This window comes from Leptodactylus fuscus, chromosome 3, assembly GCF_031893055.1.
Source record: "Leptodactylus fuscus isolate aLepFus1 chromosome 3, aLepFus1.hap2, whole genome shotgun sequence".
In the NCBI taxonomy this organism is placed as follows: domain Eukaryota; kingdom Metazoa; phylum Chordata; class Amphibia; order Anura; family Leptodactylidae; genus Leptodactylus; species Leptodactylus fuscus.
The window spans coordinates 173,259,919-173,548,276 of NC_134267.1; positions in this window are offsets into that span (position 1 = coordinate 173,259,919).

Consider the following 288,358-nt stretch of genomic DNA (forward strand, 5'->3'; position numbering starts at 1 on the left):
GGGTTTTTTTTCACCATTGTGTTTTTCAAAACATATAAATGGCTCCCTTTTTTTCGAAGATGTTGCCAGCTTCAGATTTAGCGGGAACTGTTTGAATTTAGGATGGATGATGTTCTTAATCCATTTTTATGGTCCTTCGCACAACAAGAAGGACAGATTAGAAAATATGGAGAGATCTGTCTAATAACAGATAACAATGGATCCTGAGAGACCTCATTGACTTAAGGGCACAGCTGTAGTTGGAGGGGCCCCAAAGATCCCCCAGCCACATAAAATATACCACTATTCTATATAGCACAAGATAGGTAGGGAACCCCATTACAAATTTTGCACTGGCTCAGGAGCTTCATAAAAGTTCCATCAGGTATCTGTTGTTTTTGAAGTCCTATTGCCTGACAAAAGGTCATCCTGCACTTTTAAGAATGAAAGTGTTTGCCTGCACAACAACAATTCCAACCATGTTCTGTACAGGGAACTGCAACACAACCCCATTCAACTAACTAGGGCTGCACTAGCATTCCCCGCACGTAGGGTACATGTAGTCAGACTCCACTGAACTAGAAATGAAGGTTTATCCTAACAATGTGGTGGGAAAACCCCTTTAAAACTTTTCTTTTAATCTAGGATTCGATAAACTGAAATTATGATAATCCAACGCTTGCTTGCATCATTTAACTGCTGCCAGATTAATTTTATGTGGATAATAAATAACAGCTGTAGAATACAGGGAATTGTCAATGAGAAAATGACGTAGGCTCCATATACAATATTCTGCAAGGTATACAATTGATGCATATTTTTTCTTTCCTCCTACTACCGTAGTAATACATTATTACTATGTTATGTAACTGTACCTTGGCAAAAAGCTGCCAATAATAACATAAGACATGCTCTGATAGTAGGGGACAGATATATAAGACCAGTTAATAAGAACATAATAATAGGGTATTTGGGGTTTTAGGAGGGGTTAGGTTTGCTTCACAAGGCCATAATTAACAAAATTCTGGTTCTAGGTTACTATTTTAAAGCTTAACTATTATTTTAAGCTAGTGTTAAAGCTCCCACTAATATACTGTATGTACATTGCTTGTAAACAAAATCTTTGCCTGTTAAAAGGGAGTCTACCAGATCCTCTAGGTATTTTCAGATGCTACCTTGACTTATGTTACTTATATATATGTAACTTTTGTAAGAAAAAAACAAGAACTTTGAACTGATATTCAAATGAGTCAGTTGGCGCACTGAGGGTTGGGCCTCCAACTGTGTGAGCATTACACCTGACACTCAAGAGGGATCAACCCCCCCTGCACAGGGTATTGCAGGCAGAAGATGGCTGGGGTATGAGGGGCAAGAGTAGTGCTCCAGTGAATGATGCCAGAATACTAAATATTTTAGATCCTTTGTATCAGATCAATATGGTCAACACCTGACACCACGAATGGTCATCTTCTTGAAGAGACGAAGTCTGTGATGTTCAAATGAGTGCTATAGTTTTTTCACTGCATATCAACCACAACACCATACATTATATAAATCACTGACGGGTATTTACTCAACTAGGAGAGGAATCACTGAAGCAGTAAATAAAAAATATTAATAAAACAGACAACATCGATATTAGTCCCCAAAAGAAAGGAATAAAATGTGGGGTGACGAGTTATGTTTGTTACCCTCTCGTTATAATGAATATATTTAGTCACCCCACATTTTATTCCTTTTTTTTTTTTTTTGGGGGGGGGGGAGGGAATAAAAACGATGCTGTCCGTTTTATTGATATTTATTAAAAGTTTTACTTACAACACCATACATTGTATAGTGGCTACAACTAGTACTGCAGCCTATATAATTAAAGGCGTTGTCTATGATAAGCACTTTTTTTTTTATTATGAGGCCTGGAAAGATGGGGGAAGAAAAAAAAACAAAAAACGGTCCTGGTGTTCCAGTGTTTTCTGCCAATGGAAGTCCGGGCTATTCTTTTGTTAGACGAAAACACTAGAGCAGCAGAAACGGACTGCACTGGGAGACACTGGAGCACCTGGGACAGAGGAGTATGTTTTTTTTATTTATTTTTTCATTTTCCCTGACCTCATATTAAAAAGAGTGGTTATCCTGGACAATCCCTTTAAAGTCAAACTGTCACATGGAGGAGGAGCTTTCCAGATTGACACAATTTGGTGGGGAAAGATTAAATATAATTCTTTATGCTTCCATTAAAATCTCTGCTCCTTTGTAACGTCAAGGATCTCCTCTTCATAAATATGAGATGGCAGTCAGTCACTGATAGGATTTCTCAGCATAGAGCAGAGATTACAATGAATAAATGAAAATTTATATTGAATCTTTTCCTACAAACCTATACATCACGCTGCTGAACGCTACTTGCTCTATATCATGCTAAGGGCCCCTTCATACAGAGTTTACGCTCCGCTGATTCAGATACGTATACACGAGCGCTTCAAAACACATCCCATTCACTTCAATGAGAGCGCGCGTAAACTCCGTGTGAAGGGGCCCTATCTACAGATTGTACTGCATTTTTCATTTGACAGGTTTCCTTTTAAATGGGACTAAAAACTGCAAAAAGCTCATATCGGCCATAAGTGTGACATCAGTGGCCGGAGAAGTGAAAGCTGAACGCTGCAACCTCTTCAAACAATCACCAATAGGGTTGGTGATCAATAGCATGGTCCTGGAAAACTCCTTTTAAACATTTAGTTAATCATAAAATCGGATCTCCTTGGACCTTTTTGTGTGAAGAGTACTTCCTGTAAATAAGCTGATCACTAGGTGTTCTGCTACTGTACCCTCGCAATCAGATGTAATCTCTAGGCAACCTAGGTGAAAGTATTCAATTCCATGCAGCACCACCAGAGGGTTAATGAAGTATTACACGATGCCTATTAAAAACATGAGATCTCCAAGTCATTTACAGAAATACCAAGTCCTCTAGAAAGATGAACCCAGAATATTCTATTATAGTAGCTGAAAATAGGTTTTCATACACCAGGGAACCCCTTTAAGGTGTCCATGTATAAATAAATTTGATGTTGAAATAAGAAAGTGATCATGTTGTATCTTAAAACACCCAATCCTGTGTTCCCATGGCTCTGACAGCAACTTATTCTTCTCTCCCTTTGGTTCAAGGGGACTACCTGTCAGCCAAACAAACGTTCATCCAACAGTTACCTAAAGTGTATGGCCAGCATTACAATGTCCTCATTTTTTCTAGTTCATCAATTTATGAACAGAAAATACATACTGTTTGTTTTTGTGGTTTAAAGGAGTTGCTTGGGATATACAGTTTTTGGCAAGGAGGCAGAGGAAGGTGAAAAAAAGAAAAAAACATACTCACCTGTCCCAGTGCTCCAGTGTCTCCCAGGGTCTACACTTGGTCAGTATAGTTCATACTTTGCAATGGGACTTTATTTCCATATGTGCCTATCTTAAGTGAATTTTGCACGATCTTTGGATATTTGGGTACATGTATGGTTTACTATGAAACTGATATGAGTACACACTCTTAGTCCTTCTTTATTATTGTCATTCATCATATAATTATTATTCATTCTTACGATAAGAGGGCTCCATATAATTGTAGGTGGTGATCATTTTATCATATTAGTATCCTTTATTTTGCATGTTGTTAATATACTGCAGTATGATTGCACATATTCATGTTTGGATGCATATAAATGGTTACACGCCTTTTTGTGACTTGGATTCTAGGCTATTCTTTTTTCTATTTGTGTAATTTTATAATTAATAAAACTAATACTTGCCTCTTCTCACTTTCCCTGCTGCTTTGTCTGAAGTTTCGGAGGCTTCAGGGAGCTGAAGGTGTGATGTGAGTGATATCATCACATTGCGCGTAAAGCTCCTGGACCACACAGGAGAGGAATGGTGAAGGATGCAGAAGAGTTGAAGCCGGGAAATATCTCCCTTACTGAGACAGCGGGACAAGACATAAAACCCAGAACTGTCCGCTAAATCTGGAACGGTTGGGAGGAATGCTGGTCCATGTATGTATATTGTCTCCTCCTGTTGTCCACATTATAATGAATCAAATACAGTAAATAATATAAACCTTGCCCTGTTTCCCTGCTATCTACTTCTCTCTCTGCACTAGATTGTGCCTATTGCACTCAAGACCCTGGGTGCAGAGACGGGGGCCGAATGGTAAAGCAGAAAACGGAATATTCACTGCTCCACCATTGTAGTTGTTTGGCACTGTCTGGAAGTATACTATAGTTCTTAGTGAAATAGTATAATATCAATACAACCTTAACCCCTTCGCGGCATATGTTATAGTATTATGGCAGATATCCGGTATTTAAATATGGCGGCCATTCAGTAGCTGAGCAGCCACCATAGTCACCAGGCTTGTCTGGCATTATGTTCTATTACAGTATGCAATAGAACTTCCAGTATATTGCAAGGCATTAGAAACCCATAAGAAAGTCGCATATAGGCAGTTTTTCTCCAATACCATCCCATTCCAATTTCTTTTTCCAGCTTTCCACTACATTGGACAGAATATTAAATAGTACCGTTATGAAGTGAAATTTGTCCCGCAAACATTAAGGCCTCATATGGCCCTGTGAAGAGAAAATTAAAAAAAAAAAAAAAAAAGTTTTGGGATTTGGAAGGCAAGGACTCAAAAACAAATGTTATCTATACATGTGTATTTTTATACTTGGGTATATTGGAAGAGGAGACTTATAATCGCAGTAGAGATCGTTCCTTCCTCGGTACAGTTTGCATCAGAGAGTTTAAAGGCCAATACAAATGAGCACCATTGATGTGTTATATTATTGATCGGCGCTCATCTCACCTTAGCAGTGGCCCATGTAACGTTGTCTTAACAGATCTATAGGTGTGTGGTTACTCATACCATAGCAATGACTTGCTAATGGAATCTAACAACAAGGTATGAAGTCTAACCCTTTTGTACACTACAATCCAATAAGGAAACTGTCACATAAATAGGAGATAATCCTGTGAACAGTTGAGACTTTTGCTGTAAATTGCATTAAAGATGTTTGTTTACTGAGGTTCATTACCTTGGCAACTCTGTATGGCCATATGTTGGTTGGATCCACACCCAGACTGTACAGGGATCAAAAGCCACAGGGATGTTATCATACCTGAAGCAATAAAGGAAACAGTAGGGTTCTTGTGGCAGCCAAACATCTGTACAGCCCTGGAATTTGCAGCCTCTAATCCTATTGTGACCTTTACAGATGATAACTTTTATACAGGTCAGACTTGGAGTAAAGACAAAAATAATGCCTTTGTTTTTTTAAGTTATCACATTTCTACTTACCATATGATATTACTTGGAAACATATGACATGAAAACAAAAATGTTTACTTGCCCTCTACTTATTGGTCATAGGTCGATTTTTTTTTTTTTTTAAACTAAAAACATGCAAAAGTACTTCCCTATTTAACCAGTTCATATTAGTTTACAATATATCAGTTAAATGGGTTATCTCAGCACAGACATCCCCTGTCATACTGCAGCTATGGATCCAACTTCTGACACCCCTGGCAATGAGCTGATTTTGCAATAAAAAGAAACACAGCCAATCAAAATGGTATCTTTACATGCTGGTTATTCAGATATATATGGATTAGAAGATGCTGAAGATGGGCACCACTTACTATGTACAGACTTTATATTTCAATGCTCCAGATAAAAAGGTACCTGATGAAGGTGAGGTTTTGGCCATACATTGCCACATGATCAGCCCACATGGAGCTATAGTAACAGTCATTTTCTTTGTAATCTTTATTGGCAGTACATAACGTGAAGATTTTGACATAACATTATTTAGTCAAATACTCTATTGTTGCTATGTTTGTGTAGATTTTATTAATACATATTGACAGAGGTGGAGTCCAACTGCAAATTTGAAACGGGCCCTCCTCTTGATGTACGCTTGTGTTATCAAACTTAGACAAAGCTAAAACAACAAAAACCATAATGAAACTATCTCTACTAATGATAGGGTGTAGTTTGCGACTTATAGAAGAGGTTTATAAGCTTTGGGGAATATGATACATTTGGCACATCTTTAGATGCCTTTTGTCTAACTTTATGCCACTACTTGTTTGGTTCACTTAAGACAATACAAAACCAAAAAACCAAACCAAGATTTCAGCACAATTTTCTAAGGGCTCGTTCACACGGGGGTTGTGTGGGTGGGAGCTGCGTCACTCTCGGGTCAAAACCCGCCTGCCACAACCATTGCAGTCGCGGTTTTCCCCTCCATAGCCGGGTCAAATGAATGAGCTGAAACCGGAGGGTGCTGCCGCTAGCCCACCGCGGCTTCCGCCTGAAGAAAGGGCAGCTCGCTTCTTTTTTCGCCTAGCGTTAAGAAACGCTAGCGAAAAAAAAAGAGCTAGCCCTCTACATAGACTAGCATTATATCAAGGCGGATTATGACGTGGATTCCGCTGTCAAAATCCGCCTCCATGTCCCCGTGTGAACTAGCCCTAAATCTTACAGTGCTTCTCCTTCCAGGTATGCCACAACCTCTCCTTAAATGAGTGCACAACTTAACTAAACATCTTTATAAATGTGGCATATGAATAATGTGCATTAAATTGAGCAAGAATTTTGGAGCTTTCAAATAGCAAATTTTTACCATTGTTCCAAAACCACAAATATCATACATCTACATGCTAATCATATTATCAAGTAGTCTCTTTTGTGACCAGTCCTACCTTCTTCATTTGGACAGTGTCCCCAAATATGTTACAGGGTACATTGATGATATTGTTATTTTGAATTAGGGCTTAGATAATGCACAATGCAGTGATGTCACAGTACAGGGATAATGCGCACAGTGATGTTACAGTACAGGGATAATGCGCACAGTGATGTCACAGTACAGGGATGATGCGCACAGTGATGTCACAGTACAGGGATGATGCGCACAGTGATGTCACAGTACAGGGATAATGCGCATAGTGATGTCACAGTACAGGGATAATGCGCACAGTGATGTCACAGTACAGGGATAATGCGCACAGTGATGTCACAGTACAGGGATAATGCGCACAGTGATGTCACAGTACAGGGATAATATACACAGTGATGTCACAGTACAGGGATGATGCGCACAGTGATGTCACAGTACAGGGATAATGCGCACAGTGATGTCACAGTACAGGGATAATGCGCACAGTTATTTCACTGTACTGGGATAATGCGCACAGAGATGTCACAGTATCAGGATTAATTATATGATAGTATATGGATAAGAAACACTGTGATGTCAAAGTGCTAAGGTAATGTCCACTATGACATCATAGCACAGGGATAACACACAAATATCACATTGTAGCATATGATGAAAGTAATTAGAATAATGCCACTTGCAGGCGTTTCTCTCTGATGATTTTCAGCGTATTTTGCGGCGGAGTCTCCAATGAAGACTCCGACGCAGATGTGAACCTAGCCTAATTCTCAGGAAAAATGGGTCTCCTTAGTTGCTGGGTCCCATAGCAGCTGCTAGATGCTGATGTTAAAATTATAGCCATTCACATATCACTTACTAAAGGTTGTCATATACATTAGATAAATGACTGTCTTACCATCTAATGTGTATGACAAATCCTGATTTGTGGGGGTGGGGGACCTAGAGCATGTCCAGTCAAGTTTTTTGCATGTTTGGCCCCTTAAACATTTGTTTTATATGCAAAATATGGGACTAGTACAGGCATGATGGTGCCTTGTGTGAATTCAGCTCTAGTTGTATAGCCAAGGTGATTATATGCAAAGTCTAATTGTTTAGTTTATACATTTCTTAACTAGATACGAGTCCCATAATAGTTACTTATTTTGTAAAATTGGATCAGATCCTGTTAGTAAATAGCAAATGTTTTATCAAGTCACTTGGAGAGTACTGTACTTAGAGATGATACAGACAAATGTACTGACACAATGACAGATAAGCTTTCTAGTAAAAGGTCTTTAATAATGCAAATGTCACATGGCTTTTAATTGAGTAACTGCCTTCAGTCTCTTGTAAATCCCCTTGTCTTTGTAACTGTATTTGTCTTTGTTTTATATCACTGCACATTTACATTTGTTCACAGACCTTCCATTGAATAGACAAGTGTTGTAATACAACTGTCCAGTAAAGGTGCGGAGGAGCTGAGCCAATTACAAAGATTCGTAGACATGCCTTGACAAGATGACTCAAGTGCTCGGTAATCTGAGCTCTCCGCTGTCTTGACAGGAGAAATTCAACTTTGTGCCAGATACTTTGAATAACAAATGATTAATGCATAGTCATACACTTCCTGCCTATCTGGACAGGTACAGTCTACGTAATATATTATGGGATGGAGTCGGGCGATCTAATTGTGTTGACATATCTTGTGTGCTCTGGATTCAGAATAGCCAACACAGCAAATAGACCTCCTTTAGCAAAGAGTAGAAGCACTGATTCATTTAACCTGTATCCAGCCCTACCTGTTAGTTATTCCCAGGACCTATAGTCGTGGATGGACTAAGACATATGACAATCCATACAGGATGGTAGGTTAAAGGGGTTGTCCATTGTTTTTTCATGATGATGACCTAACCATAAAAATGTAATCAATAAATGGTACTATTCCGTTATCGGGCCAGCAGCAGCGCAGTTCAGCAGCAGCTTTCGGGACAGCAGTTCAGCAGCGGGAATTACAATGACATCCGAGGACTGCTGGCCCGATGCTTGTGCCCAGTAACCAGTACATCGATGACCCCCCTCCCCCATCCTTCTCCTCCTGCCAGTGCTGCCCCCCAGCTCTCCTTACATCTTCCCCGTACCCTCTCCCCGCCACACGACTAGGCCTCACCTCAGCGCTAGTACCGAGACCGAAAGGAAAGACACCGGGGCTCAATCCAGGCCCTGACAAGAAACACGCCGACTATAGGAACGGTGAGCTACAGCGAGCCGGAGGGACAAACTTTCTGCAGCGTCCGGCGGCTATCTAGTAGCATTCATTGCTCAAGATTTACGGTGAGGCCTATTACAGGGAGAGGGTACGGGGCAGATGTAAGAAGAGCTGGGGGGCAGCACTGGAAGGAAGAGGAGGATGAGGGCATCGATCGATGTACTGCCTACTACACACAAGCACGGCCTCTATCATCGGGCCAGCATCGGCTTAGTCATGTGGCGGGGAGAGGGTACGGGGTAGATGTAAGGAGAGCTGGGGGGCAGCACTGGAAGGAGGAGGAGATGGAGGGGGGGTCATTGATGTACTGGCTACTGGGCACAAGCATCGGGCCAGCAGTCCTCGGATGTCATTGTAATTCCCGCTGCTGAACTGAACTGCTGTCCCGAAAGCTGGTGCTGAAATGCGCTGCTGCTGGCCCGATAACGGAATAGTACCCAATAAATTAATATACTGTATAAAGGTAATATAAAAAGTTATGTAATCAGAAACACAAAACCCCCCCATAAAATCATAGATCATAAAAAACATACACCTGGTATATCCACATGTCTTATTGTATGTAACTGGTAATCCAAGCACAGTGCAATTGGTAATCCGACAGGTGCAATTAAAAAAAGAGCGCCTTAGTATACTGCATAAATAAATGCATGTTTGCATACATAATTGGAGTTTTGATACTTTACAGTATACTAGGGGCTCTGTTTTTAATTGCACCTCTTCTATTTATTCCACATTGTCTCTATTAGGGAGGGTAAGGTTCCAGTCAGGGACACCTGCTACATAGGGTGGTGGCCCTGAGTTGGGCTAATAAGTTGTCATTAGGTCTTTGCACATTAATAGGGTCATAGTAGGGCAAGCATTGTTTATTGTGTGTATTGAGTCTATCTGTTATGTCAGTCCAGGTAGCTGCAACGGGGCTAAGGGATAGCAGTAGGAAATCTCGCCCTGCGCTACTCCCACTAGCTAACCCGGTCCCTGCCTCACGGGTGTAGGTCGGCTGTTCTCAGGCTAAGCCTGACCCCGACAGCTCCTCTCTCACTGACACCGTAGGCCTAGAGGGAAGTGGGAGAAGGAATGCCCTATAAGATCTCTAGGGACTGGAGACTAAAGGGGGTCACCCCTAACGAACAAGTGAAGCTGCTACTGACAGGGACTGACAAGGGTGTGCGCTGACTAACAACACAAGCAGCACACAGGAAACATGTAGGAAAGAATTCCCCAAACCAATATGGGAAGGAACCATACACTAGGAAACAAACACAGGGAAACTGAGTAGAAATCAAAGGATAAGGCAATTCACTCACACAGTCAATTATACACAGAGGGAGGATTGGTGAACACAGAAGGGAAAACACACACACCAACTTGTTCACCCAAAACCTCCCAAAAACCAACCAAGGAACTTCCTCTATCCAAGATAACCACCTACTCCTCCTGCTAAGGCCTAGCTCTGTAAAAGCGACACTCAGCACAGAACCATGGGAGGCATGGGTTTAAATACAGAGTAGAGACCACTCCTCCCAGGTGCAAATGGGAAGACAGACTAATTAACCAGGAAATCAAGCTGCCTACCAACAGTGCTTGCGAGCAAGTCAGAAGGTGTGCACCAATACCCACGACACAAAATACTCCTAACAGGATCCTCCCCTCAAGGAGAAGACTCCGGATTCTCTAGGAGCATCCTTCTTCGGGAACTCCTTGTGGAATTTCTCCACGAGTCTGGGGGCTGACATATCCGACTCCAGAACCCAAGAATTATCTTCAGGACCGTATCCCTTCCATGCCACCAGATACCGTAGCTTCCCCCGAACATATTTGCTATCCAGAACTCGGGATATCTCATACTCCCCGGACTCAGAAACTGGTGGAACTTTAACTGGAGACGTTCCCTTCTTGGCCTTCTTTAACAAGGAGACATGGAACACCCGGTTTATCTTCCACCTTTTAGGTAGTTGCAGCTGCGCCGCCACTTCATTTACCATCTTGATGATCTTAAAAGGACCCACAAACCTGGGACTCAGCTTCTTGCTAGGAACCTTCAACCTGATATTCTTGGTGGACAACCAAACCATCTCACCAGGGAAGAACTGCAACTCTCCTCTCCTCCTATCCGCCTGGACCTTAGCCTGGTGCGACGCCCGCACCAGATTCTCTCGGATACGGGACCATACCCCTTGCAGCTTTTTAGAAAATAGCTCCTCCTCCGGAACTGGGGACGAAATGGAAGAAAATACTCCGAAAACAGGATGTCTACCACTGGAGCAAAAAAAAGGTGTGGTACCTGTGGCGTTGGAATCATGGTTGTTTAAGGAAAATTCTGCCAGAGGAAGAAAGTCAGCCCAATTATTCTGATTCTCTCGAACAAAACACCTCAAAAACTGTTCCACATCCTGATTCTTCCTCTCTGTTTGCCCGTTAGACTCCGGGTGAAACCCGGAGGAAAACGACAGTGTAACTCCCAACCTGCTGCAAAAAGCCCGCCAGAATTTAGCCACAAATTGCGGACCCCTGTCCGAAACGATCTCCTCAGGAAGACCATGCAACCTTACAATTTCTTTAATAAATGCCCCTGATAGTGTCTTGGCACATGGCAGCCTGGAAAACGGGATCAAATGGCACATTTTCGTGAAGCGGTCAACGACTACCCAAATGACCGTGAAACCCTTAGACACTGGAAGGCCCGTGATGAAATCCATAGACAGATGAGTCCAAGGTGCCTTAGGAGGTTCTAACGGATGTAGAAGACCGTGGGGACGGGTATGCGACGCCTTGGCTCTTGCACAGACCGAACAATTTTGAACAAACTGCAAGACATCCTTACTCCACCCTGGCCACCAAAAATTCCTAGACACCAATCTCATGGTCTCTGAAACCCCCGGGTGACCAGCAAGAACCGACTCGTGACACTCCCTCAGGAGACTTTGTCGGAGAGTAGTTGGGACAAACAGCTTGTTTCTAGGTATCTTGGAAGGTGCAGCGTGTTGCGCTTCGATCAAGGCCTTCTCCAATTTCGTGCCCAATACTGCTACCACCACTCCATCCCCAAGAATAGTGGCAGGCGCCTCTCGTTCCTCCTCGGTCGACATATACCGGGATAAAGCATCAGCCTTAACATTCTTTGAACCCGGCACATAAGTCACGGTAAAATGGAACCGCGCAAAAAATAGAGCCCATCTGGCCTGCCGTGCATTTAATCTCTTCGCCGACCCAAGATAAACCAAATTCTTGTGATCGGTAAATACCTGGACTGGCCTTCTGGCCCCCTCCAGGAAATGACGCCAATGTTCGAACGCTAGTTTTATTGCCAGTAGTTCCCTATCTCCGATGTCATAATTCCGTTCAGAGGCAGAGAATTTCTTAGAAAAGAAGGCACAGGGATGCGTACCCTCCTCGAACTCCTGAGAAAGTACTGCACCCACCCCCACCGAGGAGGCATCCACCTCCACTCGGAAGGCCAACCTCTCATCCGGCTGTCTCAAAATGGGAGTGGAGGAGAATCGCTTCTTCAATTCTTCAAACGCGGCTAGCGCCTCTGGCGACCACTTAGCACAGTCAGCCCCCTTCTTAGTCAAGTCCGAGATAGGTTTCACAACCTCAGAAAATCCCTTAATAAACTGGCGATAATAGTTGGAGAATCCCAAGAACCGTTGGACCGCCTTTAGGTTCTCAGGTCGCGGCCACTCCAAGACTGCCCTGACCTTCTCAGGGTCCATCTCGAACCCCTTGTCCGATAGGATATAGCCAAGGAAACATAATTTATTGACCGCGAACACACATTTCTCCAGCTTAGCACTTAATTGGTTAACCCTCAGGAGATTTAAAACCTCTCTCACTCTCTCCCAATGAGTCTCCAAATCCGGGGTGTAAATGAGTATATCGTCCAGATAGACCACAACCCCCCTCCCTATGACGGCACTTAGTACATCATTAATAAAATTCTGAAAAAACGCGGGCGCATTGGTTAGACCGAAAGGCATCACCAGATTCTCAAAGTGTCCTAGGGGTGTGTTAAACGCTGTTTTCCACTCATCCCCCTTCTTGATTCTCAGCAAGTTATACGCCCCACGTAAATCTATTTTACTAAACCAGCGAGCTCCCGTAATCTGGCTGAAAAGATCCGAGATCAACGGGATGGGATAGGGATTCCGCACCGTGATTTTATTAATCTCCCTAAAATCCAAACAAGGGCGCAACCCTCCATCTTTCTTCTTTACAAAGAAAAACCCCACTGCTACTGGGGACTTAGATGGGCGAATATGCCCCACCTCTAGACTCCCCTCAATATACTCTTTGAGCGCCTCCCTCTCCGGAATAGTGAGATTGTACAACCTTGTCTTGGGTAACACTGCATTTGGTATAAATTTAATTGAGCAATCATAGGTGCGATGTGGTGGTAATGTCTTGGCTGCCCTTTCCTCAAAGACCTCCCTGAACTCACATATTTCTTGAGGCAAATTGTCTATAGACAAAGACATAACGGATATGGGCAGACATCGACCATTACACCCATGCCCCCAAGAAACTACTGTCTCGGTCTCCCAGTTGATAATAGGGTTATGCTGCTTCAGCCAGGGCCACCCCAACACTACTTGTGCTGGTAATTTAGATAACAAGAACAAGTCAATCTCTTCCCTGTGGCCACCCACAATAAATTCCAGACCCTCCACCTGTTTGGAGATGACAGATTGCTGTAGAGGGGTCTTATCAATAGCCCACACCGGTATCTGAGACTTCAAGACCAAAGGACTTACCCTTAGTTGCTCGCAAAACTCTGAGTCAATAAGGTTGACTGCCGAACCACAATCAACCAAAATCCGGCACTTCTGCCCATTTACCCATCCATCAAGGGTCAACCCGGCAGTCTGAGTACAGGAAATATGCACACCTCCCTCCTTAGTAGGTTTTCTCCCTTTACTCTCAATAGACCTGGGGTTATTACCCTCCTTGGCGAACCATTCTCTGGAGGGGCATACCCTAGCTAAATGTCCCATTCCTCCACACACAAAACAGCGTACTGTGCGGGACCCTTCACTCTTGGGTCTAGCACTTCGCACAGTGGCCCCAATCTGCATGGGTTGGTCCCCCGGGTCCTCTCCAAAAACAGAGAATTGAGGAGGGCTAACCCCCCCAGGACTCTTGTCTCCACGCTCCCGGAGGCGCCGTCCAACTCTAATTGCCAGCTGCATGGCCTCATCTAGATCTCCCGGAACAGGGTGAGAAACTAGATGGTCTTTAACCTGGCCTGAGAGCCCTGTCTCAAACTGACTAAGTAGAGCGGGGTCATTCCAGTGTACTTCTGCTGCCCACCTACGAAACTCTGTGCAATACTTCTCTATAGCGTGATCCCCTTGCACCAAACGTCGTAGGTTATACTCAGCCGTGCGTACCCTGTCTGGGTCGTCATACAGTAACCCCATTGTGGAGAAAAACGCCTCTACAGTTAATAAGCAAGCTGAGTCGGCTGGTAACGAATGTGCTCAGATGAGGGGATCATCTCTCAATAAAGTAATAATAATCCCAACTCTCTGTACCTCAGAACCGGAGGAAAACGGCCGTAGCCGGAAATACAAAAGACAGTCCTTTTGAAATCGGAAAAAATCTGACCTCTTACCTCGGAAGGGTTCAGGTAAGCTGACTTTTGGCTCCAGAGGCCGACCCACAGGGGCGCTACTCACCTGCCTCTGTATGCCCTCCACCTGAGAGGCTGTGTGTTGAGCCAACTGCTGTACTTGAGATACGCCAGAAGCTTGGATGGCATCCATTCGTAGCTTGATCCCCTCCATCTCAGTGGAGATCTGCTGCACCGCCTGGTACAACTGTTTCAGGTCCGTCATAATGCAAACGAACCTTTCCTTTTTTTTTTTTTTTTTTTTTCTTAACCGGCTGAGTGTACTGTTATGTCAGTCCAGGTAGCTGCAACGGGGCTAAGGGATAGCAGTAGGAAATCTCGCCCTGCACTACTCCCACTAGCTAACCCGGTCCCTGCCTCACGGGTGTAGGTCGGCTGTTCTCAGGCTAAGCCTGACCCCGACAGCTCCTCTCTCACTGACACCGTAGGCCTAGAGGGAAGTGGGAGAAGGAATGCCCTATAAGATCTCTAGGGACTGGAGACTAAAGGGGGTCACCCCTAACGAACAAGTGAAGCTGCTACTGACAGGGACTGACAAGGGTGTGCGCTGACTAACAACACAAGCAGCACACAGGAAACATGTAGGAAAGAATTCCCCAAACCAATATGGGAAGGAACCTTACACTAGGAAACAAACACAGGGAAACTGAGTAGAAATCAAAGGATAAGGCAATTCACTCACACAGTCAATTATACACAGAGGGAGGATTGGTGAACACAGAAGGGAAAACACACACACCAACTTGTTCACCCAAAACCTCCCAAAAACCAACCAAGGAACTTCCTCTATCCAAGATAACCACCTACTCCTCCTGCTAAGGCCTAGCTCTGTAAAAGCGACACTCAGCACAGAACCATGGGAGGCATGGGTTTAAATACAGAGTAGAGACCACTCCTCCCAGGTGCAAATGGGAAGACAGACTAATTAACCAGGAAATCAAGCTGCCTACCAACAGTGCTTGCGAGCAAGTCAGAAGGTGTGCACCAATACCCACGACACAAAATACTCCTAACACTATCTATGAACTTCTGACCGTCAATTTTACCACCAACCTTTTCTAATTTTGTTATAGGCTGCATAGTGTAGTCTGAATCCCAGCAAGCCCTGATTAACTGTTGATTTCCCCAGGCCACCGTACTTTGGATTACCAGATGGTGTACAATTACATACAATAGGAGATGTGCATATAGCAGGTCTATGTTTTTAGATGATCTAGGATTTGATATATTTTTCATGTATATAATTGCATACATTTTTAAGTGATCTATTAAATGTTATATATTTATTGATTACTTTTTCATTCTTATTTGACTAGATTATCATTTCAAATTACTGCCTTGATTTGGATAATTGTCTTTATTGGCTTCAGTACATTAGTAAGCTGATTTTTGGCAATTCATATTGATGATAACCTATCCACAGAATAGGTCACGACTATGTGATCTATGGGGGTCTGACTTCTGCACCCTGCACAAATCAGCTGTTATGGCAGGGTTTGGGACCTGAAAACTATAGCAATGGGCAGGGAGTGTATGAAGGCTCTAATATTAATCAGAGTACCACTGCGCACCACTGGAACCACCACTGTGCACCAATCCTATTACTTGAATACTTGCACTCACTCACCATTGACTGCAATACTATAGCTACAGACACCAATCACATACTGATGACCTACTTTATGGATAGGTGGATCAGTATGAAAAATTAATTTGCAGCTGGCCAACACTTCAAGATTGCTGCATTTGGAATTCATTCAGCTGTATGGCAACCTAAAGGTGGATATAGCAATGACAGAGACTTCAAACTCCAATAGCAATTTCAATGGTAGATCCTTTATTTATCACCAATCCAGTGATATGTGCAAACAATATACATTCAATTAGAGTAGAGATACGTAAACATTTTTGGCCACAGTGGCCTTCTTCAGACCCTCTGACTCACGAAAAGGGTCAGCAGACTGGACAAAATTAGTTCAAAGTAGCAAGATAGCAGCGGAATTCTACATAAAATGGTTTCTGTTCCGACTATGTATCAGCCTAACAAGATTTAAGAAGCAGTGACCATAACTCTACTAGTACCATAAGCTAACCAAACACATCCTCTTTTCTCAGCTGTATTGCCATCAGCTATGGTCACAGTCTAGAAATCCTATTAGACTGATACATAGCCTTAACAAAAAACACAGTGTTAAACCCCGCTCCTGACTCCACCCTACCCTGACCCCACCGCTTCCCTCCAGTAGCAGAGAACCCTTTAAGAGTAAGTATTCTGACAATTCCTAGACACCCCTTTAATTTTTTTTTAAGTGAAGTTGTACAACATTGATTTTAGCGGTTTCTAAGCATCTATCTATCTATCTACAGTCCTATGAAAAAGTTTGGGCACCCCTATTAATCTTAATCATTTTTAGTTCTAAATATTTTGGTGTTTGCAGCAGCCATTTCAGTTTGATATATCTAAAAACTGATGGACACAGTAAGGGTGCATTCAGACTACGTAACGCCGGGCGTGTATGAGAGCCGTACACGCCGGCATTACGACAGACTGCCGAACACTTCCCATTCACTTCAATGGGAGCGCTCGTAACAGCGGCGTTTACGAGCGCTCCCATTGAAGTGAATGGGAAGTGTTCGGCAGTCTGCCGTAATGCCGGCGTGTACGGCTCTCATACACGCCCGGCGTTACGTAGTCTGAATGCACCCTAATATTTCAGGATTGAAATGAGGTTTATTGTACTAACAGAAAATGTGGAATATGCATTAAACCAAAATTTGACCGGTGCAAAAGTATGGGCACCTCAACAGAAACGTGACATTAATATTTAGTAGATCCTCCTTTTGCAAAGATAACAGCCTCTAGTCGCTTCCTGTAGCTTTTAATCAGTTCCTGGATCCTGGATGAAGGTATTTGGACCATTCCTCTTTACAAAACAATTCAAGTTCAGATAAGTTTGATGGTCGCTGAGCATGGACAGCCCGCTTCAAATCATCCCACAGATGTTCAACGATATTCAGGTCTGGGGACTGGGATGGCCATTCCAGAACATTGTAATTGTTCCTCTGCATGAATGCCTGAGTCGATTTGGAGCGGTGTTTTGGATCATTGTCTTGCTGAAGTATCCATCCCCGGCATAACTTCAACTTCGTCACTGGTTCTTGAACATTATTCTCTAGAATCTGCTGATACTGAGAGGAATCCATGCGAACCTCAACTGTAACAAGATTCCCGGTGCCGGCATTGGCCACACAGTCCCAAAGCATGATGGAACCTCCACCAAATTTTACAGTGGGTAGCCAGTGTTTTTCTTGGAATGCTGTTTTTTTGGATGCCATGCATAACACCTTTTTGTATGACCAAACAACTCAATCTTTGTTTCATCAGTCCACAGGACCTTCTTCCAAAATGAAACTGGCTTGTTCAAATGTGCTTTTGCATACCTCAGGTGACTCTGTTTGTGGCGTGCTTGCAGAAACAGCTTCTTTCTCATCACTCTCCCATACAGCTTCTCCTTGTGCAAAGTGCGCTGTATTGTTGACCGATGCAAAGTGACACCATCTGCAGCAAGATGATGCTGCAGCTCTTTGGAGGTGGTCTGTGGATTGTCCTTGACTGTTCTCACCATTCTTCTTCTCTGCCTTTCTGATATTTTTCTTGGCCTGCCACTTCTGGGCTTAACAAGAACGGTCCCTGTGGTCTTCCATTTCCTTACTATGTTCCTCACAGTGGAAACTGAAAGGTTAAATCTCTGAGACAACTTTTTGTATCCTTCCCCTTAACAACTATGTTGAACAATCTTTGTTTTCAGATCATTTGAGAGCGGGCTGTCCATGCTCGGTGACCATCAAACTTAACTGAACTTGAATTGTTTTGTAAAGAGGAATGGTCCAAAATACCTTCATCCAGGATCCAGGAACTGATTAAAAGCTACAGAAAGTGACTAGAGGCTCTTATCTTTGCAAAAGGAGGAGCTACTAAATATTAATGCCACTTTTCTGTTTAGGTGCCCATACTTTTGCATCGGTCAAATTTTGGTTTAAAGCATATTGCACATTTTCTGTTAGTACAATAAACCTCATTTCAATCCTGAAATATTACTGTGTCCATCAGTTATTAGATATATCAAACTGAAATGGCTGTTGCAAACACCAAAATATTTAGAACTAAAAATGATTAAGATTAATAGGGGTGCCCAAACTTTTTCATAGGACTGTATCTATCTATCCATCTATCTATCTATCTAGACAACTGTTGACATATCCTCTAAGTTTCAATGTATCTCGCATACAGTTGCGACACTTAGAATGACCATTCTTACCATGCAGAACAGATATATATTAGCTGATCAGAGCCTGCATGTGTATGGGCAGTCGGCCAATAATGTGTATGACCAACCTTGGTCTTGGGATTCCTACTGAAGAGAAGGATTTTCCAGGACCTAATACTTAATGATAATTAGGATAGGTCACTAAATGAAGTTTAGTGGGACACCATTTAACAGGGCATTACCTGCTGGATTACTATAGAAGGTAGCAGCCATTATTCACTTATTGATTCCCGCCTATGACTTTCTCTGCTTCCCCTTAGGATGTGATGTGTTGTGCTTAGGTCCTCTTGGGGGCTGAAGGTGAAGCGTTGGAAGCCATGGGCTGGAGTGGAGAAAAGTAAGCAGCGACGGGGAAGGGGATTTTCGCTATAAAGTGTGCAGAGGTAGCATTAACTGCAGGGCCCTGGACTTGGACCTGAATAAAGGTGTTGACTGCCTGATTAATGGACTAAGGTTACTCTATGGGTGGCACTTACTCTATAGAGGCCGGGGGAACCTCATGGGGACCAATAAAGGTATACTGTGTGGAACTAGCAAAGTGGGCAATTGCTGTGTGGAGGCCAGTAAAGGAGGCAGCATACTGGATGGAGATTCATAAGGAGGCAATATACTGTGTGGAGGGTCAGTAAGGGGGCATTATACGGTGTGTGGGCCCAGGAAAGGAGGTGTTATAATGCATGGAGACCAGAAAATGGGGCTTCAAACCAATTGGGGGGCTGTAAAGAGGGCTTTATACCATGTGGCAGGCTGTAAAGTGAATATTTGTGAAAGGAGGACCCGATGGGATAAGCGCAAGAGTTCTTAAAATGTGCGGAGACCAGCTGTGTGGTGTTATTACGCACATGTACAATTTTAGTCTAAAGCTGGGAGTGGTATCTCAACTGTGGAAAACATCTTGTGTGGTACCAGTCCCAAAGAAAACCAACCCGATGGACTTCAACAATTACTGACCTATAGCACTGACATTCCACCTGATGAAGGTTCTAGAGAGACTGGTCCTGACATATCTACGCCCACTAGTGTGTTCTGCTCTGGACTTCCTCCAGTTTGCCAATCGGCTGGGCATGGGGTGGATGATGCCATCATTCACCTTCTTCACAGAGCTCTCTCTCATCTGGAGAAACCAGGGAACAGTGTGAAAATAATGTTCTTTGATTTCTCCAGTGCATTCAACACCATTCAACCGGGGATACTGAGGGACAAGCTGAACCTTGTTGGTATAGACCATCTTTTGTCCAACTGGATACTAGAATATCACATAAACCGCCCTCAGTATGTGAGAGCCCAGGAATGTGTGTCTGACACTGTGATCTGTAGTACGGGAGCACCACAAGGTACAGTTCTTGCCCCATTTCTCTTCACACGGTACACTGCTGACTTTAGGCACAAATCATCTAGCTATTACTTACAGAAGTACTCTGATGACTATGCAATAGTAGGCCTCTTCACTGATGGTGATGATAGGGAATACAGAGACTTAAACCAGGATTTTGTAGGATGGTGCCAGCAGAAACAGCTCAGGATTAATGGTGGTGGGCTTTAGTAAACAGAGAGGTGCTCCGATCCTGGTGGTGATACAAGGGTCATGCATTGAGGTAGTCAAGACCTATAAGTACCTGGGTGGGCACCTCAATAATAAACTGAACTGGGCTGATCACCTGAATACGCTGCACAGAAAGGGTCACAGCAGGCTCTACCTGCTCAGGAGGCTGAGGGCCTTTGGAGTCCAGGGGCCACTTCTTAAGGCCTTTTTCAACTCTGTGGTTGCTTCAGCCGTCTTTTTCGGTGTGGCCTGCTGGGGGAGCAGTATATCAACCAGGGACAGAAATAGACTTGACAGGCTGATCAGAAGGGCCAACTCTGTCATGGGGAGCCCCCTGGACCCAGTACAGGTGGTGGGTAACAGAAAGATACGAGTCTGTGGTGAATTCCATGTGGGAGAATAAATCTCAACCCATGTATGGGACCTTGATGGCACTTGGCAGTACTGTAAGTGACCGACTGCTTCACCCCAAGTGTGAGAAGGAGCGCTATCCTTCCTCCCAACCGCTGGCAAGCTACATAATCTACATCAGACCAAGTGAAGATCACACAGAGAACTAAATGATCCTGTAGTCTTCTTTCTTTCTTTTCTTCCTAGCTGCTATAAATTCCTAGTATTTTTCTCTGCTATGGATTCCTAGTATTTTTCTCAGCTTATGTGTGTCTCCTTCTGTGATATATTACTGTTTATTATCATGTATCTGTATTACTATGCTGCTGTAACACACTGAAATTTCTCCACGGTGGGACTATTAAAAGATTCTCTTATACATGTAGGCATCAGTGAAGGGTGTTTTTTTTTTTTTTTTTACCATGTAGAAGACAGTACAGGAGGCATTATACCATGTCATCACCAATAAAGAGAGTTTTCTGCCATGCAAGGGCTGCAGTGGGTCCAGTCAAAAGTTTTCTATAGGGCCCAATCTTTCCTAGTTACGCCTCTGGTGACAGCAATGCTCCTTGAGCACCTCTTCACAGGCAATGTGACGCAATGCTTATTACTCACATAGCCTATTAGCATCTGAGCTGTGATACCACCAAGAGCAAGTACATCTGCTGAACAAATTTATGGCTCTGTGTTTTGGAGTAGTGGAGATGCTGCAGCACTCACACAAATGCTGCAGCTTCTCGAAATAGCTGTGTAGGGTCCAGGGTGATGGACCTCTGATGATCTCTAATTAATGACATATCTCAGGTCATTAATTATTAAGCCTGGAAAACTCTTTAAGCTGTGGCCCCATGTTGCAGAAAGGCAGTTTTTTTTTTCTGTTGAAGATTTTGAAGCAAAGAGTAGATGTATAAGAGTTTTCTGTATATTTCTTACTCTTTTTGTAGCTTTGGCTCAAAAAACCTCAGCAATATCTGAAACGAAAAAGCTTTGTAAAAAGCTCCGTAACATGGGGTCTCAGCCTTTAAACACTGCACTCAGTTATGTAGAAACAAAAAGAAAATTTGTGCAGGAGTTCACATGAACAGTATTTGCAGACTGTGAATGAAAATCATCCTCGTCCTTGCAGATATCTTCCAATGTGTAGTATATCTTCAATGTAAAAATACTGGAATGCTGAGTCCCCCACCTTTTAACATATACAACAGTAAAGTCATGTGCCATCTAATACGGTCACCATCTATTATCATTCTTACAGAGATTATCCCTCAGTTTGTAACTAATTGAAAAATAAATCTGGTCTATTTAAATTGTACATTGTATAGATAATATGTGAAAAACTTTAATCTCTTTATTATATGTAGCATTCTTCTAATAACAGTGATTCCAGGACCCCTTCACACCCATAACCCCGTCTGCCAGTAATACACTCATTTGCCTTTTTTCAGGTCAGTGTAGACACAGGAATTTGCCCAGGGGAAAAATACTTTCTGCTGAAACTACTGGGAAAGTTACTGGAACAATCTCAAAATATGACTGCATGCAATTAAGTATGTGAAAAGAGTACAAGAGCGTATCTTATAATTACTTGTCATCAGCGCATGGTATGTATAATTTCATTAATCATTACAAAAAAGCAGAACTGAATAGAAAAAATAGAAGTATGAGGAATTAATGTTTAATATATAACAAACTGTAAAACTAAGTTCACATTTAGAGCGGCACAAAGGCCCACCACAACAGCAGTAAAGGTGGCCATACACACTAGTCTAACATTGATGAAATGGGATGTTTTCAAGGAAGACCACTGCTTATTGAGTGCAATTTAACCCTTTCCCGACACCCGTCGTACTGTAAGGCGCATGTTGGGTGTTTAACTATGGCAGCCGCCCGGGAGTCGGACGGCCACCATAGCCGCCGGGTGTCTACTGTGTTACACAGTAGACAGCCAGCGCTAATGCCTCCGATCAGTCCCTGGACCGATTGGAGGCATTAACCCTCCAGCACCTCGGTCAAAGGCGCCGGAGGCGCCATTTTCCTGGTGGCGCATGGGCGCTGCCATTTTGCCAGTGATCGCCAGCGCCTGGAGCAAACTCCAGGACCGACGTCACGTTTCCATGACGGCCGGTCTGCAGTCTTTCTTTTGCAAGCTGGTCTATGCAGCCTGCAAAAGAAATGATGATTTTTTGCAATGCATTGGAATGCATTAGCATTGTAATGCATTGCATTAGTGATCAGACCCCCTGGGGTTCAAGACCCCTAGGGGGTCTAATAAATGCCAAAAAATAAAAATAAAAAAGTAAAAAAAATATATATATATAATTTTTTTTTAAAAGGGATTAAAAATTCAAATCACCCCCCTTTCCCTAGAATACATATAAAAGTAGTTAAATACTGTGAAACACCTACATATTAGGTATCCCTGTGTCCGAAATCATCCGCTCTACAAAGCTATAAAAATATTTTTCCTGTACAGTAAACGCTGTAGCGGGAAAAATAGTCAAAAGTGCCAAATCGCCTTTTTTTCACTGTTTTGATTCTGATAAAAATTAGAATAAAAAGTGATCAAAGCAATAGCATTTCCCGAAAATGGTAGAACTAATAAGTACACCCGGCCCCGCAAAAAAAAAGGTGCCCTATGCATCCCCATACACGGACGTATAAAAAAGTTTTTAAATTTGTAATTTTTAATATGGTGATGCTCAGGGTTGAACTGGCCCACCAAAGTACAAGGGAAACTTGTGGTGGGCCATGTTCTAATATAAAAATCGGCCCCAAAAATCCGGCAGATGGCTTCCCTGTTTGTACTTGCGTTTGGAACTAATTATTTGCCACGACTATCTAACAGAAACCCTTTTAGACCTTATAAATATGTTGGTGCAAATAAAAGGACATGACGTGATCTGTATAGATAAAGGGTAAACACTTGGAGTAATTTACTCTGGTGAACCCATAGAAGCTCAGTCCGAGGCTGCTGATGCTGCTTTCACTTACTACTATTGGCATTCTGTTATGGGATCATGGGATCTGTTCTGATCTGTAATAGAACCATGTACTGAAGTCTTAATTTTACAATAAATATACATTCAAAGCTTAACCAAACTGCCCCATGTGAACATGTCCACATTCATTTCTGACAATTCCAATAGAATAACTGAAGTTTTATAGGTTTTCATTCCATCTTTACAGAATTCACAGCTCACAAGAATCCTTGAGTTTGAGAATATACCGTGAGAACATACCTTCTACACAGAAAAGACCAGATACTGCAGAAATTATTACAAGACTTTTTTCCAGAACAGGTCAGTCAGGTGTGGCTATGAAGTTCTCCTGAAAGAGCTCTGAGCTCTATGATTCATCCTTGTATTTCACTACTGACTCATGAAGAACTGGTTTCTCAGAGGTCACATCATTATTACATTGCATACAATTTTACAAGCTGAAGATGTACATGGAGTAAAGCAGGATGACTAAGAATGACAGATCCATGACACGGCATAGGAGAGCTCAACTCATGAACAGGTTATATAACATAATCACTAATTAATTATTGGACTATCCATCTATCTATCTATCTATCTATCTATCTATCTATCTATCTATCTATGTACCTTCCTACCTTGTCAATTATAAAAATATAAGAAATCTCCACTGTTGTTCAATGACCATAAAAAAGCACAATGTTGAAGTTTAGTAGTATGGAGTCCTATTTAGTACGCATGCATTGCTTGGCCAAGTGTATGTATAGAGGATTCAGGCAAGATAGCTATTCACTGAGCGAGCTTTCAGCTATATCATGTGTATACCTGGCTTTAGACTGTGTCCACACTGCCAGTGCCTCTGTTGGCAATCTCAGCTTATTACAGTGAAAGGACAACCCTGCAAGCAATGTGATGGAAATCAAGATAGAGTCTGAAGGACCCAATTTTGAATTAATGGGGTGGATTGGGCTCCTATGGTATCTGTTGTATGACAGACCATTGTGGATTCCATTATAAATGAAAGCTGCAGTACAGGTTTAAATATAGTAGGGTGTCTACAGAGCCAACAATCCTGCAATAACCAATTGCTCAGCCAACAGCTATTAGTCTTAACTCGCATTTGAACCAGCATGTCATATAAGTATTAGAGAAAGTGGCCGGTGACACCTCTGGTTCAATCTTGGGGGAAATCCACTTGGTGTATATCATGCCAGCTGAACATCAACTAGTAGTCATAGATATTATTGGCAAGATCTATGAATCGAAAGGTCTAATGCCAGTGATGAATGTCAGTAGAAGCCATCAAAAGAAGTAGAATCTGCTGACAGGTATGTATCTAATGTCCATGGCCATCTCCTTTCACAATGGTGGAATTTTACCATTCTTTGCAAAAAACTGGCCATTGACAGATCTCTTAGTAAGTTGATAGAGTTTCATGATTTCATAGATTGTAGGCCCTTGTGGTCAGGGCCCTCCATCCCACTGAGCCAGTTGGTCACTGTTAGCATTGTATTTGTTTTGTATATTTTGTGTAACTTATATAAACCCCCAAATGCACGGCACTATGGAATTAATGGTGCTATATAAATAATAATAATAATAATAATAATAATAATAATAATAATAATAATAATAATAATAATCTGCCTGATTATAAAAGTGAACACAAAATTAGACTCATTCTAACATTGGTTGCCTGCCTTTGTAAATGACAGCTACTTATACAATAGTGGATTTAATGGATATTCTATGCAGATTACTGTATTTCATGTCCTTCGAGCATATCCATTTTAATGAGGAAGAAAACTGGCATACTATGTTAGAGAACAACATCATATGACATGACCTTGAGAGTTTGTAAGACCAACTATAGTTCTTTCTTTATGCATGGATTATGGTATATAGATGACCTTTTTTATTCACAATAGATACTGGTATTGTACATAGAAAATGAGTTTTAATAGTCGCATAGTGAAACTTTCCAGTAACATCACATGACTAGCAGTCACTTTTCATGTGAGACAACGCAAGTGTCAGTAGAAGTGTTATCTAGAGAATGTGTGTAATAAAAATTCTTCAGTGCTCTGTGTTGTAACACGCACTGCTCATTTCTCATATCTTCACAAAAAAACCGAATAACATTATCGGACCTTTAGAACTGAGAATATTTTAGGTTTTTGCATTATAGTAGCTGTGTGATGGGAGAGGTAAAGTAATATGAAATGGAAGTCTTATTTAATTCTTACAAATGTGTCTTTATATAAATGAATAGATGTGTGATCTCAGCGTTATTGACTCTCTTATACTATAAAGTTTATATGAACAAGGCCAAAAATATGGTATTGATACAGCTACATTGCATCTCACTCTACTCCGCTCACTTAGCTTTTAGACACACAGAACCTTGGTGGTGAGATGTTGTCACTTAGCTTCTCATTATAGTAGATATATTCAGCAATGACTTAAACAGACTTGGGCTCATCTTAAATAATATTGGAAACAAATGTAATATGAAATAAACCAAGTAAGATATCCACATAGTGAACCTAGCTATAAAAGTGAAGCTTTGCTATTTTTTATGTGTATGATAGCAGAAATAAGGTGACATTAAAAGAGCATAATAACAAAGCGGCAACACTAAAGAATGTCGCCCAAGTAAACTGGCAATGAACACATTCATCTGTATGTATATTAGTATGCAAACTTATTAGCCAGGTATGATGTAAACAGCGCTTACAACCAGTTTACATGTTCCTTTGCCAGAGGAAACTACTGCCAACTATACATTGACTCATTAGATTTATATATTATGTCACTTCCACTTTCTCATAGGTGTGAAACCCTTTGTTTACTCATCAACATCCTATATTGTGCAATATCCTAAGCTAATATCAGTTTATGTTTTGCTAAAAATGAATATTAACTTTTTTTACAAATTTAAACATTAAAAAAGGTGACACTTGATTCATACTAGCCCTGTCTCTCCGTCGTTCAGGTCTGTCATGATACCGGAACAATGGAGAGGTGAACCACTAAAACAGCGGTTATACATGGAGCTCGGCGGACCCATTGACTATAATGGGGTCTGTCGTTTTTTAGCTGAAACCAAACTCCGTCACAGATGTGAATGTAGCCTAAGGCTGCTATCTCCAAAAATAGATGTAAACCACCTCTATAGTGTTGTAGGGGTCAGTAGTGGCATAATCCGTATAGTTTTTTGAATGCAATCTTGTGGTCGGGAAAATAAAAATGGATTCCAATGCTAATCAGCCGCTCGATGTGCTGAGTTGTGGTTGCACCTACCAGAGTTTTCACCTGTGAGACCTGTCAATCTTAATCTTATGGGTTGGTGCTTAGTGATAACTACAGGAGTGCTCTGGCAGGTAAAATCATGTCCGAGGATCCACCAAACATATATATATATATATATACTGATAAAATACTGATAGGGGTTTGTTATAAATCTCCAAATATAATGGAAGAAGCTGAAAATGTACTAATAAAACAAATAGATGAGGCCACAAAGCAGAATAAAGTCATTATTATGGGGGATTTCAACTACCCAGATATCAACTGGGAGGCAGAAACCTGCAGATCCAACAAAGGGAACAGGTTCTTGTCAGTAATAAAAGACAATTACCTATCGCAACTAGTGCAGGACCCAACAAGAGGCGAGGCACTTTTAGACCTAATTTTAACAAATGAACCTGACACACTATCAAAAGTGGAGGTTGGGGGACATCTGGGTAATAGTGACCATAACATAATAAGTTTTCTTGTACACATTAAGAAGACGTTCATTAGAGGGGCTACAAAAACACTAAACTTCAGGAAGGCAAATTTTAACCAGCTGAGAGAGGAGCTTAGCAGCATAAACTGGGACAATGTCCTCAACGTGACGGGAACACAAACTAAATGGGACATCTTCAAAAATATACTAAATAAGAGCACTAGAAAACACATACCCTATGGGAATAAGCGGGCTAGAAATCATAGAAAACCAATATGGCTAACTAAAACAGTACAGAATGCAATGAGGGATAAAAAGGAAGCATTTAAAGTACTAAAACAAGAGAGTAGCGACACAGCATTAAAAAACTATAAGGAGAAAAATAAATTGTCCAAAAGACAAATAAAGGAGGTGAAGATTGAGGCTGAGAGAAAAATTGCCAAGGAAAGTAAAAGTAATCCAAAATTATTCTTCAATTACATAAATAATAAGAGAATAAAAACTGACAATGTGGGCACTCTCAAAAATAATCTGGGTGTAATGGTGGAGGAGGATGAGGAAAAAGCACAAGTATTAAATGCCTTCTTCTCTACAGTGTTTACAAACGAAAATCCATTGGCCAACAACATGATTAGGGGTAATGTAAACTCTCAATTAAATGTCACCTGCTTAACCCAGGAAGAAGTACAGCGCCGCCTGCAAAACACTAAAATAGAGAAATCGCCCGGTCCAGATGGTATATACCCCTGAGTTCTGAGGGAATTAAGCATGGTCATAGATAGACCCTTGTATCTAATATTTAAGGATTCAGTAATGACTGGGTCTGTTCCACAGGATTGGCGAATAGCAAATGTGGTGCCAATTTTCAAAAAGGGGTGTAAAAGGGAACCTGGAAACTATAGGCCAGTAAGTTTAACTTCTGTGGTGGGAAAGATATTTCAGGGCTTTCTAAGAGATGCTATCCTGGGGTATCTCAATGTAAATAATCCTATAACACCAAATCAGCATGGGTTTATGAGGAATCGGTCCTGTCAGACTAATCTGATCAGCTTCTATGAGGAGGTAAGTTCAAGACTGGACATGGGTAATGCAGTAGACGTGGTGTACCTGGACTTTTCAAAGGCTTTTGATACTGTTCCACATAATCGGTTGGTATGCAAAATGAGATTGTTGGGACTGGGGGAAAACATATGCATTTGGGTTAGCAACTGGCTCACTGATAGGAAACAGAGGGTACTTGTTAATGGTAAATATTCAGACTGGGCCACAGTCACCAGTGGGGTGCCGCAGGGGTCAGTATTAGGTCCTCTCTTGTTTAATATCTTTATTAATGACCTCGTAGAGGGTTTACAAAGCAGGGTGTCTATATTTGCAGATGATACTAAACTTTGTAAGGTAATCAATAATGAGGAGGATAGTAGAATATTACAAGGGGATCTAAGGAAACTGGAAGCATGGGCGGAGACTTGGCAAATGAAGTTTAATGTTGACAAATGTAAAGTAATGCACTTTGGGCGACGTAATAAAATGTATGAGTATGTACTTAATAGTAAATTACTGGGTAAGACTGTCAATGAAAAAGACTTAGGGATTTTGGTGGACAGCAAGCTTACCTTTAATGACCAGTGTCAGGCAGCTGCTGCCAAGGCAAATAAAATTATGGGATGCATCAATAGAGGTCTAGATTTTCATGACAAGGACATAGTTATGCCTCTATACAAATCACTGGTACGGCCACACTTAGAATATTGTGCACAATTTTGGGCCCCGATATACAAGAAAGACATAAGTGAACTTGAAAAAGTGCAAAGACGGGCAACCAAAATTATTAGGGGAATGGGTGGACTGGAGTACAACGATAGATTAACAAACTCGGGGTTATTCAGTTTAGAGAAAAGACGTCTACAGGGAGATCTAATAACAATGTACAAATACATGAAGGGACAATACAAAGAACTTTCTAAGGATATTTTTACTCCTAGGCCAGTGACAGTGACAAGAGGACATCCACTACGTCTGGAGGAGAGAAGGTTTCACCAGAAACATAGAAGGGGATTCTTCACAGTAAGAACAAACAGGCTCTGGAACTCTCTGCCCCAGGAAGTGGTGATGGTGGATTCACTGAACAAGTTCAAAGTGGGCCTGGATGCCTTTCTTGAAGAGAAAAATATAATGGGTTATGGTCTCTAGATTTTAAGGACACGTTGATCCAGGGTTTTATACTGACTGCCAGATTTGGAGTCGGGAAGGAATTTTTTCCCCTGAAATAGGGCAATTGGCATGAGCCTCATGGGGTTTTTTGCCTTCCCCTGGATCAACACTGTAGGGGATTGTAGGGTTACAGGTTGGACTTGATGGACTCATGTCTTTATCCAACCTCATCTACTATGTAACTATGTATCAGTAAGATCAGTTGGTGGGGTAATTAGCTTATGAATTTGCAAAAACGGAAATTTGGGGCACAGTCCTGCAGATGCACTACTCCCAAAGTAATGTACTTGAACTAGGTTCACTTTTAATGGACTGTCTGATTATATATAGAAGGTATATAAAAAATCATCTAAGAGGGATCTAAAAGGTCCTGGGATTTTGTTGGCGACTTTGCATTATTTGTTTGGCTATAAAACCAATCACAGTAAATGGCATATCAGACACCAAAACTAACAGAATGTATTTCTTGGGAACAGTGGGGGCTGGAGATAAAATTCCAAGTGCGCCGGAATCAATGGAGCAAAGCATATTACATGATGTAAAGAGCTGGATTTGTTGGAGTTAGTAAAAGGTCCTCTTTAACAACATAAAATACTTATTTTACACTAATGCACCACATTGTGGAAACACTACTTTTTTGTTGCAGAATTTGCTGTGTTTATTGAGCAAAACCCAGAAGTGGGCACAAAAGGAATGGAAAATACAGTATTTATAAGAAGTATACTTCTCCCTTCTGCTCAATCCACACCTGGTTTTGGCTCAAAAAATGCATCAAAATCTGCAACAAAAAAGCAGCTTTTTCACAACATGAGGCCTTTACCATATCTGGGCACAGGCAGTGTTATATACTGCCAGAAAGCTGACAGTGCGCTGAATTCAGCGCACTGTCGGCTTTCCCGATCCGTGCCCGGTGTAAAGCGCTATCGGTCCCAGTACCGTAGCGCTTTACAGTCAGAAGGGCGTTTCTGACCATTAGCCAGGAACGTCCTTCTGCCTCGCGGCGCCAATCGCGCTGTGCTGTGGAGCAGGGAGGAACACCCCCTCCCTCTCCTGATAATGCTAGTCTACGGACAAGCTGTGTGAGCAGAGGGAGGGGGCGTTCCTCCCCGCTCCACAGCACAGCGCGATAGGCGCCGCGAGGCAGAAGGACGTTCCTGGATAATGGTCAGAAACGCCCTTCTGACCATAGAAGAGCTACGGTACCGGGCCGTAAGCTCTTCACACCGGGCACAGATCGGGAAAGCCGACAGTCCGCTGAATTCAGCGCACTGTCAGCTTTCTGGCAGTATATAGAACTGCCTGTGCCCAAAAGTGGTGAAAGGTCCTCTTTAAACATTTGAGTCCAGCTGGGGGAGCAGGCGAGGAGGGGAGTCAGAGAAGGCGCTTTCCCAGGTGACCCACTGTCCGAAGGGGGATCTATGGCACCAGTCCAACACTTTCTGGAGTATAGATAAAGATCGGCAAGGATCGCGTGTTGCAGCTCTCCCATTTTTTCTCTTCGCTGCCCAGCTCTGATGATTTTGACAGGCCCCTCACCGTCTTTGAGACGGCCTGCTCTGGATCTGGTCTCCTCCGTCACTCCCTGGCGGAGTTCTACGCGATGCTGGTCTCTCCTCCTCCAGGCCACAGACCCACCTTTTTGAGTAAGTGGGAATTGGATCTTGCTCTGTCCTTGTCGGACTCAGATTGTGCCCGGCTCTTCGAGCTTGCTCATAAAAGTTCCATGGCGTGTAGGTTCCAGGAGGTGGGTTACAAGATCCTAACTAGATGGTACCTTGTTCTGTCTCGATTGCACAGGTTCTTTCCGTCTTCCTCTCCACTTTGCTGGCGCTGTGGCTCGAAGGAGGGGACGCTTCTGCATGTATTCTGGAGTTGCTCGGTGCTGAGAGATTTTTGGGATGGTGTCCACCGCCTGATATCTCTTATTTTTCAAACTACCATCCCCAACTCCCCTTCCTTCTTTTTGCTGCACTTGTCAGATACCCCTCTTCGTGCCTACCGTAAGTCGGCAATCCGGCACATGGTTAATGCGGTGAGAGCCTGTATCCCGGCTCTCTGGAAGTCCCCCAACCCACCCTCTCTATATAATTGGCTTCGCAAGGTGGAGGATATTTAATCGATGGAGGACCTTACGGCATCTCTTCGAGATGCCCACGAGGCTTTTGTGAGAACCTGGACTCCCTGGATTCTTTTTCAGGGGTCCCAGCAGTATCGGGACATCATGGGTTAGGGTTTTGCCTGGTCTTGTGGTTTGTTTATGGCCTGACGCCGGGGGGTCCTCTTCCCCTCCCCCCCCTTTTTTTTTCCCTTTCTCTCTTCTCTCTCCCTCTTCCCTGGTTCTCCCTTCCTTAACCCCTTTCCTTCCACCCTTCCTTTCCCCCCCTCCCCCCTTTGATTGTTCAGTAATGGGGCCTCCTCTGGCCTGTTGTTCCCGGAGGGACCCTTTTATGTACTCCTGGTATTGTATTGATGTTGTTGTCTTTTCAGTTGAGCGTTGTTCTGCTCTGGTTCCCTTTTTTTTTTCTTTTTTCCTGTACCGTTTGTGTTTATAAATAAAGAATTTATAAAAAAAAAAAAAGATCGGCAAGGATAAACATGGTGCCAGCTCCCCCCAACAAACAGGAACCCACCCAAACGATCAGAAGAGGCGTCCTTAAACTGCCATGAGACAGAGCGCTCTATCAAGATACCAACTCCTCCCAGACAGGGACTCCGTGCAATAACTGTGATACACGTCAAGGTACCTGGGTGATGAGAAAGTGGGGGCGAGAGATGTGTCACCTGGATGAACACAACAAGGGACTTCTTACCCCACTGTAGCCGGAGCAAAAAAGAAAAAAAAAAAAAAAAAAAAAAATTATCTCTTCTCAGAACAAGGGGAACGAAGAGGGGAAGGAAGGGTAGAAAAAAAAAAAAAAAAAAAGAAGAGACAAGCAAATTCGAAAAGAAAACAAACAATACAAGCCATCCTGATCTAAGCTATTCCCAGAGCGGGTAACACCAAACAGTGGGGGAAAGCTCACTAAAGCAGGTCTCAGGGGTAGGCCGCAGCACACACCCAAAGAGCTGCCAAAGCCCTAACTAATGGGGGGAAGATGGAACTAATACCCTTTGCCACCCTTTCCCTGAGCAGTATCAATAAATAACCTTAAGGGCTAACAAACCCATGAGAGGAGGGGAGGAACAAAGAAAATCAATCCCCTTTAATCTGGAAGCGGCCTGGGTAGGCCAAAACAAGCCTGGGAGCCAGCGCCGCGACCCGCCCCTCGACAGAAAGAAGGGGAGAACTCTCGGAATGGGAGACGGCAAAACCGCCAACCTGAGAGCTGAGGAAGCGAGGTCAAGCCGCGAAGCGCCTCCACAGGTGGGGTCGGGACACACTAACGGAGGACCCTGCAGACTGAGATCCACGGTGACCTCCGCCAGGGTACAAACCTTAAGAAACACAAGCTGATGTCAACAGAATAACATATGACAGGCCTGGCCGGAGCCCAAACAGGTTATGGCAAAACAGAATCCAAAGATCACGACCGAGAAGAAGGATACAGAGTAACAGCCGGAGTCCCACTAGGAGCTTTTCACTGGATGCTGCTGCCGAGGAAGGGATGTAGAGGAGGAACGGCCAGCAGGCTGAGGAGGGGGCAGCAGAAAAGCCAGCCAGTCTGGCAATGACAAATCTGGAAGATCAAGGAACTGGGCCAAGGGTGTCGCTTGGTCAGGAGAACGGAGGAGGAACAATACTCCATTCCTGTGGATCTGCAGGTGAAAAGGATGACTCCATCGATATGTAGCACCAGAGTCCAGAATCAACTGCAGAAGCGGTTTGAGCATCCTCCTCATGGCAAGGGTGCGGCGGGAGACATCTGGGAGAATCAGAATAGAAGAATCAAGATAGGAAAACAAACTTTGCCGCCAGGTGGCCTGGAGAATGTCCTCCTTTTCCCTGAAGAAATGGATCCTGCAAAAGACATCCTGGGGATCCGAGGCAGGACGCTTTGAACCCATGTGCGGAAGACCCTGTCGATATTGATCTCCTTCTTCACAGGACGCGAAAGGACCGTATTGAAGATTGCAGTTACTGTGGAGTGAACTTTGGGGACCCCTCTCAGCTTCACATTATTACGGCAGTCTCTGTTCTCTTGGTCATCCACCTGGAGCAAGACCTGCTGGTTGAAGGCATACTGAGTGGAGATAAATTGTTCGACCTCAGTGAGGCGCTGATCTAGGGCAGCCGACTGTTGCTGCTGGGTGGAAACCTGACCAGCAAGGGATTGGAGTTTTGACTTAAATTCTGCTAGGACGATCTCCTGTTTCTCCTCAAACCTGCGGACAATAGCTTCTAGGTCTGATTTAGTGGGCAGGGTACCCAGGAGGTTCCATATGTCTTCTAGCTTAAGACGTTTAGGACGGTGGGACCTGGACATCTTGCCCTGCATGGAAGAATCGGAAGAATCAGACGGAGGGTGAGCTCGTAGCACCACTGGAGTAGCCGAAAAATCCAGGTCCATGTCAGCAGAGGCAGCAGCATGGGTAGACTGTCCACAGTTCAAGGAGCCTGGGGGCTTTAGCACAGGAGTAATGAGAGCAGGGCAAGTAAGGCCCATAGCAGCAGGAGGCACAAACATGTGAGAGTCCACATTCAAGGAGGGATGGAGCGGTCCCCCATTAGGGTCAGCTGAAGATGTACCTTGAGTCTGTGAGACAGGGTTCAGAGAGGAAGAGGTGGCAGGTGGAGGCATGCAGGTAGAGGAGGACATGGAGGCAAGCTTGGGGCCCCTAGCAGAGTCCAACAGTGAGGGTAGTGCCATTGTGGAGGGCAGCAGTGGTGGCACAGGGGTTAATGAGCCTGCTGCCTGGGGAGACACCAAGGGCAGCCACTCAGCAGCGTCGCGGCCGCCATCTTGTGAAGGCAGGGCAGTGAGGACGGTACCTGGCCGCACTGTGGCATCAATCCTATGTCCGGCGGCGGTAGCAGGAGCGTGGAGGGCCCAGGCTGTGAAGATGTCGGCTGCAGGGAAGGCTGAAAAGCGTCGGGTGGGACGGCAGCAGCAGAGGTGCCGCTGGCGCCATCTTGGAACTGGCCCGCGGCACTGAGGGTTAAGCTGCAGATAGCAGGATCCGGGCTATCTACGAGTTGCCCAGGGAAGAAGGGGTAGGTTTTCTACCCATGTGGCAAACCATCATGACTGGGGGGAACAGGAGAGCTGTAGAACCCCCGGGGAACAGCTGGAATTACTCGGTGTCCAGGAGCTGAGGTAAAAGATGCCTTCACGCGGCCATTGCTTAGACACGCCCCGAATAAAAACAGACTCATACAAAATCTACTGAGGCAATTTACATACAATAGGTATGTGTAGAATAGCCTTTCTAAAGGCTATGCAAGGATGTCATTAGTTAAAAATGTCTTTTTTCAATGATAGAGACCCTTTAAATCAATGTACTGCTAACAGACTCCCTTTAAATTATTATATTAATTATTCATATTACTATCGCTTGCTTATTCCTGTGCAGGAAATGGCAGACTTCAGTCTTGTAAGCTTTGCAATCTAAGATTACACTCCACTAACTTGCAAAATTTCTTCCTCGGTGAATTATATGAATTTTCACTCTCTTATTTACATGCTCATTTGTCTGTTTTTTTTTTAATACTACCATGTCTAACACATAACTGCTCAAATAGTTGATGTTAGCAGGAGGTCTCTAGCTGTGGGGGAGTCCACAGGAAGCAGCATAGCTAAATTAGGGAGCAGCAGGAATTGTCTGGAGGCTGAAAAGAAACCTTTCATGTCCATACATGATTAGCACGTACAGAAGTAAGGGATGCTATGGTCAAAGACAACTGAATGCATTTCCTGTTGACTGAGTTGATCTGCTCTAGATCCGTTGCCTCATTAGCCAAATTATTACTATCTAAACTCTAGGAATATGTGAATATAAGAATGATGTCAAAGTACAGTCTTATTCACATACACTATAATGAAAAGGATGCACAGCATTACTGGTAGGTCTATCGGATCATCCAGGTTCTAGACAACAATTACTATTAACTGGAATAGACAGTGGAATTCATTATAGTGAATCATTCTTTAAGGTGACTCATATTACATGCCCTAATGTGGCTCATAACACTCGTAATCGGTGACAACGCTGTCAGCGCTCATTAACCAGATAAGTTTTATTACTATGGGACTGTAAAATATATTTCGAAACCGTATGTGAAATATTGTAATTTTGTTTTGTCAACGATAATGTATGATAATCTTATTATACACCTGAGACAACTTCTTCTTTCGGGTTGTCTCATTAGCCTAATCCTTGGGACAATATTAAATACAGTACATTCACTTAAGGTATAAAGCAATGCAATTATATTTATGTTACATGTTTCAGATAAGACTTATAAAAGTAAACAACATAATACAATTTTCGAATGGTTTCTTATTTTCAAGGCTGATGCATTTTTGTCATGTGAACAATGAGCATACATTCCAATTATGAGAGGCTGGAAAGTTGAATGGATACTCTCCAGAGATTGCTGAATCGTCATAGCTTATGACCCCAGGCCTTTTCCTGGCATGCTGTGCTGTGTTGAACTGTATTGCAAAAGAATGCAAAACCAACAAATTCACTGCTACATCAGCCGACTAAAGTCATTAAACCAGCCATACCAGGAACCAATGTCTCTAACATTAGAGTCATCATGCGTTCCGATTAGGTTCACACGTTGCTTTTTCAGTGCTCTGGTACTTTATCCTATGGTCTGTGTGTCATCTTAGAAGCATCTTCTTAATAAACAATCCGTATTTTCTGGACTGATAACTTGGTTATTCTTCTGATCTTCGAGTTAATTGCCCCTGGCCTCAGATTCTCGAAAACACCAGATTCTTCTATCCTGCAGTGAATATACTCCAACATAATTCACTAACAGGAGAGAAAATAGATACTAAAGAAAATGCTTAAAAATGTGCACATACATGATATGCAGTGGAGCAAATAAGGCACAGTTTATATAATACATTTATGGCTTGGCCATCTTCATCTATACGGTATATACAGTATATGCTCTTAGTTTACAGTTCACTGTTGCCCATGACACACACAGTGTCCTACTGTGAAGACTCTAGAAGAAATTCAGCATTTATGTAAATTGGTATTAATGGCTGTTTATCCAGTAGTATTAAGGGGATATTGTCACTCCATAATGAGACACCACCATATAGGTGTGTGGAGTCTTATTAAGCCATGAGCGCTCCACTACAAAGGAACATGGGAAGAATATGCAAATCTGACTTCCATGATGTAATTAGGATGTCAGTGCTTCAAGTATGCACACCAATAGAGGGCGCTGACTGAGAATGTGCAAGTCTATCTTCCATGATGTAATTAGGAAGACAGAGTCTCAGTCAAACACCTCTGCCAGATCAGTCCTCTCTACGCCAAGCCGATGAGATGCAAATGCATCGAAACGGCTGTCCTTGGCTGAGAAGACTGTATCTGGTATAATCCCACCATCATTGCAAACAAAGGCCTCTTAGAAGGTCGGCATGATGTTAAAGGGAGCGCCCTCTATAGGTGTGTTTGTCTGAGACTCTGTCTTCCTAATTACATCATGGAAGTTAGACTTGCACATTCTCAGTCAGCGCCCTCTATTGGTGTGCACACTTGAGGCACTGACATCCTAATTACATCATGGAAGTCAGATTTGCATATTCTTCCCATATCCAGTAGTATATGATAAAATTACCTGGGAAATGTAAGCAGGGAAGTCCAACATGTAGAAAAGCATGTTTTTATATTGTTTTCTGTCTCTGATACAAAGAAATGTAATGACAATATATTTGCATGTCTACTACATTCCATAAAAATCCATATTATTTTCCAGAAATAATTGTATAATTAAAGGATTTTTTTTTCAACTACAAACCTTTATGATACACCCATACAGATAATCTTCTGCACATGACAATTGTGGCTGGATCAGTCAACCATCAAAGGGAAGGTTCAAACTACTGTTATTAATGCCCATTGCTCTCATCTGTCATAGGATGAGAGCAACTGACTTTTACAGCAGAAGAGTGACATACATGGTCACTAAATGCAGGACTTTTTCTTCTACTACAAAAGTAAACAAACATGATGGAAGAAAGCTTCTGTCATGTTGTTTACATTAGGGTCAATGGGAATGGACACAGCTGGAAGGGACTCCTTGTTTGTCTGTCACTCTATAATGGTAAAAGTCCATTCAAAACATAATCCTTTTGAGTATAAAGGCCTCCTGACAAATGATATGTGTGTGTGTTTGTGTGTGTGTGTGTGTGTGTGTGGGGGGGGGGGGGGGGGGAGTAGGATTGGGCATGTTGAATTTCAGTGCACAATCTTTGTTTTCCGCAGAGATCACCATTAGAATATTCTTGACTTCCCTTTCCCTTTAGTGCTTGAGTAGACAAATCAATGGGGAAAAATAGGCATTGGAAGTGTTCAGCAAAAGCTAATGAAGCTGTGTGGGCACATAAAATATGCTCAATCCAGACAATTTGCAGAATAATATTAACATTTCCCCGTCCTTCCTCCATTAATCTTCTCATTTTATTTGGTTCTGTTTTGGCTCATGTTACAGTTGAATATATAAATAAAATATATAATGAAATCTTTGTGTCTTAGGAGCTTAGTCATGTTACCCTTCATCTTCCTTGTAGTCATATAATAGGTTGTAATATAATAAGTGACTGCAACAAGACCTCTCTGCTGTTCCCTGTCTGTATTAGGGCAAAATAATTGTTAAGCCCCATCCATTATCTAAGCCCCTTCCCCTAGACTTTCTCTGTTCATAAATGGAAGAGACTAACATTACCAGATTAAAGGAGTTAACCGATTTTGATGGCCTATCTTTAGGTACTGCAGAGCTGCCCCATAGACTTCAATGGGACAGCACTGCAGTACCCACACTCGCCACTACAGTTTGTATGCCGAGTGAGCATTGTGGCTTGTGGAATGTAAACAATACTGCAAACTGCGCTGTCTGGGTACCAGTGATCTGTGGGGGTCCCAGGAGTCGGATCCTGTAGATCTAATATAGATGGCTTGTCCTGAGGAAGGACCTTTGGGGGTCGCAGTATGAGTCCATTCACTAACATGAGTGAAAGAGTCATGGCCAAAGTCACCATGTACTCCTAGCCTAAATCAGACCATACACATAAGATAGTTGTTAAATTAATTGTTTTGCCAATAATGCATGCTCTACTGCAATGAAAAGGGGTAAATGGGTTCCTCTCAGACCCCTTGAGAGTGTGTTCTTTGGTAACAAAAGATAAGGCATATTCAAATCCAGCATGTTTGATCCTACTTTTTCCTGGCCAGGAGGCCACACTTGGCATGAGGTCATTGGCTTTTAGCATCAAAATCATTAGACATGAACTACACTACTCTAATATGTATGGCCACCTGAAGAGCATTAAATATATCCTAATGCACACAGAACAAGTGTGTTCAAGAAAGCATGTACATTCATATCTACATATCATAATAGGGCACACTCCTTCACTATTTACATTGCACAGTATTGGTTTTATAATCATCATGCAATGTTATTAGAGCCTGTTGTAATAGTGCACAGCTGCTATAAAACAGATGGTGTGTGGTGTAAATAGTAAACGGGCCCCACACAGTAAAATATGCTCCACAGTGGCCCCCACACACTATAATGTCCACAGTGCACCCACACAGTATACTATGCTCCACAGAGACCCAACACAATATTATATGCTCCACAGTGGCTCCCAGACAATATTATATGCTCCACAGTGGCACCCAGACAATAATATATGCTCCACAGTGGCCCCCAGACAATATTATATACTCCACAGTGGCCCCCGCTCCCTGTATAATAAGTGGAGGGCCAGAGGAAGTGATTTAAAATAACAAACACATACTCATCTTGTCTTACCTCTCCTGCGTGTCTTTGCTCTGTCTGGCTCTATTCAGCATTTTCTTTGGCCCTCTTCTGCCTGCGGCTGAGGTGATGCGCCCCTGATGTTATGCCTGTGATTGGGCCTCAGCAGTGACATGGGGGATGCGTATATTTGTTATTTTTAGTCACCTCCTCTGAGCAGACCTCCATTGGAAAAGGGCCCAATTAAATGCCGAGCCACTTTCCATTAACAATATGTATAGTGGTCAGGGAACCAGGCTTTCCCAGACCACTATCATGGTGGTCTGGGACCCCGACCATCTCCAGCTGGCTGTGGGCCCCTTACCCCTCCAGTACAGTGTATGACCATCTATGATACTGAAGATGTAGTCAATATCCACTTTTAATCATAAACTACCTTACCTTGTGTGACTATATGTATATCCAGATATTTCTGAATCCCTGGGTACATGTAGCATAGATTGCGTATAGTGTTGACAGGATGACATTCCACCAATTGTAATAGATAGTTTTATCTTTTTTTTTTTTGTTAGTGAAGTCGAAGGCAGTATTTCATCAGTGAATTTATGTCAAATGGAAAAACACATTCTTTGCATTGTCATTTTTGGAGGACATTTTCACACAGTCCTTAACAAAAGTTGTACAATATCCTGTTTTTTCAGGGATTACTTCACCAAGAAGGATATCGTTAAAAGAGACAGTTGAGAGAGGCCAGTATCCTGGAAGTGGCAGAGCTGGCCTTGAGACTCCCTGGAGAGGAGATGTCAGACAACATCAATGGAATCCATTGTCCCAGAGCCTCAGTTGGAGGGGATTTACATGATAATGATATGTGTCTACTGCTGTCTTAACTTTCTGCCATCAATTAGACAGACAGCATTGAGGCTATAAATTATAATCTGCTGTATATAAATATAGAGCTTTTCTATCTGTATACAGTGTATACAGTATTACACAATTATGTAAGTGATATTACTATGACAGATAAAAATTGAACATCTAGTCGAATAGCTATAACATTCTAAAAATCGTTGAAAATTGACCATAAATCAACCACTTTTATAAAATGGATTTTGACTCCTAAGAATGTTAGCATTGTGCATAAATCTGTAAAATATCATTCCTGCTTAAATCTCTTGTATTCTCTATGTCTTGTTTATCTCAGAAGTGTGATGAGGCGTTGAGCATGTACACTTAGGGGGCTTTCACACTTGCGCCGCTGTCCGCCCACCGTGATTCCGCCAAAAATGCAGGAAAAACAGCTTGGGGATGGCTTGCCGGTGGTCAGTTTAAAGCAAACTGCTGGTGTCCGTATGCAGCCTCCCCGCGGGGAAACAGTTTTTTTTTTTTTTTTTGGCTGAACACAATCAGACATACAGGACTTTGTGTACATGCAAAAAATAAAAACGGTTTCATGGTGGACAGGCTGCATACAGATACTAGCGGTTTGCTTTAAAAACCCATTGAAATTAATAGGTTTTAAAACTGACCATCGGCAAGCTATTCCCAAGCAGATTTTCCTGCAACTTCATCGGAATCACAGAGGGCGGAAAGCGGCGCAAGCGTCCAAGCCCCCTTAACCACATGAAAGTGGTCCCAGATCATTGGTCAGAGAAAAGAGAGAAAACATACAAAGCGTACGGTTAAAATATGGGATTTTTGGCTGGAATTTTTGAATGGGTTATTCCAATCTTGATGAATTACTACCAAGATCGGGATAACTGGCCACAAATCCCAACTATCAGAATGGGACTTGCAAAAACTGGACAATGGTGCTGTTCTACCACCCATTTCCATCGAGGTGAATGTGAGCTATGGAAGTATCATAGCATATTTAACTAGGCCGATCTGCAACTGTAGAGCTATGGAGAAAGTGTAGTTCAGCTGGATTATACTGCTTTTGCAGCTCCCGTTAATGTCTATAGGAGTGTAACAGTATAGAGCAGCCCGGCTCCCCTGTTTCTGTAAGTCCCTCACTAGTGGTCGGCACTTACAGTCACGTATTCCTTTACCAGCAATTTGCCAAGAATGGAATATCTCTTTACGTCAACCCAGGTGTATCACGACCATAGTGGTTAGCAATGGACTTCTGACTCTTCATATCTAGTGGCCCAAACTACTTTCAGTCCACGAATGCTACCCAATATCTATTTATTCCTCTTAGTACCCTCACATCATTGTCATAAATTATAGTAAAAGAAATCTCTCACGCTGTGTTTTATCATCTGGTACAGTATAAAGGGCTTTTGGAAGACAACTGCAATTAATGTTAGAACAATGGGGTTTTCCTATTGATCTGCCAGTCATGGCAGGAGCGTGCCTTTTATGAGCAGAATTTGTAAACTGCAGGTAACAGGCGAGTGTGCGTTTTCATTTGGATATCTTGATCTGAGTTATGAAGAGCCTGCATGAGCCATCTGGTTAACAGGAGGCATGAAAGCACAAAATCAATTAGAGCCATATGCAAGAAACAGAAGTGAGATGCAAAATCTGAAATATCTATTCCACTTACAATATGCATTAGAGGCATAACAGGAGAAAATAGTCACTTCATCATCTAAAGGCTAATATATACCTTGAAAGCCAAGCACCTATTAGAGAAAGGATTTGGACAACATGATCCTACAAATATACATATATTATTATAGGTCAGGACATTTAACAAGATTAGATCGCCATTTAGTGATGCTGAGATCAGGGTTGTGACAAGCTACCATTCAATGCTCATGTGAAACAGTGTGGCTCATTTCTAAATTCAGAACAAAATGTTTTGTTTGGTTTTTTTAATTTACAATAAAGACATAGATAATTTCATATGATATTAACCCTTTAAGAATTGTAAGACAGTTACTGATTTACTATAGAACTAAGATGCATTTACAGACTCCTCTGCTACATGTAATGGCTATAAGGTATTATAAATTTTACCTAGGGTCTTCCTTTAAAACTTAACTTCAGTTATAATAAGCTTTTTGTAAATGAATAGTACAGGTTAATATATGAAGCTTTGTGATATATCTTATTAAAGAAATATGTTTTCTTCTCCAGTTTCAGGCTGAGTTACTTTCTACATATTAGTCTATGATGAATAGAGAGGGGATAGAAAACACATTTTATATAATTGCTGCTCCTACATTTGGTACTCTGTACACATTTAACATTGCTATGTTTGTAGATAAGAGGCTGCAAGTACACAGAATCAGGCAATAAATCAAATAACCAGCCTGGCAGCGTCCTCCTACACATCCCCCTCACTGTTCCATAGAGCACTATGTGTCAGCTGAATACTGAAATGGAGAGTGATCTTCTGTAAACAGTCAGATTAAAGATAAGGAGCAGTACAGCTTAAGGAATGGAGAAGGAAACAGATTTCCTTAAGATATTTTACAAAGCTTCTTATTTTCACCTGTATTATTCATTTATGAAAAGTTGTGTAGAACTGAAGGTACACTTTATTGTTAATCCGGCCCTGATTCCAATATAATGCAGAATTTTTTTTAAAGTCATTGGCTTGCAAAATGAACATTTAATATGTCTGAGTGAAGAGGTAACACATGTAATTTACAACAAAGAATAAGACTATAGTAATAGCCAGATATTGTTCTGAATACATGATAAATAATGATTGTGTGCATTATTGTACTTATCATAGACAGGAAGCAGGTGGTGAAGAATATATTTTCTGGGCCATCTTTCATTTCCTCTCTTTGCAGCCACACAACCTGACTCACCGGTCTGATGTGATTCTTTGGTTTTGGTTGATGTGTGCAATCTACAATAAAGCTGGAAGGGTTTTTTGTGCAAAAAGGCAATGTTACCTGTAAAAGAAGACAGTTTCAAGATCCTCACCTTATAGGTAATGTGAAAGGAACTGTTATCTGTTAATAGCAGTTCAGACATATAGAGCAGTGTTACAGACAATAGAAATTTTTCATTAACTTTTATGGAAGAGTTTTCTAGGCATGTTCTTTGACCTGTGCAGTTGTTATTGTGCAGGTAGGAAAAGGTGTGGAGCTGTAACCATCACCTTTGAATGGTGTGATATATATTTAGGCAGGGTTCACACTAGCGTCGGTGTCCGACAGCTAGTGTCCGATGCTAATGTCCGTGCAAAAATCTTGCACGGACATTAGCATCGGACACTAGCTGTATCCGTTACATTTTGCATTGATTTAACTGGGACATCATGCGTGTTCTTTACAGTCCGTGTCTGTCCTTAACTGTCCGTTGACAAAGATGTCCAATTTTTCAAGCGGACAGCTAAATCCTACATGTCGTAAACCGACGCTAGTGTGAACACCCCCTTAGGTATAACCTTGTGATCCTGCCTGTCCTGATAGCTGACAAGTGATCTCTACAGAACAGGAAGTATTAACTTATTGTTAAGCTCACTGGCTGAAGTAAAGCACTATTTGAAATAAGTTTCTTTCTGAATACAGAGAGTTTTTTTTCTAATTCTCAGTTGTCCATGATCTAGTGGCTGGAGACTACCTGTAATGTCCCCAAAAGGTAGTATACAGAGAGATTCTACTTAAGTTTGCTGGATGAAGTATAATTTGATATTCCTGAAAATTAGCAGTCCTTCTTTGAGACCAAGACAAACTTCAGGAGATATTACAGAATGAATGTAAGTTTAGTGGGGAGAAGGGGAAAGGAAATGAGCCAGTGGAGAATGAAGTATTTTTGTTATCTTTTACATAGTTTTTTGACCTTCTATAATAGAATGATAATAAAAGCAATGTGAACACAATAGGAATTGCTATTTAGTGCAGGAAATGCAAATCATTTCCAGATGTCCACATGATCCTTTTGTAGGGTATCACATTGTTTTGTAATTATATCACTACTGTTCATTTTCACCATGGGTGTAGCTATAGGGAATTGCGGTAGCAGCAATTGCTAATATTGGTTCCTGGATCCTGGGAGGACCCAAAAGTTTCCTCTGCTACATAAGATATACCGGTATTCTGGTACAAGCAGGTAGGACTCCATTACAGATTTTGCATTGGAGCCCAAGAACTTTAAAAAGGATATTTTATGTCCTGAGAGACATGGAGTATTATCCATTGTCAACTTTGCCTGGGTGTCAGAGATATCAATGCTGTTAGTTTTGGCATTGATATCCCTCCACTGTCAGAAATACGAGCTTTACACCCTAGTGTAATAGCCATTCTGACAGTACAATGCTATGGAAGAATACTGCTCAGGGGGGCATTCCTCACAGCCTAGCGATGATGCTGAACTGTAAGGTCAGCCTGACAGTGGAAGAATATCTGTGCCAAAACTAACACCGATATCTCCGGCACCCGGGATTATACCAGCAAAGCTGATAGTGCGCTGAATTCATTGGACATCCATAATTCCAAAAATACTCAAACTATAAAAATATTTGTCCCATACAGTAAATGCCACAGCAGGAAAACAAATCAAAATGGCTGAATTCATGGTTTTTTTTCGCCATTTTGCCTCCTTAAAAAAAATTAGAATAAAAGGTGATCATAACATTTTTTTTAAAGTAGATTGTGAGCCCCATATAGGGGATATATATATATATATATATATATATATATATATATATATATATATATATATATATATATATATCACACGTGTCAATAAAAACTACATATTGTCTGACAAAACAGCTCCATACACTGAAATATAGAAAAAGTTACAGGTGTCAGAATATGGTTATTCAGACTTTTTTCTTCAAAATTTATAACTTTTGTAAGATTATTAAAACATGAAAAAAAGTATATAAATGCGGCATCACCATGATCATACTGACCCGGAGAATATAGCGAACATAGAAGCCGTAAATATAAAACCGTAGGAATAGGGTGGTTCTGCATTTTCTGATTAAACCTCTAATCAGCCCGCGCACCGTTATCATATGCTGGGCTGCTGACAACCTGGAGAAATACTGTATAGCCACAGCAGGTGAGCTGTTCCAATTTCTGTACATATTAATCAGCTTTTCACTCCATTGGACGTATTAAATATTTATTAATTATAAGAATCTATTTTATGGATATATAAGGCATAACTAGCTTTTTGCCATTTTCAAAGTCATTCTAGAAAATGACCTCAAACTTCCCAGCACTGACCTTAGTGTGGCCTGGGGACCAGACAGTAATTCTAAACCTTCACTGTGACTTCTGTGATCTTCTGAAATCTGACAACTTAAACCAAAAGAGGAGTGAAGTCATTCCCTAATTTCAGCAAGAGATCTGGTGGACAGACATTTAGGCCAGGGTCCCAAGTTTTACAATATCTGCCCAGGCCCCACATTTTACAGTTCCTGCAAAGTCAGATTGGTATTGATGAGGTTAAATATTGCTTAGATCACTACAGAATACTTTTGGATACTTACAACAATGTATCAATCTTATATGTAATGTTATGAAAAACAAAAGAAAAATGTAACTCTTATTACTGCAAAAAGCTACAAAGTGGCGAATGCCAGCTGCAAGGATTCAGAGGAATAAAAGCATATTAATAATACTGGCCAACTATGTAAGCTATTCTTTTATAATGTTGATTAGGAATGATGTTTATCCACTAGGGGGAGCTCCAATATTATCTTTTCAATGTCTTACAAACATCTGCATTCCTGTATCCTGTGGCTATGACTACAGAGGTAGTGTAGTTATAAGTAGTTATCAGTATATCGCATTCATTCAGGTTGTAAATATTAAAAAAGTAATATATGCGAGCCGGCACATGACTCATACAGGCTGGCCTTACAAGACTATAATTAAAAATGGAAAAGGTTCGGAAATGATGAATTATAGCCTTGTTGCATTGTTATACAACAACACCTATAATGAAGCTGTGCCTGGAAAGTGATTCATTAGTGTTGGCCACAGACATAAGATGTATGATGGTCATCTGTCTGTGCGGTCTATTTCTCAACCCCTAATATCATGCCCATTTGTCTTGGCTGAAGAAGTTTGTAATTTCTATGGGAGTAGTGCGATAAGCGGCTGCCAGACATATCTGGTGCTGCTAATCGCAGGAAAAACAAAGGAACAAAATCTAACCTTTCATATCTATTCCACTCCAGGGTAGACATTGGGTTATCCCCACAGTTATGATATTGTTGGACCATAAATGTGAGGCTTATAAATGAACAGAATACTAGATCTATTTTCCAAGCATGCATCAGATTTGTCAGCCAGGAATGTTGATTTGTGTTAGCCTAGCTGTGCAGATTATTGATATAAATGATCATTACCAGTTATATTTATTGAAATATATGTGAGTCTATGCAGGGATTCACAGTATACACAAAGCTTATTTTCATCCATGGAGATAAATGGCTGTCTTCCAAATGACCCCAGATCACTCAACAAATCCTTAGCTTGTCAAATGGCTCAGCTGATAACATTTTGGATTTTATCAGCATTTTTATCTGCTGTTGCTGTACTTCTGAAGTGTTAGAATCATTTCGGTGGCTGTACAATCTGTAATTGCATGTCTCTCATATTGTAATTGTGTGTCGGACATTCATGAAATCTTTGGCACATGTATTTTAACCCCATCCCACCACAATTATTTTTTATTTCTGGACAGATTGTACTTCTTATAGGTACCATTTAACATTCTGTACATTATACTGGGAAGATGCAAAAAAAAAAAAAAAATCTAAATGGTTGGGATTTAGTAAAAAAAAGTTTCACCGTTTGCTTATGGAATTTATTTTGAGGGCTTTCACACTACAGCAAAAAAGACATCGTACCAATATTCTGCGGGTCATAACAATTGTGGCACTACCAAATTTATATTGTTTCTGCCATATTCTGAACCTGTAACTTTTCTATATTTTCACATAAAGCTTATTTATATTTTGCAAGGCCAGATATTCATATTATTTGTATTATTTTTGGCAATGTCTGACATTTTGATCATTTTTTATTCAAACAGTGAAAAAAAAAAATGCACTTTTTACCTTTTCTTCTAACTGTCGCATTCACCATGTGGGAAAAATATTCTTGTACGTTTATAGACATTTTTGGATGTGGGGATGCATAGTCTTTGTAATAGATGCATTGCCATGACAGACCTGGGAGCATTCACAATACTCTCAGCTTCCATGAAAGTAGGATGGCCCCTGCGATTAAAAATCTAAAATAACAGGAATGACAACACTGAGACTAAGGCACCACGTTGCACATACCTCCCAACTTTTGAAGAACCAAAAGAGGGACAAATTTAGCCCCGCCCACTTTTGTGTTGACTCCGCCCATTCACATTAATTTTTCATGTGCTCGCACACAGTATAATCCTCCTACAGTCACCCGTAAATTATATGTTCCCCCTCTATCTCTCCCCCAGTTTCATATACACCCTTCATCTGCCCCCAGTTTCATGTCCCCCCTCCATCTCTGCCCCCAGTTTCATGTCCTCTCCATCTCTGTCCCCAGATTCATGTCCCCATCTCTGCCCCCAGATTCATGTCCTCTCCATCTCTGCCCCCAGATTCATGTCCCCCCATCTCTGCCCCCAGATTCATGTCCCCTCCATCTCTGCCCCCAGATTCATGTCCCCTCCATCTCTGCCCCCAGATTCATGTCCCCTCCATCTCTGCCCCCAGATTCATGTCCCCCCATCTCTGCCCCCAGATTCATGTCCTCTCCATCTCTGCCCCCAGATTCATGTCCCTCCATCTCTGCCCCCAGATTCATGTTCCCACATCTCTGCCCCCAGATTCATGTCCTCTCCATCTCTGCCCCCAGATTCATGTCCTCTCCATCTCTGCCCCCAGTGTCATGCCATCCTCTCCTTCATCTGCCCCCAGTTTCACGTTCCACCTCCACATTAAACTTCCCTTCTCCTCATTCCCCCACTGCACTCTGCGCGCCTCTCTCTCTCTCACTGGCGCACAGTTGTAGACGCGATGTGACGTCATCACATCGCGTCTACAAGCCAGTAGCCGGCGGCAGTGGCGAAGCGAGGAGCTGACCTGTGTCAGCTCCTTGCTTCAGCCGCGTATGTGTTCAACTCAGATCTGCGTCCTCTGGACACAGATCTGAGTTGAAATCAGGACATACCGGGACCGCGGGACATGTCACCGGAATCGTGAATGTCCCGTGGAAATCGGGACGGTTGGGAGGTATGACGTTGCAGAAATGCAGCTTTTTTTGTTGTCGCAGATTTTGCTGCAGTTTTTTGAGCCAAAACCAAGAATGGATTGAGTAGAAAGTAAAAGTATAAGAACTTCCTATATATTTCCCATTCCTTTTGCAGCCATTTTTGGCTCAAAAAAAAAAAAAAAAAAAATGCAACAAAATCAGCAACAAAAAAAGCTGCATTTCCGCAATGTGGGGCCTTAAGGAGGAAATGGTGAGCATTGGAGTAATAGAAAAAGTTAATAAAGAGTTAGTGTCCACTATCAGAGGAGACTCTGATCATAGACATTACTATTGGTTATATACTGTATAGAACAGCAGAGACCCTGCAGTAATAGTACTACAGATGTTGGCAAATGGTTAAATGTTATATAATTTGCTTACATTTCTTTAGCTTTCCTTCAAAGCCTTCATTGTCAGTTTCTTACATTTTTTGTTTGTCTGTTTAGTCTATCAAAGATGAATAGCATCTGAATCCTACCAATTTTAGCAAGGCCAGCTGATCATTGCCTGATAGCAAATGTGAAAGAGAAACAAGAGTTGGGCATGTTGAAACACAACATGTCTGATCTGTTTGTTTTCATGGCAGAAAGCTGCCACTTGATATGTCTAGCAGCATCTTACTACCCTCTCCCTATAGAGAACACATGCATTTTAGGTTTTGTTAAGTGTCCATATGTATGGGGATTTGGAAGAAATAGCTATTGACCAAAGGAGCAGTCATTTGACAGGTATGAAGTATAGAACCAGATTAAGTGCAAACTTAAAACCTTAACTAATGTGCAGACCTACTGGTTATGGTTCTTTTAAGCTGGATACATTATACTGCTGCTGGATGAACGTTTTGTTGAGTGTGCATGTCTAGTGCAATGAGTGTGGGAAACACTGCTGCAAAACACCTTTAAATCACTGATCTAACTGTGTATTGACATTTTAAATAGTATAGATGTTGCCGGCAATGTATGAAAAGCAGGCATTCTATACAATGCCTAGTAAAATCAGGTTCTGCCTGGTATGCTCTGGATCCAGTAGATGGCGCTGCCTCCTGTGACTGTTAGTATGAAGCACATCTGCTCTATCCACGTCAAACCAGGGAGGATAGGATTGTATATAGGAGGCATAGTTAGCTTAGGGAGCGTTCACACTACCGTAATTGTCCAACAGGCAGTGTCCGCTGCTAATGTCCGTTCAAAATCTTGCACGGACATTAGCAGCGGACACTAGCTGTGTCCGTGACATTTTTCATTCATTTCAATGGAGATCGGGTGCGTTGTTTTGCACTCCGTGCCTGTCCTTAAGTGTCCGTTCCTAAAGATGTCTGACGTTTCAAGCGGACAGAAAAACCCGACGTAGGTTTTTTCTGTCCGCTTGAAAAGTCGGACATCTTTACGAATGGACACTTAAGGACAGGCACGGAGTGCAAAACAACGCACCCGATCTCCATTGAAATGAATGAAAAATGTCACGGACACAGCTAGTGTCCGCTGCTAATGTCCGTGCAAGATTTTGTACGGACATTAGCAGCGGACACTACCTGTCGGACAATAACGGTAGTGTGACCGCCCCCTTACACTTTAACAATGCGACACTTGAAAATGCCAAAATTTCGGGTGTTTTAGTTGTGATGGACTGGCAGGTGGAACCCACTCCCAGAGCCGAGGCTGCACCACCTACTTGATCCACAACACACTTGAGTTAAACCACTCCATTCTAGACTCAACACTCGAGCCATGAACGTTGTGTCAGTTGGAGAGTCACAGTGTTCGTCACATGATACAATTGAGGACCAGATGACTCACAAATACTAAAGGCATAAAGTACCTCCAATGATGATGAGAGCCACATCTACAACTGATGTTACTGAGGTATTTATTAAAAGTACTATACATTTTGTAAGGGTATGTCCACATGAAAAAAATTGTGACTAAAATTTTGCTTTATCATCTGAATGTGTTTTTTCCTGCAGCATGTGTAAAGGAGAATGAATCAGTTGCAGAAATTTCTTAAACTAATCAGAAGAATGTATAGTATACTAGCTGCTACCCGCGACTTCGTCTGCGGTGATTGTAGAAGTGTGTAAATCGAGTCGCGGGTGAAATTTTACAATCGGGTTAACGCTGCGTACACACGACCGTAAACGCGCACCGTAAATAGCACGGCGCAAACGCGACACTCGGCGTAAAAATAAGCACCAAATGAGCGCCACGTTACGCCGTGTGAATGGACCCTTACACGTGTATTTTTAGATGTGTATTTTCAGCAAATACATGGGCGTTTAGTGGGTGTGAAGGAGAGCAGGGGGTGCGCTGAATAATGCAATGCATTGCAATAGTAATGTATTGCAATACATTGCCTAATAGTGTGAGTGTATGCTGGCGTAATGTTTAGTTTAGTTAGTAAAGTGGGGGATTTGGGAGGCGGGGTAATGTGTGTGTTTCACAGTATTTTTTTTTTTTTTTTTTTTTTTTTAATGCTAATGAGGTTTGCAGGCTGCATCCAACAGCTTGCAAAACAATACCGTTGTACACCAGCAGGGGGTGTCCTGAACAATGCAATGCATTGCAATCGTAATGTATTGCTATGTATTGCATAATCGTGCCAGTGCTATTGCAGGCTACGTAGCATAGCCTGCAGCAGCCTGGACACACTGAGCTGTGTGGGAGGTGTGGGAGAGCTAGCGACTGCTATAGGAACCTTGGCGGGGGCAGCCAAGCCCAGTGTAGGGGGCGGGGATGACAGACAGGAGAAGGCGGGACAGCTAAGAGAAGGCGACGGAGGACACAAAGTTGGCAGGAACCGGAGACATGACGGGGGTAGCGCAGTGTATGCGCGATTGTGTAAGGGAAGGTCTATGGCGTACGTGAACTTACCAGTGTCGAGCTGGTGGATGGATCGTGCAGAGGAAACAGCAGGGAGGTGATAGCGGCTTCGGGTACTGTTGCAGGCTGGAGGCAGGATTTTGTGTGCTGCGGCCTAAAGTGGAGGCGCAAAATGGTGGTGTGCTAGTAACACGTTGTTTATGTGTGCAAAGTGCGCATGCTCCTGTGAATATAGTGGAGTAGTGTGGTGGGCGGTGGCGCGAATCCTCCAAGCGGTGGGGGTCGGCAAACATGGCTGGTCCGGAGAGTGACAGAGGTAGGCTCCTGCAGGATGGTGAAGGTGAGGGTGAAAGTGGGAAAGTATATGTGAATGTGAGTGTGTGGGGTTAGGGGCTAGACTGTAGGGGGTAATGTGAAGTTTAGGGGCTTGCTATGGTCCAAAGTGTGTGAGATTGCAGAGATGGTGATGTCAGTTTGTTTTTTGTGGGGTTTGTGTGGTAAACGTATGTGGGTTATTGTGTTCAAAAGTATCCTATTGCGCAATCGGGTGTATTAACTATGTTTGTGGAAAATTTCAGCCAAATTGGTGGAGCGGGTTTTGCGTGATTGACCGCCAAACATCCGAACATCCAAAGTCACAAACCCACAAACTCACAAACATTAATAGGATACCCAAAGAGCTCATTCACACACATTACTTGGCTGCATTTTTCCCAGTGTTTTTTTCCAGTTTTTTCAAGGGGCTACACGCTTTGCCAGATTCTTTTTGGGAGTGAAGATTTATTACGTTTGTAGGCCAGCTCTCTGTATTAGGCATAAAAATTTAAACTTTTTGTGCACTTGGGATTTTGCACAAAATAATTTGATTTTTTTTTTCTGTTTTGCGCTACCCATTCCACTTTCATGAAAACAACTGGTACACGAGTTTTATTATCATCTATGCCAGTGTACTGCTGTAAATGGTACCTCAAATCTAGTGTGACTGCAGCCTTAGGTTGGGTTCACACAGGGTTTTTTGGACCAGATTTGATGCGGGGGCCGCCTCAAAATCCAGTCCAAAAAACAGATAGCCATGACTGGACGCCGGTACATTGCATACAGTGCACCAGCATCCAGTCACGGCATTCAGCTCTAGATTAGGCCCAAATGAATGGGCCTAGTTGAAAGGAAGTGTCATGATGTGGACATCCGCGGCTGAATCAGACTTTTTGAATCAGCCACGGATTCTGCCTCAAGAAAGGGCATGTCACTTTTTTTTCCTGCGAGCTGGAACAAACCACTCGCGGAAAAAGGAACCCATTGAATTCAATGAGAGGTGGATTTTTGAGCCAGATTTTGATGCGGATTTTGCGTCATCCTGCTCATTTTCTAGTGGTGTGCTGTTTGTGTTTTATCCACTTTCTGTGTGGTCCTTGGTTGATCAACTCCTTTTTGCTAAGGGGGCTTTCACACTACAGCCGCTGTCCACCCCGGGGAAACTGGACAAGGGACAGCCTGCCAGTGGTCAGTTTTAAAACCCATTCATTTGAATGGGTTTTTAAAGGTGACCACCGGTGTGCGTATGCGGCCTCTCAATCTGGAAACTGTTATTTTTAGAACAGACACAGTCCTGCATGTAGTTTCCCTGGGGCTTAGGACGGAAACCCTGGGGCGGAGAGCGGTGGTAGTGTGAACCCAGCCTTAAATTCTCTATTTTGTGCTTCTGTGAGTCTGTGAAAAACGTATGAAATGAAGATGCCATCCATTATTTTTTCATGGATCCATAGACTTTCATTGGTATGATGCACCCATAATAACAGAGGTATATTTGGAAATTTTAGAATCACCTCTACAAGGTACTGGAATTAGGTTTATAATGGATTTACTGAGGCTGTGTATTGAACCCACTGAAATATCCCCCACTCAATCTTTTCTCACAAAACCATATAGCAATTTGCTCAGCTCCTTCTGCTCTATAACATGTTGCCTGCAAATATGACTCCAATGTGACCTTTTAACTTATTACAGTAAGGGCTCGTTCACATCTGCGCCCGGTCTCCATTTATACAGGTTTCCGTTTCCAGCCCGAAACTGGGCAAGAGACGGAAACCTGCCGGAACTTTTCAAACCCATTCAAATGAATGGGTTTGAAAAGTATGCGGCCGTGAGCGCCGGTGAGCGTTTTATGCTCTCTGCGGCTGAACTGGTTTTTTTAACCGGACACAGAGTCGGACATGCAGGACTTTGTGCCCGGTTTAACCACTTCCGGAATGCCCATAGACTATAAATGTCCGGGAAGTGGTTGCCTAGTTCTGATTGGACGTACCGGTACGTCCTATCAGAACACAGCAGCTGCACGGAGATAGTGCAACTGCTGAAGCTGGGAACTGGCTGTAACTTCAGCCGGAGCTCCCAGAGAGATGGCAGGGAAGGTTTATTCCCTTTTCTGCCTTCTCGATCGCTGTGTATACAGCGCTCAATGAGCGCTGTATACATGGCTATGGGTGCCGCCATGATGCGGCTGCCCTCTGACCCGGCGGATCACGTGATCCGCTGAGCTCAGTGTCTTACAAGAGCTGCTGGGTCCTACAGGACCCAGATCAGCTCTGTAAGTGTAAAGAACAGTGTGCAGGAGGCTGGATTCCTCCTGCAACTGAGGTTAAATGTAGCAGCCTCAGTTATAGCGAAAATCAGCCTCCCTGACAAAAAAAAAGTGATCAGATGTCCCCAAAGGTCTCTTATGACCTTATGGGGACACAATCTGGAAAAAAAATAAAATAAAATAGAATAAAAAAGTTTAAAAAAAAATTAAAATAAAATAAATAAAATAATATGCTAATAAAACGCCGTTATTAAAGGTTATAGCCCCACCCCCGACAACACCATACAAAATAAAAATTACCATAACAGAGAGGAAAAACTATTTTATAAAGTTTTTCAGTAGCACTTTGTGTTATTAAGCAAAAAAATTATAATAAAGTGAAAACCAGACACAATTTCCCTCCTATCATGTTTCTATTTTCCAGGATATAAAAAAAATTAAAACACATTTGAAAATAAAAACATAAAAATAAAGCCCTATGTGTCCCCTAAAAAAGTCGCAAAAATTAGTTGAATGAGACATACGAGAAAAAAATGTTACAGCCCTCAAAACCGCACATACAAAAAACCCCGAAAATGTGTTTGGTACTGAAGTGGTTAAATAAAACGGTTTCGCCGCAGAGCTCAAAACGCTCACCGGCACTCACTGCCGGACCCGGTCTGACAGGTTTCCATCTTCTGCATGCAGAAGACGGAAACCTCAGAACGGAGATCGAACGCTGGTGTGAACCCAGCATCAACCAAAAGATGTATTATCATACATGAGTGAAGACATGATATAAAACGAAGTAGCTCCAAATAGCTTTTTTTTTTTTTTTTCTTATTGTGAACCCTTCATATTTTTGAAATGTATTTGCACATAAAGTTTCATTTGCTTTGAGATGATATTGGGTAATACCCTTTGAGAATAGTGTCTCTAGTGGTAGAAATGGGAATTATAAAATGTGTAAAAGTTTCCAACGCACTCGAGACAAAACATATATATGGGGTTATGCCTAGAGCAGGGGTCGAGGGCGCGATGTATTGTACAGTGATTCTATTTTTTATTTTCTTTGAATCTTTCTCGCATTGTTCTCCCCGCTCAGGCCCTATGCTAGACATAACACAATGTCTAAGCATCACCCACACTGTTTCTTTCAAAGATAAAGAATAGATCATTCACTCAAAGTTTTCCTATTCTGTAATAAAATGATGGGAGAAAAACCTTTCAAAGTTTTGTGTCAGTGCCCCTTTAAGATTGGCCCTTGGTAAAGCAAAGTTTCCATGGCAACTGAATGACTACAGTGAATGTAAAACGCTTGCCAATCAGTTGCAGCTTGTTTTATTTCAGGCTTACGCCGCGATTAAAAACATACAGTCAAAATGTCAGAACAATAGAAGCGTGGGGCGAGAAAGCAGGAAATAATAAACAATACTGACCTGATCGAAAACACAAATGAGATGTTTACCCGTTTTATTTACCCCAAAACACAAGGGAAATCGTATTCACGGAAAAATAATTTTACGCCACGTAGCGCATGAATGATTCATGTCTGTCAGTTCTCCTAATAAACTGTATGGTCTATGGTTCAGATGTACTCATGCAGCACAGCAAAGCAGAATCTGAGATCCAAATATTTGCTAGTACAAATTGGCAGGTAGGAAATTTGTGCAGACGGCAGGGGTCAGATATATAAGAGTATAATCAAAGTGATGACACATTTCTACAAGAACATGACTCATACCAAATGAGTCAAAAAGGCATTGGCTGGAAGGACTTCTGACAACGTGCGGCAGAAAAAAGGACCAGAAGTTTATGGCTCGGGATCAATGGAGACTTTTTGTAAAGCGCCTTTCCGATTTTAAGTGACATCTGTATTTGACAGGGGTGCACTGAGGAACATCCAAATATGTCTGCGGACAGCAATAAAAATTCTCCACGTAAGGGCTCATGCACACTGGTATATTATGGCACTGCTGTCTCGGTCCATAATATGGCTGCTATAGAGCTTCATGAGTCCTCTATCTGAATGGTTTTATAAAGAAGAATGTGAAGTTTTTTTTTCTAGTTCCGTATGACTCCAGCAGACTAAGAAAAAAAAAAAGCTTTACTAAAATCTAGAAAATAATTTCTGTGACCAGGCATCTGCCTTGTGCACGAGCCATAATATTTTATACAGTCAGGTGCGCTGAACCTGTTAACTTTCTCTATATTATACCTAAGCCATGTATGATGTAGTAAGTTTACCTAAGTAGAAAATCAATGGGAATGTCCAAGTATTATTCAGAATATGAAAAGTTAAATACGGATACATTGGTACAATATATCCATCTATAAGAGGACTAAGGCTGAGTTCACATGGAGTTTTTTGGTCAGGAATTTTGTCAGGAATCTGCCTCAAAATCCTCACCAAAAAACGCCTCACCATACAGTCCTATGTAATCTTTTTTTTTTTCTGCTAGTGGATTTTCCGGTAGCAGAAAAAAATCTGCTAGTAGATTTTCCGCTAGCGGAAAAAAAGAAGCGACATGTCAATTCTTCTACCTTAGGAAATCAATACAAGTCAATGGGAGGCGGAAAAACCAATAGCGGGCTTTTTTTTTTTTTTGGCGCATTTTTTTTTTGCAAAAAAACACCTCAAAAAACACCAGGTGGATTTTCCATCTCCCATTGACTTGCATTGATTTTTTTCAGGCGGAAACGCCTTTTTTTCTGCAACTCCAATGGCGTTGAGCCAAATTAGGTGGTGGCATTGACAGTATTTGTTTGGTGAATCGTCCAGAGGTTTTGTATGGACCAGACACATCTGAAACTAAATTGCTATTATTATACTCAGTGGTCTCTTCAGATCCCAGAGTATAATGAACATACTCTGGGGTCTGAAGAGATAGCTTATGAGTGGTGAAACCTCCAAAATTTTGGGTTCAACTGAAATTTATTGGATAAATAGTAAGGGCCACAATGGGACATTATACTGTGAGTAGGGGCCACTATGCGATACTATACTGTGTGGTGGGACCACTGTGGATCCTTATACTGCATGGAGGCCAGTATGAGACATTATACTGAGTGAAAAGGCCACTATGGGACATTATAATGTGTTAAGGGACCACTATGGGACATTATACTATGTGAAGTGGCCGCTATTCACCTGTCACTGGTGCTCTGATGTTTGCCACTGCAGCTCATTCGGTCGTGCACCTGCCGCAACCCAATTGCGGGAACCAGAGGATCGGAGTAGTGGTAGTGATGGTGAAGTCACAGGTTATTAAAGGGACTCTATCATTTTTAACTAATCACATCCTTGCATAGCCTTTAGAAAGGCTATTCCACACATACCTTTTGTATGTAAATTGCCTTCCATAGACATGTGTTTCTCAGGCATGCATAAATTCACTTACTGTAGATTTCCCAACCACATCTGCTGAAAGTTTGTTCCAAGCCTCAACTACTCTTTCAGTAAAATAATATTTCCTGACAATGCTTCTGACCTAATATCGGATTGTAGCGGGCAGTGGCAGAGCAGACATTTGCATCTTTCCTCCTGTTTTTTTTCCATTTGCAGTGTTTGAAGTTGTGATGATTTCAATAGAATTTCTCAGTGGAGACCGTTCTCCTCCCTAAAATTGCACAAAAGGTCAGCATAGTGAAAAAACGATTTCCTCCCAAAGATGCTGCCTGCTCTGACATGTTTGTATAAGCAAACAACGGTTTAACGCTAGGAAGATCCCACAGGCACTGCCAACAAGATGAAGCTGAACTTTCTATCAGTCCCTGTGGGGTAATAACACAGACAGGTTTACTGGCTGATGGAACAGAAGATAGAGATTTTAAAGACTCTTTAAGCTATTTCCATGTTTCATCTGAAATAGGATATCAATAGTGATGTAAACAGTGCTGCAGATTTATTAGCTAGGAATCACATTGTAGATAAAGGCTTGTTATAGAATAAATACAAGGACCAGCCCCTTAGGAGCAATATCTGATAGGAAATGTCTTCAGTAAACAGGATAATGTGTTCCAGCAGCATAGGTCAGGCTTTTGTGTATGAAATTACATTTTTAATGTACTTGTTGCTTTCATGAGCGGATGCTAACTAAAAATACTACCCAGAAGGCCTTTACACAGGATAGGAGATGAATGTTTGATCGGTAGTCTAGAATCTAGGAGATGATGGAAACAAAGAGTCTGGAGATAAAACAGGTTTTTTTTTTATGTGTCTGTGCTATGGATGCAACACCTCGACCTCCCGCGGGTCATGAGATATGGAGTTGGAGTGTCATAGATGCCATGTGTGCATATTACAGCTACACAAAGCCCTGTCTAGATTTATTATGCCTATCTAGATCTTATAGGGTTTGCCTCAAGAGTACCACTCTTTATGTCACTACTCAAAGCGTTCTCTGCTCCTGCCACTGACGTACACTATGTCAGAGCAAAGTCAGCACAGAGAAGGAGTGCGGAGTCTTAAGAGAGATGAGTAGAGATGAGCGAACAGTGAAATATTCGATATTCGTTTCGAATAGCCCTTCTATATTCGACTATTCGAACAAATATCAAACCCCATTATAGTCTATGGGGAAAAAACTTTCATTTCAGGGGAAACCACTATTCGACTCAGGAGGGTCACCAAGTCCACTATGACACCTCAGCAAATGATGACAACACCTCTGCAATGCAACTGGGACAGCAGGGGAAGCATGTCTGGGGGCATCTAACAAGCCTATGTCACAGTTTTACCCCGCCATCACAGCCTATCAACTACACACTTTCCACACTCAAAAAAACCTGTATGGAAGTGGGAAAATGCCTGGAAACCTTCTTTCCTCCCCAATTGTATGGACAGAAACCAAAATTTTAAGCTAAAGAAACATTACCAAGCACCCCTTTAAATCACGTTGCCCATGACAACCACAGATGGAATAGGCAATGGGAAATCCAACAGTACTCACCCTTAACTGTCATTGTGGATGTGTGTGTGTGTGTGTGTGTGTGTGTGTGTGTGTGTGTGTGTGTGTGTGTGTGTGATGTGGTAAAACCTTCAAAAATTAAATTTTCTGGCCCTTAACGTGAGCCCTTCCAAATTAAGTTAGAGGCCCTTAAGCTGAGCTACCAGCAGAGATTGAGGCCCTTTAACTTAGTTCAGCCTTGCACCAGCAGATTTTTTGCCCTTTGGGTGAGTTGAGCCTTGCACCAGCAGAGTGTTAGCCCCTTTAAAATTGTTAGCCCCTAAAACGGTGGCTCCAAAACCATCACTCATCATCATCATCCTGCTGAGATGGAGCCACTAAAGGAAAGCTTGCCTTCAAAGGCATGTTCTGGAGTTGTGACTGAGACAAATCTAAACACAGAGTCCTTTGGAACTGAACAAAATTCACCAGCAGTGTTTTTGGCCCTTGGGGTGAGTTGAGCCTTGCACCAGCACGTGTCCCGTAACATCAGGCGGGCCCTAAGTTCTACGCTTTGCACAAAGTTCCACTTGACCACCGACATGTGGACAAGTGCATGCGGCCATGAACACTACATCTTAATCACGGCACATTGGCTGAATGTAGTTGAGGCTGGGACCGGGTCGCAAACTGTGGTGGCCTGCCTTGTCTCCCCACCCAATATTCCAGGCAGGAGTGCTGAAACACCACCCTCCTCCTCCACTTTCCTTAAATCGACCCCAGCTATGAGCTAGAAATGCCGCAACACTGGCGTGGGGAGACGTCAGCAGGCCGTGCTGAAGCTCATCAGCTTGGGGGACAGACAGCACACTGCCTCCGAGGTGAGGGATGCCATCCTGGATGAGACGGCAATGTGGTTTTCGCCACTGCACCTGGGCCCAGGCATTTCTTCGTGTGTGATAATGGTCGGAACCTCGTAGTGGCTCTGGACCTTTTCAGCCTCCAACACGGTCCATGCCTGGCCCCCTTTTTAATCTTATTGTTGCAATGGTCTTTAAAAACTTACCACAATGTTCTCGAACTACTGGTGAAAGTGTGGCGCTTATGTTGAGCAGGGTGTGTGAGCAGCAGAGACCTTTGACGGAGTTCCATCTCCAAAACCCAAGAGTTCATCAAAGTCAGCTCCCTCAGTTTCTGCACCATGAGTGCCCATGGGTGGCAAACTTATGTGAAATCCTATCCCATCCTTTCCACCGGACATTTTACAAACTCACTAGAACCTCTATGAAAGTGGATAAATAATTTGAAAATGTCTTTCCTCTACATTAATATGGACAGAAGCATAAAGTTAAACCAAAAGAAACATTAGCATGCGCTCATCACAATTTCTGATTTGACAACTGCGTTAAGCAGGGTGCAGGGTACAACACAGACCAGGCCCGAGCACCAAGAACAGGTATTACAATGGCTAGTGGATAATGCTTCCAGCTGCTTTTCCACCAGCCAATCAGCCACTACCTGCAGTCGTTTTCATACCCAAGAGTCTGCCCCTCCTTCCTCCCAACATGCCCAATCTTCTCAACAGACTCAACCCACCCTTGCCCTCTCCCAGGATCTCTTTTCGGGTCCTTTTACTGTCTCTCCCTCTATTGAACCACTTCCTGAATCCCAGGAGTTACCAGACGACTTTGTGTGTCCTGATGCCCAAATACTGGAGCATCCATTTCCTGCCAAATTTGTGGTTGTGGACCCGCAACCAGCGTTTCTGGGCCTCAGTGATGATGACGAGACACAGTTGCCATCAGAGCAAGCTGTGGTTATGTGTGGTTTGCAGTAAGAGGAGAGTGAGCAATTGGAAGAGAAGTTGGTGGACGACGAGGCCACTGACCCGACATGGACAGGGGTGATGTCTAGCGGGGAAAGCAGTGTAGATGTTGAGGCTGGCGCAGCAGCAAAAAAGGTGGCTAGAGGCAGAGGCATGGGTGATGTCTAGGGGGAAAAGCAGTGTAGATGTGGAGGCAAGCGCAGCAGCAAAAAAGGTGGCTAGAGGCAGAGGCATGTCCAGAGGCACAAGACAGCTGCTTCACAGAAGCCAGGCCTGAGGCAGCAAGGCCCAAGATGTTCCCTCTTCTAGCCACCTGAGAGAAACTCCCCCATCAAGGCCACGTTCCTCGATGGTGTGGAGATTTTTCAATGTATACGCAGAGGACAAAGACGGTTTGCACACTTTGCAAGTCTAAACTGAGTAGGGGCTCTGAAAAGAGCAACCTTACCACCTCTGGCATGTGCCGTCATTTGGAAGGCAAGCCCTGGGCTCAGTGGGAGAGAGAAAATGCAGGACAATCGTCGGCCGGGGTTGCCAACACTGACTCTTCCACAGTTTCCAGTGCTGCAGATGCAGTCCAGACCACCAGCCTGGACACCTCAATATCTGCCTCTGACACTTTTTGGAGTTCACCCTCATCTGCCCCTTTTCCTGCCTCTGCACCATCATGCTCCTCTTCCCAGCAACTTCCCATCTCCCAGGCCTTTCATCGCCGGCAGAAGTACAGTGCAACTCCCCCACATGCCCAAGCCTTCAACGACCTCATATCAAAACTGCTGGCCCTGGAGATGTTGGCGTTCCTGCTAGTGGAGACTTATGCCTTCCGTGACCTGATGGCAGCTGCGGCACCTTGCTATGATGCCCCTAGTCGTCACTACCTCTGTTGGTTTGCCGTCCCCGCCTTGCGCCAGCACGTGTCCCCTAACATTAGTCGGGCCCAGAGTTCCGCGCTTTGCTGTAAGGTGCACTTGACCACCGACGCATGGACAAGCGTCTGCGGTCAGGGACACTGCTTCTCTGTAATGACAGGCTGGATGAATGTAGTTGAGGATGGGCCAAACTGGGGTGGCCTATATCCTCTCCCAGCCCAAAATTCCTGGCAGGGCCTCTCTGAAAGCCTACTCTTCTGCTGCAACCTCGACCACACCTGCGACCTGTAAGTGCTTCAGAACTGGGGTGTGGAGACGTCAGCAGGTCGTGCTGAAGCTCATCAGCTTGGCCGACAGAAAACACACTTTCCCTGAGGTTAGGGATGCCATCCTCGATGCGACGGCAATATCGTTTTCCCCGCTGCACCTGGGCCCAGGCATGTTGGCGTATGTGATAATGGCCAGAACCTGGTAGCAGATCTGGAGCTTGCCAGACTTAAACACGGTCCACACATGCCCCACGTTTTCAACTTGTTGGTGCAAAGGTTCTTTGAAACCTACACCATTGTGCCTGATATACTGGTGAAAGTGCGGCCATTTTCGTAAGTGAAAAGTAGCCTCTGCTAGGCTGAAAACATTCAGAGCACACTCCTGTCATCTTCGCACTGTTGGCTGATGGAGGAAGACGAGGGGGATTAAGTGGCATTTCATGTCACTGTCCCACACGAGGCTTGAGGGGAAGTTCAGTGCATCCCATTGCTTCAGCGCAGATGGTGTGAAGGGGAGTGGAAAATGGAGGAAATGGAGAGTGACCCTTACAGTTGGGGGCAGCGAAGTCATGTCAAGCAACACTCTGGCACACATGGCTGACTTCAGGTTGGGTTGCTTTTCAAGAGTCAAATGCATAGTTCAAACAATACTGGATTTTTTAAATCCTCAACCCCCGGTATAAGAAAAAAAAAAAATCTTGTCCTTCGTTCTGGTAGGGGAGAGGAAAAATTGCATAAATGATTGCCACAAGCAACTGATGCAGAATATGATGGAAATGTTTCCGTAAATCCTCGCTGGTGGTAGAGAGGAAATTTCCTCCAAGAGGCTAACAACTGCCATCCGGTCCACAACCACCAGGGGAACACTCTCCAAGGTCTGGGACACGTTAATGCCCCCCCCCCCCCGGCCAAACTACCGCTACTGTGGAGCCTAGAGGGAAAAGTATAGGCGTACGTTGCGTGAGTACCTGGCCAACCACAGCCCTGTCCTCTCCGATCCCTCTGCGCCTTACACGTATTGGGTGTAGAAGTTGGACCTGTGACCCTCGGGATGAGTGGAGGCTTCCCCCAGCTGAGGTTAGGGTGAGTTTGGCGAGGGGGTGCAAATACGCCCCGCAGTTAGCCTTTTTGGTTACATAGTTACATAGTAGATGAGGTTGGATAAAGACATTAGTCCATGAAGTCCAACCTATAACCCTACAATCCCTACAGTGTTGATCTAGGGCAAGTAAAAAAAAACCCATGAGGCTTATGCCAATTTCTCCATTTCAGGGGAAAAAAATCCTTGCCGACTCCAAATCTGGTAGTCAGTGTAAAAACCCTGGCTCAACGTCTCCTTAAAATCATGGTGGCATAGAGTGTGCACAATGAACCCCAACTGTCACTTACAGAGCCACTCTTCTACTTGTAACTGCATGATAGAACCTGCGTGTGTATGCTCTCTTGATTTAGAGACAGATTGGGGCCCCTGCATTTTAAGTTTATGTCCCATTCTTTTGCTTCAGCCCATAAGCAGAGATGTTATTTTGTGCCCATTAGTGCCAATTCAGCTGTGCCACCCCCAGGATTAATGTTGTCACTTGCCCCAGCAGCGTACACAATGTCAGTCCCACCATTCAGCTTCAGCCCATAATCAGAGATGTTATTTTGTGCTCATTAGTGCCAATTCAGCCGTGCCACCCCCCAGGATTAATTCTTTTACCCCTCTTTTGGAGTTGTCACTTGCCTCAGCAGCGTATACAGTGTCAGGCCCACCATTCAGCTTCAGCCCATAAACAGAGATGTTATTTGTGCCCATTAGTGCCAATTCAGCCATGCCACCCCCTGGATTAATTCTTTTACCCCTCTTTTGGAGTTGTCACTTACCCCAGCAGCGTACACAGTGTCAGTCCCACCATTCAGCTTCAGCCCATAATCAGAGATTTTATTTTGTGCTCATTAGTGCCAATTCAGCCGTGCCACCCCCAGGATTAATTCTTTTACCCCTCTTTTGGAGTTGTCACTTGCCTCAGCAGCGTACACAGTGTCAGGCCCACCATGCAGCTTCAGCCCATAAACAGAGATGTTATTTTGTGCCCATTAGTGCCAATTCAGCCGTGCCACCCCCTGGATTAATTCTTTTACCCCTCTTTTGGAGTTGTCACTTACCCCAGCAGCGTACACAGTGTCAGGCCCACCATTCAGCTTCAGCCCATAAACAAAGATGCTATTTTATATTTAGCTGTATACCACTTTTATTTGGGAGTGGAATACAGCCAGTAAAGCTGGATACAGCGTATATATACTATAGACAGATTTTCTGTATGCCACTTAGGTTTTTGGGGGTACACACCGTGGAAAGCTGAATTGAGTGTATATAGCCTGACAATTGCTGTGTATCCCACTTTGGCGTTTGCGGGTACACACCGTGGATATCTGGATTGAGCATACATCGATTCCTCGCCCTGCAGTATAGCTCTGAAAAGAGCTATTGTTGTTCTTCAGTTTTTTCCTGCCTAGCAGCAGCTAATCCCTCTCTAGCCCTCTGCAGATCTCTGTCCCTATGTCTCCAAGCCGCAAAATGAGACGAAGATGGCACCGACTATTCTTATAAATCCGAGGTCACCTGATTTCGGCAGCCAATGGCTTTTTCAGATTTTTTCTCAATGCCTACGTTGTCGTATTTCCTGTCCCACCTCCCCTACACAGTTATTGGTGCAAAAAAAGTGCCAGGGATGGTGAGAGGGGATACAAATTTTTACTGCGTTTGCTGCGTGGTATTCAATTGGAATTGAATACCTCGAACAGCCTGATATTCGATTGAATACCAATTCGATCGAACGCCGTTCGCTCATCTCTAGAGATGAGTAATAAGAATTGTACTCAGCACTGACTCCATGGACTAGAGGCATAACTCTATGGGATGTAGTGGTAGCAATTACTATGTGGATCCTGAGGGGGCCCCAAAAGTCTACCTTCCATATAAAATATACAAGGGAGGTATGGGCCTCATTACACTTACTGCATTTGGGGCCCAGGAGCTTTAACCCCTTCCCGCCAATGGCATTTTTTGATTTTCGTTTTTCGTTTTTGACTCCCCTCCTTCTAAACCCCATAACTTTTTTATTTCTCCGCTCCCAGAGCCATATGAGGTCTTAATTTTTGCGGAACAAATTTTTCTTCATGATGCCACCATTAATTATTCTGTATAATGTACTGGGAAGCAGGAAAAAAATTCAGAATGGGGTGGATTTGAAGAAAAAATGCATTTCTGCGACTTTCTTACGGGCTTTGATTTTACGGCGTTCACGGTGCAGCCAAAATGACCTGTCCCCTATATTCTGTGTTTCGGTATGGTTCCAGGGATACCAAATTTATATGGTTTTATTTACATTTTGACCCCTTAAAAAAAATCCAAAACTGTTAATTTTTTTTTTTTTTTCTAAAAGTCACCATATTCCGACAGCCGTAACTTTTTTTATACGTCAGTGTACAGGGATGCATAGGGCATCTTTTTTGCGGGGCCGGGTGTACTTTTTAGTTCTACCATTTTTGGGAAATGTTATTGCTTTGATCACTTTTTATTCAAATTTTTATCAGAATCAAAACAGTGAAAAAACGGTGGTTTGGCACTTTTGACTATTTTTCCCGCTACGGTGTTTACCGAACAGGAAAAATATTTGTATAGATTTGTAGAGCGGGTGATTTCGGACGCGAGGATACCTAACATGTATATGTTTCACAGTTTTTAACTACTTTTATATGTGTTCTAGGGAAAGGGGGGCGATTTGAACTTTTATTATTTTTTTTTTTTTTGCATTTAGTAGACTCCCTAGGGGTGTTGAACCCCAGGGGGTCTGATCACTAATGCAATGCATTACAATGCTAATGCATTGCAAAAAATCATCCTCTCTTTGCAGGCTGCATAGACCAGCCTGCAAAAAGAGAGAATTTGCAGACAATCCTGGGAGCCTTGTACAGGCTCCCGGCTGTCATGGCAACATGACGTCGGCCCTGGAGCATGCTCCAGGAGCCGGCGATCCTGGGCAAAATGGCGGCGCCCATGCGCCGCCGGGAAAATGGCGCCTCCGGCGCCTTTGACCGTGGCGTCGGAAGGGTTAATGCCTCCGATCGGTCCAGGGACCGATCGGAGGCATTAGAGCCGGTTGTCTACTGCTTAAAGCAGTAGACACACGGCGGCTATGGCGGCCGCCCGGCTCCCGGGCGGTTGCCATAGTTACAGACCCGACATGCGCCGTACTATTACGGCGCATGTCGGGAAGGGGTTAAAGGCATTCTACCATTAAAATCAAATTTTTTCTCACTAACACAGGAAGTAAGCGGCCATTTTCTTGTGGCCTGTGGGCATGCACAGTCGGCTCTGCCCTAGGCCTAGAAGTTTGACTGCCAGCGTTGGAAGAAGATGCGTGAAGAAGACGTTCCTGAAGATGATGGAGGCGGCACTGGAGAGTTCTTTCACAGCATTGGGGACGCCCCCAGTGCTGCGAGAGAACTCATTTACATACCAACGAAAGCTCGCTTTTCTACCGAACGGCGGCGCAGAGAAGTCATCTAAAGGTAGGAAAGGAATAACCTTTCTTAAGGCTATTCCTACGTGTTAGTGACAAAAAAAATTTGATTTTAATGATAGAATCCCTTTAAGTTACGCCTCTGTCACATGCCCTGCTGGAAACCCCTAAGTGCACATAACTTACTGGTAGAGCTCAGTAACCAGTGAGCTGCTTCTCACCTGTTGAAGGTTATGATAATCATCATTATTCAGGGAACAGTGGCCAGTCAGGGACAGCTAACTGGTGGTTTAACCCTGACATCCCCTTGTATGTGCCCCTGTCTACCAGAGTTAAAAAAAATGCTTGTGAACCTATTACTATCCTGGATAACAGGTCGTTGTTGGTTTGAGGACCTAAAACCTCATACCGTATTCCCTTTAAGCTACAAGAGTATGATGATCTATATTTTCACTGTATTTTTGTAATAAATTACCTTTTTGGGAATTATGGTACATCTTTTTGTGGCATTTTTTCAATAGATTGTACAACAAATTTACAATTTATTTTTTTTTAACACCTAAAAATATATTTTCACACTGCTTTTACTTGATTTACAAGTTAAGTTAATAAATATATGGAAAAATGCATTTACGGGCTTTTCTGCATAAGCAATTCTAGATCCTGCTGAAGTTTCAAGCCAAAGCATGAGTATTCACAGAAGATTTTTGCAATAATTTTTCTCATTTCATCGCTTCATTATGTGAACTGGTCTTACCGTTGATTGAGCTAATAAACTGAGAACACAGCCGAATAACTTCTGTTAATGAAAGTGTTTTGATGCCACCTGCTGGACATTGTTTGATACTTCATTTAGATATAGGAGGTTCCCTGACTTGTCTGTCTAATGCAAAATATAATTAAATATTACAGGAAGGATAAGAACAATTAATATAGAAAAACGGAGTAAATGAATATTAAACTATATATGGAAAGTGTGTAAAGACTCTGTTAGGAATTACTACATCTCAATGATAAGGAAAATGTTTGTTCTCGTACCGTGTTAGCCAGTGGATAGGAAATATATATAAAAAAAAAAACAAAAAAACAAAAAAAAAAAACTTGATAGTCTTCAGTAGTTGATACTTTGTTAATGGCTAACTAATAATGATGACAGATTACAAGGTTTCGGAACTCTGCTCCTTTCTCAAGTAAACTTAAAAACCACTTCTGAAGGATGCATATTTATGTACAAAAGGACATATAGGGATAGAATTCCAGGAGGAAGGGGGGTAGAGGGTTGTTAGTAATTGGTAGAAACAATGTAAACAATTCCAGGTTCTTATCAGTTCTCAGGGTCTCAGGTCAGTGATTTCTGTAAGATACCATAAACCCATGTGACAGATTTAACCCCTTCTCCAGTGTTTGAAGCAGGGTCATAAATTTATACTCATAAATCCGTCGCTCTTTCCTTGATTTAAAATTCCCTCTTAAAACCATAATTTTCATGTGATCGGTGATATTATGTGTAAGACACTGACCTGGATTGGTGACGGCTGGGTGCAAGTCCTGGAACGTGGGCGGAAACAGGTTGGGAAACTTTCCCTATAAGAACCCCTGACTGAACCTGCCTAACGTCAGAGTAACGTCCTTACAAGGGCGCCCCTCACAAGATCCTAAATAGATTCCCTATAATTACCCTACCAGTGGGATGAGATGTAAACAGAGAATTACTAGTAGCGACAGGTAACAGAGAACAATAGCAGTATAGAGTTCAAGCTAGACCAGTAGTAGGTATAGGTGAGAAGTAGAATACTGAAATGAACAGGAAAACTAAACAGGCAAGGAACAGGAAGGGAAAACAAAGATTAAGTGTTTGTAGCAAGTGTACAAGTATACAGAAACTGGCAATACCAAACTATATAGAACCTATAGCAGGCAAATGAAGATGGGCAAGTGGAGTTAAATAGGAACAGGGCTACAACCCCACCCATCACAGATGGGAATGACTGGCCAGACAGCCTGCCAGTCAAACTGACACTAAGGAGGCAACTTAACCCCTTAGTGTACTAAAAACAGCCAGAGGAGTCACTGACACGCCTCCGGGGCATGCGCCGCATAGCAGGAATGCCACGGCGTCCCCGAATCCTGACATTATGATCCTCATTGTAGAACTATTTTGACACGGGAACTGATAAGAACCTGGTATTGTTTACAATGTTTCTCCCAATAACTAATAACCCTCTACCCCCCCTTCCTCCTAGAATCCTATGTGTCCTTTTGTACATAAATATTCATCCTTTAGAAATAGTTATTAAATTTACTTGAGAAAGGAGCCTAGAGTTCCGAAACGTAGTAATCTGTCATCATTATTAGTTAGCCACTGTATATATATATATATATATATATATATATATATATATATATATATATATATATATCTTACAGACTACATATTTCACATTCCTGTTTTCCAATGAAAGCCAGTTAATTTAAACTGACATATTTTGACATGCAGTGATTCATTTTGTATGTCGGATTTCAGATTACTGCTAATTTACTTCCCTCTTACATGGTGATTTCTGCTAAATCCTCTTAAATCACTACATGGTACAAATATATGCGATTATCCGCATGTCTAAAACTGAACAGATCTTCAGCATTTCTCTCCTGTTAGTCCAATTGTAAAGGTGCTAATCTAGACCTTCTGATATTCTCCACGACAATGTATGTGAATATTCTGATGTTGCATCCAGGTGCCTATGTCTCCTATTGAGTTCTATGTGACAGCAGTGTAACATGTAGTGTATGACATGTCCGGCTATTTATACAACAAGCAACATAGCAAAGCTGCTAGTGGTGTGAGACCCCTCCTCACTATTTTGCAGACAGGTAATGAGTGTGGGTAGTCTATACTTTTCAGAGTCCTCTCCATCTATAACTCCAAATATATAGCTGGCTTATTTGTTATTGTAAAAGATGAACTACATTCTGAAACAGATGGATATGCAGGAAGTAAATTCTAAAAATATATATCTGTGTTTATGCAAGTAAACGCCAGAGTAAAATAAAGGATAATTGTCATAGTTGTATTATCCTGATTGATGGGGGATTATCAGTTCTTCTGGTGTATCAAGTCATGCTAAAGTATACACTGTCTTGCAAGCGTGGAAAATCTTCAGTATCTGATCAGTGAGGGACCAACACCCGAGCTCTGCACGATCAGCTGGCCTGCCTGCATCCAGGCTCCTGAAGCTATAGCAATGGACAGAACTGGAAGCATCTCCGGTTCTATTCAGCTAATAGGAGCAGAGCTGTCATCAGTATGAAAAACATCTGTGGGGAGGGGGCCTAAAAACCCCTTTAATAATGGAATACACCTTGTCTTGGCCAGGCTTTTATTATTTTTTGATGGCAAAACTATCACAGCCAACTGCCCATTTGATGCTACCAACAGTGCCGAACTCCAGATGGAAATAATATAACACAGATGGGATTCTGGTCTTGTGAAATGTAAATTCTAATGCAGTAAAATCAAGGCTGAATTATCAAATGTCACATTAAATTCCACATTATCAATAGCCATGTTTTCCAATGGAGTGTAATTGCTTTGTATAATGGCAGGACTATGAGTGATTTGTACTTGTTAAACCATGTATAGATAGATATAAAGTGTGCCAATCTGGTTCTTGATGCCCTCTCTGTGGAGTACCTTCACTCTGCCCTATAGATAATTATTCTGTCACTCGCTCAGTTTGAGGTCTGCACAGCAGGCACAGTAGATGCAACATTGCATTATACGGATTTCAGCAGATTTATGCTTTATCTATATTTATAAGGGCAATGTGAATATTCATGATTAGGCAATAGAATAATTCTACACTCATTTTTAAAATGTAAATTTAGGTTTTGCATGGAAAGTTACCTTCAATCACCCAAGTGATCATCATAGGCACTAACTGATTTGCATCTCAGGGTCCTATAGGCATAGATTGTTTAATGCTTTAGAACCTACAGGGTATTGGTTAAGTATCTGATCATGAGTATGTGGCTGCCCTTAGTGCCCTATACTGTATCATTGAATTGGTGGTGTGCATGCTCAGCCATGGCTCCATTTACTTCCATTGGACTTCCAATATCTGTCAGTTGAATAGAAGTAACAAGAGCAGTCATTGAGCATGTACACTACCACCCCATTCACATGGACAGTAAGGAACCCCCATCCTCATGATCACTGGGGGTCCCATTAGTTGGGCTCTCAGCACAGTTGAACCTAGCCTCACTTCTGCCTGAAGTGAACTATAGAAAGACAACTTCCCCCCTCCCCAAAAAAAGGATACCCATTGGCCTATCTTTGGTTGCATAATGCGGCCCCACTAATTAGGACATGCTCCCCCTTTGGCAGTTAAAAAAACAACCTTATTTGGCTCCCACATAATATAACACCACCTTTTTTTTGGTTCCCACATGATATACAACCCACTTTTTTTTGCTCATCAGAGCAACCTACTTGATGCATATGTTAATGCATGGACTTCTTGTTTTTATTACCCTTTCCCTTAAGCCATTTACTTTTCCCATCCCCTGCTTGAACCTGATGGACTTATGTCTTTTTTCAACTGTACTGACTTTGTAACTTGGTGGAGTGGAACCTTGTGCAGTGATGACTATAAGAATCAGTTTGGACTAATGTGGCTTCTGGCAGGTTAACCAGTGGGTACAAGGATTTGTCATGAATAGCTATTAAAAGGGGTCTGTCTCTGAGGTTTCAATCATGCCCGCAACCTGTGCAAACTGCTTTGCACCTCTCTGTACAGGGTCTGTTGCATGTCCTTGACTTTCCACCCAGAAATAACATATCTTACCATTTCATACTTTTTGTCTACTCAATTCCTCTTGGAGAAAGTTCTTGGTTTGGATAATATCCTTCATTATGTTACAGGACCTGGTAAAGGGTCTGACCTTGACTATAGGGTTGCTACAATAACTTCACTAGGTACTGGCACTTTAGAGACAGCTTTCTTCTGAGTGAGAGTTCTCCTATATATTCTTTTTCCCAGGAAGCATTACCTGACCTATAAGACTTCACACTCTAGCTTTGGCTCTCAGCAAAAAAACAGTGACTCTGCTCCAAAATTTGATTGATATATAATAATTAGAGATGAGCGAACACTAAAATGTTCGAGGTTCGAAATTCGATTCGAACAGCCGCTCACTGTTCGAGTGTTCGAATGGGTTTCGAACCCCATTATAGTCTATGGGGAACATAAACTCGTTAAGGGGGAAACCCAAATTCGTGTCTGGAGGGTCACCAAGTCCACTATGACACCCCAGGAAATGATACCAACACCCTGGAATGACACTGGGACAGCAGGGGAAGCATGTCTGGGGGCATAAAAGTCACTTTATTTCATGGAAATCCCTGTCAGTTTGCGATTTTCGCAAGCTAACTTTTCCCCATAGAAATGCATTGGCCAGTGCTGATTGGCCAGAGTACGGAACTCGACCAATCAGCGCTGGCTCTGCTGGAGGAGGCGGAGTCTAAGATCGCTCCACACCAGTCTCCATTCAGGTCCGACCTTAGACTCCGCCTCCTCCAGCAGAGCCAGCGCTGATTGGCCGAAGGCTGGCCAATGCATTCCTATGCGAATGCAGAGACTTAGCAGTGCTGAGTCAGTTTTGCTCAACTACACATCTGATGCACACTCGGCACTGCTACATCAGATGTAGCAATCTGATGTAGCAGAGCCGAGGGTGCACTAGAACCCCTGTGCAAACTCAGTTCACGCTAATAGAATGCATTGGTAAGCGCTGATTGGCCAATGCATTCTATTAGCCCGATGAAGTAGAGCTGAATGTGTGTGCTAAGCACACACATTCAGCACTGCTTCATCACGCCAATACAATGCATTAGCCAGTGCTGATTGGCCAGAGTACGGAATTCGGCCAATCAGCGCTGGCCAATGCATTCTATTAGCCCGATGAAGTAGAGCTGAATGTGTGTGCTAAGCACACACATTCAGCACTGCTTCATCACGCCAATACAATGCATTAGCCAGTGCTGATTGGCCAGAGTACGGAATTTGGCCAATCAGCGCTGGCTCTGCTGGAGGAGGCGGAGTCTAAGGTCGGACCTGAATGGAGACTGGTGTGGAGCGATCTTAGACTCCGCCTCCTCCAGCAGAGCCAGCGCTGATTGGCCGAATTCCGTACTCTGGCCAATCAGCGCTGGCCAATGCATTCTATTAGCCCGATGAAGTAGAGCTGAATGTGTGTGCTAAGCACACACATTCAGCACTGCTTCATCACGCCAATACAATGCATTAGCCAGTGCTGATTGGCCAGAGTACGGAATTCGGCCAATCAGCGCTGGCCAATGCATTCTATTAGCCCGATGAAGTAGAGCTGAATGTGTGTGCTAAGCACACACATTCAGCACTGCTTCATCACGCCAATACAATGCATTAGCCAGTGCTGATTGGCCAGAGTACGGAATTCGGCCAATCAGCGCTGGCTCTGCTGGAGGAGGCGGAGTCTAAGATCGCTCCACACCAGTCTCCATTCAGGTCCGACCTTAGACTCCGCCTCCTCCAGCAGAGCCAGCGCTGATTGGCCGAATTCCGTACTCTGGCCAATCAGCACTGGCTAATGCATTGTATTGGCGTGATGAAGCAGTGCTGAATGTGTGTGCTTAGCACACACATTCAGCTCTACTTCATCGGGCTAATAGAATGCATTGGCCAGCGCTGATTGGCCGAATTCCGTACTCTGGCCAATCAGCACTGGCTAATGCATTGTATTGGCGTGATGAAGCAGTGCTGAATGTGTGTGCTTAGCACACACATTCAGCTCTACTTCATCGGGCTAATAGAATGCATTGGCCAATCAGCGCTGGCCAATGCATTCTATTAGCGTGAACTGAGTTTGCACAGGGGTTCTAGTGCACCCTCGGCTCTGCTACATCAGATTGCTACATCTGATGTAGCAGTGCCGAGTGTGCATCAGATGTGTAGTTGAGCAAAACTGACTCAGCACTGCTAAGTCTCTGCATTCGCATAGGAATGCATTGGCCAGCCTTCGGCCAATCAGCGCTGGCTCTGCCGGAGGAGGCGGAGTCTAAGGTCGGACCTGAATGGAGACTGGTGTGGAGCGATCTTAGACTCCGCCTCCTCCAGCAGAGCCAGCGCTGATTGGTCGAGTTCCGTACTCTGGCCAATCAGCGCTGGCCAATGCATTCTATTAGCCCGATGAAGTAGAGCTGAATGTGTGTGCTTAGCACACACATTCAGCTCTACTTCATCAGGCTAATAGAATACATTGGCCAATCAGCGCTGGCCAATGCATTCTATTAGCTTGATGAAGCAGAGTGTGCACAAGGGTTCAAGCGCACCCTCGGCTCTGATGTAGCAGAGCTGAGGGTGCACAAGGGTTCAAGTGCACCCTCGGCTCTCCTACATCAGAGCCGAGGGTGCGCTTGAACCCTTGTGCAGCCTCGGCTCTGCTACATCAGAGCCGAGGGTGCGCTTGAACCCTTGTGCACACTCTGCTTCATCAAGCTAATAGAATGCATTGGCCAGCACTGATTGGCCAGAGTACGGAATTCGGCCAATCAGCGCTGGCCAATGCATCCCTATGGGAAAAAGTTTATCTCACAAAAATCACAATTACACACCCGATAGAGCCCCAAAAAGTTATTTTTAATAACATTCCCCCCCTAAATAAAGGTTATCCCTAGCTATCCCTGCCTGTACAGCTATCCCTGTCTCATAGTCACAAAGTTCACATTCTCATATGACCCGGATTTGAAATCCACTATTCGTCTAAAATGGAGGTCACCTGATTTCGGCAGCCAATGACTTTTTCCAATTTTTTTCAATGCCCCCGGTGTCGTAGTTCCTGTCCCACCTCCCCTGCGCTGTTATTGGTGCAAAAAAGGCGCCAGGGAAGGTGGGAGGGGAATCGAATTTTGGCGCACTTTACCACGCGGTGTTCGATTCGATTCGAACATGGCGAACACCCTGATCGATAGAACACTGTTCGCTCATCTCTAATAATAATGCATATCATTTACTTATTATTGGACACGTTTCAGTATATTCATATGCACTTGTACTTTCCAAAAATATTACAATTGTTCTGAAATTAAATCAAGAAGTTGAGCTATGGGACACTTTATAACAGAGTTCACATACTAGAGAGCTGATTTATCTGCTCTAGTGCTCCACCCCTCCTTGCATTTGTAAATCCATTGGCAAATCTAGCCCTCATCAAAACTAATCCAAGAAGCTGTGATATGGGGCACTTTGTAACAGAATCCACACTGGAGATCTGACAGGCAGGGGCGTAACTTGAGGGGTGGAGATGTATCGGAGTCCAGGAACCTTAGGGGGTCCATAAGCACTGGCATCAGTATTGAGATTGCAGCTCCCATCTGGTCCATAAACCACAGATTACCCTAACCACACTAAGGTGGATTAAACTCCTAAGTACCCGTAACCATCACTATCAAGAATTCACTGTAAGGATGAGGTAGGGGGCCCCGGACAAAAGATTGCACCAGGGCCCCCAAGACTTTAGTTACGCCACTGCTGACAGGTCTACTTTAGTGCTCACAGAATGAACAAAGAGGTAACAAGATGATTTGTTCCTCTTTGTTGTGTGAAATGGGTCCCTCTCAGCTTTCTTGGCACCAATAAATGTGGCCCTGCAATCCGACTTGAGGTTTTCAGGTTTTTTTTCAGTCTTTTATATAAAATCTGTTACTATCTGATTTCAAAAAGCATGTATGTAGGGGGCCACACAGTGGCTCAGTGGTTAGCACTGCAGCCTTGCAGCGCTGGAGTCCCGGTGTTCAAATCCCACCATGGGCAAAAAACCATCTGCAAGGAGTTTGTATGTTCTCCCTGTGTTTGCATGGATTTCCATCCCATATTCCAAAAAAAGACATACTGATAGGGAAAAATGTACATTGTGAGCTCTATGTGGGGCTCACAATCTACATTTAAAGAAAAAAAATAAAAATAAAAAAGCATGTACGTACAAACTGCACAGAATATAGTCTGTTATAATATTAGCTCTAGAGGTCATGGAAATGCAGAAATTTCTACCTCAAACTAGGAGTAGCTTTGTCATTGAGAGACTTAGCTATTGGAAGGGAGATTTACTTTGTTCTCATAACATAATTTGTTCCACTGAACCATGTATAGCGTTTCAGAAGAGCAAGGTCTATAGAAACTAATTGTCAAATATACGTTAGATTATACCGCAGATCTACCAGATCTGTTTAGAAATAGACTCTTAGCCCTGGAATCATGCTACGCTCTATTTAATGAATTGGATACACCACCAGGATTCATTGCACAGATCTGTGTTGAGCACGGTGACGAAATTAACATTTTCTGAACATTGCTAGGCAATACTTGCAGATCCCCAGATGGTTTTTCTGTTACTTGGCTGCAATTGCAAAACTTCCAGAGAGAAAATCACAAAACAGCTTATATGATTCCGGCTATATTAATGGAGATTTACATATTAATTATAGTGTATTTGTTAACCAAGTCCTTATATTCTGTGAGCTATTTAAATTAATATGACTCTGAATTCCAACCAGGGCTAGTAACATGTAGATGTAGACAACAGAATAGAATAATATATAGCTCATTGAAAAGATTTCTACAGAAAATATAACTATGTGGTCACCTTTTTTTCATTCTGAAAGCCCACCTAAGAATTGACTGATATGAACTTTTGGGTATACTTATGAGATAAATATGGGCTAAAAATATCAGTTTTGGCAGGGCTGACTGATCATCTGATGTATATGGTAGTGTTTTGACTCTACTGCGACAACTGAAGGATTGGGCATGTTGAATTTTAACATGCTTAATCCTTTGTTCTTACAAGAGATAAGCCACCACCAGAGCTGTTTGGTAGCAGCTCTCTTCTCCTTTTCACATTAGGAACTCATGCATATTTGACTGAAGTGTAGAAGTCCAGAGGAGATGAAAAAAATATTCATGCTCACCTTCTCATACCTTTTTTAGGCTTGCCCACAGTGTCTGGCTCTCCTTAAAATTTGGATGGCTGTGAGTCAGAAGGGGTACTATGTCTTTTTAAAAAGTCATTGCCTGAAAGATGTTGCTTTGTAGCGTACATGGACTTATTGGATCATGCATGCCCTACTTAGAATTCTGGGAAAGAAATATGCAAATAAGTCCTTCTTGGGGAAAAGGAGAAAAAGTACCCCTTCTGACCCACGACTGTGACCTTTCATCCAGTGTTATGATAGAGACTTTGGAGCAAATATCAGAAATTGTAGGAACTGGCTGACAATAGAAAGCAGTAAAACTAGCTGCTTAAATCTTGTACAGCACTGAGAAATAAATCCCAGACACCCAAGCCTGATGGATGTGTTCAGAATTTGGACCCCAGGTTATCACCACAGAAACTGGTAGAAGAAATAAACGCTCCAAAAACTGATGTCAAACCAGAAACCATAATACCTTACAAGGCAGATCAGAACCAGGAGATTAAACCAGGAGAGAGGACATCCAGACCAAGAGTCAATCCATTAGGTAATGACAGAGCCAGAATCAGAAGACAAGCAGAATTCTAATAACAAGCCAAAGGTCAGTTCCAAGAGGTTATATCAGAGCAAAAATCAGAAGACAAGAGGATTTTCAGTAACAAGCCAAAGATCAATTTAGAGCAATCCAGTACACACAATAAGGATATAACAGTCACACTAGATACAACTAAATAGCAGGCACCTGGTTGTGGAGGAAAATGGTTTAAATATGTCTCCTCAGCTGCCAATTAGATACCTTTTCCAGCAAGGAGGACTTATTTGTATATTCCTTTCTTTGGCTTGCTAATAGATATGCTAGTATATATGGCAGACAGGGAGACAATGAGTAGCATGTCACTGGACTCCCTTCAGTAACCAGCAGTATTAAGAAGACTCATAAAGAAAGTTCATTATATAGACTTTGGAGTGCAGCAAACTTAAGAGAAATCATATGAACCTTTTTGATGCTTTTCAGTTTTCAGTAAGTTGCTACAGTTTAGTTTTTGACTTACTAATTGGGACAAGGTTGGCCAGGTTAGTGGGTGCAGATGCACCCCACAAAACTATACATCATTATCATCTTGCTGCTTAATATAATACCAGTAGATTAGATAGCACTTTTATAGTGACTGGTTCCATTTAAGAAGAAATTGCATACATTACTATTGTAAATCATAGAGGAAACATCATATAGCTAGGAGTCACTTACAGTAAGCACAGCAGTGCTTTTCCCATTCCCTTGTAGTCACAGCACTGTCTCAATCATTTTCTGGCTTGTCACGGTGGTGCAGCCCTCCATTTTTCCTAGTAGTCCTGTCTTTTTGACAACAGCATCTCACCCTTCAGCTCAGTACAGTTTCTGCCCTAATCCTAGTCTTCTTACCCTTTTACCCCAGTAGTCGCATCAGGACACTAACCACTAATGTCATTAATCCTAACAGCATCCCTTTCCCTTAACAAGTCAAAGATTTATCTCTTGTATGTACTGACACGACGTTATCCTTTTTGTGACAATGGTCTTCTTTGAGAAAAGTGCTAGTTGCACCTGCTCAGTAATACAAGCTAGAGGTGATATATATATATATATATATATATATATATATATATATATATATATATATACACACACATTGAAGTTCATATTTGCCCTGTTAAACATAGCCAACAAAATGTTTAAGCTAAATCTCTCTATAATTAAAAAAAAGCATTTTATCCAGATGGGACCTATCAGCTGGTTGGTTTGCACGTTACCCCCACCTCTCATTAGTTGTTGATGAAGTGTGATGACACCAGAAATTCTTTCGAGGGGAGAAATTTCTGAAGCTTCTCTTAGACTCATTGCTTATGAACAGCTTTTTGCTTAGCAACAGTAATTTATATATGTGCAAAAGGTGCCAAAGCACCATAACTACACCTTTATTATATCACGGCTAACATGGAAGAAGTTTTCAGGGTGGTGAAATGGAGAACTGATTTCTTATAATGATATACTGTATTTATAAGTAGTACATGTTACATCATTCTTATCTAAAATAGGAAGAAATATTATTCCGGGAAAACCTGTATAATGGAATTACTCACACACATTTGCCATGTTCGAACATATGTAAGGAGGTTTTGACACCACCATTGGAAGGGGATTTTTAATGGGTTTTTGACGGATCTGTTAGTGTCCTTGGACACTAACAAAGGTAGTGTGAATGCCCTTTGGGTGGGAACTCACCTACCCGTAACCATCACTATCAAGAATTCACTGTAAAGATGAGGTAGGGGTCCCCGGACAAAAGATTGCTTGGGGGCCAACAAGACTTTAGCATCATAACTACACCTTTATTATATCACGGCTAACCTGGAAGAAGTTTTCAGGGTGGTGAGATGGAGAACTGCAGGTTATCACCAGTGCTTTACTGCGGTAGTAGTTCACAGCACAGTAGAAGTTAGTAGCAGTTGCTAGGAGGACACAGCACAAGTTAGCAACAGTTGCATAGGTACAGCAAAAGTTTAACAGTTTCACATGATCTAGTGGTTTGCTTAGCAACCCTCTGCAGTGCGAGAGAAGAAGCCCCATACCAACACACAGCAGTCTCTATATTCACACAGGTATCTCACTCAGTTCCCGTTCTCTTTTTATATGCCAAGGTTTGCAATGCTAGCTCACAGGTAAAGCCAAGGCTCAAGACCTGGACTGATACAAACACTCCATACGGACTGGTAGCCAAGATGTTTGGAAATGGAACTCTGGATGAAAGACCTGAAAGGCATAGGAATTATAGGAGACTTTCCTGCCTGGTGTGACTTCAAGGCACCAGGTTGTAGCATGCAAATGCTGTACTTTTAGTAGCCCAAAAACTCTGCATGCTGCACAAGCAATGCACCACATTTTCTTCTACCCATTTGGAAGAAACATTTTGCCACTCTCTTTTCAGAAAATTTGACATCGAAGAAGGCTAAATGACTAAGCAACAAAGCACTTAAAAGTGCAACTGCACAATTCAGTCATATACAGTACAATACCTACCACCTGCAATGTACCAACAAAATACAGTATATGCCCAAAGCATACTTAGCCTATTGTGAGTGAAGATATAATCCATACTTGCCAACATTTGAGAGGCTTCCTCTGAGAAAATGGCGTTTTCAGTATGATGTGAAAATTTTTCGGATGAGGTCGAGTACCCCTTTTATGCATGACCACGCTTCTTTTTGTGATGTGGGCACTAAATATGCAGGTCATGCCCCCTTTTCAGGTCTGAACAGCAAATAAAGTGTCAAAGTCACTCACAAAAGTGACTGATTTCCCTGTAGTGCCGGAAATTTGCTTGCTCCTCAGGTAGTCAGGAGGTCAACCCCCTTTTTTGGGGGGGGCCTCCCAAAGCTCCTGGGAGAGTTGGCAACTATAACCTAATAGTCTCCCACGCAAGGCCATACTTGTGAAATGACAACGTGGGCACTAAAATCAGCTGCAGTTGCTCAGATTCCACCAGCAAGTTATTGTATGTATGACTATGGCTTGAAGATGATGTACAGACTTTAGACCATCATAAATCTGTCTACAGCCTGCTAACGTGTATAGATCTATATGTTTATGGACAAAACTATAGGCATCTCCATGTGGTACCTCTGTGAGGCAACAATATTGTATTGTAGAAGGATGCCACCACACAAAGGCACACCAAGGAAATGTATCCAATATCTTCTAATATTGGAGTATTTTGAGGAAATGCCTTGTGGATGGGACCACAAAGAGTTGGGTATTATAGAGATTGGTATAAATATGTGGTTTATGGAGTAAATTAGATTGCAGATGTTGAGGAATAGTAGTGCATCTGTATCTGTATAATGTGTATACAGGTGTGTGCATGAACTGTATATGGCAAGAATACAAGTAATGATTTATTCTACTGCCTCATCTTCCGCTTTTATTATTTGTGATGTGTTTTCCAGAGAAGTGGACATATTTGTGATCTTATGTGAGGATTTCTACAAATATAGTAAATAACAGCAGAGACATACCCATAAGGCAGGCAGCAGATTTCTGCACTAAGTAATCACTAACAGTTTGTTTCATATTCCTTGCAGCCAAGTAAGGTGTAAAGCTACCAGTGAAATCTGCCATGTTTCTGCCAGTCTTAAATACACAGTACAGCCACATCTAAGGACAAATATACCATATGCATTCAATATGGAAGCAAAGTTACCAACCACCCACATATTCCTGGACAGTCTGAAAATACAGTATATGCTACTTCTTCCAGGCCCCAGCTTTGGCCCCCCTGCATAACTTCCATTTATGACCATCAGGGTTACCATGTGCATTTATTAGAGGGGATATCGTCGCTCCATAAGGAGAGAACCACCATTAAAGTGTGTGGTGTCTTATTAAGCCATGAGCGCTCCACTGTGCAAAGGAACATGGGAAGAATATGCAAATCTGACGTCCATGATGTAATTAGGATGTCAGTGCCTCAAGTATGCACACCAATAGAGGGCGCTTGATGTGATGGATCACGCTTCGCCAAGACCACTTTGGTGTAAAAAACCGTGATCGCCTTCTTATCTATACCGTCCGCTCCCACAAAACCAGGGAGTGGACCGGGCCTTATAGGATAAAACGAGAAGAGCCTTCTAAAGTTTTAAAGTTTTATTAACCCAAGATGGTTGATACTAAGTCAGCCAGAAATACATATAAAGATATACCCTGGCGGTTACAAGCTTATATGGTTACAAAAAGGTATGATACAGGGCAGTAAGGTAAAAAAGATTAAAAGATTAGAAACAGAAACAGTCCTTAGGCACACGGCGCTTCCGCAGCCAGCGCATGATACCCATAAGGCAAGAGAGGACAGTCCATTAGAGTCCATGGTGGGGGCACATGCAGCTCCCCCACATAACATATGGCAATAAAGAGAGTTTTTAGCCATAGCGGTGTAAAAAGTCCATAAAAGTCCATGGTGGTTAAAAGTCCATAATAATCCATGAATCCATTAGGGTTAAGTAGCACATGGCTTTCTTTCAAAGTCCCTCAGCCACATGGCTTTCTGAGTCTCTCAGCACATGGCCTCTTTGCTCCACCCTTCCCCCAGCAAGGGGGGAGGGGGCCACACACACAGAGCCGACTGCTCACATGTGTCCAGATGCAGGGTCAGAGGAGCAGAACCCAGCTCCGCCCCAGGTCAACCTTTATATTGACCCTGGGCTCCACCCTGGAATGACATCATCAGGGCTTAAGACCCACCTTGCATCTTAGCAATCAAATAACTATAAATGGTCATAATTTCTCATCACATGATAATACAGTCAAACCAGGGGCATGATGGGGTTCAGAGCGAGGTCCCCAACACATAGGCATCAAACATTATAACCCAATACCCTTTGAGGAACGAGAACTATGTCTGGGCTCTTCCCAGGCCTCTGAGAAGGTCAGCATGATGTTAAAGGGAGCGCCCTCTATAGGTTTGTTTGACTCTGTCTTCCTAATTACATCATGGAAGATAGACTTGCACATTCTCAGCCAGCGCCCTCCATTGGTGTGCATACTTGAGGCACTGACATCCTAATTACATCATGGAAGTCAGATTTGCATATTCTTCCCATGTTCATGTGCATTTATACATTTTAGCAGCATTTTCATTTCCTTTTCCTTATCTGTGTGGTTCCAGACTTTCATGAAGACTTATTATATGTCTGTGCACATGTGCTGCCCTTTCCCTGTCAGTGCTCCCCACATAGTAATCATATCCCTTTTTGTGCCACAGCCACACACCAGATAATTCCTCCATGACTATATGATGACCAGCTTCTACTTTTTGGATCAAATAATTTTCTCCTTTCTAACACTGAAAGTCTGTGTATCATAAATTTTCCTCTGTCTCTCTCCAGTGCACCAGAGGGTAGGGTTATATCTAGAGATGAGCGAGTAGTATTCGATCGAGTAAGTATTCGATCGAATACTACGGTATTCGAAATATTCATACTCGATCGAATACTATTGACTATTTGCAGTAAATATTCGATTCAGAACCAGCGTTGATTGGCCGAATGCTATACAGTGTATAGCATTCGGCAAATCAGTGCTGGTTCCGCTGCAGCAGGCTCATCCTTGCTAGTCAGGAGAGCTGGCAGCTTGCTGTTATGAGGGAGTTGCCTTTTTCTCATAAGAATGAATTGACCAGCGTTGATTGGACAGTGTACAGCATTCGGCCAATCAACGCTGGTTCTTCTGGAGGCTCGTCTGTGAGGAGGCGGAGTCTAAGATCAGACCACAGCAGTCTCCATTGTGGTCCGAGCTTAAACTCCGCCTCCTCACAGACGAGCCTCCAGCAGAACCAGCGTTGATTGGCCGAATGCTGTTCACTGGCCAATCAATGCTGGTCAATTCATTCCTAAGAGAAAAAGTAAGCTCCCTCGTAACAGCAAGTTGCCAGCTCTCTCCCGACTAGCAAGGACGAGCCTGGTGCAGAACCAGCGATGATTTGCCACATGCTCATCTTTGCTAGTCGGGAGAGCTGGCAGCTTGCGGTTACTAGGGAGCTTACTTTTTATCAGCGCAACTGCAAGCGCTGTGCAGTTAAAGCGTATGGACTCGATAGACTATAATGAGGTCCGTGCGTTTTAACTGCACAGCACTCCTCCTAAACACTCTCCTCCTGCTATTCATGGACTTGGTGGCTCTCCTTTAGTCGAATAGTGGTTTCCCCTGAAACGAGCATTTTTTCTCATAGACTATAATGGGATTCGATATTCGATCGAGTAGTCGAATATTGAGGCTCTACTCGAAACGAATATCGAATGTCGAATATTTCACAGTTCGCTCATCTCTAGTTATATCATGTGGCTGTGATGTCACTGAGATCCTCTTGTAATCAAAGTTTTGCTAGGAGTTGCACAAAAACATGGCAAAAATACTGTGGTATTGATAAGGTCAAAGCCGTATTTATGACTAATTGACCAATAATCGTGGGTAACTGTCATTGTCCTAACTGATATGAGCTAAGGGCTAGCGACGAGGCATTGATACCAGACACAAAATGTTGGTATTAACTCCTCTCTTAGCAGTGAAGAGAGTGCACTGACACACTTTATTAAAACAATGCGGGGTTAAATAGTAGCAGAAAAGGGAGAGCGATAACAATAATGGAAGTTTTCATATTCTTTCCTGATTAGTATGGTACATCTCAATCAATCAGAAAAAGTTTAAGCAGTTCCATATATAGCCAGCTACTCCCTGTCCTGCATGGTAACCTTGGGGAGCTGTCTTCTGGCAGCAAGCCAAGCATTTGTTTTTCTTGCACCCATCCTGGATGCAGGCGCCATCTTATCATATAGCCTCACAGCATGTTTCTTAAGCAGCATATATACATTTTATCAAAGATTATAATGTTTTTGCAATATTACAGCAAACAAAAGGAATGTATGTATTTTCTAACCTTATCAGAAGTGCTGCAGTTTATGTAGACCCACGTGAGAAAAGAATATGTTCAAATTATGCAAAATGGTGCAAATTGCAGAAAAAAAAGACTGGGGTTCCTAAGGTTCACCTATTGGTTTAGGAGCCCACCAGATAATTTACTGACTCCAAGTCCGACCCTGAATTCTAAGTATCTTAATAATTTATTATGTTTTTTTTTTTTTTTTCAGTTTGTCCACAATCAAAATGATAACTGATTTTTAGATAAAATTGTCCAGAAAAAAAGCAACAATCCAGCTTGTAACCCTGCACTGGAATCATACAGCTAACCCCTCATTCACATCAGCGTTTGGATTCCGTCCGGGGGAGTCCGCATGAGGACCTCCCTGAACGGAATACCAAACGCAAGTGCAAGCGCTGGTGCAGTAAAAGCACACGGATCCCATAGACTATAATGGGGTCCATGTACTTGCCGCCAGATCTCCACAGGGATCTTGCAGACAGGAAAGTACTTCACCATCTACTTTTCTGTCCACATGATGCGTGCGGGTAGCGCGCAGCAAGCACACAGACCCCATTATAGTCTATGGGGTCTGTGTGCTTTTACTGCATCAGCGCTTGCACTTGCGTTTGGTATTCCGTTCGGGGGGTCCCCATGCGGACTCCCCTAGATGGAATCCAAACGCTGATGTGAACGAGGGCTAAGTCTGTTTCTCCCAAAAAAAGGTCAGTGATTCTGCACCAACTGCTCCATATAGTAATGGAAATATCCTTAAAGAAAGCTTTTTTCACTGCTTCCTACAAAAGCTTTTACCAGCCTTTCTCTTTTAGACTTTGTGACTTCTTGGGAAGTGAGGAGCATTTCACTCTAGTTAGTACAAAAGCCACTAAATGCCAAGCCTACATTTCAGGTTATTAATCAAACATTGTAATGTAGGAGGCCTGGTCAGGCATTATAATTGGGTGATCAGCATTCTGAAGGGAGGAAGAAGCGGATACAAACTACTGCTCAGTATGCCACAGCAAGCCTGGGTTCCCTTCACAAATGTGAACTTGTTTTAGATGTTAAGAACTTCTCTCATATTGCCTTTATAGTGTACACATTTTACACAATCTTATTATGTTAGCGATGGAACTTAATAACATGACTTTGCTTAACGTTTACAATGTTACTTAAAGATTAGCTTTGGAATTATACAGTATATTGCATTATGTATTAGCTCTGTAACCTATTTTATCCTGATATATTCCATGAAATCATGTCACCGAATACTGAACGTGAGGGTTTGCTCACATGTGGCAGTATTTTCTGCAAACCACAGTATTTAACCTTAGTAGCAAAGTGGATTAGACTTCAACAAATCTCATCCACATGTTAAGAAAAATCTGAGCGAAAAATTGACTTTCTGTGGGGATTTTAAATTTGCAGCCTATCAATTTTTGTGGATTTTCACAGTAGATTTCACACACTCCAATGTGTAAGATAAAATCCACAGGACAATTGGGGAATAAATACAAATAATTTCTCTTGCTATAGAGCACCAACATACACTAGAGCACTTTATAGACGTATTCACTCACAGTCCTGCAGAAGGAAACCCACAGAGCATAGGGAAAGCATACAAGACGCCAATGAAACAGAGGTTATCACCACGTTACAACATGCGCAAAGTTTGCTGTGGATTATCTGTGGATTTTGTTGCAGATTCACAGCAAAATAACTGTCAGAAATTTGTCCATGTTGACTTATTTTTAAGGCTCGATCACGCAGCAGAATTTGGAACTGAATCTGCCTCAAAATCAGCACCAAGTTCTGCCCTCATTCTGCTTCCCATTATATTTACTGTGAGGCAGAGATTAAAGTGGCACACTGAAATAAAAAAAGGGTTCAGTTGGATCTTGCCACAGATTCCGTGGATGATTCAGCCACAGAACCCGCAGAATGAGTCCACCTCAAATTCCTCTTTGATTTCGACATGTTAATATTTCCTTATGTTAGGGTAAGTTCATATAAAATTTGAAGCTGATTTTGAGGCGAATTCTTTCTCAAAATCAGTTCCAAATTCCACTTGAAACCTGCCTCTTAAGAAAGCTTGGTAATCGGAAAGGAAGTTGGTCTTTATCGTATATAATACCAAAACATTACATGTATCTTTTGACTGTATTGCATATGAATAAAACACCCCAAGAGCAAAATAATTTTTATTGAAAGCTGGAATTATTGCACACTATGTGTTTTTATTAAACTGTGAACATAAATTGGAGTCCAGGAGGCGCTTCTTAGGGCCTTTTTCAACTCTGTGGTTGCTTCAGCCATTTTCTTCGGAGTGGCCTGCTGGGGCAGTAGTATACCAGCCAGGAACAGAAATAAACTTGACAGGCTGATTATAAGGGCCAGCTTTCTCCTGGGGAGCCCCCTGGACCCATTACAGGTGGTGCATGACAGAAGGATGTTGTCGTGGTGAGGTCCATGCTGGAGATCGACTCCCATCCCATGTATGAGACAGTGATAGCATTGGGCAATACTGTCAGTGACCGACTGCTTCACCCCAAGTGTGAGGAGGAGCGCTATCAGAAGTATTTCCTCCCTGCTATGGTTAGACTGTACAATCAACACCGGACTAAGTGTAGATCACTCCATACAGAGAACTGAAAGATCCTGAAGTTGTGATATACCTCCTACTGTCTTCTTTACCTTTATCCTTTATCTGTACTTACTGTCACTGTAATGTCTTTTGTATTTGTTTTTTGTATTATTGTATTATCCATGCTGCTGTAACACACCGAATTTCCCCATGGTGGGACTATTAAAGGATTATCTTATTTTATCTTAAATAGGATTTCAGAGAATCAAAACATTGTAACATATGGCTACTGCACCAATTCACAAAATTGCAGGGAATGTGTCACATATGAACCCTACGATATTTTATCTGTCTAACTATCTGCAAGAAATCTTACATAAATGTATGTTGTTGTTATAAGTTATGTATGATAATTTTTAATTATGATTATAATTACTGCATAATATTATACATGAACACTTCTGTAACATATCCCAGAGGTGAAAACACTACAGGACTAGTGTGCAAATGTTCCCTGAGATGCTATAAAGTGACTATAAAAAGACACAAAAGCATTTCTTTTGCTTGACAATAACTAGTATGCTCTTCCAGAAAGTTCCAGAGCATGAAAGATATTGTAAAACTGGTAATTGTGTGAGCATGAATGATGGAAATTCTGAAAAGGATGGACTTAAGAAAGAAGGGTTAGAAAGGGAAGGCATGCTAAAAGGGTATTCAGTCGGGGTTATCTAAGGCTATGTTCACATAGTTTAGTTAAGGTGCAGTATAGGGATAGAATGGGAAGAAGAAATAGAGCACAGAAAATTCATTTTATTTATTTCCTTTTGCTTATTGGCAACACAATTTGCATGGTTGTACAGAGTTAGCCCATTACTCGCATCAGTAAGTCCCTAATAGAGTACACATCTAATCTTTATATTAGTTCTGAAAGGCATAAAAATATGAAAGGGTTCGCAGAATGATGTGGACGCTTAATTCTTCTTTTCACCAAAAATAATTCTTAATTTCATACTAAGGTGTTGGCCTGGTTTACAGTTATTCTTTGTAAGTAACAGAGATGAGCACACTGGCTTGGATAAAAGGTATTTGTCCTGAATATTCCTAAAGTTTCTTGGTTGAACATATTAAGTGGAGGCCCAGAAGAGTTGTAGAAACACGATTAACACTTAGACCAAACTTTCCTCACCTCTCCTGGATAGGGCCAATGGTACAGTTGCACCGGGCATTTTGGTAGTGGGAGCCCCCTTGGGACCTTGGGATAGTTCAGCATTTAGAGTGCTGTCCTACTGTTCCAGGCAGTGGGTCCAGCCCAGTCCAGTGGAGGTGATGGAAGGGCCCACTTATAAAACCTTTACACTGGGTCCACCAATGTTTTAAACGGCTCTGCACTTGGGTGACTTTGTGGCCCCAGAGTCCTCTTCCAGCCTCCTGGTTGACATCACCTCACCCTGGGGAGCAGTTCTCCAGAGCTTACGATATCACCCAGGAGGCCAGAAGAGGACTCTGAGGGAGTCCAAGAGCACTTCTCCTGAGTCTTTACCTATTATACTCTGGTGTATGAAGAGATCCCAGAGTATAATAATAGCACATCCAGATTGGGCTGAACAAGTTTGGCTCAAAATGAAAAAGGTGTATGAATTTTTGCGAAAGGTTAACCCATCTCTATTGTGTAGGTGTCAATGCGTGAAAGTAGTTTTGTAATGTGTTTTGAAGTGGCTGAGCTGTCAGGATGATCTCCTAACATATGCATTTAACAGGTAGTATCCATAATCCATAGGCTACCATTGCATAAACAAAAATTCATGAAGGATATGTTTTATTTTCGTGCATGCTTCTGTATTGGATAGCACAGCAGGCTGCACTATTCCACATAACTGAAGTATACCGACATATACACATATAAGAAAATTACCTTTAACCTACATATTACTCTGCATTAAATATGTCAATACATTTTTATTTAGTAAATGTAAATGTTACTATTTTTAGATTTGTAATTTTAGGACCTTTAAGGCTGTGTTCACACGGGGATTTTTGGACCGGATTTTGACGCGGAGGCTGCCTCAGAATCCGGTCCAAAAAACGGCTAGCCGCAACTGGATGCCGATGCAGTGCACCGGCATTCAGTCACGGCATTCCACTCCGGATTAGGCCACAATGAATGGACCTAGTTGGGAGGAGAGTGTCGCAACGTGCATGCCGTGGCGGATTCAGCTGTGGAATCCACGGCAAGAATCGTCATGTTGCTTCTTTTTCCGCTACTAGGTAGCGGAAAAAAGAAGCGAGCGGTTGCCATTTAAGTCAATTGGAGCCGGTTTTGGCAGCAGATTTTGAAGTGGATTCCGTGGCAAAATCCGCTGCCAAAAAACTCCATGTGAACTTAATAGTGACTTAACTTTCCTCTGTAACAGCTAAGAAGCAGTCTCTTTTACTAGGTATAGTGAATTGGCGATTTGGGGAGCCATGGCGGTTTAGTGTTGTATTCCCTTCATGTTTACCTTGCATATCTGTATGTAACTCTAGGGTACAAAAGAATTTTGCAAAGGTTTACTGCAATTGATCTGCACTGCATTTTTTTCAGAATCCGTCAGCTCTCAGAAATATTTCTTCTGAAATAATTCAGGGACCCTTTTGCAGACAAATCTGTTTTGTGTGGCTGTTTTGTGTTCCTGATTAAAATGTATGACTGAAATGACAACTGGTCAGTACCTTTCCTCTTGTTATGAGGGTATGTCCCTACATTATTTGGGCATCATAAGGGCACAGCTAATTGACAAGGGGAATATTAACACCCAATTGTGAATTTATGTATAGCTTTAGAATGTAGAATAAAGGACAAACAGCTAAATAAAATATGATCTTGAAATGGCAATACAAGTATGTAATAAAATAGAATGGAAGAGAGCTAATGGATCATATGTGAAGGGGTTTTCCAGCTCCAAAATTAATTTTCATACTCATGACATATAAACAGGATATAACATCAATATGCAACACCGGCACACAGACCCAGGAGTGGACCGAGCCTTTCTGCTGCCTGAGGCAAACTATAAAAAGGTACCCCCCCCCCCAAAAAAAAAAAAACAAGATTCCCAACTCAGCTATCTTTGATTGTGAAATGGAGCCCCCATAATTAAAGTTGTAGGACTCGCCCCCCATTTGCAGATCAAAAAAATTGCTATTATTAGTAGACAACCTTTTTTTGACCCCCACATGGTACACAACCACCTTTTTTGGTTCCCCCTTTTTTGTTCCCCCACAGTATATGACCCCATTTTCCCCCTGTATATGGTACCCTTTTTTGCCCCCCCACAGCATGTAACTCCCTTTTTTGTTCCCCCCAGTATAAGATCCCTTTTCTTAGCCCCCACTCAGCATATGACTCCCCTTTTTGCCCCTCAACAGTATTTTCCCTCTTTTTCTGCCTCGACAATATATGTCACCTCCTTTATGACCCCCTACAGTATATGATCCCCCATTTTCCCCTACAATATATGATCCCCTTTTCTTGGGCCCCACATAGTATATAACCCCCTTTTTGCTCTCTCATAATATGACATCCCTTTTTCGCCTCCCCCCCCCATATATGGCACCCCTTTTTTTTGCCCTGCTCCACAATATATGATCTCCTTTTTTTCCCCCTCCCCCACCACACACACAGTAACTGACCTCTCTTTTATGGCTCCCCAACAGTATATGACCCCTATTTTATGCCTCCACACCAAGTATATCACTGGAGGCCAGCATTCTTTTTTCAATCGGCCACTACTTATTATATTATTGCAATGCCCAGTGTGTTCTTCATTGTCAACTACAGTGTACCCTGAGGGCAGCAATGGAGCCAACCTGCACAGGAGCTTGGATGGGTGAGTAAAAACTATTGGCTGTTACCTATTGCCATCACCTCAGGTCACCTCATAGAAGGCGCACCCCTGCCCAGACCCTTCACAGATCATCTGTTCCAGCAGTTTCAGGGTGTTGGAAGCTGCTAGTGGATGGACTGCGCATGCAGTACTGCACCTATTCAAGTAATAGCAGCAGCATGGTAGCCTGATCCACTGCATAGTGGTGGTTCCAGTGAACTACAGCAAAACTCCTATTACCTGAATAGAAATGGCGCTGTACACATCCCTGTCTGCTAGTGGCTTCTGACATCCAGAGGCTTCTCAAACATCCCTGCAGGATCTGAGTGTAGGACCCCAACACATCACATAATATTGGCCTATCCTGTGATTTGTGGCCTGAAAACCCCTTTAATAATGTTTAAAAAAATGTTATATAAATGTGATTATGATGCTTCCAAACAATCATCAGTTTCAATCATGTGAGTTTACATAGGTACAATACCAAGTGGTTTAGCCATAGGTAGCAGTCAGACTAAAGACTCCTCTGTTATGTAAAAAGGACATCACTGTTATATGTAGCATATTAGCATTAATACCTTGTAGTGTTGGAGTCCTGGGTTTAAATCCAGCCAAAGACAACATCCCAAAGGGGTTTGTATGTTCTTCTGCGTGTTTGTGTGGGTTTCCAACCACACTTCAAAGACAATCTGATAGGGAATATAGATGGCGAGCCCTACTTGAGACCTCTCTGTAATGTGATGAGCTAAATAAAACATAATCTATATTAGCAAGTCAATGTTTTAAACTATGGGCATCTGTGTACATGTAGGTAAGGCAAAATGATTTGGGAAAACATGCTTGGTATAGGGGCAGTCCACAAATTTTGGCCAGAATGTAGATTAGAATGTTTAACCTGTCCCTGTGCTGAGTTTAGATGAGAATAGAAACAGTGGTTGAAATTTGTATTCAGGCTTTGTCTATGATAATAATGTTAGGAACTACATTGCCATATGGGGTCCTATTTCCGGTTTATTTAAGAGCAATATTTATTTATGGACACATATCTAATAGCATGCTCTATTTGTGTACTGTAAGGTGATTCTCAATATATATTTTTGTATATCATGATTTCCTCCCACAGATTTACATCACTTTGTCATGCACATTTTAAAGCTGCTAAGAGAATGTTTAAAAAAAGAACATGTAAAATCTGTTCTAACACTTCACGATAGTGTGGAGCATTGTCTGCTATGCTGGGTACAAGCGTGATTAGAAAAGAAATTGCCCATGCTCTAATATTATATTACAATGAAATACAATAATAGCATGAATACACATTTATTTAGGAGAATTTATTTGCAAGTAGGGGGAGCAGTTTTCCTGGATGATTGTGTCCATTTCACATGTCCTGGCCTCCTGTGGCATAGGTTTCTCTTACCATAGCTAAGAACATGTGCAAATGATTTAATTCATCTACGGGCTTGTTCACATCTGCGCCCGGTCTCCATTTTGCAGGCTTCCGTTTCCTGCACAAAACAGAGCAGGAGACAGAAAGCTGCAGGACTCTTTCAAACCTATTCATTTGAATGGGTTTGAAAGATGTCCGGCCGTGAGCACCGGTGAGCGTTTTATGCTCTCCGTGGCGAAACCGTTTTTTTTTTTTAAACGGACACAGAGTCGGCCATGCAGTACTCTGTGTCCGGTTTAAAAAAACGGTTTCGTGGCGGAGAGCATAAAACGATCACCAGCGCTCACGGCTGGACCCAGTCTGACAGCTTTCCGTCTTCTGAGTAGCCCCTGTAATAGTGTATTCCAATGTGTCTTTGCAACATTCTGTCTTAAAAGTCTAGTGTAATGTTAAAGAACAAGTACCTATAAAATAAAAGAAGAAAAACATATTGAATTCTGTTCTCTGAAAAAACACACCAAAATTTTGTTACATTTTTGGTGCTCGGTCGGTGTTGGAGTTGTTCACAAGGGTTAGGCATAGTAAAGAGGACCTTTCACCTCCTGGGGAACATGTGGTTTTACAGTATGCACCACTAGAAAGCCCACAGTGCACTAAATTCAGCACACTATCGGCTTTCCCGTTATGTGCCACAGTGAAGAGCTATCGGTGCCGATACCGTAGCTCTTCACCGTCAGAAGAGCGTTTCTGACAGTCAGTCAGGGCATTCCTCACCGCTCTCACAAAAAAAACAGCTTTTCCACAATGTAGAGCCTTAGCTAGCCTAAGGCCCCACATTGCACAAACGCAGCTTATTTTGCTGCAGTTTTTTTTTTTTTTTTTGCCAAAGCCAGAAGTGGATTGAGCAGAATGTAAAAGTATAAGAGCTTCCTATATATTCCTAACTCCATTTGTAGCCATTCTTTGCTTTGGCTCAAAAAACTGCAGCAAAATCTGCAATGAAAAAAGTTGCATTTCTGCAATGTGGGGTCTCAGCCTAAGGGGGCATTCACACTACGTATACTGAAGCTTATTCTGAACGTGTATGGCTCGGCATGAGCAGAGCTTGCCGTATACGCCGGCACTTCCCATTCACTTCAATGGTGCTCGCAGTGAAAGAAGCAGCCCATTCATTTCTATGGGGAGCACTCGCATGCCGGCTCCCATAGAAGTGAATGGGAAGTGTTCGGCAGCCCTGCTGTAACGCCGGCGTGTACGGCTGTGATACACGCTGGCGTTACGTAGTGTGAATGCCCCCTTAGGGGACCCACGGGCCAGAAACACCGCAATTTTGCTTTCTCTTAGTGCACTTCTTACACCGTCACATTCAGCCCTCAGCTAGCACACTACAACTGGGTACAGCGCTATCAACCTCTGTTGTCCAGAAAGCAGACACTTCTCAATGATTCTTTTTAGACCTGGTCATTACAACTAGCCTTAGTAAGTCTGCTAGCAGAAAAAGGAACCCATTGAAGTCAATAGGAGGCTTTTTTTCAGGGCTGAAATTCCACACCAAATTCCTCACTATTTTCCTCCATGTGAATGGACCCTTTAGCCTGGCTCATTACTAGCTGAGGAATTTGCGCAGAATGTTCCTCTTATTCCAAACACAGTCATCTTTGCTGTGACAGTCATCTTCGATGTTTGCTTCATCTGCCTCTTTTCCTGCTCATTGAGCCTCTTGCTAATTCATACCCAACTGCTTATTTGGGCCCCGATGCTCATTCTGTGTCATTTCTCACTTTTGTCCCATCTGCGGTTGCCACAGTACTGCTTTATCAGCACTTACCGCCGTATGGAGCATGCTATGTGGTATGTCCACACACTCACTCTTGATAGCTGCTCTAGTTTCTATATTCAAACTTTTCTCCTAACATCAACTTTGATATCCATGACGGACTAACACTTTAAACTTCTCCCATTCTGCCCATGCATGTAAAATAAGTGACCGTGTCCATTATTGGTGCCTTATGTGCAGTCCAAAGATGTATTTGATGAAAGATGGCGTTTGTGTATACAATGGAGATGAGCAAGTAGTATTCGAAACAGTATTTTTGCCTGAACGGTAGTTTCGAATAGCACGCTCCCATAGGAATGAATGGGAGCAGCCGGCATGCAGGGGGTTAAGCGGCAGAACGCCGGCCCCAGCTGCGTCCATTCATTCCTATGGGAGAATGCTATTCGAAACTACCGTTTTGAATAGTACTCGCTCATCTCTACTGTACAAGTGATGTTGGGGTGGAGATCAGGGATGACATTGTTTCATCCTGCAATCACAAGACAAGACATTGTATTTATCATCCTGGACAATTCAGGTTACGGATTTACAACAGAAAGCATAAGAGAAGGGGACCTGTCACTGGAAAACAACCTCAGTCATCTTTAGAGTACTCATCTTTCAATGGTAGGTGGAATCAATTCATTTCCCAGCTTTCACAGGATGAGGAAAGGGGAAGGAGGGGACACCTTGACAGTGGATGTATCTTCACAAGCCAGGATCTTAACTTACAAAAAATTAGGAATGCCTTGGAACTTTGTCACACTTTTGGAAGCCAAAAAACAAGCTTGGTGTACTGAACACATCTGTGAGATTCTTCAAGCTCCATGGAAACAAAAGGACAGTTATAAGAATTTGTGTTTTTATTCTCATTTTATTTAAAAACTGTTGCTTGTTTGTCATCATGTTATCTCTGTTTATTGTGAGAACGTGACAGGCAAAGTGCTGGAATCCCGGTATATCAGCCCTAGATTCCTGACCTATGTGTGGTCCAGAGCAGGTCTGGAAAAGTTTCAGTCCCAGGTGGGGGTCATAGGCCCCTTACTGGGCCATAAAAGGTTGCAGAGCCTGCAGTTCAGGGCAGATCCTGGGAGGAAAGGAAGTGGCTGGGTCTGTCCTGAAACTGAAAACCTTGTGATATAGCATAGGTTTTTTTTTTTTTTTTTTTTTTTTTTTTTTTTGGGGGGGGGTTGTTGATTTGCATGGTTGGTAGTAAGCCACATGTACAGTTAGTATTCTCTGTTTAGTTAGTGCTCAGACGAGCAGGATTTTGTTTGACATTATTTTGCCTGAAGTTAAGGCTGTATTTTATTTTGCTCATTTTTGTGCCTGAGGTAAAAGTTTATTTAACTTGCTGTTTTTCTTAAATAAACCACTTTGCTACAAGATTTTAGTCCCTTTCTGACTGGTTGGGTCTGCATCACTGCTTCTACCGAACTACCTTCCCCACATTATATATACTAGCATTGAACCCTGTGAGAATTAAATCATTCAAATTAATGGTACTTTGCGCTTTGAACCCATTACCTTTTTTAAAGTGAGTTTGCGTCTGACTGTTAGAGAGCCGCGTACACATGTGAGTAAGGTTTTACAGAGCCTAGTTCCAATTTAATAGTGGTGACAGTGCATATTTGGGGTGTGTAGACTGTGTTGGGGTGTGATTTACACTCAGTCTGCAGCCCAAGTGAAGGGCGAGTACAAGACTGAGTCAGTGGGGAGAACTGATCCCTGACAGACGCACCCATATCACGTTCTAAGACAATCCCTTTTTTTTTCATCACCTTGCAGGGTACACCTCTTCTTTCACAGAACTACATAGGCATAGGAGTAAATAACATAGACACAATGGTATAGATGATAATCACATTGGACATATTTTGTCTTCATTCTGTACAGGATGTGTTATTTTATGGTCTCCAAATTACAGTGTCTGGCTGGAATGATGTGAACTTGACTCTAGGAATGTTCCTGTCTTGTTTATTTGAAGCCTATATAGTAATGTTTTAGGCTTCTCACTGCTGCAGCCCTACAGGGGTCTTTGAAGAGCAGCTTATCATAACACACAGCAAGCACAAGGTCAGTATAATTGCACAGCAGAGATATAAACAGAAGCGCCCAACAACCACGCACAGGAGGGTCGTATACCATGTCAATAAGGAACGGCGCATAGAACAGCAAATGTTATCAACATGAATTACAAGTATTTTCTTCACAAATCTGATAGATTAAATGAATCACTGCTATTTCAATTGCATCCCTTTGCCACTGGCATCAGCAGTAACCTAGCAAGTGCCAGTAAAAGGAAAAATAAGGAGGTGTAAAAAAGCATATTTATTCATTCTGTGCCAGGTCTGAGATGTGTAATCCTCCCAGGCTAACAATCTGTACCAGATTTAAGAAGCTTGGCTGTCAAACATCCTACATCGACGCAGCTGCAAGCTGAAATCACTGCAATGAGCCACCGAAAACTTATTTGTGTTGACACGTAAAGATCACTGGAATCCTGTTATCTTCATTGCTTTATGAACACAGATAACTGTGGTTAACTCTACCTGCAACATGCACATTGCTTGTCAAGATTAGGATTATGGATCTATAGATGCAGGAATGCCTTGTCTTGTTCCACTTAGAACCTATTGCTGCTTCTAATTGGTATTGATACAGAGCATGAAAAACATGATTGGCCTGAGCTGTTACCATGGTGATTCTGACTGTTCGGAGATTTTTTTATCTTGGTAATTACAAAAAAAAAGTAACATATGCCACATTACTTATTTTTCTGAGCGACAAATTACATAGCATTATACACTTGCTGTACACAGCACTGCGGACCTAACAGCACCACTGTGAGCCATAGGGTGGTGATGTCTGTCTGCAAGGATCACTATTAATGTGCTGTTAAAACATATCTAATTATGAATGCTTTTGTTATAATGACATTTTAGCGCTAAGCAAGTGTACGGAGATTTTTTTTTATAACCTACTTCTCCCAGTTCAGATTAACACTTCTTCTAATTGGGTTATGTAAGACTCAGTTCAATAGACGGTAACACGTTTCCTTAACTATAATTGAAACACTGCGCAATGTCATTTAATTTTAATATGTTGTACACACAGCTCGATTGTATCAAATGCTCCCCTATGGGGCGTATCGTGTCCATGTGTTGGAGACCAGTCACATTTCGGAAATGTTTCAGATGTTAACTTGTTTTTCACAGGAAACAATTTATTATTTCTACCTCTTGGGGTTTGTCTGTTGGATTTTTACCATATGTCCTGAGGTCTGGTGTCTGCGTTTCAAGAAATCATGTTCATTTGATATAATTAGAAGAAGGAAAAGGAAACACCTTCCAGTCTGGTGATCTAGCATTCATTACTCGCCTGCATTCTGGATTCCTGTGGTAATTATTTTGTGAAGAAATGGGTCATTTTCTTTACACTTGCAAATTGTCTCCCGAAGAAAGACAAAAGAGCTGAGGCTGTTTGTCTAATGCTTAGTGATACATTATGCTCTAGAAATAAAAGTCATCTATTGCCAGATAATACACAGATCTTCACAAAAGCTTTCTTAGGTTGAGGTCACGCTTTGCGGAAAAGCTTCTTTTTTTGTTGTGGATTTTTCTGCAGTCATTTGAGCCAAAACCAGGGGTAGATTTAGTAGAAGGGAGAAGTATAAAAGCTTCATTTAAAATTGCTTTCCCTTTTCAAGGTGCTATTGACTTTGGCTGAAAAACACACAGCAAAATCTGAATTAAAAAAGGGTTAATAAGCAAACAGAAGACTCCATCTGCTCCTCCTACTTTGCCACTGCAAGGCTTTGGACCATTGCTCTATAAAGGGTGCACTTTATACAGATCAGTGTGTGAGGCACTTCATACTTACCTGGCCACATACTGCTTTGAATCTCATTGCTCAGGACTCAAATCTCACTGTTGAATCTTGCAATATTACAGGAAACATGTAGAGAATAAAGGCATAATAGGCTTCTAAGTACTGTATATAAAAATGCCATTTTCTCATAGGGATCTAACTACTGCCACAGTGATCCCGTCTGGCTTTGTTTATATATATATATATATATATATATATATATATATATATTATAATATAATGAGCGTGTTGTTGGCATCTGATCCACCTGCTCCAGAATTTCGGCAGCTGTCGAGCTAGCCTGCCGTTGAACTCGTTCCTTGTGCTGTGCCCGTGATTGTTCCAGCATCTCAGCAGCTCGCTTGGATGCCATAAAATGAGTGTGTTGTTGGCGCCGATGATCCCCCTCAGCTCTGCTTTAGGAGAAATCTGTTGACTTCTGGCTGTGTTGATAGCTCTTGATGTTTTAGAATTTAGCAACAAATTAGATTTTCTTTTTCCTGGCATGTTTAAAACTAGCAAACCAATTTGGATTAAAGGTGTTTTCTCATCCAGTGTGTCAGCATGCTGCCTGGAGCAGATCAGATAATATGCAAATGCATGTACACAAAGGACTCAGGGCTATTTGACTGTTTACATAGAGAGATAACAGACCTGGCTTTATCAGCAACTGAGATAAGCTGCTGCCAGGAGCAGTTTAATATAGTATGTGAACATAAATTCATAACAGTCGTGAAGCCATGTCATTTACCAGGATAAAAAGTAACCTATGTATTAATCAAGGCTACAATCCATTTGCTGAATTTCATTCAAATCTGTTCAGCCATTTTGCATGATTAACAACAAACACAGACATATACAAACACACAACGTTTCACATTCATAATATTATAGTAGGATATATATTTATACCTACAGAGGGCGCCACATATTATGTCTCAGATTTCACAACCTAATCTTTTTTAGCACCAGGATGTAATATGTGGTGCCCCCTGGATGTCTAAGCCTAGGTAGCCATGAACAGGAGCAGGGATAGGTAATAAGTATTTAACCCCCTGCACATAGTCAGTATTTCTACAGTGTTTTGTATCAGTGTTTGTATGTCAATACCAGCAGTGGAACCTACAAAAATATAAAATATAATGGAAAGTTTTGCACCTTTTCCATGTTCTGGGACTACTTCTGAAGTATAAGTAAGTGCTTGGTCAGTGTTTTACATCAGTGATTGTAAGCCAAAACCAAAAGCAGGTTGAAAACAAAACAGGCCCAAACCTTTCTTTTTTACCTTGTTTCTGTGTAGTCTCCACTGTAGGTTTTGTCTCAAAATCACTGATGAAAATCACTGACTAAAGCTGGTTGCACACAACCATGTGCTAACCGGCTGCCATGAATGAACGACACGGGTGGTGCACGGGGGACACATGGATTCCACGGTCTCTTTCATTCAATGAATAGGAGCCACAGAAAAGGGCTGCAATATCGGTCAGGAATAGGACCTGTTCCATATTTTACAGCCAAAACTGCTCGCCTGCACACGTATACTGGCCCATAGAAATGAATGATTCAGCGTGCTATCCGGAAAAAACCTGGATAGCACACTGACCATTTATACGGTCGTCTGCAAGTGGGCGAAGACCATTAACGTTGCAGTTTCTAATAAAAAGCTGGAATTTTTTTCTTCCTTCCCTCTCAGAGAGGATTAACGAAATTTAATCAACAAGCTATAGGCATCCCAAAAAGTAGACACCAAAATATCATATCCCTCAGAATACAAACCCTCAAACAGCTACAATGTGTAAAAATAAAAAAATAATATCTCTATGAATTTTGGCAAAAAATTTGTTACTTTTGCAGCTCATTACTCCTGAGCTCAGAACATTTGGCCTGTATGAAAATAATCCAACGATCATCAATCATCACATTAGCACTGTTGGCTTCAACGTGTGACCACCTGTTGACCAGGATAGCAACTCTCTGCTAATAGGTACGTGTCCTATGTACCTTAGTGAAGTAATCAAATAAGAACTGAAAATCGGTATTTAATTTTTCCAAAATTTTAGAATACTGACCTATGGATGAAGAGTGATGAGGAATAACTACTCTATTATTTAGTTTCATGTTATAGATTAGGCTGTAATACATGTTATGCCAGTCGCTTCTCCCATCTGAAGTATAAGTGACAACAGGAGAGGATACCAGGTGCAGATAGTTAGGACATTGCCAAAAAAAAAATTACATTCAATTTAGGTTAATGTCCTCTAGACAGACAGAAAGAAATGAAAATGCCAAACACGGACATCTGTGTGTGTTCTTGAAACATATGCCACAGCAATTGTGGGGTATACTGCCATTAATGTAGAGGGGTAGAGGGCCGGTTACATGGTTAATATGAATAAGTGACTAAACAAGCAAAGTCTGAACTTTGTTGATTATACATAATAGTGGTTTAGGCAAAGGCCCTATGCAAGAAAGCGCTGCAGGAAAAAACATGGAAAAAAGGTATTGCGGTTCTTCCCGCAGCGTTTTGCACAGAAAGTTTGCAGTGGTTTCCTTTGAGGACTTTCTGCTTCAATTATACCTGTAGAGAAACCACCAGAATTTGCGTTGGTATAGTTCACATGCTGTGATTTCCAAAACCGTGACATTTTTGTTAAGCGCAGCAAGTGCCCTCCACATGTTTTACCGCAAAGTGGAGATAAGAATCACTAGAAACCCATCCACTATGCTGTGACTGTAATACGCCGCGTTTTTTTTCCCACAGCGTTTACGCCACGTGGGGCCCTTGCCTTACAGGGGTTTGCTGCTTTACACATTCTTGAATGTTATAAAGCATGAATTTAAACAATTTACTGACATAAATGTATTAGCAGTTCTCCTTATTTACACTTCTTAATGCCACGATCCATTGTTAGAATAGTCTAGTATTTAAATTGAAGTTTCTATCCCGAAAATGGCCAAAGGGACAAGGTGTCCATATTTCTCCATCACAACACATTCTGTTTCTGCACTAGTTTCCTGAATGTCCTGGATCAGATATGACTCTTGTAGCAATGGAGGAGGCTGTGGCCTAGAGTGATTGTGGCCCTGAGTTGTGATTGTGGCCCCCATCTATGTCCATGTCTAGGCAATTACACAATTCCTCCACTACTCCTTTGGCTCATGTCTGTTCTTCTACTTGAACTGTATGGTAATGTTAAGTTGTCTGTCTTTCCTGGTTTGTCTCTGACCGTGTCTCTGACCTCAGCCTTGTTTCTGGATGTTGACTCTGCTCTATTATGACCCTTGAATCGTTCCTCTGGCTCCTGTTTCTACACTTGACTATGCTTCTATCTTGTCCTCTGGCGTGTTGCATCCTGACTCCTCCTTGTTGCTGGCTATGCAGCTTCTGCCTCAGCAGGTACCACAAATCTTGAGAATCCATCTCCATTAAAATCTGTAACTCTCTGGTCACAGTTCAGTATGCAGTATATATTGCATTATGCAATATATATAAGATATAGTCCATAAATCTTACAATATTTAAATATAGCATAAGGGTGTGTTCCAAACTGACAACTTCTCACCTACTCAGGTGGGTACAAGGGACCCCCATTCCAGGAATTTGTGGGGGTTTAACTTCTGGGATCTGAAGACAGTTGATAAGTTGGCACAACGCTTTAAGCAGAAAACTTTTACTGCTATCTATTTTTAATGTAAATTCACTTTCCACATTGTCATTGCACCCACAAAGATCAGATTGAATTCTTACCAACACTCTCAATTACCGTATTTTTCGGACCATAAGATGCACTGGACTATAAGACACACCTAGGTTTTAGAGGAGAAAAATAGGGAAAAAAATGTTTTTATGCAAAAAATGGTAAAATATTTAATGTATGGGCGTTGTAGTTTTGCAACAGCTGCAAGGCCACATTAACAGGTGACCCTGCAGTTGTACTGGGATGCATAAGGCTTTTTTTTGTGGGGCCAGATGTACATTTTAGTTATACCATTTTGGGAAATGTCTATTGCTTAGATCACTTTTTAATTAAATCAGAGGCAAAACGGTGAGAAAAACACAGCGGTTTAGCACTTTTGATTTTGACGTTCACTGTACAGGAAAAATATTAGTAGACCGGGCATTTTTCGGACACATTTTTCTTTTTTTTTACTATTTTATTAGCCCCACCTAGGGGGCTTGAACCTGCAATCATTTGATTGCAAGTCCCATAGATAGCAATAAAAGTGTATTGCCGTCTATGGGAGATTCTGTATATTACTATCGCGACTGGTCATAGACTAGCTGTGATAGTAATATTGCCATGACAGGCCTGGGAGCCTTCATTATGCTCCCGGCTGTCACCGAAACAGTTCGACCTCTCCGCCCAAGAGTCGGCTTCAATTCTAAAGGTATGGGTCGGGTGGGGACCGGCCCTGGGGCTAATTTTAAACTTTTTTTTTTTGGGGGGGACTTTGATGCCTGTGATCTCTGATCACTAGCGCCGTCGTTTCCTTGTTATGGCGACTGCTCTGTAGCATGTAGCAGAGTGGCTGCCATTACTTACAGACCCGGCATCCGCTATAATAGAAAGGCGGATGCCGGGCCCACAGTATTATCATGCTCCTGCCGCTGCAGAAAACCAGCGGTGGCAGGAGCACAGCATCTTCAGACTATAAGATGCACCCTCATTTTCCACTGAAATTTTGGGGAAAAAAAGTGCGTCTAATAGTCTGAAAAATACGGTAATCCCTAACAGAAACAAGACTACTCCACTCTCGATAAAAAGCTAGACTAACTGGTGTAATCTTTGAAGATTATGTTTTTATTACACCAAAATATGCAGGTTATGGTTGGTGTTGCACAAAATTGCACCTATACAATACATTGTGTAGAACTGTATTATTATATTCACTACATACTGTATGTGCATCCAAGAAAAAACTATCAAATCAAAATATGTCATTGTAACAAAAATACATGTATCGCCTTTATTCATTCACATGTGCAAACTTTAATATATTAGTCATTTCGTTCATAATGGAAAGCGCATAGAAGACGGCTAAAAAGCACTGCAAACAACAGTATGAATAACTGTGAACAACATACAGATACTACAAAGGTAAATAAATTATGATATCAAACGGAAAACAAATGTAATGTAACCTGAATCAATTTTCTGGTTTTCTAGGACAAGCACTTTGATGCACCAATGTGATTATTATCAAGAAACACTGTGATCTACCAGGGCTGCCAGAGATGGGACTAGTGTCATGGAACAAAACATAAGGGTAAAGGAAATATGGATTGTACACATTTACACAGTCTGAATTTTTCAGGGTATCATTAAAAATTCAATGTGGTTGTCATGTGGTGACCTGACCCATATGACAAACAATATTAATCAAAGACTAAAGACCGGTTGAATGCTACTGAATAGTACAAAACGATTCTAGTTACTGTGCTCAAAACCCTAGAGGCCACTGACCCACATGGAGTTTCAGTTTTGCTTAAGTGTTTTCTTTAGCCCTAATTTACTCACCTTCCTAAATGTCTTAAATGTCGGTTATTTATTAACTTGTTCATGTTTGGGCTATTGTTTTAGGTAGATTAAAAACAATACAACTGCATGTCAGGAGGGTACTCTGTGAACATTACCTGTAAAGACGGTGGTGGAATTGCATAAGAGCTGTGCACCCAACTCCATCACTTAAACTTTCAAGCTGTGCTCCTTCCAGACCTCTTCTGTCACAGCAGACCCCCATAGTTGCTATTTAATAGTGCAAGGCTTGCTGCATAGTCTTCCAATGGTCTTGTGCACTGTCTATGTCCAGAATACAGATTATCCTCAATAACTTTTCTCGCATAGAGTTTTCAGAAGCTAATTCATCCATATGATTTATATGACCTTTGGAGGATTGACAACCCTAGAGCCCACAGATACTGTGCCACAGATACTCCTATTTCAACCCACACCAAATGCCTAGTCACATAGTCTAATTCTTTGGTAACATCCTGAACTTGCACTCATTCACTGCAGCAGACTACGCACTGGAGATGCTACACCTTACCGTACGACCCCAGCACCACTTCCATGTCATAAAAAACAGCTCCCATTGACTTGAATGGGTCCTGGCATACGAGCGCTACACATTGAAATCAATGGGAGGCTTTTTTCCCTATTGCTTTCAATGTGATATGCACGTATTCAGAATGAGTGGAGCATATACTATGTGTGAAGGCTCCCTAAAAGCTACTAAGCAGCTAACTAGCACTGACTGCGGTTGTGGTGTGGTTGCGGTGTGGCTGCGTTTTTACATTCTGCAGAATGTGGACAATGATTTTATTATTAGCTGCTGTTGATAGATCTTATTATGCTTTTATATTTTTACTATTTAAGACATGTGCAAATGTCTATTGCAGACCTGATCTTTAACACATAAAAGCCTAATATTTCCCAATGTATGATTGATATATAAGTGCCTCATGTCTGCATTGAGTATTCATGTGTTAAAAGTAATGCCTGGAGATTGGTATTAAACCAATCAGACCCAAAGCCCACATTATTACATTATAATGCCTAATAATAGGCGGCATCTAGAAAGTGAATACAGTAAAAGCCCACCAATAAGACATGTATACATATATTTGTATGTGCATTCCTTTCATCTTTGAATGGGGATAGCTTTTTTTGTGATCCAACCTTGTGGTTCAAGCCCTACCACCATCTTAGAAGCAGGACTCTCAGACAGTGGACATCTCTATTGGATTGCAAATTAGGGAATGGTCCGTTAATATCTGTCACCAAACCCTGATAATCATTGAACACTTCTTACCCATTGTCCCAAGAAGGGGTAAAAGCCACAGGACTACAATGTACTCTTGAGGGCACAACATTGCATGCATATCTATATTAAGTCCCTTACAGAATTCATCACCTCCATTATCTTCTTTTGTCCAAATTAACAAAACTGAACATGTTCATGTATGACTTGTGTGTTTGTGGCACATGTGTGATATTGCAGAGTATAAGGAGTACTGTAGTCACTACTACTCACCTTCACAGACAGAACAGATCTGCTACTAAGACATTGTTCTGCTCCAGTCTGAGGCTGTAAGCTCTGCTGCCCACCAAAGAGGAGGTATGTGATGTGTAACATCCAGTACTTCAGGGAGGCCGGAGATAACTATGTGCAGGAGCGTGGTCATGTGACAGCTTGCATGGGCATCCACAGGCAGCATATTATTAACTGATTATTTAATTTATTTAGATTTATGTTTATTTACACAATGCAATCAAATATATTGTTGTAATGCAATTGGTCTACTAGCTGTAGTATCCCAGTTGTGAATCTTTCACCGTGCATTTGTATGATAGAGGAGTGACCCCCTGCACACGTCTAGGACTGCTGCTACTTATTTCACTGTTTCCATAGAGACACTTTTTATTTTAAAGGTTTATTTTTATTATTGCACGTTGTTTAATCTGTTTCCCTCCATTCATCACAGATTTGATTGTGGAATCTTAGCAACTGCTTTGTGCCGTATATTGATTGTATATGTAGTGATGCATATGGCCGTGCTCAACCAACATGGTCCTGCGCACAGCAGATACCATGTCTGCTGGGGAACTAGAACTTTGAATGGATCTGAATATGAATGAAGGGACTTTCTATGATCTGTGACTTGTCAGAAACTCAGCATGATTTGTGTATCAGGTTATCAGGCAAAGACGCAAGAAGATAACCTGGCCACAATAATGTAGCCATGACTATTTTTCTGACGCTAGGTTCACACCAGTGCCTGAACTTCGTTTTCAGGTTTAAAGTTCCTGCATTCATGGTCACACTTGGTAACAGACCGATAAAATAAAATTTATAAAATTATAGCAAATTTTCTTTTAAACCCAAAATAACATTACAATTGTTTTAAATGACATTGTTCCTTATATTGATCACGCTGTTTCACATTAGTCTTATTTTTGCCATTTTCTATTGTGTTACTCTTTAGTGTGCTTTTAGAATATACTAGATACATTTTATGATTTACTCAAGGGGCTGAAGTTCCAGCAGACTGCTGAGTTAACAAATTCAATTCTCTTTCTGTTTATCTACAGAAGATGTGAGCAGCATGGCAGGGAGCAGTGACCCAGCTGATGCTTTTGTTGCATTGGGACCAACAAGCAGCAAATTTCCTTCTGCGGTGACCAAGCAGAGTGGTAATACTTGATGTGACAAGTGACTTGCTAACTGAGGCTTGAAGAAAGCAGAAGAGAGAACCAACAGAGCAGATTGCATCTCAGGGTTCTCTTTTCTGGGAAAACATTACTCTGAAAGCAGCTTTTACTGCGTCTATATCCTTCCCTATAGGTTTTATTTTCTGTCTAACCTAAAATGTTCTATAGATTTAAATCATTATAAAGGGGAAATGTATCATATCTAAGTTAATAATAACTACAAGATTGCAACATTTCAAAACCCTGACTAATATTCTATAGTTGCTTCCTCTTAAAACCCATATCTTAAAAAGAGAATGAGAAACCGGCTGTGGTGGCAATTGTGATTGAGACTAGGAAGTAGGAACAATGATCTGAGTGACTGAGCTGTTGCCTAAAATGGGATACATAATTTACAGTTTATGTCACAGACAGGAGAATATTAGCTAACCTTCTTGATCCTAACAACAAAAAATATATTAAAAGATAACTTTTATTATATTTATTTAAAATAGAACATTCAGACATTAACAATATCTATCAATAACACCACAAGTTTGTGTGTCACATCACTGATCCACTTGATATTAGTGGGATAGCCAACAAACATGCCCAGTATTTCTATGTGCACTCCTATCACAGCAAGGTAGTTGCTAATGTTAGCCAAAATCTCACAAAACATAGTTCTCTCCATCTCTAATTCTATCAATGCGTTTCCCCCTGTAATGTGGATTCATCAGGAGAGTAGGCAGGATAACAGATAGTCAGACATGATGGACCAATCTCATCTCAAGTACCAGCACCTACCATCTGAGTGCCATGAACTGCAGTTATAACTGCAATTTCATCTATAAATATATTAGTGTATCTGTTATCTTGACTACTCTCCTGATGAACCCCACTAGAGAGGGAAACGCGTTGGGAGAATTAGAGACCAGGTGAAATATGGTTTGTCCTGCTGTGTCTCACTGAATATCTCTAGACATGGTGACATTTTCAAGAGTCATTTTTGTTCTTAGCTTTTTCATCAACAACATCATAGTCATATGAGGATTATTATGGGAGAAGTTTTTATTTTAATGAAATATAAGTAATATATTGAAACAACTATTATTAGTAGTAGTGGGGGTAGGAGGAAAAAAAAAATAGTAATTCATCCTTTGTTTTTTGTGGCATGTTTTTACAGAGTTCACCATGCAGTGTAAGTGATGTTAACCTTTTGTAGGTCAGTTTATTAGCATCAGTACCTCAATCTTCTTTTGCACTGTTTGGTTAGTGTTGTTTATGGTGTGTTGCCTAAGTTAGATGTTTATGTTACAACATCACACTATGCTATACCAATGGATGTTTTCTTGGGGTTAATAATTTAGAGCTCATTCACATTTTTGTTTTTAACAAGATACGTGCTGTCTGTGTTGCTCACCGACAGTAGATGGTTCGAGTCAGAGGCATAGGCAGAGGGGTTCAGCACACGGGGGCAAACTCACCCAAGTGGGCTTCAAGATCAAGTCTACCAACATTATCACTGTATGATGACCATATACTGGTAGGTACTGGCTCTACATAGGGCTCTGCAGACTACTTAGGTGAATACAGTACAGTTTCTCATCTTTTTCATCTAAACACCATGACCATTTCGTCCAGCAGAGACTTTCCAGACACCTGATCCACATTATCCTCATTTACATGAAGTTTCCATCCTGCTGCTACCCCCAATTATAAAATATATGATGTATCCCCCCCCCCAGAATTAATTATATCCTGAGTGTGTCTTTAAATTAATAATGTCCTTGTTCACCACTTAAATAGTGCATCTTAATAATACTGCCCCAGGTGTTTCCTATTTAAAGGGTTTTTCTAGGTCATCAACACCCCGGACCACCACAGACGGGCTGTTCGAATGATACTTGTGTAAGCGCTGTGACTAGAGATGAGCGAGTAGTACTCGATTGAGTAGGTATTCGATCGAATACTACAGTATTCGAAATACTCGTACTCGACCGAGTACCACTCGCTGTTCGAATGTAAAAGTTCGATGCAGAACCAGCATTGATTGGCCGAATGCTATACAGTTGGCCAATCAACGCTGGTTCTTCTCCTACCTTTAGAAGTCTTCTCTGTGCAGTTTCCCCGCGGCGTCTTCCGGCTCTTCATTCACTCTGCCAGGCATCGGGCCTGGGCAGTGCCGACTGCGCATGTCCACTTGTAGTGCGGGCATGCGCAGTCGGCTCTGCCCAGGCCCGATGCCTGGCAGAGTTAATTCAGAGCTGGAAGATGCCACAGGGACGCTGCATGGAGAAGACTTCTCTGAGGATCCAGCCCGACCCTCACTCGTGGACTTGGTAAGTATAATTTGATTGAACGTTGCCTACCCCTGAAATGAGAATTTTCCCCCCATATACTATAATAGGGTTCGATATTCGATTCAAGTAGTCGAATATTGAGAGGCTACTCGAAACGAATGTTGAACCTCGAACATTTTACTGTTTACTCATCTCTAGCCGTGACCCCTTCTCTGTTTACATTGTACCGAACAGATAGCGAGATAGAGCCAGACGGACACATTAATGTGTATAGTGGGTTTATATTTCATGATTATTTTACAAAGAGTTTTCAGGAACAAAAATGATTAGGAATCTTGCGTGATATCTGGGAGTTATGTCTCCATTTGGTTTGTTTTCTAATATGCTAAAGAAACCAGGGGAAATTTGCCAATTTTCTCTCTGTATAGAAAATGATAAGCAACAAACCTATTTTTTCCTCCTGATAAAGAGGATATTCCTGGGTCTACATGTTGTCATTTTGTTCCCCTCCTTTGTTCCTTCTGAAGTATTCAATTACATTTCTTATCTTTATTTCCAGACATTATAACTATACTGCAGTGGAAAAAGTGGCTTTTAAAATCTGCTGTCTTGAAAGCTAGATGCCAAGAGAAGCTACTTAAAGAATAGCTTGAAGCAGAACTGAATGAATTGGCTGGCCATATTGAAAATTATTTTAAAGGACAGTAGTGCTGGTGTTGCATAATGCTCTTTTTTTTGCTTTGTTATTTGTTTCCTTAATAGTCTTATACATCTTCCTCAGAGTAAGCCACAGGGCTTCTTTCTATGTGAGTGTTAACTAGTAGAGATGAGCGAACAGTGTTCTATCGAACACATGTTCGATCGGATATCAGGGTGTTCGCTATGTTCGAATCGAATCGAACACCGCGTGGTAAAGTGCGCCAAAATTCGATTCCCCTCCCACCTTCCCTGGCGCCTTTTTTGCACCAATAACAGTGCAGGGGAGGTGGGACAGGAACTACGACATCGGGGGCATTGAAAAAAATTGGAAAAAGTCATTGGCTGCCGAAATCAGGTGACCTCCATTTTAGACGAATAGTGGATTTCAAATCCGGGTCATATGAGAATGTGAACTTTGTGACTATGAGACAGGGATAGCTGTACAGGCAGGGATAGCTAGGGATAACCTTTATTTAGGGGGGAATGTTATTAAAAATAACTTTTTGGGGCTCTATCGGGTGTGTAATTGTGATTTTTGTGAGATAAACTTTTTCCCATAGGGATGCATTGGCCAGCGCTGATTGGCCAGAGTACGGAACTCGACCAATCAGCGCTGGCTCTGCTGGAGGAGGCGGAGTCTAAGATCGCTCCACACCAGTCTCCATTCAGGTCCGACCTTAGACTCCGCCTCCTCCAGCAGAGCCAGCGCTGATTGGCCGAATTCCGTACTCTGGCCAATCAGCACTGGCTAATGCATTGTATTGGCGTGATGAAGCAGTGCTGAATGTGTGTGCTTAGCACACACATTCAGCTCTACTTCATCGGGCTAATAGAATGCATTGGCCAATCAGCGCTGGCCAATGCATTCTATTAGCTTGATGAAGCAGAGTGTGCACAAGGGTTCAAGCGCACCCTCGGCTCTGATGTAGCAGAGCCGAGGCTGCACAAGGGTTCAAGCGCACCCTCGGCTCTGATGTAGCAGAGCCGAGGGTGCACTTGAACCCTTGTGCAGCCTCGGCTCTGCTACATCAGAGCCGAGGGTGCGCTTGAACCCTTGTGCACCCTCGGCTCTGCTACATCAGAGCCGAGGGTGCGCTTGAACCCTTGTGCACACTCTGCTTCATCAAGCTAATAGAATGCATTGGCCAGCGCTGATTGGCCAATGCATTCTATTAGCCCGATGAAGTAGAGCTGAATGTGTGTGCTAAGCACACACATTCAGCACTGCTTCATCACGCCAATACAATGCATTAGCCAGTGCTGATTGGCCAGAGTACGGAATTCGGCCAATCAGCGCTGGCTCTGCTGGAGGAGGCGGAGTCTAAGGTCGGACCTGAATGGAGACTGGTGTGGAGCGATCTTAGACTCCGCCTCCTCCAGCAGAGCCAGCGCTGATTGGTCGAGTTCTGTACTCTGGCCAATCAGCGCTGGCCAATGCATTCTATTAGCCCGATGAAGTAGAGCTGAATGTGTGTGCTTAGCACACACATTCAGCTCTACTTCATCGGGCTAATAGAATGCATTGGCCAATCAGCGCTGGCCAATGCATTCTATTAGCGTGAACTGAGTTTGCACAGGGGTTCTAGTGCACCCTCGGCTCTGCTACATCAGATTGCTACATCTGATGTAGCAGTGCCGAGTGTGCATCAGATGTGTAGTTGAGCAAAACTGACTCAGCACTGCTAAGTCTCTGCATTCGCATAGGAATGCATTGGCCAGCCTTCGGCCAATCAGCGCTGGCTCTGCTGGAGGAGGCGGAGTCTAAGGTCGGACCTGAATGGAGACTGGTGTGGAGCGATCTTAGACTCCGCCTCCTCCAGCAGAGCCAGCGCTGATTGGTCGAGTTCCGTACTCTGGCCAATCAGCACTGGCCAATGCATTTCTATGGGGAAAAGTTAGCTTGCGAAAATCGCAAACTGACAGGGATTTCCATGAAATAAAGTGACTTTTATGCCCCCAGACATGCTTCCCCTGCTGTCCCAGTGTCATTCCAGGGTGTTGGTATCATTTCCTGGGGTGTCATAGTGGACTTGGTGACCCTCCAGACACGAATTTGGGTTTCCCCCTTAACGAGTATATGTACCCCATAGACTATAATGGGGTTCGAAACCCATTCGAACACTCGAACAGTGAGCGGCTGTTCAAATCGAATTTCGAACCTCGAACATTTTAGTGTTCGCTCATCTCTATTAACTAGCCATACTTTATCTGTGATTGAAAGTTAATCCTTGAGATTATTTTAAGTAAACCACATTGATGTGTGAGATACTTCAAGTGCCATTATGTTACAGTATTGTATGACACAGATAGGAATACCCAGCAATGGTGAATTTATATCCATAATAAAGATGGATTTACTGCAATTCAGTTTAGCATTCTGCTAAGGCTAGACAAGTCTATGGCGGAAACTACATTTGCTCATGGGTTTACACACCCAAGGCAGAATTTTTCATAAACTTGAGTGATCAGACAAAATACACATCTGTTATTTTTAATGTGTCTTAGCTCAAGCTTATATACATCATAGAATTGCAAAATCATTAAACAAACTATAGTAATAAAGGTAACATTAAAAGGTTCTTGTTTAAAAGTTTATACCCCCAGTCCTTAACATATATGGACAGATTGATTGAGACTGGCATATCATACTCCAGTCTTAATAAAGGTCCTGACAGACATGAGTTATAATGAATATATAAATGTACAGACTTGCTGCACTATAATAAAGGTCCTCTATCCACAGGTTCAAAAAAGGGCAGAAATAAAACTAAGATCTTCCATGAGGCCTTGCTCTATATATAATATATTGGAGTGAGTTAGAAGAATGTAATCTTCCTGGCCCCACCTTGCTCTGTCTACATTCTCACAGTGTGGCGAATGAGGTTCAGAATGGGGGTTGCGGCATATTTTTTGCATTTATTTATTTAAGGGTCTGCTGCCAAATGTGTGCCACAATATCATCCGTCTATGCCAGAAGCTGTAAACATAGTGTATTGCCTCCTTCTGTATCAGTAATTTATCTTTTATGATAATTATGAATATAATCTTTTGTGTTCTCATTAGATAAAGATGCCCATTACCCTAGGCAGAAAGCCTTCAGATCCTGCTAGGGTATGTTCACACAGCAGAATTTGCTGCAGATTTTAACCGGAATCCGCTTCCCATTGTTTTTAATGGGAGGCAGAGATCGCAGTAGGACGTGAAAAAAGCGTCCTGGTTGATTTTGACGTGGATTCCGTGGCTCCAGACTCCCTGCTGGTTAGGTCCATTCATTAGAGCCTAATCAGTAGAGGGGAGCCATAACAGAATGCCAATGCACTTCATCAGCATCACGTCACAACCAGACTGCGGGCAAAAATAACGTTGGCGGAAAATGGAGAGAATTCATTTTCATTTTCCTCCTTGTGAACATACCTTATGTTGTCAAGCATGACATGCATGTTTACATTTTCCTAAAATTGTGTCAATGTTGATGGGGCTCAGAGAAAGTGATGGCCACTCCAGAATTAACTTAACTTTCTTCTACTGCTGGCACAGTAGGGTTGGCTTTGTCTTATGTCATTTTATAGAGCACAGGAATGTCCCACGCACAGTTCCTGGCTGATGAACATTTTCTACCAATATTTGCAATCATCCTACCATCAATTTTGACTAAATGTTCCGTGCTCCATTAATACTACTACTACTACTACTACTACTACTACAACTACTACTACTACTACTAATAATAATAATAATAATAAACAACTTTATGTATATAGAACAAACATATTCCATAGCACTTTGAACCTGCAAACTTTTGATTGTATGTCCTATAAATTGTCATAGACCAGCCTCTATAGCTATATTTCTATGACAGGCCTCAGAACCTTCATTAGTTTCCCTGATGTCATAGGAATAGGACGGCACCTGCAATCTCACCATGCGGCAACTGTCCTGCACAGTTAAATGTATGGGACCAGTTGGGGTCAGGGGCATTAGCTTTGGGTCTCCTCTCTGCAATAAGGTGGAGACCTGGTGGCTTTGGCAGACGTTCTACTTCTATAAAGAGGACCTTTCATGGGTTTGGGCACATGCGGTGTTATATGCGCTACATGCGCTACTGTGCACACACATTATTACAATAGAATCTACAGATGATGGAGCCGGTGAATAAGCAGCAGGAGGGGGACTTGGAGGCACAAGGAAGAGCGGTGGGCGTCCAGAAGCTATGATGCTAAGGGGTGCATGGAATGACCACCGTGCACAATCAAGCTCATTTGCATATTAATTTCCATGGTAAGAAACAAAAACTGGGGGGGTCTTTTTACAAACTAATAGCAGCACCTGAATAGCCTTTTTAAAGGCTATTCAGGCATATCTTTAGCTCATAACACGTACGGTATATCTAGTGATAGAGCCCCTTTAACATGCTCTAGCCTCTTCAAACAGCTGACCAGCCAAGAGGCTATTTTTCAGACCCCTGCTGATCTTTTATTAATGACCAATTCTAAGAATAAGTCAGTAGCTAAAAACCCTATACATAAATAAGTCCATCTGGCTATGTAAAGGAAATCCAGTGTGTATAGCTGTATACCATATCTTGGCTCCCTTTTGTTCTAGATTTCTTTCTCAGAGCAAAAGCTATTATTTTTGATGTTTCTATTTATTGCATGAATTTTCCCTCCAGTTTGAGAATTTATCAAGCACAACTCTAGGGATAGATACCTTATTTAAGCTCCGATGTTTAGCCTATATAGAGGAGTTGACTAAAAGTTACCTAGCAGCTTGCTAAATGTCACTAAAGCTGGTTTACAAAGGCAAAGGCAGAAATATTAGTCACTCTCGAGAACTGAGCAGATGTAGATTGGAGATGGCAGGATGTTTGAAATAAGTAACTCATACATAGTAAATGCAGAATCACAATGACATTTAAATATATAAAAATAGTTAAGAATTTCACACTTCTAATGCTCCCACAATGTATCATGATCTTTAAATCATTCATTTTCATAAAGTCTTCTAAAAAGGAAATGCTCTAATGCCTATCATTGATGAAACCACTTCCACAGATAAGAAGACAAAAAATGGAAAGAGCACAAATATATTTAGACATTTATGCTTCTTGTGCTGTGCTCAGATCGGCTTTTTGCAAGGAATAAATGAAATTATACTTAATGCAGCAACATTACATGAATAATTTGGGAACACAAATAATAAAAGATCAGTAACCACTAAGCACAAGTACAGGTATTATCTGAAGCTAAATGAAATACCCGTTACAATAATGAAATCCTTTATCTTTTGCAAGACTTCACGTGTATATTAGGGGACTGAATTCAAATATATTCTGGTAAGTGATTTGGCAGGGGTTTGGCCGGCCGGCCATAGCTGCGCTGCTGATATCAGTACTGCTCCTATTTAGGGTAAAACCACATTAGATAGATAGGGCTGATCTGCGAAGTACACAGTAGCATGGGTGCAATTCACAGCAAATCTGCAGCCACGTGTTCATGTTACTTATGTCCATGCCATGAAATCTACATCAGATTTGTGGCCAAAAACTCTGCTGCCTGTAGACCCATGCAAAGATAACAGTTGTGCCAGATATTCATCTCTGTAGTTATAATATGCCAGCAAAAACCATACTTTATATAATCAAACTAGCACCACAGCCTACATAGCAGTCATCTACTAACAAAACTACATCACTTACGTATACTGTATGTGGTGGATAGAGCATACGCCACCAACGTCAAGAGCATCTCCTATAATCCAGATCCTATTGTGCGCCCATAAGGTCAGACTCTTTATGATTACTGCACAATTTCCCAGTGGTTGGTAGATATATGAGTAAGGACCAGGCTTACCCACACTAACAAGTTAACATCTGTGTGCATGTACAGTAACTGTAGAGCGCTTGTGGTGATGGACCGGTCAGTACCTCCGCCTGAGTGAGATGGCAGGGGACTTGATAAGACTCTAGATTATGATAATGGGGGTATATTACATAGGATCCAGAACACATGGGGTTGTTGTAGCTGCAATTTCACATGTGCATTAAAGAAAGTTGGACGAGTAGAACCCAGCTAGAGAAAAGCTAGGACACAGCTCAAGAAACAGGGTGCTGTTTGGTAAAACAGTGGGTGCAGTGCGCAGCAGCAGAAAACAGAATCAGATTGTATGTGTAATGGATGCCAAGCTGGAGAAGTGCAAGAGCCCAGTGGAGTGATAAGTGAGCTCCCACCTTACCCTTCCAGTATATTAGGAAAATGCTCCTTGTTCAGTTTTTAGTAGAATTATATTCTTTATCAGTACTATAAGATTTGCATATTACTGATTTTTTTTTTTAATGCTAAAACTGATTAAGAAAAAAAATGAATGTCTTTTGACAACTGCTCTACCAGGCTCCATATCAGGCCAGTATCACCACTAAAATGGAGTCAGTGAGGTTCAGGAGAATAAGGATGGGCTCATTTTATATAATGTCTATTGCTCTAATCCATTACAGACATTAAACCATAGATGCAGATGGAACCCCCTCCAACTGGTGTCTGTTTGCATTCACCCCCATATAAAAAACAGGAGAGAAGCTTTCTTCAGTCATGTTTTGACTTTTCGGATGGAAGGAAAGCTTGCAGGACTTTTTCTTCTGTTAAAAAGGAAACAAACATAACAGAAGAAAGCGTCCATCATGTTTTATACGTTATAGTCAATAGGAATGGAGACAGATGGAGGTGATTCCATCTTCATCTGTCCCTCTACTACTGTTAATGTTTGTTGCTCTCATCCTATGACAGATGATAGCAACGGACTGTGTAATAACGGTCGTGTGAACATAACCCTATGCAGACAATATTCACAAGGGCTGTAAACTCAATGAAATCAAAGTACATGGATAATAAACAGTGCAGAAATGGTGGACACAGGGATGCCACATTAATACATATTTATAAATAATACATTTTTTTTTATATAGCGGCGACATATTCTGCTATGTAGTATCCTCCTATTACAATCTATTTTTCTAAAACGTGTAATATATATACAAACATAGTGAAAAGAGATGACGGCTTGCAACACTCTTGTAAAATTCAATCTTTTAATTCATTCCATTAAAATATAGAAGAAATCACACAGAAAAAGGTGCAACGAAAAAACAGAAGAGTGCCATAAAACCGCTAACGCGTTTCGGGGTGTACTGACCCCTTAATCATAGCATATAGTACTGAACAAATCCATACTTATTTATACCTCATCCACTTGCGGAATACACTGCTGCTGACTATTACCTTAATTGGTTTGTTCCTTTCGTTGAAATGTCTATGTTAATAAAGTTTAGTTAATAAAAAACAAGAACCAACCTAATCGTTCTGTTTCTAGAAATACTTTAAATATATTATAAAAAAAGATGAAAACATAATTCAAAGCCATATATAAATGCATACTTCCCGCAAAAATATATTTCAATAACCCTGCAAAGCAATATTTAGATATGGGTACAATATAAGATGCCACGTAAACAATATATATGAATAAACACATTTTGAAAACAGGCATATAAGTTACGACAGATGAAAAATTGTCTCATATACATAAGTACATACCGCATGTAGTATCTGCTGCTACAGTGCTATTTCCCAATATGTAGGAGCCAAATGATTTCCATCCTCTCGGTCACATGACCCATTTTAGCCAATAGGCAGAGGACACACCCCTTTAGTTGTGTATTTCCCCAAATATAGACTCTACTTCATTCATTTATTCCTTCCCAACCACGTGATTAGGATAAACAAATCATAATAAAGAGCTCAAACCACTAGGGGGAGCTGCAGCTGCTAATAAGAAAGCCTATTTAGGCAATATGTATAGATGATGACATTTGATGAGAGACATATAGATAGCAAAGTAGCGGCAGATGAACTGACCCATATGAATAAATAAATGAACACATGCATACATACCGCATATCACGTCTACTTCTGAAGTGCTATTTCTCAATACGGGAAAATCACATGGTTTCTATCTTCCCGATCACATGACCAATTCCGGCCAATAAGCAGAGGACACACCCCTTAGTTGTATTTTTCTAAATATAAACCTTGCTCCATTCATATATTTCATTCTAACCACGTGATCCAAACTGACCACTAACAGTAAGGAGCCTGAACCATTGGAGGGAACTACAGCTACACATATACGAAGACCGAGTAGATGTTGTGTATGTATATTCAATAAAGATAAGAGATATCAGTCCTAACATTCATACCTAGGGGTGCGCGACTTTGGAACTTCAAAATGTACCATGCCTCTCTTTTTAGGAGACGGGATTTAAGATCACCTCCTCTCAAGGGTAAAGACACATGTTCTAACGCACAGACTCTCAGTGTCTGAACACTGCCTTGATGATACATAGCAAAGTGTCTGGAAGCACCATATACAAACATGTATTAAAATCAGTTGAAAATCTATATTATGCATCTTCTATGGAGTCTCGTATCTACCATTACACATCTCAGATGAAAGTAATTAGTGGTTCCCTGATGTGCTTTACTGAAAATCTTCACCTAAATGCAATGTTAGTAAATTCCATCACTTACTGTACATTTCAGAACTAAGACATTGATTTTCCACCTAAATAGAATATTATTAAATGACAGCCATTAGACAAAAGTCTTTAGTTCCTTCATACAATTTCAGCACTGCCCTATGATGATAAGTGGATAAGAACTTGTAAAATAATCATGTGCTTGTGTTAAGAGTTATCTATCAGATAGTCAATGCGTAACCACAGGAAGTGACATTTAACAGTCTTATATTCAATAGAATGTCAACCTCTGCATATTAAGGGTCAGTTCACACGTGAAAACCGCCTAGCTTATTTGTGCGAGGTAAAAAACCTCGAGGAGTTTTTTTGACGCTGTTTTTTGCATTCCACGCGGTTTTTGACGAGGTTTTTGACGCGGTTTTCGCTAGCGGTTTTCGCTAGGGTTTTTTTTTCCTATATGTGCTATAGAAACTGCAGGCGAAAACCGCGCGGTTTTCGCCTCCCATTCACTTCTATGCAATTCTTCAGGCGTTTTCCGCCTGAAGAAAGGTCATGTCGCTTCTTCAGGCGGAAAACGCTAGGAGGAAAAAAAAAGCTAGTGGTCTACATAGACCACCATGTTAAAGGAGAGGTTTTTGAAGCGAATTCCGCTGTCAAAAACCTCCCCTTTGCCCACGTGTGAACTAGCCCTAAAGCTGCAGACAAGGCAGCGGGTCTGGACCACAGCTAAATAACTATAGCACAACATTTCTGGATTGATGTCATTCACTCAGGAACAATTGGACATGGAGTCATTGTAGTATAGCTCAAAATAGGTTTCACTGCTTGGGGTTTGGATGTTGTTAAGTAGAGATGAGCGAACACTAAAATGTTCGAGGTTCGAAATTCGAATCGAACAGCCGCTCACTGTTCGTGTGTTCGAACGGGTTTCGAACCCCATTATAGTCTATGGGGAACATATACTCGTTAAGGGGGAAACCCAAATCCGTGTCTGGAGGGTCACCAAGTCCACTATGACACCCCAGGAAATGATGCCAACACCTCTGGAATGACACTGGGACAGCAGGGGAAGCATGTCTGGGGGCATCTAACACACCAAAGACCCTCTATTACCCCAACATCACAGCCTAACAACTACACACTTTACACACTCAATACCACCTCTCTGACAGTAGGAAAACACCTTGAAACATGTGTATTTGGCACTTGCAGTGAGGAGAGCTTGTCACCAGCAGTGAATTTGGCCCTTGTAGTAAGTTGAGGTTGGCACCAACATTTGTTTTGAAAATCAGGGTGGATTGAGCCTCTAACCAGCAGAGTTTGGGCAAATTCATGGTGGAGGGAGCCTCTAAAAACCCCAGTTTGGACCAATTCATGGTGGAGGGAGCCTCTAAAAAACCCAGTTTGGACCAATTCATGGTGGAGGGAGCCGCTAAACAGCCCAGTTTGGACCAATTCATGGTGGAGGGAGCCTCTAAACAGCCCAGTTTGGGCAAATTCATGGTGGAGGGAGCCTCTAACCAGCCCAGTTTGGGCAAATTCATGGTGGAGGGAGCCTCTAAAACCCCCCGTTTGGACCAATTCATGGTGGAGGGAGCCTCTAAACAGCCCAGTTTGGGCAAATTCATGGTGGAGGGAGCCTCTAACCAGCCCAGTTTGGACCAATTCATGGTGGAGGGAGCCTCTAAAAACCCCAGTTTGGACCAATTCATGGTGGAGGGAGCCTCTAAAAACCCCAGTTTGGACCAATTCATGGTGGAGGGAGCCTCTAAAAACCCCAGTTTGGACCAATTCATGCTGGAGGGAGCCTCTAAACAGCCCAGTTTGGGCAAATTCATGGTGGAGGGAGCCTCTAAAAACCCCAGTTTGGACCAATTCATGGTGGAGGGAGCCTCTAAAAACCCCAATTTGGACCAATTCATGGTGGAGGGAGCCTCTAAACAGCCCAGTTTGGGCAAATTCATGGTGGAGGGAGCCTCTAAAAACCCCAGTTTGGACCAATTCATGGTGGAGGGAGCCTCTAAAAACCCCAGTTTGGACCAATTCATGGTGGAGGGAGCCTCTAAAAAACCCAGTTTGGACCAATTCATGGTGGAGGGAGCCTCTAAACAGCCCAGTTTGGGCAAATTCATGGTGGAGGGAGCCTCTAAAAACCCCAGTTTGGACCAATTCATGGTGGAGGGAGCCTCTAAAAACCCCAGTTTGGACCAATTCATGGTGGAGGGAGCCTCTAAAAACCCCAGTTTGGACCAATTCATGGTGGAGGGAGCCTCTAAAAAACCCAGTTTGGACCAATTCATGGTGGAGGGAGCCTCTAACCAGCCCAGTTTGGACCAATTCATGGTGGAGGGAGCCTCTAAAAACCCCAGTTTGGACCAATTCATGGTGGAGGGAGCCTCTAAACAGCCCAGTTTGGACCAATTCATGGTGGAGGGAGCCTCTAAAAACCCCAATTTGGACCAATTCATGGTGGAGGGAGCCTCTAAAAACCCCAGTTTGGACCAATTCATGGTGGAGGGAGCCTCTAAACAGCCCAGTTTGGGCAAATTCATGGTGGAGGGAGCCTCTAAAAACCCCAATTTGGACCAATTCATGGTGGAGGGAGCCTCTAAACAGCCCAGTTTGGGCAAATTCATGGTGGAGGGAGCCTCTAAAAACCCCAGTTTGGACCAATTCATGGTGGAGGGAGCCTCTAAAAACCCCAGTTTGGACCAATTCATGGTGGAGGGAGCCTCTAAAAAACCCAGTTTGGACCAATTCATGGTGGAGGGAGCCTCTAAACAGCCCAGTTTGGGCAAATTCATGGTGGAGGGAGCCTCTAAAAACCCCAGTTTGGACCAATTCATGGTGGAGGGAGCCTCTAAAAACCCCAGTTTGGACCAATTCATGGTGGAGGGAGCCTCTAAAAACCCCAGTTTGGACCAATTCATGGTGGAGGGAGCCTCTAAAAAACCCAGTTTGGACCAATTCATGGTGGAGGGAGCCTCTAACCAGCCCAGTTTGGACCAATTCATGGTGGAGGGAGCCTCTAAACAGCCCAGTTTGGGCAAATTCATGGTGGAGGGAGCCTCTAACCAGCCCAGTTTGGACCAATTCATGGTGGAGGGAGCCTCTAAAAACCCCAGTTTGGACCAATTCATGGTGGAGGGAGCCTCTAAAAAACCCAGTTTGGACCAATTCATGGTGGAGGGAGCCTCTAAAAACCCCAGTTTGGACCAATTCATGCTGGAGGGAGCCTCTAAACAGCCCAGTTTGGGCAAATTCATGGTGGAGGGAGCCTCTAAAAACCCCAGTTTGGACCAATTCATGGTGGAGGGAGCCTCTAAAAACCCCAATTTGGACAAATTCATGGTGGAGGGAGCCTCTAGACAGCCCAGTTTGGGCAAATTCATGGTGGAGGGAGCCTCTAAAAACCCCAGTTTGGACCAATTCATGGTGGAGGGAGCCTCTAAAAAACCCAGTTTGGACCAATTCATGGTGGAGGGAGCCTCTAACCAGCCCAGTTTGGGCAAATTCATGGTGGAGGGAGCCTCTAAAAACCCCAATTTGGACCAATTCATGGTGGAGGGAGCCTCTAAACAGCCCAGTTTTGGCAAATTCATGGTGGAGGGAGCCTCTAAAAACCCCAGTTTGGACCAATTCATGGTGGAGGGAGCCTCTAACCAGCCCAGTTTGGGCAAATTCATGGTGGAGGGAGCCTCTAACCAGCAGAGTTGTGGGAAAGCAGGGTGGAGGGAGCCTCTAACCAGCAGAGTTGGTGGAAATCAGGGTGGAGGGAGCCTCTAACCAGCAGAGTTGGGGGAAATCATGTTGGAGGGAGCCTAGTATTAGCAGAATTGTGCAACGCTTATGGTGGATGAGTATGAGGATGCGGAGGAATTGGAGAGGTTGAGTACAGACATGGAGTTTCATGTTGGGGTGCTTTACACAGGTGGGCACAAAAATGAAGGCTCTATCCAGTGGTGGTTCATTTTTATCAAAGTGAGCCGGTCGGCACTCTCAGCTGACAGACGGTGCGCTTGTCAGTGATGATGCCACCGGCTGCACTGAACACCCTCTCAGATAGGACGCTGGTGGCAGGACAGGACAGCACCTCCAAGGCATATAGGGCAAGTTCAAGCCACAGGTCCAACTTCGACACCCAATACGTGTAGGGCGCAGAGGGGTCGGAGAGGACAGGGCTGTGGTCGGAAAGGTATTCCCGCAACATGCGCCTATACTTCTCACGCCTGGTTACACTAGGACCCTCTGTGGCGGCACTTTGGCGAGGGGGTGCCATCAAGGTGTCCCAGACCTTAGACAGTGTGCCCCTCGTTTGTGTGGACCGGTGAGAACTTGGTCGCCTACTGGAGGAACTGTCCTCCCTGCCGCCAACGTCACATGCTGGAAACATCTCCATCATATTCTGCACCAATTGCCTGTGGCAAGCATTGATGCGATTGGCCCTCCCCTCTACCGGAATAAAAGACGAGATGTTGTTTTTATACCGGGGGTCAAGGATAGCAAAGATCCAGTACTGGTTGTCCTCCATGATTTTGACAATACGCTTGTCGGTTGTAAAGCACCCCAACATGAACTCAGCCATGTCTGCCACAGTGTTAGTTGGCATGACTCCTCTGGCCCCACCGGAAAGTTCAATCTCCATTTCCTCCTCATCCTCCATGTCTACCCATCCGCGCTGCAACAATGGGACGATTCGAAGTTGCCCGGAAGCCTCCTGTATCACCATCACATCATCGGACAACTCTTCTTCCTCCTCCTCCTCCTCCTCCTCCTCCTCCATTAAACGCAATGAAGCGGACAGATGTGTGGACCTACTCTCCAGCTGTGACGGATCGGATGCTATCCCTGACTCCTCTGTGTGATCTGAGTTATCCCTGATGTCAATCAGGGATTCTCTCAGAACACACAAGAGCGGGATTGTAAGGCTCACCATTGCATCCTCAGAGCTCACCCTCCTTGTGGACTCCTCAAACACCCGTAGGATGTCACAAAGGTCTCTCATCCATGGCCACTCATGGATGAGAAACTGAGGCAGCTGACTTTGTGGCACCCTAGGGTTTTGTAGCTGGTATTCCATCAAAGGTCTCTGCTGCTCAACCACTCTATTCAACATCTGAAACGTTGAGTTCCAGCGTGTGGGGACGTCGCACAAAAGCCGGTGTTGTGGCACATGCAGGCGTTGCTGGAGAGATTTTAAGCTAGCAGCGGCTACTGTCGACTTGCGAAAGTGGGCGCACATGCGCCGCACTTTCACCAGTAGCTCTGGAACATTGGGGTAGCTCTTTAGGAAACGTTGCACCACTAGGTTGAAGACGTGGGCCAGGCATGGAACATGTTGGAGTCCGGCAAGCTCCAGAGCTGCTACCAGGTTCCGGCCGTTATCACAAACGACCATGCCTGGGCCCAGGTGCAGCGGCTCAAACCATATTGCCGTCTCATCGAGGAGGGCATCCCTCACCTCGGAGGCAGTGTGCTGTCTGTCCCCCAAGCTGATCAGCTTCAGCACAGCCTGCTGACGTCTACCAACGCCAGTGCTGCAACGTTTCCAACTCGTAGCTGGGGTCAATCTAACAGCGGAGGAGGAGGCGGTGGCGGAGGAGGAGGCGGTGGCGGAGGAGGAGGCGGTAGAGGAGGAGGAGGAGGGGGGTGTTCTTCTCGCGTCCCTGCCAGGAATGTTAGGCGGGGAGACGAGGTACACCGGGCCAGTTTGGGAAGCAGTCCCAGCCTCAACTACATTCACCCAGTGTGCCGTCAGTGAAATGTAGCGTCCCTGTCCGCATGCACTTGTCCACGCGTCGGTGGTCAAGTGGACCTTTGTGCAAAGCGCGGAACTAAGGGCCCGCCTGATGTTGAGTGACACGTGCTGGTGCAAGGCTGGGACGGCACACCGGGAGAAGTAGTGACGGCTAGGGACGGCATAGCGAGGTGCCGCAGTTGCCATCAGGTCCAGGAAGGCGGGAGTTTCAACAAGCCGGAACGCCAACATCTCCTGGGCCAGCAGTTTAGCGATGTTGGCGTTCAAGGCTTGCGCGTGTGGGTGGTTAGCAGTGTATTTCTGCCGCCGCTCCAATGTCTGAGAGATGGTGGGTTGTTGTAAAGAAGCGCCTGATGGTGCCTTTGATGGTGCAGGAGAAGGAGATAAGACAGGAACAGGGGAGGATGAGGGAGAAGTCAACAAAGTGGCGGAGGCAGATGAAGTGGTGTCCTGGCTCGTCCTCTGGAGTGCATCGCCAGCACAGTCAGCAGTGGCAGAGGCAGAGGCAGTGGCAGAGGCAGTGGCAGTGGCGTGAACGGCAGGCGGCCTTTGTCCTGCCGTTGCTGCCTGCCACTGATTCCAGTGCTTGGATTCCAAATGACGGCGCATTGAAGTGGTGGACAGGTTGCTCTTCTCAGAGCCCCTAATCAATTTCGAGAGGCAAATTGTGCAGACAACACTATATCTGTCCTCGGTGCATTCCTTGAAAAAACTCCACACCTTCGAGAAACGTGCCCTCGAGGTGGGAGTTTTTCGGGGCTGGGTACGAACTGGAACATCTTGGGAGATTCCGGGTGTGGCCTGGCTTCGCCTAAGCTGCTGACCTCTGCCTCTGCCTCTAGCTACCCTTTTTGGTGCTGCACTTGCCTCAACATCCACACTACTTTCCCCGCTTGACATCCCCCCTGTCCAGGTCGGGTCAGTGTCCTCATCATCCACCACTTCCTCTTCCAACTCCTGTCTCATCTCCTCCTCCCGCACAATGCGCCGGTCAACTGGATGCCCTGACGGCAACTGCGTCACATCATCGTCGATGAGGGTGGGTTGCTGGTCATCCACCACCAAATCGAACGGAGATGGAGGAGACTCTAGTGTTTGAGCATCTGGACACAGATGCTCCTCTGTTAGGTTCGTGGAATCGTGACGTGGAGAGGCAGGTTGAGGGACAATGAAAGGAGCGGAGAACAGCTCTGGGGAGCAGGGACAGTTGGGGTTATTGTTCTGTGAAGCTTGGGAATTTTGGGAGGAAGGAGGACAAGACTGTTGGGTAATAGGAGGAGAGGAGGCAGAGTCTGACTGGCTGCTGGACAATGTGCTGTAAGCGTTCTCTTGCCATTGCAAGACCTGTTCCTGGTTCTCGGGCCTACTAAGGTTTGTACCCTGCAGTTTAGTTAATGTGGCAAGCAACCCTGGCACTGTGGAGTGGCGCAATGCTTGCTGCCCCACAGGAGTAGGCACGGGACGCCCTGTGGCTTCACTGCTACCTTGCTCCCCAGAACCATTCCCCCGACCTCGCCCACGGCCTCGTCCACATCCCTTTCCGGGAGCCTTGCGCATTTTGAATTCCCAGTTAGAAATTGGCACTATATACCAGTAGCAAAAATTGTGGGTGCACGTAACCCCAATATATTCTTTGAATTCCCAGTCAGACAATGGCACTATATACCAGTAGCAAGAAATGAGGGTATTTATAACCCCAATATATTCTTTGAATTACCAGTCAGAAACTGGCACTATATGGCAGTAGCAAGAAATGAGGGTATTTATAACCCCAATATATTCTTTGAATTCCCAGTCAGACAATGGCACTGTATACCAGTAGTAAAAATTGTGGGTGCACGTAACCCCAATATATTCTTTGAATTACCAGTCAGAAACTGGCACTATATGGCAGTAGCAAGAAATGAGGGTATTTGTAACCCCAATATATTCTTTGAATTCCCAGTCAGAAACTGGCACTGTATACCAGTAGTAAAAATTGTGGGTGCACGTAACCCCAATATATTCTTTGAATTCCCAGTCAGACAATGGCACTATATACCAGTAGCAAGAAATGAGGGTATTTATAACCCCAATATATTCTTTGAATTCCCAGTCAGAAACTGGCACTATATGGCAGTAGCAAGAAATGAGGGTATTTATAACCCCAATATATTCTTTGAATTCCCAGTCAGACAATGGCACTGTATACCAGTAGTAAAAATTGTGGGTGCACGTAACCCCAATATATTCTTTGAATTACCAGTCAGAAACTGGCACTATATGGCAGTAGCAAGAAATGAGGGTATTTGTAACCCCAATATATTCTTTGAATTACCAGTCAGAAACTGGCACTATATGGCAGTAGCAAGAAATGAGGGTATTTGTAACCCCAATATATTCTTTGAATTCCCAGTCAGAAACTGGCACTGTATACCAGTAGTAAAAATTGTGGGTGCACGTAACCCCAATATATTCTTTGAATTCCCAGTCAGACAATGGCACTATATACCAGTAGCAAGAAATGAGGGTATTTATAACCCCAATATATTCATTGAATTCCCAGTCAGACAATGGCACTGTATACCAGTAGTAAAAATTGTGGGTGCACGTAACCCCAATATATTCTTTGAATTCCCAGTCAGAAACTGGCACTATATGGCAGTAGCAAGAAATGAGGGTATTTATAACCCCAATATATTCTTTGAATTCCCAGTCAGACAATGGCACTGTATACCAGTAGTAAAAATTGTGGGTGCACGTAACCCCAATATATTCTTTGAATTACCAGTCAGAAACTGGCACTATATGGCAGTAGCAAGAAATGAGGGTATTTGTAACCCCAATATATTCTTTGAATTCCCAGTCAGAAACTGGCACTGTATACCAGTAGTAAAAATTGTGGGTGCACGTAACCCCAATATATTCTTTGAATTCCCAGTCAGACAATGGCACTATATACCAGTAGCAAGAAATGAGGGTATTTATAACCCCAATATATTCTTTGAATTCCCAGTCAGAAACTGGCACTATATGGCAGTAGCAAGAAATGAGGGTATTTATAACCCCAATATATTCTTTGAATTCCCAGTCAGACAATGGCACTGTATACCAGTAGTAAAAATTGTGGGTGCACGTAACCCCAATATATTCTTTGAATTACCAGTCAGAAACTGGCACTATATGGCAGTAGCAAGAAATGAGGGTATTTGTAACCCCAATATATTCTTTGAATTCCCAGTCAGAAACTGGCACTGTATACCAGTAGTAAAAATTGTGGGTGCACGTAACCCCAATATATTCTTTGAATTCCCAGTCAGACAATGGCACTATATACCAGTAGCAAGAAATGAGGGTATTTATAACCCCAATATATTCTTTGAATTACCAGTCAGAAACTGGCACTATATGGCAGTAGCAAGAAATGAGGGTATTTGTAACCCCAATATATTCTTTGAATTCCCAGTCAGAAACTGGCACTGTATACCAGTAGTAAAAATTGTGGGTGCACGTAACCCCAATATATTCTTTGAATTACCAGTCAGAAACTGGCACTATATGGCAGTAGCAAGAAATGAGGGTATTTGTAACCCCAATATATTCTTTGAATTCCCAGTCAGAAACTGGCACTGTATACCAGTAGTAAAAATTGTGGGTGCACGTAACCCCAATATATTCTTTGAATTCCCAGTCAGACAATGGCACTATATACCAGTAGCAAGAAATGAGGGTATTTATAACCCCAATATATTCTTTGAATTACCAGTCAGAAACTGGCACTATATGGCAGTAGCAAGAAATGAGGGTATTTGTAACCCCAATATATTCTTTGAATTCCCAGTCAGAAACTGGCACTGTATACCAGTAGTAAAAATTGTGGGTGCACGTAACCCCAATATATTCTTTGAATTACCAGTCAGAAACTGGCACTATATGGCAGTAGCAAGAAATGAGGGTATTTGTAACCCCAATATATTCTTTGAATTCCCAGTCAGAAACTGGCACTGTATACCAGTAGTAAAAATTGTGGGTGCACGTAACCCCAATATATTCTTTGAATTCCCAGTCAGACAATGGCACTATATACCAGTAGCAAGAAATGAGGGTATTTATAACCCCAATATATTCTTTGAATTCCCAGTCAGACAATGGCACTGTATACCAGTAGTAAAAATTGTGGGTGCACGTAACCCCAATATATTCTTTGAATTCCCAGTCAGAAACTGGCACTATATGGCAGTAGCAAGAAATGAGGGTATTTATAACCCCAATATATTCTTTGAATTCCCAGTCAGAAACTGGCACTGTATACCAGTAGTAAAAATTGTGGGTGCACGTAACCCCAATATATTCTTTGAATTCCCAGTCAGACAATGGCACTATATACCAGTAGCAAGAAATGAGGGTATTTATAACCCCAATATATTCTTTGAATTACCAGTCAGAAACTGGCACTATATGGCAGTAGCAAGAAATGAGGGTATTTATAACCCCAATATATTCTTTGAATTCCCAGTCAGAAACTGGCACTGTATACCAGTTGTAAAAATTGTGGGTGCACGTAACCCCAATATATTCTTTGAATTCCCAGTCAGACAATGGCACTATATGGCAGTAGCAAAAATAGTGGGTGTATATAGCCCCAATTCTATTGCTAGGGGACTTGCAGGGTATTTCTGGGGTGAAGGTGGGGGGGCACACCGTTGGAACGGGTATCGGGGGTATATATCGGGTATACGGGAATACACTGACAGTGTATTCCATTCAGGATCCTGGGAAAGCTGGGTTGCGGCGATTGAGCCCGTCAGTGCCACGTTACACTGACAAGCTTCTCCCTGGAATTTAGCTCTTATAAGAGCTGTTGGTTGTCTTCTCCTTCCTATCCTAGCCTGTCCCTGCCTACCCAGAATCTAAGCCCTAGCTAGCTGGACGGAAACCTCCGTCCTCGGTGAATTGCAAGCTCAGAATGACGCGAACCTGGGCGGCGCTGTTCTTTTAAATTAGAGGTCACATGTTTTCGGCAGCCAATAGGTTTTGCCTACTTTTCTCAACGTCACCGGTGTCGTAGTTCCTGTCCCAACTACCCTGCGCTGTTATTGGAGCAAAAAACGCGCCATGGAAGGTGGGAGGGGAATCGAGTAATGGCGCACTTTACCACGTGGTGTTCGATTCGATTCGAACATGCCGAACAGCCTAATATCCGATCGAACATGAGTTCGATAGAACACTGTTCGCTCATCTCTATTGTTAAGCATATGATGTTATATAGATGGTTGTTTTAGATATTGATCATGTAAAGTGAGCTATTCCATCTAGATAACGCATATTTTCGCAGAAGACTATCACTATGAGCACACTGCCAGATGTATACAGTGTATGTACTACTGTGAAGTATAAACTAGCTGCTTCTTATGTGTATCATGTGGTATAAGTATGTATTAGCATGTGTCCATGGAGCATTTAGCTGCATCCCTTGTGTAGCAACCACAACTACAACTTCAGCTATATAGCTCATTGATCTCTATGATGTACCTCTAATCTGTTTCTAATATGAGTTGTTTACCTTAAAGATCAATGATCTTAGGGAACGCCTGCTGTATCTACAATGCTTATGTCTTAATGTCAGTTTAACTTGTCTTATATGGAGCTGGACAGTTGACAAGATCTTGTATTCTTATTGCAAGCTTTCTGGTGTTAGTTAAAGTAAATTTGTTGGGTCAAGGTGTCCCCAGTAGGGATGAGTGAACACTAAAATGTTCGGGGTTTGAAATCCGTTTCGCACAGCCGCACACTGTTCGACTGTTCGAACGGGTTTCGAACCCCATTATAGTCTATGGGGGGAAATGCTCATTTCAGGGGTAGGCAACATTCGATCAAATTCTACATACCAAGTCCATGAGTGAGGGTCGGGCTGGATTCTTCTCCCTGCGAAGCGTCCCCGCGTCCTCTTCCGGCCTTGAATTCACTCTGCTAGGCATCGGGCCTGGGCAGAGCCGACTGCGCATGCCCGCACTACAAGCGGACATGCACAGTTGGCTCTGCCCAGGCCCGATGCCTGTCAGAGTGAATTCAGAGCCAGAAGAGGACGCGGGACGCTGCGCAGGGAGAAGACTTCTAAAGGTAAGAGAAGAACCAGTGTTGATTGGCAATGTATAACATTTTGCCAATCAACGCTGGTTCTGCATCGAATCTTAACTTCGAACAGCTAGTAGTACTCGATCGAGTACGAGTATTTCGAATACCGTAGTATTCGGTCGAACACCTACTCGATCGAGTACTACTCGCTCATCTCTAGTCCCCAGGTGTCCCTTGAATGGGAGCTAAAATGCAGTAGTGCAACACACTCAGTAAACAGTGCAAGGAGCTGTCTACTGGCTCCTTAGGCCTGGTTCACATCTGCATTCGTGTTTCTGTTTTGGGAGTACTCTTGGGGACCCCCCCGAATGGAAACCTATCCGCATAAAAAAGCGATTATCTAAGGAAACCCGTGGACCCCTTAGACTATAATGGGTCACATGTGGTTTCTGCTCGGTTTCCGCATGAAAAATGTGGAGAGAAAGGTGTTGCTTGCAGCATCTTTTTCTCTACATATTTCATGCAGATAGGGGAAACGGTATTGTCTGAATGCAGATGTGAACAGGGCCTTACACTGCTGAAAGCAGCTGATCAGTGAGGGTGCTGATGACATTACACTCAGCATTCACCAGATACCAGCAAAGCCAGCTTGCAATGATGTATCCTGGATTGTCAAGTCAGAACCATATAACTCCTCAGTAGACTGGGACTACCCACATGACTTTTCTTAGGTAATTTGCATACAGAGCTCTGTATTATGACTTGTTTCTTTTTCCATATAATGATAAAATAGTCTCTTTTGACAGAGTCATGTTGAGAAAGCTATTCCCCAGCTATATAATGACATGGTTGTGGTTAACTGGCCAGAAATCTAGTGACAGGTTCCTTTAACAGAAAGTGTGTTTATACACGGTAAATTCAAGAAGGGTATGAAAAATTACAAAGAATAATGAGCTAAAAAGATGCTTTAACTCACATGGAAAATAACATGATAGAACACAGCAACTGAGCAATGATGTGTCAAGAAGCATTGACTGTAAAATGAAGACCTCTCGAGTAAGTTATTGTAAGGAACCTATTCACTGAAGTGTGTGAAATTAGAAAAGGCATTATAGAAGCCATACTCTAAAAGCTAGAGTGATCTACTCTCTCTAGCGATGTTGAAATTGCTTTGGATATATTTTCACCCACACAAATAACTTTAGAACACAGATTTCCCAGTGTAGCTGCTCCAAAAAATGGCTAGACTCTCCAGTAGCATTGCTGGTGATGACATTGATAAAGCTGTGAAGGTGACTACCGGAGACCAAATCTACATAAAAGTCATTCTGACCATTCTTATTTCAGATGCTATTGCTGAGTACGTAGCTGCAGAGAGTCACTGTAAAGGGCGCCATTTATATAGTCCAGCTTGATCCATATAAGGGCGCCCGGGGTCTCCGTTCTGCAGGTTTCCATTTCCTGCACGAAACTGGGAACTGGGAAACCTTCAGTCATGTTTCAAATCCATTCATTTGAATGGGTTTGGAAAGTGTCTGGCCATAAGTGCCCATGAGCGTTTTATGCTCTCCTCGGCGAAACCATTTTTTTTTTTAACCGGACGCAAAGTCGGACATGCAGTAGTCTGTGTCCAGTTTAAAAAAAAACAGTTTAGCCGTGGAGAGCATAAAATGCTCACGGCCGGACTCGGTCTGACAGGTTTCCGTCTTCTGCTGGCAGAAGATGGAAACCTGATACGGAGACCCAAACACTGGTGTGAATGCAGCATTAGAAAAATTAAAAACAGTCTTTATCAAAGGGTTATTCTGGTGATTTCAAATTATACCGTATCCATAGGACAGATCATATCTGTCACCAATAACGTCACACCGCTGAGAACTTACTGTTCATAAAAACAGGATCCTATTTGTCCCTTTGTGCACATGAGCTCCTACTCTGTTTCTTCTGATTAGGATTGCTAGCGATAACCAAGCAACAGGGCCATAGAGATGAGTGGAGGGGCATTATACATGTACAAGATGATACTCCATCCCTTTCAGGAACAAGGGATGCTTATTCCTGTGGTTGGTGATTGTTCTGGTTATCAAAATCTCACTGATCAGACAGATATCCCCTATGCTGTGGATAGGTGATATTTTGAAATTACCGGAGTACCCCTTTAAAGAGGACCTGTCACCAAGTGAAACTTCTACATACCATACATCATTTGATTCTCACTGAGCCCCTGAAAAATTTGTTGTTTTTCTTTTTTTTTTTAATCCTTCCAACCATGTAAAAGATATGGCCCCTGGAAGATCATATACTGTGTAACCTAGCTCTGATTCTCCATGTGGAAGGAAGCCTTTTGTATTTCTCTGAGAAACCAAAAAGATTCCGACCCATATGGAAAATCAAATTATGTATGACATTTAGTATTTTATACTTGGTGACAAATCTCCTTTAAAGGGATTCTACCATTTAAAACTTTTTTTTTCTAGTTGACACGTCGGAATAGCTTTAAGAAAGGTTATTCTTCTCCTACCTTTAGATTTCTTCTTCGCCCCCCCCCCCCCCATTTGGTTAAAAATCCATTTTTCTTAGGGAAAGAAATGAGTTCTCTCACAGCGGTAGGGGTGGGCCCCAGCGATTAAACAGCACTGGGGGCATCCCCAATGCTGCGAGAGAACTCTCTCCAGCGCTGCCTCCGTCTTCATCAGCAACAGCTTCTTCATCTTCTTCTTCTGGAACTGGGGGTCACACTGGAACACCTGCACAGTCGGCTCTGCCATCAGGCCGCAGGCAGAGCCGAGTGCACATGCCGGTGGCCATTTTTTTGTGGCCGCTTACGCGAGCATGCGCAGTACACTCCTGTAGTTCTATGGAGAACAGAGCCTACAGTGTTGATCTAGAACAGTCTTTCTCAAAGTGGGCGATAACGCCCCCTTGTGGGCGCTGGAGGCCTATAGGGGGGCAGTAAAGGGCAAAGAGAAGATTGGGGGGCGTTGAAGCGGTTTAGGGGGGCGATGGCTAATTTAAAGGGGTGGTATAACAATGATCCTATCTATATTGCTTGTTAATGTGGATTTAAGACTTTTCCTAAATACACTGCTTCAGCAAAACTGCTTTGTTTGTCCACTATCTTACTTTATTCACTTCATTCTGGACACTAGCACCTGGCCCCCTGCTCATTGCTGAGGGAGCCACATGACGTAGCTCCCTGCTGTGTGGGGGGAGAGAGGGGGGGGGCTGAGTGTATGGAGCCAGCCTGTGTCTGCACCACACATACACATCACCTAGCTCCCTGCTGTGAGATGGGGGGGGGGAATAAGTGCTGCTTTCTTATATGAAGCAGTCTAAATCCTACTGGGCTAAAGGACCTGGTCTCTCTGTTCACTAGGATAAAGCTTTATTATATAGAGCAGGCTGCTAGTGGGCAGAGGAGCCAGGTCCTTTAGGAAACTCCGTACAAGGTAAATCCAAGTCTACAGGACCTTTTGATGACATCACAGGCCCTTCAGTCATCCCATAGGATCATGCTATGTGGTGGGTGGAGCTACACATTAATTTGGGGGCGGGGCTAATTGACGCAAGCAAACAGGAAGAAAGAAGATTTTTAGGCAGCTTAGAAGGCAGATCAAGCTTCATGAGGCTACCCCTTTAAAATTGTTTTTTTGCTTTTAACACAAACTTTACCGCTCCTTTACGCTTAACGCGCGTTTCCTCGTGTAACGCCATCTAGGGGACTAGACAGTAACTATTTCCTGTCCAAAAGTTGTCAAACTGTACCATAGATGGCGGTAAGCTCCAATGCAAAGCGAGAAGTTTCTAGTCCATTCTCGAAAGTACTAGGCCCGCCCGCTGCCTCATATAAAAGCGCATGCGCCATCATGTCACAGCGAGTCATGTCATTCGACGATATTATGAAAACAAGTGAATTTAGTCGCTAAAAAAATTTGGGGGGGCGCTAGAAAATAATTAATTCTCGAAGTGGGCGGTAGACAAAATAAGTTTGAGAACCTCTGATCTAGAAGAAGAAAAATCTGGCAATCAGTTTAAACGCTGAATCAACCTGTCCTTACCAAAAGATAATTCCCAATAAGTCATAATAATTTTTTGTTCAAGAAAGGCATCCAGGCTCTCTTTGAACTGGTTTAATGAATCCACCATCACCACTTCCTGGGGCACAGAGTTCCAGAGCCTCGCTGTTCTTATAGTAAAGAATATCCATCTATGTTGCTAGTTAAAATTTCTCTCCTCCAGACATAGTGGATGTCCCCTTGTCTGTCACTGACCTAGGAGTAAAACGATCCTTAGAAAGTTCTTTGTGCTGTCTCTTCATGTATTTGTACATTGTTATTGGGTCTTCCTGTAGATGTTTTTTTTCTACACTGAATAACCCCAAGTTTGTTAATCTGTCATTGTACTCTAATCCAACCATTTCCATAATAAACTTGGTTGGCCTACTCTGCATTCTCTATAGTTCAATTATGTCCTTCTTGTATACTGGAGCAATAGACTATGCGTGGCCATATTATAGGAGCAGAACCATGAAACCAATGGAAGCGCTTGATTCATTACAAAAAGCATACGAACGATGTCCAGTGGACTTCACTAACTATAAGGGGTTCTTCAGGTTTCTGTTATGTTCTCCTTCATTTTATCAGACAAATATATAGCACCATGTGACATTGTCTCTAGCTTCGTAAGAATGCTTACATCCTCTGATACCGATTGTAGAGGTCTGTCCTAAAGTCATGGTCTTTGACCTTGAGAAAAATATATGATGAAATCTTAAATATGGTAGGGAAAATGACCACCAACGAGATGAACTGTGTGTAAGATTAAATGCAATCTATATGGACTATGGGGATGATAGATGAGAACGCATACATCGTATAATTCAGAGTCTACACTGGTTCCATTTTCGGTGCCTATAAAACTTTGTTATTATGTAAGATGGTGAATTCAGACTCAGCAAGCTCCATGATAATTAGAACAGTTTGCATTATAATGAAACAATGATTACCTCTGGGAAGAATGTAATCTTATAATCCACTTGATTTTGTCACAGCGGTGCTGGGTGTAAAGCCTGTCAGGCACAGTACTACAATCAAGGTAATCACTCTCATTAGGGATCTGGATTACAGGATGTCAGCATTGCCACAAGTCTCTGCACTACAAGTATTTCACTCCCAGTTTTGTGCAACAGAATAGAATGGAATTGTCCATCCTAGTCTAAATCCATCAGCATGGTCCACCAGGTAACCTGGAGATGATGGAGGATAATGATAGTTGACAGGATTCATGGAAGAGCAGCAGATATAGATTTATTGCTCACTCTTTTAAATCATGACCATGCCTATATCTTTATTTTTCCTTCTTACTCTATTGTTGATAAGATATATATATATATATATATATATATATATATATATATATATATATATATATATCATGTTTCTATTTCAGACAGACAGGTTTGTAAAGCAATATTTTTAGGAAAAGTACATTTACCCAAAGACTTACAATTGACCCAGACACTTACAATGACCAATCATTCAATCTTTAATCAAATTTTTGACATTCAGTTCCAGGTTTTATTGTGCACATGAACATTTTTCTATAGAAGGAGATTTGTCAAGTAATGTCCCAGGCAATTGGCAACAGAGACAAAACTCATCATTCCTTCCCTCAGTGAGAAAGATTTAGTCCACTGGTCCAGCCATTTATTTTCAGGACAGTCGCCAAGAAAACATGACTTCCGCTTATCTGGGGTATATAACTCTCCACTTGTCCTTTCTCACTCCCTTGTTCCTCATATATTTCTTACCTTATGTACTTTTAAGCTTTGCTAACTTGGTGATCCCTTACTCTGGTCTTGGAGTTAGCAAAGCAATTTCACACTTAGTTCGATAAAATACATGAATTATAATTTATATGGCATCTGGAAGTTTATAATTTAATTCTAACATTAAATTAGATCTAATGTAGCATTTCCCAAGACTAGAACAGGAAAACTGACCTGAGTTTACAAACTGTAAGGCTTCATACATACGTGTCAGCAATCGGAGAATGTTCCGATGTGCCGTTCCAAAATTTTTATTGCAGGTTCTATTAAGATTCATCAGAAAGGAAAAGGAAATATCAGAATGGAACTAAACATCAGACAATACTCGGATTACATATTGGATTGTGTACATGAAGCCTAAAGCTACATTTACACGATTGAGGTGCAAAACCTCTATAAAAAACGTCAATTTTTCACACGTCTTATATTAGTAGGATCTGTGAAAACAGACAAAAATAGGACCTATAGTTTGTCTGTCCGTTACCACTGACTGTCAAAAATGATGGTCACGTGGATGCCCTCTTTTCCTTTGAATTGAATTTAAAGCTTAAAAATACAGACGCCACATGGCCATTATTCTCTCAAGCAGATGTTGGTGTACCGATCTTATAGGATTTTGTCTATCTGTTCACTACCCATACAAGTGTGTTATATATACGTTTCTATATCTATTCCATGATCAAGAATATTTGATAATCTGGTAGATAGAAATCCCTATCCATATTCCCTAAGAGGGCACTTAGGTACTTGTAATAAGCAGTTGTAACATCTCTGCCTGTTCGGGCCTCTGCGCCACCCTCTGCTCGCATGCTGCGGCGCCAGAGGCGTGTGCAGTTTGACAATTTGCTTAAGGTTTTTAGTTGCACTGTGTGAACACGGCTCTAGTCCTTAATTGGATTTGCACCACACCCATCTTCTGCCAAGGTTGCCTCTGTTGATTAAGTGGTTAATCTGTCTTGCCTGTGATTGACAGCTTTTCTTCCTGTCAGTTTCTGGGCGGGTTCTTCCTTCCCTATTTAGTCTTGGCTCACAGTCACACTGGTGCCGGTTATTGCCCTTGCTTTCTGGTATTGCTTGCTGTTATTTACTTGTATGCTAATCCTTGACCTCTGGCTTTCCTACTGACTATTCTCTTGACTCCGATTTGGCACTGCATCGCTCTCTTGTTACCGAACCCTGGCTACCTGACCTCCCTTTGTTGTTGTACGTCTTGTCTGCATTTTGTGTTTCACGTATTCAGGGAGGGATTGTCCTCGTGGTTGTCGCCTATCACCTAGGATAGGGTCTGGCAATAGGAAGGGAAAGCGGGGGGCTTCAGTTTAGGGCTCACTGTCCCTTGTGCCCCTCCCTCCAGGGTTCACCAGCAGCTTCTGGGGAATTATCATCTGGCTATTCCCTAACAGAATAACCGGCCTAAAACCTACATCCATTGCTTCCCTACAGATAAGCATGGATCCTATCCAGTGCTTTGCAGCCAAGTTGGAGGGATTGACAGGCCTGGTAGCTGAACTTGCTAAACAGGTTCAGACCCTAACTGAGGCTGCTGCACCATCCCCAGCTGTTTTGGCACCTTATAAGGTCAAGATGCTACTCCCAGACCGTTTCTCAGGGGACCGTACAAAATTTGAAACTTTCAGGGAGTCTTGTCGCCTGTACTTCCGTGTGAATCCACATGCTACTCAGGCCCAAATGGTGGGAGTGGTTATATCTCTGCTACAGGGGGACCCACAAGCTTGGGCCCTTAAACTCCCTGCTGAGGCTGAGGAGTGGGTTGATCTGGAAAAATTTTTTAAGTCCCTGGGCTCTATTTATGCTGAACCAGACCACATTGCACTTGCGGAAACTCAACTCCTCACCATGCAGCAGGGCAAACGCTCTGCAGAGGAGTATTGCTCTGAGTTCCGTAAGTACAATGTAACCGCAGGTTGGTGTGAGTCCGCGCTAAAGGCTCACTTTAAGCAAGGCTTGTGTGATCGTGTTAAGGAGCTCTGGGTTGGTCACCCAGATCCCCCTACTCTTGAGAAGGCCATGACTTTGGCGGTCCGTATTGACCGCAAGATCCGAGAAAATTTAAAAGAGAGAGTAGGGTCTGTTGCCTCCAAGTTTTCTGTCTCTTCCTCTCTCTCCTCTGAAAAACCTACCTTTCCTCGCATCACTTCTGGTGAGGAACCCATGCAACTGGGAGCTATGGACGCCAAGACACGACGAGAGCATCGTCTCAGGAATAACCTGTGCCTGTACTGTGGTTCCTCTGGTCATGTCATCCGAGACTGCACTATCAGACCCTTGTCACCTGTGCAAAGACTTCAGTGCCTGAGTGGTAATCGGAAGAACCACTCAGGCAACCAGGTATTTGGTGGAAATAACAATAAAATGATGTTATCTGTGTCTCTGTCCTCTGGGGACAGATCTGTTTCTGGCAAGGCCCTAGTTGACTCTGGGTCTGCAGCAAATTTTATTAAATATTCAGTTGTTGAATCTTTGGGCATTGAGCTTTTGCCACTTGACACACCTATGTCTGTTGCTGGAGCGGATTCTACTCCACTGGCCAGGGGTAAAGTCAGTTTTAAAACCCCCTTGATCTCTTTGCAAGTGGGTTCTTCACATTCAGAGGTCATAAGCCTTTTTGTTATGGAGAATCTCTCTGCTGATGTTATTTTGGGGTTCCCCTGGCTGAAGCTCCATAACCCTATTTTTGATTGGGGTAAAAAGGAGTTGGTAAAGTGGGGAGATCAGTGCTCATCCCACTGTATTGCTTTACAGTCTGTTGATTGTGTCAGTGAGGAGAAGGTCTCAGCTACTAAAAGTTGGGAACGCCCCTCTGGTATTAAAACCTGGTGGTATCAGAAGCGCCAGGTGAATAAAAAATGTTTGCCTGGTTCTCAAGCATCTGTGGTTCAAGCAGAACCAAAATACAAGGCAGGGAAAACTCAGAATCCCTCTAGAACTGGTTTGTCTGGTGAGGGTCCGGTGGCCCCTCATAAAAGGGGGGGTACTGTAACATCTCTGCCTGTTCGGGCCTCTGCGCCACCCTCTGCTCGCATGCTGCGGCGCCGGAGGCGTGTGCAGTTTGACAATTTGCTTAAGGTTTTTAGTTGCACTGTGTGAACACGGCTCTAGTCCTTAATTGGATTTGCACCACACCCGTCTTCTGCCAAGGTTGCCTCTGTTCATTAAGTGGTTAATCTGTCTTGCCTGTGATTGACAGCTTTCCTTCCTATCAGGTTCAGGGCGGGTTCTTCCTTCCCTATTTAGTCTTGGCTCACAGTCACACTGGTGCCGGTTATTGCCCTTGCTTTCTGGTATTGCTTGCTGTTATTTACTTGTATGCTAATCCTTGACCTCTGGCTTTCTTACTGACTATTCTCTTGACTCCGATTTGGCACTGCATCGCTCTCTTGTTACCGAACCCTGGCTACCTGACCTCCCTTTGTTGTTGTACGTCTTGTCTGCGTTTTGTGCTTCACGTATTCAGGGAGGGATTGTCCTCGTGGTTGTCGCCTATCACCTAGGATAGGGTCTGGCAATAGGAAGGGAAAGCGGGGGGCTTCAGTTTAGGGCTCACTGTCCCTTGTGCCCCTCCCTCCAGGGTTCACCAGCAGCTTCTGGGGAATTATCATCTGGCTATTCCCTAACAGCAGTGGCTAACTATGTATTACATTGACAATCACTTACTTAAAGGACTGTATGTACAGTAATACTAGAGCCCCTTAAAGCCTTGGACCTTTACTGTCATACACATTGCTAAATGGATTATTTGCCCACTTGCAATGATGAGGAGAAAGTGCTATTCAATTTCCAATAAAATATACCTGCTCCAGTCAGCATATAGCTACCTTGTAACCAGAAGAGTCTTTCTGAAGGGTCAATGTATTTTAATGCACCCAAATTATACAGTTTTTACAGAATTTGTTAGCATCACTATCAAGAATTCACTTTAGGGATGAGGTAGGGGGCCCTGGACATAAGATTACACTGGGGCCCACAAGACTTTAGTTACGCCACTGGTGGCAGTCTTCTCTCAGCAATGACATCAGTAAGTTTCTTAGTTTGCACTGAACTGTGTAATAAGTCAAAGATCTGGCTGTGTAATACAGACTTTACAGACCAACTATACTTGGTTATTAAATATATGTATATTCAGTACAGGTACATGCATCTTAGGTATAGGAAATCATCATTATTATGTATTTTTCTTTTTGGTGTAAAAAGTATTATTGCTTCATGTACTACTTATGTTCATGCATATTATGGAACTATACACTGTTATTTTAGTCTTCTGGTTACGTCATTCCTCAGATGGAATCACATTTTCCAGTTATCTCATATTTATGTATTCATCATTTTATTTAATATAGTAGACAATATTGCTTTCAGTAAAATATCACTATATCCTTAAATAATTCATCCCACCATATAAATAATATAATTCCCATCATATGCTCCATGTAAATTCCTTATTATGGTGACCATGTGTGTGTCACTGTAGCGAGTCCATTTGTAAATAAATTATGTGCCGTCATCCGTAAATCTGTAGCATATGATCAGTATGGGAATTAGTAAACTAGCATAAGTTAGATGAACTCAGATCACTAGTCAATTACTGCACTTCCCTTATCTGCATAATTACATTTCTGGATTTGGGAATAGAGGAAATGATCCACTATACAGTGTATTTATATTTATATACAGTACAGACCAAAAGTTTGGACACACCTTCTCATTCAATGAGTTTTCTGTATTTTCATGACTATGAAAATTGTAGCTTCACACTGAAGGCATCAAAACTATGAAATAACACATGTGGAATTATATACTTATATAAAAAAAAGTGTGAAACAACTGAAAATATGTCTTATATTCTAGGTTCTTCAAAGTAGCCACCTTTTGCTTTGATTACTGCTTTGCACACTCTTGGCATTCTCTTGATGAGCTTCAAGAGGTAGTCACCGGAAATGGTCTTCCAACAGTCTTGAAGGAGTTCCCAGAGATGATTAGCACTTGTTGGCCCTTTTGCCTTCACTCTGCAGTCCAGCTCACCCCAAACCATCTCAATTGGGTTCAGGTCTGGTGACTGTGGAGGCGAGGTCATCTGGCATAGCACCCCATCACTCTCCTTCTTGGTCAAATCGCCCTTACACAGCCTTGAGGTGTGTTTGGGGTCATTGTTCTGTTGAAAAATAAATGATGGTCCAACTAAACGCAAACCGGATGGAATAGCATGCCACTGCAAGATGCTGTGGTAGCCATGCTGGTTCAGTATGCCTTCAATTTTGAATAAATCCCCAACAGTGTCACCAGCAAAGCACCCCCACACCATCACACCTCCTCCTCCATGCTTCACGGAGGGAACCAGGCATGTAGAGTCCATCTGTTCACCTTTCTGCGTCGCACAAAGACACAGTGGTTGGAACCAAAGATCTTTAAATTTGGACTCATCAGACCAAAGCACAGATTTCTGCTGGTCTAATGTCCATTCCTTGTATTCTTTAGCCCAAAAAAAGTCTCTTCTGCTTGTTGCCTGTCCTAGCAGCTATTTTACCATGAAGGCCTGCTGCACAAAGTCTCCTCTTAACAGTTGTTGTAGAGATGTGTCTGCTGCTAGAACTCTGTGTAGCATTGACCTGGTCTCTAATCTGAGCTGCTGTTAACCTGCGATTTCTGAGGCTGGTGACTCTGATGAACTTATTCTCTGCAGCAGAGGTTACTCTTGGTCTTCCTTTCCTGGGGCAGTCCTCATGTCAGCCAGTTTCTTTGTAGCGCTTGATGGTTTTTGCAACTGCACTTGGGGACACTTTCAAAGTTAATACTAATGAATACTAGAAGATGTTCTGCCAAACCAGTGGTGTAACTAGTAATGGCTGGGCCCCAAGGCGAACATTGCCCCCCTCCTTCAAATTACCACCCTCAAGACTGATACAAGAAATAAATGCTTCACAAAGGGAAATCAAACCAAAACCCATGATACTTTAAAAGCAGATCAGAATCAGGAGGATAAATCAGGAGAGTGAATGTCCAAGCCAAAAGTCAGTCTAAGTGTAAAGAAAGCCACAATCGGGAGACAAGCAGCTTTCCAATAACAAGGCCAAAGTCAATACAAAGAATCAGAATGGAAGCCACACTATGTACAATAAAATAGCAGGCACTTGGATGAGGAGGAAGAGGGTTTAAATATGCCTCCTCATTTGCTAATTAGATAGCCTACGATAACTGAACACTGCAGAAGCTTCTTAAGTCTGCACGGTAACCTTAAAGCAACAGTAGCTAAACTGAGATTTAAGTCAATTCTTTTTAGAAGAGATTGGGAACTAAACTATTGAGCAAAAATCTCAAATATGTCCTTCTTTCCATAAAATTATGGTGCGCCATTGCTCAGCTAAAATGATTATTTGTTGTTAAATTTTACCTAATGAATGTTTATTATAGTGCATTTCCATTCATGTTAGTGTAAGGTTTATGGGCACTTTAAGTTGCTACGTAGTGTCTCATTAAAGGAGCTGTGTGTGTGAAAGACAAGGAAAGACAAGGAATACCTTCAGCACTACCTTACAATAATAGAGGGACATGCAGGCAGTTGTAAATGTGAAAAGCAATCCTAGTAGCATGAAAACAACTGTGCTGCACAGAGTCGGGCTAGATAATGAAACTGTAAAACAACTACCATGCACTTATGCTATGGTGTTAACACTTAATCTGGAAAATCATGCAATCTTTATTGAATGAGCCCAAATCAGAACAAGTGAAGTCTGATGCCTAAGATCTTTTTGGATTTATTTGGTACATCTGGATTTGTGGATTTGAAAAAATGAGTACGTTGTTTTTGCAGTAGATATCTAAGATGCCCCCCAGGTTTTAATAGTGCTGCTTATAGCTCACTGCTGGCATTTTTATGTAATCATTTCAACTGTCAGTTCAGGTCTGCAATTCCATGTGTTTTGACTAGAATTGGCAGCCCAGACATCATGCAAAAATAAAAAATCAATACTGTGGAAATTGTCTGTTCCGTTAAATTAACTCTGCCTGTTTTTCTCTGCCTGACCTGATTTCTAAAGGACCTCTAGCAATGAAATGAAGCATTTGTGGGCGAAACTTAGAGAGTTATATATTACGTCCAAATATATTTGCATGAAGCAGATGAAAGAGTGCAGAGTGGTAGGCTGAGAATTTGATCTCTCATGTAGTTAGGAGACAAAACTCAAGAGGAATATTCTTCTATCAACAACGTCACATTGAAGGTCTTGTGGTGTTTGACTATGGGGTTACATTTTTATGTAAAGTTTGTACACTTACAACAGTGACCAATTTCACTATCTGTTGTTTGACAGTTTTTTTGTTTGATACCTGGATATTGTTCCTGCCTAGAAGAGAAACTGTATAATATACAACTAGAACAAGTATGAGTACTACATAAGTTTTTCTTTTTTAGGTTTCTTTTGATTGAGGTAAGAAAAAACTTAATTGGATACATTTACATCACATAGAGCAAATATATTACATAGAATGAACCATCATATTCTGTTATGTTGCCAATGATAATGTTCACTTAACTGGGAAGACAGTGTTTTAATGGCTCATTTCTCAAAATGTCAAGTGTCCAATGGGTGTACTCTTACATTCTTCCTCAACCACCCCCCATGCATTTAAATATTGGCTTTATCGGCTTTAACACTCAAGTTGGAGCTGAAGAGGGCAGTCAGACGTGAAGAGAGTAGTCAGAGCTGAGGTGGGTAGTCAGAGATGAGGAGGGTGGTCAGAGCTGAGGTGGGTAACCAGAGCTGAGGACAGTAGTCACAGCTGAGGCAGGTAGTCAGAGCTGAGGTAGGTAGCCAGAGCAGAGAAGGGTAGCCAGAGGTGAGGAGAGTAACCAGAGCTGAGGTGGGTAGCCAGAGCAGAGGAAGGTTAGCCAGACCAAAAGAGGATTGCCAGAGCTGGGGAGAATAGCCAGTGATGAGAAGGGTAGTCAGAGCGTAGGTGTGTAACCCGAGCAGATGAAGGTTAGCCAGAGCTGAGGAGGGTAGTCAGAGCTGAGGCAGGTAGCTAGAGATGAGGGGGGTAGCCAGAGGTGAGAAGAGAAGTCAGAGCTGTGGCAGGTAGCCAGAGCAGAGGAAGGTTAGCCATAGCTGAGGAGGATAACCAGAGCTGAGGAGAGGAGCCAGAGCTGTGGAGGGTAGCCTTAGCTGAGGCGAGTTAGCAGATTTGAGGCGGGTACACGGGGTAGGGATTTAAAAAAATAAGAAACAACCTTTTTTTTTTTTTTTTTTTACTGAAGATATATTCGTGCATGCAGGGCTTTATCTTCCATTTGAAAAGTTAACCCACAATATGGAAGATAGTTCATTCTTATTTTTCACATTACAATAAATGACAGATGCAGACAGAATGTGGGTCTTCTGCCTCCATCATTATTTTAGCTGCCATTCAGTTTTTGTTATCCTATGATGTATCAGAACAACAGACTTGAAGGAAGCTGATGTGAACTTAGCCTTATCTGTGAGGCATTATAGACACAACATAGGTATCTTTATACTTGCATTCCTGTCACCTGTCAGTGCTTTTGGGTTGTGAGTCTCAACATTAGCGACTGATGTGGTTTAACATAAACCCATCCATTTTTTAATGGCCCTTTTTAATCACCTATTTCTTTGCTTATTCCCTAAAAGTACGGTATGTTGTTACTAGTATAAATGAATAAATCATTACACAATGTTTTTGTCCTTTATATCCTCAAATTACAGATAATTGGTTCACTGAGAACCCTGAGCCTTGACCATCTTTTACACGCTTAATAGCACACTGACAATAAAAAAAATAGTTAACTGTTTAAAGACTGATATAACAATGTGTTGTTAACATTGATACATGTAAAGGTCTTTGTTGAGACAATATTGCTGCCCCAGTTTATCAGGCTTTCACTATTGTGCTAGACTTCGTGCAAAACTTCATTTATCACTTCCCAAGTCTTTGGCTTCTGTCCCATTTTACATCATAACTCCTATTTATCACTTGTATTCTGTCCACAGGAACATCACTAAGTACAGATGTCATGGTAATATGTGGAATAGACAGATCACTAGGGCTTACTCTTGTCTTCCTGGTCCTCCTGTTTTCATACCTGGTTCCTGCTGCCTGCACCTGTGCCCATACTTGTATATACTGATTTATACCCAATTGCTTTGTGTATTGCCAAGTACTGGCTCGATCTTACCTGGCTACCACATTCTTTTTTCCTGCCCCTACTTCATCCTTGGGACTTGGTCTCTGCTACTACTGCTCAGCTTCTTTGTTGATATTCCATTCTGCTATTTCAGTTGACCTGCTACTAAAACTGTATGACAAATGCCGAACATTTATAATGCACTTTTCTCACTCAAGGGACTCAAAGCACAGGGAGCATTATGGGGTTGGGGAGATAGTGACTACCATACAAGTGCTCAACCCCAACACCCAAAAGGGTCAGTATTTCCTACGGGAAGCCAATTTACCTGTAGGTATAATTTTGGCATATGGTAGGAAATGCATGCAAACCCAAGGAGAACATACAAAGTCCACGCAGAGGTTTTTTTTCATTACATACAATTGTATGCATAGGTTAGTATGCCATTGTATCCTGATTGGTTCTATACAGCTTAGGTGTTGTTGGCTAGGCAAGCATTTAAAATGTATGACCTAAGAACCTATTCACACAATTCCTTGTCCATGTGCTGTCTGTGGTACGTGAAAAAATAGTTTTACTTTTTCACATATAGTACTATCAGTTCTGTTTTCATGGACTCTATTCATCTACTGATGTAAAAGGTTTAGTAAAGAAAAAAAAAAAAGACGTATCCTTCATGGTCTGGGCCTAGTCATGTAAATTGAGTCTTAAGATCACTAAATGACACACGCTTTGCCTTTGTGTTCGCATAGTAATCTCTACAGCTGTCTATGTAACATAGATTTACTCAACATGCAAGTTCAGATTGCCATGCAACTTCAATAGCTTATGGCCAAAAGCTCATTTGGTTGACAACTATTTCTCCAGACTCCCTAATACGTGTTCATTTTGGCCAAACATGCATGTGTTATCTAAGGTAAAAGGTGAATAGCCACTGCCAGATCCACTAGTGCTGTCTTATTTCTTCTGAGAACAAAAGGATCAAACATTGGAATTCAATATATCCAATCTTTCCTTCCCTTGATATCTTTTGTTGGAGTAGAATCAGGAGGCCTCATACACATAAGGCTAGGTTCACACCAGCACCCAGTCTCCGCCACGGGAGTCCATTCGCCATTCCGCTTTAAAAATCTGGAGGAGCAGGACTTTCTCTCTGTATATTTCCACCCTCTTTGGGAAGAAACCGGGTGGAGACCCAGTGGACAACATTATAGCCTATGGGGTCCATGGGTTTCCGAGGGTAGCCACTTTTTTAATTGGATTAGGTTTCCATTCGAGGGTTCCCAACTGCACCCCTGAGTGGAAACCTGAATACAGGTGTGAACCTAGCGTCTTTATTGGCTAGTCCCGATAAAATCAGTGTTTGATTTTTCTCATATCTGGGCTTTGTCTATATGGGGCTTTTATTTTGGATGGATCAGGACTGGTTTTAGATTTGTTTTTATCCACTTTGGTCCTCAAGTTCCCTCGGCTATTCATGTTTCATGATATCCTTTTTTGGTACAGATGATTTTCTTATTAACAATGTGTAACTGTTTATAGAGCTTAAACCTGTTTTGGTTATGTTATGGATAAGATGGGGATACATAATGAACTATGTTGGTCATAAGGGGGTCAGCAGTCTTTGCTTTACATGTCATTGCCCTTCGAGATAGTGTAAATTCTTGAATTGAGTTTAGAATATAAACATGCACATTTTATGTCACTATCTTTTATGTTTAATAGATTCCCAAAGAACTTGGCTTTTAGGGTCATATGAAAAGTTCTACTTTCTCAAAGTCAAAGTTTACAATGAGCGACATTCCTTGTATTCTCCATTCATGTTTTAACAGATTTTAGAACGTGCCTTTTTTGAGTTCGAAACACCTCAGTTAGTTTAAGACCGTCAATAGAAATTCTTATCCTTTGTGATTTCTTAGGTGACAGCTGAAGTTAATATTCCTGTCGTTCCAGAAATATATGAACAAGATTTCTGAGCACAATCTATTTATATTGAATAGGGTTGACTTGTAGAACAATGTAAGGAGGATAACACTTATTCAGATCCCATCTTGATTGTCACAATTCTATCAGCTCTTTGTGAAGCCTAAAACATACATCCTACCCCTTAAAATTCCAACACCCTGTCAGGAGCATCTGTTTCTGAACTTGTCAGTGTTTGTGAGCTTGAGTTGCTTACTATAAATTTTGCAGGGACATTTTTATCAGGCAATCTTACTGAGTCACACAGCTATTTTAATTAGCGCAGGCACATGACCATGTGATGCATTGCTAACATATGGCAGTTTTGATGTTTATTTCTTCATCCAAATGAGCTTTTCTTGCTTAATTCAAGGACATGCTAAGGCAGCTCTAAAAATACATTCAGCTCTTTGTTTTATTTTCACATACTTATATTGCATACATCCAAACTGTAGATATGTATATGATCTGTGTGCAATGCCCTTTAACCAGGAAGTTTGCTAAAATCTGCTCCTGCTGAGGTCAAGTTGAAATATTCTATTACAGTATATTCTCTTAAACACATTTTGTAAAATCATGAGCAAACCAAAGGGTATCCTCAGGTTAGGGCAATTCTAAATTGGTGCGCTCTGACACCTGACACAGCTGTTGGAAGAGGCTGGGGCACTTGAGTCTTCATTGAATACTAAGCCCAGCACCATACATTTCTGCTAGTAGAAAAAGGAACCCATTGAAGTCAATGGGAGGCTTTTTTTCAGCGCTGAAAATCCGCACCAAATTCCTCACCATTTTCCTCCATGTGAATGGACCCTAAAATGGTTCAATTGATTGGGACTGGGTTGCAATCTGTACGTATGGCTCATAAACATGACGTCACAGCCTGTGAAGTGGAAGCAGCACTTGCCCAAACAACACAACTGATCAAACCCCTGATCATCATGGATGCCTAGTGTCAGCCACCAACCGATCTGTGTTGATGGCCTACAATACCATAGGATATCAACTTTAAAATTGCCAAAAATACCTTTAAAGGGAATCTGTAACCAAAAGCTAGCATATCAAATCAGCTTCACTTATAGATAGGTTAGGGTCACCTGAGTCGAATGGTATTTTCCCCTTGTGAATCAGTGCCTATGTTGTTCTTAGGCACAATAAAGGCATTTTCATTAGTCAAAAGAGCTCATTTGCATATTGCCAAAGACAGCGATTTCTTGACAATGGAGGAGGAAACACCGTTTGATTAAGGTGAACCTATTCTATCTGGAGGGTGGGTTGATATGCTGGATTCTGGTGACAGACTCCTGTTAAATTCCAGGGAGGAATATATATGTACAGTAACCCAATGAAAGTTAAAAGTGCATGGGAGTTGTAGTTGTGGCAGTGATGTCACGTTAGGCCTAAAACACTCAACTAGCTCCTCCAGCCTGCCTCCCAGACACAGTTTGAATGGGGCCTATGTTGTACCTGATGGTGTTGGTAGTTTTCCCATGGGACACTTTGGATGGCACTACTCATGAGGCAGTACTGAAATAGAACCAAGATGAACTTTACTGTGGTAACTGGAAACGCCTGCGGATTCCCAAAGGGGATTGTAGTTAGAAATTCCACTCTTGTGGCTAGCTTCAGACTTGGGATGAGGTGTAAAGGTGGTATTATGGTGCCTTTCTCCTCTTCAGTAATATACAGTCTCTGCCTCTCCCACTATGGCTGTGATAATGGCTAGTTGGTTCCACAACCTCAATTTCCTCCAATATGGCACACTTTCTCTTCTCTGACTCAAGGCTATAGTTGGACTACTACTACCCAAAAAGAGGTGAACATAATATAAAAGGAAGCTACAAAACATACAATACAGGGGAAACACATACAAAACAATTTATGCAAACTATATACACAGTGGTACATGATATAATAAAACAGCATAGAAATAATATAAGCAGCGTCCACTGGGATGTTGCATAAGCCACTTCATCCATAGAAGCAATAAAAATATAATAGCAGCATCTAATGTTTCCACCTGTGACCAGGACATAGGACACGCTATTATACATGTTAATGCAAAATGCATGTGGTCAGATGGTGCAGAATTAATCACGGAGAGGGTTTTCAGTGGTTGTGACTAGGTTGGAAGTATTGCAGCTATACAGTCATCATTTGGTGTATAGGAGGAGGTGATTCTGTGGTAAAGGAGAACCCACAATGGCTCAAAATATCAAAAAGCCATGAAAATCTTTGTCAACAGTTGTTAATAATACTGGGTAGGTTGGAAAATGTGAGTAGTAGTACAACTGTTATAGCATAGGTAATTGCTTTAAGTGAAGGGGGCAGTGTAAATTAATGCTGATTTTATAAATGGCCGGGCTCATAATGAACTGGGCCTGATATTATTAAACCATGAAATACATGTTGCGTGTATGGGTGTAAGTGACATGTGTATAGGGGTTGCAACATACATATCCAATGTATGAATAAAATATTCACTTGGAGGGACATATTGTATGTGTGGGATAAGTATATAATGAGTGACAGGTATACACTATGTATGTAAGTGATCGGTGCTGCAAAATCACACATTACAGTCAGTACTTGGCATACACCTCCCACTTATTAAATACTTGCTGCACACATGCCACTTACATATTAGATACACTACTTGCTGCACACGTCTCTTACATATTAGATACACTACTTGCTGCACACGTCTCTTACATATTAGTTATTTGCTGCACACGACTCTTACATATTAGATACTTTCTGCACACGTCTCTTACATATTAGATACTTTCTGCACACGTCTCTTACATATTAGATACTTGCTGCACACGTCTTACATATTAGATACTTGCAGCACACATACCACTTACATATTAGATACTTTTTGCACACGTCTGTTACATATTAGATACTTGCAGCACACATGCCACTTACATCAGGGCCGGCTCCAGGTTTTTATGGGCCCTTGGGCGACAGAGCCTCAGTGGGCCCTCTTGTAAAGGAGGCGGGGGAGTCGAGACACTGTGCGTTGCAGATGAAGCGAGTGACGTCATGCAGGAGTGTGGCGTCACCAACGCCATACCTCCCAATCTTTTAAAGAGTAGAAAGAGGGGCAAAATGTGCGGCGCGCTCTGCGCGCCGTGGCAAATTTAGCTCCGCCCTCTTTTATGTTGATTCCACCCATTCTCATTCATTTATTATGTGCTCCCACACAGTATAATCCTCCTACAGTCACCCGTAAATTATATGCCCCCCTCCATCTCTCCCCCAGTTTCATATACACCCTTCCTCTGCCCCCAGTTTCATGTCTCCCCTCCATCTCTGTCCCCAGTTTCATCACGTTCTCCCCCTTCATCTGCCCACAGTTTAATGTCCCCCGTCTCTGCCCCAGTGTCATGCCGTTCCCCCCCCTCTCCTTCATTTGCCCCTTCAGTTTCATTGGGCCCCCTCCATCTCTGTCCCCAGTTTCATGCCGTTCTCTCCCCACCCCCTTCCCCAGTGTCATGCCGTCCCCCCCCCCCTTCATTTGCCCCCTCAGTTTCATTGGGCCCCCTCCATCTCTGTCCCCAGTGTCATGCTGTTCTCCCCCCCTCCATCTGCCCCAGTGTCATGCTGTTCTCCCCCCCCTCCATCTGCCCCAGTGTCATGCCGTTCCCCCCCCTCCCCTTCATTTGCCCCCCAGTTTCATTGGGCCCCCTCCATCTCTGTCCCCAGTTTCATGCTGTTCTCTCCCCACCCCCTTCATCTTCTCCAGTGTCATGCCGTTCCCCCCCTCCCCTTCATTTGCCCCCCAGTTTCATGGGCCCCCTTCATTATGTTTCACCTTAATATGTAATACAAAACAAACACTTACATCACTCACCTTCCCTCGTTCCCCCGACGCTCCTCTCTCCGCTCTCCCTCCAATCACATACGCGATGCAGGAGCTGTGAGATCAGCTCCTGCTTAGCTCCGGACCGGCTTGCGTGTGTAGGCGTGATGCAATGACATCATCGCGCCTACACACGCAAACCGGGGCCGGGGCCGGAGCTTTAAAGCAGGAGCTGATCTCACAGCTCCTGCATCGCGTATGTATTTCAGCTCATCGGCGGACGGACGCCGATGAGCTGAAATTGTGACAGGCAAGTGCCGGGGGGCCCCCAGAGGCTCTGTGGGCCCCGGCACTTTTCCGACTATGCCGTGCGCTGACGCCGGCCCTGACTTACATATTAGATACTTGCTGCACATACATCACTCAGATGTTATCAACATGTCAAGCACATATCATTCACACAATAGTGTAATGCATCAGAGGCATATGTGCAGCAAGTACCTAATGTTTGAGAGGCGTGTGTGGCAAGCATGTTGCTGTGAGAGGTTTGTGCAAGTATCTAATGCTGTGTATATAGGAGGTATAGAATGTGTGAATGGGATCCTTGTTTAATGGCTAATGTGTTGCATGTGTCAGATGTGTGTACAGAATGTCTCCTATGTGTGCTGTGTCTGATGTGTAATTGACATGTATATAGTATATATTGTGTGTCTTGGTTGCCCTTTTCTTCTGGCACAGTCTCATTTGCTGTCATTGTCCACGATTGTTACACTCACCTAAGTTGCTGATGGCACAATCTGTTCCCTTCAAGCGTGTGGATTCCAGGCCTTCTGTATTTATCTCAAGTGAAAGATCATAAAAATACTATTTTCTGATTACTATAGATCATTTCTGTTTTCCACAGTCACATTGCAAGTAAATGCAGCAAAGTCCGTACATTTTTATAACTCTATTCATGTCATTATTAGAGATGAGCGAACAGTGTTCTATCGAACACATGTTCGATCGGATATCAGGGTGTTCGCCATGTTCGAATCGAATCGAACACCGTGTGGTAAAGTGCGCCAAAATCCGATTCCCCTCCCACCTTCCCTGGCGCCTTTTTTGCACCAATAACAGCGCAGGGGAGGTGGGACAGGAACTACGACACCGGGGGCATTGAAAAAAATTGGAAAAAGTCATTGGCTGCCGAAATCAGGTGACCTCCATTTTAGACGAATAGTGGATTTCAAATCCGGGTCATATGAGAATGTGAACTTTGTGACTAAGAGACAGGGATAGCTGTACAGGCAGGGATAGCTAGGGATAACCTTTATTTAGGGGGGAATGTTATTAAAAATAACTTTTTGGGGCTCTATCGGGTGTGTAATTGTGATTTTTGTGAGATAAACTTTTTCCCATAGGGATGCATTGGCCAGCGCTGATTGGCCGAATTCCGTACTTTGGCCAATCAGCGCTGGCTCTGCTGGAGGAGGCGGAGTCTAAGATCGCTCCACACCAGTCTCCATTCTGGTCCGACCTTAGACTCCGCCTCCTCCAGCAGAGCCAGCGCTGATTGGCCGAATTCCGTACTCTGGCCAATCAGCGCTGGCCAGTGCATTCTATTGGCGTGATGAAGCAGTGCTGAATGTGTGTGTTTAGCTCAACTACTCCACCGGCGTAGTTGAGCTAAACACACACATTCAGCACTGCTTCATCACGCCAATAGAATGCATTGGCCAGTGCTGATTGAAGCAGAGCTGAATCTGTGTGCTTAGCTCAACTACTCCACCGGCGTAGTATATTAATAAATATCCTCGGAAGAGTTTGTTTTTTTTAAATAAGCTAAAAAGTAACTTCAGTTACAGAACCATGAAAACTGCAGCTACCACATGGAAAACAAGACTTGAGATTGTACTGAAAGTCTCTTTATTAAACACCTAAAGAAAACCATCTACTTCTAGTTTGTTCACCAGGCTTGGCACAAATAAGAAATCACATGGATCTAGAACAAAACCCAGACACTTGTAAAAGGTCTTGCAGTTCCTTTGACACAAATAATAATAATAAAAAAATATTAGTATTGGCGGTGCATCACGCCAATAGAATGCATTGGCCAGCACTGATTGGCCGAATTCCGTACTCTGGCCAATCAGCGCTGGCTCTGCTGGAGGAGGCGGAGTCTAAGGTCGGACCAGGTCCGCCTCCTCCAGCAGAGCCAGCGCTGATTGGTCGAGTTCCGTACTCTGGCCAATCAGCGCTGGCCAATGCATTCTATTAGCCCGATGAAGTAGAGCTGAATGTGTGTGCTTAGCACACACATTCAGCTCTACTTCATCGGGCTAATAGAATGCATTGGCCAATCAGCGCTGGCCAATGCATTCTATTAGCGTGAACTGAGTTTGCACAGGGGTTCTAGTGCACCCTCGGCTCTGCTACATCAGATTGCTACATCTGATGTAGCAGTGCCGAGTGTGCATCAGATGTGTAGTTGAGCAGAACTGGCTCAGCACTGCTAAGTCTCTGCATTCGCATAGGAATGCATTGGCCAGCCTTCGGCCAATCAGCGCTGGCTCTGCCGGAGGAGGCGGAGTCTAAGGTCGGACCTGAATGGAGACTGGTGTGGAGCGATCTTAGACTCCGCCTCCTCCAGCAGAGCCAGCGCTGATTGGTCGAGTTCCGTACTCTGTCCAATCAGCACTGGCCAATGCATTTCTATGGGGAAAAGTTAGCTTGCGAAATTCGCAAACTGACAGGGATTTCCATGAAATAAAGTGACTTTTATGCCCCCAGACATGCTTCCCCTGCTGTCCCAGTGTCATTCCAGGGTGTTGGTATCATTTCCTGGGGTGTCATAGTGGACTTGGTGACCCTCCAGACACGGATTTGGGTTTCCCCCTTAACGAGTATATGTTCCCCATAGACTATAATGGGGTTCGAAACCCATTCGAACACTCGAACAGTGAGCGGCTGTTCGAATCGAATTTCGAACCTCGAACATTTTAGTGTTCGCTCATCTCTAGTCATTATGTCTGATATACACTGTATTATAGTGACTTTACTTTGTATAACATATACTAACATATGTGAAGAATCTAATTTTTGAAAACATATTTTTTATTTAAACGCCTTCTGATGTGCATCTTGTACTAAATCTTCACAGTCGGATGACATTCAATAACTAGTAGTACAGAGTTTGCTTGAACTTCTGCAAATGGTTAACCTGCTGCAGTGTGATATGTTATCACAGAAGACAAAACAGTCAGAAATAGAAGGTATGTACAGTATATATTCCATAGTCACAAGTATTCAGCTTGCAAACTGCACACAAGTGTATTAGAGAATTAGACCATATTTATTACTGTTATTTGAGCCATAGTTCTAAATCCTCATAGCACCTCTTCAATGCGTTCAGTGTTTATTTCTTTAGATAAGGAAAGGATTTGGTTTCTTTCAAGTTTTTTTCTCATCCTTAAATGAAATCTTGAGCTTTAATAACATCCTTCTTTTTATCTAAGGACCTTTCAGAATAGCTGACACTAAGATGCTTTGCAGTAAATAGTCTTACTAGCACTGTGTACTGATATATATATTATATAATGATATTGTATATATTCCTTTGTGAGAGGAACTTATGAAAATGTTTCTTGCTATGAAATAAATAAATAAGTGTTACATGAAATAAAGCACAAAAATAGCATCAAGATCAGAGAAGCTAAGATTGATTCTCCAAAGCCCCACAGCCTGGCATTCAGCATCAGACCCTGACAGTTCGCAGTCCCTTCCTGTACCCGGATCCTCTTGGTAATTAGGCCGTGTCTGATATCATTTTATTTTGCGTGTACTTACTTTGGATAAAAGAAATTTCGAGAAAGCTTTGTTTATCTCTTATTAATGCAAAATCCATTCAACTAGCTAGAAATGTTAGTGAAGTCATGGTCAGCCAGTGATGCAAAATTGTGCATTGAATAAAGAAGTCAGGGTAAATGCGAGTTCACTAAATAGATAAAACTGTATTTCTGAACAACGTAAATGCCTGCATACAAACCACTCATATAAAAATGAATCATTAGATATGCTGATTTAGGCCCTGGACCCCATGTTGCATTTTGCAGTGGTGGAAAAGGGTGCATCAAAAAACGCAGTGTATTACAGTACCTGCAAAGTAGATGGGATTCTGACAAATCTCATATACACATCGCAGTGGAAATGCTGTGAATTCAGAAACTGTCACATTTATGTAAATCACAGCAGGTCAATTATATCTACGGAAACATTGGCGCTTTCCATATAGGTATAATAGGGCCAGACAGTCCGCATAGGAAAACTCTGTAGGCTTTCTGTGAAAAGTGAAGCAGAAAAAAAAAAACGTAATTCATTTCTACCGCGTTTTTTTCCACAGTGTTTTTTGGCTGTGGCTTGTTATGTGCGGCCTTATCCTTATAGAAAGAAGTTCAGCTAGTAGCTCATGGGAATATAGAAAATGGGAGTATGATAGTGGGGCTAAAAAACCCTTTATCTTATTCCAAAGACTGTATAGAATAGGAATAAAGATTGTCATAGCTTCCTTCAGACGTATCAAAGTTCTATATTTTCTAGCACACATCACTTTTTTGACCTGAGACTATTTCAGAGGTGTTTGACTATATAACTGTTGTCCTAAATAGATAAAACTTTTAGTCAGCCTTAGGCTGGGTTCACATGGGGATTTTTGGACTGGATTTTGATGCGGAGGCCACCTCAGAATCCAGTCCAAAAAATGGCTAGCCGCAACTGGATGTCAGTGCAGAGCACCCGCATCCTGTCTTGGCATTCTGCTCCAGATTAGGCCCAAATGAATGGGCCTAGTTGAGAGGGAGGTGTCACGCTGCAGACTCTGCAGCAGATTTCGTAGTGGAATCCGCAGCAAGAAAGGGCAGGTCACTTCTTTTTTTCCGCAACCTGCACAAAACCACTAGTGTAAAAAAGAGGTGAATGGCTACCATTGAAGTCAATGGGAGGCGTTTTTTGGACCGGATTCTGAGGCAGATTCTGTCTGAACCCAGCCTTAACTATCCAGTATTGGTAAAATAATGTGACACAATGGGTAACATTTTGGTTGACAGTTTGCTTTATATAAATGGAATTCAAGTAGAGATGAGCGAACAGTGATATAGTCGAGATTCGATATTCGTTTTGAGTAGAGTCTCAATATTCGACTACTCTATCGAATATTGAATCCCATTATAGTCTATGGAAAAAATACTCATTTCAGGGGAAACCACTATTCTACTAAAGGAGAGTCACCAAGTCCACGAGTAGCAGGAGGAGAGTGTTTAGGAGGAGCGCTGTGCAGTTAAAGCGCACAGACTCCATTATAGTCTATGGGGTCCGTGCGCTTTAACTGCACAGCGCTTGCAGTTGCGCTGATAAAAAGTAAGCTCCCTCGTAATAGCAAGCTGCCAGCTCTCCCGACTAGCAAAGACGAGCCTACAGCAAATTAACTCTGCTTCTGCAGCACGCTCGTCCTTGCTAGTCGGGAGAGCTGGCAGCTTGCTCTTACGAGGGAGCTGACTTTTTTGTCATAAGAATGCATTGACCAGCGTTGATTGGCCAGTGTACAGCATTCGGCCAATCAACGCTGGTTCTGCCGGAGGCTCGTCTGTGAGGAGGCGGAGTCTAAGATCAGACCACAATGGAGACTGCTGTGGTCTGATCTTGGCTGAATGCTGTACACTGGCCAATCAACGCTGGTCAATGCATTCTTATGACAAAAAAGTCAGCTCCCTCACATCTTCTTCGACATGTTCTTGACTTCAAAATGGGGTTAATCAAAGGATCCAATAATTCTTAGTGCTGGATCCTCCACTGACCTATTATGATGGTTATCAACATAACATGGCGGTATGCCACTTTAAGAACCCACTCAGGGTATTCTCAGCCCACAAACCTTCTTCTGAGATTGGCCGCTTCCCTCATAAAGTCACTCAAGTGAGTACGATGTCTACGTAAGGTGCCTATTCTCAAAGGTAACTAGTCCAAATTCAAATCCAAAAGATATTATTTGAAAGTTATTGTAATGTCCAATATTTACTGACTACGTAAATTTCTTGTATGTGCACACCAGAAGTCACGAGGCCTGATTCACATCTGTGTTCGGGCCATTGAGCTCCCCCCTCTGCATAAAAAATGTGGTGAGAAGTCCTGCAAGCAGCACTTTTTTCTCTGCATTTTTTGTAAACCACATGGACCCCATTACAGTGTATGGCATCTGTTGGTTTATTTAGGTAACCACTTTTTTATGTGGATTAAATTTCCGTCCAAGTGCACTACCCGAACGGTAACCCATGTGCAGATGTGAACTGGGCCTGACTTTTACTAGCCATCATTACTTCTGAGCCTATTATTATTATAAATATATGTTTGGTAAACTCAGACTATGGCTCTGTTCACAACGTGTTTCATTACAGGTTCCTGACTGCATGCAACGCTATCTGTAATGTCACCTGAAAGCCCCTGGCGGAATCTGACAGACCTCTTAATATATCGGGAGGGTCCGTTGAGTGCAAGCCTTCTCAATGTATCTTGCACAGTATTGTGACTTCCAGATGTGAACAGAGCCTTGCACTTCCTATGTTTGTGTCTGCTCAATCAAATAATATAAACATTTTGTAGAGAAATAAAACAAATGTAAATAATGCATTTACTGTACATGTGAAATGTAATGACGCTTCATGTAATACATGCACTAGAAGGAATAATCTTTTCTGCTGAATAAAGTGGAATTACAAGTGAATGCAGTTCCCACCTTGGATGTGTCCCAGAAATAGGTACACAGATAAATGTTTGTAACTAAGCAAGTGTGACAATTGTGATTTAGCAAATCACAGGTCTGCAGTTAGATGTGAGCCAACTGTTGTCACTTGGGAAGTGGCTGAGCATTCCTTCCTACGGGCAAATTTTACTGCATGTATTAACCAGTATCTGGTGTTGAAAAGACATGAAGTGAATGCTGGGAACTAAAATAGTTTCCATGAAATGCACAATGAATACAACAAATGTCTAAGCGCTGGACCTGTTAATGTGACCTGTGAGCCACGAAAATAAAAGAGACTAAAAAACAAACGTCAGATAGGAACATAAAATTCAGACAGAAAGCAAAGTCTGAATAAGAAATTCTGAATGTTTCCAAAGGTACGTTCACATGCAGTAGATTTATTAAAGAACTTTTAGGGAATGTCCCATACATCTAAATAGAGTTCATAAAAAGGCGTATGCTGCAGAGGCAAAACCTTCCGACCCCAGTCTTCATATCATCTGCAATGGTGGAGGGTGCACCCATTTATAAGTAGGTGCACTCTCCTTCATAACTCACCCTCCACCGGCTTATACGCCTACAGATTATTCTAGCTTGTAATGGGCGTAGATTTAAGTCATAATTCACACCACTAAATGGGAATAAATAATGATAAATGTAGCACATCACCCATGCCACACAAATGGTGCAAATAATAACTGTCTACAACTGCCAGATCGAGTGATTCTTACCTTGTATCATTGCAGGAACTTTTGGTTTTCCAAACCCCGACAGTCTTACTAAGTTGAAATTGTGAGTTTCTATAGGGCTGACCATGCTGTATACTAACAATCCCTAGTGTACCATACATGAAAGCTCTTTGGAGTTGCTTACAGATTAACAGGATATAGTATAAATGGAGTTCTAAAGACTTAATGAAGAAGATATTATTTTTGGGGAGGGGGGATGGGGTATTAGAAGAGATATAGATGGTGGTGATTATGATGCTCCCAGTAGACAGTATTATTTTTATATACAGTATGCTATGGTGCTTGCCTCCATTATGTCTTTTAAAGCACAAGCAGCATAGAAACCCCTTGATCATTATGTATAGCTCACTAGATACGCTAGAAAGTGTATAGGGATATAGCAAAAAAAACCTAGATGCTTCAAATACATTCATAGCAGGAATACTTATGTAAATGATGTAGAAATTCTTATAGAGGAAACAGAAAGTCAGAGTAGTCTTAGCGTGACTAACAGAAGGTGGTCATATGATTAAAGCAGTAATGCTAAAGAAGATATCTACATTTATTATACTGCATATTTTCAAAACACATAGGCATAAATTATTCCGCACAGAGATGCACATTTATTTGCCTCTGTAATTAATACATGAGGGAACTGCCTTGAGCGCGCTGCCTAACACAAGATAGCTCCGGAAGGCTCCAATTTGGAACATTTAAAGAAAGGAGCTGCAAACTACAGAAACCAAAGCAATATTATTAGAAAGCTTAAAGGGAGCCTCCACCTTGTGAATCGCTACTAAACCACTTATATGCTGTTATAGGGGGAGAGAATGACATAGTGAATGTAACTCACTTGTATCAAACTGCAGTCTTGCTGCTGAGATCAGCTTTTAATTTATACAGTACCATGCAAAAATTTTAGGCAGGTGCTGCAAAATAAGAATGCAGTAGAAAGTATTAAAATGCAAAATTAATGGACTTAAAGGGAAATTAAATCAAATCACTATTTGGAGTGACTACCTTTTGGGAGTTCTCGAAGTGATTATATGGCCCCCACATAGCCCTGATCTCTATGCCATCAAGTCTGTCTGGCTGTCATTCCATGTGTTCCATTTGTAGGAGAATAACACAGCCAGATTCAGAATTATTATGTTATACAGAGGACAATTATTTAGTGAAAAGGCATCTATACACAGAAGTCTCCGCATGGGATATGTACACATCTGCAACCCAAAGTCATCGGGGGGAAAAAGGGAGGAGGAGGAGCTGATGAAAATAGAGACAAGGTGATACATACTGATGCAGCTGCAGTACCTATTAAGTGTTTTATCTTACCCCAGTACTGGGTTTACATCTTCTTTGCTCAGTACTGTTTTTTTTTTGTTTTTTTTTAATTACATCACTGCTGTTATGGAAGTGAGATAAATCTACATATGTAGAAAAGTGTAACATTACAGTTAACATTACAGTATATAAACAGTTGCAGCAAACTCTAACTTAACTTTTTTTTCCATCAGTGGCTTTTGTTATGTGATATGGCACGTCAATGTGTTATCAGAGCCCTGTCGAATACTGATATATCTGTAGGAAAGCAGGATTTACTTTTCACTGAGTGCTGTCTATAAGAGACATTATAGCAGCTAATCTCTGTTTACTACTGTAGGGAACACTTCGAATATGAGCCTATAAAAGGGTAAAACTGAAAAGATACAATACATATAATGTTCAGACTTAGTATTATGTGTCATTGCTCTACAGGCAAGAACTATTAAGCCTTTGTGCATGTCTCTGTGCTTTGCGCTGCCATCCTCAAGGCTGTTTAAACCAATGGTAACTGGAATTGATTGAATCGATCCCTGCTATTTCATATTGTCCATAGCTTTACACAGCATAGAAAACATATTATATGTTGTTATGTTTAGTTGTTGTATTGATGTGGCTTTACTTTTAAGTACTTTAACAACCCTTATACAAACAGAGCTACAAACAATGGGCAGAGCTAATAATCCTGTCTAACATTCAGAAAGTGTCAAATGGACAATGCTGGATAATAAATTTAGCGCATATGTAATATTTTGTCTAACTTTATACCATGTATTGTTGGCTTGTTGTAAACATTTTTACCAATTTTTTTATCACATAGATTGGAGCAACAAAACTAAGAGGATAGAGCATATGAACAAAGGGTTAGGTACTTCTGCCATTGGAAGTACCATAAACCACATGATCTTCAATGATACATCCAACTTTATTTGTAAGAACTACATGTATAGAATGTATAGGGAGACTGGGTGGTTGTAAGGCCAAAGCAGAGACAGGAGGAGAGACACAACATTCACATGAAGTCTATATTCATATGACCAAGGTGGCAAATGGGCATCAAAAATAGACAGTTTTAATGGTCGTTTTGCACCCAGTGAGAGCTCTTTTTTTTACAAACCCCTTGAGTGTATTAAGGAATCCATGAAGATGGGTAAAAAAATCTGCTGTAAAATCTTCTTTCTTCCTGGTTTCTTGCATCATTTGGTGGGCGGGGTTTCACATGCAACCTGCCGTTTAGCTCCACCCCAAATTAATGTGTAGTTCTGCCCACTGCATAGCGTGATCCTATGGGGCGGCTGAAAGGCCTGTGATGTCATCAAAGGTCCTTAAACATTATATGCACAATATTGAACTATGAAGTAGAGGCAGGAGCAACTCCATTCTATGTTACATACAGAGACTGCCTGTCTCTGCCATAATGAACACAATTGAATTAGTTAGCCTGATAACTGGGAAATCAGAAGACGTCCAGAAATGAAAGCAGCTCCTCTCCCCTATCTGAGAGCAGCAAGCTAGATCATGTGGTGTAGACACAGGAATAGCTAGAAACACAGGCTCGCTCCCCTGCACTTAGCCCCTCCTCCCTCCCCCCTGAGAGCAGCAGATACACCACTTGACTTTTGAGCAGATAAGTCAAGGTCTGTGTCAACAAAGAATTGAATAAAGTAAGATAGTGGACAAACAAAGCAGTTTTGCTGAAGCAGTGTATTTAGGAAAAGTCTTACATCCACATTAACCAGCAGTATAGATAGGATCCTTGTGATGGGACAACCCCTTTTAAGGCTGATTTGTGATGGCTGTATGGTCGTATGAATACAGGTAAACCAACTGGGATCCTGTTTTACCTTTCCAACCGGTTGTTTGCCATGGACATAATAAACTATAGATCGCAAAATCACTTTACCAGGTTCACATTTCAATGAATGAATGGAGAGGAGAATTCTTAAAGAGGACCTTTCATCAGATTGGGCACAGGCAGTTTTATATACTGCTGGAAAGCTGACAGTGCGCTGAATTCAGCGCACTGTCGGCTTTCCCGATCTGTGCCCCGGGTAAAGCACTATCGGTCCCGGTACCATAGCGCTTTACAGTCAGAAGGGCATTTCTGACACTTAGCCAGGGACGCCCTTCTGCCCAGCAGTGCCTATTGTGCTGTACTGTGGAGCGGGGAGAAACTCCCCCCTCCTTCTCCTGATAATACTCCTCCCCGCTCCACAGTACAGCGCGATAGGCGCTGCTGGGCAGAAGGGCGTCCCTGGCTAAGTGTCAGAAACGCCCTTCTGACTGTAAAGCGCTACGGTACCAGGACCGATAGCTCTTTACACCGGGCACAGATTGGGAAAGCCGATAGTGCGCTGAATTCAGCGCACTGTCAGCTTTCCAGCAGTATATAAAACTGCCTGTGCCCAATCTGATGAAAGGTTCTCTTTAAAGACCTGCCATTGTTTTCTGTGAATGTCATTCCCTATACTCTTATACTACATCGTATTGTAAAACAACAGTCTCTCAATCCCCTGACATGTCATTTGTGAATATTTCTTTAAACTTATAGTGACATTTACAGTTTTTCTCTCTGTTTCCAACATAACTATCCAGCAATCACTCCAAATGTTACAGACCCATCTTCTAATCTTAAAAGAAATATATTCACAGGATTTATTATTAATGGCGTGATGTGAATTCATGAAGGCTTTTAGCTATTACTCTGCAACCAGCTTGTGTGCAATAACTTTCAAACATTAAACTCACATTTCCTTTGTGACATATAGCAATCCGCTTGCCTGTAACTTATTGGTAATAAATCTCTCAATGACTATTTATAGAGTATATATGCCTAGAAATCTGTTGCAGCGCCTCCCTTCCTGCTGTTTTGCTGTATAATTTGCATTAAATAATCATTATTTGTAATTACACAACATTAAAAAAATCAGTCTATAGGATGGGGCGCTTCCTATATGGAATAATGCAACTAAGCCGTAAGTGCCCTTTAACAGACGACAGCCCTGTGCAGCGGGTTGCTCAGATATGTGACTTGAGGAGTAGGTCAGATGGTCAGTCGGCTTCGAGGAAATGTTATGAAGAATGAAATGAAGTAATGCACTGTCAAGTTGTTTCTAGTTTGGTCCTTTGATGCATCTCATAGCTCCAGTGCATTTCATTAGAGCCATTAACAGAGACATCAGTGTGAGTGGAGGGCACGCTGCCAAGACATACGCCATCTTTAAATGTTACAAAATCTGAAATGACTGCAAGCCTCACACAGGGAACAATGAGCTCTAAAGGAAATCATGCCCGGGCTCAGCTACAGCATTATATGTGACTGTGAAAGGATTTGCCTATATCTGCTGCTTGTGAAAGATGAAAAAACACTCTGTAAAAAGCTGACAATTATTTTTTTTATTGAATCGCTTGAGGCTTTCCTTATTTTAGCTCATTGCTGCGGCTCAATGTAATTCCTTGTTAGGGGGCATATCGAATAGAACTGCTTCTACTTTTCATATACATAAGATAGGAGATGTATATAGAGCTCGATATTGGAAAGCCGCCTTGAAACAGTCTAGGAAATTTATACATCTTTTATTATTCATTTCACGACACAATAGGTCAACGTTAAAATAAGGATATTGTTTTAGAATGCAATCTCATTTTCTCACATGTGTTGCTAAAGGGTCACTGAGAGCACTAAAATGGAGAATGAAGAGGATATCATCAGGGTAAAATGCCATGAAATTGTTATTAGTCTCAAATATTCAATTATTTGACCCAAAGGAGGAAGGCGAGAATCGGAGAAGCTCAAATATAAATTGTTACGGTAATGGGTAATGGTCAAGTAATGACTGAACGATGACTGACTGCCGGTGACTGGCGGTAGGAATATATATATATATATATATATATATATATATATATATATATGGAATAATAGTGTGAAATGATAAAAAGAAAAACCCCAGGCTTAGAATAAGACGTATGGTGAAAGTAAAGATTTATCCAGAACAGGCAAAATAAGTGGTGCAGTGTTCTTCTAGAGACCCATGTATAGATTTTTCCCAATAGCAATAATAAAGAGTAAAGATGAGCACAGTTTGCGATAATTTTTTTTGCAAATATTCACAAAGTGTTTAGATTCCAGGATCTCTTTAGATGAAGCCTGTGAATGAACCTCAGTGGTCACATGAGGACATCAGAGAGGCTCGAAGACGCCAGGTGACACAGTAAGGGAGTCCAGTAGAGGTGATGGAAGGTGAGTATCACTGTCTATTATTTTATCACACCTCCCCTGGACCCGCTTATTATACTCCAGAGTACAAAGAGATCCTGAAGTATAATAGTCATCCTTAACGGACCAGGTTTGTTACAAACCGGTTCATGCATTTTCACTGGATTTTATTTCCTGTTGTCTCTCAACACATACAGGAGGTGCCCGGCCAGCCAATCACTGGCTGTATCGCCAATCTAGTCTGATTGGAATCTATAGGTATTGCCTGTGTGTAAAAACACTGGTAAGTAAAGGCCACTGGAGACCAGGCCAATGTCTGAAATGGAGCAGCAGAAAATCAGTGGGTAGTAACTGTTCATTTACTTTTTACTCAATATAATTTTTGTCCCAAGAAAACCCCTTTTGGCTGAGGCCACGCATTGCAGAAAAGCTTATTTCTTTATTGCACATTTTTTTTTAACCTGCCCAAGTTTAGGCATCTTTGCAGTGTTTGGTGGTCTGTCAGTGTCCTCCTCAGGCCTCTTGCCAATCTTCAACTGATGTCACATGCCCTTGGGAATACCTCCCAACTCTAAAAGAACAGAAAGAGGGACAAAATGTGCACTGTGCTAGGCGCACCACGGCAATTTTAGCTTCCCCACTTCTATGTTGACCCCGCTCATTCTCATCCACTTTTCTTTGTGCACACAGTGTAATGCTTCTACAGTAACCCTAACATTATATGCCCCCACATTATAATGTCCCCCTCCAATTTCCCCTCAGTAAGAAGTCCCTGTTCTCATGCCCCAGTTTTAACTGTAGGCAAATAGAGCAGACATTAAACTAGGGCAGCTGTAGGGGGACATTAAAGAGTGAGGGTAGTTGGAGGGGATTAAACTGGGAAGCTGGAAGAGGACATTAAATTGTAGGGGTAGCTGGTGGTTGACATTAAACTGTAGGCGCGATGTGAGTGACGTCATCACATCGTGACTAAAGCAACCCGGGCCGGAGTACCTGAGAGCACAGCAGTGAAGTAGGAGCCGTCTGCAGATAGCTCCTGCTTCATTCATTATTGAAGTCAACTCATCCATGACCTCCGGACACAGATGAGTTGAATCCAGGACATACCTCCCAGCGACTGGGACTGTGGGACATGACCCACAATCCGGGACTGTCCCACAGAATCTGGGACGGTTGGGAGGTATGTCTTGGGTCACTGCTGAGGCTTGTGATTGGGCCTTTGTGGTCACATGGGGTGTATTGCATTACGATGCTGAGACTCAACTTTGTGATGTTGTTGCCAGCCAGAGGATGGAAGAGGCCTGCTGAGGGAATGCTGGATACTCTGGAGAGGTGAGGGAAAGTGAGTATAAGTGTTTATTTCCCTCACCTCCCCTGGGCCTCCACTTATTATACACTGAGGTCTGATGAGACAGCAGAGCGTAAAAGCCAGTGACAAACCCCAAGGTGTTAAGGTGAATCTGAAACTTTTGGAAATTTTGGGTCAAAATTTGGTTCTAAACTAATTGGTTTGTTCATTTCTACTCTATTTATCTATCTATCTATCTATCTATCTATCTATCTATCTATCTATCTATCTCTATTTTAATTCCGCATGATAAAAATGTATTAATTTTGCTTGTGTTCTGAAATATTTATGTTTACTACTATAAAATGGCTGACTAAACCCTTCATTAAAAGCTCCAATTAATGTCACATTGAATTCTATTTCATCGTCATAACACATAAATGTGTGTTGTGGATCTTTATACTCAGGTATTTGTATACTAGGTTTATCAGAGTATGTTGCTGCCTACAAACAATAGATGCACTTGTAGTAATGTATCTTTCATTTCAAGGTTTCATACATTCTTTGGAATTCAGCAAGGTCTTCACATTCCAATCTGCTGTAATACATTACTTTGCTTTGTTTCCTTAGTAAATTATTAATAATCCCATTTTATTCCATGTTTCGGAATATGGAGCTTTTATCTGGTTAAGTTTAATTTTGTGTTGGTGCCAGGAAAATAAGAGATCAGTTTGTTATCTTTCTCATATCGTATCCTATCTTTACAAAAAGATCTGAACAGCAGGAAATGAACCATGTGAATAAAACATTAAGGCTGGAATCGATGGGGTGGAGAAGTTATGAAATAGCTTAGTGCCTGGTCAATAAGATTTCCTCCCAACTAGTGCAATAGAACTTGTCTTTTACTAAGCTGCCGATCAAACATAATGTAACCTTCAGAACATGTCTGATTTAGTTTTTCAAGGTAAAATTTCAGGTTGAACATGCTGTCTGAGCTGTCCATAACATCGGATTGAGCAGGAGAATGTGGGAATAGAGTCAATATAACTTGTATTTCATTACATTTCTGTGCACTTCTGTGTAGTAGGTGGCACTCAGTGGTTAACAGCTGGGTCTTAATGCAAACTTATACAGGGAGGGCTACCAATCACTGTAAGAAACTGCCCACCGGACCCCTAAATCCATAATTAGCAGATTTAAATAACTAACCTACTAGTTCTACTGAATTGTTTTCCACAAAATCATATATCAATATGCGCAGCTCCTCCTGCTCTATAGCATGCTACTGGCAGATAAGTCAGTATTCTCACTGTAACAGTTTTACATTCAAATCTTACATGTGTAGCCAAATGACAAGGTCCATAGTCCTTGCATATTATATATTTATTATAGTGCTGTAGGCACCATATTTACTGTTGTAGGTTACATTAATGTGCAGCATCCCAGTGGACACCACTAAATGTTTTGTTTTGCTGTGTTAATTACCGCTGTACTCTAATGTATGAATATAGTTTTGGAACTTCTTTGTGTATTTTACCCTTTTAGAGAGCATTTCCCTGTAGGAATGGTACCTCCCTCCTTTTGGTAGAGCTTGGTCCAGCCCAACTAATAGTTGGCTCGGGTAATGGAAGTAGACTGAGTCCTGCTAGAGTATTATCCCATCGTCACTATTGCTGCAGCCCTGAGACAGAAAAAGAACCCAATGTTAGTCCACCAAGAGAAGGGAAAGGCAGTTTGGAGAATAGGTTGAGGTGTGCCAGAACAGCATTACAGGCTGGGAAAGCAGAAGTATCTTTTTTTTTTTTTTTTTTTTTTTTTTTTTTTTTTTGAGTTGAAATATAAGGCACTGCATAACTTCCAATTCTGGGCATCCCCTTGCTATAAAACCATTTTCAGTACCATCTTCTACAGTTGAACGCTTGTTGCACTACTACACCCATCTGGAAGCTGAATCTCTTACTATTACCTTAATAAACTTATATCATTTTGTGCAATTGCAGTCTCCTGAATTATTCCTGTACTTACCATCAAGGAAACTTCCCACCACTGTCACCTACCTTAGTTAGAGTAGAAGACTCCTACAACTGGAAGTGCCATGGAAGAACTACCACCACCATCATATACACCGCACGCCCCATCAACACTTCTCTTACTCAGGAGGTGGGTTGGAAGAGTCAAATGAATGCTGTTGGCCACTGTTGACAACCCTAACTACGACTACCATCTTCCTGTTCCCTTCAGTGGGTTGCAGCACTTGTAATACTACATTCTTTGCAAAATGCAATGAGGGAATTTGCTATTTCATCTATGTCAGAAATCTGGTGTAGATGTGGTACAAATTTTGTACATAGGCCTAATTTGAGCGGAGTAGCCTGATTTGTTGTTTCTGCACTGCAGTTTCTGCTAAGACCATGGGCAGAATGGGGCAGGGATGGCAGAAAACAGGTATAAGTTATATCTGACTATGCAAGTTCCTGATTGACATGTATTTCAATTCTGGTCCATAGTGTGATGTTGTTATAAGTATGTTCTGTATGTTCTGTTCTGCTTACTTATTCTGCTTTGTCTGCCCAGCAACAGTGAGGTAGTAATGGAGGAGGAGCTGAGCTTAGGGGGAGGAGTTGTTAGACAGGGAGCCATGATGGAAACATGGAATAAAGTGTTCTGATCTATAAAAGTAACCATCTCATAGTGGACTTATTCCAGAAGACCTGCATCCTCACTACAACACTACACATAGGACTACCTGTGGTGCACCAGATGCATTTGAAGGCTGGAACTTTTTAATAATTCTGGCCTAACTCGCAGCAAAGTAGAATGCTTTAAGACTGGCTTATGAAATGCAAGTCTTGATGAATTCCACCCATTGTTTGTATGGTAGGATATCCCATTCCATTAATATGGCATGCATTGACAGAGGTAAACAAAGGTACAATTTGGACCCATAGTAGTAATAGAACATACAAGAACATGAAATAATTGAAGAATGCAAATAAGAAAAGCAAATTGGTCATAACTCATTGTAGTAGAGAGGTTAAGAGACATGATCCTATTTGGCAAGCCAAAAAGCTTCACTGAGAAAATACTTCATACATTTAGATACAAATGAATCCTGCTGGCGCAGTGTTGTTTTGGGCTAAGCAGAGAGGGACCGGAGATTCTCATACATATCACAGAGGAATACATTGCAATCCAAACATTAAACTGACTGTTCGTAGGAGCGAGTAGGAGAGAGATAGAGCATATGGCATCAGGAATGTGTAATGTGCCAAGGGTATACCGAGTAAATAAGGCAGAAAGGACTAGGCAGCTGGTAAGAAAATAGTGCTTTTTTAGCGATGTAGACCTGATTTAGGTAGATGATCTGGGAATTTGCTTTGCATTTACCATTTACCAGGAAGTAAATACAAAGCAGTCAATCATTATCAGATGGAGAGAAGTTATTTTTATGTATGTAACACCCCCTCCTGTGAGGTCCACTAGGGCATTAAGAATTACAGCATTAGTTACTAGAGATGAGCGAACGGCTTTCGTTCGTTCGTATTGATATTCAATTGAATATCAGGCTGCTCGAGATATTCGATTCCAATCGAATACCATGCAGCAAATGCACTAAAAATTTGTATCCCCTCCCACCTTCCCTGGCGCTTTTTTGCACCAATAACTGTGCAGGGGAGGTGGGACTGGAACTACAACAACGGAGGCATAAAAAAAAATCGGAAAAAGTAATTGGCTGGCTAAATCAGGTGACCTCCAATTTATACGAATAGTGGATTTCAGATCCGGGTCATATAAGACTGTGAACTATGTGACTGTGAGACAGGGATAGATCTACAGGCAGGGTTAGCTAGGAATTAGCTTCATTTAGGTAGGAATGTTACTCAAACAGCTCTTCGGGGCTCTATCTCGTCAGGATCCCTGTCAGCTTGCGTTATGCGGGAGCGGACTTTTTCTCATTGGAATGCATTGACCAGCCTTTATTGGCCTAATGCCATACAATGTACAGCATTCAGCCAATCAACGCTGGTTCTGCCAGAGGAGGCGGAGTCTAAGCTCGGTCCACAGCAGTCTCCATTTTGGTCCGATCTCAGATGTAGCAGAGCTGGCCGTGCACTGAGCTCTGCTACACCTGAGATGCAGCAGAGCTGACTGTGTGCTGAACCCTGTTGCATCTCAGATGTAGCAGTGCTAACTGTGCACTGAACCCTGCTCCATCTGAGATGCAGCAGAGCTGACTGTGTGCTGCACCCTGTTGCATCTCAGATGTAGCAGTGCTAACTGTGCACTGAACCCTGCTCCATCTGAGATGCAGCAGAGCTGACTGTGTGCTGAACCCTGTTGCATCTCAGATGGAGCAGGGTTCAGCACACAGTCAGCACTGCTACATCTGAGATGGAGTAGGGTTCAGTGCACAGTCAGCACTGCTACATCTGAGATGGAGTAGGGTTCAGCGCACAGTCAGCACTGCTACATCTGAGATGCAACAGGGTTCAGCACACAGTCAGCTCTGCTGCATCTCAGATGGAGCAGGGTTCAGCGCAAAGTCAGCACTTCTACATCTGAGATGCAACAGGGTTCAGCTCACAGTCAGCACTGCTACATCTGAGATGCAATAGGGTTCAGCACACAGTCAGCTCTGCTGCATCTCAGATGGAGCAGAGCTGTGTCAACTCTGCTATACCTGAGATTGGACCACAATGGAGACTGCTGTGGACTGATCTTAGACTCCGCCTCCTCACAGATGAGCCTCTGGTAGAACCAGCGTTGATTGGCCGAATGCTGTACTCTGTATGGCATTCAGCCAATCAACGCTGGTCAATGCATTCTTATGGGAAAAAGTCAGCTCCTGCATATCGCAAGCTGACAGGGATCCCGACGAGATAGTGGCGTAATACAGGTACTTGGGCATGTTAGATGCCCCCAGGCATGCTTCCCCTGCTGTCCCAGTTGCATTCCAGAGGTGTTATCCTCATTTGCTGAGGTGTCATAGTGGACTTGGTGATTCTCCTGAAATTAAGCATTTTCCTCCATAGACTATAATGAGGTTCGATATTTGTTCAAATAGTCAAATATTGAGGGGCTATTCGAAATGAATATCAAATATTGAATATTTCACTGTTCGCTCATCTCTATTAGTTACAGCTTTCACTTCTTTACCAGCTTGGTCATCCAATGTCTCCAGTCAAACTTTTACCAGTCTTACGAGTAATGTGTATTAGATTCCTCTTCCATGGGCCAATTTGAGAAAACCCCTAAAGTCTACCTAAAGTTTTTAATGTGAACGACTATGACAGATTAAAACAAACCACAAATATAAGATTTAACCCTTTCGTGTGATGTGTTAAATGAAAACAGTAGGGCAAGACATGTAACACTCCTAAGAACAGTATAATAAAGCATATAAAATTAAAGGTGTACACAATATTAAAGGGATCCAATCATTGGAATCCCATTTTTTTCTCTTTAACACATAGGAATAGCCTTAAGAAAGGCTTTTCTTCTCCTACCTTTAGATGTCTTCTCCGTGCTGCCATTCTTAAGGCTATTCCTACGTGTTAGGGAGAAAAAATGGGATTCCAATGATTGGATCCCTTTAAATGAGTTTTCTAGTGAAAAATTCATATTTGAAAGGTGTTTTGCAGCCTTTGGTCTTCAACAAAGCGCTCCTTATATCCCTTTCCCATTTGTGATGAAGCTCAATAGACACAATGTCAGTTCATTTACTTGCCCGGTTTATGGTTCAGACTACTTCTGACCTTACAACCTACCAAACTCAAGATGCCAGCTACAGTCCGGCTCTGCTCCCTCCACAGAAAGCCTGCTCTATGCTCAGTGCCCTTTTCCCTCTGTTTGCAGCTTCACATGTCCCTCTCTTCGCTTTGTTATTTCCCCTCTGTTTCCCAGTATTGTGCTCCACTCAGTGTTACCTACTACCTCCCTGTACACTATCCCAAACCCACTCTATAAAGGGCCCCAAACCTACCCTATAAACAGTGTCCCTGCTCTCTCCCTGCACATTGTCCTGCCCCATTGTCACAGCCAAATAGCCAAGAGGCTACAGACTCCACTTTATCAGCATGAACATCTACCCAGCCATGTGCCATGCTGCCTTGGCAGGTAGTGTTGAGGACAGGGTACATCACCGGAAGAGAGGAAACCAACTCCATTAGGGTCATGTGACTGCTGCATGGATTTGGGGAACACTGCAATATTTTAAAGCAAGTGCATTACATGCTTACTTATAGGGGCATGTCAGTTCTAGGAGTAAAAGATGATAATTCTTAGATAACCAAATCCAAAACTGGATACATGATGACTGCGCCGTAGCTGGCCGCCATTGGCATTGGTATTTTCTTGTGTTACATAATTGTGATAAATAACCACTGTTCAGTCTTTTATTACAAATGTTCTTTATACTGCATAAGTCATTGTTGTAGTTTTCCTGTATTGGAAATTGACTAGATTTTTTTTCTCTAGGGGAACTCATCAGAACAAGACCTGTTGGGGTTCCTTGAGCACTGAATGTAAGATTAAACATGCAACCTTAGGCCAAGCTCTCATGGCATAGATTTGCCATAGGCAAATTCAGCGTAGATTTTGTAGATAATTCAGGGTAAAAATATGGAGCGGAAACTCTGCCATGGATTGTCCAGTGGATCTGTCTCTTTGGATCTGTTATTCAATGATCTAAATGATTTGTAGGTGATTGAGATAGAAAATCCTCATTTCATATACAGTGTCGCAGAATGATTTAGGAACAGAATCCACATCTAATTCTAAGCATGTGAACGTGGCCTTAGTAATCTCATACTTTTATCATCTTTATATTTCTGCCTATTAATCTGCCTCTGTCTTGGCATGCTGCTGATAAAGCGTAGCAACAGCGTTTAGTAGAAGCAACAAAGAAAATGTGAGTTATTTCTGGATATCATGAGGACAGTCAATTGATGGAAGTCTGAACAGTCACAGCAGATGTTGTCATGCAGAATGGACCTGTCACTTGTGTACAGATACAACTTCAACAACTTAGTACGGCTAATTGTGATGGTAAATTTACCACGTCATTTGTATTAATATAGTTTAATATTGTCTAGTTATGAATATAGAAATTGTAGGAGCACAAAGGTATAAGAAATAGAAAAGCATTACTACTATTATTACTATAAACTAATATCTATACATACAAATTAGTGGTTCTTTGTTATACACATTTGATCAAACAGTAAGAAGACCATTGGGTCTCATTCACATGGGACTCATTCACAGGCGATCTCATTCACATGGGACTCTACACTAAATAAAATACTTCTCTTTCAGCCAGACCAGGCCTAAAAATTTTAGGGCAAGTAGGATCCAGAGCTAACTCCATTTAAAATAGCCTAAGGCCTTGTTCACATCTGTGTCCATTCGGGGAGTCTGCATGGGGACCCCTTCGAACAGGCTACCGAACACATTGGCAAGGAGTGTTCAGTGAAAGCACATGGACCGCATAGACTATAATGGGGTCCTTGTGCTGTCTGCACAGTCTCTGCACGGAACATGCGGACAGAAAAGTAGTTCACAATCTACTTTCCTGTCTGCATGACTCGTGCGGAGACCGTGCGGAAAGCACACGGACCCCATTAGGCTTTCACTGCACACCACTTGTAAATGCGTTCAGTAGTCCATTCTGGAGGGTCCCCATGCGGGCTCCACCGAACAGATTACCAATGCAGATGTGATCGAGACCTCAGGCAGATGTCAAGATATGGTGACTGGAGTTGGTAAGTGTCAAACTAAGATATCAATCAAGATACTTACATTATCAAAGTTTCTTCTTGAGACATTTTTCAACTGTCGGTAAATGTTAATGACAAAATATTAACCCATTCATGTCATAAATTATAACGGTTCTGTTAATACAGTCATGGCCAGAAATTTTGAAACTGACATATAATTTTGTGCTGCTTCACCATTTTTAGATGTTTTAGTCAGATGTTTCTATGATATACTAAAGTATAATTAGGATTTCATAAGTTTTTACACTTTTTTTTTAAAGTGTTGACCCTTATTTTTCAAGACCTAAACTTCTACAATTCGCCCTGGCATGTTGGATATCAGCCTCTGCGGCAAATCGCAACTGATGACAACCCATTATTGCCTAATTTGTGCTTCTAGTTTATCACAATTTGTGGGTTTTTGATTGTCCACCCAATTTTTGAGGATTGACAACAGTGGGATTAAAATCTGGAACGTTTCTGGGCCATGGAACCAACATTTCAATATTTAGCTCACTGAGCCACTTGGTTATCATTTTTGCCTTGTGACATGGTACTTTATCATAATGCTGGAAAAAAACATTGTTAATCACTAAATTGCTCCAGGACCTTTGGGAGAAGTTGCTCCTGGAGGATTCTTAGATACCATTTGTTATTCATGACATTGTTATTAGGCAAAATTGTGATTAAGCCGACTCCCTTGGATGAAAAGTAATCCCAACACATGAATGTCTCCAGATATGTTACTTTTCTTTTTCCAGGCAATCATTGGGTCAATCAATATGGGTCGGTTCACATTAGCGCTTGCCTCCCATCCGGAAGGAGTCCGCTGGAGGACCTCCTGAATGGAATATCAGCGCAACTGCAAGCGCTGGACATTTAAGCACATGGACCCCATAGCATGTAATCTTCTTCGTGTGCTTGCCGCGTACTGCCCGCATGAATGTCTGACAGCAGTGTCCGTAGCTACTGTTCGTTCAAGATTTTTGCAACAGACACTAGCTGTGTCCGTTACAATTTCCATTCATTTCAATTGAATATTATCCGTTCACAACTTTTGTCTGCTGAGCATTTTGGTAAATGCTCAGTATTGGGCTAGATTTTTAGTAATGACAGGTAGGTTGGTAGTGGGACCTGTCATTCCACCCCCCTCCAGTCCACACTTTGGGGATGTTGAGAGTCTGCTTTGGCGAAGATTGCCGAACGTACTGCACATGCGCAAAATTGCGGTCCCTGCCATAGTGCGGGCACTGCAATTTCGCGCATGCGCAGTACGTTCGGCAATCTTCGCAGAACAGAGCGTACTGCGCAGGCGTCCGACAGGACACTGAAGAAGCAAGGGGAGGATACTAAAGACCATAGAGGTGGCGCTGCGGTCGGTTTTCGAGCTGCAATGGGGACGCCCCCATCGCTGCTCCTACAATGGGGGACGCTCCCATCGCTGCGAGAGAACTCATTAGCATACCGGTACAAACCGGTATTTTGAACGAACGGCGCGGCGGAGAGCACTTCTAAAGGTAGGAGACGAATAGCCTTTCTAAAGGCTATTCCGACGTGTTAACTAGAAAAAAATGTGTTTTAGTGGTAGAATCCCTTTAAGAAGCCAGCTCCAGCAGCAACACTTTGGCAGAGCTTGGCTGGAGAGCCAACAGAGAGGTCATATTTGTGGAGCTGTGTCCTGAGTGATTATACTGGCTTTTGGATTTCTGTTATTCTAGATTAGGCAACCTATTCTATGTTTAGTTAGAGCCTAACCGGGCAGGGATTTATTTTTGTATTGTTTCCTTTTGTTGCTGCACTATCTTTTTGAGTGAAAATAAACTCTACCTTTGTTTTGGACTAAAGAAACTGGACTTTTGTGTCTATGCCACCCCACCTAGCAACCCCAGACCCTGACACCATTTACAACCATGTATGTTTTTTCAAGTGGACAAAAAAATCCTACATGCAGGACTTTTCTGTCCATTTGAAAAAATGGACAGCAAGTGTCCGTTTTTTTTTTTACATTGATATCTATGGGCATCGGACAGTAACTGAAAGCCATCAGTTACTGACACGTTTGTGTCCATTATGAAAGGTGTCCGTTTTTTCTTTTTAAATGGACACCTTCTGTATGGACACAAACGGCAGTGTGAACTCTACTTTAGAACTGTAGTTCAATATACTATAGAAACATCTGGCTAAAAGATCGACAACACTGAAGCAGTAAACTTTCTGAAAACCAAAATCAGATGGTCTACTATAATACAGCCGTGCCTTTGTGGATTATTGACCCATTATCTGAGATCCCGAGCTTGGTGCTATTAGGCGGAGGTGAGACATAACTGTACAGTCATGAGCAGAGGCCGTGTCTTGTTATTACACTTTGCTGTCTCTTACTTTGAAGCTACGGAAACAAACCACCAATGTGTTAGAAATATTTGGGTTAAATACTGTATAGATTTGTGAATAGCAAAGAAAAAAGTACAAACAGTCAACCTAGAAAAATAAATTCTATTACACTTTAGTGTCAGCAGGAAATGACCTGTTGGTTAAATCAAATTTTTAAGTTGAACATATTTTTTAAAGAATTTTTGGTGATGTTTTTAGTTTTTCATATCATTATCTATATTTAAAAAAAAAAAAAAAATCTTGCAAATTCAACCCTTTGCCCCTAAGTCTAAAATAGTTTATGACTTCCTGTATCCTGGAGACAGACCAGGGGCCATAGGCGCAATGGTCTGAAGCAGACCCTATTGACATTTATGGGAGAGTTTCCTAGGCATGCTCTGTGACCTGGACATAGGTCATTGTCCATAGAGGGGAGTAGATAAGCTGTGAATTTAACTATTGTGAATGGTGGATTGTGTGTCTTATCTACATATACCTGATAGCTGTGCTGGTAAGTAGAGATGAGCGAACAGTGAAATATTCGAGATTCAATATTCGTTTTGAGTAGAGCCTCAATATTCGACTACTTGATCGAATATCGAATCCCATTATAGTCTATGGGAAAAATGCCCGTTTCAGGGGAAACCACTATTTGACTAAAAGAGAGTCACCAAGTCCACGAATAGCAGGAGGAGAGTGTTTAGGAGGAGCGCTGTGCAGTTAAAGCGCACGGACCCCATTATAGTCTATGGGAACCATGCACTTTAACTGAACTGCACAGCGCTTGCAGTTGAGCTGATAAAAAGTCAGCAAAGACGAGCCTGCAGCAAATCAACGCTGGTTCTGCAGCAGGCTCATCCTTGCTAGTTTGGAGAGCTGGCAGCTTGCTGTTGTGAAGGAGCTGACTCTCTTTCTCATAGCAATGAATTGACCAGCGTTGATTGGCCAGTGTACAGCATTCGGCCAATCATCGCTGGTTCTGCTGGATGCTTGTCTGTGAGGAGACAGAGTCTAAAATTGGACCACAATGGAGACTGCTGTGGTCCGATCTTGGACTCTGCCTCCTCACAGACGAGCCTCCGGCAGAACCAGCGTTGATTGGCCGAATGCTGTACACTGTATAGTATTCGGCCAATCAACGCTGGCTCTGAATCGAATATTTACTGAGAATAGCTAGTAGTATTCGATCAAGTGCGAATATTTCGAATCACGTAGTATTCGATCGAATACCTACTCGATCGAATACTACTCGCTCATCTCTACTGGTAAGTTAGGGGGCTGCTGGTAAGTTAGGGGGCTGCTAGAAAAAAATAGGGGGCTCCTAAAGAAAATTGTTGCATCTAAGTATTTTTCTAATTTCTTTTTAAATATAGTTATTAACATGGGAAATGTTTAGAAATGTCACCAAAGGTATGAGGGTGGTGACAGTTGAATGTGCTGGGGGAGATGGTAGACTCTCTTTAACAAAACATTATTTGAAAAAAAAAAAAAAAAAAACAGGTCATTTTCTGGTGATACATTTACTTTATAAATAAAATGTAGGGCAACCTATATAACCAATATATGACCAATATAATCAATAGGAACATGGTATATGTAGTCTACTGTACTATTTGATATGAAGCACTCTGCAGAATATATGGTATTCTTTGGTTAAACATTGAAGCCTAAAGGCGACGTACTCCATTGCATGCTTATACAATGGCATACGTTGGAACCACAAGTCAGAGACATGTTGGGAAATCCTTCAACATTTACCATTGCAAGCCCTTGTGAACAGTCTCTTAGACAATAGATACTGAATTGAAAACCTTTAGCTACGGTGCTAGAATTTGCAATTAGTACTTAGGGACCACTGTGCTAATTTGTAAAGGCAACTTTTATCTATCATATCTGTAAAGGAAGACGGAAATAAAGTATGCCTTTTTTCACACAGTCTGGGATCACTCACTTGTCTAAATAGATTAGAGAATCCCTTGTGGCAAATGCCACCATTTCCCTTCTTTATTGCCTTAAAGATGGATCTGTAATCTTGAAAGTCAGCTGCATGGCGGAAGGTGATAAGAAAAAAGTCATTTCAGAAATCATTTAAGAAGCTAATTTAACCAAGAGAATTTTTCATCTTCAACCCTGGAACACTGTGCATTAATTCCACAAATTGAGACAAGATTATTAAGTCTCAATTAAGGGCAGCAACTACTTTGAGACAGCGGTTATTTCATATAAACCCCTCTGGAGTCAAGTCAGTCAAGCACAACAAAGTTTTTATTTCTGCAAAAGTGTCATTTTCGTTTGATGCATTCCAGCGGTGACGGAGATTTTCCTGTAAATAGATTGACCTTTTACTACAAAAATACGTTTCTACTGAATATTACATGTTTTAGATTTTCAGAAATAAAACATTTTTTTTTTGTAAAGAATACATTTTTGACATTCATTGTAGGCTCTTCTCATCCTTCTTTTCCAGCAGTTTTATGTTGTTTTCTTTATAGTCTACTATGCTGCTTTATTCTGTCTAGAAAGGAAATAAAAATCTGCAAGGTGAGTGAAGGTGTCAAAAAGGTTCTTAATTGGAGGCTGGATTTGTAGATAACACTGCCGCTTATCCTGCAAAACCACGCAGCCATTAACATAATAAACATTTACAACATCTTAATGTGCCGTCACTCGGTCAAGGAGTTTGGTGCCAGGAAAATTACTTCAGAAAGGCTTGTCCTTCTGTCCTGCTTACAAGTTCAATTCTTTCCAACTTGAAATGGATCTTGAGCGTTTCTTTAGGAATATACGCTTGAAAGCCCATTTTCACAAGGACGAAGTAGCCTCTATTCCAGATACCTCACAGGATACTACTCCTGTGAGCGTCACTACCCTCGGATTGAGAAATAAGAGTACTTATATTCCCCCAAGAGGCTCACATGCGTTAGAAGCATTTGTGGACCTGGTTAAGAAAGATATTAGGGCCCTTTGCACTAATATAGAGAGAGGTACCTGGTTCAATCCTCCCAACCTGACCCCAGAAGAACTAACATCCCTCAAAACCCTTATGGAGGATAAGGACGTAATAATTAAACCCGCAGATAAGGGTGGGGCAATAGTGATATGGGATAAAAGAGCTTATATTCAGGAGATTGAATCTCAGCTCACTGATACCAAAATCTACCAGAAATTACCAGGTAACCCTACCCTATCCATTATGAATAAGATCAAGACTATTATGGACATGTTTTTGGAAAGAAAGATCATTGATTCCAAGACACATGAATTTCTCCTTAAAAAATATCCCATCATTCCTGTCTTTTATGTACTTCCCAAAATACATAAACGATTGGAAAACCCCCCGGGGAGGCCAATCGTAGCTTCAACGGATTCGGTCCTGTCACCCCTGGCCATTGTATTGGAGAGAATACTCACTCCATTAGTCAAAAAAACAATCTTTTTTATTAGACACAGGAGACTTCCTAAACCATATTAAGACCCTACCCAAACTAGGACAGGATTGTTGGCTGGTGACGTTTGACGTCAACAGCCTATATACTTCAATAATACATCAGAAAGGTATTGAGGCCACTCGTACACTACTAGAAAATTCCAATAAATCTCCAGCCACAATAGAATTCTGCATGACTGCTTTAGAACTGGTTTTGACTAACAATTTCTTTATGTTCCGTGATGATTTCTTCCTACAGGTACAGGGTACCGCTATGGGGTCCAATGTGGCCCCCCCATATGCAAACGCGTATATGTCATTCTTCGAAGAGAAATACATTTACAACAACATTTTGTTTCAACAACATTGTTTATGTTGGAAAAGGTTCATCGATGACGTTTTCTGCATATGGGAGGGCCCATTGGACACCCTCCTCCACTTTCACTCTTTTTTGAACTCAGTATGGGTTGAACTACAGTTCACCATACACCATAATACACAGCAAATTGATTTCTTAGACACCACAGCGATTAAACAATTTGATGGCTCTCTTCAAACTGACTTATTCACTAAAGCTACAGACCGTAATAGTTTATTACACTATTCTAGCTACCATCCCCCAGCAACTAAAAGATCTCTTCCATGGTCCCAATACCAAAGGGTCTCGCGCATTGTGTCTGACAGCTCACTCAGGGAACAAAGGTTACTAGAAACACAATCGAAATTCACTGAGAGAGGATACCCATCAAAAATCACTACTTTGAACAGAAATCATACCCCCAGAACACACTATGATAACTCTAAGCGTATCCCCTTTATCCATACATTTCATCCGTTTACTTACAAGGTCCACAGAATTATCCGTACCCATTGGCCGTTATTACAAAAAGGTTATCCTGATATTCCATCTTTCACGCAACCTTTTCTTCCATGTTTCAGGAGAGCCGCCAATTTACGTAACAAATTAGTCAAAGCAGACTTAGGCTCAAGTACTAGACAACCACGACAAACATTTCTCAATACCCGCAAAAATGGTACATTTCCTTGTTTACATTGCCCACAATGCAATAACATTCAGAAAGGTGACCATCTTACACATCCACACACAGGTAGGAAGTTTCCTATTAAAGACTACTTTAGTTGCGACACTAATTTTGTAGTCTACATGATTAAATGTCCATGTGGTTTAGCGTATATTGGAGAAACGACACAGGCCATTCGTGACCGTATCTCTCAACATAAGAGTACCATACGAACTAAAAATTTGTTATTACCAATTCCCTACCACTTCCACCAAGCCAAACACACCATTTCTCAGTTAAAATTCCAGGTCATAGAACATATACCTAAGGCCAGACGAGGGGGTGACAGAATTAAAACATTAAAACTCAGAGAGGCTTTTTGGATTCACAAATTCCAAACACTAGAGCCTCGCGGACTGAACCGTGATTATGACATCAGGAGTTTTTGTTAAGTCTTTGCTTAGACTCTTTATTTGATTACTAAAATATATTTTTCTTTCTCTGCAGAATCGATTATGACCTAGGAGGAAAATTATGGTGCCCGGGCAATACTTACCGGTGTCTTCTTACAAGGGGTAGTTCGCTGCCCCTTACCCACTTCTCTTCTTCTTTTCTTTTTTCCTTTCGTTCCCCCTTTCCCCTTCTTCACCTCCTTTTTCTTTTTTCCTTCTTTCCCCCCCCCTCCCCTTAGTACCCCCCTTTTTTTCCCCCTTCTCTTCTGATTTTTCCCCCTTTTTTTCCCCATTATTCCTTCACTTTTTTCTTCCTTATTTTTCTCCTTTTTTCTTATTTAGATTTTTCCCCCTTTTTTTTTCCCCTTTTTTCCCCCTTTTTTTTTTTCCTTTTTTTCCTTTTATATACACATGTCCCTTTAATTCCTCCATGTATTCCAGCCTGGAACGCATGGTTATTCCATTACACACTTGTCCTTGTTTTTTATTTTTTATTCTTTATTTTTATTATACTTTCTCCTTCCTTTCTTCTTTCCTGTGATCTACTCCATTAGTTCTTCCTATGCAGACTTGCCTGCACTCTCCTATTTTCGGCTATCTTAGCCGAACAACACACTTCCCCCGATGCGTTCCACTGTGGAACGCATAACTTCCGGCCGCGGCACATGCGAACCGGAAGTGCCCATCTTCCTTGTGCGTTCCACAGTGGAACGCATAACTTCCTGTCGCGGCACACGCGAACCGGAAGTGCCCGACTTCCACACTCCACGGGGCGGCTAATAACGCTGCGGACACAGGGAAACCTGTGTCTGCCCTCTATACCACCAACGCCATCCTCCTTCTCCTCCTTCTTCCCCTTAGCTGATTAGACATTGTGGGGGAGGCGCCGAGGGTCCTTTGGCTTGGGGCCACGCCCCCTTTAGGGGCGGGGCTCCCGGTCTGATGGCTCTTGGCGCCAAAAATCCCTTTTAACCCCACACTCTCATACCTCTACTGCACCCTCTGACCTGGACCATTTCAGAAGCTTCCACTTTCCACTATACCCCACCGGTAAGATTGTACAGGATTTGTGATACCAATGTATTCATAGGACATAACATTTTGTCTAGTAAGCTGGGCACCATTCCTCAGTAGAAGCACGGCGACATATCCTATTCGGTTTGGCAGTATATCATCTTGTTGAATACACCTACTTCACCTGTTTATGCATGCTCTACTATTGTCTGCTCATTTTATGGTGTTACCCAGATATGCATATGTCTTATAAACCTTATACCTTTTGGGCTACATATCTAACACCATTGATTACCTTGTTGTGTACTATTGTCTGTATGTTATTTGTATATTATTTGTACTATATTTATGAGATGGAATCACTTATATTTTGTTATTTCCTTTTGGATTTTTAAGACAAACTGAAGAAGGTCTATATAAGACCGAAACGTTTTTGTCGGATGTTAATAAAAGTTCACAATATTTTGGAAGCATTAATTTGAGTGCAGGAAATTTATTTCTATTAAACATTTACAACATGTTACAAATAAGGCAAAGATTGACATGTATTTATAGGTATTTTTTTTTAAATAAAACTCATGAAACAGGCCTGAACAGACATGATGGGACCCCTGAAAATAATGTGACCAAAGGGATATGTTACATCAAGGTGTGTCCACTACTTAGCACCACCGGTGTCTACAATCTTGTAATCAGTCAGTGGCCTGTATATAGGGCTACAGAGACTCACTGTGCTGTTTGGTGACATGGTGTGTACATATACATATACATACATACACACACAAAGGTGATAAACCTCTCCCACCACCATATGGGTATAGTCTTTAGATGGATGTGACACTGAACCAGAGATTGTACATTCAGAACTGCCTCAGAGACTGTCTGGAGACTCCAACACAAAATTCATATAAAATCATGGATTAAGTCCTGCAAGCACAACTTTATGTGAAAGTGAAAAAGACTAATGCACCCCTTATAGTCAATGAGATCACTCAGGATCCATCATTAGGCCAAGGCCAATGTGTCGTAAATATCACGGTTTGGCTGCAGCAAAAAACACTGTGATTTACAGTCCGTGTAAGGTGGAAGAAATTCTATCAAAAATAGAAGTGAAGGTCATGACTGAACTCCGTTCGAAGCATCTAATCCATATATCAAGCACAAATAATGAACTTGATCTAAATCACAAATTCATCTATACATGATATGAACTACAGGCATGATAATAGAGTTTCATGGGAAATTGTAGGTTAATTTTGGCATACAGTAAATAGATGGTAAATGTGGCCACATAAGATTAGACATTATGTTGCAGTAATATGTGCCTGAGAAAGCGTAAAATATATTGATAAATGTGGGCCTATTAATAAATCTGCCCCCCCCCCTCCTTGAATTTCACTAATAAATGTATTCAGTTTATATAATATATGCTGTTACATTACGTATAGGGGAAGGGGAGTAAAAGTAAAGATGTCCAGTAAGATTTTGCGTTTGTCCATATGTAAAGGGGGTTTAGCACTTGCCGATCTGTAATATATTTACTCAGTAGCTTCTAAATTAGAAACAAGCAGATTCTGGTGAGTAGAGCACTATAGTAATCCATGAGTACAGGGTCCAATATGATAAGCTGGTCTTTAAAACAAATTTACTATTTACATGACTTGGTTTGCCGGTCCTTGAAGGTGAGTGTAACATCTCTGCCTGTTCGGGCCTCTGCTCGCATGCTGCGGTGCAGGAGGCGTGTGCAGTTTGATAATCTGCTTAAAGTTTTTAGTTGCACTGTGTGAACACGGCTCTAGTCCTTAATTGGATTTGCACCACACCCGTCTTCTGCCAATGTTGCCTCTGTTCATTTAGTGTTTGATTTTGTCTTGCCTGTGATTGACAGCTTTCCTTCCTATCAGGTTCAGGGAGGGTTCTTCCTCCCCTATTTAGTCTTGGCTCACAGTCACACTGTTGCCGGTTATTGCCTCTTGCTTTCTGGTATCTCTTGCTGTTATTTACTTGTATGCTAATCCTTGACCTCTGGCTTTCCTACTGACTATTCTCTTGACTCCGATTTGGCACTGCATATCTCTCTTGTTACCGAACCCTGGCTAGCTGACCTCCCTTTGTTGTTGTTTGTCGTGTCTGCGTTTTGTGTTTCACGTATTCAGGGAGGGATTGTCTTCGTGGTTGTCGCCTATCACCTAGGATAGGGTCTGGCAATAGGAAGGGCAAGTGGGGGGCTTCAGTTTAGGGCTCACTGTCCCTTGTGCCCCTCCCTCCAGGGTTCACCAGCAGCTTCTGGGGAATTATCGTCTGCCATTCCCTAACAGTGAGAGGTCTATTATTTATGACTCTATTAAAGGGGCTCTATCATTGGAAAAAGTCATTTTTAAGTAAACATATAATTGCACAGCCTTTAGAAAGGTTATTCCACACCGAACTTTTGTATGTAAATCACCTCAGTAGTATGAGAATGAGCTCGTTTTTATTTTTATGCTAATTAGCCTCCAGCAAGCACCGGAATTCTCAGCGAGCACTCCTCTATCTCTGCTGTGTGTGTGAGAGCTGGGAGATGAGTCATCAGCAGCAGCAAGTACACACAGCAGACAGTGCTCACTGAGACTTCTGGGTGCTGGCTGGAGGCTTATTAACATATGAATAAAAACAGACTAATTCAAATACTACTGACACTGGGTTCACACCAGCGTTCGGCACTCTGTTCTCAGGTTTCCATCTTCTGCATGCAGAAGACGGAAACCTGTCATGTCAAGTCCGGCCATGAATGCTGGTGAGCGTTTTATGCTCTTCGCAGTGAAACCGTTTTTTTTAAACCAGACACAGAGTACTGCATGTCCGACTCTGTGTCCGGGTTAAAAAAAAAACGGTTTCGCCGTGGAGAACATAAAACGCTCACCAGCGCTCATGGCTGGACACTTTTCAATCCCATTCAAATGAATGGGTTTGAAAAGATGCCTGCAGGTTTCCGTCTCCTGCCCAGGTTTGTGCAGGAAACGGAAACCTCCAGAACGGTCTCCCGGACGCAGATGTGAACGAGCCCTGAGGCGATGAACATACAAAAAGTAGATGTGGAATAGCCTTTCTAAAGGGTATGCAAATACAGTATATGTTTAGTTAAAAATGACTTTTCGCAATGATAGAGCCCCTTTAAAACCTAAAGGAAAGTTGAGAAGTTTGGTTATAAAATTGTTTCCAATTTAACTAGCTGATTTTAAATTGATGTATATTAATAAGCTCATCCTGCAGGGTCTTTTGAGTAGACAATTTGGAATGGAGATCAGTGGTCGACCCTAGAGGAGATGCATGAAACAATGAAGAATAGTGATAATGACTTTCTTACTTTGTATAAATTGCAGCAAGTAATCCTTAATAATGATATTATAAAAAAATCAGCAGCATAAAACAAAAACCCTCCAATAGCCTTACACTCTGGTTGTCATCTATCTAGGTGTCATGGTGGTCTTCTACAGTATATAGTAACCTAATAATAACTTCTTGGGGGGGAAAAGTGGACTATATGTCCATATGGGAAAAGGACCAGCAACAAGTCTTTACTGAAACCGAGTGGAATCAGGCTTTAGTATGGAGCTTTAATAATGTTAATGATATGTACTATATAATGCTTATTCTTACTGTACGCTTTGTTTTTCTCTAAAAATAAAGAAAAACAACTCCCATTAAAGGGTTTTCCCATCTCCTTGTTTCAACAGTCTGCCTGCTGTTTCTTCTTCTCACTTTCTGTATTTCTCCACCCCCCCCTTCCCAGCTTGCTGAAAGGGACACTATGAAGTATCATAATGCAGATCAGATAATATGCACATACTTGTACAGAGTGGACTCAGCGTTGTCTGTGTGTTTACATAGAGAGATAACAGGCCTGGTTTTATCAGCAAACTGCAATTAGCTGAACTGATTCTCCTGCCGGCAGAGCAGTGAGTGATGTCTCTTGTCCTATAGATCCTTGGTTATAGCAACGCTGTGTAAAAAATGGGAAGAATAAGTTCACTTAGCAGGCAAACAAAGTAGCATTTCTAGAGCAATATATTTAGGAAAAGTCTTCAGTTTATTCAGTTTGCATAAGCTATGAGTATAGATAGGATCTTTGAGATGGGACAAACCCTTTAATTTATGCGCCCCTTACTACTAGGGGAGGAAATGCGGTAAGAGAAAAAAAATATAGACCTACACACTGAATGATATTTCTTATGGGGTTCCCTGCAGCATTGATACAATTACTATAATACTTCTTGTTCATTCATAATCATGGTGTACAATTGGTTTTCTGTACTCTCTAGATACTTGAGTAATGCTTGTATTGTTGACTATGGTGAATCTAGTCTGAAAGCACACTCCTAGCAAATAATGCTCAACCACAAAAGCTGACATTCATGCACACCATGAAAATATAAAAAAAAACTTGTATTGAGTTTCAGAACAGACTCCTCAATTCACTTAGTATCACATTATTGTGTCTGGTGTGACAGTCGCATGAATTATATTAGTGATGAATAACAATATCTAACCCTGTTTACGTCACTGCATTCTTCCATTAGTAAGTTACCACAGTTTAGACAATTGCTTTATCTCCTAATAAAGTTGTACATTTAGGTTTGCATTATGTGCAATATTCCAGTGTTTTTCCTAATGTCAAAGAGCAGCAAACTGTCAAATTAATGGTTATTGTAAATTGAGAGCTTTGCTTCTAACGTTTTTTGAGATTTTATTAATCTGGCATGGACAGAACATATTGCAGAACATATTGCCCCATAAATATGTTTGTGAGAAAATTGCTGGGATAGAAGATGAGACCTGCAGAAGCCATTGACCATATCCATTGATTTAACAGTTTGTTGCTCTATGATATTAGACATGCAGGTGTAGACCTAGCCTTAGCTACAATGAAACTCAAGTGTATCATTGGTTCTAGACTTACCACACCTTTCCATAGGTAGCATAAAATATTAATTTTTATTTATATAGCACCAGCATATGCCATAGAATTTGACAATTCATAGGAAAAATTTACGAACAAAAATGGACAAAGCAATATTCCAAGCAATGGTCTATTTTGCAGAATCCGTAAAAACAAACTCACGGTAAAGCCCCATGTGGCAGGCCGCAGTGAAAAGGCTTTATGGGAAAAACCACAGCGGAAACGCATTGCAGTTTTTTCTGCAGCTCTTTTTGACATTGTTTCGCAGCATTTCCGCAGTGGGTATTTTTTTGCAATGTGTGGATGGGATTTACTAGAATCCCATTCACATTGCAGGAACTGTAAAATTCCACATCACGTTACTCCATGTAGGCCCCATGTCCCCAATCAACATTTAGATCCATGCCGATCCAGCACTGATGCTTAAGTGGTCAAGAAAACAATGAACATGGCCCTATGAAATTTCCCCGTGACTTTTTTGGCAGGTCTAACAGTCTTAGACATTAGACTGTTGTTTGATGTTGTAGCTCTAGTTTAGTGTTACTTAGACCTGTTTTTCAAAGGAAGTAAATGAGCAGCAATTCTATATCATCTGAGGCTTAGTGATAATGTATTCTGTATGTAAAGTTTGGTGACAGTAGTCTTTCTATAAATTTCAGTAGAGCTTGCTCTTTAGTTCATAGTTCTGAAACCTCGGACAACATTAACGGCTTCATTAATCACAGCTATTAATCTTCACAATTAGAAGAGGACTGTATGAATCAGTGCATTATGGAGAGCTTAATTAGGAATATGCTCATTATTTAATAATACTGTACACTGATTTGCTTGGGACTGGTTACAAAATCCTCTCATCTCTGCAAAGCCTCTTGCATGCTACTTAACTAAGACATTAATACAATTATGAGCTGGGTTTTGGATGGAATGAGACATCAGATGCATATGAGACACTGGACAATTTGTATCAAGAAAAAAAAGTTCCTTAAGGCCCCTTGTAGATGACCGTGGCCATGACCAGTGTGTTATCCGTGTATTTCACAGATAACACTCTGACCTATTTAATTCTATGATTTCATACACATGACCGTAAATCTCACAGTCCTCTGTGTGGGCCAACAGTCTGGGCTTCAAAATATAGAACAGGTCCCATTCCTGTCCTGTTTTGTGGCCCTTGCTTCCGTGGCTCCTATTCATTTAAATGAAAGGGGCCACAAAAGCCCGGCCAGTGCACGGACGGCACATGGGTGACATTCACATATCTCCCATGCGCCGCCCATGCCTTTAATTCACGGCCATCCAGAAGCACACAGTCTTTTACAACAGGCCTAAGGTTGAAACCCCACAATATGAAAATGCAGTGGTTTTGTGAGAGATTTTACTGTGGTTTTCTGAGCCTAAGCGAGGAGTGGATTGAGCAGAAGGCAGAAGTACTCCTGGAATATTTCCCATTCCTCTTGTAGCCAATATGGGCTTTGGCTCAAAAAAACACAGTAAAATCTCTCACAAAACCACTGCATTTTCATATTGTGGGGTTTCAACCTTAGGCCTGTTGTAAAAGACTGTGTGCTTCCGTAACATGGGGCCTCATCCAAAAGCAAAGCAGGATGAGCCAGTTGCAAAAAAAAAACTGTCAAAATCAGCTGGTTTTTATCAATGTTTTCAGCTTCAATTTCCAGTTTACTGACCTGACTTTCAACTCTGAAAACCATAACTTAATCTGCAGCAAGAATTGACATTCCGACACTAGGTTCACAATATTTTTCGGGTCTGCTTGGGGACCTGAAAAATGGAACGCTAACCCGCTTATAAAGTGGTCACTCATTGAAATCTACAGACCCCATAGACTTTAATTAGGTATGCTGAGTTTCCGACAGAAAAAAGCAGAGAGAAAAGTCTTGCTTAAATTTTTTACACAATGCAAAACTCCTTTTTTCTGCAGTGTCTAAATGTCACGTCTCCCCGCCCTGTACCCGCCCACACTCTCTTAAGCCACAAGCCCTGTGTTCTTTCTAGGTCTGTAGCACTAACCTGGGAGGCAGGGGCAGCGAGGCGAGAAGAGGACCGAGAACAGCGGGGACAGGACCAGCGATCTGTGCAGGTAAGTGGACACCAGGGGGGACTAAGTAGCCAGAGGATTTTTTTTAATCACTACACAGCGTGGATTCTATCAATTAAAGCGTTCAATTTTTAGAACCCAATACTGTGTAGTGAATAGGATCGTTTTTAAAATCCGATCTCCGATTATTAAAAAAATCCCATTGACTTGCATTGAGATCAGAAATGTGATCGTGTTCGAATGGAAAATGATCGGAAATCAGATTTAAAAATGATTGTGCACGGTGGAAGCTAATTAGCATATGAATAAAAACGGACTGATTCAAAATCTACTGAGGCAATTTACAAACAAAAGGTAGGTATGAAATTGCCTTTCTAAAGACCATGCAAGTATGTGCATATTTAAAAATGACTTTTCCCAATAATAGAGCCCCTTTAAAAGGAATATTAAGAAAACTGGGCACAAACAGGAAATGAAAAATAAAAAACAAAAAAAAAAACCATAACCTATACTCACCTGGTAAATGACTTGAATGCTCTGGCACTTAAGCTCGAGTGATCCACACCAGTTCTCCAGCAATGAAGTCTCATATATAATTTAAGTGGATGCTACAGCCAATTTCTGGCCTCAGTAGTCATGTGTTGTACAAGCATCAACCTTGAGGCCAGTGATCGACTGCAGCAGTCACGTGATTAATGCATATAAGGTCATGGCTGAAGAACCAGCAAGGACGACTTAGTGTTTTACAACAGCATGTGACTTAATGGGTGCATAGTATTTATTTTATGCTATTTCCCACTGATGGTCAATGTACAATCCTTGTAATATAAGAAAAAATGCATTATTGGAATGGATAGGTAGGTAGAAACTTTTTCATATACAGACCAGAATATGTATAGATAATTATGATAAATGGGCAGATGGATGACATTGCATAAAGATTAATGGTCATGGACAGATGTCGAAAGACAAGAAATATGCAGATTGTTGCAATCTTGTAGTTTCCATCAGTCACTTACCAAAGAAGTTCCATAATATCATTAAAACACAGTACATGCTAAATTGGGGGAAAATGGGAAAGACAACGCTAAGTAAGATCTGATAATTTTTATGAAAGGTTTATTTATTGCCTCCTTGTAATGTAGAGCCAACATACAGCGTCCTACAACGCTATACAGAAATTGCCGCCATTCACATCAAACCCTTAAATGGTGCTTACAATCATATTTCCCTATCTTATGCATATCATAAGAAACCAGTTTATTATGTTTCTGGAGTGTGGAAACTAAAATACTCAGAGAAAACTATGGCTAGTGCATAGAGAACATATAAAATCCATAAAAATGACAGCTGTGCTTAGCTTAGGAAACAGGGCTCCAGATCTGCAAGGCAACAGTGCAGGGTGACTTCTATAAGATTGCCCAATAATCAAATGCCTATGAGACTTTCTGAGAGAACAGCCATGTTTGCCACCAAATCCTTTCGGCAACAGCTTTTTCTCCTTTTCTCATTGAAACAAACATGTATTCTCCCCGAGTGTGCATGCTTATAAGTAGTCATTGGTAAATAGATGTTAGGCAAGCAAGCAACTGTGTATGGCCAGATTATGAAATTATTTTGTCACCCAGTAGTCATTTAAATGCTTTTTCAGGCAACTTAGTCTCATTTAATAGAGCAAGTGATTCTTTATCAAAATATAATGCACTTTATTTAGAAATGTTGCTGTTTTCTGCCTGAAAAATATTCTATCCATTCCCTGTTATTAGGGACATTGTGTTCTTAGTTATCTTCAACTTCAAGATAGGTTCACAGTGAGTGGAGGAAGAGGGGCTGGGCTTTCTTCACACAGTAAATGGAGAGGGGAGGGGCTGTTCCCTCTTCAAAGCCTGTACTTCCTTCATTCAGCTTTCTCGGTGCAGTGTAATGAGAGGATTCTGTAGCATCTTACAGCACACAATGTAAGAAAAGTATACTATAAACTTGCATCTACTTCTGACTGCATGTGTTATTGACTGTTAGTCATAGACAGTAAGAAGATTTACTTATTGGGCACAGATGTCTCTCTTTTTCTGTGTCAAGGATATTTTTAGCTGCATTATGTCCAGTATTTGCAGTCCTGGATCATTATGTCCAGTCAGCATTCCTGGATTTCCTTTAGATTATTCATTTGGGCATTTCTCAGCTATATATTTGCTATTTTACAGTAACTTCTTGCAGAATTGCATGCCAAGAAACCAGTATGGATAAGAGAGGGGGACACACTACTTCTTATGGTGCATGCGCCCATCCTCAGAGAGAAAAATAAAATGTGCTGCGACAATAATAGGGCTTTTAGATGCAGAAAAACTGAAAGAACATCACATATGAAGGTTTATATATAGAATAGATTTTAGGTTTTATACATAGAACAGATTGTTACAGATACATAGATCAGTCATAGAACAGATTGCTTTGCAAGTCCTTCCCGATATTTCAACTTAAAAACAAACAAACAAGTTCTCTTTAATTAGGACCTTCAGGTGTTCAATGGCAGCCTAGTTTCAACTCTGTAATTTGTTACCGCTGTAACCATAAGCCAAATGTTGCACCTGTATTGAGCCTTCTCTGATAACAAAGGTATTTTCAACCGTATTTGCGGTGCTTGGATGCGAACTGAGCTGAGAACATGCAGCAGGAACGTATCACTAACTGCACCTTGTGCCCAACCCAGAAGAATGAGCATCTGTTACATTAATACCCCTTGTGGGAGAAAATTTCCTAAAGTCACCCACAAACCCCATTAGTGTACACTAAACATTTTCCAAACATGCTAATATGTCAGGCGATAAATATATGTTTCCATACGCAGCAAGAACTTGGAGATTCACCCTAATATTGAACACTATGGTTAGAACTAATTCCCACAAGAGTGTGAACAAATCCATAATAATAAGAGTGAATTCATGAATGTAAATCCCTGCAGCCTGTTCTATGACAGCTTATGTCTGTTGTGCCATGGGCAGACATAGATGGCCTGAATTCTGCTGACAGGTAAACAGGCCTATGGCAGGGGCTTGCTCATAATGCAAGCAATTCCAATAATAGAATCCAATTAGGGATCTCCTACATGTGCAGTGTCCTGGAACACCAATGTAGATTTGCTTTTATTTCACTTGTATTGGTGAACTTACACTTCAGTGAAAGTAATACAAGAAAGTAGAACATCGTCATTTAGTTAACTATTGTTTCATTTGTTGGATGTTTCTCAGGTGGTTGGCAAGGTTAATGATGAGAAAAACTAAAAGGTACCAGAACGCACTTTGGGTCATAAAGTACTTTGGGACACAACAAGGTCTTTTTAAGACACAAGGTCTTTACAAGATCACTTATACACAACACGTATATGCAGTCTCCTTTTGAGATATAAAAACATGAAAATTGTTCCTCTCTCCCCCATTGGCCAATTATTCATCCAAAACCTCTTGTTTATAGCACAGGTACAGTTGCTTGCTGTATTAATATATAATAAACAGAAGTCTAGTCATATATTATGATCAGCATTGTTTTCAGCAGTAAGAGCACTATAGCACTCCACTGTATTGTACGTTGTTAACCACTTCAGGGCCAGATATTTCCTATGGTTCAGAACCAGACATATTTTTGTGGGTTAAAACATTTTCTTCATTCAGATTATTCAAATAATTTTTATTATAAATATAAAAATTATGTTTTTTTTTTTTTTTTCTCTATTTGGGAAAGTGTGAACATGTGTTTTTCCCATTTTTTGCTTTTTTTTTTTAAAGTGCTACTAAAATTTTTTTAAATATTCTTGCCTTTGTTATGATAATTTGTACTTAACTAACTGTACTGTAGGAGTGGTATTAATGGGCTTTTTTCTATTTTTATTTCATTTTTATTTTCTATTTTTTTTTTATTTGTTTATTTTTTTATACATTGTACCCCCCTTAGAATCATAATAGACCTTTAGGGGGCATTTTAAGATCATATTATTTTGCTGATTTCCCCTGTAACCGGAGCTAATACATTAGCCTCAGTTCCGGGGGAATACAGCCACTGGAGAACTGATATGGATCCTCTAGGACAGTGATGGCGAACCTTTTTGAGGCAGAGTGCCCAAACTGTAACCCAAAACCCAATAAATTATCGCGGAGTGCCAACACGGCAATTTAACCTTAAAACTCTTTGGATCCACAATTGCGGACCCACAAATTACAGTCGTGTGAATGGAGCTTTACAGAGCTTGTACTGAAAGGTCTGTACACAGTACAATCTGCCCCCAGTGGCCCCCCCACACACAGTACAATCTGCCCTGCAGTGGCCCCCCCACACACAGTACAATCTGCCCTGCAGTGGCCCCCCCACACACAGTACAATCTGTCCCGCAGTGGCCCCCACACACAGTACAATCTGCCCTGCAGTGGCCCCCACAGACAGTACAATCTGCCAGGGGGCCACACGGTGGCTCAGTGGTTAGCACTGCAGCTTTGCAGCGCTGGAATCCTGGTGTTCGAATCCCAAGGGCATAAAACCATCTGCAAGGAGTTTGTATGTTCTCCCGGTGTTTGCATGGATTTCCATCCCATATTCCAAAGACATACTGATAGGGAAAAATGTACATTGTGAGCTCTATGTGGGGCTCACAATCTACATAAAAAAAAAAAAAAAAAAGACAGTACAATCTGCCCTGCACTGGCCCCCACAGACACAGGACAATCTGCCCTGCAGTGGCCCCCACACACACTACAATCTGCCCTGCAGTGGCCCCCACAGACAGTACAATCTGCCTCGCGATGGCCCCCCCATGGGATTATACCTCCACAGTAGCCCCCTCCCCACACAGCATGAAATGGTCCACAGTAGCCCCCTCCCCACACAGCATGAAGTGGTCCACAGTAGCCCCCTCCCCACACAGCATGAAGTGGTCCACAGTAGCCCCCTCCCCACACAGCATGAAATGGTCCACAGTAGCCCCCTCCCCACACAGCATGAAATATTCCACAGTAGCCCCCTCCCCACACAGCATGAGATGGTTCACAGTAGCCCCTTCCCCACACAGCATAAAATATTCCACAGTAGTTCCCCCTCCCTAACAGCACAAAATGGTCCAGAGCAGCCCCCTCCCCAGACAATACACATATACACTAACCTGAAGGGCCGCCGGGCGTCCTCTCTTTCTCCTATACACTACGGGCGCTGATGACTTACGTCATCATGTCCGCGCCGGTGCAGAGGTCACACTCTGTATAGTCAATGTAGGCCGTGCGTACCGCGCGGCCTACACTGAAAGCTTTCAGCTGGATGTGCATTTGCACATCCAGCTGAAAGCAGCGATCGCTCGCTAACGGGGAATCCTGTACCGGATTCCCCGTTACTGAGCGATCCGGGCGACCGCAACCGTGCCAGCATAGAGGGCTCTGCGTGCCCTCTCTGGCACGCGTGCCATAGGTTCGCCATCACTGCTCTAGGACCTAGGAGCTCCTGTATTTGCCAGCCATCAATGAATCACATGACTACTGGGCACAGTGCTCACTGAGTGATTGGGAAGGCAGCGATTGGAAACAAAACAGAAAATGTTCCTGCTTCTCTGTGGGTGGTCCTTCTATTGTAACAGCTGCATGATCCCGTGCAGATGCTGATCTCTGCAGGAATGTACAGGTAGATCCTTGCAGAAATAGATGCTGACTACCTGGACACATATAGTTAAGGTTAAGGCTGTTTTTCACAGTTATCCAGTGTCAGCTTGTTGAAGGAGATAAGGTGCACCTTGTAGTTCCAGAACCTTGGCTCCTTCAACAAGTCGACACCAGATATACCCCGACAAAGGCATATAACCGAAACGTTGGTACTAAGTAATCTGGCTACAAACACACTATATACAGTATGCTATAATTTTAATGCTAGATACAACTGATGTAATAATAAAAAGCCTTATATCAGCATATTGATTTGGAGTGCCATGATTTATACCTATGTATATGTATGAATCCTCTCACTGGCACCCACTGAATAAAGGGAGGTGTGCAGTATCACCATTCTAGCAAATGTTCTTAACTTAGCCATAAAGCATCTGACAAATTCAATTTAAGCAAAAAATACCCCACTTCTGAATCGCTTTATTTTATTTTTTAAACGTAGATTGTGAATTCCATATAGGTATCACAATGTACATATTTTTTTCCCTCTATCAGTATGTCTTTGTAGAATGGGAGGAAATCCATGCAAACACAGGAAGAACATACAACCTCCTTGCAGATGTTCTTCCTGGCGGGATTTGAACCCAGGACTTCAGCATTGCAAGGCTTCAGTGCTAAGCACTGAGCCACCGTGACATCCCTTTCTGAACCTCTTTATGCCCATGATGCTGTATATTGTGTCCTTTTCTTCACTGGATTCTCTTTGTTCCTCTAATATTTTATTAATTCCCCATAACTAACTCAACCCTATTTGCAAAGGAATCACAATTAGTTTATAAAGCACTTCAGAAGGTCAGCCTTGGCCGACAGCCCAGTATCTAATACAAGAAGTGAGAAAATTAGCAAGTGGGTCTGCCAAGGTCACTCCATAAGTGTAAAGCACCTGGTTATGTGAAGCCAAAGACCCTTCCCTGGATCCCTCTATTCAATAGGTATGTCTCACTGCTGCTGAACTTTGTAGCCTGGAGCTTAATGCCTGTGTAAATGAAGTATCATGTGCATGAATAGCTATGTTCTTTGCCCAGCTTCTCTTGTGCGGTGAGTTGCAGAAGCTCCAAAACTTTCCCAGACAGTAATAAACTCCATTATCCAACAGCCCATTCTCATGGATTTATTAAGGTGCCATCTATCCGAGTACTTCAGATCCATTAAGATACCATATGTGACATAATGGTAATGGTAATAATTTCAATATTATTTTGTAAAGAGTAGTAAGAGCTCTGATGGGGCACCATATTTTAGATATGAAAGATGAAAGCTCTCCCTTATCATCTGTCTTTCTTGAATTATTAAACCCCATCAGTATCAGAAAAGCATTAATACGCTTGCAGCAAAAAGAGGGTTAAACAATGAGAGCTAGTGAGCTAGAATGGGGAATGTCTCTCTGTAACTTTAGCACCGGCATAGACCACAAGTAACAAGATGCAAATAGAACATTTCGTGAAATCATGAACTAATTATAGAAGCAATGGGATTTTATTACAGGCAACACCGAAGTGGACGCTTTACTGACATTAGAAATTTATACAGTCAGTTTTAGAGAGCACGTCTAGAATGTAGCAGAAAACAAGGCAGATTTCCCCATCTATCTACATTATATCAGCCTGTTCATTAGACAAAACAAGTATAGGAAAAGAAAGGAGATACCATAATTATGGACATGCTATCCTATAATTTGGCCTGTTCTGACCTGTTGAAACATTGACTTCACAATATTTCTAAAAATGTCCTTTGGTATCTGGCACCAAGACAGTCACATGAGATTTGGAGAGTCTTGTAAGTTCAAGGTGAGCCTTCTACGGATTGGACTTGTTTTTAACATTTATGTTAATACTAGTAGAATACCTGCGGTTTCGCTAACGGGAGAATATGTTAAATTGTTGGTTATGCTGGCTAAAGTAAAATTTTCAGTGTCACACTGTAATTGACATTTTCAAGGTGCTACAGTAGATCTTTTTTCCACTAAAACATACCTCCCAACTTTTGAAGTACAATAAGAGGGACAAAATGTGTGGCGCACTATGCGCGACGTGGAAATTTAGCTCCTCCCACTTTTATGTTGACTCCACCCATTCTCCCATTCATTTTTCATGTGCCCCCACACAGTATAATCCTCCTACAGTCACCTGTAAATTATATGCCCCCTCCATCTCCATCACTCAGTTTCATGTCCCCCACTCCATCTGCCCCAGTTTCATGTTCCCCTCCATCTCTGCCCCCAGTTTCTTGTCACCCATCTCTGCCCCCAGTTTCATGTCCCCCATCTCTGCCCACAGTTTCACCCCCCCATTCATCTCTTCCCACAGTTTCATGTCTCCCTTCATCTTTGCCCCAGTTTCATGTCCCCCCCATCTCTGCCCCCAGTTTCATGTCCCCCCTCCATCTCTGCCCCCAGTTTCATGTCCCCCCTGCATCTCTGCCCCAGTTTCATGCCCCCCTCCATGTCTGCCCCAGTTTCATGTCCCTCCTCCATCTCTGCCCCAGTTTCATGTCCCCCTCCATCTCTGCCCCAGTTTCATGTCCCCCTCCATCTCTGCCCCAGTTTCATTCCTCCTCCATCTCTGCCCCAGTTTCATGTCCCCCCTCCATCTCTGCACCAGTTTCATGTCCCCCCCATCTCTGCCCCAGTTTAATGTCCCCCCTCCATCTCTGCCCCAGTTTCACATCCCCCCTCCATCTCTGCCCCAGTTTCATGTCCCCCCTCCATCTCTACCCCAGTTTCATGCCCCCCAACTCTGCCCCAGTTTCATGCCCCCCTCCATCTCTGCCCCAGTTTAATGTACCCCCTTCCATCTGTGCTCTAGTTTCATGCCCCCCTCCATCTTTGCCCCAGCTTCATGTCCCCCCTACATTTCTGCCCCCAGTTTCATGTCATTCTTCCCACTCCTTCAGCTGCCCCCAGTTTCATGGGCCCCCTTCATTATGTTCCCCTTCAATGTTTAACACAAAACAACACGGATACTCACCTTTCCCTCGCTACCCGCAGCTCTCTCCGCAGTCCCACTTACAGAGTTGTAGGCATGATATGAGTGACGTCATCAAATCGTGCCTACACATTCAGGAGTCAGATCACAGCGTTAAAGCAGGAGCTTTAAGTTTGAGTTGTGACAGCTCCTGCTTTACTCGCCTATGTATTCAACTCCGGACGCAGATGAATTAAAACCAGGACATACCTCCTGCTGACCGGGACTGCGGGACAGGACCCCGAATCCGGGAATATCCCTCCTGTGGGTGGAGAGAGGGCGTGCCAAATTTCACCCAAATCGGGTGAGAACTGTGGATTTGTATAGAGCAGACTACTATAGAATTTGAGTTTTTTATATATAGATAAGGATCCAAGGTTTCCTTGCAGAACATTACTTATAGTATCACACGCTCCATCCTGCCTCACACCTGGTGACCCTGCTGACTATGTCTAAAAGCAGTTGTAAAGACGATCAGCACACTCTCAATAGCCCCCGGTACTGTCTGAAAACTCTCCAGCGACACCTCCACCTTCTTCTCCTGGCTGCCTCTTCTCTCACGCTCCCATTGTGTCTTCATCCATAAGCGACAACTGCACATGTCCATGAGCCATAAGCCATTTTTATATGGCCGAACATTCAGCCATTTTCCTGTGACTGAACAGGAGAGACCATAGGAAAATGGCCAACGAACATGCGCAGTCGGCGCCTTTGAATGAGAGTGTGAGAGAAGAGGTGGTCCGGAGAAGAAGGTGGAGGTTTCGCTGGAGAGTTTTCAGACAGTGCAGTGGAGTGCCCTCATTGCTGTCTGAAAACCCCTCTACACAGGGCCGCCGATAGGCCAGTACTACTGCTACTGGCGTCAGGGGCTCGGCCAAATTTTAAAATGGGGGGGGCCCGGGCCCCCTGGCGCCGGCAGCAGTCATTATATGTCCTGTTTCAACTCAGATCTGCGTCCAGAGGACGCAGATCTGAGTTGAGCACATAACGCGGCTGAAGCGAGGAGCTGACACAGGTCATCTCCTCGCTTCGCCGCTGCCGCCTGTCTCGCTGACACATATGCGGCTGAAGCGAGGAGCTGACCTGTGTGCGGAACCCGGCTCAGCCGCATATGTGTCAGCGAGAGAGGCGGCAGCGGCAAAGTGAGGAGCTGACACAGGTCAGCTCCTCGCTTCAGCCACATATGTGTCAGCGAGAGAGACACCCAGCGGCGAAGCGTGGAGCTGACCCGTGTCAGCTCCTTCCTTCAGCCGCATGTGTCAGCGAGAGAGACGCGCAGAGAGCGGCGAGGGAGCGGAGGAGAAGGTAAGTTTAATGTGGAGGTGGAACGTGAATCTGGGGGCAGATGAAAGAGAGGACGGCATGACACTGTGGGGACATGAATCTGGGGGCAGATGAAAGAGAGGACGGAATGACACTGGGGCAGATGAAGGAGGGGACGGCATGACACTGTGGGGACATGAATCTGGGGGCAGAGATGTAGAGGACATGAATCTGGGGGCAGAGATGTGGGGACATGAATCTGGGGGCAGAGATGGAGGGACATGAATCTGGGGGCAGAGATGGAGGGACATGAATCTGGGGGCAGAGATGGAGGGGGGACATGAATCTGGGGGGACATGAATCTGGGGGCAGAGATGGAGGGGACATGAATCTGGGGGCAGAGATGGAGGGGGGACATGAATCTGGGGGGACATGAATCTGGGGGCAGAGATGTGGGGACATGAATCTAGGGGCAGAGATGGAAGGGGGACATGAAACTGGGGGCAGATGAAGGGTGTATATGAAACTGGGGGAGAGATAGAGGGGGGACATATAATTTACGGGTGACTGTAGGAGGATTATACTGTGTGCGGGCACATGAAAAATTAACGAGTGGGCGGAGTCAACACAAAAGTGGGCGGGGCTAAATTTGCTGCGGCGCGCTAAGCGCGCCACACATTTTGTCCCTCTTTTAGTTCTTCAAAAGTTGGGAGGTATGGAGATGGAGGGACATGAATCTGTGGGCAGAAATGTGGGGACATGAATCTGGGGGCAGAGATGGAGGGGACATGAATCTGGGGGCAGATGAAGGGTGTATATGAAGCTAGGGGAGAGATGGAGGGGGACATATAATTTACGGGTGACTGTAGGAGGATTATACAGTGTGCGGGCAAATGGAAAATTAATGAGTGGGCAGAGTCAACATAACAGTGGGTGGGGATAAATTTCCCGCGGCGCGCAAAGCAAAAATGGCAGGGGAGGGGGGGGGGGGGGCCCAGACACTTAGGCTGTATGGGGCCCCAAAATTCCTGATGGCGGCCCTGCCTCTACATATGGAAAAAAGAAGAAATTTCTCAGGAACGGTGGTGTGGATCAGAATAATGAAGGTAAGAGAAGAATGGCCTTTCTTAAGGCTATTCCTACGTGTACTTAGTTAAAAAAAAAAACTGAATTCTAATGATAGAATCCCTTTAACTACATGGCTTGAGCATGGACATCATACAAAAAAAAAGCATCAACAAGTTAAGAATATAATCTGAATGCAAGTATAAGATGTAACAATACAAATTGAGATATTATACTGCTTAGAGAGCTCATGTTCAAGGATTCCTTAATTCAACTTTGTCTGGGGTGCCAGGAGCTCATGTCCTGGTATTACTTATGCTTAACATAGATGTTAAAAAGCTTCCAAAATTCTTGTACTCTGATACATTGCCAATAGGACATGGCTCTTACTAATTGAGGAGCAGATAATGTAGACTGATCGGCAGCCTCATGTGGAGCACACAGATAAACACATAGGTTGTGTTTCTGGCAATATGTTCTTCAATGTGTCAGTATCTCTATCGATCTCTGAAAGTACCGCATTGCACAATATTCAAGGGTGTCCTGGTATGATAACATTGATGTGAGACAGCAGTTCTGAAATTAAAGACTTGATACTTGTTTTGACACAAATCCCATCTGTCAACAGGAGGATAGTAAGGAGGATTAACGGGAGCAAACAGACTTTGGAGAGGTGAAGGCAAAGCTCAAAGAAATCATTTACTGACTAAACATCTTTTGGCCGTGATATATATGAAATAAGCGCTATATGGCAGTCCTATAGAGGTTGAATGGAGTGGCAGTATGCAAGCTTGGGTGATTGGGTCCCTTGTTCTCATGATCACTTCTTTTAATAAATAACTGTAGATAGATGATAAGTTGTTAGTTTGCAAAAATTGAGCTTTTTTGTTGCACATTTTGCTGTGTTTTTTTTCAGCCAAAGCCAAGTGTGGATTGAGCAGAAGGGCGAAGTATAAGAACTTCCTATATATTCCCCATTCCTTTTAGACTATTATGTATATCCTACACTAATATGGGCATTCTTGGGGTGTTCCGAGGTAGCCTTAAAGTTCAGATCTTGGTCTATGAAATGACAATAAGTACTGTGAAGGTAAGCAGTGATGGGGGAAATGGAAAGAGGAGTCATGTAGGAGGCTAGGAATGAGAGGGGTAGCCATGCTGGAGGTGGAAGTGGGGGACCATGCTGAGAGCCATGGGACTCCATATTGAACACCAGGAATGAGAGTAAAACTATTCTAGGGATCATGATTTAAAGGGGTTCTATCATTGAATTGCTATCTTTTCTCACAAACACGTAGGAATAGCCTTAAGAAAGGCTATTCTTCTCCTACCTTTAGATGTCTTCTCCGTGCCGCCATTCGGTAGAAAACCCGGTTTTCTTCGGTATGCAAATGAGTTCTCTCGCAGCACTGGGGGCAGTCCCCAGTGCTAAAACAGCACTGGGGGCGTCCCCAATGCTGTGAGAGAACTCTCCAATGACACCTCCATCTTCTTCTGGAACGACCATTCCGTGTGTCTTCATCCGGCACTGGGTTCAAACTTCTAGCCATGCGCAGTCAGCTCTCCTGTTGGGCAGAGCCAACTGCGTATGCCCGAGGCCATTTTCTTGTGGCCACTTACCCCAGCTTACTGTGTAAGCTGCCAAAAAAAATGGCCACGCGCATGTGTACGCTGCCCAAGGCCCGATGGCAGAGCCCACTGCGCATGCGTAGACATGTGAACTCAACGCCGGAAGAAGATGCGGAGAGAGGCCATTCCAGATGAAGAAGATGGAGGCGGCGCTGGAGATTTCTCTCACAGCATTGGGGGTGCCCCCAGTGCTGTTTGAGCTCTGGGGCCCGCCCCCAGTGCTGCGAGAGACCTCATTTGCATACTGAAGAAAAACAGGATTTCCACTGAATGGCGGCGCGGAGAAGACATCTAAAGGTAGGAGAAGAATAGCCTTTCTTAAGGCTATTCCTACGTGTTTGTGAGAAAAAAAATAGCATTTTAATGATAGAATCCCTTTAAAGGAACACCATGCTGGAGATTAGAAATTAGGGGCAACATGCTAAGGATCATTATTTAAAGGGTTAATATGTTGGGTTTAGGAATGGAGGTAGACTATAAAGGGTACTAAGATTTAGTGGTGTAATTATTAACCTCTGCAGTTAAAGCTATGCAGTATATTTTCTCCCATCCATCTATGTGGTCCCCTAGTTTAGTATAGACACCAGGCTACAGGCTGCTGCCCATATCAGACCACATCATTCAAAAGGAATTTAGAATTTTTAGTACTTTGTAATTGCTGAAACGTCTGAAGACAAGTTTCCCATAGTTAAAGTATATTAGTAAGTTTCTATTTATTTTCATTCAATTAAGCAGTTCTAAGAATGGAGTCACATTGTATCCATTCCAGCATCCAGACATTGTATCCAGTACAGTATGTGTCTTTACTTGAAGTAGAGGGCCAGTAGCTGGAATGTAGAACACAGTCTATAGTCTCCTAGAATCTGGCATACACGATGGAAATGAGGCGATGAAGCTCTGATGAGTATGTGCTTTTTATAATGAAGCATCATTACAACAGCAATGTTTATGCTGATGATGCTGGGGCACATTTGTTACACACCATTGCACATAAGGGGTGTTAAAGCTAAGATATTGTGTACCAGGACCAGCTGCCAGGTGAAATCTTTGTGTATTCAGATCAACGTCTCTCTTCTCTTTACAGAATCCCAACTAGGATTATAAAACTTTCTGGTTTATAATGGGAAAATGATTGTAGGATCACATTCTATAACATTAGATTAATAGTTCATCTGGTAAGTGCAATTCAACAGAGATAAAGCTTTGTGCATAACATTGATGGACGGTGATTTGGCTGCTTAAATATCTCCAAGTGATATCTCAGATTTTTCATATTCCATCTGTAAACTACTATTCATATTCATGTTGTAGCAATGATACAGGAATAATGCAAATACATTTTATGTATTTATTTTCCTTTTTTACAACATAGCAAGCTATAAATATGACCAGCTTCTTCTGAGTACGGTATAGCCAAATATCTATTATATACCAATAGCAGCAAAGCTACGGTTAGTTATATGAAAGAGAGGTGTACAGTAGTTGTACAAAGTAAGTTACCGTACAAAGGGATATCAAATAACTAAAAGGGCAAATGTAAAAAAAAGAGAAGAAAAGCAAAAATTAGGAACAGTGGGTGAAGGAACAAGAAAGAAGGAGGTGAAGGAGGAAAATGCCTGGGGGCCAAATGGTGGCTCAGTGGATAGCACTGCAGCGCTGGAGTCCTGGTGTTCAAGTCCTGCCAAGGGCAAAAAAACATCTGCATAGAATTTGTATGTTCTCCCCGTGTTTGTATGGATTTCCATCCCATATTCCAAAAAAGACATACTGATAGGGGGGAAAAAATATACATTGTGTGCTCCATGTGGGGCTCACAATCTACATTTAAGAAAAAAAAAAAAAAAAAGGAGGAAAATGCCTGCACAGTATCACTCTTTCCTGTATATGGACACTGCACAGTAGCACTTCTATGATGGACACTGCACAGGAGAACTTCTATCCGGTGTATGGACACTACTTGATAGCACTTCTATCCAGTATATGGACACTGCACGGTAGCACTTATATTCAGTATATGGACACTGCACAGGAGAACTTCTATCCAGTGTATGGACATGGCACGGTAGCACTTATATTCAGTATATGGACACTGCACAGGAGAACTTCTATCCAGTGTATGGACACGGCACGGTAGCACTTATATTCAGTATATGGACACTGCACAGGAGAACTTCTATCCAGTGTATGGACACGGCACGGTAGCACTTATATTCAGTATATGGACACTACACGGTAGCACTTCTATCCAGTATATGGACACTGCATGGTAGCACTTATATTCAGTATATGGACACTGCACAGTAACACTTCTATCACTATAGGGACACTACACATGCCTCCTTATGAATCAGACACACCCTCAGCAGGGCCATGTGCCTGCAACAAAATCTATGTTAAATAATAATAAATCTGCCCTCTTGTTCCTTAACACAGAAGGGCTAAAGCAGCAAGTGACCACTTTCCCCACTTAAATCGACATATTGGACACACTGTAGTCTTACTGCCAGTATAAATATAACGCCAGGCATGGGAAAAAAACAATAGAACCCTTGAACTAGTCAAAAGTACCCAGTTAGAAATGTCGAATTGCTGCAAAACTCGGCATGTAGTTATGTCTAAGGTATATATGTAAATGATCACAGGAGGATTTTTATTAGATATTGGTGCTTGCCACAAGAAGGTGTAAAAGTTCTATCTCCATTGTCCTACCAAAAGGCTGTCTGAGGTTACTTTTCCAATTCCATTTATTACGACTATTGGAGAAAAATTCTCAATTGCAACCTATCGTGGGTGCCTTGTGCAAGCAAACGCTGTCAAATGAGAATGTGGCATGGGGTTAAAAATGCAGTAGGAAAGCAAGAGAATCCAACAGTAGCATCCATTAAAAGTATCTTATTTATTGGTAATTAATCTTAATTATGTTGCTTGTATGCTTTTTTTTGCATTTTGTAAAAATTACCAATAAATACTCATATACCAGTTTCCAACGTCCAATGTCATACTTTTATCTGGCAAAAAAGTAACTGGTGTGTTGGGAATTTTTTTAGACTTAGGTTGGCTAAACATATATCGCCTATCATTTCACAATTTGTACAATTTAGTTGTTTATGTTGATGATGAGATTGTTCATATCAATGATCTCAATGTCAGTTGATCGGCTGTATCACAGCTATGTGTATAGCTATCCTAACACTTCTTTACATTCCACCAGGTAAGGCCTCGTTCACATCTGCATCGGTAATCTGTTCGGGGAGTCCGCATGGGGCCCCCCCCTGAACAGACTACCGAATGCATTGGCAAGTGGTGTACAGTGAAAGAAAATGGAACCCCTAGTCTATAGAGATGAGCGAACGCCGTTCAATCAAATTGGTATTCGATCAAATATCAGGCCGTTCGAGGTATTCGATTCCAATCGAATACCACGCAGCAAACGCAGTAAAAATTTGTATCCCCTCCCACCTTCCCTGGCGTGTTTTTTGCACCAATAACTGTGCAGGGGAGGTGGGACAGGAACTATGACAACATGGGCATTGAAAGAAAATTGAAAAAACCAACTGGCTGCCGAAAACATGTGACCGCGGATTTATAAGCAAAGCGGCCGCCATCTTCGTCACATTTGCGGTGAGAGATAGGGAGAGAGCTGCTGAGGGCTACAGAGGAATTAGCTTCTAGTAGGCATGGAAAAACTGAAGAAAAACAACAGCTCTTTTCAGAGCTATATACTGCAGGGAGAGGAGTCGAGCTTTCCATTGGGTGTCCCCCCAAAAACTAACAGGGATACAGAGAAATTAGGTCTGGCTATATACGCTCAACCCAGCTTTCCATGGGGTGTCCCTCCAAAATCTAACAGGGATACAGAGCAATTCACTCCAGCTATATACGCTCAACCCAGCTTTCCATTGGGTGTCCCCCAAAAAACTAACAGGGATACAGACAAATAAGGTCCGGCTATATACGCTCAACCCAGCTTTCCATTGGGTGTCCCCCAAAAAACTAACAGGGATACAGACAAATAAGGTCCGGCTATATACGCTCAACCCAGCTATCCACGGGGTGTCCCCCCAAACACCTAACAGGGATACAGAGCAATTCAGTCCGGCTATATATGCTCAACCCAGCGGTGTCCCCCCAAAAAACTAACAGGGATACAGAGCAATTAGGTCCGGCTATATACGCTCAACCCAGCTTTCCACGGGGTGTCCCCCCAAACACCTAACAGGGATACAGAGCAATTAGGTCCAGCTATGTACACTCAATCCAGATATTCACGGTGTGTGCCCCCAAAACCTAAGTGGGATACACAGAAATTCAGTCAGGCTATCTACACTCAATCCAGATATCCATGGTGTGTACCCCCAAAAGCTAAGTGGGATACACAGCAATTAAGTCAGTCCATGTATGCTCAAACCAGTTTTTAATGCTGTACCCCCAAAAGCTAAGTGTGATACACAGCAATTCAGTCAGTTCATATATGTTCAAACCAGTTTTTAATGCTGTACCCCCCAAAACCTAAGTGGGATACACAGCAAGTCAGTCAGGTTATATACGCTCAATCCAGTTTTTAATGGTGTGTATTCCCAAAACCTACCTGGGATACACAGCAATTAAGTCTGGCTATATATGCTCAATCCAGCTTTCCTCGGTGTGTACCTCCAAAAACCTAAGTGGTACACAGAAAATCTGTGTACAGTATATATACGCTGAATCCAGCTTTCCTGGTTGTATTCCACTCTCACATAAAAGCGGTATACAGCTACATATATAATATAGCATCTCTGTTTATGGGCTGAAGCTGAATGGGGCATAAACTTAAAATGCGGGGGCCCAAATCTATCTGTAATTCAAGAGAGCATACACACGCAGGTTCTATCATGCAGTTACAAGTAGAAGAGTGGTTCAGTACGTTTTCAGCCTAGCAGAGGCTACTTTTCACTTACGAAAATGGCCGCACTTTTACATGTATATCAGACACAATGGTGTAGGTTTCAAAGAACCTTTGCTTAAACACAATTTTCCTCATAAAATAAACAATATTGGCTCAGATATACAGCTCAGCATACAACACGGAAAAAGCATAAGCCAACGACAATCACAACATATCTATAAAAAGTATCAAAATATTTTATTATATCAGGTAAACAAAATACCATAAAAACAAATAGTACAGCAGGGCAGATGAATATAGCCAAAAAAACCCGACACAAATAGTGACACAAAAGACTAGAAAATATAAGACATATAGCTAAATGGTCAAAAAAGTCATATCAATAATATTGACAATTACAGGTAACATATCGCATATTATATATCAGGCTCAATACTCCTAATGGTGAATGAAAAAAAGTGCTATGCTACAACATATAGCATGCACTTCTAAATGACCTTAGATGAAGAAATCCCACAAGTGTGAACTAGTGCATATAAACTAGTAATTATGCTGCAGTGGCAATAATAAGAACACAACAGGGACTACATCAAAAAGTAACATAGGGAATAAAGAGTAGCCATGGAAATAAGTCCCAATTAGATAGTACAATACATAGATTACAGGGTAACCATGGTACTACACAGAGCCAACTAATTACATTAGTGTTACAGATTACCTGTAGTCATAGTGACAGATAAAGAGACCATCAGCCAGATGCCCAAAAAGATCACTGACAAGGAAGGACCACCCCTACGTGTTTCGCCAAACCACTGGCTTCCTCAGGAGGTGACATTGACAGGAGGCAGGTGACAGCCTTATATAGGGGGAGAGACAAGTGTTTGTGGCGCGCAATCAATGTGTTGACGTCCCGAGGAGCCGGGAACGTCTGTGCGCATGTGCCGGCAGCGTCAAAAGACGTGCCGGCCACATGCACAACAGCACGAACCCTGAGTCACATGATCGGGAGATCTCAGAGTAAGTATAATAGTGTGAAGGGGAACAAGGAGAAGAAGCCTAGAACAACAGAAATAATAGAAAAGTATAGAGGGCACTTGGCTGATATGATTATTTATTCACACACCCACCAATATAAGAAACTAGTGACTGCACAATAAGGTATATAATGACCAAATAAAACCCAAAGAAGAAGAAAATATGTATAATAATAATACCCAAAAAGTGCAATAATCATTATATAAGACAGTGAAAAAAATCACTGATATAAAGTGAAACATGCAAAATATGTATGCATAATCAATCAATACATAAAATACTGTGAAAAACCTCATATAAGTGAATAGACAGAAAACCAAAGTGAATATTATATGATTATAATTGTATTAAATATATGTACGTATACTCCACATATAAGTACAATATATATTAAAAAGAAAAAAAACAAAAAATCATAATCGAACACAAGACACGTCTATATAGCCCCTCCATCATGTCTTCACGCCAAACACAAAGACAATATCGCCATTTTATTTTCTTTGAAAAATGTGATGGTCCTGAAGTTATGAAAATAATTTTGAAGCGAATCACCAGAGTTAGAGCAAGACCATTGTTCAGAACTGAGATTCTTCCCCATACCTCTCCATACCTAAATAGATCTATAAGGAATACAGAATAACAACAAAAATTACTAACATACAAAGACAAAACACACAAAAGGACAACACTGCCGTAATAAAAGAAAAAAATGTCAGTGATAAATTCAAAAAAATGAACCAAAATTAAATTCCTCATTCAATCCATGTGGGGTCATGGTATTTAAATTCACAATCCACCGTGTTTCTCGTTGCAAAAGAACTATCTATGAATCTATGTATTGTACTATCTAATTGGGACTTATTTCCATGGCTACTCTTTATTTCCTATGTTACTTTTTGATGTAGTCCCTGTTGTGTTCTTATTATTGCCACTGCAGCATAATTACTAGTTTATATGCACTAGTTCACACTTGTGGGATTTCTTCATCTAAGGTCATTTAGAAGTGCATGCTATATGTTGTAGCATAGCACTTTTTTTCATTCACCATTAGGAGTATTGAGCCTGATATATAATATGCGATATGTTACCTGTAATTGGCAATATTATTGATATGACTTTTTTGACCATTTAGCTATATGTCTTATATTTTCTAGTCTTTTGTGTCACTATTTGTGTGAGTTTTTTTTGGCTATATTCATCTGCCCTGCTGTACTATTTGTTTTTATGGTATTTTGCTTACCTGATATAATAAAATATTTTGATACTTTTTATAGATATGTTGTGATTGTCATTGGCTTATGCTTTTTCCGTGTTGTATTCAAAGAACCTTTGCACCAACAAGTTAAAAACGTGGTCCATGTGTGGACCGTGTTTGAGTCTGGCAAGCTCCAGATCTGCTACCAGGTTCTGGCCATTATCACATACGCCAATATGCCTGGGCCCAGGTGCAGCGGGAAAAACCACATTGCTGTCTCATCGACGATGGCATCCCTAACCTTGGGGGAAGTGTTTTTTCTTTCGGCCAAGCTGATGAGCTTCAACACGACCTGCTGACGTCTCCACACCCCAGTGCTGAAGCACTTACAGGTCGCAGGTGTGGTCGAGGTTGCAGCGCAGGAATAGGCTTTCAGAGAGGCTTTCCCCAAAGTGTCAGAGACAGATGTGGTGGTGTCCAGGCTGGTGGTCTGGACTGCAGCACCAGCACTGTAAACAGTGGAAGAGGCAGTGTCGGCAATGCCGGGTGATGATTGTCCTGCGTTTGCTCTCTGCCACTGAGCCCAGGGCTTGCCTTCCAAATGCCAGCGAACGCAAGAGGTGGTATGATTACTCCTTTCAGAGCCCCTACTCAGTTTAGACTTGCAAAGTGTGCAAACCGCACTAAATTTGTCCTCCGTGTATACATTGAAAAATCTCAACATCATCGAGGAACGTGGCCTTGATGGGGGAGTTTCTCTCGGGTGGCTGTTATGGTTCTGTGTGCAAATACAAAAATAATAATAAACGCAACAGAACCGCTAAGCCGCAGAGCACTGCGGCGAGGTCCACAGACCCAGATGGGCGGCCGTGTGCCAGTACCAGGCAGCAGTGTGTCTGAACAGGGAGTAAAGTAAATGCACCAGTTCACTTCACTGGATGAATGCGTTAGGGCTGCAGCAGTGTGAACGGGGCTGCGGCAAGGTTGTACCAGTTGACTGCACTGGGCAACCGTGTTACACAATGGAGATTTACTCCAGTTATCCTCACTGGGTAAATAGCTTTTTGCAGCTTCAGAGATTAACAGGCTGCAATTAAGTTTACACCAGTTCACTGCACTGGTAAATAGTTTTGTGCAGCTTCAGGTGGACCAGCTGCAACAAGACTGCCAGGGGTTAACGTGACCCCTAACAGCAACACAAATGGCTCCGCACAGCTTGGAGCTATAACACACACAGACAGTGACAGATAGCCTAGCTAAAGAGACCAAGCCTGCTGCCAGTCCACCAGCTGGTACAGAGTCCACTGCACCGAGCCGTAGTGTGGAGCTGCCAGTACATTCAGGACTTATAGGTCTTGCTAACAGCACTAGATGGAACCTGCTTAGCTACTGGAAGCAGCCTGGAGCTCCTGTCATACCCTCCTGTCTTACGTGTTATTTAGATAAAGTGTGAGCACCGGCCGGGCGTCGGCTCACACCTTTTAAAGGCTAATCCCCGCCCAACAGGGGCGGTGGCATAGCATCACCAATCATGCCCAGTAAGGACAAACTGGGACTTAGCCTCGGAGCGGACCCAAAATGCCTGAGCATGCTCAGTAGGGAGAGAATGGCACTTAGTCTCTGAGCAGCACCAAAATGCCTGAGCATGCTCAGTGGGCCGAAAACTGGACTTAGACTCCAGACGTCTTCCTGCACAACACCGAGGGCGAGGTTCAGATTGGCCCGCAGGTGGCGCTGTGCGCCATGATGGGAACCTGCGAGACCCGATCCTAACAGTGGCTAGAAGAGGGAACATCTTGGGCCTTGCTGCCTCAGGCCTGGATTCTGTGAAGCAGCCGTCCTGTGCCTCTGGACATGCCTCTGCCTCTAGCCATCTTTTTTCCTGCATAGCTTGCCTCCATAACTACATATAATTTTTGCGATTTTTTCCTCTCCCCTACCAGAACAAAGGACGAGGTTTTTTACTTATACCGGGGGTCGAGGATTGCAAAAATCCAGTATTGTTTGCTCTCCATGATGTGAACTATGCCTTTATCTCTTGAAAAGCAACCCAACATGAAGTCACTGACTTCAATTCAGCCATGTTACTTGGCATGACTTCTAATGAGCTTCTAACCAGCAGATTTGGGGGGAATCAGGGTGGATTGAGCCTAGTAGGAGCAGAATTGTGCAACGCTCATGGTGCAGGAGTATGAGGAGGAGGAATTGTAGAGGGTGAGCACACACATGAAACTTCATGTCGGGGTGCTTAACACTGGTGGACATGTAAATGATGGGTCTCTCCATTGACTGTTCATTTTGATGATAGTCAGCCGGTCAGTACTGTCAGCTGACAGCCTGCTGTGCTTATCCGTGATGATGCCACCAGCTGTGCTGAAGACCCTTTCCGATAGCACGCTGGCGGCAGGGCAGGAAAAGACCTCCAAGGTGTATAGCGCAAGTTCCAGCCACAAATCCATCTTGTAGAACCACTAAGTGTAGGGCGCAGAGGGATCGAAGAGGACAGGGCTGTGGTCGGCCAGGTACTCCCGCTACTTGTCCCTCCTAGAGATACTAGGTCCACAACCACAAAATTGGTAGGAAATGGCAGATGCTCCAGTATTTGGGCATCAGGACATACAAAGTTGTCTCTTAGCTCCTGCGATTCGGGAAGTGGTTCAACAGAGGGAGAGACAGTAAAAGGACCCGAAAATAGATCCTGGGAGGGGGCAAGGGTGGGATGACTCTGTTGGGAAGATTGGGCATGTTGGGAATAAGGAGGGGCAGACTCTTGGGTATGAACACGACTGCAGGTAGTGGCTGACTGGCTGGTGGAAAAGCAGCTGCAAGCATTATCCGCTAGCCATTGTAACACCTGTTCCTGGTGCTTGGGCCTGGTCTGCATTGCACCCTGCACCCTGCTTAATGCAGATGTCATATCAGGAATTGTGATGAGCGCATGCTAATGTTTCTTTTGGTTTAAAGTTATGTTTCTGTCTATATTAATGTAGAGGAAAGAAGGTTTCAAATTATTTATCCACTTTCATAGAGGTTGTAGTGAGTTTGTAAAGTGTCCATTGGAAAGGAATGGATAGGATTTCACATAAGTCTGCCACCCATGGGCACTCATGGTGCAGAAACTGAGAGAGCTGACTTTGATGAACCCTTGGGTTTTGGAGATGGAACTCCATCAAAGGTCTCTGCTGCTCACACACCCTGCTCAACATATGGTATCTAGGGTTTCAGCGTGTGGTGACCTCGCACTACAGCCGGTGCTTCAGGCAGATGTAGTTGTTGCTGGAGTGTAGTCGAGGCTAGCAGCAGCTACTGTAGACTTGCCAAAGAGAGCGCACAAGCGCCGCACTTTAACCAGTAGCTCGTGTAAATTGGGGTATGTTTTAAAAAACCGTTGTACCAATAAGTTGAAAACGTGGGCCAAGCATGGACCATGTTGGAGGCAGGCAAGCTCCAAAGCTGCTACCAGGTTCCGGCTATTATCACACACGAAAAAATGCCTGGGTTCAGGTGCAGCAGCAAAAACCACATTGCCATATCTTCCAGGATGGCATCCCTCACTTCGGAGGCAGTGTGCTGTCTGTCCCCCAAGCTGATGAGCTTCAGCACGGCCTGCTGACGTCTCTCCATACCAGTGTTTCAGTGTTTCCAGCTCGTAGCTGGGATCGATTTAACGGGGGAGGAGGAGGGTGGTGTTTCAGCACTCCTGCCAGGAATATTGGGCGGGGAGACAAGGCAGGCCGCCACAGTTTGCGACCCGGTCCCAGCCTCAACTACATTCAGCCAGTGTGCCGTGATTCAGATATGGCGTCCCTGGCCACATGCACTTGTCCACGCGTCGGTGGTCAAATGGAACTTTGTGCAAAGCGCAGAACTTAGGGCCCGCCTGATGTTACGGGACACGTGCTGGTGCAAGGCTCAACTCACCCAAAGGGCCAAAAACACTGCTGGTGAATTTTGTTCAGTTCCAAAGGAGTCTGTGTTTAGATTTGGCTCAGTCACAACTCCAGAACATGCCTTGGAAGGCAAGGTTTCCTTTAGTGGCTCCATCTCAGCAGGATGATGATGATGATGATGATGATGATAATGATGATGAAGCTTGGTTAAATCTGGTGTCGGAAGGGAAAGTGGTTTCTGATGTACATCTAAAGTACTGGAGCATGTTGTTTGGACTATTAACACCTGATCAGAACCCTGCAGAGGTAATGTAGAGTCCCATATTAGAGGACCATTACCGGTAGTAGTGGTTCGGGGGATATTGTCACTCCTTAGGGAGAGACCACCATATAGGTGTGTGGAGACTTGTTAAGCCTTTAGCACTCCACTTTGCAAGGAACTATGGGAAGAATATGCAAATCCGCCTTCCATGATGTAATTAGGAAGACAGTTGCTGCCTCATTGTTGCAAACCAATAGAGTGCGCTCACTGGAATGTGCAAGCCTGTCTTAAGACAGGATTCCAGTGAAATAACCCAATAATGGCTGCTCCCTTTAGCCTCATGCCCGACCTTCCAAGAGGCCTTTGTTTAGCAATGACGCTGGGATTATTACCAGGTTATAGTCTCTCAATCGAGGACAGCTGTTTCGATCTGGTTGGATCTCATCAGCCCGATGTAGAGAGGACTATAACCTGGTAGAGGTGAGAGGCTTAGACAGGGTTCGGGGGATATTGTCACTGACAATATCCCCCGAACCCTGTCTAAGCCTCTCACCTCTACCAGGTTATAGTCCTCTCTACATCGGGCTGATGAGATCCAACCAGATCGAAACAGCTGTCCTCGATTGAGAGACTATAACCTGGTAATAATCCCAGCGTCATTGCTAAACAAAGGCCTCTTGGAAGGTCGGGCATGAGGCTAAAGGGAGCAGCCATTATTGGGTTATTTCACTGGAATCCTGTCTTAAGACAGGCTTGCACATTCCAGTGAGCGCCCTCTATTGGTTTGCAACAATGAGGCAGCAACTGTCTTCCTAATTACATCATGGAAGGCGGATTTGCATATTCTTCCCATAGTTCCTTGCAAAGTGGAGTGCTAAAGGCTTAACAAGTCTCCACACACCTATATGGTGGTCTCTCCCTAAGGAGTGACAATATCCCCCGAACCCTGTCTAAGCCTCTCACCTCTACCAGGTTATAGTCCTCTCTACATCGGGCTGATGAGATCCAACCAGATCGAAACAGCTGTCCTCGATTGAGAGACTATAACCTGGTAATAATCCCAGCGTCATTGCTAAACAAAGGCCTCTTGGAAGGTCGGGCATGAGGCTAAAGGGAGCAGCCATTATTGGGTTATTTCACTGGAATCCTGTCTTGAGACAGGCTTGCACATTCCAGTGAGCGCCCTCTATTGGTTTGCAACAATGAGGCAGCAACTGTCTTCCTAATTACATCATGGAAGGCGGATTTGCATATTCTTCCCATAGTTCGGTAGTAGTGGTTGCAGCCAATTCTCCACCTTTGCAGTCCTCTAAATAAAAGTTACCCCCAAGACTTGATGCCAAAATGTTATCAATTTCCCAATCCAAATCAAGGTCAATGTCTGGGTCCTCACTCCAATCCACTACATCAATCCAACACAATGAGAGTGATGGTTCTGGAAGCACCGTTTTAGGGGCTAACAATTTTAAAGGGGCTAACACTCTGCTGGTGCAAGGCTCAACTCACCCAAAGGGCAAAAAACTCTGCTGGTGCAAGGCTGAACTAAGTTAAAGGGCCTAAAACTCTGCTGGTAGCTCAGCTTAAGGGCCTCTAACTTAATTTGGAAGGGCTCACATTAAGGGCCAGAAAAGTGAATTTTTTAAGGTCTTAGCACATCACACACACACACACACACACACACACACACACATCCACACATCCACAATGACAGTTAAGGGTGGGTACTGTTGAATTTTCCATTTCCTATTCCATCTGTGGTTGTCATAGGCAACGTGATTTAAAGGGGTGCTTGGTAATGTTTCTTTAACTTAAAATTTGGGTTTCTGTCCATCCAATTGGGGAGGAAAGAAGATTTCCAGGTATTTTCCCACTTTCATAGAGGTTTTTTTGAGTGTGGAAAGTGTGTAGTTGATAGGCTGTGATGGTGGGGTAAAACTGTGACTTGGGCTTGTTAGATGCCCCCAGGCATGCTTCCCCTGCTGTCCCAGTTGCATTCCAGAGGTGTAGGCAGGAGTCGAATTGTGGGTTCCCCTGAAACGAATGGTTTTTCCCCATAGACTATAATGGGGTTCGATATTTGTTCAAATAGTCAAATATTGAGGGGCTATTCTTAACGAATATCGAATATTTCACTGTTCGCTCATCTTTACTAGTCTATAATGGGGTGCATGTGCTCTCCGCACAGAACATGCGTACAGAAAAGAAGTTCACAATCTACTTTTCTCTCTGCATGACTCGTGCGGAGACCATGCGGAAAAACACACGGACCCTATTATAGTGTATGGGGTCCGTTTGCTTTCACTGTACACTGCTTGCCAATGCGTTTGGTAGTCCGTTTGGGGGGGTCCCCATGCGGACTCCGCCAATTGGATTACCGATGCAGATGTGAACGAGGTCTTAGGTAGATATTCCTGTGCACACAGTACTGTAGACACTAAAGGTGACTGTTTTTTAAGCAAAAAAGTAAAAAAAAGTATTGCATATGGGACAATATCTAGGCCTCCAGTGCGAAACTTTTATTATTCAATACACAAAAGGTTTCATTTATTTTAGAATTGAAAGGTTTCATTACCCTACTGTCCATATACTGCAGATATTTACTATTCATATAGCATGCACATTGCCTGCGGCTGGAAACAGAGCAGATAAACCTAGGTATCTTTTTGTTTATAGTCACACTGAATGTAAATGAGGTATTATGTCTGGATGTCTCATGCTTTATTGTGATCCCACAGAGAGCCATGAAAGCCTAGCTATAAATGTCATTTATTTATTGGAACCTAAAATTCTCTTAAAAACTAGAAAATCTGGCAATATTCATTGCATTTAAATGAATCACAACTATAAGTTAGCAAGACAAAAATGTGTGTATTCCCAACTACACAGAGGATTGTTTGTCGTCTGTAACTATGGAGACACTTAGGTCTACATTGGAGCTGTATACACAAAATGAATATTTTAGCTATGACCATTTGCATATTCCATTTTTTTTTTTTTACTTTTGATGCATTGAAAAGGCAGAGAAAGGTTACTAAGATAGCAATAGCTTTTAAAATAAGTGTGTTAAGACAAAAAATAAAGCCCCAATACTCTATTTTTTAGTGTTTTAAAAAACTATAACTGGATACCTAATGTCAGTCCACATTGACTCTTAACGTCCAACTTCTTAACACATGTATAATGGTTGTCAGTCACGTCAATGATCATATTACAAGCTGATAAAAAATGTTCTTTTCTACGTAGAAAAAAGAAGATACAAAGATTCTAGAGTTGAGACCAAGTGTTGCCATTTCAGAGAAATCTCTAAATTTCCGATCTACAACCAGTAGTCAGACGTTTAATAAATCATTTACTAAAGTTGTTTAAACAGAGTATAAAATGGAATAAAACATTACTTACAGCTATTCCAAAACTGCATTTTAGATAAATGTTTGTCATTGGGAACAGCATTTTCCATAATTTTCAAGACAAAGCTTTCCAGAGTTCAAAAAGATTTTATTTTTAGCACAATGTTCTGAAATTATTTTTGAGCCACACGACAAAGAAACAAAACAACAAAACAACTACCTCATTTATAGTACAGAGTCACTTTTACCGTCCTTGTCATGCAAATAAACAGGATGTTCTATTGGGACTACAGGGAAGTGTGTACTGCATTTACTGATAAAAAATAAATGTGACTGTGTGTGTGTGTGTGTGTATATATATATATATGTATATATATATATATATATATATATATATATATATATATATATATATATATAGTGAGAAGGTGACAGGCAGAGTGCTGGAGTCCAGATAGATCAGTCCCAGGTTTCTGACATATGTGTGGTCCAGGGAAGATCTGGAGTAGGCTTCAGCCCAGGCGTAGATCCTTGCCTCATTGCAGGAAGGGCTGCAGATCCTGCATACAGTGCAGATCCATGAGGTGAAAGGAGGTGTGTGGGTCAGTCCTGTAACCCTGAGTTAGGTCACAAAATATTGTGCTTGTTTTGTTCATGGGGCTGGGAGTAAGCCATACATATAGTTAGGTTATCCGTTTTGTTTAGTTAGTTGCTCAGACGAGCAGTTTTTATTTTGTTTTTGCCTGAAGTAAAGGCTGTATTTTGTTTTGCTCATTTTGTGCCTGAAGACAAGGTTTATTTATTGTCCTGTTTTTTTCCTAATTAAACCGGTTTGCTGCATATTTTGTGTCCCTGTCTTGATTGTTTGAGTCCGCACCACTGCTTCTACTGAGCTATCTACTCAACTACATATATATATATATATATATATATATATATATATACATATGTATATATCTATACATAGGTCATCAGTAGAGATGAGCGAACAGTGTTCTATCGAACAGTGTTCTATCGAACACATGTTCGATCGGATATCAGGGTGTTCGCCATGTTCGAATCGAATCGAACACCGCGTGGTAAAGTGCGCCAAAATTCGATTCCCCTCCCACCTTCCCTGGCGCCTTTTTTGCACCAATAACAGCGCAGGGGAGGTGGGACAGGAACTACGACACCGGGGGCATTGAAAAAAATTGGAAAAAGTCATTGGCTGCCGAAATCAGGTGACCTCCATTTTAGACGAATAGTGGATTTCAAATCCGGGTCATATGAGAATGTGAACTTTGTGACTATGAGACAGGGATAGCTGTACAGGCAGGGATAGCTAGGGATAACCTTTATTTAGGGGGGAATGTTATTAAAAATAACTTTTTGGGGCTCTATCGGGTGTGTAATTGTGATTTTTGTGAGATAAACTTTTTCCCATAGGGATGCATTGGCCAGCGCTGATTGGCCGAATTCCGTACTCTGGCCAATCAGTGCTGGCCAATGCATTCTATTAGCTTGATGAAGCAGAGTGTGCACAAGGGTTCAAGCGCACCCTCGGCTCTGATGTAGCAGAGCCGAGGCTGCACAAGGGTTCAAGCGCACCCTCGGCTCTGATGTAGGAGAGCCGAGGGTGCACTTGAACCCTTGTGCAGCCTCGGCTCTGCTACATCAGAGCCGAGGGTGCGCTTGAACCCTTGTGCACACTCTGCTTCATCAAGCTAATAGAATGCATTGGCCAGCGCTGATTGGCCAATGCATTCTATTAGCCCGATGAAGTAGAGCTGAATGTGTGTGCTAAGCACACACATTCAGCACTGCTTCATCACGCCAATACAATGCATTAGCCAGTGCTGATTGGCCAGAGTACGGAATTTGGCCAATCAGCGCTGGCTCTGCTGGAGGAGGCGGAGTCTAAGGTCGGACCTGAATGGAGACTGGTGTGGAGCGATCTTAGACTCCGCCTCCTCCAGCAGAGCCAGCGCTGATTGGCCGAATTCCGTACTCTGGCCAATCAGCACTGGCTAATGCATTGTATTGGCGTGATGAAGCAGTGCTGAATGTGTGTGCTTAGCACACACATTCAGCTCTACTTCATCGGGCTAATAGAATGCATTGGCCAATCAGCACTGGCCAATGCATTCTATTAGCGTGAACTGAGTTTGCACAGGGGTTCTAGTGCACCCTCGGCTCTGCTACATCAGATTGCTACATCTGATGTAGCAGTGCCGAGTGTACATCAGATGTGTAGTTGAACAAAACTGACTCAGCACTGCTAAGTCTCTGCATTCGCATAGGAATGCATTGGCCAGCCTTCGGCCAATCAGCGCTGGCTCTGCCGGAGGAGGCGGAGTCTAAGGTCGGACCTGAATGGAGACTGGTGTGGAGCGATCTTAGACTCCGCCTCCTCCAGCAGAGCCAGCGCTGATTGGCCGAATTCCGTACTCTGGCCAATCAGCACTGGCTAATGCATTGTATTGGCGTGATGAAGCAGTGCTGAATGTGTGTGCTTAGCACACACATTCAGATCTACTTCATCGGGCTAATAGAATGCATTGGCCAATCAGCACTGGCCAATGCATTCTATTAGCGTGAACTGAGTTTGCACAGGGGTTCTAGTGCACCCTCGGCTCTGCTACATCAGATTGCTACATCTGATGTAGCAGTGCCGAGTGTGCATCAGATGTGTAGTTGAACAAAACTGACTCAGCACTGCTAAGTCTCTGCATTCGCATAGGAATGCATTGGCCAGCCTTCGGCCAATCAGCGCTGGCTCTGCCGGAGGAGGCGGAGTTAAGGTCGGACCTGAATGGAGACTGGTGTGGAGCGATCTTAGACTCCGCCTCCTCCAGCAGAGCCAGCGCTGATTGGTCGAGTTCCGTACTCTGGCCAATCAGCACTGGCCAATGCATTTCTATGGGGAAAAGTTAGCTTGCGAAAATCGCAAACTGACAGGGATTTCCATGAAATAAAGTGACTTTTATGCCCCCAGACATGCTTCCCCTGCTGTCCCAGTGTCATTCCAGGGTGTTGGTATCATTTCCTGGGGTGTCATAGTGGACTTGGTGACCCTCCAGACACGAATTTGGGTTTCCCCCTTAACGAGTTTATGTTCCCCATAGACTATAATGGGGTTCGAAACCCATTCGAACACTCGAACAGTGAGCGGCTATTCGAATCGAATTTCGAACCTCGAACATTTTAGTGTTCGCTCATCTCTAGTCATCAGTAAGCAAACTCACTTTGAGGCCGCAAAAACCTAAAGATACACTCATTGACAGAAAAAAAGTACACAGATAGAAATGTTGAATTGCTGAAAAACTCTTGCATGCAGTTATGTCTAAGGCATGTATGTAAACTAGCCTCTGCCCGTGACTTCATCTGCGTGTTGTTGGAGTCGATGATCCGCCTATATTCAGAAAATTGCTGCCATCGCTGATTTGCCTGCTCCTGTGTTTTGGCAGCTCTTAAGCTCTCCTGCTGCTGAGGTGTTAGGGTCAGTGGTTACATGAGGGCGCACACAATTGGCACACAGACTCTGAATGGCCCAGATCATCACTACAGAGGATTATTTCATGTGCTGACAAGCATGAACAGTTTCTGCAGTTTCCTTCTCCACCATCCAGTCACAGTTGGCACATTCATTACACACCCCTATCATGGTGCTTATTATATGTCTTGCCATTGACAGCTAGTCATGGTTGTCTTAGTTTGCAGTGGTGTCATGAACAAGAAACCTAGATGACTACAGACTGGAACCATATAGTCTTTAGTGAGAAATACAGGTTCTGTTTGGGATCCAACAAGTATGGAAGCCTCATGGTGAGCAGTTCAATTTTGCCTTTGTTGTAAATGGACACGCTATCCCAATAGCTGGTGTGATGATCTGGAGATCCATTGCATGTGACAGTCAACTCCTAGTTCTGATATGAGGCATACTAACACGCTCAGCTAAATGTGCATGGAATCCACATATGTTGCCTCCCATGGCAAGGCTTCCAACTGTTATTCTTCAGCAGGATAATGCTCACCCATATACACACATCAATATTTCCCAGGAACGTCACAGAAGAATGAAGCAATTCCTCGGTCTGTCCAGTCACCCCATTTATCGCCAGCAGACAATTCAGGTGTCAGGTGATGGAGATCAGACAGGTTCAGGGATATGGTGGCAGGAGACATATGTAAAAGTAGTTAGTTAAGCCAAGGATTAGGTAATGCTGGTCAGTCAGTACAGGAGAAAATCTGGAAAGTTGGATCACAACAAATAAAGTACTACTGTGATTCACCCTGTATCAGGTGAACATGGACATTTTTTAATGATATATTATATTGTTTTGTTCTTTTCAGGGTTTTTTTTTTCAAAATTTTGACTAATATCTATTTTGTTTATCTTTTTTGCAGGATGTGTTCAGGCTTTGTAATGTTATTGTAAGGAAAATGGGGTGACAGTACTTGTGCGGTGTACATACTGGAGGTAAAAAGCAATGTGTTCAAATGTAGGCTCTCTAAATGCAAGTAATATTGTAGCACTTTAGCATCCATATTATGACTTTAATATTTGGACCCCCCATAGGCCTACAAAACTAAACAGTTGTATCAGAACTTAAAGGGTTGTCCATGATTTTGAGTAACCTCAGGATGGGGGTGGGTGGATGATTGGTGATGTCACTACAAACTGCAAAAAGATACCAATGTAATTTAAAGACTGCTACATCTATCAATATGGCTGTAATACAGTGGCAATCCAGGATGTACCCAAAAATCAGCAAAAAATACACTTTACTGCTGCTTATAATAAATAAACTATAATATGAGGTTCTGTACACGTCAGATAATCTTACTCATGAAAATGTTTGCATAGATATCCTTTCTCCTTATATATGGATAAGCAGTGACATATATGACATATCACATTGGATATTCGGATGCCGCACCGTAAATGACCTTTACCGTTATCTGAGCTAAGCGCCACATGATGAAAATAATATAAACATACATAGGCAAATCACAGATTGCAGTTTAGTGTGATCCTTCCAAAGCCTGTTTGCTGTGGTACTTATCTGTAAATCCCCTTCAGGATTGTTAAACATTCTTTAAAATGGGCAAAACTAACAACTGCATTGCTGCTGTGCCAAAGTCTACTGTGTGATAGGCTATCCGGGGAAAAAAAAACACATTAAAAACAATGTGCTGCTTCAAGCATAGTCCTATCGCCGCCATCTGACTCTACACAAACAGGTATTTTTCTATCTATTTTAGGCTCCAGACAAAGAAGAGCAGATGTGCTAAAAACAAGCATCTTCATCTCACTGCAATGTAAATTAGTAACTGTTTCATATCCAATGCATTGTGTATATGATCTTGCTGCTGTCCATTACGGGCACTGCCTGGAGTCATATAACTTATTCACTTTGATCAGCTGCTTTTATTATTTAAATATTCTTTTTGTATTATTTTTATTATTAAACTAGTTCATTATGGTTAAAAATGGTGACTCAGATTTGGACAAAACATAAACAATTAGCGAGCCTTGTTTTGTGACCCAGCAGTTGCTCATAGTACGTATTGAATCCAGACATCTACTCAGATATTTTTGTCTGCTAGCAGAATCTTGTGTTTGCATTTTTCAGATACTTGAGAAACAAAAGTAAAGTAAACTATGTAAAGAACTATAACAAAGAAATGCCTGATTGATTAAGGACGTCATGATGAATAAATGATCCACTAACAGGGGCAGCTTTACTACTACTGTCTAGAGCCAGGGCCCCACGTAGTGTAAACCCTGCAAGGTTTTACAGTAAAGTGGATGGGATTCTGGATTATTGCATTTACGCTTTGCAGAAAATTACCTGCAGTGGAAATGCTGCAATTTAAAAAAAAAGCTTTTTTTGTAAATCGCTGCATGTCAATTGCACTGGCGTTTTCTGTATAGATATTGGAGCGCCTTCACACAATGTAATAAGGGAGCCTTCACACGGAGTAAACGTGCGTGTATTTTTGCAAAATACACATGTAAAAATAAGACTCCCATTGACTTCAATGATATTTTTTACACGTGTAATAATACGCCAGTAAAAATACGCCTGTAAAATGTCATTGAAGTCAATGGGAGTCTTATTTTTACATGTGTATTTTTACATGTGTATTTTGCAAAAATACATGCGCGTTTACTCCGTGTGAAGGCTCGCTCCGCTCATTTTGTTCATTTTACACGTGTAAAAATACATGGGTAAAATGTAGTAAGCCATTTTTGAGCGCATATTTTTGCGTGCGTAATTTTGCAATACACGCGTAAGCCATTGAACTCAATGGCTTACTACATTGTACACATGTATTTTTACACGTGTATTTTTACACGTGTAAAATGGACAAAATGAGCGGAGCATTACATTGTGTGAAAGCGCCCTAATAGGGACAGAAAGTCCACAGATGAAAAGCGCTGCAGGAAAAAAACACGATCCATGTCTGCCACGTATTTTTCCACAGTGTTTTTTGGTTGCAGCTCGCTACGTGGGGCCTTTACCTATAAGACAAAGCAAACATAGCCCAGAAAACTGAGTATAGCTGAGTAATAAATCCTGTGCATTTTTAGATGCCTAGTTTAAGTTTATACCACCATTTGGTTAGCTTTGTATTTGACAAAAAATGTACCCAAACTTTTCGATACAGGGTGTTGCATCTAAGGCCACACATTTGCCTTTTCTAATGAGCCACACATTTTTCTACCAAGTCATTCCCCATTATCAGACAAGCCATAAAACTATTTATAAATGTGATGCATGGACGGCAGTATTTCTCAAGTGAGTCTGGAAAGGATTAGGGTCTCTTCACACAGAGTTTTATGGCAGTGGATTTTGGCGCGGAATCTGCCTCAAAATCTGCTGCCAAAAGCAGCTCCCATTGACTTCAATGGGAGTCACTCGCTTCTTTTTTCCGCTAGCTAGTACCGGAAAAAAAGAAACAAGCTTTCCTATCTTGCAGCGTCTTTCGCGGCTTACTCAGCCACGGAGTCTACAACGCAAGGCTCCCTCCCAATTAGACCAATTCGGGCCTAATCCAGGGCAGACTACCGTGACGGGATCCCGGTGCACTGCACCGGCATCCCGTCATGGCTAGCTGCGCAGAATGTTCATACGTGGAATGCAAATGCATACCCTAATGTTTCTTCTTGTGGAAACTGCTAAGTTATCATTGGGAGTCTTATACGAGAGACAATGTTCCCTGGGTATGCCAATAAACTGTCCTCTAGGAAGAATGATAGCCACCTCTGTCAGTATATTTTCTCCAAGGGAGGCATTACCGATCCATAATACTCCTTATGCCAACTTGGTGTTCTCCATCATAGAAAACACTCATCTAAAAGCCACATCATAGGTCTCTCACCCAGCCAACAGAATCCTGAGAAGGAGTAAAAAAACTAAAAAAAAAAATTCTCTGCACATGGGTATATTTTCCTTATGGAGAAATTTCTGGTGTACATGTTAATTCCCAGGTGCTGCAGATGAATTGTTCTACAGCTAGATTCCTGGCCATGTGTCTTTCCTTTGGCGAAGCTTTTTTATATGATTTTTTTTTCCATTGAATGTGTTTTAGTTAAAACATTTTTTATTTATATTAAGTTATGCAACTTCTCTATATTTTCCCTCCTTTTTGTTGAGTTAATAAATGATAAATGCCTACAAGAACGACCCAGGAAACTGATGTAGGTTTATAAACTCATTTTAAAGAGATGCATCTAAATCCAATCGGCTGCTTTTGACAATGTCATTTTTGCTTCTGGAAATTCCTGATTCTTTAATCTCTTAAATGAAATTTGTAAATTGACTTTGCACTTTGGGATCATCACCTGGTGGCCAAGTAGTTGTCACCATTTGTAAATGCAGTCAGTGTGGTAAATGAGATAACAGGGAAAATATTCTGAAACTGACAAGGACAAATGTTCAACCATAGCTCAAAAAATTCAGCTGGCTTTCAGATAAAAGGGTCAGGAGATAGACAGTGTGATTCATTATGTTTTGTAATAGACAAACATGGTGTCATTTCTATATTTTATTTGCCCTTGAGAGTAAATGTTAATATTTAAACAACCTTTCTTTTAAACAGGAAAAAGTAACAGCAACTACTTGAAAGGGACAAAACATTCTAACTGATAACTTCATTATTTTCTGAAGCTTCGGAAGCAATAAATATATACACACACGACTATGAGACTGTGCCAGTGAGAAGGGTGTAACTCTGTAATCTTTGTCTTTTTATTTCATGCAGATTTTTTAAGTATTTTTCAACTTTTGCTTATGAGTCTCTAAGTCTATACAAACCTAAGACTTCAAAAAATAAATTCAAAATGTTATTCAAATGCTCTCAGTTTTTCTAGCAGAAAAAGGAACCCATTGAAGTCAATGCATGGCTTTTTTTTCAGCGCTGAAATTCAACACCAAATTCCTCACTATTTTCCTCCATGTGCGTGGATCCTAAGAGAAGATCCAATATAGAACAAGGGAACAGACCTTTTTAAAGTAATATTAAAAAAATTACTGTGAATCATGATTTTTTTTCAACCAAGAGGTGGAAGAAGGCAAAAAGGGAATGTGAGGAGGGGGATCTCCAAAAAGAAAAAAAGAAGGACTTAGTAAAGAACAGTGGCGTAACTAGGAATGGCAGGGCCCCATGGCAAACTTTTGACATGCCCCCCCGACCGACACCGATGCCGAAGACCTCGACCAAGCCCCTCCTACGCATTCCTGCGCGCTCTATTATGCCCCATAGTGGCCCCTGCACACAGTATTATGTCCCTTAGTGGCCCCTGCACACACTATTATGCCCCTCAGTGGCCTCTGCACACAGTATTATCCCCCATAGTGGCCCCTCCACACAGTATTATCCCCCATAGTGGCCCCTCCACACAGTATTATCCCCCATAGTGGCCCCTCCACACATTAATATCCCACATAGTGGCCCCTCCACACAGTATCATCCCCCATAGTGGCCCCTCCACAAAGTATTATCCCCCATAGTGTCCCCTGCACATAGTATTGTACCGCATAGTGGCCCCTGCACACAGTATTATGTCCCCATACTGGCCCCAGTACACAGTATTATGTCCCCATACTGGCCCCAGTACACACTATTATGTCCCACTGTGGACACCCATAAATAATTATTATACTCTGGGGTCTTTTCAGACACCAGAGTATAATAATCGGAGACCCAGGGGGAGAAAAACATAAAAAACCTCTGTTACTCACCTATCTCCTGGCTCCTATGCTGTCGACCTCCGAAGTAGTCCATCTTCAATGACATCAGACGTCACATGACCCGGGAGGCAGGCCGGGGTCATGAGACGTCAGACGACTAGCCTGCCCGGATCGTGGAGAGGTAAGTAACAGTGTTTTTTATGTTTCTTACCTCTCCCGGTTCGTTGATCATTATACTCGGCAGTCCAAAAAGACCCTTGAGTATAATGATAGCAGCGGTAGCGGCTGTAACCGGGCCCCTAATGTCCCGGGCCCTGTGGCAGCTGCCTCTGCTTCTATGGCGGTATTTATGCCACTGGTAAAGAATGAAAGGGCCAGAAAATGTTCAACTTAAGCAAATATAAACTAACTGAAGGAGAGGAAAGTCTCCTAAAAAACAGTCTTTAGCTCTCCCCAGGGTGAAATGTAACAAAGCTGATGCATTTATTGGGGTAAAAAGATTTATGTGCCACTTAGCCTTAAAAAAAAACATTTTCAAAAAAATCCCATTACACGTTCAAAGTGAAAAGGAAATCTTTGTCCGCAGAAATCTTAAATACAAATCTACTCTAAGCCCCATGCAAGAATATTCGGAAGCCTTTAATACTTTCTAGCATTTGGTAATACGAGATATTAAAAAAGTAAAGAAGGCTAAGAATGTAAAATACCAATATGGAAATAATCTATCAAAGAAAGAAATTGATGTTATTAAACTACAGAGGAATAATGAAATAATCATTCGACCAGAGGAAAAAGGGGGAGGGGTGATTGTTTTAGATATGGAATATTATGAAAAAGAATCACAATGCTTATTGGGGGGAGGGGAAACAGGCTAACGTACACCCCATTAATACACATAAAAGAGAATTAGAACAATTAGTAAATAAGGAGAACAATTTTCGTATTTTAAATAGACAAGATACACAATATATTTTTCATAATGCTTCAAGCACGGCAGTATTTTATAACCTAACAAAAATTGAAAAGTCCATAACTGAACCACCAGGGCAAAAACCAAAAGTTACAATAGCACTCTATGGCTGTACAGGTGAATTCAGTGGATTACTATTTACTTGAAGAATTTTCTGTGATATGCCCACTGTAGGTGGAGTGCAATTCAACCAGGGTAGTGGGACTGAGCTAATGGTCATATATGTCCATATCTGACCCATTAGATGGACAATATTAGTACTGAAAGATGGTGGAGGTTGGCAAAACATGAATGCAAGACCAGTATCTAAATGGCTTTAAAAAAATTCCAGTTGGTAAATTGTTATATTTTTTATGCACTTACCACAAAATGTTTAATGTAACTGTTGTTTTTTTAGACTATTTAGGATAAGTTGTTATGTAGGTATAGGTGAGGGGTAACACAATTTCCAGGCATTTTATGACGTATATTTTACATTTCCAATAGTTTCTCCCTGCTATATCTTTGGTTTGCAGTTGTCTCTGAGATGGTAGGTGAAGAATAGCTGCCATACAGTGCACACAGTAACAAACTGCTCCATACCCATTTCTCTCTCACTCAGAAACAGCCCCGGATTATGAAGAACTTATATAGAGAAGTACTGATGTACTTTGGTTGTGATTCAACATTCCTATGTGGCTCCAGCACCAGACTAACCCCTCGTTCATATCTGCGTTTGGTAATCTGTTTGGGGAGTCTACATGGGGACCCCCCTGAACGGAATACCAAATGCATTGGCAAGCAATGTGTGCAGTGAAAGCACACGGACCCCATAGACTATAATGGGGTCCCTGTGCTCTCCGCACGGAACATGCAGACAGAAAAGTACTTTGTGATCTACTTTCATGTCCGCATGACACGTGCAGGCATCACATGGATGGCACACGGACCCATTATAGCCTATAGGGTCCGTGTGCTTTCACTGCACAGCGCTTGCCAATGTGTTTGGTATTCCGTTTGGATTACCAAACGCAGATGTGAACGAGGGGTAAACCTGTCTTTCTTCTCTTATTCCTTGCACTTCCTGTCTATTGTATAGACTTTTGTAGACCTGTATAATCTGAGTAATGTGACCTGTAGTTTGTTTAGGGTCGGCATAGCAAAATTGTCAAAGTCAGAATCAGGTGCAAGGAGACAGCCTGATAGGAGCAGAAAGAGGCATTTCTTTCAGATAAGATATATTACACTTTCTTACAATCACCTGTACTATTTATGTATGTTAAATGTGTTTAATATATAATAGTGAGACAAGTAATGTATACTCACATCTTTATAGTGGACTGTGTATCAAAAACACCAACCAATGCTATAAATATATATTAAGTAATCAATTTACACAATAGACATTCACTTTAAGTCTAGACGATTAAGTCAATGCATAAAATGTAACAAAAATACATTAAAATAAAGCTACTATTTGAACAGCACAGGGAAATTTCAATTCTTATGATATTTACTCCTGGAAATGTGAATTTTTATGACTAGTGACACCTCTACAATAATGTCACCATTTTTATTATTGATTAACTGGCATTAATTAAACTGGTGGCACTGGGTGGCACGTCTTATTAAAGAACTATCTTTGCTATTTATAGCCAGAGTGATGAATTACAGACACAATGCTTTGCATGACCTTGAGCTGTCCTCCTCGCTCCACATGGGTACACATAACAAGCCTGAAAGAGACAAGCAATGGAAGTGTGATTGCAGCATGATGATAAATACTGTTGCTGATATAATTTTATAATCACGGAGAGCGCATTACAATCTCACTTGATTTTTATATTATATGATGTAGCAGAAAATGATATAGAAGCATAAATACTTGTTTTGACATTTGCAGAGTTTAGACGAAATAGCTCACTAAGTGCTTGACTGTAAGTAAAACCACACACAGCAGTGGAGGAGGAGGAAAAACAGTACGCCATATACATAATGTCTGTCTACATGTCTTTATTTACTACGTAGTTAGTATTATTAGCTTGTGTGATACATATTTGACATGATAATGTCTACTACACCTACTTATATTAGATAGAGGAGTGCACCGTGAATACCTACCTTCATTGACAGTTTATATAGAGTGATTATTGGTGTCCCCAAAATATTTTGCTATGTACAGTAAGGAGTTCCCAGAGTAGAGAAGTCCCAACTTTTCTTATTATAAATTAGTTTTTGTTATGTAAATTGGTGGCTGAAAAAAGCAGCAGTGCATGAAAGGTCACACCAGGACTAAACTGTGACCAAGAATATAAAATGCCTAAAGATGTCCTTTAACCATCTCCACTAACTTCAACCCTTTATATAGGTGCCACTTCACATTGCAGTACATATGGAAATTTTTCTCTAGCCCTTACTGTTTCTCAACAATCTTTGTTGTTCGTTCCAGCACCCAATTTGCTAAACAGGTCCTCTATTGTCAGGTGGGTAGTCCTGGGCTAGGCTAGAGACTAATGTAATGGATGCTGAAATTAACAGCTCATTGTTCTTAGCAATAGCAGGGGCTAGAGAAAAAAATTCCAATTGTGTGGAAATCAGTGTAGCAGAGCCTTTTAAATGGGTTTTGTGCACATGTATACACTGTATTAACATGCTTATTCTATAGATGATGGTCCCTTGGTACCCCAATTATTAGCTTTGCTAAGCAGGGGTGGAAGTCTCAATGCTCAGCCTTCCCTGCTGCTGCTGTTCTGGCTCCTTATGACGTTACTGACTCTGCTCTTCTTCGGCTGCATGGCCATTAAGTAGAGCAAAGTCGGCCATGCAACCAAGAGTTTGACCGTCAGCATGAAAGACAGAAGAATGAGACTTCCAGCCCTCCGTGCTGTATTGTGAAAAGGGGGTCTCTCATCTATACAGAATGCATGATTCGCACCCAGTTCTGAATGAAGCAGCTGATTGGACAGCAAGATCCACTCCGGTCATTTCAATGTTGACCACTGGAGGTAAAACAAGGGAAAAAAAATGCAGCCCACTTACTTATGAATCTTCTCTTGCTCAGTTCTATGGAAGTTCTGTAGAATCCTATGGATCTCAGGACGGAGGAAGCACGGAATTCAACCCCACCGGCTATGGGTCATGTTGCAGAGTATCCAATGAAATAAAAAATTCCAGCTTCTATCCACGGTCCTTGCAATTCCTCACGGTGTTCTAGATTTCGGCTTGCCGTCATTCATTCTGTTACTTCTAGTGGATAAAACTCTGACCATAGTCATGTGATTTACGGTCCATGGTCATGTGATGAGCACACAGGTGCACAGCTGATTACCAGGCTGAGGTCTGATTATTGTGCTGTGATTATAACGAGCTGCACCTTACCTCCAGTGGAGTATCCAATGAAATAAAAAATTCCAGCTTCTATCCACGGTCCTTGTAAAACGTAACGTTTATTCCAATATTAAAAAATACATGTTCACAAGCAATGTCGTCTCGTAAGTGTTTCCATCTCTTACATAGACTCGCTGATGCGTTTCGAAGACATATAGTTCTCTTAGTCGTAGCCTAACTTACTTTTACCCTAGGTGGCTATAAATACCTTCCGGCATAATCACAGCCATCTGTGGTGCCTGGGAACTACCATTAAAAACAAGATTAACCCCTCATGGATCCTAAAAACCACATTTGCCTTAGAATGGAAACTCATTTTGAACGATTATCAAACACAAATGTATGTTAATAGTACAGATTCTATACTTATTCTTGATGCAAATACAGAAAAATATGCTCATAAGATAGAACACTAGAATAATAACAGAGTTTAGATGTCAAAACAATAGCATATTCAATGTGCGTTCACTTTGCATGCAACGATAGAAAAATACACGTAAAAGAAATGTATTTGTATATTATGTTTTCCTCAACTCTTCAGTATATAGTTCACAGATTCCAAATATCAATCCATAAGGATCCCAGTCTCTGATTGTAACAAGTGTGTTTTATCTCACAATCTATGTCATACTGTATGTGGAGGACGGATCGTGGGGCAAAGAAACATTGTATCGGACAATATATGTATATATATGACTGCCCCAATACTTCGGGCAGTTAAGGTCCCAAATACTGGACACAAAATTGTATGTCCCCATTATGTGCCGGTTCCACATATATGATACTAAACTCCCTTCTATACGCCTTGTACAACCCTACGGTAAATTAAGCGCATGCGCACTAAGAGATGCCTTAATGCACATGCGTATTAGAAGATCGAACTTTCAACTGGAATAATATACCATAGGAGAAAAACCGGGATTCCACATACCAGAACTACATTCATGAATATTCCTCCATATACATATATTGTCCGATACAATATTTCTTTGCCCCACGTTCCGTCCTCCACATACAGTATGACATAGATTGTGAGATAAAACACACTTGTTACAATCAGAGACTGGGATCCTTATGGATTGATATTTGGAATCTGTGAACTATATACTGAAGAGTTGAGGAAAACATAATATACAAATACATTTCTTTTACGTGTATTTTTCTATCGTTGCATGCAAAGTGAACGCACATTGAATATGCTATTGTTTTGACATCTAAACTCTGTTATTATTCTAGTGTTCTATCTTATGAGCATATTTTTCTGTATTTGCATCAAGAATAAGTATAGAATCTGTACTATTAACATACATTTGTGTTTGATAATCTTTCAAAATGAGTTTCCATTCTAAGGCAAATGTGGTTTTTAGGATCCATGAGGGGTTAATCTTGTTTTTAATGGTAGTTCCCTGGCACCACAGATGGCTGTGATTATGCCGGAAGGTATTTATAGCCACCTAGGGTAAAAGTAAGTTAGGCTACGACTAAGAGGACTATATGTCTTCGAAACGCGTCAGCGAGTCTATGTAAGAGATGGAAACACTTACGAGACGACATTGCTTGTGAACATGTATTTTTTAATATTGGAATAAACGTTACGTTTTACAAGGACCGTGGATAGAAGCTGGAATTTTTTATTTCATTGGATACTCCACTGGAGGTAAGGTGCAGCTCGTTATAATCACAGCACAATAATCAGACCTCAGCCTGGTAATCAGCTGTGCACCTGTGTGCTCATCACATGACCATGGACCGTAAATCACATGACTATGGTCAGAGTTTTATCCACTAGAAGTAACAGAATGAATGACGGCAAGCCGAAATCTAGAACACCGTGAGGAATTGATACAGAAAGTATATTGGAAAATTGTATATCTTTGTATTGTACATTTGTTTGTCAATATTGGTCTGAAAGTGGCCAACCCCTTTAAGTCTATGAGAAATGTGTAAAAACTGACAAAAATAGGACATAAAAGAAAAACAAATTAAGAAGCAGAGATATACGATTCATCAACTACACTCCAGTGTCACTTGGTGTAAAATCGAGCTGCAGCCTCATCATGAACTATGCGCTCCTTGCACTAAAGCAGGGGACAGAAAGAGCAATGTAACCCACCTCAATGTTCCTGAGCAGGAACAATCAAATGAGGGCATCTGGACTGAACATGTTGGATTAAAATATGTCTGATCCTCTGCTGCCACAGGATATACGTGCCTGGCAGCAATTTGTATTATTCTCACTCCTCCCACACTTTAGACTATGATATGTCTTTGTGACATTGGCACGGAGACTTGGATAAACAGTATTTGTAATGGGAACCTTTTGTCATGTTTATGTAACCTATTCCCACATTTTTGCACAACCACTAGCAGCTGCATCATGTAACTCTGTTGACTAGTACTCCTGTTAAACGGGTTGCTACCTTTCTGTATAAATTGCAGAAGTGCCATACACTGACATGTAATGGTATGAGAAGCAGATATATCACTACAGGGCTTATCTTTGTCTGAAAGTATTCATCACAGGTGCAGATATAGGAGATACTGGAAAGCCGTGCTTCTAGGCTGCATGCTTTCACTGGAGGACACAACTGCCATCTTGGAGAAGCCATGGACATGGAGCTTGCTCACATTGATACCCATGGAAGCAGAGATTGGGCTTTTTTTTCTTGCTGTCTAAGGTAAGCTCTGCAGTGATTTATCAGCTTTTTATGTCATTACATGTCAGACTTTGGCATGTGCACAATTTATACAAAATAACCCATTTAAGATCTGATTTTCAGTCATTTTCTGCAATAAATCTGCCATGCATGAATATACCCTAAATGAAAGCAAATTGGTCTAAAAAACTTTTTTAGTACTTAAAGATATTATTGGCATGATTTTTTTTTTTTGTGCATTTGGTTTTCACACAAAATACAGGGAAAAAAAGGGTAAAAATAGAAGGCGGCCACCACTCACATAGCACACTTGAAACATGTGGGCAGCTCGGATTTTAATCTCCCTATGTGTTTTTAATAACATCATTTGCTTTTATCCCCAAGTGCTGGGTGCCCTCCATATTTAAAGATAATATTGCACAAGGGAGCCAGCCCTGCTTGTCTATGCACCAGCGTGAATTATCTCAGTCCTAGGAAAGCTGTGTGAACTGATCCACACACTTGCATTGTATTTAAAACCAGGTTGCCTAGACCCGAGCTCCTCTGTAAGAATGAATATAAAATGTTCCTTACCAAGTAGATTTTGGGAAAAGGAAAGAAAAGCAAAATAATCTGAGCTTTGCATCAATATAATGTCCTGACAAGACTAATAATGTAAGCATTAAGCAACTCTCTGTGGCGTACATGCAATTTCTATATTCTCTTTATAGAAAGGGCAGATCCTACATATAGATATCACTAAAATCTGACCCTTAACTGAGCTAATGACACACAAGGAGATATATCATTTCTTCTTTACTAGTGCCCTGCAAGGACCTTCCTTACATATAACCCTGCATTATATGGCAGCAGCCACAATTCTCACTATCCTTTCTCCTCTCCACCACCAATACAAAAGTATTTGTATCCTCAATAACATCCATTTCTCCACATTACTTGTTCTATGTCGGGGGAGATTATAATATGGATGGCTTTGTAACGGCGGCATAGTGGGAGGGACACCTTAAGAAAATGCACACCTATCTTTTTGCTACTTATCATAAAAATATACAAATCAAAGTTGTGTTTGATTTTGTGGTTAAGGCAATAATTGTTACAAATATTTGTAAAAGATAGATAGATAGATAGATAGATAGATAGATAGATAGATAGATAGATAGATAGATAGGAGTGATAGATATATTATAGATAAAGGAACAGTCTAGATGGATCTCTTGATCTTTTTCTGTTTTTAGTGTTCTATGTTTCTATAGAGACTCTGTTAAAATCCTGGGTTAGTAACTATAAAAGGAAACAGAACATCACCGGTTTAATATATAGATGTTCTAAGAAAAATGATTTCATGGCAAGAATGTATAGATAGATATTGCTTTAATATATCTCTCAATTTAAACACAGCTATAAGAGTGCAAAGTAAAATGTTGCACTTCAAAGCCCAGAACTGTTACAGCAGAATATTGAATGACAGCTCTGGAGTCTGTAGGTTTTCAGTCCGATAATGATCTTGCTGCCAAGTTCTTACATTTTGTGAGATGTCATTAAAGATTTCGTGTTACTAGCTGGTTCCCAACCCTTTCTGACCTCCTGCAATAAAAGTGATCTAGATTAATAACACACCTTAGCAAATGCTAATTAGCCATTAATGGGCTCATTGCCATAAGAAAACAATGCAACCCACAAGGAAGTAATGAAATCATTTCTGAAATTAACCACATTACAGCGTGCGGCTTACTATGAAGTTTTATTCCAAGTTCAATTAAATTTAACATTGTCTTAATTTTAGCAAGCCATGTTTTTCTTTCTTCTAAATGATCTGCTTGAATTCCTCTAACAATATTTTCCGTGTTGCAGTTATCATCTTGAAGATCTTTCAGAAGGTAAATGTTTGATGTTTTTCTCCTTCAGAACAAGATTATATACACTACTTCTTTTTCGAAGCAAACAATAGAAAAACAGAGGATGTGCACAATAACAAATTCATCCAGACTGCAAAAACACACATTTAGCTTTATTTGTACATTGCTTAGTTTGGTAATAGTAATACTAAATGTAGGGAATAAATAGATACCTGTATAACTACAAGAGTGCCGAGGAGCAGAGTGCAAAGAAACAAGAAAAACAAAAGAAGCTAAATGAGTTATAGTGTTCAATAGATTAACATCTGTGTGATGCACTCACGTCTCCCTGCCCTGTACCCACCCACACTCTCCTAAGCCACAAGCCCCGCCTTCTTCTTAGGTCTGTAACACTAACCTGGGAGGCGGGGGCAGTGAGGCAAGAAGAGGAGCGAGAACAGCGGGGAGCGGCAGCGATCTGTGCAGGTAAGTGAACACCAGGGGGACTAAGTAGCCAGAGGATTTTTTTTTAATCACTACACAGCGTGGAGTCTAAAAATTAAAGCGTTGAATTTTTGGACTCCATGCTGAGTAGTGAATAGGATAGTTTTTAAAATCTGATCTTCGATTATTAAAAAAATACCATTGACTTGCATTGGGATCAGAATTGGGATCGGGATTGGGTTCAAATGGAAAATGATCGGAAATCAGATTTTAAAAACCATCCTGAAATCTCAAGATTGCCTCAACCCTAGTCATAATGGCATAGCATGATGAAGTGGTTGGCATGATAGGGCCCCTCAACTGTAAAAGAACTCTCCCCCTTTATGCTGCCATCTACAAATCTTTACTCTTAGGCCATCTCTGGTATCCTACTAAAATAAAGACAAATTGTAATATTATGACCTCCGCGTGTAAGTTGGTTGTGCTGTGTAACTGCGATGGAAAGAACCACCCAAGAACACGGATACCAGAACCAAAACTTTACTAAACTTGATTGTATTGGAGAAAGTTTGACATCCAAACATCACAGCCCTTCAAAACAACAGCTTCAAGTCACCAGGGTTTACACCAGGCAACAGGTGACACTTCTTTCTTCACAGGAAATGGTCCTATTCGCACTCATAGGCTCAGGACTACGGTGTCTCATGGTGCAGCAGGCTGCTATTTGGGATGATACAAACCAAACAAGAATATATACGGCCAGACAACCAACTCTACTGAAAAGGCACAAGAATTCCCCTTTTTATAGCAAGTTCTCACCCTGGAGTCATGCTGTAACCATCATGGACTCAAAGCAGGGGTTGTGCTAAATAACAACCCACTATGGTAAAACCCCTAGGTTCAACCATAATTCCGCCTCTTCACTTGTACTTCAAGAAGAGAGATTAGGCGACACCTCACAGCACAAAGCAATAATATAGTAAGATGTCAGTAAAACCATTGGATATCAGTCAGTAATAGGAGCATAACAGTCACCTAAATTTTACTAGCTAGAGATGATAGCCTTCACCCCTCTACAAATGGAGATAGAGTAGAGCAGCAGGTAGTTATTGCTGTCTCAGCAGAAATTTTCACGAGATGGGAATATCCCTTTAATACATATCTTATATTACGTTATTGCAATGCTATTTGTATTGTTTTATATTTTGTATTCTTTTATCAGCATATACTTTCTTAACTATCATATCAGAATATTTATCTAGTGGCTAATGCTGATGGTTGCGTTAAAGCTGCTCAGTGATATTTATTGACTGCCAAAGGACTAAGTGTGGAATACTAAAGGATCAGCTCTTAGCATGCCGGCTGAGGTGTGATGCACAAGGATTTCAGCAGGCAAACAGCTGACATGTGAACCTCCAGAATCTCAAAGCCTTGTCAACCATGCCACAATGGACATGTTAAAAGTTTTGTGAGTTTTTGGACCAGGGGCTCCACCCATATGACTACTTTGGGTTATTTGCATACAGCTGTAAAACATTGTTATCTTCACATAACCCATTATTGGATAGCATATAAAGAAATGTGACCAGAGAGCTATTATAGACACAATGAGAAGCTTGTATGTTGTGAACAAGTCTTTACGTTGGCTTCATGGAGTTGCGCAGAATGCCCAAGCACAGGGTCTAGGATCCTTAAGTCATGGCCCTGGCTCTAGAATTGTTATTTTATAGGGGATGTAAGAATTTACTAAAACGATGAAGTTTGGAGTGATGACAGGTCCTTTTTCTAAACCTTCAAGCACATTTATAGTGTGACAAGATGTCATACTGAGTGTCAGTTCTGACAGAGCACAATAAAATTGTAAGGTGAGAAAATCTGTTTGGATTATGTGTGACAACTGAGTTAGATGTGTGACTACTTACCTATGGAACCAAATAAGTGATTATTTAGGATGATTACAAAGTGTTTCCCCAGCATATCTGTCTTATAAATCTATATACTGAAGAAAGGTGTAAGCTGTCGCCATGGAACATGTTATCTATGAGGGAGAATACCTCCAAGCATACACACTTCACCAAAAGATGCCATTTTATTTGTTCTTCCTCTCTCATGTGTATGAAATCCGAGAGAACAAAAGCGGAGGCATACAGAGCTAGGATATATGCCCCTGCGGCTCCTTGGAAGTCCAGTTACCCCTTCAACATGATGTAAAATAGCCAAGTACACGAACTGTATTCTCATGTTGGGATTTCTAGCTCAGTCCAAGACCAGATTCAGCCATTGTTATCAGTAATATCTTACAAAAGATTTCCAAGAGTGCAGAAAACAGACGGACCAACATTAACCCCATGTCCATTTGTACTATTAGGATGCCATAGAAGGGAATTCCGAACTTCGGACCTTTCTATATGGACATGTAGCTCTAGAGAATTTGGGCCATTCATAGATTACATGACTGAGCATTAGGATATAGTGATAGGATTCATGATCATTTGCTTAGTGGTCTAAATACAGTAGGTTTAAGGGTTAACACTAGAGATGAGCGAGTAGTACTCGATCGAGTAGGTATTCAATCGAATACTACGGTATTCGAAATATTCGTACTCGATCGAGTACCACTCGCTATTCGAATGGAAAAGTTTGATGCAGAACCAACATTGATTGGCCGATTGCTATACAGTCGGCCAATCAATGCTGGTTCTTCTCCTACCTTTAGAAGTCTTCTCCGTGCAGCTTCCCTGTGGCGTCTTCCGGCTCTGAATTCACTCTGCCAGGCATCGGGCCTGGGCAGAGCCGACTGCGCATGTCCTCTTGTAGTGCGGGCAAGCGCAGTTGGCTCTGCCCAGGCCCGATGCCTGGCAGAGTGAATTCAGAGCCGGAAGATGCCGCGAGGACGCTGCACCGAGAAAACTGCACGGAGGATCCAGCCCGACCCTCACTCGTGGACTTGGTAAGTATAATTTGATCGAATGTTACCTACTCCTGAAACGAGCATTTTCCCCCCCCATAGACTATAATAGGGTTCGATATTCGATTCGAGTAGTTGAATATTGAGGGGCTACTCGAAACGAATATCGAACCTCGAACATTTTACTGTTCACTCATCTCTAGTTAACACCTAAATGCTATAGTTGCCTATGGTAGTGAAGTGGGATGAAGGGGATTTTGGGTCAACTTGAAGTTCTTAGACCTCAGGGCAAAGGCTATAACATGGCCTTTATCTAACATATGGCATACATAATTCTGGGGTCTACCTATGCCTTAGAGGGATCACTGCCCCCCTCAGACACGAGGTCCTAATAATCTATATATACTGTATAAAACTCAAATTCTGTAGAAGTCTGCTCTATACAAATCCACAGTTCTCGTCTGATTTGGGTGAAATTTGGCATGCCCCCTCTCCACCCACAGGAGCAGAATACTGCGCACGTTACATCTCGCTATCATCCCCCCGTCATGAGATTGGGGCCCCTAAATTTAGGCCCTATACATATAATGGGGAAATGTGAAAGTGAAAGCGCTGAGGGGAAAACATCAATTGTGACTGACAGGGATGGATTATAACAACAGCGCCACAGAGTCGCTGCTAAAGGGGCCGCAACACCACACACAACATACAAACATTTCACAAACACCATATAAACATCACACAGACAGCATACATACACCAACCGACAAACACAACACCACACAAATGCCACACACACCACACAAACACCAGACCACTCTAGACACACACAACACAAACACCACCCCACAAATATTACAACACCACCCTATAAATACCACACACACATGCACAGACCACACACGCAAACACACTCAGATGGATGCACACTACAAACGGACAAACAAAGCACATGCATGCTCACACACAACTACCGCACGCATGGACACTTGCACTGCGCACGCACAAACACATGGATCACATACACGCAGAGGCTGATGAAGATGGAGGCGGTGCTGGAGAGAGTTCTCTCGCAGCATTGGAGACGCCCCCAGTGCTTTTTGAGTACTGGGGCCTGCCCCCAGTGCTGCAAGAGAACTCATTTGCATACCAACAAAAAACGGGATTTCAGGCAAGCGGTGGTGTGGAGAAGACAGAAGAATAGCCTTTCTTAAGGCTATTCTGATGTGTTAGTCAAAAAAAAAAAAGCGTTTGAATGATAGGATCCCTGTAACATATTTTCCGCGAGTGAAGCCGCGGGTATTCTACTAGTAATAATTATAATAAAAAGATACATGATAACTGGTAATTGTCACAGTTTTTTTTATAATGCCTCAATCTCAGAGCATAACCTGAAGCTCCTGAGCCTTTCCATTTAGAATAGTAGTATATTTTATATATCCAATGGACCTTTCGGGCCCCCTCAGGGTTCAGGGCCCGGTAGTGACTGCTATTGTTGCACTCCCTTTGACTATATCATTACACAGAATATGTTTGCTCCTGTTTTATACAATGAAGAAGGCAATAGTCTAGGCTAATAATACATTTTACAGTCCCTATAGGAAATGTAACAGATAACCTTCTGTGCTGAAGCTCTGCACTGCCTGAGATTGCAAATTCTTTGGGACTTCTACTCTTCATTATTACTTTTATGTACACTTGGAGCACCAGTTGTAAAGAAACAAAGTCTAATCTTACTAAATGAATATGCAGCATATGCATCCAGATCTTGACACTGTGTTTGGCAGTCTATTAGGCCTGCCTGCGCCAATAAAAGAGCAGTGTGGGTTTGCAGCTTCTACACGATGCAAATGAACCTTATTGAGTTTTAGGTTTTTTGCAGGCTGACACCATCCACTGCACCGAAGAACAAGCTTTTATCATCTAAAGGGACAGCATCGTAACCTGAATTAAAAGCTGTATAGAGAAAGGTGATGCTTATTAATGGTAAAAACATGTACAGGTACTGTAGCTACAGTGTGAAATATTGTCATATGTCTATCTAAAGCTGAGTTAGTTTCCATGACATTTACCGCAAGAGCTTGCAGATCTTTCAGCCTTGGAGCCAGCTATATGAGAAATAAAAAGAATAGTTATATTTCATGCAGAATCTGGGCCACTCGTGAACAATAAATAGTAGCCAAGCTATGTAACATATACAAATGTAGCCATCTTTACCTTGAATCTGATAACTTGCTGCAGTGTGATAACTCACAAAAATAGCCATTGAAAGCAATGGGAAAAATATGGGTTAAAAGTGATGTTAGAAACTGTATACTTAACGTGTTAAAGGTCATGTTAAACTTGGCTCTATTTGCATATATAAGACCATTATTACTCCATCAGATGATTTATTCTGAGGAAATGTCTGTTATATCTAATGTCTAGTAAGTGCACCACGGCCTCACATTGGTTTAGTGAGGTGGGCATGATTGGTTGAGTGGCACATGGTTCACATATTTCCTGATACCAAGTAAGTGGGGAAAGGTCACACTTTAGATGGATAGGAAGGTGGGTGATTGGAAAGAAGGTTGGTTTATGTTACCAATGTCCATTTGGTGAGAAAGGGTTCAGAGGGTGCTGAGGTAGCAGTTGCACCTGAGACCTAGTGTCTGAGATGGTCTATAGGCTCTTCTGCTAAATAAGAAAAAAAATCAGAGAGGGTGTTTCTTAACAGATAGCAATGACGCTGAGCTGTGATGAATTCCCCTCAGTACAAGTCTACGGACACTAGACTAGACTGTCAGGAATGCCCTTCTGACGATGGGCAGAGATCAGTGCCAAAACTAATGGCACCGATATCTCCAGCCCAGGGGCACAGAACAGGAAAGCTGATAGTGCACTGAATTCAGTGCACTGTTGGCTTTCTAGCGGTATATAAAACTGCATGTTCAGGAGGACTTGAAAGGTCCTCTTTAAGAAATTTCTGGTCTGAAGTGGGTGGAATGAAAGGGTTTATGTTACATTATTAGTTGGGGGGGGGGGGTGTTTTATTATTTTTCAGGTTATTAACTATATTAAAATCCTCCAGTTTCAATTGTCGCCACTAAAATAGTGTGCCACTGCCTGTTTCCTAGAGATGGGCCAGGGGCAACAGATGCAGTACTCTGGAGCAAACCCTATGGACCTCTACAAGAGTGTTTTCTAGGCATGTTTTATGACTTGGGCGGAGATTGTTCTGTAGAGGACAGTAGATTAGTTGTGGAATTACTTATTGTGACTAGTGGATTCCGTGTCATGTCTGCACATACATGAGAGCTGTGATATGATAGTGAGAAGGCTAATGCAAAGAGAAATCAGTTACAGAACAGCGGGTATAACAAGTGATTATGAAGATAATCTTGTTTCCCTTAGTCCTAACAGCGGCACAATGTGGGGTATTTCTGCCCCTGTGTGCTGGTAGGACAGGCAGATTTTTAATTAGCCAATCAAAAAAGCGTGGCTGGCCCTATAAGAGGGCACAAGAACCTCCCCTCTGCGTGTTAATACAAAAGTACCTCCATATTTATACACAGTTTTATACATAAGATATGATTCCCAGGGTGGGAAATCTTGTGCCGCTGTTAGGACTAAGGGAAACAAGATTATCTTCATAATCACTTGTTCCCTGTCGTCCGTACCAGCGGCACAATGTGGGGATATAGCAAGTAGGCCCAAAGATGGGCGGGATTATTCCATGACAGAGCTTAAAATGGTTTGGGCAAAGGCGGAGGAATCTGTCACCCGGTCCCTCAGGCGGTAATGCCGAATGAACGTGGACTCAGATGCCCAGGAGGCAGCTGCACAAATCTGATCCAAGGACAACGCACTCCTCTCAGCCCGAGAGGTGGACACTGCCCTGGTCGAGTGGGCATGAAGAAAAGATGGGACCGGACGCCCTTGGGCGGTGTAGGCGACCTTTATGGTTTCGGAGACCCAGCGGGATATCGTGGCCTTGGCGGCCTTGGCGCCCTTATTCTTCCCCGTATAGCTGATTAACAGGTTTTCGGCCTGCCTAAAAGGGCGAGTGCGCTGCAGATAAATTTGCAGACATCTGACTACATCCAGCCTGTGCCATCTCTCCTCTTCAGGTGAAGAGGGGAAGGGAAAAAATGCTGAAAGGGAAATAGTTTGGTTCCTATTTGCAGCGGATGGAATCTTGGGACGAAACCCTGGGAGGAACCTAAGCTGCACATGGTCCGAAAAAAATATAGTATATGGCTCTTCGGCAGATAAGGCTTGTAGCTCACTAACTCTTTTGGCAGTTGTAACTGCCAATAGCAGTGCCATTTTGCCGGTCAGTAACTTAAGTGAGACTTCTTCCAGGGGTTCGAATGGTTGGTCACAAAGAGCGTTCAGGACCGGAATAAGGTCCCATTGGTGGACAGGGGTGTTCACCACCGGTCTCAGCCTAGTTGCTCCTTTAATAAAGGTGCTCACTAAAGGATCCTGAGACAAACGCCTCCCCAGATAGGCGGACAGGGCCGCTACGTGTACCTTGAGTGTGGCCGCAGCAAGACCTCTGTCTAGTCCATCTTGAAGGAAGTCCAGGATCGCCTCCGTCGGGGGACCAGTGGAGTCCACTTGATGCTGCAGACACCAGGCATTAAAGATGTTACTAATTCGACGGTAATTCCTGTTAGTCGAATCCGCTCTGGCGCTGGATAGGGTCTTCAAGACGGCTTGTGACAGTCCTCTATTCCTCAATAGGGACTGGTCAACCTCCAGGCTGTCAGGTTGAGTCTCCTCAGATCCTGGCATCTCAGCTCTCCTTGGGTTACCAGATCTGGGAGAGGGGGAAGCCTCCAATATATGCCCTGACTCATTTGTATGAGCTGAGCAAACCAAGCCCTTTTTGACCAGAACGGGATTATGGCTATTCCCGAGGCTTGGTCCTGTCTTATTTTGATCAATACCTTCGGTATGATTGGAATTGGAGGGAATATGTAAAACAGCCTGAACCTCCATGGGATGGACAGGGCATCCACTGCCAAGGGATTGTCCTCCTGGTATAGGGAGCAGAAGGTCCCTACCTTGGCATTGAGTCGGGTAGCCATTAGATCGACCTCCGGGAGACCCCATCTCTGGACGATCTGTTGAAATACGTCTGGATTGAGAGACCATTCTCCTGATACGGTAATACCCCGACTCAGACGATCCGCTACTATGTTCAGGGAGCCCTTTATGTGAACAGCGGATAACTGGGCTAGGTTCTTCTCTGCCCAGGCGAATATGAGATTCGTCTCTCTCAGTAAGGTTGGTGACCTGGTGCCCCCTTGTTTGTTTATGTAGACTACCACCGTCATGTTGTCTGACCTGATCTTGACAGACTTGCCTTTCAACTCCGGGGCAAAGTGCACTAGGGCCAAGTACACAGCTCTGAGTTCCTTGAGATTGGAAGATCCCAGCTCCGGACGTCTCCATCGTCCTTGTACAGTCCTGTCCTGGCAATGGGCTCCCCATCCCCACTGGGATGCATCTGTTGTCAACAGGGTCCACAATGTCGGGACCGTGGACCTTCCGTCTTTCAGGTGTATCCACCATCTGAGGGAAAGACGGGTAGCGGGAGAAAGGCAGATCTTCTTGTGCAGTCCCCGTGGAGACCTGTTCCAGGTTGTCAACACTTCCATCTGCAGGGGACGCAAATGCCATAAAGCCCAAGGGACTGCTCTGGCCGAGGATGACATTAGGCCAAGGACTCTCATGGCGGTGCGGATAGTTACCCGCCGGGTGTGTAATAGAAAACGTGCACCGGCCTGGATCCTTTCCTTCCTTGGGCTGGAGAGGAAGATCTGCATCGTTTCTGAATCTACTATGAACCCGAGGAACTTCCTCCGTGTGGAAGGAACGATTTCGGACTTCTCCCAGTTGATGATCCATCCTAACTCTTGTAGGAAACTGATGGCAAGGTTGAGCTGCTGGAGGAGAGCAGCAGGAGACTGAGCTTTCAGTAGCCAGTCGTCTAGGTAAGGAACGATGAAGAGGCCCTGCAGTCTGAGGGCCGCAGCGACCGGAGCGATCACCTTGGTAAATACCAGGGGGGCGGATGTGATGCCGAACGGCAGAGCTGTAAATTGAAAGTGCTCCCTGTGGCCGGCCATAGAAACGGCAATCCTGAGGAATTTCCTGTGGGAGTGAGCAATAGGGACATGAAGGTAGGCGTCCTTCAGGTCGAGGGTAACCATCACGTCTCCTGGCTGGAGAAAAGCAGACACGGAATCCACGGTTTCCATACGGAATGACCTCTTCCTGATAAAGCGATTGAGGTACCTCAGGTCTATTATCATTCTCCAGCCCCCGGTGACTTTGGGGACCAGAAAGACGGGGGAGTAAACTCCCTGACCGAGATCTGAGGCTGGGACCTTCTCCAGGGCGCCTTTGATAACATACTCGGCGACCAAGGCCTCTAGACTGGCCTGTTGAGAAGGTGGAAGGGTTCTGGTGACAACAAACCGATCTGGAGGTGGAAGGTGGAATTTGATAAGATAACCGTGCTGTATAATTCTTAACACCCATGGATCTTGAATATGGGTGACCCAAGTTCTGAAGAAAGCCGAAAGACGTCCTCCCACAGGAAGGGGGGCCACAGGGAGCTGCCCCGCGTCAAAATTCCGGCTTCCTCTTGGTGTCCTCCCTAGAAGCGCCTCATCCAGATCCTCTAGGACGATATCTGGGACGCCTTTGCTGGGCTGGGCGTCTATAATTAGAGGCAGAATCTCTGCCTCTAGAGGGGGCACGTCTGCCCCTGGCAGCTTGAGGTAAGGACTTCCCCTTACCTTCAGCTAATCCCTCTATGATGGTATCCAAGCCTTGGCCAAATACTCTTCCTGGCTCAAAAGGGAGCGCGCAAAGAGCAGCCTTGGATGCAAAGTCTGCACGCCAAGGCTTTAGCCACAGGGGTCTACGGGCCGCAGTGGACAACGCCATCGACTTGGCTGAAATTCTTAACTGATGGCGGGAAGACTCTGCCAAAAAATCTGCAGCCCTATGAATATTCTTCATGGAAGCCAAGATGTCATCCCTGTCCACACCGGAATCAATATCCCGCTCCAAGGTGGCTAGGCGGTTACGAAGAAAATCGCCCACAGTGGTAGAGGCTATGGCTACTGAAGCTTGGGCAGAGGAAGCAGAATAAACCTTCTTTAAAGTGGCGTCAGCCCTGCGATCCAGAGGATCCTGAAGATTTGATCCATCTTCAAGGGGCACCAGGGTTCTACGAGACAACTTCGCCACGGCTAGATCCACCTTCGGGGGAGGCCCCCAGGAATCCCACTGAGCCGAATCCATAGGGAACAGGTACTTAAAGATCCTGGATAATGAATGTCCTTTCTCTGGCTGCTTCCACTGCTGCACCATGAGGTCGGTCAGCGTGGCGTCCGCATGGAAGGCAATATGTCCCCCAGAGGCAGACGTGGAGGCTTCCCCGTCAACATCTCGGCCCACTGTAGACCGGATGGACTTCAGCAGCCTGCCTGTTTGTTCATAGTGGAACACAGGTCTGCTGGAAACTACAGAGTCGTCCTCGGAGGAAACATCCTCTGCCACCCGTAGATGTTCCAGGGGAGGGAGGGACGAGGAACGATGCTCAGTGCATGGTCTCTTGGCGAGCTGAGACAAGGTAGACTGTATACCTTTAAGGGAATCATCCTGCAAAATAAAAAGGAGAGTACAAGCAAGGGAATTATCTTTACCCAAGCGATGCCCAACTCACCATCTCCTTGACCCAGGCCATCATATCTCTAGGAGAAGGCTCCTCAGGTGGAGGGCCTCTGCAACCGCGACAACGAGCCCATTCATAGCCTAAAAATAATAGGCGGGTTATAGGACCGGTAGTACCCCGGAGGGGATAACTCTTTAAGCCGCTACCTACCATCAGGGAGCGGAGTGTCACAGTCAAAACAGGAAAGGTGCTTCCTTTTGGCAGTAGATTTCCTCCTATAATCCCCAGGGGGGGGTAGTAGAGGAAGACATATCCTACAGAGAGACCATAGACCATGCAATATTGTCACCAAAACATCCTACCAAGTATCAAAAAAGAAGGGGTAGATCTTACCGTGTCCAGACCGGACAGCAAGGTGACAAGAAACCTGAAGGTTTGGTTTGGAGGCAAAAGGAGACTTGAAGCTAGGCAACAACCTCTAATGCACAGCCTTCCGCCTTAGAAAAGGAGAAGGTAACTAATAACCGGCTGGCCTGACCTTTAAACCGGCCGGCCGGAAATGGGAGGGGCCATGATCACATGCACCCTCCAAGAAATAGAAAAAAGTTACCCCCCCCCTCTCCAACCAGCCCCGGCAGGGGCGCCTACCCCTCCAATTCCCGGCCCGAACCTGCGTGCTGTCCATAGACCCTGCAATAAGCAGAGTGCCGGAGTAAATACCTCCCGCCGGCGCCAGGACTTTCAATGGCGCCGCTATACTTCCGGACACAACCGGAAGTGTGCGCCCGGCAAATGCGGACGCTGCGAATCTCCGCCGGGAGCTTAGTTCCGGCAGAGCACGTCCGTGAGCGCACAGCGAGCGGCGCCCCGCGATAAGCAGAGTGCCGGCCCAACTCACCAGCTCGGTATGGCGACACGCTGACAGGTGAGCCAGAGGGAGAAAGAGGAGGGGAGGGAGGAGGGAGGGAGGGAGGGAGGGAAGGAAAGGAGCCAACGCAGGCTAACAACCTTTTCCCCAGACAGGGGAAGGGAACCTTCAATCAAGAAGGTCTGAAACTGAAAGAAAGAAGAATTATGCTCCAAAGGTAAGTAACCCCATAGAGCCAAAAATAAGAGGACACAAGTCCTCCCCACCTGTCCTTGACCACACAGGACAGAAAAAAACACGCAGAGGGGAGGTTCTTGTGCCCTCTTATAGGGCCAGCCACGCTTTTTTGATTGGCTAATTAAAAATCCGCCTGTCCTACCAGCACACAGGGGCAGAAATACCCCACATTGTGCCGCTGGTACGGACGACAGGGAAGCACATAGTTTGGCTTAGTGGCTAATGGTAGCACTGCAGGATTTTTAGTTTTTTTTTAGTAACTAAATTGAAATGAAAATGTCAAGAAAACTACTTAAAAATATATTTAACATAAAGTCTTAATTCAAACAAGAGGTTGTTCCCTTTAAGTTAAGTTTGTAATGTGTATACCGCTAGACATTCGTTTTACTGGTATGACAGATCCTCTATTGCCAGTAACTCCCCCCTGGTGGTTTTCCTATTTGTTCTGTCTGTTTTTTTGATGCAGGAGAGAAAAGAAGAAGAAACATCTCTGAATCATCAGCGATATATGTATATAGACTCAATAAACTTTAGATTTGTATAGGTTGATATTACATGCACAAGCTACAAGATAAAAATACATGCAGTTAATCATAAATGATAGATTTGTTTAAGGGGCTTTCAAGGACAGACATATTGATGACCTTTCATTAGGATAAGTCATCACTATCTGATCAGTGGAGGTCCATCAATGGTAACACTAAAAGATCATCTGCATGAAGTGGCAGTGGTGCTTCAAAGGCTACTTCACAGGTCAGTGATGTCATGTTCAAGTGAAGGGGTCAAAAGGTTTTGCACCTTCTAAGGTGTCTTTTAGTCTAACTCAACCTTATCTTAGGATATTTGCAAGGAGTTTCATACTGCGAATCTCCTCTTAAGGTTCCTGTGTACAGGATGGGCACCAGAAGCAGCTCCATACAGGTGATCAATCCGGGAGCCAGGTGTCAGCCCCCTATCAAGCAGGATAGGTCATAAGAAAATTAGGCCTGGACAACCCCTTTAAATACCAGCCCTCAGCACTTTACGGTCTACTTTTTTGTTCGGTCACACACAATCTCAGATGAACCTGCTCCCAAATTGCACTTCACTTAAATGTTTACCCTTTATTTGTAGTTCAGCCATCTGGCACAGGGATTAGTACCATGGTCTCTCCTAACTAGGGTGTTGCTTGAGGTCATACTTCAACATACTAGCATACACATATGAGCAAACTACACCTACCTAAGAAGAGTGGTCAGAAAACATAGAGTAATAGATATAAATACATTGCTATATACTAGATCAGTAACAGTTGCTTAATCCCAAGATCATGATCCAAGAGGTTTGCCCCACTACCTTACAACTGCTTTACATATCTGACTTGAAAAAATCTTTGAAGATCACACCATTTAGAGCAGTGGCGTAACTACCGTGGTAGCAGCAGTAGCAGCTGCCACAGGGCCCGGGTCATTAGGGGGCCCGGTGACAGCCGCTACCGCTGCGGTTTTTTTTCAATAGGCAGTTACGGGCCCTATTCACTTGCCGATCCTGGCTGGGCCGGGATCGGCAAGTGACACCGCGGGCCCCACAAGGGCTCTCATTATACTCGGGGGTCTTTGCAGACCCCCGAGTATAATGATCAGCGGACCGGAGAGGTAAGGGAACATAAAAAACTGTTACTTACCTCTCCGCGATCCTGCCAGGCCTCCGTCCTACTGCTGTCTGACGTCTCTGACGTCACATGAACCCGGCATGCTTCCCGGGTCATGTGACGTCCGACGTCATTAACGAAGGACGCGAGAGGAGGACAGCACAGCACAGGAGCCGGGGAACAGGTAAGAAGCAACAGTGTTTGTTTTTTTTTTATGTTTTTATTTCCCGGGTCTCCGATTATTATACTCTGGGGTCTGAAAAGACCCCAGAGTATAATAATTGTTTATGGGTGTCCACAGAGGAACATAATACTGTGTACAGGGGACACTATTGGGGTTAATACTGTGTGTGCAGGGGACACTATTGGGGTTAATACTGTGTGTGCAGGGGACACTATTGGGGTTAATACTGTGTGTGCAGGGGACACTATTGGGGTTAATACTGTGTGTGCAGGGGACACTATTGGGGTTAATACTGTGTGTGCAGGGGACACTATTGGGGTTAATACTGTGTGTGCAGGGGACACTATTGGGGTTAATACTGTGTGTGCAGGGGACACTATTGGGGTTAATACTGTGTGTGCAGGGGACACTATTGGGGTTAATACTGTGTGTGCAGGGGACACTATTGGGGTTAATACTGTGTGCAGGGGCAAGTAAGGGACATAATAGAGTGCGGAGGAGGGGGTCGGTCGAGGTCTTCGGCGTCAGTTGGGATGGGGGGGCCCCATGTCAAAAGTTCGCCACGGGGCCCCGCCATTCCTAGTTACGCCACTGATTTAGAGTTATGTAATACGTTTAAAGGATGACATGTGGACTTAGGCTCCATTACTTATGATGTTGGCTCTCCCCCTGGTTCTTCCTTTCAAACACTTCTCTTACAGTATCTTTGATGTATCTATCATAATAATTATTTTATTGTTCTGGCAGATCCTTTTATGAACTGAACTGGCAAGACTGTGCATCTTTTCAAGCACTTACATATTTCAGGCCTGCGAGGACAGATGCCAGCCACAAAATTTGCCACTGAGCTAGTAATACATGTCGAGTGTTACTGATATGAAAACGAACAATTTGGAACAGCTCTCTGTAAAATGAATGTTCACTCCCTTATGTATTAGATAAACAGAATAGAAATGCACAAAGCATTGTATATTCACTATCTGAGGCTGCATCCAGATGCCAAGCTGTGCAATGTATCATAATCAGAAGAACATTTGGCAGTATGATTAGCATCTTGATTCTTAGTCTCATTGGCTGACAATACTGGCAGCTATAGAACTGTCCTCAGGGTAATCTAGGTCAAGCTTCTCTAATCCTTATAGGATCTGCTTTCTGTACAAACTCCTTGAATGTTCTGTGGACTTATGTGACACTTTGTTTTTTGTTTAACCAATAAATTAAAAGTGTGAACAGGGGATAAACTACATTTACTACTATGGTCCATGACTACTGACATCTTTGTTCTCCCAGCAGTTATGGCTATGATAATACTTACGTTCCCTGCCACTCCCTTCTGACACTCACTTGTACTTGTTCGGTTTTTTTGCTAATGTGCTTTCCCATAGTTCATGTCTGCACTGGCCCTTTAAGAGTTGGATAGAGCACATATGCATGTCCTATGGGATTGCACATCAGCCGCAGGAAGAAGGAGGTGGGGATGACTGCAGACAAGTAGCATATACTGTATGTCCCCAGCCCATTACAGTTGTCCGTATGTGGTCCCTATGGTAGGATGCCTGAGCAAAACAGGTTTCTAGCTTTCTAGTTCCTGTGAAGGTGCTTCTACTAACTGTATACTCTGACCTCCAATGTTTGACCACTGTCTGATTATCGGACTCCCTTAGGCCAGTTCACATCTGCGTTCTGGCCATTCCGTTCCCCTATCCACATGAAAAATAGAGAGGTCCCGCAAGCAGCATTTTTCGTCGGGAAACTGAACGGAAATCACACCGACCCCATTATAGTGTAAGGGGGCTACAGATTTCCTTAGATAACCGTTTTTTTTAATACAGATTAGGTTTCCACTCGGGGGGTCCCTAAGTGGTTCAGATGTGAACCAGGCCTGACCTTAGCCTGATTATCCTACTGACCCTTTGTCGCCTGATGTATTGCTTGTAATACCATATTGCTCAAACTCTACCTGCCCTGACCTCAGATTAATTGCTGACTGATCTCTGCCTGTACAAATGTCACACTATGTTCATACATTTTTTGCATCTTTAAGTATATCTACAGTTGATTCTCCAATTTGTATTAATCCACCATCTAGAATGAGAGTGCACAAAAATTGTTATAGGTTAAAAATTCACAATTCATAAATGTTTCCTAAATCCTGGCTAAGCAGGTTATCCACCCACTTTTCAATCCAAAATAGTCCAATTTGTGTGTATATTCTCACAGTAGGGTTTATGACAAAGATTAGTACAACCCCAGACTCATTGGTCAACCACACCAAGTGGGGATGCTGGAAACACGGGCTCCATTACCCACATAAGAGGAGTTAATAAAACCTTCACTATGTAGGGTTACAAGGAGTATGTTTGTGTCAGCCGCAGAGATGGGATTAGGAAGGAGATATACAGTGGGAACACTGGCAGACAGTAGTTGCTGTGTCTGATCCATTTATTATTCTGTTAGCTCAGAGTTTAGTTGAGCACAGTTGGGACTATAGATGGCAATAGCCAGGAGAAACATTTTTGCAATTGGGCCTGTTATTCAGCAGTTGAGACAGAGTGTCAGGCTGGGGCCCCACGGGACGAAAAAGCCGTGATTTGCCCACAGCGGAAACGCCGCAGGAAAAATTGCAGCATTTTACAGTCAGGGCAAAGTGAAGGGACTCTAGTGAATCCCATACTCACTTTGCAGTAAAAACCGCGGTGCGGACACACCACGATTTCCAAAACTGGTCTTGGAAATCGCAGCATGTCAATTATACCTACAGAAACGCCAGTGTTTTCCCCATAGGTATAATTGTAATAGAAAGTCTGCAGAGGAAAACTCTCCGAACTTTCTTCCTAAAGAGCTGCGGAAAGAACCACGATACGATGCCACCGCGGTTTTTCTTGCAGCGCTTTTTTACTTTGGGATGTCCCGTGGGGCCTTCGCCTTATGGTTTTCACTCACTGCTTTGGAGAGTTGGTACAGTGCAGAACTATAGGAACACAGCAGGTGGAAGAAGATAATATAGCAATTCAGCTGCTAGAGAGAAGCGCAGCAAGTTGGAGATATCAGCAGAGAACTGAAGCTACAGGAACCAGTAGGTCAAAAGAGGAGGATGAGCATAAGTGACCAGTCCAGAAGTCAGCCTAGTGACAGAGACTAGTTCAAGGCCAGGAGCTGTCAGCAGGCTATAGTATGAGGCCGGCTACCTGCTGCCAAAGCCTATTTACAAAGAATTTTATACTGTAACCATTTGCAATCTGTAGAAAACATAGCCTACGTTTTAAGAATTTCTTCTGAATGCTGTCATTTACATAAGCAATCCATGAACCCTGGTCATTTTTATTTGGAGGAGGCAAAGATTGAGTTTGAATAAGGTGTTCAGTTTTTAGTGGTGTAAAAACGACGTGCAGAGCGAGAACTGTCATTGAGAACGGTAAAGAAATATATTCCTGGTTTTATTCACTTATTGTTCTTGTGATTTTTCTGCACTTTTTACAGAGCCTTGCAGGTATGGAGAGATTTAACTCCCCCCATTAGGCATAGTCAGTTATCCCGATTTTGGACATCAGTAATTTGAACAATCCCCATAAACTTCAATGGACATTTTTGCATTGGAAAATAGTCTATCAGACGTGATCTAGAATTCTCTCTAATGTATTACAGTTTTGATGACTTCACTGGATTAAAATATACTTGACTCTGAATAAACAGAATTAACCGAAGCATCTAACACTACAAAAAGAGTGTCAGGTTTTCTACAACTATCCCATGTGAGAGCTCCAGAAAATTGAATCTAGAATACATTGTCGCTATTGCACTGCACTTGAACTTTCCAATTACTGCATTTGAAGTTTAATTAATTGTCCTCGGCTGATTCAATATATACCCTGAAGACTGTGCAGCGCCTGATGATTATTTACTGCATGAAACGCAATGATAATTAGGTTATATATTTAGAAAATAACTCAAACCAAAAGATTCTGCTTTTTATAGTTTGCTTTTCTTTTAATAAAAAAAACACACAAAGAAGAGATTACTACTAAGTAGTGAAATGTGGATTATCCCATCTCAAGTGAACATTGAGGATAAAACCATAAAAGCTTCATGTATAGTTTATAAACTAAAGTGGGGGCACAGAGCTCATTGTATGTTCTTGAGGTAGGTAAGCCATGTGTGGTATTATTTTGTTACAATAGGAAATACAGTTCATGTCAATGAAATATATGAGATTTTACCGGAATTCTAAACGTTCAGCTTCTTTTCTTCTTGTGTTTGCCTGGATTGGAGGTTTGGGATCTGATACCTCAAAAGCTTTTGCATTTTTAGGACTTATAACTAATGTGCTACATCAACTCATGATGAACATGTTTGGAATGCCTGGATGTAATGATGGTACAAGCACTGAATATTTTATTGGATATTTACACTCATAAATAGGATATGCCATGACTGATTCGCTGATGGCTGACCATTGGGACCTCATCAGTTGTTAGAATGACAAGTGAATGGTGCTGTTAGGATAACAGAAGTAGGAACCAGTACTGGGTATACCAATTAAAATGGTTAACACAGCGCCGTGTGTCCAACAACCTCCAGGCTGTACCAACTCCAACCCCACAGTGGTATTCACCAGAGCCCCAGATGGTGGGGATGGACTTGGCTGCACTGCTGGGCAGATCAGTATAGGTTGGGAAACATCAAACACACAGCGCACCACAAATCACAGGAAACCAGACACTGAGACTCTTACCAGCAGACATTTCGGTTAGCAGAGTAGGTCCAAGGATCCAGAAGGCTGAAGCGGGTGGCCAGCAGATGGCAGCAGAGAGTAAAGTGTAGTCGTATGGTCCGGGTTGTCAACAAAAGGGCAACGCAGTACAGTGGGAAATCCAAAAGGAATGTCAGGCAGGCCGAGTTGGTAATAGGAGCGGTAGAGCAGTACAAAATGGTGTTCACGAAACAGAGGTAAGCCAGGGTCATAAACAGGAGCAAACACAGTACAAAATCAAGAGGCAAAGGCAGGGTCAGAAACACAGGCAAACAGATACAGGAGAAACGCTTACTACCAGGACACAAGTTCAACTGAATAGCCAGCGGTGGTCTGGAGCCAGAGCCCTCCTTAAATAGGTTCTAACCTGCTACTAGGTCAAAACCAGAAGTCCCCCGTCCGGCTCAGGAGAAGACTGGCAACCCCCTGCACAACACTGAAGAGGGTCCAGCCTGCCTCCTGAGACCCAGAAGTGGTGACTTGGTTAGGTGAGCGCTGGCAACCTCCACACAGCGCTGCAGAGGCTCCGGTCCCACCTATAACAGGTGCTTTGTGACATGTTGTGTCATCTTTTACAATTTTTCTTCTGCACAGCACCAGAGCTATCTAGGCATTGAGCTATTACTATAAACCATTCTCTAAAGAGGAGCAATACTTTGATAAGCCCCCAAATCAGAAAGCAATGCCATATCCTAGCAACATGCCATGACTTACTTAGATTGGAATACCCCTTTGAAGGTAACTTGTCATATTGGACATCCAGTCCAATCTGCATGCAGCATGCTATATTAAAAAGGAGCTGGGCAGAGTGAAATCCGTTTGGAAAAATTTCAATAATGTATCAATAGAACCTGTCCTTCCCCAATTGAGTGGTTTCACTACCATACTAATTGACAGATATCCCTGTATGTGTACATAGTGTCATCCAACCCACTGAATTTATAAGTTCAGAGGCTGAAGAGAGCTGAACCATCAAAATACTAATACTAGTTATACTGAATCTTTCTCCACTAAACACTATATTATTCTGCTCAGCTTCTGCTCTGTAAATTGCTGCCACTGGAAAGGGCAGCATTTTCGGATAATAAATGTGCTGTAGACTGTAAATAAATATGCATGGATATTCTATATAAAGAAACAGATTGAAGCGAAAATCCATTATATTGGGTAATTTCATTATTTGTAATTCCTTTCTTCCCCTCACTCCATTTAACCAAGCCAGACAACTATAAATGAGAATTATATTCTGCTGATGGCACCAGAAGGGTAGCCATGGAGAGTTAAATAACCCATGCTGCCCTGCCTTCACTACCTCCATCACACCTCAGTGACCTGGTGATGGAAAGTATATCATCTACAGAATAGCACTTTATATGGTGAAATTAACACATGCTATAGAAGAGCACTTACCCTTACATATACACAAGAGGACGTTATATTTCAGTAGTTTTGCATAGTATATTGAAGTATTATTTTGTACTGTTTCATTTTAAATCATAACATGAGAATGTGCAACAACAAGACTGCTATAAGATAGAGTACAAGCCAAATAACACAACCAGGCACACACCTTCAATTGTATACTAGGAGGAAGTAGAAAAAGGAAACAAATGAAGTATACATTGAATGTAAAGGGTTGTAGGATGAGCAGATACTGATGACTTATCCTTATCCTAGGTCACTAGTATCAGATTGCTTATGGCCTAACCAATCCCTGGAACTAACACAGAGACCCAAGAAGGAAGCACAGACCCGTTCTCGGTGTAGTAGCTGGGCCAGGATACTATAGCTCAGCTCCCATTCACACAAATAAGAGCTGAGCTGCTATAGCTACTATATAGTGTGTCAGTTCCTGTGCCAGCTGGGGGCTGCTGATCAGCAGGGGTGCAGGGAGTCAGACTTCTACCACTATGATTTTGATGACTTTTCTAGGATAGGTCATCAATATCTGCAACCCCCAAATAAGACTTGTGTAAAAAATATCAAAACAAAGTGAGGTTAAGGCCCCACATAGCAGGTCATACTAAAAAGCACTGTGGGAAAAAAACATGGCGGTCATATTTAAATTGCAGTGTGTCTTTCCTTGAAGAAACTTGGCGGACCCCACTACAGTCTAGGAGGTCCGCGGGTAACCACTTTTTTAAGTGGATTAGATTTCCTTTAGGGGGTTTGGAGGAAGACCACCTGAACGTAAACCCAAACGCATGTGTGAACCGAGCAGTCAGGGCTGGCTCCAGGTTTTTATGGGCCCTTGGGCGACAGAGCCTCAGTGGGCCTCCTTGTAAAGGAGGTGGGGGAATCGAGACACTGTGCGTCGCAGATGAAGCGAGTGACGTCATGCAGGAGTGTGGCATCACCAACGCCATACCTCCCAATTTTTAAAGAGTAGAAAGAGGGGCAAAATGTGCGGCGCGCTGTGCATGCCGCGGCAAATTTGGTTCCACCCACTTTTATGTTGACTCCACCCATTCTCATTCATTTATCATGTGCTCCCACACAGTATAATCCTCCTACAGTCACCCGTAAATTGTATGCCCCCCTCCATCTCTCCCCCAGTTTCATATACACCCTTCCTCTGCCCCCAGTTTCATGTCCCCCCTCCATCTCTGTCCCCAGTTTCATCACGTTCTCCCCCTTCATCTGCCCAGTTTCATGTCCCCCGTCTCTGCCCCAGTGTCATGCTGTTCCACGCCCCCATCTGCCCCAGTGTCATGCTGTTCCCCCCCTCCCCTTCATTTGCCCCCCAGTTTCATGGGCCCCCTTCATTATGTTCCACCTTAATATTTAATACAAAACAAACACTTACACTCACCTTCCATCACTCCCCCGACGCTCCTCTCTTCGCTCTCTCACTCCATTCACATAGGCGATTAAAGCAGGAGCTGTGAGCTCAGCTCCTGCTTTAAAGCTGTGGCCCTGATTGCGTGTGTAGGTGCAGCTTTAAAGCAGGAGCTGAGCTCACAGCTCCTGCTTTAATCGCCTATGTATTCAGCTCATCGGCGTCCGACGGCATTATTTGCCTAAGGACTCATGCACACCACAAAATAATGTCCACAGAGCTCGTACAAACAAATGAAAGTTTGTATGCCTAGATTTGAGGTTTTTTTGCCATCCCTCTCTGTAGATCCTCCCAAGCTTTGTCCGGTTGGATGAGAACCATTTTTAGATATCGTGAAACTACTTTTTTACTTGCATTTTTAAATGTTCCCTGCAATGTTCACTTGGGTTCAAATCAGGGCTTTGGCTGGGCCACTCAAGGACATTTACAGGGTTGTCCCTAAGCTACTCCTGCGTGCTCAGGGTTATTGTCTTTACCTTTGGCCCCGTTTGAGGTCCAGTGCATCAAGAAAACCCTGTCTCAGCCACAGAAAAACACCATCACAGCATGATGCAGATGGCATGCACTACCTGGTTTCCTCTATACATGTTGCTTAGAGTTGAGGCCAAAAAGTTCCATTTTGATTTCATAAGACCAGAGGATCTTGTTACTCAGTCTGAGAACCCTTTAGGTGCTTTTTTGCAAACTCTAGTTGGGCTTCATGTGTCTTTTACTGGGAAGAGTCCCATTTCTGGCCACGTTGCCATAAAGCTTATTGAAGTGATGCATTGATGGTTAACCCTTTGGAGGTTTCCCCCATCTTTAGAGCTCAACTGGAATGACCATTGGGTTCTTGGTCACTTCTTTAACCAAGCCCCTTTTCCCCCAATTACTTAGTTTGCTGAGGCAGTCAGCTCTAGGAACAGTTCTAAACTTCTTATATTTAAGAATTATGGAGGCCACTGTGCTCTTGGGAAGTTTCAGTGCAGCATAAATGTTTTTGTGCCCTCATCTAGATCTGTGTATCTACAAAATCGTATATCTGAGCTGTATATGCATTTCTTTCTTTCTTATAGCATGGTTTTCCATATGATATGTAGTATCACAGAGTAACAATACGTATATCCTATTAGCCAAAAGATTCACTGAGGGGCAGGAAACACTACCTACCCATAGAATATCATAGGTTAAAACATCACTTTTATTAAATTCATTTAAAAAAACAATAAAAAGCATAAATTGTTTCCACACCATGCTCAAAGTGTACCAAGGGGCAAACCCTCACTCCCTGTTCAGAAAATTGGCTTAGTCCCAGACACCAGAATCACGAGAGAAACCTCAGAACAGGCTCAATGATTAACACACACCCAACGCCATACCAACAGAGAGGATAGGGGTATCAAGAGCTAGGTCTCTCAAGAAACTGTGCCAGGAGAACAACCACATTAACTAAGGAACAGACCTTATGCATTTCCTCTTATAATAAGATTTATCAGGGGTCTCAGAATATCCTCACAAATTAGAAGCAGCAAGAGCTGCTTTTGATGTGACGGTGTGATATCTGACTGCCGGCAGGTCCGCCGCTCTACACTCAGCGGTGAGTTGCCCTGCCACTCCGCAGTCTTTTACACTCTCCACCACTCCTCCCAGGATTCACACATCCAATCGTGTGTCCGCTCCAGACACACCTTTCAAGGGAACTCCCCCTCCATACTGCTCATTACCGCTCAACAGTATCTCTCTCACTCCATTGGTTCATCTAGGCGAGCCCTTGCCATCACGCAAGCTGTCAGGAGACGGAGCGAGATATCACCGCCCCTTTCTCCTACATCGGCTCCTGCGCATGCGTCCCCATGATTTTGACAGCACATTTTGACACATGCGTGAGGACTTAGTCCTTTTGCTCTACATTTGTGAACGCATCTAGCATTCATGCATTTTCACGCATGCATGAGGACTTAGTCCTTTTACTCCATGCTTTCATATGCATATCAGCATTCATGCTGAACCTTTTAGCCAGCACTAGATGCATGCAAACAAACTATATGGTCTATAGACATAGATGAAATCTGTGATGTGCATTTATGGCACTATGATGATATATCAGCGAGCATCGGTGTCTATGGACCATATAATTTGTATTGATAAAGGGATGCATAGATAGATGCATAGACTAATAGATAATGCATATACAGTCCTATGAAAAAGTTTGGGCACCCCTATTAATCTTAATCATTTTTAGTTCTAAATATTTTGGTATTTGCAACAGCCATTTCAGTTTGATATATCTAATAACTGATGGACACAGTAATATTTCAGGATTGAAATGAGGTTTATTGTACTAACAGAAAATGCGCAATATGCATTAAACCAAAATTTGACCGGTGCAAAAGTATGGGCACCTCAACAGAAAAGTGACATTAATATTTAGTACATCCTCCTTTTGCAAAGATTACAGCCTCTAGTCTCTTCCTGTAGCTTTTAATCAGTTCCTGGATCCTGGATAAAGGTATTTTGGACAAACAATTCAAGTTCAGTTAAGTTAGATGGTTGCCGAGCATGGACAGCCCGCTTCAAATCATCCCACAGATGTTCAATGATATTCAGGTCTGGGGACTGGGATGGCCATTCCAGAACATTGTAATTGTTCCTCTGCATGAATGCCTGAGGATTTGGAGCGGTGTTTTGGATCATTGTCTTGCTGAAATATCCATCCCCGGCGTAACTTCAACTTCGTCACTGATTCTTGAACATTATTCTCAAGAATCTGCTGATACTGAGTGGAATCCATGCGACCCTCAACTTTAACAAGATTCCCGATGCCGGCATTGGCCACACAGCCCCAAAGCATGATGGAACCTCCACCAAATTTTACAGTGGGTAGCATGTGTTTTTCTTGGAATGCTGTTTCTTTTTGGACGCCATGCATAACGCCTTTTTTTATAACCAAACAACTCAATTTTTGTTTCCAAAATGAAGCTGCCTTGTCCAAATGTGCTTTTTCATACCTCAGGCAACTCTATTTGTGGCGTACGTGCAGAAACGGCTTCTTTCTCATCACTCTCCCATACAGCTTCTATTTGTGCAAAGTGCGCTGTATAGTTGACCGATGCACAGTGACACCATCTGCAGCAAGATGATGCTGCAGCTCTTTGGAGGTGGTCTGTGGATTGTCCTTGACTGTTCTCACCATTCTTCTTCTCTGCCTTTCTGATATTTTTCTTGGCCTGCCACTTCTGGGCTTAACAAGAACTGTCCCTGTGGTCTTCCATTTCCTTACTATGTTCCTCACAGTGGAAACTGACAGGTTAAATCTCTGAGACAGCTTTTTGTATCCTTCCGCTGAACAACTATGTTGAACAATCTTTGTTTTCAGATCATTTGAGAGTTGTTTTGAGTAGCCCATGATGCCACTCTTCAGAGGAGATTCAAATAGTAGAACAACTTGCAATTGGCCACCTTAAATACCTTTTCTCATGATTGGATACACCTGGCTATGAAGTTCAAAGCTCACTGAGGTTACAAAACCAATTTTGTGCTTCAGTAAGTCAGTAAAAAGTAGTTAGGAGTATTCAAATCAATAAAATGATAAGGGTGCCCATACTTTTGCACAGGTCAAATTTTGGTTTAATGCATATTGCGCATTTTCTGTTAGTACAATAAACCTCATTTCAATCCTGAAATATTACTGTGTCCATCAGTTATTAGATATATCAAACTGAAATGGCTGTTGCAAACACCAAAATATTTAGAACTAAAAATGATTAAGATTAATAGGAGTGCCCAAACTTTTTCATAGGACTGTATGTATGTATAGATAGATGCATACATAAACAAACAGATGCCAATAGATAGATAGATATGATAGATAGATGGATGGATATGATTGTTGCCTGTACAATATTCCATTGGATGCTGGGAGGATTTCAGATGCTTCACATGCTCTATCAAATGCCAAGAAAGAAGAGAGGATCAGCTGATGAAATTTCTGTGACTCTCAAAAAGTGCTTTTACTAATTTGTATATAATGAAAAGTGCAATTTTTGTGCAAATGAAGGTAAGATTTCCCAGTAAAGGTATAAGGGTGCATTCACACTGAGTAAACGCTAGCTTATTCTGAACGTAAAACACGTTCAGAATAAGCGGCGTCTAAAGCAGCTCCATTCATTTCTATGGGAGCGGGGATACGAGCGCTCCCCATAGAAATGAATGGGCTGCTTCTTTCACTCCGTGCAGTCCCATTGAAGTGAATGGGGAGTGCCGGCGTATACGGCAAGCTCTGCTCATGCCGGAGCGTACACGCCGGCACTCCGCATTCACTTCAATGGGACTGCACGGAGTGAAAGATCAGCCCATTCATTTCTATGGGGAGCGCTCGTATCCCCGCTCCCATAGAAATGAATGGAGCTGCTTTAGACGCCGCTTATTCTGAACGTGTTTTACGTTCAGAATAAGCTAGCGTTTACTCAGTGTGAATTCACCCTAAGGGTGTTTGTGAGATTGACCACTACTAGGTATTGGGGCTGGTTGCAGCACTATGTTTTTGCTCACATGGACTGTACAGTTATTTTGTCAATGAACAGAAACTAAAAGGAACTAAAACATCAAAAAAGTGATGCTATTTTTATTCTTTAAGAAATTTTATAAGCCACAGGAGAATAGACAGTAATTGCTTTTCTGAATCCGTCATTCATTGTTCATTTTTCACTGCTCAGCCATCATGAATACAGTCAGTATTTGCTAAGCAGATCAATCAGCAATTTGTTGTTCACTTCCTCTCCTAGCACAGATAGGAACAAGCACCAGAGGGAGATTAAAGGTGTTAGATAAGATTGTTAGAAAAAAAATTCTGATCATGGGATACATCTGGTGTTATAGTCCAGCTTTTGTTCGTTTAGGCCGGGCCCACATGTGGCATAAATGTCGCGGCTCGGCCGTGCGTAAACATCATGGCAAAAATCATGGTGTTTTATAGTACCGGCAAAGTGGATGGGATTCTAGTGAATCCCATCCACACATTGGAGAAAAATATAAGAGATAAGATAAGATAATCCTTTAATAGTCCCACCTTGGGGAAATTTCAGCAGAAAAGCTGTAATTTTCAAAATCATTGCATTTTTGGCAGAGGTGGATCCAGGGCCGGGCAAACGGGCGTTTTTTTTCTTTGAACTAGCGCAGGAGAGCTGCCGCTCTCCGTGCGCTGGTTCAGACTTCTACGTATCAGTGTAAGAGGCGTCATTACACCACCTACGCTGATACGTAGACGTCTACCGAGAGAAGAGGATCGCGGAGGTAGCAGCCTATAATAATTTTAAGTATAATAATTTTTTTTTTTTGTTTTATAATAGGCTGCTACGGTAGCAGCCTATTTACCAACCTCCCCGGACCTGATCACTGCCGCCCCCGCTTCCACTTGTACTATAGGCTGCGGAGGCCGGCAGTGAATAGGCCCGGGCCAGGCCGCAATCCCACTGTCGCTATTATTATACTTGGGGGTCTTTTCAGACCCCTTGAGTATAATAATCGGAGCCCCAGGGGAGGGGAGGGAACATAATAAACAATGTTACTTACCTCTCAAGGATCCGATGTTAATCCTAGCTGGCTTGGGGCCTATATGGTAATGCCCAGACATCTCGTGGTCAGGTATATTACTATATAGGCCCAAAGCCTGTGCTAGCAGTACCATATAGGTCTGAAGCCTGCTAGGATTAAAGAGGACCTTTCAAGGGTTTGGGCAAAGGCAGTTCTATATACCGCTGGAAAGCCAACAAGCAGTATATAGAACTGCCTTTGCCCAAACCCATGAAAGGTCCTCTTTAACATTGGATCCCGTAGAGGTGAGTAACCGTGTTTATTGTGTTCTCTCATCTCCCCTGGGGCTCTGATTATTATACTCGGGGGTCTGAAAAGACCCCTGAGTATAATAATAGAGCTTGAAGGGTCCACTGTGGCCCCTGTAACCTCTATTATGCCCCACAGCGGCCTCCCTGCAACCTCTATTATGCCCCACAGTCTATTGTGCCACTGTGGGGCATAATATAGGCTGTATGGGCCGCTGTGGGATATATATATAGTGATGTATGGGGATTCAAAAGCTCTGGTTTCTTTCCCAAGAGCAGTCTTTGTTGCAGCAGACAAGCTTAAAGGTATAGGTAGTGCTGCTCAGCAGCTCAGCATGTCAAAACAAACAAATGAAAATAAAGACCTACGCCTCTCCGGCGGCTTACTAAACGAGTTTTTCCCTCACTAACCAGGGAGTCAGCCTACCGCTGACCTCCTAACAAACAGGGTTTACAGGTAAACAAGGGGTATACATACTCGGCACTCTAACAGTGTCCTTTTTGGCATAGCTTTCTCCCAGACTGGTTGAGTGTGTGTTTCAGTCTCTCTCCTCTCTCTCTCCCTAACCAGCCCACCTGTGCTACTTACAAAGCCCTGCTGGTCAGTTCCCAAGTCTGGAATGGATTGCCCTACAGGACTGGCCCGAACTTTTACTCCAGTCCGGGACATACAAGCTAAACGCCTGAGCACACTGCAACAGTCTCGGGGAAAAATAGCGGTTCTCCCACACTATACCTCTCTCCACTTCACTAGTGGAGTTGGGTGCGTGGAGAAGTGAGGAGTCAAAGATGTCCGTGTTTCAAACTTTACAGAGTCAAATCACAGCTGAAGTAAGTGGTCATGGCGGTCCAAAGGGAAGAGACGGGAAATGTTGGGAGACGTCTCCTGTGAGTATTACTGCATTGTATTTATTGTAATGTCAGAATGTATTGGTAGAATATATGAATCGCATTTGAAAAACGCATTTTTAGGGCTAATTTTTTTTTTTTTTTTTTAAAAAAAACAGACCCCCCGGTAAGTAGGGCCCCGCCAAATTCAATTGCCCAGGGCCCCTCAAAGCCTGGATCCGCCACTGATTTTTGGAAAATCCCAGCCACTTCTATCTACAGAAGTTACACCAGCAGTTTCTCTATATGTATAATTGAAGCAGAAAGTCAGTTAAAAACTAAGTGGGCTTTAGACTTCAACATGTTTTTCAGGACTAATATATTCATGATGACCTATTGCTAGGATAGATCATCAATATCAGATGGACAGGGGTCCAATGCCTAGCACCACCACTGGTCATCTGTTAGACGTGCCTGTAGTGCTCGGGCGATATTATATTTATCTGTTACATTGGCAGCTCAGTCTCATTCAAGCTCAGCTGCTATACAATGTACAATACTGTGTTTACTAAGCAGAGAAGAGGCTGCAGCATTCAGCTAAAAGCTCGTCTTTCTACAAAGTGTTGATCGGGTAGGTATTAGGTGTCAGATCCCTGTGTCTCTAATATTGAGGGCCTATCATAAATTAGGCCATCAATATTCTTATCTACCAGTGGCAAGTCATGCACTTTACCATGATTTACAAAGAGGCCTTGGACATATGACAGCTGACATCAGATCAGTTGCTATAATTGCCTTATTTTACTATTCCACCGCTTTAGATAAATCATCTCCATTACACCTGGCAGCACATATTAAAGTTTTCAGTAATAACTCATGAAGAGGAAAGATGGCTGCCAGGTGATCTGACCTGACTTCATTGGAAAATATACTTTTTACAATCATACATTTAGTAGAATAGCAAGAAAGGGGACAGATGGATGGCAACATGGCGGATGGATCAGACTACGCAGGTTTTGTGTAGTCTGTAACCATCGCAACATATACTCCTGCATCAGAAACCAAACTGGTGGTGAATGTGAACCTTTCCTATTAACTTGTCATTCCACAGCAATATATTACTTGCTACAGTAATGTATTCTGATCTCTTCTGTTATGCAAGAAAATAATATATTCTATTTCACTTTGAACGTAAAATGATTTTACAATAGGTTTCTCATTGATGGCACATTGCCGCCATGACCCGAGTCAATGTAATCAAAGTGAATATTTAATTCTTTGCATTTAAAATGTTATCAGCATGATGTCTCCTAGTGTCTATCCTATTGCTACATTTGATGACCCCCCCCCCCCCCCCCCCGTCCACAACAAATGACTATAAAGGGCACATATAAAAGTCAAAAGACTGTGCATAAAGAAGACCGTAGGCTCTTGCAGGCAGAGCCCTCTATCCCACTGAGCTAGTTGGTCACTATTAGTATTATATTTGTTTTGTATATTTTGTGTATAATATGTAAATCCTCAAGTGTAAAGCACCATGGAATGAATATAATAATGTACAGCACCATGGAATTAATAAAATAATATACAGCATCATGGAATTAATATAATAATGTACGGCACCATGGAATTAATAAAATAGTTTACAGCATCATGGAATTAATATAATAATGTACAGCACCATGGAATTAATAAAATAATATACAGCATCATGGAATTAATATAATAATGTACAGCACCATGAAATTAATATAATAATGTGCAGCACCATTAAATTAATATAATAATGTACAGCACCATGGAATTAATATAATAATGTACAGCACCATGGAATTAATATAATAATGTACAGCATCATGGAATTAATATAATAATGTACAGCATCATGGAATTAATATAATAATGTACAGCACCATGGAATTAATATAACAATGTAAAACACCAAGAAATGAATATAATAATGCATAGCATCATGGAATTAATGGTGCTATATAAATAAACAATAATAATATTAATAATGATATATCATCTGTGACATGAGACACAATAGAGCTACTACAGTTCATCCCAAATTTTTGTAAATTCCATTTAAATAAGAGCTTAATCCATAAACGCCAGGCACAATAAATTGTAAGTGCCCATTTCCCACAGCAATTACAGCGTAAGTAAAAGACATTATTTTAAATATTTCCTCTTGTCTTCTTTTCAGAATCACTAACAATAACTTTGGAATATGCAGAGTGGCTTATCTACATATTTGTCATAAGGGAGATGCTTAAAATTCTCTCAAACCTTTTTATTGTTTCAAGGAGGGCGACAAAACCCTGTGACAAAACTGCAGAAGAGACAACTCAACTAATACACCATGCGTTTGAACCAAGTTTCAAGGAAACTTTGCTGCTGGAGATAGAACTCAAAGGGATGGCAGGCATGAGAAAGCTCATAAAAATAACCGCCATTCTAATGAAATAAAAAACTAAAGGCTACTTCATGCAGAGTTCAAGATAGGCAAGATATTATTTGTCATGATAACTCTGCTGACATTGTAGGTGAAAGTCATATAGTAAGTGCAACCCACCGAACAACAGCCCACTCTCAAATGCATCACCTGTTGATGTCCTATGTGACATGCAACAGACGCCATAACTGAGGACTGTGCTTTGGAGGACATCAACAGGTGATGCATTTGAGAGTGGGCTGTTGTTCGGAGGGTTGCACTTACTATATGGTTAAAGGGATTCAATCATTAAAATGGAGTTTTCTCTCCCCAACAGGTAGGAATAGCCTTAAAGGGGCTCTATCATTGGAAAAAGTCATTTTTAACTAATCACATCCTTGCATAGCCTTTAGAAAGGCTATTCCACACCTACCTTTAGTATGTAAATTGCTTCAGTAGTTTTTGAATAAGTCCGTTTTTATTCATATGCTAATTAGCTTCTCTATGCACCACGGAAGTCTCTACATGCACTGTCTTATTTATATACAGCACACACGGCTGCTGACTCCTTATCCCTGCTCTCACACATAGTACACAGCATAGAGAGGAGAGATGGCTGACAACTTCCTGTGCACAGGGAGAAGTTAATTAGCATATTAATAAAAACAGACTTATTCAAACACTACTGAGGCACTTTACATACAAAAGGTACGTGTAGAATAGCCTTTCTAAAGGATATGAAAGGATGTGATTAGTTAAAAATTACTTTTGCCAATGATAGAGCCCCTTTAAGAAAGACTATTCTTTTCTTACATTTAGAAGCCTTCTCCGCGCCGCAGTTCCGTAGATATCCCGGTTTTCTTTGGTATACAAATGAGTTCTCTCGCAGCACTGGGGGCGTCCCCGGTGCTGTGAAAAAATTCTCCAGCGACGGCCTCTGTCTTCTTCTGGCACGCCCTGTCTGCGATGTCTTCTTCCATTGGCATCTTCTGGCTTTAAATGGCATGCAGAGAGAGCCGACTGCGCATGTCTGCAGCCATTTTCTTGTGGCCACTTACACAGTACGTACGTGTAAGTCGGCAGAGCCAACTGCGCATGCATGCCATTTAAAACCAGAAGATGCCGCCGGAAGAAGACATCGCAGAGAGGGCGTGTCAGAAGAAGATAGAAGCATCGCTAGAGATTTCTCTTGCTGCATTGGTGTTTGAGCACTGGGGACTGCCCCCAGTACTGCGAGAGAACTCATTTGCATAACAAAGAAAATCGGGATTTCTACCAAACAGTGGCGCGGAGAAGATTTCTGTAGGGGAAGAATAGAATTTCTTAAGACTATACCTACGTGTGATCAAGAAAAAATGGGATTTTAATGATAGGATCCCTTTAAAGGAATCCTATCATTCAAACACATTTTTTACTCATTAATACGTCAGAATAGCCTTAAGAAAGGCTATACTTCTCCTAAATTTCGTTGTCTTTTCCACGCCACTGTTTGATTGAAATCAAGTTTTTTGTAGGTATACAAATGAGTTCTCTCGCAGCACTGGGGGTGGGCCCCAACGCTCAAACAGCGCGAGAGAACTCTCTCCAGCACCGCCTCCATCTTCTTCAGCAACGTCCTCTTCACGCGTCTTCTTCCGACGCAGGCTTCAGACTTCTAGGCCTCGAACCTACTGCGCTTGCCCGCCGGCTACGAGAAAATGGCCGCTTACAATACTGTTTGAGTGCTGGAGCCCGCCCCCAGAGCTGCAAGAGGACTCATTTGTATACCAACAAAAAATGGGATTTCAAGCAAACGGTGGTGCGGAGAAGACAATGAAAGTTAGAAGAAGAATAGCCTTTCTTAAGGCTATTCCGACGTGTTAATGAGAAAAAAATGTGTTTAAATGATAGGATCCCTTTAAGGCTATTCCTACGTGTTGGGGAGAAAAAAAAATCTATTTTAATGATTGAATCCCTTTAAAATCCTAGGGAACATGTGAGACTGAAGCAGGTAAGGGCCTCTCTCTGTCTTAGCATTTATGTGCCATCTGTAGTTGGCATATAGAACTTTAAGGGAATGAGTTCTCTCGCAGGGAATAAGGAAATATAGAACTTTATTTCTAAAAAATATTTAGATAGCACAGTTAAGTGGTAAACTGGGCTTACAATAAGGTACATATATTGTTGGCCAGCATACATGCCTGGGTGCCTACCATTACACAAATGTATACCAAGATAGTATTCATTTGACATACATGTTGATAAACCTGTTTTTAGTTAACTAGATTTTTTACAATAAGGGATACCACAAAATATGTATATTACATGACAACATATAAAAGTGTATGAGCCTTTTTAGCATACACATGCCTAAGAGGCTTTTTATTTAGCTAAGTAGTAACTACTTTACCAGCCAGCCATTAATATTCAAGTATTTTGAAGAAGGAGCAAATATCCTTATACTTCCAGGAACTGGATTATAATGTGCTTATGCTCTCGGGAACATGTATAATACAGTCAGTTCAATAACCTATCACTGTTGCAAGGTAATATTTCTCTTCATTTTACAGCTTGTGGAAATTTGCTAATAGAGGAAGTAAGAATTTGAGGTCATCATGGCATAAATGTTCACCATTCTTATCTAATATTTGCGTAGCTACACCAAGGTTCTGGTGCATGAGGGGGCCCTAAGAGCAACTGTTGTATGAGGATGTGCAAATAGTATGAATGGATGGTGGGAATCTCTGCAACAAATGTTGCATTAGTCCTAGGATATTCAAGCTATATATACATGTATAGTCTATTCTATTTTTATATATCTTAAAAAGAATACAGTGATATTGAAATCTCATGTAGCCATATTTTATTCACAATAGAACATAGAACAAATATCAGAAATTGAAAGTTAGACATTTTTCCATTTCATTTGAAACCTCATTTAGAAATCGATGGCAGTGACATATAGCAAAACATTTGGGACAGGCCATGTCTACCATTGTGTAGAATCCCCTCTTCTTTTCCCAACAGTCACTTCTCAATAGATTCCCAAACATCTGGAAAGTGAGGAGTCCAATTGCTGGAATTTTGGGAAAATCCTAGGTTTTCTCTATTGGATGTTTTGTCTCATAATGCACCAGATATTGAAGAAAGATCTGGATTGTAGTCAGCCAAGTTCAGCTGCCGGACTCTTCTTCTACAAAGCCATGCTGTAGTGATGGATGCAATATGTGGTTTAGCATTGTCTTTCTGCAAAGCCTTCCCTGAAAGAGATGTTGCCTGGGAGTATACGGTATTCTAAAACATATATATATATATATATATATATATATATATATATATATATATATATATATGTGTGTGTGTACTGCTCAGCATTGATATCGCCAGTCAAGGTGTGTAAGCAGTTCATGCCATAGGCACTAATGTCACCCAACACCACCAGAGATGGAAGTTTTTCCCACAGTTCCCAGTATTGTGTACATGCTGGCTGCTACGCTTCTCACTCACTGTATTCTTGATACCTGCACTTGTGGCTGTTTTAGTTGTATTCCTTTTAAGTATCTGAGATTCTGCTGCTGCACTTGTAGCAGCCACTATCAAGAATTCACTATAGGGAAGGGGTGGGGGCCCCGGACAAAAGTTTGCATCGGGGCCCACGAGACTTTAGTTACACCACTGCTATGCTCTATTATGAATAAAATATCATTATATGAGATTTCCAAATCATTGCATTCTTGCTTGCTTTACATTTTAAACTTTGTCCCAACTTTTTTGGAATTGGAGTTGTACTTTCTACCTGTGCATCATCAACTGTACTGCTTTCTATCTATACTACAGTATATATGCTGTATTGTTCTCTGCCTGTATTACTTCATACTAGTGCTACATGTACTATACTTCTCTCTACTGTATCCTGTTCTACAGCTATAGTAATGCATTCCACCTGTATTACATATACTGCACTTCTATATACCTATGGTAAAAGTACATCAGTGCTATGTACTTGTGCTACAATACAGTACTGCTATCTACACATGTCAGGGTAAGCTACTTCTTTGGATACCAGGTAAGGACAACCCCAGTATGTCTGGTCCATTGTGTGACTGTACAGGATTCTAAAGCATTTACTATCCTCTACATAAAACACATCCACCTGTATCTGTATTAGTGCTATATTCATAGTACTCATAGCTTTATGCAAACATTTTGGTTAATATTTGGGGCTTTTATAACAACTATTCGTTTTCCATAGTTTTGGTCTATAGTTCCGATATTACAGACTTACAGTGTTCGTCCCTGCAAAGACTGAATCTTGTACCTTCAGGGATTACTGTAGTTAAAAACACAAATAATTAGAAAATGAAGCGATGTTTCACCTGAGTGAGTCAAATGCATATTAGGAACTGCTTATACAATGATTCATGAATACACTCCTATTACCAGAATGTTTCTCTTTATGAGCATAAGTGATTCTATAATAGAAAAGAAAGGGAAATGCAATTCCCCACGGCCTCCCTGCAGCTTGTCAGCAGACACAGGCGGTTTTATAACACAAGCGTCTACCATGCCATAGGCTAGAATTATGCTGATGTTCTGGAAAGGTAAGAGGGAAGACCCATAGCTGCTCTTCTCTATCATCACATAGATCCCACTGATAACTGGGGAGATTCTGATGGTAGAAGTAGATTTTGTCATTATTGTATATACTGTACAGTTCATGAATATACAGTGACGATTTAGTTTTGACTCCATATAGGGAAGTTTAAGCTTTTAATAATGACCTTCATACAGTTTTTTTTCTGTGATACAGTTTTAAAGACACTTAGGGTAAATAGCTTTGTCACACTTTACCGTATTTTACGGACTATAAGGCGCACTGGACTATAAGCCGCATTGCCCATGAGCGCCTTATAGTCCATCTCAGTTCATATATAAGGCGCACCGGACTATAAGCCGCAGTCCGGTGCGCATTATATCTCATTGAAAGCGCCGGCAGGCAGACTTTGCCAGCGGCCGCTTAACCCCCCGCGTGCCAGCCGTTTCTATTGGAAGCGCTCGGCAGGCTGATAGAGCCCAACCGTAAAAGTTAGATTAAACTACCCCCCCCCCCCCCGTTTTAAAATAAAAGCCTGAAACAGAATGTGAAACTTACGGAGCGGTGCAGGGTGGGCGGGCATTCAGGCCTCCTCTTCCTCCGATGTTCCGTCCTCCTCCTCCGCCGCTCGCTAACTGATAATGGCCTGGGCGCATGCGTAGCCGTAGTAGAAGCATTATGATATTGCGCATGCGCCCCGGCCATTATCGGCGAGCGCCGGAGGAGAAGGACGGAACATCGGAGGAAGAGGAGGCCTGAATGCCCGCCCGCCCTGCACCGCTGGGTAAGTTTCACGTTCTGTTTCAGGCCGGCGTGACAGCAGGGCTGCCGGACACTTCCCATTCATTTCTATGGGAGCCGGCATGCGAGCGCTCCCCATAGAAATGAATGGACTGCTTTTTTCCATTCATTTCTATGGGGAGCGCTCGCATGCCGGCTCCCATAGAAATGAATGGGAAGTGTCTGTCCATTCATTTCTATGGGGAGCGCTCGCATGCCGACTCCCATAGAAATGAATAGGAAGTGTCCGGCAGCCCTGCTGTAGCGCCGGCGTGTACGGCTGTGATTACACGCCGGCGTTCTGTAGTGTGAATGCACCCTTACGGTGCCTTTTATGTATGTATGGAAGCGGCACGCAGACTTTGCCGCCGCTTCCATCCATATATAAGCCGCACCGGACTATAAGCCGCACTTACGATTTCTGAGGAAATCGTAGGTTTTTATGTGCGCCTTATAGTCCGGAAAATACGGTAATTCTGCCTTTTTTGTTGTATTTTATAAAGGGACATAATCCTGGAATTGGCATTATTTTATGATCTGTTCTCTTACTCCTTACAGGACAAAGTCACTTCCTTTTCTTTTCTGATGGGTTCCATGTAGGGGCAAACACTCTATTGGTGCAACCTGTGCAGCTCTACCAGAGTACATTAGATCAGGAGCTTTAACTGCAGCTTTCTACTGTCTATGAGATTGCAGGTCAACACCTAAGGAAATGAACTTCATGGTTAACTATAGAGATCAGCGAATTGAAGCTGATGAAGTGGAGTTCAATCCAAATTTCGTGATCGCCAATGGTATTGGGAGCGGGTTTTAGTTGTAACTGACAGCTAACACCCTGCTCCGTAACTCTTGGTCAGAGCACAGATCTGACCGGGGCTTTTAACCCCTTGGATGCCTCGGTCAAATATGATGGCATCCAAGGAGTTCCGCCATGCTACATGTCCCCCTCGGCACCCTCCGCTGTGTTCTGCACCACTATACAGGCTCTCTGCAGCCAGGAAATAGATGTTTTATTCACTGCAAATTAAATTGGATCGAATCGTATCGGAAAATTCAGCAAAGCTACTGAATCGAATTTTTGAAGAATTTAGTCATCTCTAGTTAACTATTACTTATGGATTGTTAGAAAGACATAATGGGGGAGGGACTGTATGCTTTGATATTGGAAAACAATTGTGCCCTTAACTCTAGTTTTACAGAGGCCTTCAGCTGTCTGTTTCTGCCCCTTGTTCAATGTATAACAATGCACCATACAATACATTAGTTCACGCATAGAGATGAGCGAATAGTATTCGAAATTCTAGTTTCGAATACTTCGCTCCATAGGAATGAATGGGAGCGGCCGGCGCTGTCAGCCGGCGCTTATCCCCTTGCTGTTCGCCCACTCCCATTCATTCCTATGGGAGCGAGGTATTCAAAACTATGTTTCGAATACTATTCGAATCAACTCTATTCACGCAAAGGGGGAGCTTTATCAATATCAGTGCGCCATACAACTAGTTCTTAGGTCTCTCCTTTAAGAGAGTATCGCAGATTACTCATAATTTCTTTTGAATCAGTAGGTGTTTACATAAAAACATATGAAAAACAATGTTTTCCAAGAGAAATGGATGGTTTAGCATTTTTTACAATTTGTGGTCAGGAAAAGCTTAGCACACTTATAAGGCGTGTACGGGCAGACAGATCCTGTTCTGATGAAGCTTGTGGTAGGCGGTGACTTCACTCGTGTGGCTTCCTTACCAGTGTTTCATGCTGGACATAGTGATTGAGCACGTGGAACTTCTGGCATTTAATTTCGTTGCCTGGAGCAAAATAAGATAAGGTGACATAAATGAGGAGTAGCTTGTTCCAAGCTTTTGTTCCGCTCTGTGATCTTTGCAATAGCTGTAAGCTACTATATACTCTAAGTGTCCACATATTTACTCAGAGGGAAACAGCGTCTTAGGGTCACAAAATAAAATGAAGCAATCTTAGCATTCCAAAAAAATCCAGTAAAAAAAATAAATCTGATGGCTTTTTTAAACTTAAAAAAACCTATACAGTGTATAAAAGTATAAAGAGATCCACACTTCTCTATTATGGTCTCCACTCAGCTAGACGTCTTCTTAACCATATCCTTCCTCTTTGAAGTAACTGGCATTCAGAAATTTTCTGACATGTCATAGTGACGAGTCAGAAGTTTTGATCGGTGGAGATCCAGATGAAGAAATGCTCAGTCGAGTGCTATATCATTTTTGGCTGTGATTGGGTTTTTTTGGCTTTATTCCGCTCTTTCCCCTCCATAGACTTGTGTTTGTGAGACTGGGTATAGAAATTGGTGCTGCTTAGAATAAAGAGTCTGAATAAAGGGAAGGAAGAAGGAAACAGCATGATTATTGAAGGAGGAAACATTCATCTTTAAGATAGATTTCATAGTTTCTTATAAGGAAAAAGTATGTTTTTGTACCGTGTTAGCCAGTGGGTATGAAATATAAAAAACAAAAAACTTGAGTCTTCAGTAGTTGATACCTTTTTTTATGGCTAACTAATAATGATGACAGATTACAAGCTTTCGAGGCTCTACCTGAGGAAGAGGCCGAAAGCCTTGAAAGCTTGTAATCTGTCATCATTATTAGTTAGCCATTAAAAAAACTATCAACTACTGAAGACTCTCCAGTTTTTTGTTTTTTATAGTTTCTTATATTCACCTTTAATATTAATTTGTGACGAGTTGTTTTATAATTTTAAGTACATAATAATTAGAGATAAGTGAACACTGTTCGGATCAGCCGATCCGAACAGCACGCACCCATAGAAATGAATGGAAGCACCTGTGACGCCGGCCGGCCGCCGGCAAAGTCAGCATCACAGGTGCTTCCATTCATTTCTATGGGTGCGTGCTGTTCGGATCGGCTGATCCGAACAGTGTTCACTCATCTCTAGTAATAATAATCTTTCACGTCATGAGGGTCACAGCCTAATTTCTGTATCTGTACACAAGCTCAGTGTTCTCTTATAGCTGGCATATATGTGAATCTAACTACCAGTAATTAATTATCTCAGATCCTTGCATGCAAAATAAGGCCGGTTGCACATGACTGTGTGCTGGCCACTGGCCGTGAATGAATATGAATGGTGTCATCTGTGTGCCGCCATGCTTTCGTGGCCCCATTCACTCAATGAACAGGAGCCTCAGAAGCATGGATGCAAAATCGGACAGGAATAGGACCTGTTCCATATTTTGCACCACGAACAGATGGCCCGTAAACACGACCGTGTGATTCATGGTTATGTGCACAGTGTGCTTTCCGGAAAAACCCAGCTAGCACACTGACCTAGCACACGGTTGCCAACAAGGGACTGAATAGTAAGAAGATAATTTTAACATAATAGTGTGCCCCTTTGCTCTTGGTCCCCTGTGCCAGTGCACAGTTTGTGTGCACATATTGCATGTCCACTCCTGGTTTACTTACTATTACATAGGTTCTATATAATTTACTCTATTCACCTTTGCCTTTCACCATGTTTGCAGCAGCTAGAAGGATAAGCAGATACAGTTATGTGTTGATGTTTCCTAGACAACTATCCAGGCTAGAAGCTTATCTTGCCTATGGTCAGTGAAACATCTTCTTGCGTTCAGATGCTACTGGCAGTCATCTTCAGCCTGATGGATATAGGTTGTGTGGTCACCAACACATGAAGTCATTTACATTAGCAACTTGCAAAGAGTTTTATTGTTTTTAGCTCGCTGAAAATAGTTTTACATGAGGCATTAGGTTATTTACTGGCCACAGGGGCAAGAAGAAATAAATTGTATGGCCGAGCCTATTATTATAAAATCTTCTTATCCCAGGAGCATCTGCATTTTACATTATAGGAGTCTGAATGAGATTCTGACTGATTCCATCCAAACATTGCAGAAAAACATACATATTAAATAAAAAAACGCAGCACGGCAATATTAGCTGCGAAAATGCAAGCGTTTCCCAATAAATGTAATCTTTTAAAGGAAGTCTATCATTGGTGATATTGCTTTTCAGTAAACACATGTAGCAATAGGTTTTAGAAAGGCTAATCTAGTCTCACCTCTGTTTTTGCCCTGCTTGCCACCGTTTTTGAAAATTTTTTCAATATATGTTAATGAAGCTCACAGCGCCCACAGCTCCGCCATCTTTATTCTATTCCTACAAAAGCATACTGTGCAGGCACGGGACACTTGGATACTTCTAAGGAATACTTAGAATAAAGATGGCCGGAGGAGCATGCGCTGTAGGCGTGGCCCGAACCCAAAGTGTTTGAGCCGACAATGCATGCATGGGTTTTGGATTCCACTGAAGACAATGCCGGCTGCTTACGCAGCAAAGATAGTGATCTGGACAGCTCACCTGTATGACAGGGATCTGATGCTATGGCCCAGGAGGTAGTCAGGGTTATGATGATCGCCCTCGGTGCTCTCCAAGTTTCACTGACATTTATTGAAAAAAAATTGTTTATTTCAAAAATGGTGGCAAGCAGGACAAAAAGAAAGGTAGAACTACAAATGCCTTTCTATAGGCTATTCTTATGTATGTTTAGTGAAGAATCAATATTACAAATGATAGAATCCCTTTAAGGACACAGGGTATTTTTTTTTTTTTTTTCATATTTTTCTTCACTACTTTACAAAATTTGTCATTTTTTTTACTTTTCTGTCGGCATAGCTATGTGAGAGCTTATTCTTTGCGTGACGAGTTGTACTTTCATTTGGCACCAATTTGGGGTACATAAAGGAGCCCTTTTAATTGTCTACAAATGTAAACTTGTTACATTTACCTAATGTATATTTTCACTAGGAAGGAATCTGGATCCTGAACTGAGATTGTAGGATTACAGCTATAGGCCTGGTTTTATTATCTATACATCATCATATGGCATAATCTTATGAAAGTGTACGCATTGAAAGCTCCACACATTTGATCTAAAGGATAAATTTCAATCAAATATAAATTTCACTACTGATGAAAAATATTGCTTTTCTTCATCACCAGAATTCCCATGTGCTTCTTATCTACGGTATATCATAACAAATTGATACAATGATGCATGTCTAATGTATGTACCTACCTCCAGAGGGCGCTCTTCAGCAAGATCATGGGTTAGTGGCTGTTGTTGGGAATGTGATTAAAGTAAATATCTAAATCAATAGTGAATTGGACTGTGTGATTGTTGTATCACCATAGTTTTCCAGATGTGAGAAAAAGGCTACTCATCTAGAAAATGTCCTCTTCACAATTGTGTTTTAATGTGCTGGGGTCAGAGGTGAAACTACCTGCCATTAAATCAAGGAACTATTAAGAGAACAATTCTTAATGTTATTGCACAGATTCATATGCCCTAACATGCAATAAAATGTATATGTCGTGTGTGACAGTCTACATGGAGCTTCACCTATCAGTGGGTGGAATAGTACGGCATCTTTCACGGACCGGTACAATTTGGTGCAGACTTACTATGTAGTAGTCTTCCCCTTGGATAAGATGTTAGATAGAAGCAATGTGTTTCACTTTCAACTTCATCCATTTGACCTAGATGATGCAGTTGGAATAGAAGAGGTCATCAAAAACTTTACCTGTATATAGCACTATTCTTTCTGGGTTGTATCTCAGTCATGCAAGAGTAAGGAATGTAAAAAGTAGTGACATATGTAACTCCTTAGCACTGCAATCCAGGGAAATTCACATACTGTACACAATAACCAAAAGGAAAAGTGTACATCAGAGCTGAAGAAAACCCTATTAGATATTCTTCATGAACAAAGCATTAACAAGCCTTTACTGTGTACTCCATACTGAACCACATATATTACTAGAGACCTCATAGCTTTGCAGTTTTGCACTTGCTCTGTCTCATATATAAGTCCTTCCTCACCTGCCTTTTGCAAATACAGTATGTTTTGAGGATATACTTTCTGTATTTTTCCGGGATCTCAGCCTCAGGCAAAGCTGGAAAAGCAAACCAGCAGGTGATGGAATCAGATTTTATGGTGATATTATTTACACTCAATGGTCTATTTAACATGACAGTTTTAATAAATGTGTTATCAATATTATTAGAAAATACTTACTGGATATCGGATCCTGTGCAATTGCGTCCGACACAAAAGTGTTCAAGTGGAACTCTATTTTCCAGACTGTCTTAGTTTTACCAGTTGTCTGTCATTGAGCCAAATCTTCATCTGTGAGTTTTGCTAGTGATTAGTTTGTTATATTACTGACTCTGATGTAGATGTTGTGACTGATAGACAAGGATAAAGCACACCCCACATGTATCACTGTCTGTTAGCATGGGTTCATCGGGGTCACTCTGTTAATGGAGATACCTGTGCCATGTCCTTTCCCGCTGGTTTACAAGTTCAGGATTTTCTTTTTTTTTTTTGGATCTGATACATGTTAACATGCCCTGTCTTTTATATTGGAATACAATGTACTATAACCTTTTATTGCTGTTATGGGCTTTCTGATTTCTCTTGTCATTGCCATGTTAAAGGTCCTCCAACTCCTTTAGGATTAAGGTCTGCACAGAGACTTGACAGCACAGTTCTTGTGTGATTTTTAAGTGTTTTTAATAATTGGCTGTGCCCGTTCCATATATATATATATATATATATATATATATATATATATATATATATATAATTATTTTTTTTTTATAATATATATCACTCTTTATTATTTGTGAATATCCCTTGTCTTTGGTTGTCCATTTTGTGTGTTTTATATATGCTTGACTATGACTTTGTGCTGCCCACCGTCTGCATATATTGTTTTGTTTGACAAAGAGAAGTGAAATAATAATGACCTAAGAATGCAGCATCGGCAACAGAATATTGGCCCATTACAGGAAGGAATGTTGAAATCGCTGGTCAGGAGGGATCTCAGCTTTTGTCTTCCAAAACTGCTGTTCAACTTCCTGAATTTGCAGCTTAGAATTGTTTGCAGGTTACAATCAGCCCAACATTAGTCATCTCATGAGTATTAGCAACACCAAATCGGTATAAAGAACACTTTTACATTCCAGAGCTGGCCAAGAATAGCTAGAGAAAGTGAGCCCTTTGTGCCAGAATGAAATTGGCATTAGCTACTTGGAGGAGTCTTAGTAAATCCCTGCTCGTCTTCCACACCAGGTCACATAATACACTAGTTTCTAATTCCTGGTGAGATTTGATGAGATGGAAATCAATATCAAACCAATAGCTGTAGGATATACAGTACTAGGGAGAAGACAAAATAACTTGAACCAAAAAGAGAAAACCAAATGAATAGGCAAACCAAGGTATGATATATGGCATGAGCCAGTGGTGAAGCCAGGATACCCAGAATTATGATGGCATAATGAATAGCAACTTATGTGTATAGTCACACTGTCATGGCAATGCAACATAGCTGAAAGAAATGAAATCCCAACTATACAGTAGGCAGGAGAGTAGGCATTATACTGCCATGGCACTGGATTGGGGTAAAGTCAGTAACAGTACAGTGAAATGGATCAATGCGTCTAATAAACCAAATGTGGGTACTTACATATAATGTCAATGAAGATTGTATAGAACGAAGAATCCATGAGACCTTTAGGAAAATATATATTAGAATCTAAAACTGCATTTATTACAATATATCTGTATATTTATAGCAAACTAATAATATCTTTTAAGTGAAATTGATTTATCTCAGCATTGGGGAATGAGGAAAGCCTTACTGACAGTACTAGGAATGTTCTGACAATGTAGAAGTATTCAGGTGACCTCACACCGCACAAAGAACATTTAATAATAGTTGCATAGTTTACATTTCTACAACTTTCACTGACGGCTTTGGTCGTAGAAAACTAAATTAGAATGAGATTCTGCACAAACTAAAAGTCTATTCATTATATTGTAAAACTGGTTACACCTTTTCATATTCTGTTCAATTATTGTCTGCTGCAGGCAGCGCCTTCTCCTTAAAGAGACATTCAAGTAATTACATGGTATCGTCCATCCAAAGGATCTGTCTGATCTGGTGGAGATCAATGACTGGAATCCCTATATCATGAGAAGAGAGGATCCTGTCTCCATAGAGTGCAGCTCATACATGCGCCTTCCCACTCCATTTAATCCTGTCTAACTGCTGAAGTTAGCACTTGGCTTCTTTTCATTAGTTCCATAAAGATGAATTGAGTGGCAATGCAAATACGCAACCTGCAACACCATGGATATCGGGGATGGTTAAACCCATCCTGGTTGTGCTGGACGATAACTTGCAATTACCAGAATATCCCTTTAATATGACTTGTGTAAACAATTGAAGAGTTTTTTCTAATCAAGACCCCATATATTAATACAAACTAATTAACTTTAATGGTTTCCTTATAACGTTTCATTGGTAAACCTTTACATTGTGTCACTCCCACCAGTAGCAGAGAGCTCCAGTCTGTTGTACTGTCCATAGCTCACATAACACTGTGGCTCATGAAACAAACATCCAAGACATAAAAGCAAACACATGACTATCTATTAAATGTAAATGGTACACCAGTTTAAAGTTTAAATAAAAATTTTATTAAAATTATCATGTTAACCACTAATATCTATCTATCTATCTATCTATCTATCTATCTATCTATCTATCTATCTATCTATCTATCTATCTATATAGGGACCGTGATTATAATGTGCTTAATACAAGAGAATATAAGAAACTGTAATTTTATATTACAGAAATGTGTGACTTTCATTTATTAAGTTACTTTTGACATAGACATTGAACTTGATGAAGAGTGGAGTGGTGGTGGAGGAGGCGGCTACACTGAGAGTCAAGGAGCTTCTTCAACACTGCTGTCTTTCAAGATAAGATTCAATCACTTATGCAATAAATCAATTAACATCCTCCCCAAGCATGGACATGTGTATGAACTGACTATGGAGAAGGAGTGAAGATAAGGAGGAACAGAGCAGCCTAATAAGTGGAGAAGGAAACATATTTTTTTAATAGGACATATTACAAAGTTTGTTTTTTGTTTGTTTATTTTTTTATATTCACTTGTGCTCTATATTTTAAATTAATATGAAAATAGTTGATAGGTTATGTACCCATGTGTATATGTTACCATCTCCTGTGTACAGATGTACAGACCAATATATCTCTATCTTTACAAATTGTGAGTACTCCAATTCTGCATATATTGTCACCTGTCCCTATTTCTGACTCATTTGAGAGAAGTGGGGTACAGATTATCTAGAGTAAATCCAAGGATCAGACTACATAGAGTTTGTTTGTAGTCTGTAACTATGGTAACATATAGAGAAGCATAAGAGCTGTAAACGAAACAGCGAATGTTTATAATCACGACTACCTGCACACATTTCATTTTACATACATTGGACCAATAAGCTACCAGAAGTACATCACATTAAAGAACAATTAACTTCCTTTCTGCCTCCAAATGCAGTTACCAAATGTCCTTGGCTTTGCTTGGACAGCTATGTGTTCCCTCTGTTATGTTCTTTACCTGACCATTGTTATCCTTCAGGAACCCAACCCCCCCCCCAAGCTTCTTGGGTTCCCCTTACCTTCATTCCATTACTAAATTCTGCATGTGGTGTCCAAGGTTCTCAGCAGGCCTACTGTGTTTGAGGCTTGTAGGGGGCATTGGTGCATATTATGTCAGGCACCAATGATACTAGATGCCTACTACGAGCATTTGTGTCCTGGACTTATTCATATATTCCTATAGAACAACATAAATGCTCTATAAGAGCAATAACGGGGAACAATATGAGCCAGTGCTTGTGTATGATGGCCATGATTTCTCAGATCAGCTATACAATGTCAAATCATTTGAAGTACATCAAATGTAACCAGGACAGACAAATAAATGCTGTATAAAGAAATAAGGACAGATTATTTTTAGGACTTTTATGACATACTGCAGTCAATTTAAATTCTGTCAATAACACGCCAAGATTTATTAAAGTAAGTGTTGCAGCATTCATAAACATCAGCATTTCTACAGGGATTGTTATTTTTTAGTTGATTTTGCCTACGCAGTCAGCTTCATCATTTACATCAAGTGGCTTAGTCATATGCTGCTTACTAAATGAAATATTATTCATATGTAGTGTGATTCTTACTACTGCTTCTGCTTATTCGCCTCAATAGCAATTATTAAAAAAAAATATATATATATCACTTGTGGTTTACACTAGGTTTTCTGGGTATCCGCCCAGTTTCCACCCAAAAAATAACGAGATAAGAGCCCTGCTTGGAGGACTTTTCTCTCTACATTTTTCAAGCAGAGTGGGGGACGGAATCCTTGAAAGGAATCCGGGCACAGGTGTGAACCTAGCCTTAGTCAACCTGTAAGACGTGCTCATACACAGCAGTTAATCAGAAGATGTAGAGCTGTAGGAGAAGGAGGAACCAATGATGAGATAGAAGGCATGTCTCAGACTACCTCAGGCTCTCTGTAGGCACTGTAGCTAAGCTGTAGAAACATATAACACTGTCCCAATGGAGTTGAACAAAATGAATAGTAGCAATGAGCAAAATAAATTGTAGGAAATGTGTTTGATGCTACAATGTGGTAAATGGTTGAAATACTGTATTGCATAAATTACTATTCTCTACACTTTCCTTTTATATATTTAGCTTAGTATCAGAGAAACAAGAGCAGGAGAAACCCAAACTACAGGATAAAAGGAACTTATTACTAGTAGAGATGAGCGAACAGTGTTCTATCGAACACATGTTCGATCGGATATCAGGGTGTTCGCAATGTTCGAATCGAATCGAACACCACGTGGTAAAGTGCGCCAAAATTCGATTCCCCTCCCACCTTCCCTGGCGCCTTTTTTGCACCAATAACAGCGCAGGGGAGGTGGGACAGGAACTACGACACTGGGGGCATTGAAAAAAATTGGAAAAAGTCATTGGCTGCCGAAATCAGGTGACCTCCATTTTAGACGAATAGTGGATTTCAAATCCGGGTCATATGAGAATGTGAACTTTGTGACTATGAGACAGGGATAGCTGTACAGGCAGGGATAGCTAGGGATAACCTTTATTTAGGGGGGAATGTTATTAAAAATAACTTTTTGGGGCTCTATCGGGTGTGTAATTGTGATTTTTGTGAGATAAACTTTTTCCCATAGGGATGCATTGGCCAGCGCTGATTGGCCGAATTCCGTACTCTGGCCAATCAGTGCTGGCCAATGCATTCTATTAGCTTGATGAAGCAGAGTGTGCACAAGGGTTCAAGCGCACCCTCGGCTCTGATGTAGCAGAGCCGAGGCTGCACAAGGGTTCAAGCGCACCCTCGGCTCTGATGTAGGAGAGCCGAGGGTGCACTTGAACCCTTGTGCACCCTCAGCTCTGCTACATCAGAGCCGAGGGTGCGCTTGAACCCTTGTGCACACTCTGCTTCATCAAGCTAATAGAATGCATTGGCCAGCGCTGATTGGCCAATGTATTCTATTAGCCTGATGAAGTAGAGCTGAATGTGTGTGCTAAGCACACACATTCAGCTCTACTTCATCGGGCTAATAGAATGCATTGGCCAGCGCTGATTGGCCAGAGTACGGAACTCGACCAATCAGCGCTGGCTCTGCTGGAGGAGGCGGAGTCTAAGATCGCTCCACACCAGTCTCCATTCAGGTCCGACCTTAGACTCCGCCTCCTCCGGCAGAGCCAGCGCTGATTGGCCGAAGGCTGGCCAATGCATTCCTATGCGAATGCAGAGACTTAGCAGTGCTGAGTCAGTTTTGCTCAACTACACATCTGATGCACACTCGGCACTGCTACATCAGATGTAGCAATCTGATGTAGCAGAGCCGAGGGTGCACTAGAACCCCTGTGCAAACTCAGTTCACGCTAATAGAATGCATTGGCCAGCGCTGATTGGCCAATGCATTCTATTAGCCCGATGAAGTAGAGCTGAATGTGTGTGCTAAGCACACACATTCAGCACTGCTTCATCAAGCCAATACAATGCATTAGCCAGTGCTGATTGGCCAGAGTACGGAATTCGGCCAATCAGCGCTGGCTCTGCTGGAGGAGGCGGAGTCTAAGGTCGGACCTGAATGGAGACTGGTGTGGAGCGATCTTAGACTCCGCCTCCTCCAGCAGAGCCAGCGCTGATTGGTCGAGTTCCGTACTCTGGCCAATCAGCGCTGGCCAATGCATTCTATTAGCCCGATGAAGTAGAGCTGAATGTGTGTGCTTAGCACACACATTCAGCTCTACTTCATCAGGCTAATAGAATACATTGGCCAATCAACGCTGGCCAATGCATTCTATTAGCTTGATGAAGCAGAGTGTGCACAAGGGTTCAAGCGCACCCTCGGCTCTGATGTAGCAGAGCCGAGGCTGCACAAGGGTTCAAGTGCACCCTCGGCTCTCCTACATCAGAGCCGAGGGTGCGCTTGAACCCTTGTGCAGCCTCGGCTCTGCTACATCAGAGCCGAGGGTGCGCTTGAACCCTTGTGCACACTCTGCTTCATCAAGCTAATAGAATGCATTGGCCAGCACTGATTGGCCAGAGTACGGAATTCGGCCAATCAGCGCTGGCCAATGCATTCTATTAGCCCGATGAAGTAGAGCTGAATGTGTGTGCTAAGCACACACATTCAGCACTGCTTCATCACGCCAATACAATGCATTAGCCAGTGCTGATTGGCCAGAGTACGGAATTCGGCCAATCAGCGCTGGCTCTGCTGGAGGAGGCGGAGTCTAAGATCGCTCCACACCAGTCTCCATTCAGGTCCGACCTTAGACTCCGCCTCCTCCAGCAGAGCCAGCGCTGATTGGCCGAATTCCGTACTCTGGCCAATCAGCACTGGCTAATGCATTGTATTGGCTTGATGAAGCAGTGCTGAATGTGTGTGCTTAGCACACACATTCAGCTCTACTTCATCGGGCTAATAGAATGCATTGGCCAATCAGCGCTGGCCAATGCATTCTATTAGCGTGAACTGAGTTTGCACAGGGGTTCTAGTGCACCCTCGGCTCTGCTACATCAGATTGCTACATCTGATGTAGCAGTGCCGAGTGTGCATCAGATGTGTAGTTGAGCAAAACTGACTCAGCACTGCTAAGTCTGCATTCGCATAGGAATGCATTGGCCAGCCTTCGGCCAATCAGCGCTGGCTCTGCCGGAGGAGGCGGAGTCTAAGGTCGGACCTGAATGGAGACTGGTGTGGAGCGACCTTAGACTCCGCCTCCTCCAGCAGAGCCAGCGCTGATTGGCCGAATTCCGTACTCTGGCCAATCAGCACTGGCTAATGCATTGTATTGGCTTGATGAAGCAGTGCTGAATGTGTGTGCTTAGCACACACATTCAGCTCTACTTCATCGGGCTAATAGAATGCATTGGCCAGCGCTGATTGGCCGAATTCCGTACTCTGGCCAATCAGCACTGGCTAATGCATTGTATTGGCGTGATGAAGCAGTGCTGAATGTGTGTGCTTAGCACACACATTCAGCTCTACTTCATCGGGCTAATAGAATGCATTGGCCAATCAGCGCTGGCCAATGCATTCTATTAGCGTGAACTGAGTTTGCACAGGGGTTCTAGTGCACCCTCGGCTCTGCTACATCAGATTGCTACATCTGATGTAGCAGTGCCGAGTGTGCATCAGATGTGTAGTTGAGCAAAACTGACTCAGCACTGCTAAGTCTGCATTCGCATAGGAATGCATTGGCCAGCCTTCGGCCAATCAGCGCTGGCTCTGCCGGAGGAGGCGGAGTCTAAGGTCGGACCTGAATGGAGACTGGTGTGGAGCGACCTTAGACTCCGCCTCCTCCAGCAGAGCCAGCGCTGATTGGCCGAATTCCGTACTCTGGCCAATCAGCACTGGCTAATGCATTGTATTGGCTTGATGAAGCAGTGCTGAATGTGTGTGCTTAGCACACACATTCAGCTCTACTTCATCGGGCTAATAGAATGCATTGGCCAATCAGCGCTGGCCAATGCATTCTATTAGCGTGAACTGAGTTTGCACAGGGGTTCTAGTGCACCCTCGGCTCTGCTACATCAGATTGCTACATCTGATGTAGCAGTGCCGAGTGTGCATCAGATGTGTAGTTGAGCAAAACTGACTCAGCACTGCTAAGTCTGCATTCGCATAGGAATGCATTGGCCAGCCTTCGGCCAATCAGCGCTGGCTCTGCCGGAGGAGGCGGAGTCTAAGGTCGGACCTGAATGGAGACTGGTGTGGAGCGACCTTAGACTCCGCCTCCTCCAGCAGAGCCAGCGCTGATTGGCCGAATTCCGTACTCTGGCCAATCAGCACTGGCTAATGCATTGTATTGGCTTGATGAAGCAGTGCTGAATGTGTGTGCTTAGCACACACATTCAGCTCTACTTCATCGGGCTAATAGAATGCATTGGCCAGCGCTGATTGGCCGAATTCCGTACTCTGGCCAATCAGCACTGGCTAATGCATTGTATTGGCTTGATGAAGCAGTGCTGAATGTGTGTGCTTAGCACACACATTCAGCTCTACTTCATCGGGCTAATAGAATGCATTGGCCAATCAGCGCTGGCCAATGCATTCTATTAGCGTGAACTGAGTTTGCACAGGGGTTCTAGTGCACCCTCGGCTCTGCTACATCAGATTGCTACATCTGATGTAGCAGTGCCGAGTGTGCATCAGATGTGTAGTTGAGCAAAACTGACTCAGCACTGCTAAGTCTGCATTCGCATAGGAATGCATTGGCCAGCCTTCGGCCAATCAGCGCTGGCTCTGCCGGAGGAGGCGGAGTCTAAGGTCGGACCTGAATGGAGACTGGTGTGGAGCTATCTTAGACTCCGCCTCCTCCAGCAGAGCCAGCGCTGATTGGTCGAGTTCCGTACTCTGGCCAATCAGCACTGGCCAATGCATTTCTATGGGGAAAAGTTAGCTTGCGAAAATCGCAAACTGACAGGGATTTCCATGAAATAAAGTGACTTTTATGCCCCCAGACATGCTTCCCCTGCTGTCCCAGTGTCATTCCAGGGTGTTGGTATCATTTCCTGGGGTGTCATAGTGGACTTGGTGACCCTCCAGACACGAATTTGGGTTTCCCCCTTAACGAGTTTATGTTCCCCATAGACTATAATGGGGTTCGAAACCCATTCGAACACTCGAACAGTGAGCGGCTGTTCGAATCGAATTTCGAACCTCGAACATTTTAGTGTTCGCTCATCTCTAATTACTAGCATTTGCCTTTGGAGTCTGCCATCAAGCCATAGCAAGAGTGCAGACCCATAATCGCATTGCTCTTCTGCCAAGTAAATGGAGCCTTTTATGACAATTCATTCATTCATTTATATGGATGACAATGGAATAATGACTGTGGTCACAGGTGGTACAACCATGACCTAGCCCAGGGGGATTGGGTGACCCAAGACACCGCATCATTATAATGCTGGTGGCAGAAGCACTGCACTCTTTCCTATATCATTTACACAGGCACAGTCAATGGCATAACTAAAGTCTTGTAAGGCCCCGATGCAATCTTTTGTCCGGGTCCCCCTACCTCATCCCTACAGCTAATTCTTGATAGTGATGGTTACGGGTGCTAAGGAGATTAATCAACCTTACTTTGGTTAAGGTAATCTGTGGGTCTACTTGGTTTTTGGGCCAGATGGAAGCTGCAATCTCAATGCTGATGCCAGTGCTTCTGGGTCCTGTAAAGCTCATGGGCCCCAGTGCAACTGCACCCTCTGCACCCCCTCCAGTTACGCCCCTGGGCACAGTGCTACACTGGAGTCCAGCTTACTGCTGTGCATGTGGGTAAAGTGACCCATGCTGTTACACTGCTCTAGTCTAAAATGTGCGTTGGGGTCCATGTAAAATATATTTTCACAATAAAATTTACCCAGCGTTTGAAAATCAATAAAATTTGTATAATAAAAAAAAATAATATTTACCCAGCTTCCATTTTCCAAATCCAACTTCAAGTTCTGCATGCATATACTAAATTTTGCATAGCAACTTATTTCTCATCTCCGGTAATATCAACATCTAAGACTGAAGGCAGAGTATTCCTTTTAAATTATTGAAACTAGACACTCTCTGTGTTATTCCTGCTGATATAAATGCCAGATTGCCTGTATGTAGTGGCAATGTAACTAACAATGGCTTTTTCTTACACAATGTATAGCATAATTATTCTTGTTTTACCTGATGATTTTCCATGATACTGAATTCCTCTACCGCTGCTCCTGGAAATCCACTATAACTTATGTTAAAAGTAGGTGATAGTCGTAGTTATAGTAGGTGGAATTTTATTCTATAGACTTAATCTAGCTGGCAAGTGTGTTGAACGAATAGGAGAAATTCATATGAAAAAGTGTTTTTCACCATTCTAAATCAGGGCAAAGCACTGTATAAAGCTGAGTTTATTGAAAGTAAGATTCCTATTAGGCTTGCATTACGGACTACACAGAGATAGTACATTTAATTTGTTACTGTAAATTTTTGATGGCAAAAATTCCAACATGAGTTTCCACTATTTTACAGCAATTTACCCTGATTCTGTTTCCAGTCCACATAGCTCCATAAGATAAACAGACAATGGGCCTCCATAACAGCAGCATCCAGAGGGCCTCCATAGCAGTGATAATAAAACAAGCTTTCATAAGGTATATCCCTTAGAGTCCGTTCACATGGAGACATTTGGAACTGTTTTTGAGGCCGATTATGCCTCAAAATGAGCTCCAAATTCTGTCCACTTTCTTCCTCCTATTGTTTTCAATAGGAGGAAGGGATTTTTCACTTCAGCACATTAAAAAAGACAGCGTCCAACTCAATCTTGCCATGGATTCTGTGGCTAAATAAGCCACAGAACCCATGACATGAGGTTCACAGTGATTTAGCCTCATGGTATCAGAGGCTAATCAGCATCCAAACCTGCAGCGCAAAGCTGAAGATCCGCTTGACCCAATATTTGGAGAGGAATATGAGGCAGAAGGCTTCAAAAACCACCTCTCCTGGGCTCTGTTGCACTCCCCACTGCTTTCAAACTTCTTCAATGTTGCTACAGATGTCACGTAAGCCAGGTTGGCCTGGCCCACATGATGTCTGTGACGTCACCATATGGTCCAGAAGGTGATTGGAGGATACTGGAGCGCAGGAGAGGTAAGTAACAGTGTATTTTATATTGTCTCATTTTCCCTGGGCCTCATTATAGTCTGAAAAGACATCAGAGTATAATGATAGTAGTGTTTGTTGGGGTTCGCGGGCCCGTGGTATGACTACTGATTCCTGTTCCTGCTCACAGCTGTCTCAGCTTCCCATTCTGCCCTCTAGGGTTCTCCAGCCACATGATATGAGATGCAAAAGGGGAAGCGGAGGCAGCCGTGATCAGGAGCAAGGATCAGTAAGTAGATATGGCCTACCTGCTGGGTAACAACACCACTGTCCTGAGTTGTTTCTGCTATTACCATCAGAGCCCTTCCAAACACCATCACAGGCTCATGGTAGGAGAGGACCCTACTCCAGGGGAACTACTACCACCACCATCCTAGATTGCCGCCAGTTCCTTAGGTTGGATTTTGTTTTTTACCATTCATTTCAGTTTTGTTAAGAATTTTCCATGCAAAATTGTATACAAAATTGTTTTCCAACTTTGTATTTAAATGCAAACAACATTTTGCAGGGTTTTTCTTTTTATTGCGGAGGAAGAAGAAAGCTTCTATATATGAAGGTAGCTTATTGACATATTAGACAATGATTTTCTTGAACTTGCTGGATTTAAAGGGATCGTTGAGATCTACAGAGATTACACCATGGCCTGTAAACATTTAGGAAGTATGTAATCACTTCCCGCCAGTCCTTTAATTATAGGGAATAAAAAGGTTCGAGTTAAACTAACATTTGGTGCTTGGAAGTCCAAAAGTGTTGGTAGAGATTCTGTTTGTTTTTAATTTGGTAATAAAGTTATTATCACTAGATCAATTCTGCATCTTATTAACACATTTAGTACATTTACTACAGGTCATGCTATTTCCTCCAAAATCATTGTACTCTGCATTGGCGTAGCTGTCATAGTTGGCCGGCTGAGTTTTCTTGAGCCAAATGAAATGTAACGTGCACAGATATTTTGGAATCCTTCATTTTGTCTCCAACTTTAAGATCAATTGCTGACTTACTATTGTTTGTGGAAATCTTTTGTAACCCTTTTTATTTAGTTTGCTATCACAATAAATTTACTAGAAAAAAATAAAGGTGCAGATACTAAGAGAAGACAAACTACATACAACTGAATGTAGGCTAAAGTCCTACACAGACATCTTGGAAACTGGTGCTAAACATCTTTAAATCACTTTTAATAGATTTGTCCCACAAAGAACATTTATTGCTTCCCTACAAGGTAGATGGTAAATGTTTGATCATTGCTGGAGCTTCCATGGGCACTAGATCAGGGGTCCCAAGCATCTGATTCCACCTCAATGTTCAACTGACAATGAAGAAATAATCACTCGTATGCTGCTCCATTCAATGTCTAAGGGGCTGACAAAAACAGTCAAGTGCTGTATTATTCTTCTAGTGGTGCCCCTCTAACCCAGAAATCAGAAATTTATCAGCTATCATATGAATAGCTTATAAGCGTTCATAGTTGGTCATCCTTTGTAAGGAAACCAGTAGTCAGTTTCATGCTGCCCAAGCCATGGACATCTAATACAAAAAGAATTCCTTGGAACAGACAGTTATGGTTTTCTCTAAAATTCTTTGGAGGACAGGGTGGGCTGTAGGTGGAGGTTGGTGTAGAGGATGAGAGGAGAAAACCAGGGAGAGGAGAAAGGCAAATAGCAGAGTCAAACCAGGTGAATACCGGATCCCAGGATATTGCTAGACCGGTGACAAGAGAGATGTTATGGATCATAGCTCTCGGTCATCAAATACTGGTATTTTTATGGGATTGTATTATGTCTGTGGCATCAATAAAACTAATGCACTTGGCTAATGTATTAATGGCTATGTAATGTTAAGTGTCAAAAATAATTATTTTACCTTATTCACGACCAGCCCATTTTGAGGACCCTGAACTTGTGATGCTACTACTGAGAGAGAAGTGTAATGTTGGGGTTAACTGCAGTCACATAAGATCGCTCAATGAATGAATGAATCACAAAATTTATAACGAATTACCGGAAATCACAGCTAGTAACTTAATACTCAAACATAAGTGCCTATGACTCAGTGAAATCCCTATTGAATCCACTATGAGCAGGGCGAAAGCATTTACAATTGGACAGGATATAAGAATGATTATTATGTAACAAAGATAGTGGTCTGATAAAGGATATGACTGTCTTATTGCTGTGTGAGTCTTATATTAGACTTAATTTGATTCTTAGCTCTTTGGGCATTTCCTCTAAATGCAGGCCAGGCCTCTGTTATACCAGCTGGACCATTCAATTGAGCTCCTTAGAAAGACAAGCTGACCTTTCATGGAGGATCCTTCACCCATACTGTAAGTGGCTGTTTCCTCTTGTCACTGAACAGGAAGGCTGTTATTTTGGGTACATTGCAGCAAATGCCTCACTGCCAGCCCTCCAGATAGCTTTAATAATGGCAGCATTTCTTATACATATGGAAATAAATTGAATTACAGCTACAGTGGTGGCTGAGTTCATGCAGAAACAATACATATACTTTAATATTACATTATTTCATGAAGAAGAAAAATTCTAAAAATGTAAAAAAAAGTTCCCTTCTAAAATATGCTAGATAAAAAAGAAAAATATACCAGCACAACACACACAGTAACAATAGTAACAATACTTATCTTTTCACTTCTCCTTCCTTTTCAGTCTCTAAGGGTCCATTCACACCGAGTTTTTGGCGCTGATTTTGACACTGAATCCGCGTCAGAATCCACGTGGAAAAAACACCTCCCCATAGAGTTCTATGGCTTCTGCTCGCTTTATTTTCCCACTCGCAGAATTTTTCCACTAGCAGAAAAAAAGCTTCCT